Below are 271795 nucleotides of genomic sequence, written 5' to 3' on the forward strand. Positions count from 1 at the left end.
GTTTGTTGCACACATTCTCTCTTTCACACACACACAATTATTCTAGAAAGGTGTAGTCTAGTAGATAGAGTTTGAGCCACATATGTAATTTTTAGTTTTCTAGTAAAAAAAAAAATATATATATATATAAAATTATATATATATGGCAAAAATAAAATAAAAGACTTGAGTGTAATTAATCTCGATAATATATTTTATTTAGCCTAATGTATCCAAAATAATTGATTTTAACATGGAGTCAGTTTAAGCATTTTTTGTGTGTGTGTCAAATTTTTATTGAAAACTGGACATTTTAAATAATATAAGGTGGCAATTTTTAACCATCACCCTTAGAAGTCATAAATTTTACCAGAATATGTGTATGTTTTTCTTTGTGTCTTTTTACATCAGTCCTGACAGTCCAGGGAGTCCTTTCAGACTCAAGTCTTTTCTTCTTTCCCTTCTCTTTATTCAAGGAAACATTCTACCAATAGTAGTTTCACTGTAGCCTCTTTTCCATCCATGGCCTTTTCTCCTTCTGCTGCTTCCACGGTTTGAATACCAGGCCTCCAAAATCTGTTCTCCAAGTCCCTCAGCTTTTCCCTCATGATTTACACTCTGTGGTTTTCCACTGTTGTAGATGGTATTTCCTCCACTTGGACATTTTTCAACTCATCCCCTGGATTTTTCACTTTGAAAATCTCATTTGTTTTTCGTTGGGGAAAACCATTTGGGGCTGTAGTGGAATCTCCTTACATACTCTTAGTTTGTGTTTTTCCAGTTTCTTTCTGTTTCCTCCAGAGCAGTTCTATTTCTACACAAGAGGAAAACTCCATATAAGAGTTCTGTAATAGAGATGGCTGTTCTGAGTGGGCTGCTTGTTATTCCTCTTTCTGGCTGCTGAGTCCCCTTCGATGCTGCAGCTTTTAAACTCTTTTGTGTATAAATATTGGTGCTCAAATATGGTAGAACAAAGTGGCTGCCATGCCACCATGCCAGGGAGGAGGCACAGTCAATGTCCCTGAGGGATCACAGAGACCCAGCTGGCCAGGTAGCAGTCTCCTATCAAGGCATCCACAGAAAAGCTCTCTTGGGACTTCCCTGTGGAAGTGGGTCCAGTGGTTAGCACCTCACCCTCCAACACAGGAGGTGCAGGCTCAATCCCTGGTTTGGGAGCTAAGTGTCGTACGCCTTACAGTCAAAACACCAAACGTAAAACAGAAACAATATGGCAGCAAATTCAATAAAGACTTTTTCAATGGTCCACATTAAAAAAAAAAAAAAAAAACACCTTCAAAAGAAAAAAAGAGAGAGAGAAAACTTCTCTGCCCCAAAGCCCTACTCTCTTCCCAGAGGGGAAAAGCTCAGAGCCACCATTAAGCCTGCGTTAGGACCAGCCTGCCTGCCAGCCCCAGAACCTAGGCATGGCCAGAGGGGCAGCTGGCATCAGATGACTGCAAGATTTACATGATCCTGAATTACTCTGATACAGCAACCATACAGAATGAAATATATTTATATGCATATCAGATCTTGATGTGGGGAAAATCTTTAGAAGTACAACATCAAAGGCAGAAACCATACAAATATTTATACAGCTAATATTAAATTTGAAAACTGAAAAATCAAACATGAAAATACTTGAAACACACATAACAAATGATTATTAATGCCAACATATAAAAATAGCCCTTAAAAACAATTAAGAAGGTGAGGAACAGATTAATTTTAAAAATGGGCAAAAGATATGAATAGGAAACTCACAAAAGAAGAAAGGCCAACAACCAAAAAAGGTATGATATCAGTAGCAATAAGAAAGAAAGTTAAAACACTTATCAGGCTGGCAAAGATTTTAAAGAATATACTACTCATGGCCAGCAAGGATCAGGTTTGAAACACATTTTAGCAAGTTGGACTTTCAAATGTTTAAATGCAAATGAAGAACAAACCGAAATCTTAACTTTCTAAGTGTACACAAAAATTGCCACACTCCAAATAAAATCTCAGAACAAATTCATGTTTAAAAGCTTAGGCAGCTAAAACCATAATATGGTTATGAAGTACTCTTGGTCTTAGCACATTCATTCACTCATTCATTCTGTATTTTTGAGCACCTGCTTCATGTCAGGTCATAGCACTAAGGACGACAGTGGTAAAGGAGACAGATGTAGTTCTACCCTCAAGGAATTTAAATTCTAAAGAAACTATTATGAGAGCATTTCAGACAAATTTTGCCAATTTTATTTATTTATTTATTTTTCTTTTTTTTAAACATGTGAGAGGGTTTAGTGCCTTCTCTTTTTTTTTTGAAGTAAGTAAGTGTTAGTTGCTCAGTCGTGCCCGACTCTTTGCGACCCCATGGACTGCAGCCCACCAGGCTCCTCTGTCCATGAGATTTTCCAGGCAAGGATACTGGAGTGGGTTGCCATTTCCTTCTCCAACATGGAGTCAGTTTAAGCATTTTAATAAGATATTTTACTTTCTTTTTGAAAATATGATATGAATGTATTTACATCTACACATAGCTCAGTTAAGACTAGCCACATTTCAAGTGCTCAGTAGCCACATACGGCTAATGGCTGCCATGTTGGACAAGAAAGTTTTAGATCTTCTGCTTGATCCTCTCATAACATACTTTGGTTTGTGCTTGCTCTTGTTGGTGGTACCAAAGTACCAAGTTGTTATGACCTAATGAAACATTAACAGAAGCAAACAATGTGAAAACAATGCCTCAGTACCAACTGACAGCCACATGACAACCCATGGAATGAAGAAATCAAGAAACAGGAAAATTGTGGGAGAATCAAAGATAGCTCTGCAAATAGTAGTTCTGGATGCCCAGTGCAAAAGTGTTTGTTATGTACCTGTCACTACTGCATTCTTGTTGCAGGTGACTTTATTTCACCCAAATATTACCTGTCACGTTAAGTAATGATGTGTCAACTACAAATTGGTGCTTGCCAAGAGCATTTGCCATCTGCCTCTGGGGGACTGAATCCTTTGCTGCTGCAGCTGTTGACCTTTGACATGCCCTGAAGGGGGTTCGGGGTGGAAAATGAGGCACTTTGTGCTTCAGGAAAACTGGTTTAACGGGTCTTTAGATAGTTGGATATTTTCAGGAACTGATTTCATGATCACAATCCTTGCATTTCTTCATAGCTAGAAAAGCACTAAATCCCTTCATAATGACATCTGTTCCTCGTGACTAGCAAAAAACCTTTTGTAAGATATATGCTTGATTGCATTGAACCTCCCCCTTCACCACCTATATTGATATTGACCCTTCCCCGCTGCCTCTTTGGAGCGGCTTCTCAGAGCTGTCTGAAGTGCTGTCTCCTGGGCTGCAGTCCCCATTTTGCCCCAGATAAAACTTAACTTGCAGCTCTCACATTTTGCACCTTTTTTTTAGTCAACAGATGTTATTTTGATTTTATTAACTTTCCTTTATTAGCTTTGTTGGTGTTTAATTTATAACTGTGTGATTTGATAACTGTTTAAAAGCTATAAACATAAGGACATTTAGAAATTTATACTTTTATAATAATATGTATTATTTAAATAATGTAATTGTTGTTAAAAATATTTCCAGACAATATGAGGAGAAGGAAATTCATGAAAGTTTTTCTCCCTTTTACTGGAATTGTTCTCTAATTTGGAGAATCACTGAGGATATGAAAAGCCAGCCATTTATTAGAAAATCTTTCCAGATAGCTAGATTTGAGAGCAAAGGGGAGGTGGGGGAGCCTTAAGAATTGGGGAAACATCCCAGGTCAAACTTTGACCAGGATATCAATATAGACCACTTAGGGATCAAAGATAAGATTTCAGAATAAACAAACATAATGAAACAGAAACAGACTCATATACACAGCAACTTGGTGGTTGCCAGGGCTGGGGGTGGGGGTAGGGGGAAATGAGTGAAATAAATGAGGAAGATTAACAGGTACCAACTTCCAGTCAAAATAATTTATTTAGTCATAGAGATGTAATGTAGGACATAAGGAATATAGTCAATAGTATTATAATAACTTTGTTTGGTAAGTAGATTTATTATGGTGATCATTTATGTGTAAAAATATCGACCTGAAACTAATCTAAAATTGTAAGGCAATAACACTTCAATTTCAAAAATAATAAAATATAAATGTAAAAAAGTTAAAAAAAACAATAAGACTTCTGAGAGAGAGAAAGAGTAAAATATTGGAATAGAAAGAGAGAAATTGCTAATTGCTATAGGGTAATTTGCTCCCCTCAGACACAGTCTATAGTTTACAAATACTGGTGAGGTTTTCCTCCTTCCTTGGCTCAGTTAGCCAGAGAGATCACTGCACGCCATCTGGTCACAGCAGATGCTGAAAGCAGAAGCTAAGCAGCAAATTATACTGCAGCCAATACTGCCTTTTCTGAACCTCTGAACCTCTCCCACACACAACCCTCCTTCCCCCCCCCGCCCCCCCGCCGGCCCCATTCATCACAAAGTTCCCCTTTCCAGCTCCCTCAGGCAGAATTTGCAACCTTGCATTTTCATTCTATGTAAGTGCCCTGTCTCATCATTTGTTAAACTCCAGTTTTGCCCTAACACAACCTTGCTCAAGCTTGGTGTGGCTTCCCTCTTTAGTCACAGCAAAGTTCCTACCCCTCCCAGCATGTCTGTGCTCTTGGCAGCCTGTGTTTTAGCCCCTGTCACAAGTGGATGAAAAAAGACAGACAGTGAAGTAGCTAACCTGTCACTACCTGTTATCTTAGGGCTCAGGCCACAGGTAATGAAAGAGAAATCCCAACTTATGACTGATTTTGAAAGTTCCAGGAAGAGAACCAAAGGGAAAATTTATAAATGTGGTGATCTTGGGGAAATCTTTTGAGTGCATTTTCATCTTCACATTCCATTATGGTGATTAGGTGAGAGGCTGTGTAAATGCCATCAGTGAGGGGGAAGAGAGTCAGGCAGGAACCAAATGTACTGATGAAAACCTTTGTCACCCAGGCATGTCCTGTGGTGAAGAGCAGCCTTATCTGAAAGTGCACTCTTTTTTGCATCAGACTTTTTAATCAAACGAAAGATTCTTTAAACTCTGTAGTGCTTTACAATTTCAAAAATTTCACATACATGGCCTCATATAATCCCACTGAAAGTGTACTCCTGAGTGAGAAATGGTGACAAGAATTTGGGTCATATTTTCCTCAGTCACAGAGACCCCAGTGACTCTATAAAGTTTTTAATGCCTTTTCTCATATTTTTTTTTGCCCTTTTCCATTGCTGTTTTAACTTGGCCACTTACTAGCTGTGCACCTAGGGCAAGTTATTTAATCTCTTTGTACCTCAGTTTTCTCATCTGTAAAATAGGGACAATAATAGGGCTGATAAGAGGATTGGACAATAGATGTAAAATACTCAGAACAGTTCTAGTATATGTTGGCTATTATTATTAGTCTCAGAAACTAAAGATTGTGTTGCTGACATCTTTTTTTTTCCTCCTAAAATTCAAAAGCTATTTTTCTAGTTTCTTAAGAAAGAAAATGGATATGAAAATTAGATTTGCCATTTACTAGCTGTGTGATCTTCAGGAAGTTATTAACCACTCTGTGCCTCAGTTTCATCTTCTGCAAAATGAGGATAATATCAGTATACTGCTTTATGGGATTATGGTAGGAATTAAATGAGTTATGAATCATAAAGCATTTAGAACAGTGCCTGGCACATAGTAAGTGCTGCCTGTTAGTTACATTACTGTCTGCAGCTAATCATCTCCCTCATTATTACCACCACCTTTAATCTTGAATGTAATAAAATGAGGACAAGTAGAAAGTGTATAGAATTTTTTTCATGATAAAATACATTTTGATTTATTTGTAATTAATTATAAGGAGATAATAAACAAGAACATGATGAATTGGCAATAAGTACTGAAGTCTGGAAAAAAATGGAAAACAATATTTTCCATAACAATTTTTAGTACTGCTGTCAGAAACATGAATTTTTAACCACTTTGGTTAAAGTGATTAAAAATCATCTCTCTCCTTTAAAAAATCATACAAAACTTTTGTAAATGGTAAACATTTAGTAAGAGTTCTTTTTGGCAGGCCAAAAAGAAGAAAAAGGAGGAAGTCAGGAGGGCAGGCAGGATAATAAAGTACTAATACAACCTTCATGGAGGATCATGTCCCTAAATGTTCCATAAGCTTGTCAGCTGTCCGTGTTCCACTTGCTCCCTTCCAACTGTTGCAGGAAAGGAGACCCCTTCCAGGGCCCCAGAGGGGGCTCTTGTCTAACACTTGGGAAAGAATTGTCAGAGGAGACACACGTGCTGACAAGGCAAGAGACTTTATTGAGAAGGGTTCTTTAGAGCAGTAGGCCAGCAGAACCCAGGAGAACTGCTCTGCCACGTATCTTGCAGTCTCAAGTTTTATGATAATGGGATTAGTCTCCAGGTTGTCTTTGGCCGATCATTCTGACTCAGGGGTCCTTCCGGGTGGTGCACACATTGCTCAGCCAAGATGGATACCAGCAAAAAGCATTCTGGGAGGTGACAGGACACATGGTGTCTCCTTTTGACCTTTCCTGAACTTTTCCAGTTGGTGGTGACTTGTTAGTTCCGTGTTCCTTACCAGGACCTCCTGTAGTAAAATAATTGACACAAATGGTTATTATGGTGCCTGACCAGGGTGGATGGTTTCAGTCAGTGTGCTTCTTCTAACACAACCACTGTATTCTGACAAATGACCTCTCTTCAAACTGACCTCACACAGCTGTGATTGGCACATTTTGTGAAACAACATGAATTTTGGATGGATACAGACTTATGTTTAATCCTGGCACTGCCATTATTAGCTGGTGGTCATGGACAAACTAACTTTGTGAGTTTGTTGCTTCTTTTATAATAGGTATAATAATATATTGACTCCACAAGAATATTAGGATTATATGAGTAGATATAGGGGAAGTTTCTAGCATAGTTCCTCGCACATGGTTAATTGTCTACAAATTTAGTTCCCTTTTCTCCACATTCTGAGTCCCTGCCCACTTTCTTATCTTGTCAAATAAGGTTCCCTTGCTTCCTTTTGAAATTAGAAGAAAACTGAATTGCATCTCCTCATGGCTGTCTGAGGAGGCCTTACAAATAGCTGAGAAAAGATAGGAAGCAAAAAGCAAAGAAGAAAAGGAAAGATAAACCCATTTGAATGCAGAGTTCCAAAGAATAGCAAGGAGAGATAAGAAAGCCTTCGATCAGTGCAAAGAAATAGAGGAAAACAATAGAATGGGAAAGACTAGAGATCTCTTCAAGAAAATTAGAGATACCAAGGGAAAATTTCATGCAAAGATGGGCTCAATAAAGGACAGAAATGGTAGGGACCTAAGAGAAGCAGAAGATATTAAGAAGAGGTGGAAAGAATACACAGAAGAATTGTACAAAAAAGTTCTTCACGACCCAGACAATCATGATGGTATGATCACTCACCTAGAGCCAGACATCCTGGAATGTGAAGTCAAGTGGGTCTTAGAAAGCATCACTACAAACAAAGCTAGTGGAGGTGATGGAATTCCAGTTGAGCTATTTCAAATCCTGAAAGATGATGCTGTGAAAGTGCTGCACTCAATAGGCCAGCAAATTTGGAAAACTCAGCAGTGGCCACAGGACTGGAAAAGGTCAGTTTTCGTTCCAATACCAAAGAAAGGCAATGCCAAAGAATGCTCAAACTACCGCACAATTGCACTCATCTCACACGCTAGTAAAGTAATGCTCAAAATTCTCCAAGCCAGGCTTCAGCAACATGTGAACCGTGAACCTCCAGATGTTCAAGCTGGTTTTAGAAAAGGCAGAGGAACCAGAGATCAAATTGCCAACATCTAACAGATCATCGAAAAAGCAAGAGAGTACCAGAAAAACATCTATTTCTGCTTTATTGACTATGCCAAAGCCTTTGACTGTGTGGATCACAATAAACTGTGGAAAATTCTGAAAGAGATGGGAACACCAGACCATCTAACCTGTCTCTTGAGAAACCTGTATGCAGGTCAGGAAGCAACAGTTAAAACAGACTGATTTCAAATAGGAAAAGGAGTACGTCAAGGCTGTATATTGTCACCCTGCTTATTTAACTTATATGCAGAGTACATCATGAGAAATGCTGGGCTGGAGGAAGCACAAGCAGGAATCAAGATTGCTGGGAGAAATATCAATAACCTCAGATATGCAGATGACACCACCCTTATGGAAGAAAGTGAAGAAGAACTAAAGAGCCTCTTGATGAAATTGAAAGTGGAGAGTGAAAAAGTTGGCTTAAAGCTCAACATTCAGAAAACTAAGATCATGGCATCTGATCCCATCACTTCATGGCAGATAGATGATGAAACAGTGGAAACAGTGACAGACTTTATTTTGGGGGGCTCCAAAATCACTGCAGATGGTGACTGTAGCCATGAAATTAAAAGATACTCTTTGGAAGGAAAGTTATGACCAACCTAGATAGCATATTAAAAAGCAGAGACATTACTTTGCCAGCAAAAGTCTGTCTAGTCAAGGCTATGGTTTTTCCAGTAGTCATGTATGAATGTGAGAGTTGGACTATAAAGAAAGCTGAGCGCTGAAGAATTGATGTTTTTGAACTGTGGTGTTGGAGAAGACTCTTGAGACTCCTTTGGACTGCAAGGAGATCCAACCAGTCCATCCTAAAGGAGATCAGTCCTGAGTGTTCATTGGAAGGACGGATGTTGAAACTGAAACTCCAATACTTTGGCCACCTGATGCAAAGATCTGACTGAGTGGAAAAGACCCTGATGCTGGGAAAGATTGAGGGCAGCAGGAGAAGGGGACAACAGAGGATGAGATGGTTGGATGGCATCATCGACTCGATGGACATGGGTTTGGGTGGACTCAGGGAGTTGGTGATGGACAGGAAGGCCTGGCATGCTACGGTTCATGGGGTCTCAAAGAGTTGGACACGACTGAGCGACTGAACTGAACTAAACATGTTACCCAAATCCAAGCTCACTCTGCTCACCACTCAATGACTCAGTAAATCTGAGAGATGAGCTGTTGAGGCAAGTAGTATGGCTTTAGTCAACTGACCAAAAAGATGGCAGACTAACGTTTCAAGGTAACCATCTTGTGGGGGTCTGGATGCCAGTTTCTTTTATAGATAAGAGAGAGGGAGTAGTTGAGGAAGTAAAGTAGAAGCCATTATCTTGCAAATACTTCCTGGAATGGTCAGCCTCAGGGACAGGATGTGTTAATCTCTTCTTTCTTACAGTCATTCACAGGTGGACAGGGTCAGATCATTTTCCTGTGAGCTGAACAAAGGCACACTTAGTTTAACAGCCAGGCAGAGGGGCAGGGTTCTCTTCATGAACAGTATGAAGAGGCAGGCTATTATGTATGATTATAATAACAAAAGCAACAAAAAGCAAAGGTTAAAGTCAAAGGAACAGATCCATCATAGAGTGAGAATAGACTCTTTTCTGCAATAGTCAGAGTGCCACACATACTCCTCCAATAATGGGAATGATTTACACGAGTCACCCCCAGTTCAAAGATAAGAAAGAGAAGACTTGAAGAAAGAACCTAAATCCTGGAAATTCTGAGACTGGTATTCTCCAGCCACAGGATCCTTAACCAGATGCCTTTCACCCTATAACGGTTCATGAAGGAGATATGCAAAGTGGGCCTGTAAATCACTGAAGACTTCTGTGCAGTCTTCTGTACAAAGTTCTCAGCTTTTATGAGTTGAGATCAATTACTGCCTGTGAGCTCTCCTTTTTGCTGTCTGCTCTGTGGCCCTTTCAAAAAGCCTGAACATGCTCCTCAGCTTGCTTCCCCAAGGCTACATTTTTCACTATGGCCATAAGGGTGGCTCCAGTCTAAAAGCAAGGATTGTACTTTGCCCAGAGTCAGGGGTCCCTCTACTCAGCTTCTCGAGACCCCTGGGCAAACCTCTGGCACTTACCTACTCGACTGTTAACATGATTTGTCTTCCACCTCACTGGGCTAGAACCAGTGTGCAACTTTTTCAACTTTTAAAAAATATCCTTACGTCCAAGCACAGTGCCATTTACCTAATCTTGAGTGTTTTTGATTGGTGCTGGAGTGTTATTTTGTCTCTCCTTCTTAGTCTTTTTTTGTAGTTTCCACTATGTATGCATATATGTGTGTGTGTTTTAAACGAAGAACATACATTGCTTTCATAGTAAGAAAAAAGTCACAGCTCTCTGGTTGAATGTTTTAGAGACTGGGCTGACTGTCTTAGTGCTATCTACTTTAGTGGTATTAAAATACAAGGTACATTGGCCAAAAAATATTATGTTCCATGATGGGAAAAATTCAGGGGATATGAGATAGATAGACATGTTCTAAACTGGCCTACTGTGAAAGCAGGATCATGGGCTGGGTGTCAATATTAATTTCCCTAGGGAGAGAAGCTAGGGTGTGGTAGACAATCAGAGAGCTTAGGAGAGCAGGTTTCACTGATTGATACAGAAATATTTCAATGTTTTCACAACAGTAGTGGCTGTCCTGGTGCCATTATGAGTTCCAGATCATGAGGGATGCCTGGCATAATCCTTACTTAGAAAATGCTCTGGGATGATAATGAGTCCTTGATTTCTTCAGGTAAATCAGTTACACTGGAGGTTTGATGGGTGGTGGAATGGGTTGGTGTTCATAATTTCTGTGAGTTCCTTTTAGACATGGAACACTGTTACAGTTTAGCTGTCAACTCTGTGGGTTCTACCACAATGGCCTCTGCCCAACTGTTCTCTCTCACTCCTTTATGGTTCTAAGTTACTTGGCCTGAGTGTAGTCTGGGTTCCTCCTTATCTGTTTATTAAATAGTCAGGCCACATGAAGTGGAGGGCTAGAGACAAGGCTTCCATGTCAGGCCCATCTAGCTCATCTTACTGATGAGTGACTTCAGGCAAGAGCCAATTCTCGGTTCTTTCATCTTTCAGCATAATACATACGCCACAGGATTGTTGGGATCAAGGAAGACGGTTCTGAACCCAGTTCAGTTCTGTTTAGTTGCTCAGTCATGTCCAACTCTTTGCGACCCCATGGACTGCAGCATGCCAGGCTTCCCTGTCCATCACCAGCTCCCAGAACTTAGTCAAACTCACGTCCATTGAGTCAGTAATGCCATCCAACAATCTCATCCTCTATCGTCCCCTTCTCCTGCTGCCTTCAATCCTTCCCAGCATCAGGGTCTTTTCCAGTGAGTCAGTTCTTCGTATCAGGTGGCCAAAGTATTGGAGTTTCAGCTTCAGCATCAGTCCTTCCAATGAATATTCAGGACTGATTTCCTTTAGGATGGACTGGTTGGATGTCTTTGCAGTTCAAGAGACTGAACCCAGTGTCTGACACCAAAGAAGTGCTCAATAAATTGTAGCTAATAGCAGAGCATGGGCTCCAGAGCCAGTCTTTCTGGCTTCAATCTCTGCCCTCCCCTTACTAGCTCCCTGACCTTGGACATGTTCCTTAAACTTCCTATGCTTCATTTTCCCTATCTGTAAGATGGAGGTAATAATGGCACTTACTTCATAGGGTTATTGTGAAAATTAAATAGGATAATATATGCAAAGGTCATAAAAGAGTGCCTAACACATTGCAAGTATTCAGTAAAGCTTAGTTACTATTAGAAGGATTATTAATAGATATTTGATTGTAAAGGTGCTTTGTGCTTGCATAAATGAAATGAGTCAGGAGATATGAATGGTCTTGGTTTAATAAGCCCACATCATATTGAAACAGGAAGGAAGGGGGCAGGGCACAACCTTTAAAAGAATGACATAGCCATGTTGCTCTTGTTGTTTAGTCGCTAAGTCCTGTCTGACACTTTTGTAACCCCATGGACTGTAGGCTATCAGGCTTCTCTGTCCATGGGATTTCCCAGGCAAGAATACCAGAGTGGGTTGCCATTTCCTTCTCCAGGGCATCTCCCCGACCCAAAGATCGAATCTGTGTCTCCTACATTGGCAGGTGGATTCTTTACCATTGAGCCACCAGGGAAGCTCTGACATAGCCATAGGACACGAGAAAAACTGGTTAGAACCAGCTAGGTCCAAGATGGCAGAAGATTTGACTTCCAATGGACCTTGATCCTCATTATACAGTCATTGTAATACATTAGGATGTCAAGTGACACATCCACAGGTGCCATGACAGCTCTGAGACCAACTGTAAGAAGCCCAAAAGTGGGCCCAATTCCTAGAAATCCTCCCCTTCCCTGAAATAGTTGGAATAATCCTCTCACTCATTAGCCTATGCAATTACCCAGCCCATAAAATCCAATCATGCTGTATTTTGCCTTCTGAGATGGCCCACACCTTGTCTGTGGAGTCTGTTTCTTTCTAAATAAGTCCACTTCTTACATATCAGTTTGTGTCTCACTGAATTTGTCCTGTGACAAGACATCAAGAACCTGAACTTCATTAGATCCTGAGCCTAGGTATGTGATCTCAATTAAAGGACAATGGGGGACTTCTCTGTTGGTCCAGTGGTTGAGAACCTGCCTGCCAATGCAGGGGCCATGGGCTCAATCTCTGGTCCAAAAAGACTCCGCATGCTGCAAGGCAGTTAAGCCAGTGCACCACAACTGCTGGGCCTGCGTTCTAGAACCCTTAAACTGCAACAGTTGAAGCCTGTGCACCCTAGAGCCTGTGCTCTGAAACGAGAAGCCACCACAATGAGAAGCCTGCACACTGCAATGAAGAGTGGCCCCTGCTTGCTAAAACTAGAGAAAGCCCATGCACAGCAATGAAGACCCAGCACAGTTAGAAATAAAAATTAATAAGTAAATAAAAGAAAAAAGACCATGAGTTCAAGTCCCAATCTAACTTGCAGGTTTTTAGCTGGCGAGCCATGAAGTGACAGTGATAAGGTAAGAAAATGTTGAGAATTAGGGGTTGGTCCTAGACGGGCTTGTGGGATACCATGAGCCAGGTGTACCAGGGAGGACGCTCTGCTGATGTGTACCCATTTTTATCAGACTGGTCAACCCAGAATGCTTTGGGGCTCTAATGCAGAACCTAGGTCCAGACTAGAGGAATGATGGCAATTGATATGGTTTATTATAGAAAGATGGTGTGGAATAACTATGCTTATGCACATCCAACAGCAGGTCTAGGACAGAAATGTTGCTGGAGGTTTTGATCATTTATACTGTTCTTCTGACTCTGAACTTTTTCTTCTGTGTTCATTCCTATTCCATTTCTTTCTTTTCTTAACCCCAGAAAACTGTTGTGGCTACCAAGATGTACTTTCTTTTGACAAGTGCATGTGAGCTAAGTTGCTTCAATTATGTCTGACTCTTTGTGACCCCATGGACTGTAGCCCAGGCTCCTCTGCCCATGGGATTCTCCAGGCAAGAATACTAGAGTGGGTTGCCATGCCCACCTCCAGGCAATCTTCCAAACCTAGGGATCGAACCCACGTCTCTTATGTCTCCGTTTTGGCAGGTGGGTTCTCTACCACTAGTGCCACCTGGGAAGCCCTCTGTTGACAAGTGCTGACCCTTTATTTCCAACTTGCAACTAGGTCAACTCTGCTGATCATTCACACTGGATGATACCTTCTGTACCATTTCTTTGCAGCTACTTTTTGGGCACTAACATCTGGTTGGGAGACTACCTTGGAAGGGATAACATCTAAAATCATAAGTGCCAGGTGGATTTTTTATTTTTTGCCACACCACACAGCTTGCAGGATCTTAGTTCCCCAACCGGGGACTGAAGCTGCACCCCCTACACTGGAAGTGCGGAGTCCTAACTACTAGACTGCCAGGGAAGGAAATGGTGAATTTTGACAGCAGAGTGAAACCTATAGATAGCACAGGAGTTAGCAACATCACCTCAGGTTGGTCTGAAACGAGTCAGGCTGTATCAATCCTTTCCCCTCTGGGCCATATACTCTGGGATGGGATTAGGAAAAATTAAGACAACAGGAATTAAAACAGAAAAAACTTACTGGCTTATGTAATCTGATTTGGCCACAATATGAGTTAGGATATTTAAATGGAGTGAGATGTTCAAATTCTGTATCTTGGCAATGGAACCCAAAAGGAATTTAAGGCATGTGTAGCTCAGAGGTATAACTTTAGGAAGGACACAGAGGACATATTAACTGACCCAGCCTACAGGGTCAGGATCCCATACAAACGAGGCTCCCTCCTCCCTGAGGTACAAAACCTTTTGGCTATGAATTTCATAGCCCACTGTGCCCCAGACATTAGGCACAAAATTCAGAAAACAACTTCTGATCCTCAGACTCCTGAGGAATGATTTCTTCCAATTGGCCTAGTTGTTTTTCAATAATAGGGATATGGATGAAAAGACTGAACACACCGAGAGAAATATGCAAAAGGCCCAGATGATGGCAGTGGTTTTGATCACTCAAAGGCCAACAAAGGGGAAACTGGTTTTTCTGGACCAATTTTGTCCTTGCAGACCATTAGTCCCATGGGTACCTGGATAGGACCAGTGTACCCTGTGTGGACAAAAGGGGCACCGGAGGGAGCTAAAGTAGAAACCTTAGTAGACCCTGGAACGTGGAATATCAGGGTTCTTGTTCAGTTGCTCTGTTTTGTCTGACTCTTTGAGACCCCCCATGGACTACAGCATGCCAGCCTTCCCTATCCTTCACCATCTCCCAGAGTTTGCTATGTTCTTTATAGCAAAAAAGAGAGAGAGAAAGAAGGATGAAGGAAAAAGAAAAGTAATTGTGGGGGTTGGGTGGGGCTGTAATCACTTGTTACATTTAATTATCATGCTCAGGGTCATTTGATCTAGAAAAGTACCTCATCCTTCGTCTTTCATGACTTTGACGTTTTTGGAGAGTACAGGGTACTTTTCTTGTAGAACCTCTCTCAGTTTTGACTTGTCTGATATTTTCTTGTGTTTAGATTTATGAATACCTTCCAAAATTTCAGGACTGTGGCTTTTTCCCGGACTGTTTTAACATTCCAAATCTATGATCGCTCCTCTATATGTGTAAATAAGAAATCTGTAATGATTTTAGGGAATTCAATGGTTTAGGAAAATCACTTCATTCAATATTCAGGCTGGCTATGACCTATAAAGTGATGTGTCCTCCTCAGTGCATCATATCTGAGGGCATATAATGTGTGCTTGTCCTGTTACTGCTGGTGTTAATTTTGATCACTTGTTTAAGGTAATGATTGTCAGGTTTCTCCACTGTAAATGTGCCATTTCCCCCCTTTGCTATTAATACAAATACTTTGTGGGAGAGATACTTTGAGACTATGCAAATAAGGCTGCCAGACAGATAAAATACTGGAAGCCCAGTTTAATCTGAATTTCCGGTAACAGATAAATACTGTTTTTTTTGTTTGTTTGTTTGTTTTTACTCTGCTGGGTCTTTGTTGCTAGGTGAGGGCTTTCTCTAGTTGAGGTGAGCTGGGGGTTACTCTCTAATTGCGTTGGCTTCTCTTCTTGCAGAGCCAGCAGGCTTTTGTAGTGGCTCTGCACAAACTTAGTTGTCCTGCCATACATGGGATCTTAGTTCCTGGACCAGGGACGGAACCCTGGTACTCTGCATGGAAGACGGACTCTTAACCAGTGTACCACCAGGGAAGAAAGCTTTTTTAGTAAAGTGTGACTTGTCCTCCCAAGTTTAATTGGGCATCTTGTATTTTTGTTTGCAAGATCTAGCAAAACTATATGTAAATCACTTGTTCCTCATCCAACTTCAATCAGTTGTTTTGATATTCATTGATGAGTCTCAATTTTTACTATGATTTTGCCAAATAGTTGTTTTCTAACTGCACCTTTCTTCTACATACACTAGCTGCTATTCCGTCTTCCTATCTTTTTATCCACTCTTAACAGCGTCTGGCACACAGTAGGCACTCAAGATATTTGCTCAATGAATGAATGACTTGGCCGGGCATCCCTGACAACATTTGGCAGGGGCTTGCCTTGCTCAGCCAGTTTAGGCAAGCTCTCAAGTCTTCAGAGCCACGCAGGGGCTTCTCCAAGGTAGAGGAAGACAACGATTGGCTCCTTCAGCTCCAGCGGCCTAACAGACTGCAAGTGGAGAGCGGTAGGGACCAATGGTTGCCGGCAGGAGGCGAGGCCTGCCACGCTGCAGCGGTATAACCATGCGGCCAGCGCGCGTATCTTTCCCCGCGCTGAGGATGGCTGCAGCATCCCTTCTAACCACGCTGGTCACCAGACTGCTCCAGTCAGCGCAGAGTGGCCGCCTCCACCATCGCCCTTTCCACCTCTCGGCAGTGCGGTAAGAGGGTCGGCGGGCTGGGTCAGCGAGGAAAACCAAGGGGAGCTGAGCGCCAGCCCGCCTAGGGACGCCTTTCTTAAGCATCTCGGTCCCGGGCTATGGTAGCCAGAGAGAGGGATGTGGCGGGGCGACATGGCAGCCCAGCCTGGCCTCAGCGTACCGCTAGGGCTCTCGCTCGGCAATGCGGGCTGAGCCCGGGAGCCCGCCTTTCGGAGGGAGCCGGTCTCTGGCAAGCTCCGGGCGTTGTCCTATCTCGAGGCCAGTCCGCCGGTGGGACGGGGCCCACGGTGTGGAGCAGAGGTGCAGGCGTGCTCTGGGGGCGCCACGATTTAAGTGGGAGCATACAGAAGTCACCGGCCAGGACCGACCTTGGCCGTGAAACCAAGAGCTGGAAAGCCGAGACGTTTGGGCGAGCGCGGGTAAGAGTTGTAAATGAGCAGCCTTCAGCGACCCGCCCCTTACCGGAACCCTAGCGGTGGAGACGGTTAGAGCAGTCTGATGAAATCGCCCACAAGCTTTGCTCGCCCGGTACCAGCACTTCCCTCCTCCTCCAGGTTGTGGATGCGGCTCCCGCTGCTCTACAAGCTGCCCCTTTCCCTCCCAAGAGAATAAATGTGCAGTGGTCACCAGAACTTTGACTGCAGCCCGCCTGGAGTTGGTCAGTGCCAGATCGAGTAAACTGAGGTGGTGAACACCGAAAGAGAAGAGGGAAAGCTCTGTTTGAGTTTTCTTAGGGAGGTTATAAATATTTCATGATCTTCCTGGACCACAAATTCCCATTCTAAACGTAGATTGAAGAGTTTGGGGGGGAGGGAGAGCTGTGATTTCAGTTCCCTAAATCTATGCACCCTTTTTCCTTTCAGTCTTTAGAGCTTATTTCTAACAGCAGCCCCTTTATCCAGGTACTGTGCTAGGCTGTGCATTATTCAGAGATGGTAAAAAACAGTTCTTTCTTAAGTGGAACTTCCCTACCTGTCAAGAGGCAGAACAGTGTGTAATTTCCACACTATTAGAGATGTTTTCCAAGGTGCTGTTGGAGCACAGAATGGGGATTAATGCATTAAAAAAAATATATTATTTGCCACTTCCCTGGTGGTACAGTGGGTAAGAATCCACCTGCCAATGCAGGAACACAGGTTGGATCCCTTGTCGGGGAAGATTGCACATGCTATGGAGCAACTGAGCCCGTGTGCCACAACTGCTGAGCCTGCCAGTTGCGATTACTGAAGCCCGCAAGCCCTAGAGCCTGTGCTCCCGGGGCCACAGGAGAAGCCACACAATGAGAAGCCTGCGCTTGGCAAGAAAGAGTAGCCCCTACTTGCCACAACCAGAGAAAGCCCTCAAGCAACAATGAAGACCCAGCACAACCAAAAATAAAATTAATTAACATAAAAAATATTAATTTATTTGGCTGTACTGGGTCTTAGTTGCGGCAAGTGGGATCTAGTTCCCTGACCAGGGATGGAACTGACCCTCTGCATTGGGAGGTCGGAGTTCTAGCCACTGGACCACCAGGGAAGTCTCTAATCCATTGTTGGAAGATTTCCGGGGAGACATTCAAGGATTTTCTTAGTCTGACCCTGATCTGCCTTTCTAGCCCCATCTTTTATTACTTTCTGTTCTCCTCCCTCTTCCTCCCTTCCTGAGTTCTGGCCACATGTGGTTCCATGACTGAAAAGAGATTTATAACGAGCTTCCAATTTGTAATCTAAAGCACTGGAACAGTTTGCTCACACTGTCTAGTAACCAGTGTCCTCCTTTCACTTTTCTGGATGACTAAGTTTCCACACCTCTGAAGGCAGTAAGTACATTTAGTATTCAGGGTTGCTAGTTGGTAAAATTAAAATATCTTTTTAAAAATATAGGTCTGCATGTATTCCTTTGGGTGGGTGGGTGGGGGTAGTGTGAGAGTTTTCATGGTTAGAGAGATAGTATTGTAGACCAGGGAGTATAGAAAAAAAAAAAAGAACTTTGGAGGCAGAAGTTTGTGTTTGAATTTTGTTACTATTGTTTCAATTTCTTGTTCTGTATAATAGGCTTATTATAATAGTCCCAAGTAACTGAGAGTAACGTATGTAAAACTCTAACTGAAATGTCTAGTGTTTAATAAATGTAGAGTTCCATCTCCCTTTGTGTCTTTGTTCACTCATTACTGACTAATAAGTAGATAACAGAACTCTTTCCAAAATAAGTTATGATCATGAATTGTAAATTATATCTGATACTAATTTTTCATGGAAAATCTAGTACTGTAACCTATTGAATTAGAAAAGTGAAGATGCTACTGATGGATTTTGGTTTTTAATTTTATTTGGACAGTCTTTTCTAGTCTGTTGATTCATAATTTTAAGGGAAATTTTTCTAAACACATCTGTGAAAGCACTTCTAAATAAGTGTTAGCTAATATGGTTAATACATTTTGGATTCCCTGTGGGGCTAATTCAGTCTCCATTTCCATTTATTCTAGGGTAGCAGTAACTTTATCTGCCCTTCGGCAAAAAAATTTAAAAAGTTGAGAAATTAGGTAATGACGCCCTCCTAGGACTGTGTTTCACATTTGGCAGAACTGTGGTCCGAGGAGGAGGGCTAAAACAATTATATTATGAACAATACTTAGTGCATTGCGGCTTTGTTTTGGTTCTTGTTACTGTTTGACTTTTTTTTTTTTTAAACAAATTGGCATAACATCCAGAACTTGCCTCTGAAACTTGGAACACTGGTTTCTCCCAGAACCCTGTGTCCTTAGCTTTATTATATCATGCCTAGCCCAAATGTGCTGCTACCATTTTCTCTTAACTTTACTGCTTTCAAAAGGAACTTTTTAATGAAGTGAAATCTAACTTCACTCAATATTTTTGTAGATCCTTATGAGTATATAAATAAATAAATGTATCTATTGTATTGTTAAAGATGTGTTTCTGTAAATCTAACCAACAGAAGAGAATTAGAAATTAATTTTTAGTTAATATATATGCTTAGCACTTTATCTTATTTCATTCAATATAAATTACTGTCCTAAACCCTCTTAAACTAATCTTTCACTCTATTTCTGTCCCAGGACAGGTATTTTCAGTATTATCATAGATCAAGAATGTTGCCAGGGATACTTGTATCAGCAAAGCCCTTTGAAGAAGTTCCCTTCAGCCCTAAATCTGAAATGGATTTGTAAATATTAATGTGTTTTCCTTAATTTCCTTAATATACCATGAATATATATGAAATGCTGTTATATATTTTACACTATACTAGTATCATCACGTAAAATCTAGGTAAAAGCATTTGGTTTGCTATAAAATTGTGATATCTTTTAAAAATGTTTATTTTATTTATTTATTTATTATTTATTTTCCAGGTCTTAGTTGCTACATGTGGGATCTTAGTTGTGGCATGCAAAATCTTAGTTATGGCATATGAGATCTAGTTCCCTGACCAGGGATTGAACCCAGGGCCCCTGCATTGGGAGTATGGAGTCTTAGCCACAGGACCACCAGGGAAGTCTGTTGATATCATCTTAATATCTCAAAAGATGGAAATACAGATTAATATAAGATTTAGATATAAAATTACTGCATTACATCTAAGACACTGAAACTTGGTTTAAAGTAGGTATTTAATCACAATGCAACTTAAAAGCAGGTATTGAAGACGTAGACTGTTAGAGCTTTAACATTTTTAACTAACAATGTCCTGGCAAATTGATTATATCTGACCATACAAAATATCCAGTACCTTGATGTCATCCCTGAGTATTAAATATGTGCTGTTAAAAAAAACATGCGCTATAAGGGGAAATAGATTGTTGCAATATTTCAAAGAATCATATTCTTAATTAGTGTTAAGTTGAGCATTCCTTATGACACTGGGGACAAAAATCTGAAGGGAAAGTCTTGTTTTCAGTGGGAGTCCTTTTTCTTAAGGTACACCTTCTTGTCCTACTTGAAGTAATGTGAACTTTGCTGTATGGATATATGTGGAAATAAGAAAGCCAGGAATCTTCCACACTGGAACCCAGGAAGAGCTACATAATCAGTTGTTATTAGGGAGAAATAGGCTTTCAGAGATTTGAACATATTTTGAGGGACTACAGGTTCTTCTAGATCTGAGTTGTCTCATTGTCCCCCAACAAGCAGTTTCTCATCCCTGTGGTTCTAGTGTGTGAATGTAGATCAGAGAGAGGCTCTTACTGATCTAGTCCCCTACCACTACTCCTGATGCATAAGCTTTTGCACCAACTAGACTGCAGGCCAGCCTAGAAATTGTTGTTCTGGGCATCAGATACTCACTCCTGGTGTGTCAGCTGTGGATGGGGTATTGAGGTCTTGTGGTAGAGCACACTGCCATCTATGGGATGGATTCGTCCTAGTCCCCCTTCCAATCCCTATTCTTTTTTAAAAAAATTAATTATTTAATTTTTGGTTGTGCTGGGTCTTGCTTGCTGTGTGATGGCTTTCTCTAGCTGCTGCAAGCGGGGGCTACTGTTCATTACGGTGCACAGGCTTCTCATTGCGTGGCTTCTCTTGCTGCAGAGCACAGGCTCTAGGTGTGCGGGCTTCCGTAGGGGTAGCTCATAGGCCATAGAGCGATGGCTTCCTAGCTGTGCCACATAGGCTTAGCTGCCCTGAGGTATGTGGAATTTTCCTGGATCAGGGACTGAACCTGTGTCCCCTGCATTAGAAGGTGGATTCTTATCCACTGTACCACCAGGGAAGTCCACAATCCCTATCCTGAAAAATCTTTTCGAGGAAGAACTATGGAGAGCAGTTGTTGTTGTGTCTGACTTTTTGCCACCCCAGGGACTACAGCACTCCAGGCTTCCCTGTCCTTCACCGTCTCCTGGAGTTTGCTCAGACTCATATCCATTGAGTCGGTGATGCCATCTAACTATCTCATCCTCTGTTGCACGCTTCTTCTGCCCTCAATCTTTCCCAGCATCAGGGTCTTTTCAAATGAGTTGGCTCTTCCCATCAAGTGGCTGAAGTATTGGAGCTTTAGCTTCAAGCAGCAGTCCTTTCAATGAATATTCAGGGTTGATTTCCCTTAGGATTGACTGGTTTGATCTCCTTGCAGTCCAAGGGACTCTCAAGAGCCTTCTCCAGCACCACAATTCAAAAGCATCAGTTCTTCAGTGCTCAGCCTTCTTTATGGTCCAACTTTTACATCTGTAAACGACTACTGGAAAAACCATAGCTTTGACTATGGACTTTTGTCGGCAAAGTAATGTCTCTGCTTTATAATATGCTGTCTAGGTTGGTCATAGCTTTTCTTCCAAGGAGCAAGTGTCTTTTAATTTCATGGCTGCAGTCACTATCTGCAGTGATTTTGGAGCCCAAGAAAATAAAATGTGTCACTGTTTCCACTTTCCCCCCTTCTGTTTGTCATGAAGTGATGGGGCCACAACCTTAGTTTTTTGAATGTTGAGTTTTAAGCCACCTTTTTCACTCTTCTTTCACCCTCATCAAGAGGCTCTTTAATTCTTCTTCGCTTTCTGCCGTGAGGGTGGTGTCATCTGCGTATCTGAGATTATTGATATTTCTCCCAACAATCTTGATTGCAGCTTGTGCATCATCTAGCCCAGCATTTCTCATGATGTTCTCTGCATATAAGTTAAATAAGCAGGGTGACAATATACAGCCTTGACATACTCCTTTCCTGATTTGGAACCAGTCTGTTGTTCCATGTCCAGTTCTAACTGTTGCTTCTTGACCTGCATACAGATTTCTCAGGAGGCAAGTCAGGTGGTCTGGTATTCCCATCCCTTTAAGAATTTTCCACAGTTTATAGTGATCCACACAGTCAAAAGCTTTAGTGTACGTAGTCAATGATGCAGAAATAGATGTTTTTCTGGAATTCCCTTGCTTTCTCTGTGATCCAACAAATGTTGGCAATTTGGTCTCTGGTCCTTCTGCCTTTTCTAAACCCAGCTTATACCTCTGGAAGTTCTCAGTTCACATACTGCTGAAGCCTAGCTTGAAGGATTTTGAGCATCACCTTGCTAGCATGTGAAATGAGTGCAATTGTGTAGTAGTTTGAACATTCTTTGCTGTTGCCCTTCTTTGAGATTGAAATGAAAACTAATTTTTCCAGTCCTGTGGCCACTCCTGAGTTTTCCAAATTTGCTGACATATTGAGCATAGCACTTTATCCAGGTCATTAAGACCTTTTTAGTTTAGTTCTTCTGTGTATACTTGCCACCTCTTCTTAATCTCTTCTGCTTCTGTTGAGTCCCTACCCTTTCTGTCCTTTGTACTTTCCATCCTGCATGAAATGTTCCCTTGATATCTCCACTTTTCTTAAAGAGATCGCTAGTATTCCCATTCTATTATTTTCCTTTATTTCTTTGCATTGTTCACTGAAGACTTTCTTATCTCTCTTTGCTATTCTCTGGAACTCTGTATTCAGTTGGGTATATCTTTCCCTTTCTCCCTTGCTTTTTGCTTCTTTTCTTTCCTCAGCTATTTGTAAAGCCTCCTCAGACAACCACTTTGCTTTCTTGCATTTCCTTTTCTTTGGGATGGTTTTGATCACTGCCTCCTGTCCAATGTTAAACCTCCGTCTGTAGTTCTTTAGGCACTCTGTCTACCAGATCTAATCCCTTGAATCTATTTGTCACCTCCATGGTATAATCATAAGGGGTTTGATTTAGGTCATACCCGGATGGCCTAGTGGTTTTCCCTATCTTCTTCAATTTTAGCCTGAAATTTTGCAGTAGGTATTGTCCAGTATATTGTTTATTGGTTTAATTGCATAATATCATTTAAATATTTAAAAGTCCGTATAAATTAAAAGCCAATTCACTAACTGGGAAATGATTCGAAACATATGACTAGATGCTAACACGGGCAAAATATAAACTACAAATTGCATATAAGCATAGAGAACAAACTAACATCATAGTGGTGAGAGATCAAATAAAACATTGCAAATTAACGACTTTTTTTTTTTGCCTACAGTTATCAGACATCAGGAGGCAGGATGGTATGGCATTAAGAACCTAGACTCTGGATTCAGAAGAGCCAAACATGACATCTAGCTTATGTCAAGTAGTAGTTATCAGTTACTTAAATTCTCCAAGTTTAGATTAATGGTAGTAACTATTTCAATCAATTTTATTTTCCTAAATATGTAGCTGGACACAGATTTACCCCTTGAACCTCTCCTTCAGATTTCAGTTGTCCCTTGATTAGGAACTATGTAGTCTAATCTAAACTTTTAGTTTGGGAAAGTTTTTTTTTTTTCCAGTTTTACTCAGAAGTAATTGACATACATCACATCCTTAGTAACTCAGTGATGAAGAATCCACCTGCAATATAGGAGACACATGTTTGATCCCTGGGTCAGGAAGATCCCCTGGAGAAGGAAATGGCAACCCACTCCAGTATTCTGCCTAGGAAATCCCATGAACAGAGGAGCCTGGTGGGCTACAGTCCATGGGGTCTCAGAAAAGTCAGACATGACTTAGCAACTTAACAACAACAATTGACATACATCTCTGTGTAAGTTTAAGGTATACTGCATGATGGTGTGATTTACATACATTGTGAAATGATTACCACAATAGGTTTAGTTAAAATTAATCATTTCATATAGATATATGTTTTTAAAAAATATTTATTTCATCTTTGGCTGTGCTGGGTCTTTCTTCCTACATGCATTCTTTCTCTAGTTTTGGCGAGCTGGGCTGCTCTCTAATTGTGGTGCTCCAGCTTCTCATTGTGATGGCTTTTGTCTTGTTGTGGCCCATGGGCTCAGTTGTCCTGTGGCATGTGGAATCTTCTGGACCAGGGATCAAACCTGTGTCCCCTGCATTGCAAGGCAGATTCTTAATCACTGGTCACCAGAGAAACCCTCATATGGATATTGTTATAAAAATAAAAAATATAAAAATTTTCCTTGTGATGAGAACTCTTAGGATCTGTTATTTTAGCAAGCGTTCTCTATATTATACAGCAACGTTAACTAAAGTCTTCACTGTATATAGTACATTATGTCCCTAGTGCTCATTAATCTTTTTTTTTTTTTTTTTTTTTTTTTGCTCATTAATCTTATAACTAGAAGTTTGTACAGTCATCCTTCAGTATATGAGTAGGATTGTTTCAGGAACCCCAAGGATACCAAAATTCCCAGATGCTCCAAGTCCCTTATATAAAATGGCATGGTATTTGTATATAACCTATCCTCCCATATACTTTAAATCGTCTCTAGATTGTTTATTTATAATACCTAATACCATGTAAATGCTGTGTAGATAGTTGTAAATACAATGTAAATGCTATGTAAATAGTTGCTAGGTGCAGGGCAAATACATATTTTGCTTTTTGGAATTTCCTTCCAAGTATTTTCAACCCATGGGTTGGTGAATCCTTGAATAGGGAACCAGTAAATAGAAGGGCCCACTGTGCCTTTTGACCATCTTCTTCCAATTCCTCCTCCCCTTCTACCCAAAGTTTTTGGTATTTAATAACACTTTTGTAGTCTTTATTTATTCTTTACAAAAATTCAAGCTATTTGTTTTTGTGATTCTATTGCCTTCTGCAGAAATGAAGCTGTTATCATTTCTGGAAGGAAACTTGCTGAGCAGATCAAGCAGGAAGTGCGGCAGGAGGTGGAACAGTGGGTGGCATCAGGCAACAAACGGCCACACCTGAGTGTGGTTCTGGTTGGAGAGAATCCTGCAAGTCAGTCCTATGTCCTCAACAAAACCAGAGCAGCTGCCAGCGTGGGTATGTGTCACTCTCAGACCCCAACTACTGTTAAATTTGAGATTTAATCTGAGGCATACTCTATTGTAACTTATGATTCTTTTTTCTGCTTAGAAAACCCAAACAGAGGAGGCTAATGTGATTCAACTGAATCCAAATATTTGTCAGAAGGAAACCAGACTGTATGTTGAGGAGGAGGTTTATAGACTAGGACTGGGGGAGGATGATTGGTTTCTCGGTGTCTTCTGGAATGTAATCTAAATTCTGATATAGTCTAACTTTGATAAGTGACCTTGAACACCATTTACATCTGCTTTCCTTGAGCAATGAGTCTGTGACTAAAGTATTTGAGCATTTGGTTGAGGAGACCTCAGTGATGTGGCCTAGAATACAGTCATGGGTTTGCAGGAAATAACTCTAGCTTCTTTGAAATAGGCTGTGGTTTCTCCACCAATGGGTTCCAAAGCCAATTAAATCATACAGTTTAGACGTGGTTGAAGGTTTGGATGCAGAAGGAGCAGGTCTGAGTGATGGGAGGTTTGGGTTCTAGGTCTTACTGTATTGAAGACTGTGTGGCCACAGATCAGAGGTGAGCAGGTTCAGTTGTGCCCCTGCCTGCTTATCTGTGGGTCAGTGGTCTGAGCACTGTGTGACTGTCCTTCTGAAGGGCTGTGAAACCACTGGACCGTGGGCCCTTGGCATACTCTGTTCCTTATCACTGAGGATTGAGGCTTCCTGCCCTCTTCATTGAAAAACCTTTAGGGTTTCCCTAGTAGTTCACTGGTAAAGAATCTACCTGCTAATGCAGGAGACACAAGTTCAGTCCCTGATCTGGGAAGATCCCATGTGCCATGGACCTGCTAAGCCCATGCACCGCAACTATTGAGCTTCTCCACAAGAGAGGCCTTGTTGCAATGAGCCTGCACACTGCCCCCAGAGAGCAGACCCCACTGACCGCAGCTAGAGAAAAGCCCACGCAGTAACAAAGACCCAGCATAGCCAAAAGTAATTATAAACAAAACTATAAAAGAAAAACCTTTAGAACCTCTAGAAACTAGTAAGCTATGGCTTTCTAAAACTTTGGAATGGGAGGTAGCATGGTATAGTGGAAAGAACTTGGACTTTGGAACTGCAAAGACTGGCTCTGTCACTAGACGGCTTATATTTCAGTTTCTCTGAGCCTTGTCTATAAGATGAGGTTAATGAAGATTATGTAGAATAATACATAGAAAGTATCAAGCTAGTACTCTTTTAGTGTTTTGTTTGAGAGGTTACTCAAGGTTACCTGTGAGCCTGTTCAAGCTTTCCAGCTACCAGGGCGGTTGTGATGATTAAAAGCCTCGCTGATAGCATGGCAGGTAGTGTAGCCTTGCTTCAGTAAATGCCTCTATTTTATTTTATTCTTTTATTCTTTGAATACATTTGCCTAAAAATTTTTTAGAAGTTTTTATTGGAGTATAATTCTTTCTACAGTGTTGTGTTACTTTCTTCTTATAGCAAAGTGAATCAGTCATTGTTCTTCAGTCACCAGTCGTGTCCAACTCTTTGCGACCCCATTGACTGCAGCACTCCAGGCCTCCCTGTCCCTCACCATCTCCCAGAGTTTGCCCAATTTCATGTCCATTGAATCAGTGATGCCATCCAACAATCTCATCCTTTCGCCCCCTTCTCTTCCTGCCCTCAATCTTTTCCATTATCAGGGTCTTTTTCAATCAGTCAGCTGTTCACGTCAGGTGGCCAAAGTATTGGAACTTAAGCATCAGTCCTTCCAATGAGTATTAAGGGTTGATTTCCTTTAAGATTGACTGGTCTGATTTCCTTGTTTTCCAAGGGACTTTCGAGTCTTCTCCAGCACTACATTTTGAAGACATCAGTTCTTCTGCACTCTGCCTTCTTTATTGTCCAGCTCTCACATCTGTTCATGACTACTGGAAAGGCCATAGTCTTGACTATACAGGCCTTTGTCAGCAAAGTGGATGTCTTTGCTTTTTAACACACTATCTAGGTTTGTCATAGCTTCCCTGCCAAAAAATAGTAGTCTTTTAATTTCATGGCTGCAGTCACCATCCACTGTGATTTTAGAGCCCAAGAAGAGGAAATCTGCCACTGCTTCCATCTTCTCCCCTTCTATTTGCCATGAAGTGATGGGACTGGATGCCATGATCTTAGTTTTTTTAATATTGAGTTTTAAGCTGGCTTTTTTACTTGCATCCTTCGCCCTCATCAAGAGGCTCTTTAGTTCCTCTTTGCTTTCTGCAATTTAAGTGGTATCATCCACATATCTGAGGTTGTTGATATTTCTCCCGGCAATCTTGATTCTAGCTTGTGCTTCATCCAGCCTGACATTTTGTATGATGTACTCTGTGTATAAGTTAAATAAACAGGGTGACAATAAACAGCCTGTCGTACTCCTTTCTCAATCCTGAACCAGTCAGTTGTTCCATGTCTGGTTCTAACTGTTGCTTCTTGACCTGGGTTCAGATTTCTCAGGAGGCAGGTAAGATGTTCTGGTATTCCCATCTCTTTAAGAGTTTTCCACAGTTTGTTATGATATACACAGTCAAAGGCTTTAGCATAGTTAATGAAGCAGAGATAGATTTTTTTCTGAAACTCCCCTGCTTTCTCTGTGATCCAGTGAATGTTGGCAGTTTGATCTCTGGTTCCTTTGCCTTTTCTAAACCCAACTTGAACATCTGAAAGTTCTTGGTTCATGTAGTGCTAAAGCCTAGCTTGGAGGATTTTGAGCATAACCTTACTAGCATGGGAGTGCAATTGTCCAGTGGTTTGAACATTCTTTAGTACTGCCCTTCTTGGGAATTGGGATGAGGATTGACCTTTCCCAGTCCTGTGGCCACTGCTGGGCTTTCCAAATTTGCTGACATATTGAGTGCAGCACTTTAATAGCATCATCTTTGAGGATTTTAATAGTTCTGCTGGAATTCCATCACCTCCATTAGCTTTATTGGCAGCAGTACTTTCTAAGGGCCACTTGAATTCACACTTCATAATATCTGGCTCTGAGTGAGAGACTACACCATCGTGGTTATCTGGGTCATTAAGATCTTTTTTGTACAATTCTTCACTGTGTTCTTTCCATCTCTTCTTGATCTCATCTGCTTCTATTAGGTCTTTACCGTTTCTGTCCTTTATTGTGGCCATCTTTGGATGAAATGTTCCTTTGATAGTTCCAATTTTCTTGAAGAGATCTCTAGTCTTACCCTTTCTGTTGTTTTCCTCTGTTTCTTTGCATTGTTCATTGAAGAAGGCCTTCTTGTCCCTCCTTGCTATTCTCTGGAACTCTGCATTTAGTTGGTATACCTTTCCCTTTCTCCATTTACATTTAAGGTAATTATCAATATGTGTGTTTCTATGACCATTTTCTTAATTGTTTTGTGTTTTGTTTATTTATTTTGGCTATGCTAGGTCATTGTTGCTATGGTCAGGCTTTCTTTAGTTGTGGTGAGTGAGGGCTACTCTCTTGTTGTGGTGTGTGGGCTTCTCATTGCAATGGCTTCTGTCATTGCAAAACATGGGCTCTAGGGTGTGTGGGCTTCAGTAGTTGTGGTACATGGGCTGAGTTGCCCCATGGCATGTGGGATCTTCCCAGACCAAGGATCAAACCAGTGTCCCTTGTATTGCAAGGTAGGTTCTTAACCACTGGACTGGGAAGCCCCTTGGGTTTGTTTTTGTAAGTCTTTTTCTTCTCTTAAGTTTCTCATGAAGAGGTCGTTTAGCATTTGCGGTAAAGCTGGATTGATGGTGCTACATTAACTTAGCTTTTGCTTGTCTGTAAAGCTTTTGATTTCTTCACTGAATCTGAATGATATCCTTGCTGGGTAGGGTAATCTTGGTTGTAGGTTTTTCTTTTTCATCACTTTAGATATATCCTGCCTCTCCCTTCTGGCCTGCAGAATTTCTGCTGAAAAATCAGCTGATAACTTTAGGGGATACTCTTGTATGTTATTTGTTGTTTTCCTCTTGCTGCTTTTAATATTTTTTCTTTGAATTTAATTTTAATTAGGTCAATTAATATGTGTCACAATGTGATTCCTCCTTGGGTTTATCCTGTATGGGGCTCTCTGTGCTTCCTGAACTTGGGTAGCTATTTCCTTTCCCATGTTAGGGAAGTTTTTGACTATAATCTCTTCAAATATTTTTTCAGACATTTTCTCTTTCTCTTCTTCTTCTGGGACCGTTATAATTTGAATGTTGTTGTGTTCAATGTTATCCTGGAAGTCTCTGAGACTGTCTCCACTTCTTTTCATTCTTTATTCTGCTCCTCAGCAGTTATTTCCACCATTCCCTCTTCCAACTCACTTTTCCATTCTTCTGCTTCAGTTATTCTGCTATTGATACCTTCTGCTGTGTTTGTCATTTTAGTTATTGTGTTATTCATCACTGTTTGTTTTCTCTTTAGTTCTTCTAGGTCCTTTGTAAACATTTCTTGTATTGTCTCAATCCAAGCCTCCATTTTTAAAAATTTAATTTTATTTTTTAACACCAAAAACATGTTGTATTGTGGTATAGCTGATTAACAATGTTGTGATAGTTTCAGGTGAACAGTGAAGGGACTCAGCCATACATATGTATGTATCCATTCTCCCCAAACCCCTCTCCCATCCAGGCTGTCCATGCCTCGAATTTATTTCCAAGATTTTGGATCATTTTACTATTATTTCTCTGAATTCTTTTTCAGGTAGATTCTATTTCCTCTTCATTTATTTGGTTTTGTAGGTTTTTACCTTGCTCCTTAATCTGTAACATATTTCTCTGTTGCCTCATTTCTGTTGAGGAGTAGGACTATGTTCCTCTTGCTGGCTGTTTGGCCTGAGGCATCCAGCACTGTTGCTTGTGGGCAGTTGGGTGGACCTGTGTCTTGGTGCTGAATGAGGACCTCTGGCAGAGCTCATGCCAACTAGTATTCTCTGGAGATCTCTGGTGGTCCAGAAGCCTGAACTTGAAGCTCCCACCACAGGAACTTCTGACCCACAGCCTGGGAACCATGATCCCACAAGCCATGTGGCATGGCAAAAAAAGGAAAAAACCAGACAAACAAAGCCCAAGGCAAATAATAACAAAACTGGAACAAATATACAAAAAAAGAAAACAGACAAACATAACCCTCAACAAATAATAAAAAACAAATCCAAGTAACCAAAAAACAAACCAGTAAACAAACAACAACAACAACAAAAAGAAAAAACCAAGGGAAACAAAAAACAAGAAGACACCCAAACAAACAGGAGAGGCCCCAAACCAAAACCGATAATAAAAACAAACCTAAGCTAAACTAAGATCATGGCATCTGGTCCCATCACTTCATGGCAAATAGATGGGGAAACAATGGAAACAGTAACAGACTTTATCTTTTTGGGTCCCAAAATCACTGCAGATGGTGATTGCAGCCATGCAATTAAAAGACACTTGCTCCTTGGAAGAAAAGCTATGACCAACCTAGATGGCATATTAAAAAGCAGAGACATTACTTTGCCAACAAGGTCCGTCTAGTCAAAAGCTATGGTTTTTCCAGTAGTCATGTATGGATGTGAGAGTTGGACCTTAAAGAAAGCTGAGCACCTAAGAATTGATGCTTTTGAACTGTGGTGTTGGAGAAGACTCTTGAGAGTCCCTTGGACTGCAAGGAGATCCAACCAGTCCATCCTAAAGGAAATCAGTCCTGAACATTCATTGGAAGGACTGATGTTGAAGCTGAAACTCCAATACTTTGGCCACCTGATGCGAAGAACTGACTCACTGGAAAAGACCCTGATGCTGGGAAAGATTGAAGGTGGGAGGAGAAGGGATGAGGATAAGATCATTGGATGGCATCACGACTTGATGGACATGATTTTGAGCAATCTCTGGGAGTTGGTGATGGACAGGGAAGCCTGGTGTGCTGAAGTCCATGGGGTTGCAAAGTGTCGGACACGAGTGAGTTACTGAACTGAAACTGAAAGCTAAACAGAAAAGAAAAAAAAAAAATCAAAAAAACAAAGTAAAAGAAAAGCTCTGTGTGTGCTCCTTTCACCAGGGTCTGTTCTTGAAGCTGGCCCAGAGCACATGTGTCATCTCAGGCTGACTGGAGCATAGGCTTCCATGGGCATGTCTGCAGGGGCTGGAGCAACTGGAAGAAGCCTTGGAGTTGGGCAGCGCTCTGCCTGCCTGGACCCATGACTCATGGAGGCTTTGAGCGGGGCTGGAGCTTGGGTCCACTGGGACCCCAGCAGCCAGAGGAGGCCTTGGTGGAGGTGTGGCTCAGGCCTGGAACCCCAGCAGGCTTGCCAGGGCCTGAGCATACTGGGGAGACCATGGCTTGAGGGGTGAGTAAGCCTGTCACACCTCACCCAGCTGAGGCTGCTGGGCAGGCGTGTGCTCCCATCACTGCCCGAGGAAGCTGGGTTGGTGGGCAGCGAAAGGTTCTGCAGTGGTGGCCCCACCCTTCATATGCCACTCAACAACGGTGCCTTGCTCCCACTGTGGCCCAAGACCCTCCCCCCACCAACACCCCAGGCCATCCCCTTACCGCCACCTCCGTGGATCCACCCCCCAAATCCCACTCTCCAGCACCCCGCCCTCCCCACCGTGAGGCACACAGACTGGGTGTGTGAAGGGCTGCAGCGTGGACTATATGACAGGCTCCACTCTGTCCTGCCCCCACACACTGGCTGCTGCGTTCCCCTCCCATCCCGAGGTCCCCCTGAGGTCCCTGCCCTCCCCTGCTGACCCCCTACTGTGAGCATCCTTCCCCGAGTGTGGGATTGTTTCCTTCCCCCAGCTTCCCCCAAGGGTGCCGGTCCTGTCCTGCCTCCACTGCTCCCCTCCTCCTTCCCACCCCCTACCTGGGAAGGGTGCTAAACAGAAAAGAAAAACAATTTTTTTCTTTCTGAAAAAAAAGATTGCGCTGGGACTCCTCCCATCCCCCTGGGTGTCCAAGGCCCTCTACCAGTGCCCAGTATGCACTCCATAAGAACTTCTCTGATGCACTTCTGACACACCATGAGGAGACGTGAACTGTATGTACTCCTATTCTGCCGTCTTCCATAGTCCTATTTTTTTTTTAACCTTGAAAATTTCTTATAGGAATCAACAGTGAGACCATTGTGAAACCAGCTTCAATTTCAGAGGAAGAACTGTTGAATTTAATCAATAAACTAAATAATGATGATAATGTAGACGGCCTCCTTGTTCAGCTGCCTCTTCCAGGTGAGATTTATATAGCACTATTTAAAATGATTTCTGAGGCGTGGAGAGGCTTGTTTAGTTTATACAATTGGCTCCTCATGTGCATTTGTCTTAAACAAAGGGGAGGTAAACTCAAGAGAGTATGTTGTTAGATATGGGACAGAGCTACTCAGGATACCAATTACTCCCTGAGTTGGTATTGAGGTCGTAATCCAAAGGACAGTGGAGGGAAGCAGTTTGGGGAGGACAAGAGGACATTGGTTTGGTCTTGGCATTTGGCTTTGCTTGATGTGTGTTCCTGATGCACAGATGAATAAGTTATGGGGTGAGTTATAGAAGGGGAATGGGTTTTTACCGCAAACCAGGTAAGCGGGGGTCAAGCAGTGCTAACTATGTAACAGTGACTTGACCACTGCTCTGATTTCTTTTTCAGAGCACATTGATGAGAGAAAGGTCTGCAATGCTGTTTCTCCAGACAAAGATGTCGATGGCTTTCATGTAATTAATGTAGGGCGAATGTGTTTGGACCAGTGTTCCATGTTACCAGCTACTCCATGGGGTGTGTGGGAAATAATTAAGCGAACTGGTAGGTATATCCATCTCAGTATTATCAAAACATACTTACAAAAGGGTAAAAATTCCTACAGAACAAACAGTGGAAACCCCTACCTCAGATCATCTAGTCCTACTCCCCAGAGCCTAACTCCCTTAGCAGTTGCCTATAACTGTTTTTGCTGCTTAATCCAGAAAATTCTGAAGGAAACTTAAGCTTTGATAGTGGTGATAATGTACATTCATGTAACATTTTGCAGTTTATGTTTCCTTTTAGCTTTCACTATGTGTAGCAAGTGATGGTTCAGTTGACTGATGAGTCAGTTAGCTAGTGATTTCCTTCATTATCACAATTAGAGTCACATCCTAAGGTGTCCGTCTTCCTTTTTCTTAGGTGCTCTAAGATAATCTGGCACTATGTGAAACGCAAATATATTTATTTTTCATAGGCATTCCAACCCTAGGGAAGAATGTGGTTGTGGCCGGAAGGTCAAAAAATGTTGGAATGCCCATTGCAATGTTACTGCACACAGATGGGGCACATGAACGTCCCGGAGGTAAGAACATTGCTCTCAGGAGGGTGTCCTCCTCTCCCTTGTGAGAGAAACTTGAGAGACTGCCCTGTGGATGCTTGGAAGTGTTTGTTAAGCCTTATTTGTCTTTGTTATAATTTTGTTAATAGGTACTTGGGGAGTAATCTTTGTAGAAGAAGATGTACTCAGTGTTACTTGAGAGTTAATTTATATTCACTAGTATGCAACTAGTTCAGAAGTAGATATGTCTCAGAAATTTGAGTTTTGAGTGTAAGCGTGGTTATAGACAATTAGAATTTTCAGTTATGGCTTTGATAGTTGGAGCTAAGAGGTATAACATCCTGATCTGTGCCATTTGATAGGAAAAAAAGATCTTAGACCATTGCAAAGGATTGAATTAGTATGACTGTAATGTGTCATCATTATGTCAAATTCTATTAATTTGAGAAAAACTCTCAAAGTTTTATGTGATTATCATAATATGACCATACATGATTATATCACAGATAAAATATATCAGAACTAAATATTTCCACATATCTTTCAGTACACTTTTAAGAAAAATCCTTGAGTAATTCTAGTGACATTTTGTTTAGAAAGACTGTTAAAAAGGATAAGGAATAAATTTAATGATATATGACTCCAAAGGGTAGAGCTAGGGTCAACAGGTAAAAGTTACAAGAAATTGAGTATTAGTTTTTTTTTTTTTTTTTTAAATGACAATTGGCTGCCCAGAAAGTATGATGTAAGATTTGTCAATTATTTTTTCAGATGTCTTGAATTTCTGGCATGGTTTGCCTAGTTGAGATCTAATCCATTCCTAGCTTTGATTCTGAAATCAAGACATCTGTTTTTTAACTCATAGGTGATGCCACTGTCACAATATCTCATCGATACACTCCTAAGGAGGAGCTAAAGAAACATACAGCCCTTGCAGATATTGTGGTCTCTGCTGCAGGTAAGAGCACCAGGGAGGGGGTGGAAGTACCTTGCTCAGAGGATGAAGATGGACCTCTTATCTTCGAATTTGCCTGCTGCCCTGTCGTTTTATTCCATATTCCCCTGCTAAGTCGCTTCAGTCGTGTCCGACCCTGTGCGACCCCATAGACGGCAGCCCACCAGGCTCCGCCGTCCCTGGGATTCTCCAGGCAAGAATACTGGAGTGGGTTGCCATTTCCTTCTCCAGTGCAGGAAAGGGAAAAGTGAAAGTGAAGTCACTCACTCGTCCGACTGTTAGCGACCCCATGGACTGTAGCCTACCAGGCTCCTCCATCCATGGGATTTTCCAGGCAAGAGTACTGGAGTGGGGTGCCATTGCCTTCTCTGCTATTACGGTTAGTATTTTTTAAATTTTTATTGTGGATAAATATTCCTCAGGTAAGACTTATCCTGTTAACCATCTTAAAGTGTACAGTTTTGTGGCTTTAAGTACATTTATACTATACCGTCACTACCATCCATCCTGGAGACAGAGGATTGAACATCCATGATTAAAAATTTTTATCGAAAATAATTATTTAGTCATTCATTTTTTGACTAATTAATAACATTCACACAGTTCAAACTTTAAAAAGATACAGAAAAAAGATATAAAGTGAAAAAACTCCCTCAGCTTGGACCACGGCCACCTGATTCCCTTCTCCATAGGCAACTTATCATATTTGTCCAGATACATGCTATACACTTAAGCAAATGACACACACGCCTTTTTAAGACAGTGTGTACACTTAGTCACTCAGTCATATCTGACTCTTTGCCACCCCATGGACGGTAGCCATCAGGCTCCTCTATCCATGGGATTCTCCAGGCAGGAATTCTGGAGTGGGTTGCCATTTCCTTCTCCAGGGGATCTTCCTCACCCAGGAATCAAACTGGGGTTTCCTGCATTGCAGGTGGATTCTTTACCAGCTGAGCAACCAAGGAGGCCCTTTTTAAGGCTAACTAACGGTACATATTATTCAAATTCCATGCTTTGTTCACTTAAAAATGTATCTTGAAACCTACTGACTAAATAATTTCCCTCCATCAAAGGCCAACCCAACAGCCTAAAGAAGCTTGTAGTAATCTCCTCCATCTACAAATCAGCTCTTACTTGTCATTACTGCATTGGCTCTTTCCATGTGAAACCCTGTAATACCAACAATCATTTTATGTATATAAGCCAGTTCATTAACTAGACTGCAGGCAACTTGTGGAAAGGAGACTTGCCATATAATATAATGCTTTGTAGCTAATAAACCCTTAGTAAATGTTCTAAAGCAAGGAATCATCAGTGAATAACAAACAAAACCAAATAATAATGATATGGCTTGGGATATAAAATATAACTTTTAATTTACCCTATTCATTTCTTAGTTGGTTTATTAGTACTCCCAAGCTTGAAAGTACTTCCAATATAAAAACTTCCTGCAATGTCTTGCCCTTAGTGAACAAGTACATGCATTTTACTTCTTTGATAATTTCCTTCTCTAAATTTTCCAAAACCCCTATTATTTGGATATTGAGTCTTTTGGACTAATCCTTAGTATTGTCCCTTTTTTTTCGCTTTTACTGTTCAATACTTGGTCTTTTTCCCTTCTGGGGAGCTCAAATTTTACCAAATCAAGGTATAAAATTATTCTGAGGCTTTGTTGAGAGCAGCGATGTGATCAGTGAAAGAATCTAAAGTTGTATCCCATACTATTCCACCTAACAACATTGTGTGCATCTTCAAGATGTTAGGATGTTTAAGAGAAATCCGTAAATTCTGATCCACCCTCTTAGGAGATTGAGAATGCACATTAACATAAGAAAGACTGAAAAGTCTGGCTTTAAGAACTTTTGAAACTACCTTGAATACAGAATTTCCAAAACTTAACCGCAGGACCTTTATTTTTTAAAAACTTGTATTAACATCTCACAGAAGATAAGTGTTCTAATGAAGAGCTGAAAGGATGCAAAAAGATCTCTAATTTGCTCAATTCTGGGTTCCAGATTTTAACTCTACAATCCCAGAATATCATCTAACCTCCAGGAGTCTCAGTTTTTTTAGGCTAAATCTTTTTAAAGTCTTATATATATTAACACCAAAGATGACTATATATTTAATTGGAAAAGTATGTAGTACAGATTTCCTTTTCTCTCCTATCTCTTTTTAGTTCATTTGCTCTTAATAAATGTGTTTAAGTTTATTCTATTTTTTGAAATGGCAAAGCTCAGAGTACTTTTCATAACTGTTTTCAGATTTCTGCAAATTTTTTCGGTCCAGGTAACCATACAACTCAGAATGGTCCTCTAGTTTATGTTCTTATCCCAGAAAAATTATTAATCTCCACATTTACTATAAAAAAGCCTCTAGATGATGAACTTTATGTCATTCTATCTTTGGGGTTGTTAACAGAAATTCTTTTTTATGTTGCTGTATTTGGAATAAAATTTTCATCAAAAAAAAATTTACTGCCAGAAGTGACAAAAAGTAATTCAAAGGGGTTTTATTCAAAAATGAAAATGTTTTTCTAATTGTTGTTCACTCAAGTCATGTCCGAGTCTTTGCAACCCAATGGACAGCAGCACACCAGATTTCCCTGTCCTTCACCATCTCCCAGAGTTTGCTCAAATTCATCTCCACTGAATCGGTGATGCCATCCAACCATCTCATCCTCTGTCATCCCCTTCTCCTCCTGCCTTCAGTCTTTCCCAGCATCAGGGTCTTTTCCAATGAATCGGCTCTTCACATCAGGTGGCCAAAGTATTGGCGCTTCAGCTTCAGCATCGGTCCTTCCTTCCAATGAGTATTCAGGACTGATTTCCTTTAGGATGGACTGGTTGGATCTCCTTGCAGTCCAAGGGACTCTCAAGACTGTTCTCCAGGACACTTTGAAAGCATCAATTCTTCGGTGCTCAGCCTATTTTATTGTCCAGCTCTCACATATGTACATTACTACTGGAAAAACCATACCTTTGACTAGACAGACCTTTGTCAGCAAAGTAATGTTTCTGCTTTTTAATATGTTTAATAGGTTTGTCATTGCTTTTCTTCCAAGGAGCAAGCAATTTTTAATTTCATGGCTGCAGTCACCATCTGCAGTGATTTTGGAGCCCAAGAAAACAAAGTCTGACACTGTTTCCATTGTTTCCCCATCTGTTTGCCATGAAGTGATGGGACCGCATGCCATGATCTTCATTTTCTGAATGCTGAGTTTTAAGCCAGCTTTTTCACTATCCTCTTTCACTTTCATCAAGAGGCTCTTTAATTCCTCTACACTTTCTGCCAAAAGGGTGGTGTCATCTGCATATATGAGGTTATTGATATTTCTCCTGGCAATCTTGATTCTAGCTTGTGCTTCATCCAGCCTAGAATTTCACCTGATGTACTCTGCATATAACTTAAGTAAGCAGGGTGACTATATACAGCCTTGACATATTCCTTTCCCAATTTGGAACAAATCCGTTGCTCCATGTCTGGTTCTAACTGTTGCTTCTTGACCTGCATACAGGTTTCTCAGGAGGCAGGTAAGGTGGCCTGGTATTCCCATCTAAGAATTTTCCAGTTCGTTGTGATCTACACAGTCAAAAGGTTTAGTGTAGTCAATGAAGCAGATGTTTTTCTAGAATTCTCCTGCTTTTTCTATGATCCAATGGATGTTGGCGATTTGATCTTTGGTTCCTCTGCTTTTTCTAAATCCAGCTTATACATCTGAAGTTCTCAGTTCATATACTGCTGAAGCCTCACTTGAAGGATTTTGAGCATGTGAAGTGAGTGCAACTGTGCAGCAGTTTGTACATTTCTATGGCATTGCCCTTCTTCGGGACTGGAATGAAAACTGACTTTTTCCAATCCTATGGCTACTGCTGAGTTTTCCAAATTTGCTAGCATACAGAGTGTGGCACTTTAACAGCATCACCTTTTAGGATTTGAAATAGCTCAGTGGAATGTCATCAGCTCCACTAGCTTTGTTAGTAGTGATGCTTCCTAAGGCCCACTTGACTTCACACTCTAGGATGTCTGGTTCCAGAGTATTTATTAAATATTTGCCTAACCTTAGTCAAAGTATACTATCCTCACTTAAGGGGAAATGGCTCAACTGTTATGGACGGAACTGTGTCCCCCCAAAGTTCATATGCGGAAGCCCTAACTCCCAATGTGACTATGAAGCCGGGGCTTTAAAGAGGTCATTAAGGTTAAATGAGGTCCCAAGGGCGGGGCCTTAATCCACCAGGACTACTGTCCTTATAAGAAGAGGAAGACACACCAGGAATACACAGGCACACAGAGGAAAGGCCATGTGAAGGCCACAGCAAGAAGGCAGCCACCTGCAATGCAAGCCAAGGAGAGAGGCCTCAGAAGAAACCAAATCTGTCAGTTAGTTTTGGACTTCAAGTCCCCTGAAATGTGAGAAGAAAAATTTCTGTTGTTTAAGCCACCCCATCTGTGGTACTCTATCATAGCAGGCAGAGCAGACTAAGACACCAACATCTCAGAAAATACATTCCAAACTCCTCTTACCTGGATATGCATATCTCTCTAACTTGCTGAGGTGTCAGAGCAAAAATAAAAAAAAAAAAACTTCTCTTGAAACCGCTGAATACTGCTTTGAACTGGGGAGGAAAAAAAAAAATTCCCCTAGGTTTGACCATAAAGTCAAAGCTGCTTACAAAGATGAGAGTTGTGGTTGGAATACCAATTTCTGGCATTCCATTATATATTTGATGGATAAATGTTATTTCTACAGCCTCAAAATATTTCTGTTTACTATATGAAGTTTAATTGTTTCCCTGGTTGATAGTTTTTATCAGTTTTTGTAAAACAAGCTAATTCATTCTTGCAGGTATCTTGAAATTGATAAGAATCTTACAGGTGGAATATTCTTTTCAGTACTAAATTGGTCATTCCTGTCTCCTTTTCTAGGTATTCCAAATCTGATCACAGCAGATATGATCAAGGAAGGAGCGGCTGTCATTGATGTGGGAATAAATAGAATTCAAGATCCCATAACTGCTAAACCCAAGTTGGTTGGAGATGTGGATTTTGAAGGTAACTTTTTAAAATATAAAAATCAATAAATACTACTTTTATTGGACAATTAGGGCAGACTATTTATTTTTTCTTTAACTTTTAAACTTATATTACCTTAGTTATTACCATTTATTATCATTTTTACCATTATTATTATCATTATTACCATTTATTATCATGCTTTCCATGATAATTAAGAGAGATCTTTTAAGAAATTATAGTCATTCTAGAATTTTAGGTGTTTGTATCATCAAATTATGGAGAACAAATATAAAGTTTTCAGGGAATTTCTTTCTTCCCTTTAGGGTTATTCTGTAATGAAAATAAGACTTTTAATAAGTCTGAAAATTTAATGAAGTGATTTTTCTAAACCATTGAGTCTCCTAAAAAGTATTACAGACTTCTTCTTTTCATACTGAGAGGAGCGATCTGACTTGCAATATTAAAAGTCCAGGAAAAAGCCATATTACTAAAATTTTGGAAGTCGCTGATAGATTTCTCCTTTCAGTTCTGAGTTTATCTGAATTTTATGCTGATAATTCTGTTTCTAGCTTTCTGTTTCTTCTCAAGCAGTCAGACCCAAGCCTAGGTATCTAAGTAATTTTTCCCTTTAGATTGGATTAAAAAAAATCTTTTTACTTTCCAGAAAATTACTTTGCTTGGTGCTTTGGGCAAACAGTATAGTTAAGTAAGTAGAATAAAATTAAGAACGTATTGTAGGCAGGTTTTAATTGAAGTAATCCTTATTATTATTATAGTTACACTTCCATACAGTTACCTACTGAGATGTTTCTTTATAAATTTGTTTAATATGGAGGAAAAGTATGGCTGGTTATTTAAGTATATTCACTGAACAACTCTGCTTATTATATGCATGTTATTTTATTATTGGTGTTTTTTTTGGCCACACCGCACAGCATGTGGAATCTTAGTTCCCTGTGAGTGCTCAGTTGCTCAGTCGTGTCTGGCTCTTTGCAACCCCATAAACTATAGCCCACCAGTCTCCTCTCTCCATGGGATTTTCCTGGCAGGAAAACCAGAGTGGGTTGCTGTTTCATCCTCCAGGGGATCTTCTGACCCCGAGATTGAACCCAAGTCTCCTGTGTTGCCTGCATTGCAGGCAGATTCTTTACCACTGAGCCACTGGGGAACCCCTTAGTTCCTTGACCAGGGATCAAACCTGTGCCCCCTGCAGTGGAAGCTCAGAGTCCCAACCACTGGATCGACTGGGAAGTCCCTAAATGTGTGTTACTTTGTTAGTATGTTCAAAGGCCCTTGTTCTTGGGTAATGTAGATGTGATTTTTTTTTTTTAATGAGTTTGAGGCTTATTGAGATGCTTATGTATATTATTGCTTTTTCTTTGAACGCTTCTTCCATGATATGTTAAAGTACATAGAGTTCCTTTGCCATAATTAAAGAGTTTACCTGTCTTATTTCTGTGTAGGAGTCAAGAAGAAAGCAGGTTACATCACTCCGGTCCCTGGGGGTGTTGGTCCCATGACAGTGGCAATGCTGATGAAGAATACCATTATTGCTGCAAAAAAAGTGCTGAGGCTCGAAGAACGGGAAGTACTGAAGTCTAAGGAACTTGGAGTAGCAAGTAATTAACTATTGTGTCTTCTGTGTCATGAACAGCATTCCAAGCCAGTTCAAGAGGAAAACCAGGTCAACAGAAATGCAATATTTTTTCTTTACTTACATGGCTTTAAACAATGCTTTGTATTTATTGTAAGCTTAAATGAATGGGTGTTTGCACACATAGCTCTGCGGTAACCTACCAGGGAGCATGCCACTATCATGCTGGGTCATGCGGTCCAACCAAGAGAAGCGTTAACCTAGAGATTAACAGGGAGGACCCTGTCACACTGAGAATGGCTGCTTAACTTTGTCAGGCCACTGCAGTTAAAATTTGTCTTCTTTAGAAAGGCAGTAGGCTCACCATTATACCACCAATGCTGCCCAAACTTGTCTTTTCTATGATTACATTTCCCAAGTGCTATTCCAATAATGAGTTGATACTCACTTTAGGTTCCAAACCTTTTGAGTTCAACTGGTCAAACCAAAGGAAAAATGTTGCTAGAGAAAATTAGGGAAAAGTTAAGAAAGAAATGATGGTAATTGCGTAGAAAAAAATTTACCCTAGTTTATATATGTATTGATGATAAACAGAAGGAAAACTGCATGTTAATCGTCTCCTAAGCTATCCTTTTGTGACTCAGTCATTGGGAAAATGTTTGGGGTTTTCTCATTTGCTATTAGCCCTTGTTTTATGTTCATTACCACTTGAGGTCTCCCCATCTTACTTTTCTAGGATTGAAAGGCTTATTTTATAAAGTATTTGTGTGTGTTGTCATATTTGACTTTTCCTCAAACTTCATTGTCAAATTTTTATACTATTGGAGGTGTCTGTATGGTTTCTTTAGTGTATCTTGAAACCTATTTTTGGAAAACATAACTTGGGCTTGATAATCATTAGGGCAGCTATATACAATTATGCAACTTACTTTTCCACCAAAGAACTGTCAACAGATGCCAGTTTTTCTCTGCTGCACCTGTTGGCTTTCCTTGATCGATTTTTGAGAGCGAGAGTTAATACTGAATTTAATCAGACTTTATTAAGGGACTTTTTTGCATCATTTTGATTTTTTAAATAAAACACTTCTGACTGATATGGAATGAGTTTCTGAAATACTTCATCTTTCTGCTACTATCTTCTTGTGACCTAATTTTTCTCATTGGATGTAATCAATTTAAATATTCCTATATTTGGTAACATCCAATCCTATGCCTTTAACAAATTGGTTTAAAGAGCTGTGGAGAAACCAGCCTAGTCCTTTTGATCGTACATCCCAAGCCAGAAGTTTCATCTGCAAGATTCATTTCCGTGGTTAGTCTTGTTCTGAGTATTTTAAACCATATGTTCAATTTACACAGGACTTCTTGATGTGTTTTGCCAAATCTCCCCCTCCTCCACATTATATATGTAAATTTTTTTCCTGTGTGTGTGTGTTTAAAACATTAGTTTGATTGCACAGATTAGAAGGTATTTGCTGTGGCATATTTGTGGCTCAGGTAGGTCCTGTGTGTTCTGCTCGAGGTCTGGGTATTTGGCTTTCATAAAGATAGGAGCAGCTCCTGCTCCAGGCAGCTTGAGGCAGAGAGAGGAAGGAGAACAGTGCAGAGTCGCCCTTCTCCCCTGCTTGTTCCTTTGCTGCCTTTATGCTTTTGATAGTTTTCTGGAGATGAAGAGGGGTGATAGTTCTAGAGATGTTTTTGTAAGTGAGGTATAGTTCCTGTCTGTACGTCATACCTACTAACTCACCTTAATTATTAAACATGGAGCAAGATAAGCAGATGGGATTAAGTTTTATTGAATTGTAGTTACAAGTGGAAAAAAGTATGACCTGTGTGAAGAAATAATAATATGTCAACCTGTTAAAAGCTATTAAAATTAAAATGTTCCTGTGTATGTGTACAAAATGCAAATAACATACAAGGTAAAAATTACAGTGATCAATTTACAACAAAAAAAATCAACATTTTAGCTTTCCAGCTTGTTTGATTAATCAAGCACATTTATTCCCGAGTCCATACCATTTCTACAACACAGTTTGGACAAAGTGCTATTGGAAATCAGCCAGGTTTTAAAACTGCAATGTTAAGATAGATTGTTAGCTCTCCCAGAATTGGTGTAGATGAAGACAAAGAATTTATACTTAAACTCAGGCAATGGTTCTGGATTAATGAGCAGTTAAGTAATTCTACTGCTCTCAGTAGAAGTGGTGAAGGTTTAGAGCTTTACCTCATGGCAGTATCCTTAGAAGGGACTTCTGATATTTAATTTCATAAACACTGAGAGCTTTCTATGGACTAGGCACTATACTGGCTCTGGGGATCAAAGGCAATTAGCTATCCCCGTACTCAAGTTGGTTAATGAATCTAGTGTCATTTGTACCTTTAAAAAATAGAAAGGAATAAAGAAAAAGCACCTGCATTTGTGATCTTGAGTTAAGTCTGGTAACTGTAACTAAAGTAATTTACTCAAGATTCAAATCCATAGTTGTTTTGGAGAGAGTAAATGTCAGATGCACTGTGGCTATCAGGCACACAGAGGTGGTAAATAAACATGGCTGGTGTTTGTTAAATGTGAATTGAAGATAAAAAGACTGATCTTAAGCAAGGTTTGTGATTAATGGGTTTTAATCTACCCAGTTTGTTTCCAATTATTCCTTTAAAGTACTAGTCTGACTAGTATTACAGAGTTATAATCTTCCAGAATTTCACATTAGCCTTGCCTAACATGCAGTGTTCATGTGAATGCTAGCTGGACTTTGGGAATCGGGCCATTGAAAACTTGCAGGAAAGAGCTACCCAAATGCATCAAGAAATATGATTCTGTGCTTGAAAAACCAGTGATACTAATTTAAAGGATCATTTGGTTCATTTGCCATGTGATTTGAGATTTCACTTAATTGTTTTCAAAACATCCACTTGAATGTGTTGGTTCTTTCACAGCCAGACTTTCAGAACTAGCTGTCAAACTGGGGAAGCCCCAGCCACACTTCCGTGCTGGAACAAGGCCCAGAATGCAGATGGTTCAAACTTTTCGTAGAAAACTGAATGGGATGGAGAGATAAGAGGACCTTTTTAGCATTTCTTAATATGCAAAACAAAATTTCCAACCTTGGTCTATTGAAGTACAAGTATTTTAACAGTTCTTTTAAGACCATCTAGATAATTTAAAATCTAAGCATTAAAAAAATCTTAACTGATATTTGTTTTAAATAAAAACTGACTAGTGCCCCTTTATCTTATCTACAGTTTTGAGAGACAAGCATTTTTTTTCATTTCAAAAGAATTGTTATCATTTCTATGCTGGATTGCATTTTAAAATAAGGTGTACCATTAAGCTTTAGTTATTTTCATAAGTACAAAGGGAAGGAAAGGGCTTTGCATGACAGATCTCCAGTTTTCATCGATCAAGCAGAATGACTGTCTCTGCTTGGTAAATACAAGAACAGGCTTTGAAAAGTGAAGGGTTTTGGCCCAGACCCTCACAGTGAAGACTAAACCAGGCCTTCACTCTGTGCCCTGTCTAGGGGAAGCGCCTTCCTTCTAGAGGGTGGTCTCGCCGTCAGCTTCTCTCCCATATCTGTCCATGTCTGTGAAGTCACATTCTGGCTCCATCTCTATCTTCACCTGTGGGACCATGAAGACTGGGCTCTGTGAGTAGTTGAAGGCAGGTGAGGCTGGACAGGAGATTTTGAAGTGCAGGGTGATGCTGAATGAGAAAAAGAGGAGGGAAGAATGATTTTTCTAGGATATGGTGTTTTTAAATGCTATCTCCCAGAACAGGGTTCTAGGGCAAATAGCTCTGTCTTTGCTGTTGATCTCTTAACACATCACAAGAACTAGCAACATCCTATCTGCTTGGCCTTCAGCTGTCACAGTTACTGCTCTTGCCCTACTTCAACCGATTTTCCACATTGTTGCCAAAGTGAACTTCTGGATCATGAACCTGACTGGTCCCCCATTGTTTAAAGGAGAGAATTCATGCTCCTTAGCCTGGCGAGACAAGAACCTTCTCTGCTCGAACTCCTGCTTGCAGTTTGCCCTGTTCTTTGCCCTGTGTCTCTCTAGTATTTCAGGCCTCTTCTTGGTACCTGCAGTGCCTTTTCTCTCTTTTTTCCTTTTCTGTGTACATCCAGTAGACTCCTATTTATTGTTCCCAGATTGTCTGGGTAAGGCTGATCCCTCCCTTAGATTCCTGTCCTTTCTCTTACATCTGCTCCGTTGTTCTTGGCACATGGTAGTGTATATCTTTGTTCATAAGACTGTCTTTCTCTATTCCCAGGGATTAAACACCATGCCTGGTAGATCATGGATGCTAATCTGCTAAACTAGATCATGTTGCTGAGTTTTTTTGTGTCACTGGAATGGAATCCTGCTATTTAGTCATCTTTGCTTCCATCTACTTTCATAGATTCAGTAAAATACCAGTGTAGTTGAGGTACCATTACCATTTATGAAATTTTCTGCATTTTTGACCTTGTCCTATGCTTTGTGTACTCTAACAGGTTTTCGGAGATATTCTATCCTGATCCAAATTCTCTCTCCATTAACTGAAATTGGAGCAATTGGAGATTCAATTTTGTATAGGCTACTTTAAAATGAAAATAAATCAAGATAGACAGAGTGCTTTTCTCCTAACACATTTATTTATAAAGATCAGTGGCATGAAGGGCATAGGAGCCCTGGCTCAGGAAGTGGGATGAGATGGCAGGCAGATATGTCATTTGGATTTGACACTCCTGGGTTACGGTGGCCTTGGGTCTAACGCTTGTGTTGGTGATAAATCTCATCCGGGCAATGTGATAACAGCTTTGACTTATAACTCAGAAGATCCCTTGGGTGATCTACACTCTCTTGTCCATGTGTCTTACAATCTTCTGGGTGAGTGCCATCTACATCTGGAGTCAGCTGCCTCTAGTCTTGGGACAGCCCATGCTTTTCCCATTAGATCTAGCACAGAGTGACTCCTGTCCAGTTTAGGGTACACTGTAGGAGTAGGACTGCCCTCACCATCTTCCATAGTAATGACTGAGGCAGACTCTATTGACTCTGAATTCCTCTTTTCCATTTTTGATCCCCTTGCTTGTATTCAGTCATTAAGTAGTCCCACCTTTTTTGAGGGTGGCTTCTCATTAAAACAGCAAGGAATCACATTGTTGGCATGGGAGTTGCTGGAAACTAGGCCTTGAATTCTTTTTTGACTATTTTTATCTCCACTTGATCATTGATATTTAGTTTTCCTTGATACCTTTTCTCATCTTTGCTAATTAACCATGCTGTTATTTTATTCCACAGAGTATTAAAGTGCTTGGTGTTTTGATCCTTAAAGTTCATTTATCCTGGCTTTCAATAATATATACTTAAATCCTGTCTAGTTTCTATTGTCTTTTTTTCAATATTTACTTTCAATTTTCATTCTACTCAATATTTTATAATAATTTCCTTTACTAAAGTTGAATACCCTTGTGTGTTGTCATCACATTATGTCAGCAAGAGGACAGATTTGTTATGTGATACTTAATCAGGTCTGTGCCTTTGTGTCCTGTGGTGGAGCAGCAAAGGCCTTTTACTGAGACACTGGCTTGAGAAATCATTGTTGTTCAAGCCATTGCTTATTCTGTTATCTAACACCCAAAGAGTCTGTCTCATGGTTGTTACCTTCGGTCAAGTTCTGAATCACTGAAGGAAGAATCAGAGTGAGTAACTCCAACTGGAAGATCTTTGTCCTGGCAGGAAAATTAAAGTGTCAGATGTGGAGCAGGTTTGAGAACTATTCTGGAGAATGCTCTCTTTCTCCAGCGCTTCCCTCACCCATTTCTTCTCCTTTCTATTCTCCAACCCCATGGCCAGTGCTACCCAAGACGGATACAGGGACCTCAGAGGTGGGTGGCTTCTGCTTCAGTTATTCCTTCACCTGGAGGCAGGCGGGAGGCATGGCAAGGGCCGGGGAAAACAAGGAAGGGTGACAGAAGTATACAAAGAGGAAAGGAGGAGGAAAACGGGAAATGCAAAAAGAAGAAGTACTTCTGTGGGAGAATATAATGGGAAGCCCCTTTGTTGGAAGGCCCTTGTGGGGGCTGGCAGGATACCTAAAATGGGTCTTTGGGGAAAGTGGCAAGCCCTTAGGAGCACCAGGGTCAGGACTCATGTTGGGATCTTTCAGACTACTCCCAGGATAGACTATGTTGTCTTGATGACAGGACTGTCCACTGATAGGAAATTGAGGCTGGGAGTGGGTAAAGACAGCAATAAAATCCCCCAGGTTCTTCATAAGCCACATCTGATCCTTCCTGGGCAGGTTCCCTTTCAACATGTGGAAGGTGCTTGTGACTCATACAGAATCTCAGGGACCAAACCCTAGGACCTTGACTAATTTATAATCCCAGTGTGATGCTACTTACTCTCCTAAAGGGAACAGCTCAGCTGGGATTTGAGCTTGTAATCATTTCAACAATCATGGGCAAATGTGTGAGGCTCAACAGGTCATGATTGGATTAGTGCAGTCTGAAACAATGCAAGAGGGGGCAAGCTGGTGCCATGGGCAGCTGGGGGTACAGGGGGTAAGGAAGGAAAGAGGGGGTTTGCCCACACTAAAGTGAAGATTGGTCACGGAAATCTATATAGTCTGATCTGGGGCTTCATATGGTTGGAGTCCCAGTTCTCTTTGAACTCTGCCTAGCACAGGAGTCCTAAGACCAATAAATCTGAGTTAAAAATGAAAATTCCTTAAGAGGTGGAGGGTTAATAGTAAGTAGGAAGGGAGAGACACCATGTGTTTTACTTACTGTTAATGCAGTGGATACCGTTTTGGGGATCTGATTGGACACTTTCCATGGGGATCTTTATAACTGAGGGAGGAGGGAACTGGGGCTGGAGAGAAACAGTGGGAAGAGCTGATAAACACCACCAATACAACAGTGTTGGCTTTCTTGCCAGGATGGAAAATACATGCATCCATAATGTGCAAATCACCATCCTCTTCACATCCAGACAGATGGTGGGTATGCACATACCCGGGGGCCCTGAGGACACTGGAAAGGACACTCCTCTTGCAGGAGTGTTACTCATTAGAACTGCTTCAACTATCATGATAAGTCATTTGGGAGTAAACTTCACACCAACTATGAAGATGTGTGTAAAATGAATTTATGTAAACTGGATCCCATTTTTCCTTAGAATATATAATCCAGAAATGCTTTTCCCCACCCCTGAAATAGTTCCTCGCATGTGGTAGACACTCAAATATTTATTGAATGAATCAATGAAAGAATATTTGTCTTTAAAAGGCACTTAGACTCTCGGTTTCTTTGTTTGCAGAACCTAACTTTCAAATCATCTAACTCATTCACACAGGGGAGTTCCCTGGTGGCCTAGAGGTTAGGATTCTGGGCTTTCACTTCTGTGACCTGGGTTCAATTCCCTGGTCGGGGAGCTAAGACCCTGTAAGCCGTGCAGCACAGCCCTTTGTGGGGGGAAAAAAAAATCAATGAAAAACATATGAACAGGGATTATGGGCCTCTTACCTTCCTGGAAGAGGACAGTAATTAAGGACCAGGGGAGTTTGGGCCTATCACTATCATCAGAAGATGGTTTGATCGTCACCAGTCAGTCAGCAAGGGCTTGCCTATGAGCAACTTTGATCTGCAAAAGGCAAGATTGCTAGACTAGTTCATGGTGGAGGCAGGGATATGGATTTGGATCAGACTGGGAGAATGGGAGCCAGACATGGTACTAGGAATGGCATGGGCAGCTTAGTGTATTGGAAATTATCAGATTCAAAGTGGGGAATGGTTTTCTTAATTCCCTCCTAGACATGCCCATCTTGGGTGAGTCACTTCCCTTTTGGGGACAGTTTCATCATTTGTAATGAACATTTGAAGTAGACAATCTTATCCCCAAATATTTTGTGATTTACTATAAATTCAGGACTGGCTTCTTGTCTGTTGACTCCCTGAGTGTTTTAAGGTGAGATGGGGAGGAACATGGGAGAAAGGAGGGGCTGATGGGGCAACTGAGAGGTCCCAGACATCTGGGGAACAGGTCATTCTTTCAGTGAGGACATGTGCCTCTTCCCCTACCTCCCTCCCCAGGACCCTAGGGACAGCCCCAAGCAAGACTCGGCCCCAGTCTTCCCACTTGCCCAGGAGTCCAGTCTACTAATGAGTCCCCATTAGAACCCTCCCCCCAGGCCTGCTCTGTTCTTTGGAGGTCAGTCCTCATAACCTTGTCCATGATGGAGCCGAGTCTTCCGCTCTGTCCCCTCTGGGGCCTGTACTGCTGTTACAATGAGCCCAGGGGCCCACAGGAATTGGAGACAGTAGGCCTGGCCAACCTTTTCCCTGGGTAAGGGGGCTCATACATTCTGGCCTACGCTAATGGTATTCATGTAAGCAGACATGATCTCAGCACACCAGACCAAGGCTGGGCAGTCACTCCTGGCTGCCTGAGAAGCCACCCCTCCCTGGCCATGGCAGAGGTGGAGGGAGGGTCTTGATCCCTCCCGTCAGCCGAGGCCTCACATCCTCCCCACCTCCTCGTCACTGTCCTCGTGGGCCCCTTTCCTTCTCTTCTTCTTATCCGCCTCCTTTTTCTCCTTCTCTGGGAGGATGTTGTCAATCCAGGCCAGGTCATGCTGGGAAAAGATGAGGTCCAGAAGCCTTCGAACAATGATAAGACCCAGGATCTGTGGGGAGAGTTCAGAGAAAACCATGGGTTCAAGGCCCCAAACTCTGGCATATTTTTTTTCTCCCTCAGTCAGCTATGTTCAGGGACTTTTGCTGGTATCTTTGGAACCTTCTCAAAACTTCCCCAAACAATGGTTCCCCTCCCACCTGTCTTGGTTCTTTTCATCTGGCCTTTCCTCAGTTGAGGGATTGAGCCTGTGACAGCTGAGGTGGGAAGCCAGGTGGCGACCATGGGTAGAGAACTAGTTATTCTTTAAATTAGTGGTTCTCAAACTTGAACTTGCATCAAATCACTTGGCAGACAGTTAACACACAGATTTGCATCTCTAACAAGATGATGCATCTCCTGGCGGAGATGTTGATGCTGCAGATTCAGGAATTAGACTTTGAGATCAACTATGCCTATGTCCCCATTTCTAAGAGCTGCCAATCTCTCTGCTAACAGAACCTGGATGCTGCCATATTTAAAGGAAAGTCTAGAAAGTTTTTTTTTTTTTTTCAGAATAAACAAATTAAAGGCAAGACATGTGTTCTTTGGAGAAGATTAAACACTGATCTTTTAATAAATGCAGTGGGTCCAAGTAGCTACTTTTGAATATTGTCCTCTCACCACCAAGAACTGGCCATTAAATGACATCAGGGAGAAAAGCAGCCAGCCAGATTTAACACTGGATCCTGTGTTTTGGGAGCAAGCAGAGCTGGGGAGTTGGACAGACCTGATTTTCAAAAATCCTGACTCTGAAAACAGATCATGGTTGCTAGAGGCAAAGGTGGGAAGAAGGGCTGTTCTCACAGGGACAACGCAGAATTTTAGAGGTGATAGAACTGTTCTGTTTCATGACTATGGCGGTGGAATCACTACTCTGATTTATCAAAACTCATAGAATGGCAGAGTGAATTTTACTTCATGTAAATTAAAAAACATCAATGTGGGGGGAGGTATGAATCTTGGCTCTAGTCCTTCCTGGTTGTATGTCTTCAGGGTTCCAGTCTATAAAATGGATTTACTAGTAATTCTTTAGGGCCAGTGACAACTAAATGAAACAGCACTTAGTTCCTGCCCTTCATCAGCCCTGAACTCCCCACTGTTGGAGAGGATCCATTTCACATTCCCTGGAGTGGTGGTTTTCAACCTTGGATGCAGATTTATGCTTACCTGTAAACTTATTACAAACACCAATGCCTGGGTTTTTCTAAGATTCTGTCTTAATCGATCTGTGGGTGAGGCCCACATGTACTTTTATAAACCTCCCAAGTGACTCTTATGAGCAGCCAGGGTCAAGAAGCACTGACTCAGAGCCCTCCCAGGATATTTCTGATCTACTCTGTGTCCTCAATTTGGCCCCTAATCCAGCCCTTCAGGCTTTGGGGCCCACCTAGGGCCTCCCCAAAGCATTAGCCCACAGTAACCCCCTCCATTTCCCAGGCCCCAGCAGGGGCAGAGCCCACTGCTCCCCATGGGGACAGATGCAACGTGTTGTGGGCTTTTCTTCTTTTCACTTTTAATTCCGGAATAATTTAAAACTTACACACAATTTCAAGAATAGCCAAAGATTTTCACGTACCTTCCCCAGCCTCTCCAAACAATGACATGTTAATGACATTAAACTTTGAAGTTCTAAATCTCTGACTGTAGCTCTCCCTGTCCTATCCCCCCATTCATTTTTTCAAATTCAGTTATATTGAAAGTTAGACTTATACTTAGTATAGATTTACTTCTGCACTTGGTTTGAATTTTGGCAGCGGGGCACTCAGTCTCCTTGTTGAATTTGCCTAGCTCCATCACACCACAGAGAAGGGGAGTTTGGGTGGCTTTTGCATTCTCACTGAGCTGCCCTGACCTGAGCTGGGTGGAGGCAGGTGTGTGGATTGTCACTGCAGTGTCCACCCACCACACACAACTTCTGCCCCCTCTAAGCCTCTCCATTCCACCACCAACCCCCCAGCTCCATCTGGCCTGGAGTCACAACCTGAATCTTGATCTGTGCCTGCCTTTGTGACCCCAAGAGAGTCCGGCCATTGTGGAGGAGACTAGGGTGGGTCTCCCCGTGGACACCTTCCCTGGCTGAACCTGCAGAGCAAGGAGGGAGAAGCCTGTGCCCATCTTACCATGACTGGGAAGATGATGGCGGCCATTGTGGACTTGAGGATCCAGAGCACAGCCAAGCAGAGTATCTGCACCAGGGTGAAGAGGTGGATCCGGCGCAGGGGCACGTGCCGCAGGAAGGCATGGTCTGGCTGGTGCTTGGCTGGCATCAGGAAGAGTTTGCAGCGATCCCAGAACTGGTGAGGACAGTGTGAGTCTCAGCCAGGCCATGGGGACCCTGCTGGCCCTGCTGGGGGCTTGGGTCTGGTAGAATGGGTGCCGCAGCAGGGTCTCATTGAGGGGAGCCCCCGGTCAGGTCTCAAGGATGCAAAGGAGGGGGAATGGAGGGCTAGGAGGAGGTATAATGAGATTTTATGGGGGGAGTGCTGAGCTCTTGGTGAGGGGTACAGCCCTGGTGCTGGCCCCAGTAAACACTGTCCACTTTCAAGGAAAATGCAACTTAAAAGCAACACAAGCTATCCAAGACACCTGGTATATCATGGTAAATAGCAAAAGGAAATGTTTTCTTTGTGCAGCTTGCCTTAGAGAAGAGAGAGGGGTAGTGAAATGCTCATAGGAATCAGCGTGATCTGGGTTTTGAGTTCTGAACCTCAGTTTCTTCATCTGTAAAATGAGGACCTAAGGACCTAAGGGTCCTTACCTGGATGCCATTCAGGGAGGCCACACCCATGTAGAGGAAAACTCCATACAGCACCGGCAAAGGGATGTACTGAAACGAGAGGGGGAAGCAGAGCTCTGGACTGGGCCGCGTCCAGAGCAGGCTGCTGGCCACTCTGTTCAGGATGGCAGTGTCTGCCAAGTCACGGAGGCAGCCTGGTCAGCCTCGGCTTTCCCCAAGTGTTGAAAGAGCTGGAATTTTGGAGGAAAGAAGCGTCTATGAGCTCATCTGGAGCCAGAGTGTCTGTGGGGAAGGAGATGGTCTCTGGGGCTCTGCTGCCCCTTCTCTAGCCCAGTGAACAGCTGCTCGCCCAGCCCCCCCCCATCTTTATGCCCTATAGAAGCCGTGTAGCCTGGCTGAAGATTAACCTTCTGGAACACAGCAAATCTCTACAGACTGCTCGTTCCTGCCAGCCCCTTTCCACCTCCAGCCCCCTCTAAGGGCCCCCCTAAACTGCACTGCTCGGCTTGCAGGGGGCTGGCGACCCTTGATGAACTTACCTACTAGTGGGGGGTACCGGCTGAGGAACAAAACTCATGCAACATATACAATCAGGTAAAAAAGAAGCAGAACAGAGTGTATGAAGTAACCACCACTGGGCGACAACCAACTGCTGATGGTTTCATGGGTAGCTGTCCTTCCCATCATGCTCTCCAGTAGTTCGCTTTTTCAAACATGGGATCATATCCCTCATACTGGTCTACAGTGGGCACTGTGACTCTTTAGAAGACTTCTGAGGTACGTCTCCACCGTCTAAGCTGAGTCTTTCCTTCGTTTCTCCTTCCCTTTACCTGCACAAGGCCGCTGCGCTCCCTCCCAAGGCTGCTGTGCTAAACACTTGCAGGAACACACAGTACTATATACAACTTTTAGGAGTCCATTTAAGAATGCTGGCAAATCCAGACAGATCAACAACCTCTCACTTAAAATAAGTTAGGCTGTCTTCATTTTTTAAACACGACGGCGGAGCCTGGTGGGCTGCCGTCTATGGGGTCGCACAGAGTCGGACACGACTGAAGCGACTTAGCAGCAGCAGCAGCAGCATCATTTGGACCCACATACTATAAACATTACGACATTTGAACTTAAAGAAAGGAAACATGGATCCATGACATCATTCCATTTGTATATGACTTATGAGGTTTTTGCCGTATTAAATAAGGTAAAAATTTCAACTCATCAACAGACGATTAGTTTAATAAATGTGGAGTGTATATTTCTATATATCTACAGATATGCATACATCATACATACATACAATGGAATATTATCCTATTACACAGCCATAAAAAATGAAATATTCCCATTTGCACAACATGGATGGACCTAGAGAATATCATACCAAGTCAGACAAAGACAATTATATGACATCACTTACACGTGGAATCTAAAAAATAATACAAATGAATCTGTATAAAACAGAAACGGGCTCACGGACAAAGAAAAGAAACTTACAGTTACCAAAGGGGAAAGGGAGTGGGAGGAATAAACTAGAGTATGAGATTAACAGATACACACTACTGTATTTACAACAGATAAACAACAAGGATTTATAGTTCAACACAGGGAACAATATTCAATATTTTGTAATAACTTATAATGGAAAATAGTCTGAAAAAAATCTGGCCTAATCAGCCTCAAAGTGTGGGAGCAATTAAGAGAGAAATGAAATCCTAAGTGAAAGATTAAGCTATAATCTGTAACAACACAAATCTTTTAAAATTGAATTTATTTATTTTTGGCTGCACTGGGTCTTAGTTCTGCGTGTGGGCTTTCGCTAGTTGAGGACAGTGGGGCTCCTTTCTGGTGGCAGTCTGCAGGCTTCTCACTGGAGTGGCTTCTCTTGTTGTACAGCACATTTTCAATAGCTGCGGCACATGGGCTTAGTTGCCCCACAGCTTGTGGAATCTTCCTGGGACTGGGGATTGAACCCATGTCCCCTGTATTGGCAGGGAGATTCTTAACCAATGGACCACCAGGACAGTCTGACACAAATTTAATATGGCTTAAAACTTCTGTTTCACTCTAACGCGTGTGAAAACCACATCAAACAGAAGAACTGGACTGTCTTAGTTTGCAGTTAACAGTAATTGATTATCATCACCTCATTATCAAGCCTAGGGAATTGTCTCCAGTCTTGTCATTTGCGTTATTAAAAAGCAAAGACATCACTTTGCTGAGAAAGGTCCATATAGTCAAACTTACGGTTTCTTCCAGTAGTCATGTACAGATATGAGAGCTGGACCATAAATAAGGCTGAGCACCAAAGAACTGATGATTTCAAATTGTGGTGCTGGAGAAGACTCTTGAGAGTCCGTTGGACTGTAAGGAGACCCAACCAGTCAATCCTAAGGGAAATCAATCCTGAATATTCATTGGAAGGACTGATGCTGAAGCTGAAGCTCTAAAACTTTGGCCACCTGATGTGAAGAACTGACTCATTAGAAAAGACCCTGATGCTGGGAAAGACTGAAGGCAAGAAGAGAAGAGGGTGGCAGAGAATGAGATGGTAAGATAGCATCACTGACTCAATGGACATAATATTGAGCAAACTCCAGAAGATAGTGAAGGACAGGGAAGCCTGGTGTTCTGCAGTCCATGGGATTGCAAAGAGTCAAACACCACTTAGCAACTGAAGAACATCTGTCATTTGCAGGCTGAAAGAGCTTTCTCAGAAAGTCCGAAAGGCCTGTGACATAACACTCTGACCAGTGATGGGGCTGTGATGTAGAATTCTAGATTAATTGGTGCAAATCTTTCTTGGATCTCCAGGGAGGGGCTCTTCTCAAATATTAATGACAGAGTAAAATGGCAAAAAGGTGCCTCTAGTGTCAGCTTTATACCACTTGTTAAAGCAAAGAACAACAATCACAGTCCTAGAAACATAAGGCCTTTCTATATAATTTGAGGTTGAGACTGTGAGAACAATATGGGGACCAAAGGGGAAGCTTCTGATATGATCAGGAGTTCCTCTGAGGCAGAATGCAGAAATTCACAATCCTGACAAGCTGTGGTGAGTTGCAAACAAAAAAGTAAAACAAGAAAAACCCTTTGGGGCTTGGAATAAACTGAGAATCTGCAGAACTGAGTATGTAAGATATTTATGCTGCCCATCAGATACACATCCACTTCATCCCCCAGTGCCCCTGTTTGGCAAGATAACCAAATATTTGCAAACTGGTGATGGAAGGACTGAAGATTATCACTGATCCTCTAACAAACATCACTGTATCTAATGTCAGTCTAGCCGTTCATTGCTTCAGAGAGATGGGTAGGAGGTGGTTTTGTTCCTTGCTGCTCAAAGTGTGATCTTTGGACTAGCATGATTTGGTACCATTGGTGAGTTTGTTTAAAGTGCAGAATTTGGGGCCCCCCACACACCTATTGAGTCAGTATCTTCATTTAACAAAATTTCCAGATGATTTTTAATACACGTGAAAGTTTGAGAAGTCCTAGAACAGAACTCTACTGGAGGAATTTGGTACAGAAATAGGTGAAGTTAATAAATGATACAGAAACAAAAATAACAATAAAAACACTAATAACTAGGATCTAACTTGCACCCTCTAAATCTGTAGCATCTTCTCTTTTGGCTACATAAATAAAAACTAAAATTTTCAACTAAAGCATGGTCTTGGGTAAATAGTTCTCTAGTGTAAGTTCTCAATGAGTCTAGTACCTGCCTATGTTGATAGAACTAGGAAAACTAGTTGCAAACACTTAAACAAGCTTCATGGAAAATTTTCTTGATTGGAAATAAATTCTGGGATTATATCTAGTAACTCAAATCTGTTTTAAAATTGTATTTTTCTTGAACTGGCTATACTAAATGTCTCTACCTAAAATCAATCTCATGTTTAGCACTGGTGTCAACTAGTGGCTTCCCTGGTGGCTCAGTGGTAAAGAATCCACCTGCATTGCATGAGATGTGGGTTCGATCCCTGAGTCAGGAAGATGCCCTGGAGAAGGAAATGGCAACCCACTCCAGTATTCTTGCCTGGGAACTCATAGACAGAGGAGCCTGGGAGGCTACAGTCCTTGGGGTCACAAGAGTTGGACACAACTTAGCGACTGAACAACAACAACAAACTAGTGACAATGCTTTAATCATCTAACAATTTTGAAATCCTTGATATATACCTTGATATAATTAAATCTTAAATCTTACAGTCAATAAGACTTTAGATGTCTTTCCTGTTATAAAATGTGTCAAAAAGATTAAATAAAATGGTTAAATAAAATGATTATATATATTTTTCCACTCATTGTAAAAGAGTGGCAGCCAGATTTTTCAAATCCTTTTGTGATAGAATGCAACGACAGTATCAGAGCATTTGGAGCTATAAAAAACCCCATAAAAACTTTTTCATGACAGCTAAAGCAATAATGAACATTTCCCCATTGATGGCATCTTCCCTTGTTTATAAAGCCTGTTTTTCTCTTCTTTTTGCTGCACTGCATGGCTTGTGAGATCTTAGCTCTCCAACCAGGGATCGAACCCAGGCCACAGCAATGAAAGTGCGGGTCCTAACCACTGGACTGCCAGGGAATTTTCTCATTTTTTTCCCCCTAGGGCTGAAATTTTATTTATTAATTTTTTTTTATTGCAAGATGTTTGCTTTACAATATTGTGCTGGCTTCTGCCATATATCAACATGAATCAGCTACAGGCATACATACATCCCCTCCCTCGTGAAACTCCCTCCCATCTCCCACCCCATCCCACTCCTCTAGGCTGGCACAGAGCACTGGGTTGAGCTTCCTGTGTCACACAGCAAATTCCCACTGGCTATCTATTCATTCCACACATGGTAATGTACACGTTTTCATGCTACCGTCTCAATTCGTCCCACCTTCTCCCTCCCCCACTGTGTCCACAAGTCTGTTCTCTATGTCTGCATCTCCCCTGCTGCCCTGCAAACAGGTTCATCAGTGCCATCTTTCTAGATTCCATACACATGAGTTAATATACAATGTTTGTCTTTCTCTTTTTGACTTCACTCTGTACAATAGGCTCTAGGTTCATCCACCTTATTAGGACTGACAAATGCATTCTTTTTTTTGAAGCTGAGTAATATACATTGTATATATGTACCACAAACAATAAATGCTGGAGACGATGTGGAGAAAAGGGAATCCTCTTGCACTGTTGGTGGGAATATAAACTGATAGAACCACTATGGAGAATAGTAATGGAGATTCCTTAAAAAACAAGGAAAAGAACTACCATATGACCCAGAAATCCCACTACTGAGAAAACTATAACTGAAAGAGAAGCGTGTACCCCAGTGTTTGTTGCAGCACTTTTGGCAATAGCTAGGACATGGAAACAGCCTGGAGGTCCACTGACAGATGAATGGATACAGAAATTGTGGTGTGTGTATATATATATATATATATATATATATATACACACACAATGGAATGTTCTTCATTTTAAAAAAATATGTATTTATTTGTGCTGGGTCTTAGTTGTGGCATGTGTGGGATCTAGTTGCCTGACCAAGGATTGAATCTGGGCCCCTTGCACTGGGAGCCCAGAGTCTTAGCCACTGGACCACCAGGGAAGTCCTCTCATTTGTTTTTATAAGATGCATAAATTAATAAAGAAATACAGTCCACAAGCTTTTTGTGTGGAAAATTGCAGCAGAAAGGAGTTTCCATTACTGCTTACAATAGAAAACTATATATTACCAAAGAACGAGCAATGAGGCTACACATCGTTTGAAGTATGACCATCAAAGGCTTTGGCAATCTTATGCACAGAACTATTTTCATCCCAATTACTTTAAGTATATTTCCTGGGCATGCTGTTGATATTTATATTAATAAGATAGACAATATTAATGCAAAAACAAAAATTTACTAAAATCAGGGCTTCCCTGGTGGCTCAGACAGTAAAGGATCCGCCTGCGTGTGGGAGACCTGGGTTGGATCCCTGGGTCAGGAAGATCCCCTGGAGGAGGGCATGGCAACCCACTCCAGTATTCTGGCCTGGAGAATCCCCATGGGCAGAGAAGCCTGGAGGGCTACAGTCTGTGGGGTCACAAAGAGTCAGACACGACTGAGAGACTAAGCACAGCCCACAGCAAACATGAGTACAAAACCCTAGAAGATTTATACTCAAAATATAATGTGTCCATAAGATAACTGATTAAAACGCAAATGGAACGAAAGGAGGGAAATGAGTGGAATTTTCTAATTGGTTTATGTTCCATTCAAATACAAACAAGAGCTTGTGAGAAATGACTAAATAGCTGAACACTCAACAGCTGGGGCAGCAGGCCTCTCTCACAGGGAGGCAGACACTGCATCTGCAGTGTTTGTAGGAACTTTTGGCTCCTAACGTGCCTGTTGGAGCTTTTTTAACACACACACTCAGCTGTTAGACAATATTGGGATTGACAGGCAGAATGGTTCTTTGGAAGTCTCTCTGTAAAAGCAAATATTCCCTGACCATTTAAAATACTCTTTTAAATTAACAAAATGTCCCTCTCTCCCCTGTCGTATGCAAAATGGAAACATCCCTTAAAAAAATTACTCAACCTTAATACTGTTTGGTTGTGTTCAGCACCAGTTCTCAAGCCAGAAATTTTTTCCATCATAAATCAATTAACATCATGGTTCTTTAGTCTTTTTTTTTTTTTCACAAGCTCACCCCTGAATGAGCCATTCTGGGAGATACATGCTCCAAATATACTCCCCATCGCTATCACCTCTTCCAGCTGATCTAAAGGGACTATTTGAAGCTATAGTATGAGGAAAAAGTCACTTATGTGCCCAAGACATGCAAGACAGAGGAGCAGAAAACAGGCCCCAAGAGCAGTGACAGAAGCCTCCCCCTGCAAGTTTTGAACTTCAGAAAACATGTGAACAAAGAGGCCAAAACCCACAAAATAGGAAAAACCAACTTGAGAAGCTACTGATTTAAGCAAAGATGGAACTTGGCAGAACTTTCTGAAGGAAGTGTCCTCCAGAAAGGTGAGGGTGGACCCTGGGAGGGATAAGAAAGAGCAATGAGGATGGCCTGGTGCTGATAAGTAAAAGTGGTTGCTCAGTCGTGTCCGACTCTTTGCAACCGCATGGATTGCAGCCTACTAGGCTCCTCTGTCCATGGGATTTTCCAGGCAAGAGTACTGGAGTGGGTTACCATTTCTTTCTCCAGGGGGTCTTCCTGACCCAGGGATCGAACCCAGGTCTCCCACATTGTAGGCAGACGCTTTACCATCTGAGCCACCAGGGAAGTCCAGGGAACAGAGATAGTAAAGGATGCAAGATTACAGAAAACAGTAGTGATGATGGGATATCTTTGGCCTCTTAGGGGCCATGTGGAGAGCCTGTTCCCTGCTCTGAACCATCAGGCCAGTGCCTTCTCAGATGGACAGGGCCCTAGCAGAGGGTGCAGAGCCTCACCTGCAGGATGGGAGCCAGGAAGACAGAGATCCCTGTCAGGATGAAGACGATGGTGCCAGTCACTCTCTGTTCCCTGGCAGAGAAGAGCACATGGTCAGGGTGGGCTGGGAGACTTTCCATGACATTCCAGCCTTCTGTGGGCACTTGAAGGTTGTGTCCAAGGCCCTGGGCTCTGCCTTGCTCTCCCATTCCAGAGAGTAAACCAGTGGCCTGAGGACACGCTGCCCAGCACATGTGTAGAGAGTGCATTTGACTGAAATGAGAGCATTTGTAGGCGCCTTCAGGAGGCTATTCAGGGGGTGCTTGAGCCAGACCAACTTGGGTTGAATGTTGGCTCTGCCACTTACTAGCCATGTGGCATCAGGCAAGGCCCTAAACGTCTTCAGCATCAGGAGCGTGTACTTAATGGCGCCCACCTGAGGGGTTGTAGTGAGGATGAAGTGGGAGATGAAGTGCTCATTATCCTTGCCTTTCGACTGTGGTAGGACCTCACGTCTGTGGGACATGACTGAGGAGGATTTAGGGGGAAGGGGCCAGGCTACTGGCAGCGCAGGTATGGGGGCTGGAGGGCAGGTGTGTTTTCTGGAGTGCTCAGACCCAGGCACAAGCCTGGAGGGAGCTTGTGGCAGACTGCTCAGGCCCAGCCATCTGGGGCTTGGGGATCCAGGAGAGGACACTGCCCTGACCCTAGGAACCTCGCTTGCAACCTGCTGGGTGGCCCAGGTATTCTCAGGCCATGGGGAGAAGTTCTTAGGACAGCCATGTATGAGAACATCAGTGTCTGATGTGGGCTCACCCCAGAGCTCCTGAGGGGTGGAAGATGCACTTCCCTGCCTGAAACAGGTCAGGGACCTGACTTGGGCATGAGCGAAGGGGCAAGGGAAGGAATGGAAGTGACAGGCCATGGGCCACAGCCCAAGGGTAGAAGTGGTCCTGGAAAGGCTTTCTGGAGGAATGAGATTGAGCAAGATGTGAACCCTGATTTGGGGGGTTTGAGGGATGGCATGGCAGGGAGTCTTAAAGAGGGGACAAAAATCAGGTCAGGAGGTGCTCTGTGGGAACCCTTGAGTGGCCTATATAGGTAAGAAGTGAGAATGTGTGAAGGGGCTGGGGTATACTGCTGGTAATGTTAAGAAAAAAATGCCACTACAACTGAAGTTTTGTCTTCCTCTTCCCTCCCTTCAGAGATATAACTCCTATCTCTGTGGTTCCTAGATTGTTAGAGAAGGGGCCCTATTCACCCAAATACCTCGATGGTAAGAAAAACCAACTTTTCCTCCCCAAGACTGACCCCAACTCCTGCTCAGGTGGTCCCCAGGCCCTGACCTTCACCTACCTGACCCCCAGGAACTGGGGCTGCTCCCCAGGGGCGCTGGTCTCTGTCTCCATCTTGAGGCTGTCGATGTGGGCAATGGAGATGACCGTGGCAGCCACGTACCAGGGGAGCCCCATGAAGGAGCAGAGAGCCATGAGGATGCCCACCCAGAACAGGTCCAGATGGTAGCCAGCCGCCTTCTGCAGAGGCAGTGGGAGGGAGGAAGCTGTCTAGGGAGCCTGTTCCCAGCCACCAGTTGGGGTGGGGTGGGAGAGACAGAACTCTCCCAAAGCAGCCATTTTGTGGAAGATGTTTTGAGGGCTCTCCTCAGCATTCTAGATAGTACGCTGCAAGGACTGCCACCCTAAGGTGGTCAGGCCTTACCAACCCCAGAGTTTGGTGAACCAGGGAACTGATGCAGGTCAGAGAGGAGAGAGGTGTTCAGGCTTGGAGAGGCCCTGGGTTTGGGTCCTTGGGAAGCAGGGTCTTCTACCCAGCAGTGCAATATCTCTACAATTCCCTGAGAGGCCCCAAATGGGGCATGTCTAGCCCAGGCCTAGAGTGGGCCAGATTGGGATGGGGGAGAGGACAGCTGGAGTCTCCTCAGACCCAGAGGCAGGGAGAGGAGTTGGAGGGGCCAGGAAGGTGAAGAATGCTCCTCTGTCTATGGTTCTGGATCAAAATCCCCTTGTTAGCATCTGTTCAGACTTCCGAGTTCAATGTCGGGAGACAGAGTTGGGAGAGTCACTTTGGGAGAAGCGAGGAGCCCATGCCCAGGGGCCCACCCTGGGTTTGGCCCTGGTCCTTGGAGCCTCCCCCTGGCCCTTCTGGCTTTATCCACATCTGGAGGTCACATTCCCCCTGCTCCCCTGGAACTCCAGTCTCCTGCCCTCATACTTGCTTCACAAATGGCCCAACATTTTGCAGGAAGCAACACCTCCCTCCTTCATCCCTTTTGACTCTGTGGAAAGAGGCTGGGCCCCTACTCCTAGCACCAGGCTTACCCTCAGCTTGTTCTCCTTCCGGTTGACTATGACGGCAGTGATCTGTTGGTCCATGAAGATCAGGATGGTCACCAGCAGGGCGGGCAGGATGCTCGCTAGGTATACCCACCACGGGTTCTTCCCAAAGGGAGCCACGAACCAGCCTCGGTCAGGCCGTGTGGGCTGAACAGAGCAAAGGAGAGGGCTCTTTCCTCTCTCCCTTGTCCTGGAGCATTTGTTGTCCGGCCCACTCTCCCAGACCTCTGCTATTCCCACACCTGGAGTACTTTTCAAGTACATTCTTTCTCCTTAAGGCCATTAGGCACCTGCAACTTTAAAGAGATCCAGGAGGCACAGGGGTCTTAGGAAGGATGTGGTGTCTACAGAACAAAGGAGATGATTTGATGCAGCTGCCCTGGGCTTGTTTGGGAAACAGGGTGGTGGAGAGTCAAAGAACGTTGGGAGAGAGTTTGTGGTCACTAATTACAAAATGTGCTAACAAGAAATGGAAATGAGGCCTAAAAGCAAGAAAAAAGAAAATGAGAGGCCCAGCGCCTGACACTTTCTGCCTCTCCTCTGAGTCATCTGTCTGGGGAGTGTTATAGCGTTGTCTGTAAAACACCAAACATTAATTCAGACTTGAATATTGAGAATAAGGCATTATCTGTGCAGGAGCTGGGCTGAAGTTTATCTTCTGCTTATTTAAGAGAAAGAAGTACTTTAAATTTCAAGGCCAACATGAGTTTTTATGAGATGTTAAAGCTGAAATAATGTTGCAAAGGTCAAGCCCTCAAAAGTAGGGAGGGTCAGTTCTAGAACCTCTACCTCCCAGTTCAGTTTAGGTGGGCGGTGCTCCTTGTGAGGGAGCAAGGCTCAAGCAGAGCTACAAGCAAACAGCACCAACTCTGGACTAATGGCTCAATCAGTAAAGAATTTGCCTACAGCACAGGAGACCCAGGTTCGATCCCTGGGTTGTGAAGATCCCCTGTAGAAGGAAATAGCAACCCACTCCAATATTCTTGCCTGGAAAATCCCATGGACAGAGGAGCCTGGGGGGCTACAGTCCATGGGGTCACAAAAGTTGGACACAACTTAGCAACTAAACCACCACTAATGGGAAATTTATGAAACTTAAGCAGGCCCTGGAAGCTCCTGGAAGACTTGTTAAAATGCAGAGTGCTGAACCCCACCCCCAGATTTTCAGACCACATTCTGAGGATCATTGGTTTGTGTTTGTTTTGCTCACCTTGTGGCTTGCAAGATCTCATTTTCCTGACCAGGAACTGATCCTGGGCCACGGTAGTGAGAGCCCGGCATCCTAACCACTAAGCTACCAGGGAACTCTCGAGGATCACTGTTTTAAAGGATCATTTTCAACAGATCCCAAGTGGCTCATCTTATAGACTACCATGAGTGAGGGCATTGTAGACCCATAAGTGGAAATCAAGGGGCCTCAGCTGGACTGGAGGGTGGATTCCAGCACCTTCCCTTTATCCTGTGGCTACACAGCAGAAATTCATCATGGATATACCTGCAAGCCACCACCTCAAAGGACTGTCCCCAGGAGGCTGTGTAGTGAAAATGTGAAGCACACACAGAGAACCGATGTGGTCTCTTGGCTGAGAACATTAAAAAATTGATCAGCATAGAGGGGAAGAGATCTGCAGCTGGGGGGCAGGCAGAAAAAATGCCCAGAGCAGGGTTCCAGAACAAACCTTAATTTCGCTGGGCACCAGCAGCTTGGGAGTTGCCAAGCCGAAACAGGCATCAATTCCACAGAAGAGCAGGATGGAGAAGATGATGGAAAAGTCAGCTATTAGGGCACGAACCTGCAAAAGAGAGATGAGCAAGTCAGAGAAGCTCCTGCCCACTCCAGGCAGATATCATCCTCTAGCAGCAAAGAGGAGAACTGCTGAGAGCTTGAGCTCTGGAGTCAGAACACCCATCTTCAGCTGTCTCAGAGAGTGCTGGTTGTTCTCTAAGTTGGATGAACCTGGTGACACTCCCACCCATTGCTTTTTGTCTCCAACACTAGGTTTTCTAAAACCTTTGTGTTTTTACCAATCTGACAGCTGTGAAATGGTATGTTCTTACTCTTCTCTGCAACACTGAATTTCAAGAGGCAATGTGGTGGTTTGTAAGTAATTTGACAGCGGAAAAGGTGGTGATTTTTTAAGTCTTCATTGAGTTTGTAACAATACTGCTTCTATTTTATGTTTTGGTTTTTTGGCCACAAGGCATGTGGGATCTTAGCTCCAACCAATCATCAAACTTGCACCCCCTGCATTGGAAGGCAAAGTCTTAACCACTGGTTCACCAGGGAAGTCCCAGGACTTTGTTTTAATGCATTTGTATTGTAAGTACACTACTTTTCACTCAAGTTGTATTTTGTAAAGGCCAAATAAAAGACTCTTTAGAAAGAGTAAGTAGGTAAAAAAAAAAAAAAAAAGAACCGAAGAATAAATCTAATAAAAAATGTGCAAGACCTCAAGGTCAAACCTTATAAAACACTATGAAGAGAAAAAAAAAAACCTTAATAAATGGCAAGGCATACCACATTCATGGAGCTTCTCTGGCTGCTCAGTTGGTAAAGAATCCACCTGCAATGCAGGAGACCTGAGTTTGATCCCTGGGTTGGGAAGATCCCCTGGAGGAGGGCATGGCAACCCACTCCAGTATTCTTGCCTGGAGAATCCCATGGGCAGAGGAGCCTGGTGGACTATAGCCCATGGGGTGGCAAAGAGTCAGACACAATTGAGTGACTAAGCACAGCACAGCATACCGTATTCATGGATCAGAAGACTCAGAATTTCTCCTCAAGTTGACATTTAGAGTCAACATAGTTCTATCAAAATTCCAACAAGTTTTTATTTTGGTGAAATTTAAGATTCTAAAATTTATGTGGAAATGCAAAAGGCCAAGGAATTATTGGAAAAAAAAGGACAAAGAGGGAAAGTTTGGTCTGTAAGATATACATATGTGTTAATCAGTCTTAGAAATGAAGACTGATACTGACATAAAATAAATCAATGAAACAGAATAAAAAACTTAGAAACAGATCCTATCACATATGAACATTTGATATATAGCAAGGGACACACTGCTTCCCTTGTGGTTCAGCTGGAAAAGAATCCTCCTGCAATGCAGGAGACCTGGGTTACATCCCTAGGTTGGGGAGATCCTCTGGAGAAGGGAAAGGCTGCCCACTCCAATATTCTGGCCTGGAGAATTCCATAGACTACAGTCCATGGGGTTGAAAAGAGTTGGACATGACTGAGCAACTTTCACTTTCAAGGGAAACACTGATGAGCAGTGGGGAAAGGATAGCCTTTTATGAAAAAAAAGTGCTGGAGCAATTGGCTATCAAAGTAAAAACCACTCTCTAACACTTAACATCAAAAGCAATCCTGGAAAATTATAGATTTAACATGAAAGGAAAAACAATGACGCTTTTAGAAGACAACACAGAATATTTCCTATTCAATATTTTCTTTGAGGAAAAATGGATACATTTGATTACAGTAAAGCTAAGAATCTCCATTAATCAAAATATACCATTAAGGAACTTCCCTGGTGGTCCAATGGTTGGGACCCTATCAATGCAGGGGACACCGGAAGATCCTACATGCCACCAGAGCAACTAAACCCGTGCTCCGTGATAAGAAAAACCACCACAATGAGAAGCCTGTGAGAAGCCACAGTGCGAGGCACCACAGCTAGAGAGTAGCCCCTGCTCACTGCAACTATAGGAAGCCCCTGTGCAGCAATGAAGGCCCAGCACAGCCAAAAAAAAGGGGGATACCATTAAGGAAGTAATGAGGCCAGTGATAGAGCAGGAGAAGATATATGATCACAAAAAAGTTTCTATCTAGAATGTATAAAGAGCTGCAAATCAGAAAGAAAAAGACAATCCAGTTGAACACGTGCAAGAGATTGAAACAGCCTCTTACAAGAAGAAAGTCAGCGGTCATATGGCCAATAAACACATGAAAAGATTTTCAACTTCTTAGTTGCTGGGGAAATAAAATGAAGAAAACCACAATATACTACTAGGCTAAAGAAAAAAGTCTGATAATATCAAGTGTTGTCATGGGGACTTGACAACAAAGGAACCCAGTTCTCTCTGAGTATAAAGTCTGTGCTCTTAACAAAAAACCTCTCAGTGAGCAAGAGCTGATGTGGACCCATCACATGGACCAGAACCCTCTCAGGGATTCAGCAGAGGCTGCCACGTGAACTGTCTGACTAGAGGCCCCCTTCTAACTGCAGGGTGAAGTTACCTTCGTAGGGAAATAGCGGCTGAATTTGAACTTCTTCAGGGTCAGGGTCATGGAGTATGTCCCGAAGAAAAGGATGAACGACATGAGTGCCAGGTCTGGGATGAACTGGCAGGAATTCCCAAGTAGGCGCCCACCATAGTTCAAACACTCCTTTTTGCTCAGCAGGGACCAGTCCAGCGCTGTGAGGTTAAGGGGGTTGTACTTGGAGACCAAGACAAGAGAGAAACAGTCAGGGCCTTCCTGGCAGGTCAGCTGTGTCCCCCTACCTGCAGCTTCCAGGCAGCCCACACAGCCCTCCCACGCTTGCAGGGGGGCCCCAACTCTCCTGCTCCATGATGGTGCCCAGTAACAGAGTTATGCTTCTGGGGACAGGCTGTTTCAAGGAATGAAAAGCAAGAGGTTCCCTGGGAAAGTCAGAAGCTGACATGTGCTTCTTCATTGTGTTCTAGGAGGTACTGCTGTGTTAGGAGGAAAAGTGCAAGTCTGGCTCCCATCCCAAGTCAGTCAAACATGGGTCCTGTCCACACCGCTTTCCTGGAGTGTCTCACATGTATCCTCCCCTTTCCTTCCTCTTTTAACACCCTTTCACATACTGGGGCTCACACCCCACCCTTGTCAGACCTCTGTAAGGTTAGTCACTTCAGTCACTTGACCTTTGTTGTCCCAGATGCTTAAAATCCAGGGCACACAAAACAATTACATATGTGTATATAATATACATTCCTATACATATTCATATTATACATGTTCCTAAGTCTCTAAGTATAATAAAAGGAGAGTAATTTATTTAAAAATTTATATTTTGAAAAATTAATGTACAAATATTCAGGAACCCACATAATGAACTAAACAGATGCTTGCCACTAGCCATTCTGTATGTTTGTGTTAAGAGAAGTGTGGTAGTTTGATATAATGATGGTCCCTAATGAATCATGCCACCCTATGTTCACACGCCTTTGCAATGTGATATCCACAGTTCTCCTACAGACAAAAGCCCTTAAATGTCTCAAATAAGAGGAAAGGACTTACCAGAGAAGTGTTGGTATTTGGTGGCAGCGTGGCTGAAGCATTGAACATGGTTGTATTCGCTGTGGATGAGCAAAGGGTATGGGGAAGGGTCATCAAACTGCTGGGTGCGGAGCCTGCACCCCACCCCGGGCCCCACCCTTTCGTATTTCCTTCCAGTTCCTTAGGGCCAAAGACTGGTTTTCATTTTGAGGGTAGCTGCCCCTCTTCACTCTTCTCACTTTGCCTGGGGAGGGACCCTAGGCCACAGTTCTGATAGACTAGCTCCATCAGGTTAGGACAGATCCTGTCTGATTTCAAAGGGCTGGCTTTAAAAACTGCTGCCAAGACAAAACTCGAACACAAGTGGGAAATAATGTGCCTTATGAAACCCTAACACTCACCTGACCAATGTCTCTGCTCTTAGACTTTAAAAAACATTTTCAAAGAACTTACTCTTTGCCATGCATTATGCCAAACGCTTAAACACATCATCTTGCTAAATTCCTAAATCCCCAAGAAATCTCCCCATTTTAAAGATGAGGTAACTGAGGCCCAGAGAGGCTAAGTAATCTGCCCTTTGCCCAAGGTCACACAACTCCTACTTGAAGGAGCCACTATCTATCCCAGACAGGCAGGCTCTATACAGCGAGCTTCCTTTTCTGCTCTGCTCCCTCTCAAATTACACTTCCCTTCTCTCCTGCCCTCTCCATTTGTGTTTTGTTTTGGTTTTTTAGGTCAGCTGGGCCTGTAAGAACTTGTTTGTTATCTTTCCTAATCTGCCCCTTAAATGCTTGCTGAGGAAAATTAAAGCTGGGTCCAGGACCTGAAGGAGAATCAGGATCCCAGAGGTGCTGCCCTCAGCCGTTCACTCTGTATCCCTTGTCCACGCTCCCCTGCCCCAGCCTCAGTGTCCCTGAGTGAGTGGAGCAGAGGAGGGTTCGTTTCAGGGGGCATGAGAGGAGTTGAGAGGAGCTATAACCCCCGTCCCTGGGGGATGCAGCCATTTATTAAAAGGCAGGTTTGGAGGTCTGCTTGTTGCCACCTCTCTTGCTCCTGTACTGCACGGGTGAAGGAGAAGGGCCGGAGCCTACTTGCTTTCCAAATGAAGGCTGACTCAGCTCTTCCTCTGTGGCTGACCTGAGGAGGAAGGAAGGAGACCCAGCCAGTTGGCTGGCAATGACCTGAAATGCATCACAAGCCCCGTTTGACTCCTGCTGGCTCTGGCTAGTAACCCAGAGGGAAGACAAGGCTATTCTGGAAGCATCCTGCAACCTCCAATAAACTGTCATGGGGTGGATGTGATCAAGGACCCTTTAATGTGGCCCATTCTTGGGCATTTGGGGCTAGGAATGGCTAAGGAATTCAGTCTTGACCCACAGCAGAATATTCTGAGAAGTTCTACAAACCCAGAGGTTTGTTTCATTATTCTGAAGAGAAATCAAGGAAGCTGCTGCCTTTCCTCACACTGCTGACCAAAGGAACACGATGCACAGTTAACAGTGGAGCAGAGAAGGCAGGCAGGAAGGCTGACTAAGGGCTACACACACAAATGCTACAGGACTCCCAGCTAACAGCTGAGCTGGGGAGTGCAGCGCCGTTCTATTGCCCAAGTTGTCAGACCAGATTTTCCTTTGATGTCTTCTGCTTAGGCTTTATCATTCTTTGATATTGAGAACAATATAAGGTTTATTTGAAAGCCACTTGGAGATGAAGGAAGAACTATAACATGGAAAATCCCAGAAAAGGTCCAACTATCAAATAGTTTTAAATTCTACTGTTTACAAAGTGGTACTCACTTGGGATTGAAAGCAGCCAAGTCAGTGTATGCAGCATCCATAAATAGAATACAAATCAGTTACAATGGAAACAAGATTAAATTAAAAAGAGTGCCCCCAAACAAGCTCTTAAGATAAAGAGTGAGAGTGCCATGGTCAAACTGGGTTTTGCAGTAACACTAGGATAATGAAACTATTAGAAAATGAGTGACCCATGGACTGGGAAAGAAACCGTCCTAGTTAGCTCCCTCACTCCAGTCTGCTAAACATCTAGAATCTTCCCTTTCATATTCTCCTAATCAAAACTAATTTGTCCTGTTTCCTATTCCTTTACTTTTCATGAAGAAACTGAAAACCTAATCTCACCAGCGCTATTTGCTAATAATGATTGGGTTTAATAGAGCTGTGGTTCTCAAACTTAAGCATGAGAATCACCCAGAAGGCTTGAGAATCACCCAGAAGGCTTGTTAATATACAGCTGGCTCTACCCCACAGTTTCTGATTCAGCAGGTCTGGGATGGTGCCTGAGAATCTGCATTCCCAACAAGTTCCCAGAGAGTGCTGATGATGCTTCTAGGGACCAACTTTGAGAACCAAGGCAATAGCATGACCCAAAAGAATGCAGTGACATTAGGGACCTGGGCCAGGCCAGAGGAGATGCTATTTGGAGTTAGGTGGATTCGATAATGGTTCTCAAATCCTACCTTATATGTCCTTTCATGCTTACATCCCTGTTCCTAGGGAACCCCTATATTTGGTTTTTCCTGTGGATAGATGATTCCCAGAATGTCCATATGACCTCAGTATTTAGACCATTTCTGAAAGAAATCAAGCATATGTAGTTCTAAAAGCCATGTTTGTGGGAACATTTGTACTTAATGCAATGGATCTGTAGTTCAAAGGGTGTGAGCAGAAAATGAAAGTGCCCCAATGGGGCTTGGCCCACAGAGGTGGGATTTACTCTAGGGTATGATGACAAGAGCCAGCAGGTAGGATCTCCTCAGTCTCCTGGGCAAGCAACATGCCCTGGCTCAGGGTGAAGGACAGCTTCACCTACTGCTGGATTTTAATGAAATACCTCAAAATTAATGATAGAGAAAAAAAAGAAAAAATTAGGTCTAGACATCTTTACAAATTCAGTGCAGTGACAGAGGGTGAGAGCATACAACCAAAACCACATTCTCTGAGGTCAGAAAACTTTATCTTTATAAGGCCTAGTCTAAAGTAGAGTGCATGGTAATTGTGCAACAGATATTTTGGTTGACTTATGATCAATTATTTTTAATCGATCATATGCATTAAGGTGCTGAACAACACAGTGTCTACTTATGTGCAATTCCAACCCGATCTGAGTATAGATATGAAAACCTCACAAGCATCCCATGAGACCAGCAGGGCCAGCACTGATACCCCTCTTCTACAGCTAACAAATCGGTGTGACCTTGGGTGTCTCTGGACCTCAGTTTGCTCTGTGAGTCCAGCCTGGTGGTGCTAGGAGATACGTGGATGTCCCTCTAGCCTCTGCTCTATAGCATCCTGGGCACTCTGGGTGCATCCCACTGAGGGCTCCTAGGGGCATGAAGGAGGCCAGTGGTTCACGAATGGAAAGTCCTAACATTACAGATGATACTTTTTTGGTCAGAAAGAAACTTCACAGGAATGGCACTGAGTATTATCGGATTGCTGAGTTGGTTGATTTAGCCTCCCACCATAGAACAGAGATCCTTTCTAAGATACCTTTGGCAGATGGATATCCATGTAGTGTCCAAGTAGTTTGCTACCACCCGAGGGGACCCATACTTCTCAGGGTGGTGGCACCCACCACTGTAAGTTATACCTTGAATTCAGCCAGCATTTGGCTTCCTGGAGCTTGTTCCTCAGCCTTCCTCCTGCATCTTATAGTTACACAGGGTGAATCTGGCCCCTCTGACATGACAGTCCTTCTCTCATAAGGCTCTAAGATCTGGTTGACCCCAGGTTCTCCAATCATTCTTCAGTGACATGGTTACCAGGCTCTCCTCACTCTGACTGGCCCTCTACCCTGGACATGTTACCATCTGCAGGGATGTTCATCCTTTGGCTGTAAGCACTGGCAGTGATGTGTCAGGGAGAGCTCACGGTATCGTGAACTCATGTAACTGGGAGGGACTTGAGGTCCCATCAAGTCTACCTCTGGCCTGACGCAGGAACCCCTGAGGAACACTCCTGACAGATGTAGCCTGCACATCACCCCATGCTGAGGCCAAGCATGCCTTCTTCCTCTCCCGGGGTATCACTATCACTGCTTCTCTCCTGATTATAACCCTGGGCTCTGGTATTTTGACCCTCATTAGAACTCTTGTCCCCTTGGATTCCTTCCAAAAACTGGTTTAAGACCCGGTATTTGCTCCCTTGGGACAGAAAGCCCTTGGCTGAACTGCCCCTCCCAAGCTGCCTCACTCTCCTGCATTTGAGTAGAGAAACAGGGGGCAGAAGGGGCCTGGATGCTGTGGGGGGATTGGGTGGTGGGTGAGGGCCCAGGGCACCTCTGGGGTTACCGGTCACCTGTGTCAGGGGCGACACATTCGCATTTGTAGGTGGTGATAGAGTCAGGCTTAAAGTTCATGTTGATGGGGTAGTACTTGAAGGTACCAATCATCTTCTTGATGGCATCGTAGATGAAGATGAAGCTGATGAGGGTGGAGAAACCCTCCTCAGTGAAGCGGGTGATATACTTGATGACAAAGCTGGCATCTGTGGCCACCAGGATAAGGCACTGGACAGCTGAGTGCAGGCCAATCCAGAGGCGGAACTCCATGTAGTCCAGGCCATTGCCTCTGGAAGGCAGAGGGAAGCGAAGACCTCCAGCCCAGGGCTCTTGGCTGTGCTCAGCTCCCCAGACCCACCCTGGGGGGCTCATCTGCTCCTCCTGTGGCACAGACACCCTCCTAGGAACTACGAGAGGATTGAGAACGAGGGAAGGTCCTGGGTGGGGTTGTCTGGTCTTTGAGAATTCTGGGGCAAGGATCTCATGGGATGGCAGAAAGGTGCTCACACACTTCTGTTCTGAAACATTTGGTAACAAACAGCCAGAGTGAATGAAAACAGGGAATTTCAGAATGACCAAGCTGGAGCAGGCCTTAGAAATGGGCTCAGGTTGTAGGTGCGGCAACTGAGCCCAGAGCTGCCTGAGTTAGGGTATATATAGCCTTCCAACCTCCAGCCTGAAACTTTTTATACACTGCATTGGCTTTCAAGTCATAATTGCTCACTCTGTTAGTGGTGTGAATGCTCTCTTCTTGTCTTGCCTGGATTTCTCCCTATGCACTTTGCTAATATGCACTAAAATGGCTTTAAGGCAGGTAGCAGAGGGGAGTCAGGATGGACCGCCTCGCAGCGCCTCCTACAGGTAAAGACAGTTTTGGTACCTTCTCACCCTGTCTCCCCCTCGGGGATCCTCCACTACCCCAACCCCGGCATAATTGCTGCAAGTGAGGAGCAGACAGGGGTGGGGGGCGGAGGAGGGAAGAGGGGGGTAGGGGGGAGGGAAGAGGGTTGGGGGAAGGGGAGGGGGAGGGGGGTGAAGGGCACCTACTTGCTGAAGTCGAAGAGGAGCTTCTCAAAGATGAGGATGGGTCCCGTGCTGCTGAGTATGATGAGAGGCTGTCCCGAGAAGAGGCAGAACAAGGAGCCAGCCATGGCAGTGCCCAGGAAACTCTCCATCACTCCCTGTGGGCACAAGGAGTGTGAGGCTCAACAGAGGCATGAGAAGGGGCCTCTCCAACAAGCTAGAACGCAGTTATCTTGTCAAGGGCTCAGGCCACAGTGCTTGTCCTTTGTCCTAAGTCCTCTCCTTCTCAAATTCTGCTCCCCATCTCTGACTCCACAACCTCCCACAGTTGCCAGCACCACTCTCCCTAATTCTAGGTCCCATATGACTTCCTTTAGGCACACTAGGGCCTCAAATGAAGAAGGAAATGGCAACCCACTCCAGTGTTCTTGCCTGGAGAATCCCAGGGACAGAGGAGCCTGCTGGGCTGCCGTCTAGGGGGTTGCACAGAGTCGAAGTAGCAGCAGCAGGGCCTCAGAAACAGAGCTGCCAATGATTGTGCTTGTACCCCATGCCTGTTTTACTCCCAGAGGACAGCCCATCCATCTATGCAATCATTTTTTCATTCAAAGATCTAGTAGGTGCTTTTAGAGATCAGATCACTCATTCATTCAAAATCCATTAAGGGCCAACTATGCATCAGGCATTGTGTTAGGTATTGAGGACCCATGAGCAAACAAGAAAATACATCTTCATTCTAGTGGGAAATACAGACAAGTAACTAGGCAATTTCCATATAGAAGAGTTTCTCAACTTCAGCACTACTTACATTTCAGGCTAGATCATTCTTTGTTGTGGGGGGCTGCCCTGTGCATTGTAGGATGTTTATTAGCATCACAGTAGCACCTCACCTCCTAGTCATAATAACTCAAATTGTCTCTAGATGTTACCCAATGTCTCCTAGGGCTCAAAATCATCTCTTATTAAGAACCACTGCCAAGGAATGTGATAAGCTGGGATAAGATAATGGTGTCATAGGAGCATACAGTAGGAGTGAAGGGTGGTCAGGAAAGCCTCCCAAGAGGTAGATACACTGAAGCTGAGATCCCAAAATTGAGCAGAGAATAGACCAGGAGCATAGGGTAAGTGGAGTGATCAGAAAGAGTGTGGTCTGGGAAAAGTGAACAATGTTTACAGAGGCTGGAGCTGAAAGGGAGCCTGGCTTTGAAAAACTGAAAGATGATCGGGATTGATGGAAAACAATGGAGATGAGTAAGGACAGAAATCTGAGAAGGGGAATAACTGGGAGATGAGGCTTGAGAGGCAAGTAGGACCATGTCATGAGGACTACTGGGGAACCTTGGGATTTATGAGTCAAGGATGATGTGTGAATATCTGGGTCACCATGGTCTTGCTCATTGGCTGGGGGAGCAACAGGTCTGGAAGGAAGACAATAGATGCAATGTTGGCCCTGTGAGTTGGGGAATCCCAAGGGGCAGCGATACGGACACACCCAGGAGGCAGTAGGATATTGAACCTGCTGCTCAGGAGAGTGGTGTGGGCTGGAGATAGGCACTCATTTCAATTTATCTAGGAAAATGGGTCTTCACCTTGGTGCTCTGAGCTTTCCAGTGGTGCTATCCTGAAGGCCCCCATTAGAAAAGGCCCTTGTCTGAGTCTCAGGCTAGTGTCGCTTATGAACTCTTTTCCCCAGGGACACTGTCTTTTTGTCATGATAGACATTTCTAAAAATATCTTAACTTCAAGCTAAGAATTTAAGGTTAGGTTTTTTAAAAAGTACGGGAAGAAGGTTACAATTAGCAACTCAATTAATTGTGATGATTAAATTTATTCAACCATTGGTGGGAAAAATATCAAATACCAAAGCAGATGATTTCCCCTTAAACATTTGATCTATTTACATCATCTTTAAATTTGATCTTTAGTAATATGATTTAGCTTTAGATTTTTCAGTTATGTCAGCTTGTTACTACTTTTTTTTGAAGTGTAAAGGATTGCAAAAAGTGATGAACTGACCCTGAGTGATAGATGGAATCCATACTTTTGTTCTGGGATTATGGCTTGAAGCTCCTTACCACCACCTTGTGACAACAGATTTTTCTGAGATTTGAAGTCATGTCTGAAACTTACACACACCTGATAATTGTCAGTGGCATCTCCCAGAAGTCCACCAAAGGTGATCGCATTGGTAATGCAGCCGAGGTAGATGAATAGGATGGCAGAGATGGACTGAATGTGGAAGCCATCGCAGAAGTCACTTAGGAACCAGGGCAGCTTCCTCTTGACATCAAGACACAGGCCACCAAAGAACCTGCTCAAGACAGGCCCAGAGATTGCTTTCTCACCACAAATACCAGTGTAGGGGCAGGGCTATTCCCAGGAGCCTGCAGGGCCTGTGGCAAAGAAGGGAACTTGACTAGGGGTGGATGGGGCAAGGGATCTTTTCAGCAGAACATTTCACACCAGGAAAGAATTCTTTCCTTAGACCCACCATCTCCACTGGGAAGGGTAGTCACAGACAGCTCGAGTGGGAGAGGGAAGGCCTTATGGGATCATGTCTTGGGGGCAGACTTAACATTCTACAGGGAATGAAAATCCTGGGGTCCACAGATGGCTATCTTTCTCGTGTCTCTGATCATCTGCACGGTTTCTGTGCTTGGTAAACATGTGTCTAGCGTTAGGAGATGGAGAGATCCTGGTTTATATCAGATTCATCAAGGGAAGATTCTGAACCTTACAACTGTTTTATTTACTTCGTGGAACAAACAAGTGGGAAATTTAAGATTTAGGGAGAGTATTTATTGGGGACGCTATTCTCCAAAGCTCCAAACACAGTGAGCAGGGTTTAGCATATAGCAGGGCTTTTCAACCTTGGTTCTACTGACATTTTAGACTGGATAATCCTTTGTTAGCAGGGAGGGCAGTCCTGTGCATCAGAGGACATTGAGCAGCATCCTTGGTCTCTATCTGCTAGATATCGGTATCGTCTTCCCTCCAACTGGGACAAACAAAAAATGTCTCTGAAAATTGCCAAATGTCCCCTGGGTGAGGATGGGGGTAGGGAGTGGGTAAAGCTGGGAAACACTGGCTGGCAGAGAGCCAAAGGCATATAAAACATGACTCCCTTCTCAAAGTTATAGCTTTGCAGGACTGATTCTCTCCTTTCCTAAATTCAGATCAACCCAAGTTATTCTAAAAGCTAGCAAAGAAGCCCAAACAAGCCAAGAAAATCTTCTATTGTTTTCTTTTAAAACAAGTTTTAACATAAGGTTAAAAAATTCAAAAGGTACTGTTATGGACTGAATTGTGTTCCCCAAAAAGATGTATCAAAATTCTAACCTGTAAATGTGACCTCATTTGGAAACAGAGTCTTTGCACATGAAATCAAGTTAAGATGAAATCGTTAGGGGGACCCTAATCCAATATGACTGGTATCTTCACAAGAAGAGGAAAATGCTATATGAAGACAGAAACACGGGGAGAACACCATGCGAGGACACAGGCAGGATGCATGGCAAGGAGCAGCAATGACTGCTGGCCCCCACCAGAAGCCAGGGAGAGGCAAGGGAGGAGTCCACCCAGAATCTCAGAGGGAGCCTGGCCCTGCGGACACCTTGATTTGGAACTTCCAGACTCTAGAACTTCGAGAGAATAAACTTCTATTGTTTAAGCCACCTAGTCTGTGATATTTGTTTCTGCAGCCCTAGAAAACTAATACAGGTAACAGAAGGTGTTCTAAGAAAAGTCTGGGTTCCTTCACTTTATGCGCGCTTCCCCTTTCCTGTCGGATCCAGGAGGAGCTTTGCGGCCGGGGAGGAAAAGCGTGCGGTGGTCAGACCCCAAGGCATGGAGTGGGTGCTGCAGACAGAGGAGGAGAAGATTCCTAAAAGGAGCAGAGAAATCTAAGACAGCTGAAGGGGCCGTCAGTCCTGGAGTGGGCACCTTCCTGTCCAGATCAGCTCTTCCCCGATTTCATGCACGGTTGGCATCTCTCCGTCATCCGCGGTGCTCCCTCCGCCTGCCCCGCCGCCGCCTCCGCTGCCTGCAGCGCCGCCTCCAGCAGCCCCGCCGCCGCCTCCGGCCACGGAGCCGTTCATCTGGCCTAATTCAGTCAGGGAGAACACGGACTTCCTGGAAGGAGAAGGGGGACAAGGGGCAGTAGGGCTCCCAATCCTGGGAAGATCTCAGCACCTCCAGGACTGTCCTCATCACGCCCATAACCTCTTCAGCTACAATAATCAAATATCTTAAAATACAGAGAAAAATACAGAAAAGGATCCAGCAATACCCTGCACAGGTCACCCAGGTTTTACAGATGTTCACATTCAGCATATTTGCTTCTGATTTTTTTTTTTTTTAGAGAAACAAAACTGGGAGAAAAAAAATGTATAAACCCATGTATGCTGATGTCTTTTTTTTCAAATCCAAATAAGAAAGGAACAGACTGAAAGCTCCCTCTGGACCACTTCCCTGCTTGCTACCGCTCATTCATACACACCTCTTGTCAGCAGAAGGCACCTTCTTGGGTGGCTCAATTCGGATATTCGGGTCCCATTCTCCTGGGGGAAGCACGATGACCTCGTCCAAAAACTCATCGATCCCGGCGATCAGATCCTCTCGATTCCGGGCCTTGTAGGCCACATCGCTGAAGAGCTGGCAGGGAGAGAGGCAGAGGAATAGAGAGGGCCACTGCCTTGCTGCCGTCCCCATCTCATCCACCTCCCTGGGGCACACTGCATATACTTTCAAAGAAAGGTGCCTCCTGGACCTGAAAGCCAGGTCTCTGTATCCCAGTCATCTGACCTGGGTTGAGTTACCTTCCTGCTCTCAGTTTCCCACAGAGCAAAAAACTCTGTGGACAACCCAAAGGAGCGCAGGTATCTCAACTCTGTTTTACGTCCCAGCCCTTCATCTTTGGAGGGTCAGGCTGCATCATTCCACACTGTCTCCAGCATATTCTTTCTGACTTTATAGATCTGATTGGGTCATGCTCGTGTTTAAACTCCCCTAGTCTCCCCATCACAGATGGTCAACTCTCAACTCTGCCTACAGGCTCTGGCTCCTCTCTTTGGTGTCACCTTCTGCTCTTGAAGCTCTTCCACTGAGCTTATATCAAACCACTTCCATCCAGCTCTCCATCTCTGAGCCATGGCCCCGGTTCCCTTTGCCTGGAATGCCTGCCTCCTAAGCTTGTGCTCATCCTTAACTGTAAAGCTCCATCGTGTGTGAAGGGCCCCCTGACTGCCTGGGCGGTTGGCATGTGGTTCACTCTAGGATTGTCGGGCTGAGTCTCCCACTTGATTGGTGCTCCTAAAGGGCAGTGACTATTCCCTCATCATAATCCTCACACCTGTACAGGGCCTGGCATACAGGAGATGCTCAAATGTGATTGTTGGATAAGTGAATGAACGAAGGCACAATGTTTGATGCAGGAGCTATGACATTCAGGAGTACCTGCTTCTCATGGCACTTACGTCATCCACCATGAGGGTTGCAATGGCACGGCCAATTTCATTGTAGGATTTTGCTCTCCCGGAAGGTCCCAGCAGTATGAACAGAAATCTGCCAAGAAGATGGAGGAGGAGGAGGAAAGTGAGAAGGAAAAATAAAACCAGATGGAGAGAAGGATTTTCTGGTCTAAAATAGTATCCATTCTCAACTTTTTAATTGACCATAAACATCTCCCATATTTGCTCCCATGAATCCCATATTTGCTTTGGAGATACATTCCTCTTCACTTCTGCCTAGGCATCCTCACCATGGCCTGGTGTCCCAGAACTCACCCAACAACCCCCATCCTACCTGTTGGCTACTTCTTGTTTATGATTATTTTAAATAAACTCTAAAACTCTTCCCCAGTCAGATCTCCCTCCCCAGCCAGTTCCCTAATTTTCCTTCTTCATTTTAGGGGTGACTCCAGCAGCACTGCTGGCTGACTGCATGGACAGCTGGCCACCCAATGGTGGGTGTGGTGGGTGGATGTCAATGGCTCTCACCTGGTGGGTACAGGCACCTCGGTCACACCTCCCAGCATGGCTGACTGGATGAGACGTACGAAAGCGATGAACGGCTGGTCCAGGAAGTCCACCTCGCCCACGAGCACGTTGGAGGCTTCTGAGTCCTTGGGGATCTTCTTCATGAATTTGTTTTTCCGCTGGTCAGTGAGGGGGACATGAGATACCCATGGGTACTCATATGCAGTGGTTTCGGCTCTCACTCAGCTCATTCAGACTACTGTGGAGGCCTAAGCTTACAAAATTCTCCCAGCGTTTCTCTAGAAACTGAAGGAAATAGCTCAACACTCTCCTGCAGTCTGCAGATGAGACTCAAAGTTGGTTAACCCCAGGGATCAACTAAGCCTTTCGTAGATGGGAAGGAGCAGGCAATGACTTGATCCCCAGGACATTCCTTGTTCTACTGAAGTATGAGCTGAGGGGTCAGAGAAGAGAGCCAGGCTTGCTGGACAGCAGGTCTCATCTCCCAGCTACAGCTCAAGCAGATGGGGGTCTTGGCTCATACACTCCATTGTCCAGCCCTCCAACTTTGCCTCCACCCTGGTAGCTGTGGGAGGAACAAAACCATCCTGATGGGCAGAGTGGACAGACTTTGTTTTCTTTGCCACCAGCATCCTAGCTGATGGGAATCCCTGTACCTGTGGGTCCAAGTCTATGGGAGACTTCTGTGCCCCCAAGTCACCCCCAGGGGACCTCCCAGGAAACTCGTATCTTCTGAGCCTTTCCAGCTGAGACTATTGAAGTGCCCTCCAGCCAGTCCCTCTGGCTGGTGTCTATTCAGGGCAGAAAGGTCAAATAGGCAGAGTGAGTGGGGTCTGATGTGAGAGGTGCTGGAGACAAGCCCCCTGCCCACTCTCTGTGGTTATGACTTCCATGCTATGGATAAGACACTGACTCCTCCCGAGTCCTCTCAGATGATGAAAATGCCAGGGGTGGTCACATATGTGCTCTTCTTCATCTTGAACATCTTAGGGTGCATTAGTTTTCCAGATCACTTTCCCTCTGGGTAGCAAGGGGTGGGCAAGGGACAGAGACAGTTTCATAGAAAGAGGTGGGGAGGGAGCATTTGGGTAGCTCATGGCTGGTGGGAGTCCGCAGTAGCAGACAAAGGAAGAAAGGGCCCAGGAGGAGCAAGCAAGTGCTTCAGAGAGATCCTTGGATACCACAATTTTGCCATCCACTCCCCACTTGATAGGAGTCTCTCCTGTGAGCACAGCAGCTCAGTGAAGATAGGTTCCTCTGTCCCTGGAGAGGGGTCAGTTGTAGGCATGGGCATGGCCAATGGGTCTTGCCCCTTTGGGCCCACAGCCATTTCCTGATTTGACTTATGGAGGACGTGATATAGACTGGGCTAGGGCCCTACAGCACTCAAAAAGGCTCCTGAGTAAGGGCTACACCCTTATAATCTCTTAAAACCACTCAGAAACACAAAACTGTCTATAACCACCCAGGCAACAACACCAAGGACCCTAAAGCAGTGAGAAGAAGCAACAGCAGGTGTTAATGGGAAGGCCAGAATCCCTAGGACTCAAAAAGTCCCTTTGTCCAAAGCTCTGTCAGCTGATTCATAAGCAGGTTCTTCAGGATGGAGGGCTGAGCATGCCAGGGCAGCCACTGTCCCCCTGCCAACTCCATGTCCCCGGACACCAGGCAGGGAGAAGTTCTAGGGGACTGAAGGAGAGGTTGGTGGTAGGAGTGTCCTGGAAAACAAGGTTTTGAAACCACAGTGCTCTGGGATAGCCCATGTAGCATACGTGTAACCAGGAGCAGAGAGGAGTGAAAACAGTGCCTGTGGTCCCAGTAAGGAGGCTGGGGTGGTAGTACCTCAGAAATGGACCATGAGAGCATTCTGGCTGGGTGATGGTCTGGACTTGGGCCTGTCTAACCAGGGTCCTGCTGACCCCGCTGCCTAAACCCGGGGGATTCTAGTCCAGCTCTGTCAAGTCACTGCACATAGCCACACTGTCTGAATCCATCTCTGCCCACTGGGAACTCACTGGAACTCAGGGCCGATGTGGAGTGGTAAAAAAAGATGCACCTAAGCAAACCCACTGTTGTACAAACTGTTGTCCCCACAGCAAGCCAACTGCTGCTACAAACACTGAGAAGCAGCATCTTACAACCGGTTCGGAGAACTGGACGCTGGTGCCTGGTGTTGGGCTCCAGTCCCTCAGTGAAAGGCAGCTCTGCTTGGGGAAAGTAGTGGACAGTATTCTTGTTACCACTTAGGCAGTAAAAAAATAGGTTGTGAAAAACTTTCACTAGTCAGTGCTTTCTTGCCACAGCTCAACTGTCTTCCCATGACTATAGTAAAGTGGGGTTCTTCTCTAAATAATATTCCAGGGTGCTCGTTCCTAAGTCAGTCCCAAATTAAGGGCTCTAGAGTCAGAGTGTCTGGATCAAATCATGGTCATGCCACCTTTCAGCTGCATGAACTTGGGCATGTTATTTAACTGCTTTTATGCTCTCATCTATAGAGGGAAGATGACACAGTCCCTTCATGATGCACAGAAAATGCCCCGCCCAGTGTAGTGCATGCAATATGTGGACCTTAAATGTTGGTTGATGTTATTATTGTTGTTTTATTATTTTGGCCACCAAAAGGCCATCCAGACACTGACTTCACTGACTTGAGGGAATGCTTTTGTTTTGCCTTCTCCCAAACTTGGGGCTGCCTTGAACCCCTGGAATTCACCCCAGCTCTTGAGAAGTTGGTACCAAATTTCAGATGTCCTTCCTCACCTTCCTTTCCACTCCTGGGGGCACAGGCAAGGGGACCTTGAGACCTTCTGCCCCTGAGGTGTGAGTGTTTGGAATTGAGGGCAGCCTCCTGTGGGCTTCCCTCAGGGGCATAGTCATGGGGCTCTTGGGCTGTTTGTGGGATTCTGACCTTATCAAGGTTTCAGCCGAGCTGCTGAGAAACAAGAATTGACTTTATCCAGCACCAGCCAAGGAGAAGATACACTATTGTTCAGTCCAGCTGATTCACTATCATTAACGTCTCCACAGGGAGGCCCCACTGCTTCTCTACCCACCCACGTCCCCACTTCATCATTCAAAGTGCTTGTAGATGGGTCATGGAGGAGGCAAACTCTGTGTGGCAGTCTCTTCAATAAATCCCTGGTTCAAGGACAGCTGACACCTCATCTGATCACATTTCTCTGTCCCCAGGGCCTAGCACACAGCCCAAGTGATGGATTGTCAGTCACCATGGCTGCCCCATCTGTGTCCTTCCTGGGGACCCCACTTTTTCATGGGACTAGAATTTTGCCTATAGGGTTCCCTACCCCTAAAACCAAAGACTTCTTCCTGCCCTGGCCCTCCATTGCAACCAAAGGCAGGGGTTTTCTACCTGGTCGGTATTTGGGGTGAGAGAAATATCATTCATGCTTCTGCTCTGGGCGTGACCTAGGAGAAAAGGAAAAGGAGGTCCATCAGGGGAAGACAGGTTCTTGCAGATCCCTTTCTCTTGGTCTCTATACAGGCTTTTCCCATCTTCACAACCAAAGCAAACTGCCCCTGTTATCCTGCAGCCCCTTTCAGGAGCATCCTCTCCCTGGTCCCAGCCCACCACCCTGCCTTCTCAGAGACTAAGATGTCTGCTCTGCACAGGCCCTGCAGGTGGGGAGGAACACAGACGCCCTACTGAGTGAGAAGCCAGGCGTCACTAAGCTTCGACTCTGATGGAGAGAGAAGAGCAGTTTCACGTCTGTCCACCATGACCCACGCGAGTCTTTAAAGAGGGCTGGGGATTTGGGCTGGCAGAGGGGAGGAAGGTGGGGCTCCCCATGGCCGACAGTTCCTTCCTCCATTAAGGCAGGAGAAGGTCAGCTCTCATTTCCCACCAGCAGCCAAATCCAGCGAGCCCCCTCAGGCTTTCTGTGGTCTGTGGAGTCCCTGCACTGCCAGACTCTGCTTTCCTTTATTCCCATCCAGGATCCTCTCAGACTGGGCTTTTCTCAGGGCCTTGCTTTGCTCTCAAACCCTCCAGAGCCCTCACCCGCTCCTCCTGGGTCGATCCTATCCGCTTCTGTTTCTTCCCCGTCCACATTCGTGCTGGGGGTGCCCAGGTTGGGTTTCCAGCCCAGATCTCTCCCCTAAGCTCCCGATTTCTCTGAGCAGCCCCACCTGGCACCTCAGACTCCACACACTAAGAAACAAAACTCATTGTCTTCCATCAAATCACTCCCTCTATAGACCCTACATCACTCAGTCCCCTAACCTACTTGTCCACTGGCAATCAGAGCAGACCTTGGAGCCAGCTTCAACTCCCCTCTCTTCCTCTTTTCCCACTTCCCACCATTCGCTGAATTCCAGCAGCGTCCTTATCTTTCCATTCTCGCTCTCACTGCCTGAACACGGCCCCCATCTCTTGCTCCCAGTCATTCAGTCCCTTCTAGCTTATTTCTGATCGTGATATGTGCCCACATCAGACTTCTCAGGAGAACTCATTACCCTCAGAATAAAGGCTGGGCCTTTGCAAGACACATAGGCCCCCTTTGATTTGGACCCCCTTTCCTTTATATCCTACATCCCTGGTGAACTGAAGCGCTGTATTTCCCCGAATATGCGGTACCCTTCACAGCACCCTCCCTTCACCTGCTGTTTGTTTCCTTTGTTCTAAAGACCATGCTACTGGAAGACTTCTATTTATTCCCCAAGACTCAGGCAAGTGTCTCCTCCTCTCTGAGCCTTCCCAGGTGCTGTCTTGGGGTAGAGGATGTGTGCACACAAAGCTGTAACCACGTATTCATGCCTTTTATCCAGGTTCCCACCTTGGCAACGTTGGCACAGGGCAACTTCATATACAGTGAATAAATGAGCAGAAGGCTCATTCCAAAGCCATTCACCACCTCTGACTGCCAGCACTGCTCTGCGGAATAACCAAGACCAGGGAGACTAAGCACATCCTGGGGGCCACTGGGAACAGATAGAAAAGACCACAGCACACCCCAGCTGTAGCTGTGGCCATATCGCCACAGCTGTCCCAAAGCATTCCTCCAGCCTGGTCAGTGGCACAGCCCTGGGCTGTGCTTGTTCATATCTTGTCATTTTAATGCAAGTATTTACAGGAAAATGCTCCTTCACACTGCTTTTTGTTTTCACTTCCCAAATTCCCTCTTTTTTTTTTTTTTTTTTGCCTCACAGTCTGTTCATCCCTGACAAAATGCCTGACAGAGCGCGGTCTGTGACCATGCCTCTCACAGGCCCCTGTGGGGGCTGCAGCTCCACCAGTGTTTCACTGTCGGGGGGCCCAAGACTGTCAGGCAGGATGAGAACGTTCTCCGGCTGTCCTGGAGGAAAAGTTGGGCTACAAGACAGATATAGCCTGCTTTAAATTCTGTTTCTAGGAAGACTTCTCACCAAAAACGGGATTTATGATTAGTTTGGTGAAAATGAAGCCATAGACCAAGTTAAGGATACCTAGCACATAGGACTGGGTATTGATTATGACAGGACTTGATTTAGAGTTGCATTTTTTGCGATAATTATTTAGAAAATTTTGGTAGTAAGTTAGACTATGAGGGCAGCCCAGGGATTAGGGTGAATATTAGATTTCTTCTGATGCCTGAAAATTCTAGACAGACCCTGGGCTTTACCTCCTCTGCTATGAAAGTGTGAAAATTGACTTCAGAGTGGCCCCAGCCACAACAAAGGGGCTGCACCATGGCGGAGAAAGAAGAAACTCACACAGACGGCCGTAATTCGCACTTTGCCGCACCCTCAGGTCCTCGGTGGAGTGGTGTAGGCTCGGGCCGGCCACGGGGCTCCGGGCTGGGCTGCGACCTGGGAGGCACAGAAGGGATTTAACTCCAGCAGACTTGCTGCAGTGACACAGCTTCTTCCATTAGCACAGTCCTCGTTTACAATCACTTCACCTGAATAAAGCTAGGTTACAAGACAGATCTCTTCTCCTTCGAGGAAGAAAGGATGGTTTGGTTGTTTTGGATTTTGTTCTTGTTTTTCAGAATCTTTTGAAGCAAGTGAATAGTGTGAACGTGATTAGAGAAAATACCCGTACTGTTGAAAGCGGGCTAGCTACACAATTGATTAAATAGGCATCAGGTGTTGTAGATGACCTAGGTTCACTCCTGATTCCACAACATACTGATCATTTGACCCGAGGCAAGTAACTTAACCTCTCCATGCCTCAGCCTCCTGCTCTGGGGATGATGAGAACAATAGCTGGTCACGGGCTTCTTGTGAGGATGACATGAGTTTACACCTGGGGAGCACTCATGCCTGGAACAGGGTAAGTGCTGCGTATGTACCTGCTGCAGGCTAAATGTTTTTCATTTTAAAATAATTCATCTAAAGAGATTCCTCAAGTCTCTTCAGTTAGCAGCATTATCAATTTTGTACTGATTCCTGCAATTATCTGACAGGTCCAGCAAGGTTAGAGTCTGGGCATCTTGACTCTGGGATATCAAGAGTGGAGGGTTGGAGATTTGAGATGCGTGCAAAGAACAAGCGTTATGGCCCAACTCACTGCTGGTGGAGGAGACCGCCTTTCCAATGTCAGCCAAGGAGCGGTGGATGGGCTTTGTGGTTTGGTGGCGGTGTTTCCTCAGGAGGACGTAGCTGACCCTTTCGCGGAGCTCTGGCCGAAGGAGGCCATCCTCAATTTGCTTCTCAATGACATCATCTAAGTGGGAAACAAACACGCCTTGTCCACGGGGGACAGAATGACCAACGCTGTGGGGGTCTTCAGTTTCACCTGTTATTTGTGGGATTAAAAGTGAACTAAAAGAGGCATGGAATGTAGAAATAGTCCCATCCTTTGCCACAAACTGAAAATTTGGACCAGTCATGAATCTTCAGCCTCCTTATATGTAAAAGTGTGTGTGCATGTCTGTGGGAGTTCGTACATGGGGGTGCAGGATATGTGCATGTGGGCGCATGTGTGCAGACATGGTACATGTGAGTGCATTGTGGGTGCATGTGTGCATGCACATATGGGTATAGGATTCTCTGCTCTTTCTATCAATAATATTGTGGAAAGTAAATGAAATTGTAACCATGAAAGACCCTAAGAAGCACAAGGTACTATGCTAAGTGGTTTTAGTTCTAGTGTGAATTCTTTTTAGAAAAGTATTTGGGGCAGCATACTTCTGGTAAAACTGAATGTGCTAAAACAAAATTCACAAGGAGTTTTAGGGACAGTAAGGCAAGCTACTCCCTCCCTTTGCCATTCCATCAAACGAGAGCTAATTTCCTGAAGATGAGTGATGATCCATTTACCCTGATAAGAAACAGGTTGCCATGGAAATGGGTGTCTCCAACCAGGCTCAGAAGCGCTCTCCCTTTCGTTCCATTGCTGATATGGCATTTCAGAGGCTGATCTTGCCCTCTCTATAGGCATCTGAAACTAGGAACAACTGTGACGCTGCTTTGGGAGCATCAGACCCAAAGCCTGATCTCCACAGAATTAGGCAGGTATCAGAGGTGGGCATGCCACATAGACCAAGGGTGGGCAAGAGACAGGGCAGGGGAAGGGGGATGTTGCCCTGGTTTGCAGGAGCCACAGCAGTCCTTGCCTCACCTATGATCTGTGGTAAGGATCCGCCGTCCAAATCCAGCAGCACAGTTCCCGTTTGCAGGCAGGTGCGGAGCTCAAAGAGGCTGTGCAAGGACAGTGTGGACACATGGGGCTTGCTCCAGCGTTCGCCTCCTTCCTCTACCTTTTCTTCAAACTTTATCCACCTGGAGAGGTAAGGATGGGACTCAGCATGGCCTTTGCCCTCAGGAGGAGCCCCCAACTGGGCCTCTTTAGGAGAGGGATGCTGGCCTGCAGATCATGCTCTGCACATTGTTGGGGCATTGGCCCTCTACTCACAGGCAGAGGGTCTCCTGGGGACTCATCCCTCACTCCTCCTGATGTGGCCATGCTCAGGGCAAAGCGGCAGCAGAGAATGACCATAAATAGGTGTGAAGACTATTCTTTTCTTCTTTTCCCCTTTTATTTATTTTCTAATTGGAGGATAATTGCTTTATTGTATATGTTGCAAAATTGGATTTGGTGATGGTGGCACAACTCTGCACATTTACTAAAAATCATTTAATTGATACACTTGAAACAAGGGAACTTTATGGTATCCTACAATAATAGAGGTCTTTAAAAAACAAACCATCCACTGGATCCTTGTTACCTGTCTACTGGTCACATGTGTGTTTAGTGCCTGCCTTATGGGGGTATGGTTTGCTGGGAGAGGCGATCATTTCCCCACAGTTCTACTGTAGGGCCTGAGGTTTTCATGAATCACACTCAGATTTTGGTTCTGAAAGTTCAGGGTAAAATCCAAATGTAATTTATGGGAGGAAAGAGATTAAACCAAAGATGTGTAAGAATTTGTCCTTTCTAGAAGCCTCGGGATCATAGGCTGAGGGGGAGGGCCACATGGGAAGGCCTTGGGCCACTGGCAGAGGCAGCACTGTCCCGTAACTCCTCTGCAGAGGGCAGCACTGGACAGCTTGTAGAGCCACAAGGAGGCAAAGACTCCTGGCTGGAGACCTGCTAGCTCAGTTTTATTAAATGTCGACCTCACGTTACTGAGTAGCTTCAAACTATTCCAATCAAAATCCTATGGGAATATTTTTGGGCTGTGACTAACTCTAAAGTTCCTCTGAAAAAGTAAATATCAGAGAATAGTTGGGGAAAGTCTAAAAAAGAAGAATGGGGATGGGACCTGCCTTTAGCAGACATAAAAACTTACTGAAAACCTTGAGTAATTAAAGCATTATAATTCCAGTCCAGATATAGACAAAGGGATCTAGAAAACAACACCCCAGAAACAGACCTGAGCCCCCACGGGGGTCTGGGTTTTGATGGAGGAGTTGTTTAAAAGTCCACTAGCGACTTCCCTGGTGGTCCAGTAGTTAATAGTACTCCTTCCAATGCAGAGGACAAGGATTCAATCCCTGGTCAGGGAATTCAGATCCCACGTGCCAATGGGCAACTAAACCCATGCACTGCATTTAGAGAAGCCTGTGTACAATGGAGAGGCCACGTGTGCAATGAAGACCCAGCACAGCCAAGAAATAAATAAATACAATGGTAAAAATTAAAAGATGACCAACCTAAGAGTAAAAAAATGAAGTCCCTATTTCTTACTAAACACTACTAAATTCTATATGGATTAAAGGCTAAACAAAAAATTAACCTATAATGGAATATTGTTGAGCCTTAAGAAAAAACGTGAAATCTTGACACATGCTGCAGCATGGATGAAACCTGAAGACATTATGCTAAGCGAAATAATCCAGTCACAAAAGGACAAATATTGTAAGATTCCACTTATACGAGGGGCATAGAGTAGTCAGACTCATAGAGACAGGTGGTTGCTCGTGGTTGAGAAGAAGGGGGGTGGGGGAATTGCTGTTTAAGGACAATAGAGTATCAGTTTTGCTGGATGAAGGCTTTCAGGAGAAGGATGGTAGTGATGGTTCCGTAACAATGTGAATGTACTTAATGTCACTGAACTGCACACTTCAAGATGGCTCAAATGGTAAAGTTTATGTTATATCTATTTTGCCACAATTAAATAAATAACAATGTGAAAAGCTATAAACACAAATATAAATATACTAGAAGAGACTATAGGGGAATATTATATTCTTATTATAAATTATATAATATAATATATATTATAATTCTTATTATAATATTATATTCTTATATCCTTGGTTGGGGAGAAAGACTTCCTAAACAGTATGTAAAGCCATAAAGGAAAAGAAATGGGCACCTTGTTATACAAAAATATACTAAAACTTGTGCATAACACAGTAAGACATAAATGAAGTTCTAAGAAATGCAATATACTCAGAAAATATTTGCAGCAAAGAGAACATCAAAGGATTTTTTTTTCTGGCTGCACCGCATGGCATGTGGGATCTAGTCCCCTGACCAGGGATCAAACCCACACCCCCTGCGTTGGAAGTACGAGTCTTAACCACTGAATTGGCAGGGTAGTCCACAAAGCTTCTTCACACCAATAAGAAAAACTCAAAAATTAACCAACTGAAAAGTGAACAGTTCTGAAAAGAAATGAAGATGGCCAATAAACTTCTGAAAAGATGTTCAACTTTCCTACTAATCAAGAACATGTAAAGAATGTTGTTGTGGGCTTCTCTGGTGGCTCAGTGGTAAAGAATCCACCTGCCAATGCAGGAGACACGTGTTTGATCCCTGATCCCAGAAGATTCCACACACCGAGGAGCAACTAGCCTGTGTGCCACAGCTATTGAGCCTGTGCTCTAGAGCCCAGGAACTACAGCTACTGAGCTCACCTACTGCAACTGCTAAAGCACGCAAGCCCTTAAGCCCATGCTCATCAACAAGGGAAGCCACTGCAATGACAAGCCCATGCATCACAACTAGAGAGTAGCCCCCACTCACTGCAACTAGAGAAAAGTCTGCACAGTAACAAAGACCCAGCACAACCAAAAATGAATAAATTTAAAATGAATGTTGTTGCAAATGAAACAACATCCTTTGCTTCTCATATTGGCATACATTTAAAAGATTGACAACTCCCTGTGTTGGTGGAAACACGGGGAGGTGGGCACTCATATACTGTATGTATGTACTTAGTGTGTGTGTATATATATATAGTGTGCATGTATATTTATATATATAGTGTGTGTTTATATATATATATATATATATATAGTGTAGCCACACAGCCTTCTTGAGGTGAGGAATTGGGGAGCCTCTTTTGTCTTTCAACCCAGTAGTTCCAGTTCTAGGAAGTTATCACAGGAGTATCATTGCACATCTGCACACAGTGATGTGGATATCAGGAGACGCTCACTTCAGCTTTGTCCATTAGGGTGAAGAATTGGAAACCACCAGTGTTCAGTAAAGACTTTGTCATATCAATTCCATATGTCCATGCCACGGAATACGCCTCAGAGATAAAAAGTATGAGGATGAACTATGCATACTGACAGGATGATAATATCATCCCATTTTATAAGAAGAAAAACACATGCATGTGTGCATGGGGGTCTTTACACATGTGTCTGAACAAATCCGGCAGCAGTTTTGGATGGATGCCTATCAGATGGTTAAATGATTACTTCTGAAGGGAGGTATGAGGTTATTGGGGGCAAGATTTAAGACATTTTCACTCTATTGTGTTAATTAGTATCATAAGAATGCAGCCTGTGCAGCAAGACAATCAGTTTGAATCCCAGCTTCACATTCACCAGCTATGGACTTTTCTTCCCTGCTGGCTCAGATGGTAAAGCATCTGCCTGAAAGGCAGGAGACTCGGGTTCGATCCTTGGGTGGTGAAGATCCCCTGGAAAAGGGAATGGCTACTCACTCCAGTATTCTTGTCTGGAGAGTTCCATGGACAGAGGAGCCTGGTGGGCTACAGTCCGTGAGGTTGCAAAGAGTCAGACACAACTGAGTAACTATCACTTTCGGTATAGTAAGAGTGCAGCCTGTGGAGCAAGACAAGCTGGTTTTGAATCCCAGCTTCACATTTACTAGCTATGGACTTTGAACATGTTACTCAATCTCTTACCACCTTTGTTTTCTTCAGGAATAATAATAGTTTATAGCAATTAGAGAAGTGCCTGGCACATAATGCACATTCTGTTAGTGTTAGCTATGTAAATGTAAAAGGAAAGAACATTGCTTTTGTAAACTTAGCGACAATAAGCAAATAAGAAAGTAAAGGCATTCAAGGTTCTCCCAACCAGAAGACATTATGGTTGATATTATGATGACCTACATATTAGATCTCTGTGTACACGAACATGCACATGCACACACACACTTTTATATTAATGACAGTATAAGGATGTGGTATCTAATGGATATCCTTTCACACCTATGAAATGAAATGAAAGTCGCTCAGTCATGCCCGACTCTTCGCAATCCCATGGACTGTAACCTGACAACCTCCTCTATTCATGGAATTCTCCAGTCAAGAATACTGGAGTGGGTTGCCATGCCTTTCTCCCACCCAGGGATCGAACCCCAGTCTCCCACATTGCAGGCAGATTCTTTACCATCTGAGCCACCAAGGAAGCCCATGTGTAGCACTAAAGAACCGTATTACCTGTTAGACATTTTATGTCTATAAATATAAATATTCATATCATTTTAAAGGCTCTTTAGCATGCCATTGTATGAGCAGACCAAAATTTATGTGAATAATCCTAATTTGGTAGACATTTATATTATTTACTCTGTGTTGTAAATAAGGTTGGTTTGAATATCCTTGGCTCCTGTCTGCACACTTTTACATGTATGACAGACATTGTCAAACTGTTCTCCAGAAAGCCGTGCCGATTCTTATTTCCACTAGCGTACAGGAGACCTCACATTTCTCTGAAGTCTCTCAAACTCTAATATTGTCATTCCTTTTCAACTTTATTTATTTAGTAATTGAAAAATTATATCATATTTGCATTCTTTTGACTACCTGTGAGGTTAAATATCTTTTCTTTTGTCAGATTTCCTCTTCACACAATTGTGTGAGTACTTTGCTGTATTAATGTTTAACATTCTGATTCAATACATTCATCTGAGAATAGTAGGATTGGGGGCGGGAGGAGAAGGGGACGACAGAGGATGAGATGGTTGGATGGCATCACCGACTCAATGGACATGAGTTTGGGTAGACTCCGGGAGTTGGTGATGGACAGCAAGGCCTGGCGTGCTGCAATTCATGGGGTCGCAGAGAGTTGGACACGACTGAGCGACTGAACTGAACTGGGAGTCTGGAAGGACCTTGGAGGCTTAGAGGGACACAAGATGAAGAGGGTTTTTTTTCTAATATACGTGTGTTCATTGACTGTTTAAGCTGGCTTAAACTCAACATTCAAAAAATTAAGATCATGGCATCCAGTCCCGTCACTTCATGGCAAATAGATGGGGAAACAATGGAAATAGTGACAGACTTTATTTTCTTGGGCTCCAAAATCACTGCAGATGGTGACTGCAGCTGTGAAATTAAAAGACACTTGCTCCTTTGAAGAAAAGCTATGATAAACCTAGACAGCATATTAAAAAGCAGAGATATTACTTTGCCATACAGTCAAAGCTATAGTTTTTCCAGTAGTCATGTATGGATGTGAGAGTTGGACTATAAAGAAAGCTGAACAACAAAGAATTGATGCATTTGAGCTGTGATGTTGGAGAAGACTCTTGAGAGTCCATTGAACTGCAAGGAGATCCAATATTCACTGGAAGGACTGATGCTGAAGCTGAAACTCCAATACTTTGGCCACCTCACGTGAAGAATTGACTCATTGCAAAAGACCCTAATGCTGGGAAGGATTTGGGGTAGGAGGAGAAGGGGACGACAGAGGATGAGATGGTTGGATGGCATCACCGACTCAATGGACATGAGTTTGGGTAGACTCCGGGAGTTGGTGATGGACAGCAAGGCCTGGCGTGCTGCAATTCATGGGGTCGCAAAGAGTCGGACATTACTGAGCGACTGAACTGAACTGAAAGAGATTTTTAAAAAATACTGCTGCCTGAATACACAACACCAGCAGGGTGGCCTGGGCGTAGAAGCTCCTAGGTTATTTGTGCCCTGTGGGTTGATGAGCCTACAGTCATATAGAACTGTGTGGCTCAGGGATAGTTGGACTTGTCTGAGGTCCCAATGCCGGTAAACAGCTCTGTGCACATGGGTCCCATTCATTTTGTATAAGAGGGGATATGGCCTCTTCCCTTAGAATGGTTCTGAGAACACCAGTTGAAGAGGTGGAGTGGATCTCTGAAGGCTCTTTTCCAACTTGGTCATTCTATACTTTCTTTTCTCTGATTTTTAAAGTAGAGTAAGTACCTCTACACTAGCATATCTCAAACTCTAATGAGCATACAAGTACCTTGGGAATCCTGTTAGAGTGCAGGTTCTAATTCAGCAGGTCTGGGAAGGGGCCCAAATTCTGCATTTCTTTTTAAAAAATTTTTTACTCTAGTATAGTTGATTTACAATGTTGTGTCAGTTTCAGATGTACAGCAAAGTGATTCAGTTATATATATTCTTTTTTAGATCCTTCTCCACTGTAAGTTATTACAAGATATTGACTATAGTTCCCTGTGTTATATATTAGGTCCTTATTGTTTTTCTATTTTACATACAGTAGTGTGTATCTGTTAATCCCAAAGTTCTAATTTATCCTATACCCTCACCCTCTTTCCCCTTTGGTAACCGTGCTTGTTTTCTATGTCTGTTAGTCTATTTCTGGTTTGTAAATAAGTTCATTTGTATAATCCTTTTAGATTCCACATATAAGTGATATCATATGATATTTGTCATTCTCTGTCTGACTTCACTTAGTATGATAATCTCTAGGTCCATCCATGTTGCTGCAAGTGGCATTATTTCTTTCTTTTTTATGACTGAGTAATATTCCACACTTTAAGAACCACTATTCTAGGATGATGATTCTTAAACTTAGTTGCATATAAATATACCTCAGATGGGCCTTCCCAGGTGGTCCAGTTGTTAAGAATCTGCCTTCCATTGCAGGGAAGGTGGGTTTGATCCCTGCTTAGGGAACTAAGACCCCACATGCCATGAGGCAACTAAGTCAGCGTGCTGCAACCAAAGATGTCACGTGCTGTAACTAAGACCCGAGGTGATAAACAAACAAACAAAAACCCTCAGATACTCTTTGTGGGCTGCACTGGGTCTTTGTTGCTGCACATGGGATTTTTATTTAGTTGCTGCAAACGGGGGTTACTCTTCGTTTCAATGAACAGGCTTCTCTTATTGTGGAGCACAGGATCTAGATAGGTGGGCTCCAGTAGTTGCAGCAGGCTGGCTCAGTAATTGCAGCTCATGGGCTCTAGAGCGCAGGCTCAGTAGTTGTGACACACGGGCTTAGTTGCTCTGAGGCATATGGAATCTTCCTGAACCAGGGATTGAACCCATGTCTCCAGCATTGAGAGGTGGATTCCTATCCACTGCGCCACCTTAGAAGTCCCTTCAAATACTTTTAACACATTAGTGACTAGAGACATATTAATGCCACAGGCGTAAGTTTCTTCAAAAACTCCTTCAGTCAATAATGTGTTAAAATCTTGACGTCCAGTTCTTATCCTAGACTAGTTTACCTCAGAATATATGGGTCAAATACAGGCAACTCTGCTGCAGATTGTTCCAAGTAAAGTTCCTGACTTCTGAGGCCCAGAGGCTAAAATGACATTTAACTTTTAGTCAATCGTCTTTGCTAATTGTTTCAGTGTATACCTGCCTCTCCAAATAGACATCAAGCTTTTTGAGGATAGGGACCATCATTTCTTCTCTAGTGTCCCTTCTGGTCTCCTATCCAGAGTAGCCTCCATTAAATGCTTGCTCCTTCCTGTTTGAGGTAGTGAGGCCTCAATGATTACTTTGGGTGAAGTCTGGCTATGAGAAAATGACTGGGAAAAAGAGATCTCAACAAGAATGGGGTTTAACTGTGGTTTTTTTCAAAAGAAACTTTTGGCCGTGCCAAGCAGCACATGGAATCTTAGTTCCTCTACCAGGGACTGAACCCACACCTCCTGCATTGGAAGCGTGGAGTCCTAACCACTGGACCACCAGAGAAGTGCCCCCCACTTTTTTAAAAAGATTTTTTTTTTTTGGTTAACTGTATTTTGAAATACTCAAAATGATCTAAGCAATGATCATTAGAGTCTAGTAACATCACAAACATACACACAAAGGTCAGCTGGGCAGGAGCTGCCTTCTGATGGAAGCAAACACTACCACCCATGAAACAGTCTTGTGGAAAAGTCAGATAGAAATCAAATAAGTCTGAACTCAAATGCACTTTCAGGAAAGACAGGGGCAGAGGAACATGGAAAACTCAACTGCAGGGATGCAGTTAACAAAATCCAGTATTTAGAAAACCATATAGGACAAACAATGCAATTTCTTTAGAAATAATGACTACTGCAAGGGAAAAATAAAGGAGAAGGGACCTGTAGATTGAAAAAGATGTAGGAGATAAATCTCCCAAATGCGGTGTGTGGACTGTGAAATGGAATATTTCCTACCTTATCAGTAAACAAGGATGTCACAGCCACTAGTGATTTCAGGCCTGTGAATATGAATTTCTAAGAACAGAGAGTGCCCATGTGTGAGAACAACGTCTTTGATCCAGCAGTTGTTGGCTGCCACCACTCCCTACGGTAAGGAACAAAGGATATAAAAAAATCAAGAAGCAGGACACTGGTCCCAGGTAGCTGAGATGCACATGAAGGGAATGATTTCTGTGAGTCGAAATGCTTGCATCTTCCCATCAGTTCAGTTCACTTCAGTCGCTCAGTGGTGTCCGACTCTTTGCAACTCCATGGACTGCAGCACGCCAGCACTCCATCACCAACTCCTGGAGCTTACTCAAACTCATGTCCATTGAGTCAGTGATGCCATCCAACCATCTCATCCTCTGTTGACCCCTTTCCCTTCTGCCTTCAATCTTTCCCAGCATCAGGGTCTTTTCCAATGAGTCAGTTCTTCACATCAGGTGGCCAAAGTATTGGAGTTTCAGCTTCAGCATCAGTCCTTCCAATGAATATTCAGAACTGATTTCCTTTAGGATGGACTGTTTGGATCTCCTTGCTGTCCAAGGGACTCTCAAGAGTCTTCTCCAACACCACGGTTCAAAAGCATCAGTTCTTCACCACTCAGCTTTCTTTATAGTCCAACTCTCACACCCATACATGACTACTGGAAAAACCATAGCTTTGACTAGACAGACCTTTGTTGGCAAAGCAATGCTCAGATTTTAATAAGCTGTCTAGGTTGGTAATAACTTTTCTTCCAAGAATCAAGCGCCTTTTAATTTCACGGCTGCAGTCACCATCTGCAGTGATTTTGGAGCCCCCCAAAATAAAGTCTGTCACTGTTTCCACCGTTTCCCCATCTATTTGCCATGAAGTGATGGGACAAGATACCATGATCTTAGCTTTCTGAATGTTGAGCTTTAAGCCAACTTTTTCACTCTCCTCTCTTACTTTCATCAAGAGGTTCTTTAGTTCTTCTTCGCTTTTTGCCATAAGGGTGGTGTCATCTGCATATCTGAGGTTATTGATATTTCTCCCGGCAATCTTGATTCCAGCTTGTGCGTCATCCAGCCTAGCATTTCACATGATGTATTCTGCATATAAGTTAAATAAGCAGGGTGACAATATACTGCCTTGATGTACTCCTTTCCTGATTTGGAACCAGTCTTTTGTTCCATGTGTGGTTCTAACTGTTGCTTCCTGACCTGCATACAGATTTCTCAGGAGGCAGGTCAGGTGGTCTGGTATTCCCATCTCTTTCAGAATTTTCCACAGTTTGTTGTGATCAACACAGTCAAAGGCTTTGGCATAGTCAATAAAGCAGAAATAGATGTTTTTCTGGAACTCTCTTGCTTTTTCGATGATCCAATGGATGTTGGCAATTTGATCTCTGGTTCTACTGCGTTTTCTAAATCCAGCTTGAACATCTGGAAGTTCATGGTTCACATACTGTTGAAGCCTGGCTTGGAGAATTTTGAGCAATACTTTGCTAGTGTGTGAGATGAATGCCATTTGTGTGGTAGTTCGAGCATTCTTTGGCATTGCTTTTCTTTGGGACGAGAATGAAAACTGACCTTTCCCAGTCCTGTGGCCACTGCTGAGTTTTCCAAATTTGCTGGCATATTGAGTACAGCACTTTCACAGCAGCATCTTTTAGGATTTGAAATAGCTCAACTGGAATTCCATCACCTCTACTAGCTTTGTTCATAGTGATGCTTCCTAAGGCCCACTTGACTTTGCATTCCAGGATGTCTGGCTCTAGGTGAGTGATCACACCATCGTGATTATCTGGATCATGAAGATCTTTTATGAATAGTTCTTCTGTGTATTCTTGCCACCTCTTCTTAATATTTTCTGCTTCTGTTAGGTCCATACCATTCTGTTCTTTATTGTCCCCATCTTTGCATGAAAAGTTCCCTTGGTATATCTAATTTTCTTGAAGAGATCTCTAGTCTTTCCCATTCTATTGTTTTGCTCTATTTCTTTGCATTTGATCACTGAGGAAGGCTTTCTTATCTCTCCTTGCTATTCTTTGGAATTCTGCATTCAAATGGGTATATTTTTCCTTTACCCCTTTGCCTTTCACTTCTCTTCTTTTCAGAGCTATTTGTAAGGCCTCCTCAGACAACCATTTTTCCTTTTTTGCATTTCTTTTTCTTGGGGATAGTCTTGATCACTGCCTCCTGTACAATGTCATGAATCTTAGTCCATAATTCTTCAGGCACTCTGTCTATCAGATCTAACCCCTTGAATCTATTTGTCACTTCTACTGTACAATTGTAAGGGATTTGATTTAGGTCATACCTGAATGGTCTAGTGGTTTTCCCTACTTTCTTCAATTTAAGTCTGAATTTGGCAACAAGTAGTTCGTGATCTGAGCCACAGTCAGCTCCTGATCTTGTTTTTGCTGACTGTATAGAGCTTCTCCATCTTTGGCTGCAAAGACTATAATCAATCTGATTTTGGTATTGACCATCTGGTGATGTCCATGTGTAGAGTCTTCTCTTGTGTTGTTGGAAGGTTGCAACGAGTTGGATACGACTGAGGCTATTGAGCACGCACACCACTAAACTACATACTTAAAAGTAGTTAAGTAAATTTTATATTAAGCATATTTTTACCATAATAAAAAAATGAGGGAAGAAAGAAACAGCCTTATCATCTAGAGTCACCTACTAAAATATTTACAGATGGATTGATATGGTGTGTGGGATTTGATTCAGCATAACATGGTGTGTGTATCTGGAGTAGAGGGTTGAAATAGAGCCACAAGATTGGGCATGAATTTGCTGGTAACCATTAAAGCTGGGTGATGGGTACCTTGAGGGAGGTCATTCTGCTACAAACCGCTTTTGCGTAAATTTGAATTTTCCATAATAAAACATTTAACTACTTTTCATACTGAATAAAGGTGAAACAGGAGGGAAGGGGGCAGGGCACAAACTTTGAAAGAATGATATAGCCTGAGGACATGGCATACACTGATTAGAACCAAATAGGTCCAAGATGAGTTGACTTCCTCTAGACCTTGAGCCTCAGTGTACACCCACTATAACATATCAGCAAGCTAAGTAACATACCCACCAGTGCCATGACAGTTCCAAGGCTGCACATTAAAGATCAAAAGGTGGGTGGTGGCCCAATTCCTGGAAATCTCTACCCTTTCCCCCAAATAGTAGGAATAATCCTCCCATTCATTAGCCTATGAAATTACCCAGCCCGTAAAAACTAACCAAGCCATATTTGGGGACTACTGTCACCTCCTGAGATGGCCCACACTCTGTGGAGTGTGTTTCACTCTAAATAAATCTACTTCTTAGCTATCACGTTGCCTCGCACTGAATTTTTTCTGCAATAGACAGCTAGAACCTGAGCCTCATTAAGTCCTGAAACCAGGTATGTGATCTCAGTTAAAAGCTTGTGGATTCAAGTCCCAAGCTGGGTTTTGGCCGGGTTCGGGTCCTGGCTATGTGGATTTACATCCCAATCTGAGTCACAGGGTTTCAAAGGAATCGACTCTAAAAAGCCTCTGGCCAAAGCTAGGCTTAAAAACTCTTGGAAGCCTGATAAAATGGTTAATGTGTAATCCCAAGCAGCTCATTGCAAAGTGACCTTTATACCATGGTTGGCTTCAAAAGTGGGGAATTAGAGTTGGAGAAGCAGGTCAAGTGGAAAGAAAATCTCTGGGCTGGAAAAGAACTCTCAGAGATTTTGTCCAAGCCAAGGCAGGCACCAAGTGCCCCTCCCAGCTGGGATGGAGCTGAATGGAAGCTTGAAGAGTCACATGTCACAGAAAGCAGTTCTCAGTCACGCAAAGGTGACTGAACTGAGGTCCAGAACTGAGGCCTTTTCTGTGACTAGTAACTCGGTCACTATATGATTAGTGGAAGTTGCTTTTCATTTAATTCCAAGAGTGGTAGCTATTAATATTCAGTCAGTTCAGTTCAGTTCAGTCGCTCAGTTGTGTCCGACTCTTTGCGACCCCATGAATCGCATCACGCCAGGCCTCCCTGTCCATCATCAACTCCTGGAGTTTACCCAAACTCATGTCCATTGAGTCGGTGATGCCATCCAGCCATCTCACCCTCTATCGTCCCCTTCTCCTCCTGCCCCTAATCCCTGATGCTGGCATCAGGGTCTTTTCCAATGAGTCAGCTCTTCGCATGAGGTAGACAAAGTATTGGAGTTTCAGCTTCAACATCAGTCCTTCCAACACTGCCAAATCACCAGATAGGAAAGTCTCCTTTTAAGGAACCAAAAGGGCAGAAAACTGACAACCTAAACTATAGTTCTATCCTCAGATGGAAACAAATTATAACCTGCACTGGCCCTGCCCTGACTAGCATGTGTATCATGGCTCTCAACCTTAGTTGCAATAGGATCATCAGGGAATTTTTTAAAAATTCCAACGTCCAGGTTGACTGCAGACTAATGACATCAGAATCTAGGGGTCTGAGAATCAGACATCAATACTTTTTAAAAGGAACACACAGGCCTTTGAGAAGACAAAGCAATGAGTGGACCATTAAATGTGGTTGATGATGTTGTTTTGTTGCTAAGTTGTGTCCAATTCTTTGTGACCCCATGGGCTGTAGCCCTATAGGCCCCTCTGTTCACGGGATTTCCCAGGCAAGAATACTGGAGGGGGTTGCCATTTCCTTTTCCAGGAGATCTTCCCAACCCAGGGACTGAACCCACATCTCCTGCATTGGCAGGCAGACCTTTACTGCTGAGCCACCAGGAGAGCTCTTATGTGTAGTTAAATAAGAGTAAAATCTGCCGTGTGTGTATATACATATGTCAATTAGAGTGATTGTCCCTTTCTTCTGCACTTATTTTGCTATCACTATCATTAAAGTTTGCCTTGGCTAATTTGTTGAAAATTTCCCCTTAGGACATCCTGATTTAAAGATTTTTAAAAAAATGTAATTTCCTGTAGAATGCAATCTTTGATGATAAGTTTGGGGCTTCCCTCATAGCTTCGTCATAAAGAGTCTGCCTGTAATGCAGGAGACCTGGGTTCGATTCCTGGGTTGGAAAGATTCCCTGGAGAAAGAAATGGCAATCCACTCCAGTATTCTTGCCTGGAACATCCCATGGGCAGAGGAGCCTGGCGGGCTACAGCCCATGGGGTCGGAAGAGTCGGACATGACTTAGTGACTAAACCACCAGTGATAAGGTTATGTAGCCTCTAAACACTTGCTTTAAGATTTAAAACTATATAAATTTATTTCTCAGATGAAGTTTACTCACCTAAAAGGTGTAAAGTACATACACACACTGTGGTAATTCTCTATCTACATGGCCTCATTGACTTTTACCCTGTAACTCTTCCATCCCCACCCCTTCATCCATCATCCTAAAACTTGACTGCCATGTATTAGTTACAAAGTATCAAAACACAGTGTTGTCAGTTTCTGCCTGATGCTGATTTGTAATAAATTTTGTGATTCTAACAGATTCATTTCTTAAAAGTAACATCAGTTTTCCCCACTATCCAGCAAAGCTCTTTAACATTGAGTCTTACCAGCACCCTGAATTTTTCAGCAGAAACCAAAAGCCAGTTTTAATTCTCTCATATGGGCCAATGAAGAGCTTTCCTAGAGATATCTGAGGAACCATCAGATACTCCTTAGGTTTAGTCTTCGACAGAGCACCAAGAGATGAGGAAAAGCTTTTTGAAAGAGGAGCTCCTAAACCCATTCCTACAGTTTATTTGGCAAATTCATACTACATGATGACAAGCACATGCATTAAAATGTGTATTTGAAATAATGTAAAAAGTTATTTACACAACTACAAATATAATGTGTATTTTTTAAAGTGAAAAATGGAATATTTCCTGCCATAATAGTAAACAAGGATGTCACAGTCTCAGTGACTACAGCCCTCTAATGGGAGCTGGTGAGTCCTAAGGGCACTTAGGAAGGAGAATACCTGTGATCTCAGAGCATTTCTCTTAGGGAGAAATGAGAGATGTTGAGATGCTGTCTCCTTGGCTTGAAGTCCTAAAATTTCCTGCTGAATAAAACATAACTCTCAACTTTTAGGTTATGAATATTTTTTAAGTCGACAAAAGAGAGCAGGACCCTGTGGGGCCCTCCTGGGTACAAATTCTGTGTTCCCCATTTCTTGTTTGTATAGAGAATAAGCTTCACTCAGTATCCTTGACCTTCTCTGAATTCCAAAGAGCAGATTAAAGTAGTTGTTTATTAGGGGAGGGAAAGAATGCAGAAACTAAGGAGGAATTGACAAGAAACAATAGTACAACCGTAAGGCAGGGTCCTGGCTCCTCCTCAAGAAATGCGCGTGTAAATCTGCGCTCGTGCTCAGTCGCACAGTCATGATGGGGGAAACTGACTGAAACTGTCCACCCAGGCCAGGCACCATAGTCACCATTTTCATGAGTTATTTTATGACAGGAGGTCCTGGTAAGGAATATGGAACTAATAAGCCATCACCAACTGGAAGAGTTCAGAAAAGGTCAGAAGGAATCACCATATGTCCTACCACCTCCCAGAATCCTTCTTTCTGGCATCCATCTTGGCTGAGCAAGGCCTGCACCACCAGGAAGGACTCTGAGTCATAATGATTGGCCAAAGAAAACCTGGAAATTAATCCTATCACCATAAAACCTGAGACTGCGAGCGACGCGGCAGAGCAGTTCTCCTGGGTTCCCTTAACCTACTGCTCTTCGCCTGGAAGCCCCTTCCCAATAAAGTCTCTTGTTTTGTCAGCATGTGTGTCTCCTTGAAAGAAAACCTGGAAATTAATCCTATCACCATAAAACCTGAGACTGCGAGCAACGCGGCAGAGCAGTTCTCCTGGGTTCCCTTACCCTACTGCTCTTCGCCTGGAAGCCCCTTCCCAATAAAGTCTCTTGTTTTGTCAGCATGTGTGTCTCCTTGGACAATTCATTTCCAAGTGTTAGAAAAGAGCCCACTTTTGGATCATGGAAGGGGTTCCCCTTCCTCCAACAGTCGCGTCCGACTCTTGGCGACACTAGCCTGCCAGGTTGCTCTGTCCATGGGATTCTCTAGGCAAGAATACTGAAGTGGGCTGCCATTTCCTTCTCCAGGGGATCTTCCCAACCCAAGTATCCAACTAGCATCTCCTGTGTCTCCTGCATTGGCAGGTGGGTTCTTTCCCACTGAGCCACCTGGGAAGCCCCAAAGAATACACATAACAATATTTTTGAGCTCTTCTGTAGGAACAAAAGCCTCCACTCAAGTGGAGGATGGTAACTTCAGGCTGAGTACAAGACTCATTTTACCTTACCACCAACCGATCAGAAGAAAGTGGAAGATAATGAAGATGTTGATACCCTTCCCAAATGATTCTCCACTTAAAAATTTTCATGATCACAAACACAAACAAACTTAAAAAAAAAAAACGTTCATGGTTGAGCAGAATCTTTGGAGTTGGCTTTTGGACAGGTGTCTGCATCTCCCCAGGTTGCTGTCCTCCTGAATAAAGCAACCTTTCCATGCCTACCAGCACTTGTCCTTTTGAGTATTGGCTTTTGAGTACTGAGCAGCCGAATCTGAGTTTAGTAATATGCTCATAAACCAAACATGACAGTAAATTTGAAGGACTGTGGAGTATGTAAGACTGAGCAAGGAGGCATGAGTCAAGGGTCAACAGGCATATGTAGGAATTTAGAAGGTAGAAACAGGAGCTGAAGGCACCAGAAAGTCCCCACAGGCTTCTTGGAGTATCCACTTCAGACTAGATTCAGAAATTTGCCTTTACATTATCCCGGAGATGGTTAGGTCCAGGGATACTGACAAACACTAACCAAGTTCACAAGGGTTGCTATATAAATTCAAAGGCCAATTTATTTAATTTACAATAAGATTTACAACAGTTATAATACTTTGGCCACCTGACGTGAAGAACCGACTCATTGGAAAAGACCCTGATGCTGGGAAAGGTTGAAGGCAAAAGGAGAAGAGGGTGGCAGAGGATGAGATGGTTAGAGAGCATCATGGACTCAATGGGCATGAATGGGGCTCGGGGACTTGCACCCAACTCATGCATTTGGTGAAGGGCCCATCCTGCTGTACATTACATCTTCATTCAGGGGTAAGGAGGAGGCCGTGGCTAAGTGAATGCCAACAGAAAAAGCTACAGCAAATTCTGAACTGGCTCCTTCAGGATAGATTTCTGGAGCCAAACTTCTCTGAGGGCTACTCGTCTAGATGTCCGGGGGCATTTGTAATTACTTCATGGTTCTGTCATTTATAGACTTGTCAGTCTTCCTCAGAGTCAGCCAGCATCTTCTCCTCACTGCCTCCAAGGAGAGGCCTCCTCCTCCTCCTTGGTTCTTTCTCTTCCACTTCTGCTTGTTTAATCACTAAGTCATGTCCATGTGGGACACATGTTGAATCTGCATCTGCTGCATTGCTGGCAAATGCTTTACCACTGACCCACTGCGGAAACACATTCCACTTCTGCTCTTCGGGGCCTGAGTCAAAGGCCACCTCCTTGAAGAGACCTCTCCTTGCTCTGATTCCCATTCACTTTGTCACATGCACAATAATACCAACAATGGTTAAAGCTTACTGAGTACCTTCTATGTGCCAGACGCTATGTTAAACACTACATACATTATTTCCTTTAATCAGCAAGTCAATCCCTGAGGTCTGTTACTACTTTAACTGTATAGGTAAGGAGACTCTTTGAGGATGAGGGGCTGGTCAGGCAGCTTCCAAGAGACAGGGTTTGAGGGCAAGCCTCTTGCCCTCACGAGAGCCATTCTCTCACCATTTCACATGTACTGCCCTTTTTGTTTCTATCTTTATATAATATATATCTATATTCATGATTATGTGCTTAAAACTTAAGTTTCTTAAATAATACTTCCCAGCCCATGTGCCATGCACTTTATTCTATTTTACTTTGTTTTTTAAAGGCTAGTGGCATCACCGACTCAATGGGCATGAGTTTGAGCAAGTTCCAGAAGTTGGTGATGGACACGGAGGCTTGGTGTGCTGCAGTCCATGGGGTCACAAAGAGTCAGACACAGCTGAGTGACTGAACTTTTAAAGGCTAATTTAACCCCCTAAATTGAGTTCATGATCTATAGTAATGGGTGGTACCCTAGTATGAAAAACACTTTAGGCACTGTTCTCTGAAACAAGTAGTAGTAAGACATAAAACCAAAGATATGGTTTGGAAAGATAAAATTAAGCAGCAGCAAAAATGGTTAGAAAAAAGGAGACCTGTGGAGAATGCAGCAATAATACAGGAGAGAAAATGGGAATGGAGAGAACATTTTAGCAGCTTTTGTTTAAGAATGACTATTACCCGGGTGGTGTTAGTGGTAAAGAACCCACCTGCCAATGCAGGAGACATAACAGACGCAAGTTAGATCCCTGGATAGGGAAGATCACCTGAAGGAGGAAATGGCAACCCATTCCAGTATACTTGCCTGGAGAATCCCCACGGACAGAGGAACCTGGAGGGTCCATGGGGTCGCAAAGAGTCAGACACAGACTGAAGTGACTTAGCGTGCATGGATGCATTCTGAACTTACTGACTGAATATGCAGGGTAAGGGAGAGGGCAGAACCAGAGATATAACTGTGGTTTCCAGCTCAAGTGGCTCAGTCCTGTCTGCCTTTTACCCTAGATCAGGCTGGGAAAACAACAATCTAGCCTGTGTTGTTTTTTATATGGCCAGCTAGCTAAGAACACTTTTTAAATTTTTAAAGAGTTGTGGGGAAAAAAAGGAGAAGAACCAAGAAGAAGAGATCACATATAAGCAAAAGCCTGAAACATTTGCTGTGTGGCCCTTAACAGAAAAATTTGTTGACACCTGTACCAGAGAAGAAGCATTTTGAGAACAGATTCATATTTTAATCCTTTTAATTTAACCACAGGACCTGACATAACAGCCCCTAAAATGTTTTTAGAATGAAAGAAGAAATGTGTGGTGGATAAGACAAGATTCCTGAAGTTCTCCTAGACACACAGGTTAGAGCTTCCACTTTTCCATTATCCTGGGGATTAGTGTGGTGTTGTAGTGACATCAACTGGTGTCCATTACAAAGACAGGGCATCACCCCTAAGGTTCCTGTCCGAAAGGGGTTGCAAAACTCCACTACCAATACTCTCATGGGAAACTTGAAGAGTTCTGAAAGTTCTCTTTGTCATGAGCAGCACAACTGTGGCCAATGAATAGACAACACAAAGTACATAGATTTACTATCAGTTCAGTTCAGTTCAGTTGCTCAGTCGTGTCCGACTCTTTGCGACCCCATGAATTGCAGCACACCAGGCCTCTCTGTCCATCACCAACTCCCGGAGTCTACCCAAACCCATGTCCATCGAGTCAGTGATGCCATCCAACCATCTCATTCTCTGTCGTCCCCTTCTCCTCCTGCCCCCAATCCTACCCAGCACGTATATGTAAAAGGTATGCTTGGGGTGTCTGCTCTGCTGCCATCCATATAGATGTAGTCTCCAGGCTATGGCCAGCCCTCTCATATGTCCCTGTAACTCTGATCTGAGGCACAATGATGGGACAACCAAAGTTGGGCAAATTAGATTATCTCTGAAGAATTACAAATTGATGGATTGAGGAACATATTCTGGGATGGTCCCTTGAGAGGAGCAGATGTGAGTATAGAGGCTGAGGAATGGCCTAGGGCAGGGACAAGTGAAGAAGCTGGCTGCAGCACACTGAAAAAAGATACCCAGAGGGAGGCAGAGACCAGAGGCAGAAATAGAGGATAGCCTGACGTGCCAGGTCCAGCCCCTGAGAGATCTGACTGTCCCTGGGTACCATGAGGTCATCCCGTGCTCTGCTGATGCTCCCTGTTTTTGCATACATTAGCTTGAATGGGCTTCTTGTTACTTACAGCCTAAAATATTCTGACAATGACAGTAGCATTTAAAATATCCTGTCAATGAAGTGGCACTTCTCTTTCCCTTGAACATCATACACAGGCTCTGACAGCTCACCTGAGTTTGGGCTGTAGTTGCAAAGCTGGACATATCGGATTGGGGGGGTGGCAGGGGCTCTTGACTTTAGAACTCCTGACAAAGGATTTTCAGAGAGGACCATTCCTTTAGCACCTCTTGAGTCTGAAGGTTGTGATCCTAACAAGATGGGAGATGTAACCACCCAAATCAGTGTGTATACCTTGTTTTGATTCTAAATTGTACAAACCAACAGTGAAAAGATGTTTTTTGAGATAAGAGGGGACATTTGAATCTAGACTGGATTTCCCATCATATTAAGGAACTATTCTTAATTTTGTTAGAAGATATAATGACATCGTGATTGTGTTTACAAAAGAAGTCTAATTTCATAAAGATGTGTACTAAAATGTTTACAACATCTGGGGTTTTGTTTAAAATATTCCAGCAAAAATAAGCAACAAAACAAAATCCCTGAAAGCAAACAAAATATTTTGCTTTTGGAGATTAAATATTAATCACTGATGAAGCTGAATGATGGATACATGGGGGTTCACTATTACCCTATTTTCTCTACTTTTTGTGTTTGAAATTTTTCATAAGAACTTTAGGTAGATATATGTATATATAATTCATATATGTCTATACATATATAATTTCTATATGTAATATAAAACCTAGACAGTGTATTAAAAAGCAGAGACATCATTTTGCCAACACAGGTCCCTATAGTCAAAGCTACGGTTTTTCTAGTGATGTACGGATGTGAGAGTTGGGTCATAAAGAAGGCTGAGTGCCAAAGAATTGATGCTTTTGAACTGTGGTACTGGAGAAGACTCTTGAGAGTTCCTTGGACAGCAAGGAGATCAAATCAGTCAATCCTAAAGGAAATCAACCCTGAATATTCATTAGAAGAACTGAAGCTGATGCTCCAATACTTTGGTCACCTGATGTGAAGGGCTTACTCATTGGAAAAGACCCAGATGCTGGGAAAGATTGAAGGCAAAAGTAGAATGGGGAGGTAGAGGATGAGATGGTTAGAAAATACCACTGACTCAATGGACATGAATTTGAGCAAACTCCAAGAGATACTGGAGGGCAGAGGAGGCTGGTGTGCTGCAGTCCATGTGGTTGCAAGGAGTCAGACATGACTTAGTGACTGAGCAACAGCAACGTTCATCAATAGAGACAAGTGTACCACTCTGGTGGAGGATGTTGATAATCGCGGAGGCTATGAATATGTAGGGGCAGGGGACACATGGGAACTCTACCTTCTGCTCAATTTTGCTGTGGATCTAAAACTGCTCTAAATAAAGTATATTTAAAAGGAAATGCAGATTACACACACACACACACACATACACACACACACACACATACTCACAAAATATGTCTCAAGTCCACACCTTCTATTTCCATTGTCAACATCTTGGTTCAGATGGGAACCACCTCACCTCACCTCATCACTTCATCACTTCTCCCCTGGACCAACCTCTAACCAGACCAGGCTTGCCTCACATTGAAGCCTGAGTGATCTCTCTCAAACAGACAGTTTTGTCCCTCTCCCAGCCCAAACCCCGCAGTGGTCCTCCAAAGTTCTCAGCATCAAGTTCAAACTCCACAACATGGTCTGCACAGGGCCTGCATCATTGGCCACTCTCTCTAGGGCAGCTACAGGGAACTTCTCCCCCTTGCTCTGTTTCTGCTCCCCCTGTTCCAGGGGCCTCTTCCCCCTTCTGTACCTCTTTTAGCTAACTTTGACTCATCCTTCAGGTGTCTATGTGAACAGCTTTTCTTCCTGAACATCTGCCTTGATCCCTTCTGTCTGGGTTAGGTGCCCCTACACTGTGCTTTCTTAGCACTCCATCACCAAGTGTCTAGTTATTGACCTCTGTGCTCCATTAGACTGAGAGTCTGAGTGAACAGGGATGGCATCTGCCATGTTTTTTGTACCTCTAAGCATGTGGCTCATGTCTTAGAGACAGTAAATGCTTACTAAACAGTAGTTGACTGAATGAGTGACATTTGTTGACATCTGTGCTAAGAACTTTCAGCTCCCTCCTCTGCTTTCTACATAGAGAGGGCATCTCAGGCCCTTTAAGGGTGATTCCAGGTGAGTGGCAAGACCAGAGGACTGGGCTCCAGATGAAGAGGGCAAATGATGTTAGGAGAACATTCTACAAGGCTGTAAGCAGGAGCAGTTTCAGAGTTGAAGCAAAATTAAGGCTTCCTTTTCCATCAGGTACAGAGTGAGAAAGCATCTCTGCCTGTGTGTGGAGAACCATTCAGGGCTTTTGAAAATGTACTAAGCTGACCTACTTCTCCTGCCCCTCTTTCTGCCTTTTCCTGATCACAGCAGGAATATTTTCAGAGCGTATGTGCCTTATAAGAACATTCCGGCAAGTTCAGCTCAGGTCTGCTGAGTTGAGATCAGAGGCAGCTTGGATCTGGAGTTCACTTTCAGAATTCGGGGAAGGCTCCAATGTCTATTTTTTGAGTAACCCCAAAAGCCCCTCTGCGCTGCCTGGCTTCCAGTCCAGATCATCCTCCTTCCCTTCCTCCCCTGCAGTCAGGCAGATCCAAGCTTGAGAGACCATGTAATTCTGGGTAAATTGTTTGCTCACAGTGAGGGAGTCCCCCCAACCCCACCCATCCAACCCTCCCTTCAGGCAAGGTCAGTATCAGCAAAGAGCCAGCTGCGCTCCCCTCCCGGAAACCCTAAAGAGACAAACTTAATAAAAATCTATTTTATTAACAGCCTGACCTACCAGCATTGATCACGTTAGAAATGACGCCCACATGCACACTCCCAGCCACGCACACAGGGACCAGGCTCAGCCGTTTAAATCTGTCCAGTGGTGATTCCTTCTCTAAGGGCCCAAAACATCCCCTCAAATTAATAACCCCCAGAAAGCAGTGCTGGGGAAAATTCCTTGCGGATTTGAGATTTTCACTCTGTTAATCTCCTAACTCAATAAAGCAAGCACTCTCCCAACAAATTAAATACTTTTATTAAAGGGTGCCCTCCCCCAATCTCTTTGACGTGGGTACAGACCTGCAACCCTCTCAGGGTCTGAGTGTCCATGGGAGGGGTCATTCCTGCGTTTTATCATTTTCTCCTGTTATTCTAAGGAGGCTCAGAACCCACTGGGATTTGCTGGTTCTTAGATTCTGGAAACTTCTGAGACCTCTGGCTTCCCTGAGTAGATTGCACAACTTGTCAGCTGAGGGCAATTCTTACCATTCTCTGGTGGGGGTGACAGGCCCCCATGCACCTCTCCTGTTGCAGTCTGCCAGGAGGAGCCTCCAGTACAGCTGTCCAGGCAAAGGTGGACTGGCTGGCCAGTAACCACATCTTGTCTCTGACCTCTGCAGAGGCCTGCTGCCCAGACCTCCAACAGTGAGCTGCAAACCAGCCAGGGTGAGCTAGAGAGATGGTTAAAGGGGGAGAAGGTTTTCCCTGGTGGCTTAGACGGTAAACAATCTGCCTGCGATGCGGGAGACACAGGTTTGATCTTTGGGTCGAGAAGATCCCCTGGAGAAGAGAATGGCAAGAAGGGTAGAGGAAGGAGCTCAAGATAAGGAGGACTGAGTGGCTCTCCCCTGAATGCTTCCTTCCTCAAAAATGACACTCAAGATGCTACTCTTTCCATCAGCCTGGCATTGGGTTCGGCTGTTAAACTTCCTCCAGCCTCCAGTTTCCCCTCACTGTGGGTTTGAGGAGCTACTTGGGTTACACCGGGGGCCCTTCCCAGGTCTCTTCAAATACTGTCCTTGGAAAGCTGCCTGTGGAGAAACACCCACACCCATTGCAGATGGCAATGCCAGGCCCCTTTATATTTTATAAGGGGCCTTCTTCCAGAAACATCATTACCTACAGTTTATCACTTTCATTTCAGGGTCTATAGTGTGCAAGGCTCTATGGATCCACACTCAGATTAGAAACTGGGTATTTCATCTATGGCAACAGCCATGTCTCTGAGGGCCTGAGGCCTTCTCAGCAAAGGTTCTGTGTGTGCGAGTGATAGGCACTCTTGGGGGCCTGGCAATTATTGCCAGGGGTTCTGAATGCACACCTTGCCCAGGATAGGGAGAAGTCACCCTCTTCCTACTAGGCACTGGAGAAGGCCTTTCTCAACTTTTGTTCTCTCAATATGCCCCGCTTTGGACAAGAAAGGCATTTGCCCAGGGAGTTATAAACCTTCAGAGGCATTAAGCCACAGTAGCCCACACTGGGCCCCTGGGCATTTGAAATGTCCTCCCCTCACTTATCAGCCCTGGATGGATGTCCTGGGCTCTGTGGTTGTCCCTGTTTATCTCTCACAGCAGTCAGATTCCCTCCAGACTTAAGTCCTCCCATGGAAATCAGAACAGAGTCCCTAGAAGTTGAAGGAAGGGGAGAGAGGTGGCTGGGAAAATGGGGAAAACATGACGAAGTGCATAAGCTCTCAAGTTGGAGACTCAGACAGCCCTGGACTGGCATCCAGACTTGGCTACCTGCATGCTCTGACTCTCGCATTGATTTGACTATTAGTCTCACTATCCTCAACTATGAAATGAAGATATTAATATTTCCTGCCTCCCCAGGGTCATTGTGCAGATTGAATGAGAGGAGCCTGTGAACTGTTAGCATGCAGTAAGCGCTCCTTGAATGGGCTGATAAGAAGAGGCTCCATACCTTCCTGACAGGGCTTGGGCCCAGCCATGAGGCTAGGAATTCATTCTTTCTGAGGCCTGCAGGAATTTGCTAGTCATTCAATGGCCTCTTTTTCCTCCCAGGAAAGACTGGAGTGGGGGAAGCTTGGGAATGTCAAAATCTGCTCCTTGTTCTATAGAACAACTTCTGAGGTGAGTGAGTTTGGTAGGTGAGGATGGGGCCCAGGCTCTGATTGGGGCAGCTGCCAGATTCTGGGTGCTGTGGTGGCTCCCAGGCAGAGACATCTTGGGCACAGCTGGCAGTAAGTCCAGGCATTCTCAACTGGGGCAATATCAGCCCCCCCCGGGGGGGGGGCCAAAAAGCATTCCTAGGAGAGCAAAAAAGTTTAAAATATTGTTTGTGGGGCTCCAAAGCTCAACCCTAACTGAAAAAATATAATTTCTCAGCATTGCATTTCTCTCATTAGAAAAAAAATTTAATTCTATTTGAACAAAGTTAATTTTAATTACAAATTTGGGTGTGGGGGCATTAGTACAAAAAATGTTGAAGAACGTTGTTATATTCTGTCTTCTAGACACTCAATTTCTGTCCCAGGGTTCCTCCTCTTCTCCCCAGCCCTTCCTGCTGCCCCTTCCTATATCCTGCCTTCTCCCTGGGCCCTAGGCAGCATTTGGCATTGCTAACCGGTCTAGTTCAGAGGCCTCTGTGCCCCAGGCACCGGGCACGGCCAGCACTATTCCTTACCCTGATTCTCCGCTGGCTCCCGTGACTTCACTGCGTGGTCCCCTCCAGCTGTCTGGCTCTCCTCTCTCTTCTATCGCCCCTACACACAGCTCCTTCTGATCCCCACGTGCGCCTCCATAGCTCCACTCTGCTTGTCCTGCTGCGAACTCTACCAAGTCCCTTTGCTTCAGTGCCCACTGGAGCACCCGACTGGATTTTTCCTGGGACACATTCTCTTTCCTCCAGGCAGCACTCACATCTATCCCAGCCTGCTTGGTGCTTTCCCTTTCACAACATTTAGTTTGACATGAAAGGATATATGCCCTTGTGTTATTCTCTCATAGTTTCAAGGGTGTCTGTTCTGCTTTCCCACCTGGATCTTCATTTCTCCGAGGATGAGGCAGTCATAAGCTTCTGTTTGCTCCTTAGTGTCCAAACCATTCTGGACACCAAGGAAAGGCAGGTAGTGGGTCTCTAGGGGCCAAGAATTGCCCTGGCAGGACTCAAGGTCCGAAGTGCCACTGGTCAGCTCAGCCCAGGCCCAGGCAGACTGCCGTGGGAAGCCCCCTCTGCCGCCCTCCAGGGAGGGACTCACCTGGCCGACTCCTTCCATTCCATCTGGTCTCCGTCATGCTGCAGAGTGTCCATCTCTGTGAAGAGGGTGGGGTTGGGAGCCTCATCTTCCTCCCCCAGGATGTCCTGGAGCTGCTCAGCAGCTGGAGACCCTGCAAAACAAGGGCAGTGAGCTCTGCTGAGTGCACTGTGGGAGGTGGAGGCCTTTATGGAGCAGGAGCCAAGGGCAAGGGGAAAGTATTTCCTATTCAATAAGACTAAGTCCACCTTCTGGGTGAAGCTAGAGTTGGATGTGGGTGGATGTGGGTGGCATATTCTCCCAGATAAAAGAGATGAGAGGATTTAGTCTGTATTCAGACTCCAGGGACTTGTAGCTGACACCAAAGAAAGATGGAAAACGGCCAAAGCCAGGGCAGCATCGAGGATAGGGAACAGAATAGATAAGCGAGGTGAGAAAAACTCTGCCCCAACTTCAGAATAACGGAGGGATCCCTTTGTCATCTCCCACATTGGCCTTAAAGGGGCAATCAGCCCTGTGAAAGGATGTGCTTGCACCAGTGTGCCATGTGGGCCCACCTTCTTCATGGGCAAGATGACAGTCTGTCCCTGAACTCCCAGTCTGCTCTCCAACTGCCCAGGGGGTGTTGCCTCCTGGGGGTCTCTCAGGCACCTCAGGTCAGCATTCAAACACAGAACACGCACCCTTCCCCAAACACACTTCTCCAGTCTTCCCTGTCTCCTTCTCTGCCGTGCTCCCTCCCTTCCTTCTTTCTCTCACTTAATATTTAATGAATGTCTACTATGTGTCAGGCATTGGTCTAGGTGCAAGGAAACAAAGTTGTGAAGAAGGCCCATATATCCTTGATCTCTTGAGCCTCTCCAGTGGCAGATACAGACAACAAACAAGTAAACAAATCTATAAACAGTCACTTCAGGTAGTGATAAGTGTTCTGAAAAAAAGAAAAGACCATGAAGCTACATTAGATAGCAAGATCAAGAAAGGCCTCTCTGAGGAGGGTATATTTCACCTGTGACTTGAAAAATGAGAATGAGCCACTTCTACAAGTGCTGGAAGTGTGCCTAAGGTCTGAGGTAGAGCATGCTGGTTAGTCGGAGAAGGCAATGGCACCCCACTCCAGTACTCTTGCCTGGAAAATCCCATGGACGGAGGAGCCTGGTAGGCTACAGTCCATGGGGTCGCTAAGAGTCGGACACGACTGAGCGACTTCACTTTCACTTTTCACTCTCATGCATTGGAGAAGGAAATGGCAACCCACTCCAGTATTCTTGCCTGGAGAATCCTAGGGACGGCGGAGCCTGGTGAGCAGCTGTCTATGGGGTCGCACAGAGTCGGACACGACTGCAGCGACTTAGCATAGCATAGCATAGCATGCTGGTTAGTGTACCCAGAGCATGGTCAGCCAGAGACAGAGAGACCTATCATGTGACATCAAAAGCATGACTGTGTACCCAACTGCATAGGTAGACACCCAGGATCATTCTCACCTCACCTCTTTCTCTCACCTCCACTCCCACATTGAAAGTTTTTGAGAATCCTTTTCTTCCTCACCAATTCCATTGCCTCTGCCCTGGTTCAGTCTCTCACTGACTCTCTTTTGTTGTTGCTGTTCAATTGCTCAGTTATGTCTGACTCTTTGTGACCCCATGGACTGCAGCATACCAGGCTTCCTTGTCCTTCACCATCTCCTGGAGCTTGCTCAAACTCATATCCATTAAGGCAGTGATGTCATCCAACCATCTCATCCTTGGCCACCCCCTTCTCTTCCTGCCCTCAATCTTTCCCAGCATCACGGTCTTTTCTAAAGAGTCTCTTTAGTCTCTTTGCATCAGGTGGCCAAAGTACTGGAGGTTCAGCTTCAGCACCAGTCCTTCCAATGAATATTCAGGGTTTATTTCCTTTAGGATTGACTGTTTGATCTCCTTATAGTCCAAGGGACTCTCAAGAGTCTTCTCCAACACCACATTTCAAAAGCATCAATTCTTTGGCACTCAGCCTTCTTTATGATCCAACTCTCACATCTGTATACAACTACTGGAAAAACTGTGTCTTTGACTTTATGGACCTTTGTAGGCAAAGTAATGTCTCTGCTTTTGACTGTCTTTGGGCTTCATCAAGTCTTCCTTTCCCTCCATGCTTCTCTGTTTTCTCAGTTTACCATCCCCTTTGGCCCTCACTTATTTCTCCATTGACTCCCAACAGTCAATAATTTTAGCTACTGTTTCATCACAAACTCTACCCTCTACCCTCTTACTCTTTGACTTCCCAGTAACTCCAGACAGCTGATGCCCGAAAAAGAACTAATTGGCCCAGTCTCTGCCCCTGCAGGTGTGTCCTGGGGTGCAGGGAGAGGCAGTGTGGTACACAACAGTATGGTGGATGCAAGGCACCCACTAGGTTTTCAGTCTAGCTAGATGTCAGTGTGAATCTCAGAGGTGCTACTTACTCATGAGTGAATTCAGTCTGAGCGAACAAGGTTGTTGTCCCAATAAATCAGATAAGGAGAATAATACACAAGACACAGGGCCTGGAATATAACAGGTGCTAATTCCCCTTGCCACCAATGCTAGCACCCGGCCTCATGAGCCCCTCTGCATAAAACCACCCAGCTGTACAAATGAGGGTTTCCACTGTTATCAAGTCTCAGAAGTACAGCCACTTCCATTCATTCTTGTCAGTATCCTTTGCCATGTCCCTCTAAGCAAGCCTCTTGATGCATCTCCTACCCCACTTCACCAAGAAAATAAGGCCTCCAGGCATGAAATCCATCAACTTCCTCCCTTCTAGTCCCTCTGTGTCCTTACCATTGCTGCAGTCTATCTCTGAACAAAAGAATTCTTCCTCTAGCCCATCTCTGGCCCTATCTATTCCCTTCTACCGAATTCTTATTTCTTCAACCAGCCTTTCCTTACCTGAGTCTTCAACTTCTCTCCTCCACCCTTTTCCTCTCAACCTGTAAACAGCTCTTCCTACCTGATCCTGTTCTCCTTTTCCCTTCTCTCCCCTGAACTTCTTGAAGAGGTTAACACTCAGTGTCTCTACATCCTCCTTACCAATCACTTCCCAATATGCTGCAACTGGTTCATCCCCACCATGCTAAAGATGTTGACTAAGGCAGAGATTTTAAACTGGCAGCACAAAGATGTGTTTAATTCAGCTCTCATAGACTATAAGAGTTTTTTTAAATTGTTGCTAACATAAAGAATTATGAGATTTCATGTAAAAATCTAAATTTCTGACCTTTCTTGAAAATTCAGACACTCTGATGACAGTGCCCGTATTTCTACTTGGCAACAATCAGTTAGAGCTGAGTGATGGATAAGCATATGCATTTTAGTTTGCCACAGTCCCCACTACTCCCTACTGTACCCTGCTCATCTCATTTGTGCTAAGCACCCAAGTTTATAACTCTGTTCTCAGGTCTCTCTTGTTCTCAAATCAGTAAGTCAATAAAATAAAATAATCAACAGCACTGTGAAGCTATGGTCTGGCTTATCTCTCTGGGATATCGGTGATGCTGACCCCTCCCTCTGAACTGAAATGCTCTTAGTTGTTTTAAGGCAGTACTTTCTAGATATTTTTTCCTGTCTCTTTGAGGACTCCTTCTCAATGTCCTTACCTGGCACCTCTGGCATGTCTCACTTAAATCTTGATCTTCCTCAGGATTCCTCCTTGGCCTTCTTGTCTCCCCTCTTTCTACACTCTCCCTGGACCATCTCATTTTCTTTCTGGCATCATCCTATAACCGAGGTCACCCGTGTCTCTAGGTCCTAACTGTACTGAGCATTTCCAACTGCCAACTGCACTGCTCCATCTGGGAGTTTGGCAGTCTTCCCAAGTCAGCCTCAACACATTCAAAGTAGCTCTGCCTCTCTTCTTCTGCCACCCCAGCCTTATCCTCCTCTGTTTTGATTAATAGTGCCCCTAGCTATCCAGCCATCTAGAGGAGAAATTTGGGGCTCACTCTTGAAGCCTTCTTCTCTCTCATCATCCATGTCTAATCATACACTAACTTCTTTCACTCACTTCCTGACTATTTTTTTGGCTCTCTTACCTTTTCCCACCATTGCCACCACCTTTGTTCAGGTTTTTATTGTCTCATATTCCTGTCATCACAATAGCCACCTACTGCTCCCACTGTCTCTGGTTGCTCCATCCATCCCATGCCCTAGATAGCAGCAGAGTTAGCTTTAAAGACATGTCAAACCTGCTCCCTTGGCAAACTCCTGGGAGTCATGGTATTCTGAGGGGCAGCACCATAAAATATTTTGCATATGAGTTAGAAATAATTTTACTAGCAGAAAATACTACCAATTTATCTGTATATAGCTTAAAAGGACTGCATTTACTTAAATGATTTTTTACTTCTGAATTTTTATACTACTTTAAACTTACATCCTTTTTATTGATTATTGACACTGTTGGCAGGCATCAAAGGTTTATGGAAATTTTACAGAAGAAAATTTAACAGTCGAACAAATAACTTGATTTTTTCCTTAAATTGGGAGAAGACTAGGACTGCCTTATTCTGGGAGGATAAACCAGTTCTCCGTGGGATGAGAGTCCAAGTACTACTCTCTCCAAATGTAGATTTGGTCATGTTACTCTTCAGGTGAAAAATATTCAATAGCTCTCGAGGATCTAAAGCCTAGGGTCTATGACATGGCTCAAAACATCCCTCATGATCTGGCCCTAACCTGCCTGGGTAGGTTCTGTCATGTCCCTCATCCAGACACCCCAGACACCCTGGACCCTGTATATTCTAACTTCAGCTACCCTTGCTTGGCCCAACATGCCCTGGATTCCAGCCACGTCAGACCACACACCGTTCTCTGAGGAGGAGAGCACATGACTCCTTGGACCTTTTGTGCCTACCATTCCCTAAATCTTCAATCCCCCTCCCCCTTCAAGGCCAAATTAGAAGGCAGATAAATGGACCTGGTATGAAATGATGAGACAGGACAAAGAGCAGGATGCCTGAGCCAGCTCTGTCTGAGGCATTACCTGTTCCCCGGAAGAGCTGAGCGCTGGGGTCTCCGGCGGTGGACACTGCCTCTGGCCCCAGCCTGTTTCTGCTGCTGCCACCCTGGCTGCTGCCGCTGGCTCCTCTTCCCCACCAGCAGGGCTCAACAAACTCACTTTTGTTTCCAGTTAAGCACCAGGGGAGATGAGGGGAGAGGAGAAGAGGGAGAGGGAAAGAGAGGGAAAGGGAGAGAGGGGGGGAGGGACAGGGAGAGAGAGAGAAGGAATATGTGAAAGACTGGGGAAGTCAGGTGAGAGTTATGTGAGAAGATGTAGTAAACGTGAGAGGAAAAACTATCAAGAGTGAATTAAAGCTACTCTGCGTATAAGAGAACTGTGTGTGTGTGTATGAGAGAGAGAGAGAGAGAACAAGTGAGCAGTGAGCAAGAGAGGAAAGACTCTCAGGTTCTCAGATGCACTGGGGAGAGAAGGTCTTGGGGTGGCCGAGGCAGCCAGGTCTCCACAGCAGCGGGGGGGTGGCACCCACAGGCGCTGAGAGAACTGGCAGGACTGCCCTTTTGCCCCCTCCCCCATGAGCCCTTCCCGCCAAGCCTGGGAGCCCTAGGGGAGCCCAGGCACCTCTCCTCAGGCTCCTTTGTAAAGGCAGAGGGAGGATTTTCCTTGAGACTCCCCGGAGTCTCCTTAGGGCCTTGGCTGCAGGTGAGCTGGCTGGAGCAGGTCCTGGCCCAGCCTCTCTCAGTCCTCCAGCCTCAGGGTGGAGGTGGGGTGGTATGGGGTCTGTCGGGTCTCAAGTTTCACAGCAACTGCCCTTGGTCAATAATGTCCCCTGAAGCTGGTTTCTCCCCTTCCCCAACTTCACAACCCAACTCCTGGTCCTTTCCATCTACGTCTGCTTCTAAGACAAAATGCCAAATAGCACTTGGTGGGTGTTTTCTGAGAGCCCATGGACAGGGGAACTGGTCACTTCAGGGTAAGTGGTGAACCCCCCTGGGGAATTATTTTGCTCTGCTGAGAAACTCCTAATCTCCTGGGTTCAGTTCAACAAGTACTTACTGAGTACTTAGAATGTGCCAAGGTTGATTAGAGGTCATGAGTGGCTGCTGCTCCAAGAAGCTCTGAACCCTGAATTTGCTAAGTCTCAGAGCTGGGAAAGAGCTGAGCAATGGTTGAATCCAAATGCTTCACGGATGAGAAATCTGAGAACTGGTTTATAGCACAGAAGGCCCAACTGGGCCCCCAGTTAGGGGAGCCTAGAGGAGAGCAGTTTGCTGACACTCGCATCCTGCACTGCAACCCCCAAACCCCCTGCCTCTGCCACTGGCTCCCTTACCACATCTTCAGGTCTGAGACTCAAAGATCAAGTGTGCCCACCTTAAACCCGAGAACATAGCAGCAGAGGCTCAGGGCTGTGTGGTTAGGTCAGATGCCCCAAGCAAATGCCACCACCAAGGAGTTCCTGCTTTGGTGGGCTCCTTAGCAGGGCAGGGCAGTGAGGAGATGGGCCCCTAAAGGGTCTCAGGCTACTGTTTGTACTGCACTGTGGCTGACGTGAGCCCATTTCCTTCTGAGCACCACTGGGCAGACCTTGCACACCACACTGAGTCAGGGGCTGTGTCTGATCTCAAAACCCCAGAGGAACACGCAAAGAGAGATCACCGGGGACGCCAGAGGATTCTCTTTATTTGTGTGTGCTTTAAGAGCTCAGATCTGGGTTCAGCTCCCAACTCTGATAATTACTGGCAGTGGGATCTTGGCAAAACATTAAGCAGTCTGAACCTTAGTTTCTCCACCTATAAAGTGAGAATAGTCACCCCTGCTTTACTGGATTATGGTGACCATCAAATGAGATGATGTATGTGACATGATTGGCACAGTGCTTAGCATATGCCAGTCACCCAGTAAACATTGCTATGATTGATGTCGCCAACAGGTCTGACATTTTCCTCCCTCATAACAGCTCTTTTAAACATTCCAAGAGCTCAATCCTTCTCAGCTTCTGAACACTACTACTCCCACGCTACCCTTCCCCATCTCCCTTCCCTCGGGTCCACAGAAACCTAGTGATGTGCTGGGTTCATGCCTCAGGGTTTCACTGTGTCTCTAATGCATTCCAGGTCCCACATGCAAGTTCATCCTCAAATGAGAGAGACTGCAGATAAGAGCCCCTCTGGTCGAGCGCTCACAGCAATAGTCACACAGTGATGGCCCAAGTGGACTAAACCAGCAGTTTCTGGGAGAAATCTAACCTTGGCCGGACAAAGCTTGAGGAAACACACAAAAAGAAGCAAACAGAATTGTGCTTTTACTAGTGGCAGGGAGGGGGGCACCTGTCTAGTCATTAGTTGAGCAAAGCACAAAATCACCTGGATTGCAACTGGACTGCAACCTGCAGGTATTCAACTCCTAGAAGACCCAGGATATGTTTAAGACCACCAGGAAGTCAGCATGAGGGCCTGGGGTCCTCAGCTCAGAGTCTTCTCAGAGGCACTCTCTCCCAGACTCCGCATGAGTCACTGGACACCCAGCTTGGTGAGGTCAGGGTCTGTCTTGCTTACGTTGTGCTACTGGCCCCAGAAAAGGGTTCACAGCATGGGCATTCAATAAATGTTTGCTAGGTGAAAGAATTTCACTGCTTAACACTCATGAGTATATCAGCAGGGACCAGCCTCAGTGGAAAGAAGCTGTGAACAAGGAAATGGAGCTAGGTATGGTTTTTCCAGTAGTCATCTATGGATGTGAGAGTTGGACCATAAAGAAGTCTGAGCACTGAAGAACTGATGCTTTCGAACTGTGGTGTTGGAGAAGACTCTTGAGAGTCCCTTGGACAGCAAGGAGATCAAACCAATCAATCTGAAAGGAAATTAACCCTGAATATTCACTGGAAGGACTGATGCTGAAGCTGAAGCTCCAATACTTTGGCCACCTGATGCGAAGAGCTGATTCATTAGAAAAGACCCTGAAATTGAAAGCAGAGAAGGGGATGACAGAGGAAGAGATGGTTGGATGGCATCACCAACTCAATGAACATGAATTTGAGCAAGCTCTGGGAGTTGGTGATGGACAGGGAAGCTTGGTATGCTGTAGTCCATGGGGTCACAAAGAGTTGGACATGACTGAGCAACTGAACAACAACAACAAAGGGGATCAAGAACAGTTCAAGGCCCCCAAGTTCTGAGGAGTGGGAGAGACAGAAACGAAGGGCTCCAAAGTCATGCCTGCATTCATCTGAGGTGGGCTTCAAGAGAAGACAGGAAGGCCCCAAGTCCTAGTTTCATGGACAGTAGGGTTATTTTGTTTTCTTTTTTTCCTAGAAAGCAGTCCATAAACTCAAAATGTGCTCTCTGGGAAGGCGGAGAAGAGAATCTGCGAACCCGTAGTGTTTATGGGAATCGTCCTGTCATCGGTAGCTTCGGGTCATCTGCTGGCCCTCACCCAGGGGATGACGCTCTGGTGGCTGTTTGTGGAGTGCTTGAACTGTGCCTCTTGGCCATGCTTAATTGAACCAGGAACAGTTAACTGGACACCTAACTCAAGCCTGGATATTTTGAATTTGGTTTCTGAGACAGCTGGTGTTTCCTAATGGAAGGAGCATATAAACTGAAAGCTGAAGGCACAGAGAGGCAGTAAAGTTTGCACACATCGAGAAATAAAGCAGACTTATAGAAGAAGCAGGGGGAAGGCCATGAGTCCCAAAGAGGGGACTGAGAGGGCATTCATCCTCCTGCTGAGCCTGGTTGGTTGTTCTTTTGGGACTGTGAGAAACTCCTTTATTCATGTAGTATAAACTCTTACTCTCCCTGACTCCCTCCTTGCTCAAGACAGCTCAAGTAGGTTTCTGATTGTCGTTGTTTAGTCGCTAAGTCGTGTCTGACTCTTTCAAGACCCCATGGACTGTAACCCTCCAGGCTCCTTTGTCCATGGAATTTCCCAGGCAAGAATACTGGAGTGGGTTGCATTTCCTTCTCCAGGAGGTTCTGATACTTGTGATCAAATGACTTTTTTAATCATGGTCCCCCTTATATGAAATTCTAGGGCATGGAGATTTTCTTCTGCATTCCTTCTCAAAAACTGCAAGTTTAAGAGTTATAAAAGAATGTGAAGTCTAGCTAAAGGACTAAACTTAAAGGAGACAGACTTTGTGTTTAGTTAATATGTTGTGTGTTTTTGTGTGTGTGTGTGCTCACTCAGTTGTATCCAACTCTGTGTGTCTTTAGCTGTGCAAAAATGGGTGGTGAGTTAAGGTGGGGCAGGGGGGAACTGATGTGACCAAAAAGTGAGTGAGGGGAGTGAGTGTATGTACTGAGAGGGAGGGGAGAAGCTGGGGGTGGAGGTGGCTGAAGAGAATCAGGAGTTGTGATGGGACTGGTGAGGTGAAGTGGGGGTGAGGTGGGAGTTGCCAAAAATATGGTAGAGAAAAGTAGCCAGTAGGAAATTTCAAGTAACAAGGGGATTTTTAAGAAAGGGAATATTTAGTGAGTGAAGTGAAAGTCACTCAGTCGTGTCCGACTCTTTGCGACCCCATGGATATACATTCCAAGGAATTCTCCAGGCCAGAATACTGTAGTGGGTAGCCTTTCCCATCTCCAGGGGATCTTCCCAACCCAGGGATCGAAGCTAGGTTTTCCACATTGCAGGCAGATTCTATACCAGCTGAGCCACAAGGGAAGCCCAAATATTTAGTATCTCTCTTTAAAAACTGTGTATCTCAGCAAGGTAAAAAGGCTCCATGGTTCTGAACCTCAAGAAAGCCTGCTCCTCACTTATATGTGGTATGTGACCAATTTGGGGGAGATCAAAGGAGGACTGAACCCCATTCCTGAGCTGTAGCTTGCCTGGAGGTGAGAACAGAGAACAGGTACAAGAAGTGAGACACAGTGAGACTGTGAGCCCAGCATGCAGCTCTTGTAGCAGGAGTGATACTGGGACTGGATGCCTCTGGAAATTCATAGAAATTTAGGCAGAGGTGAGGACAGTAACTCTCAAGGAATAAGGTAAATCCAAGTAACATATGTGTTAAAATAACTTTATATATATACATATATATATATATATTTTTTTTTTTGCTGCACGGGCTTTCTCTAGTTGCAGTGAGCAGGGGCTACTCTCTAGCTGCAGTGTGGGGTTTCTCATTGCGATGGCTTCTCTGGTTGTGGAGCACAGGCTCTAGGTCGCTTGGGCTTCGGTAGCTGTGGCATGTGAGCACAGTAGTCGTGGCTCTCAGGCTCTGGAGCACAGGCTTAATAGTTGTGGCACATGGGTTTAGTTGCTCCAAGGCATGCGGGATCTTCCCAGATCAGGGATCAAATCCATGTCACCTACACTGGCAGGCGGATTCTCTACCACTGAGCCACCAGCAAAGCCCTAACAACTTTATATTTATTAGAACTTTAATTGGTTCACTTGCAAACTTGAACTTTCAACCTTAATTTCCCCTTAAGGTATAAAGTTCACTAACTCAGAATTCTCTTCCAATAGGGGTTTTTGTTTGTTTGAATGTATATGTTGATAATTCCAGGAAATAAAAAAAATCCATTTGTCTTTGTTCCTATGTTGGAAACAAAGCCTGTCTCAGGAGTCCCTTAGTGGAGGAGATGCTTTAGAGATAAATTTGTTCTCTCTCCCAACCTCCACACCTTCCTCCTCAGACATGGGAAAGACCATATGAAATCTATTTTTGATCCTAAAGCCTTGAAGTCACATGAGGCTCAAACATCTGGTGAGAAAACAGCCGCTTTCTCCCCTACTGCTCATCTTGGTGGTTTTGATCTTTCAGTGACTCTAGAGTTGTTCTGTGCTCAGCAAGTAAAAGAACACCTTAATACTTTTTCACACCCCTCCCATCAGAAGGATCTCATAAGCTTCTCAGTACCAGTGAGAACAGCCAAACTAGATGTCTACTCATAAAGGAAAAAAGATCTGGGCTCCTTGCTTTTAAATTGGGTTAACACAAATCAATTGAAGTAACATATGCCAAGTGCCTGTAATGTACCATGTGCCATGTGAAGTACTTTGTGTCTGTTTTTATTTTATCTAGGATCTCACAGCTCAGTGTGACCAACATCCTGATTTTCTTTGAACTGACTGACTTTGGCACTCACAGTTCCATGTCCCTTGTCCTGGGAAAGCCCTCCATCCCAGGCAAACTGCAACAGTCTGTCACCCTACCCCAATCTTCCACTCTGCAGATGAAGGCACCGAGACCCCAGTGCCTACACACCAGGTTGGGCTTGGCCTGTCTCCTTTCTCTTAGATCTTGGCTCCAGTTCTTAGTACCAGCCAAGAAGAGCCAAAGAGCAGTCATATTTCTACAGCTGCTCTTCACCTCCTTGCTACTAATAGCTTCTTCAGAGGCTCTCAGAGCCAGAGAATGCATTCTTTCAAGGGAAGGAAGCATGGCTGTTACTGATTCTCACCACAGCTGGATGGTTCTATTCCCTGTATATGTTCTGCTAGAGTCAAAACTGGGGGACAGGGTGGCCAAAATAATATTCATATGGAGGAAGGGGTGGAGGTGGGACAAATAATCCTATGCTGTGGCATATTATATTATGGGGTAACTACTATTTACCTATCCCTTTCATCATAAGGTAGTTTGGCTGCTTGAAAAAATATAATTCTTAGCCTATGTCCAACTAATCATGACTGACTGGTGATGACTTACAAAGGACAGAAATGTAGTGGAAGAAGCACACATGGGTTTTGGAGCCTACAGATGATTTCAGCTTCTAGCTTCACTGATTCCCGCTGTACCACACTACATCTCTTTGAACCTTGATTTCCCAATCTGAAGATGAGGATAATAATATCTCCTTTTTATTAATGTGACACATTTAGTCAACAAAATTATAATGAAATACCATTTCATGGTATAAATCTCTTTCACATACATCATCTTGCGGATTCCTGTTGTTGTTTTGTGAGGCAGGAACTAAACGAGTCACCTGTCAATCTTTCAACTACACAGCCTGCTTTACTCTCAGGCCTAGCTATGTCTAGCCTCTGTGCCTGGTCCAGCCCTTGACCCCATTCTGCACAATTCCTCTCTTCTGTAAAGCTAGGTCCTCTTGGACTTTTTGGCCAGCTGAAATGCCTGCCTGGGCTGTCTGAATGGATTCACAGAATAGACAAGGCACTCAGAGAGGAAAAACACATTTGGTCAGTTGCCCTGCAGCAAAGAAAAGTGGCAGATTCAGGCAATTATCTAGATGATGCAGTACAATGATTTGGGCACTGTTTTGTTTTCCTTTCCTCAGGTCACTGTCACTGACCCAGGGATCTCATAGAGTAGGGTTTATATTTACATCACACACACAATGACCCCTTTGATTTGGAAGAAGTGAAGGACAGAGGAGTGGACCTCTACCACCCCTAAGAGAATGGCTGGAATAAGTTCAGCTGCCATGGGTGAAATCTCACTGTGGCTGTTGACTTTGTTTGCAGGCTTTGTGGCCCCCTTAAATCAAGAACGTCTGGAACTGGGGCCTGGAAAGTATTCTTAGAGGTAGGTGGGTTCTATCAGAATTTTTAAAGTTCGTGTTTCCATTTTGAAGACAATCTTTAAAAGATTTATTTTATTAGCTCTAAGGATAAAAGTTATATTATAATTCAAAATTGTAAGATATTTTATGGAAAAAAGCCTTAATGAATTAATATATTATTTCTTAAACTGGGATTTTTATGGTCCCTTGGGGCTCTACAAATATACAAATGCATTTTCATGAGTCTACAATAAGTTATTTTCCCTTTAAAAGAAGTTCTCACTTTACCCAAGCTTGAAAGACATGCCCTGAAATTTCCTGTCTTCCTATGCCTTCCCATTGTCTACCCTGTTCCACAGCCATGCCATGTGCCATGCATGGGAATAGCAGGCTATAAAGGGAATGAATTGAATGTGCAAATGTACCAAAAGATTCTCCTTTCTCTTCCCTTTGGTTTCCAGTTAAAACCAGTGTCCCCTTAACTCAACCAGAAACCACCCAAACAACACAAAATCCACCATTCATGACCACTTCTGTGAAGTACTGTGTTGCATCAATAAATACCATTTGCAGAGAGTACCAGCTTTAACCCACTTTTCTCTTTCTTGACTGAGGAAGGACCCAGCAGACTTCACTTTTAAAGGATGACTGCATCCCTGAATGTGGTGGGGTGACAGGGAAATGCTCCAGAAAGTGAGTGGGAGGCATCCAGACCCAACCTGGGGAGCAGGCTTCTTATCAGGCTTGCCCTCATTTGGGTCTCGGATATGCCAACCCCCGAATATGTATGTGTGCACATGCCTGTGTATGCATGTTTGTGTGTATGTGTGTATCAGAGCTCATTTCTTACACTAGACACCGCCAAAGGACTCCCCGTTAACCCCTCTCCCACAAAGGCACAGGAGAAGTCATAGGCCTTGGTAGACTTGGTGCCAATAACTGCAGTTGTTCAGGGCAGTGCTGGGATGGGGGTGACTCAGATGGTATTTGCCAGCGTGTATGTCACAGTCTCCTACAGGAATGTTAAGAGGCTGCTACTGCCTGACATTCCTTTGAAGGTTCATTTGGTAAAATAACTCATTTTGCTTTGTTCAAGACCATGGAAATGTATAGTAGAAACCAATTAGAGGCTATTTCACAGATTTGGGATGTGCTGCAGGTGAAATCATATCCCTAGAAACAGGGAAGACACAAAAGGATAAAATGTCACAGCAGCTGTGCTTTAGTCTTTTCACTCCTCTTAAGATTGATATTTTTCTTTCCACAGGAAGGAACAAAAGACTGCTTTTTAACAAGCCCAGAACTGATTCCTGCAGCAGCAGAGGCATGCCTCAGGGACTCTGCTGACCTGGGAGAAAGCATCTAGGATTCTGGAAACTGTGGTGCAGGGCGCCCAGACAATTCCAGACCATTCCTTCAAGCTCAGGTGAAGAGAGAGGGTGGAGGTAATGCAACAAAGAATTCGATTTACTGAGCACAACACCTCACACCAGTCATGTTTGTTATTGGTTCTTAGGGTGGCTGGAAATTTGCCCTTAGGAATTTAGAAACAGGAAATAATTCTGAGAATTAAACCATGAAATCAAGGTGGAATGCGCCAGAGCGGCGGTCTCAAAGTTACCAGAGATGACAGGGGCTCAGCCTGACTGAAGGGGCTCTCTGAGCAGGGGCTGGTCTGCTGTGGCAGCAGAGCAGAGGGGCCTGAGAGGCCTGAGCCACGTGGGGCATTCCTCGCATTCTCCTGAGAGTCCCCTCCCCTGCCCTGCCCTGTCTGGACCCCCCGGCAGATGGCTCCCAGAATGTTCCCCAAAACTCACGTGTCTTGCTGACATGGTCCACACTGCTGCCCGCACTGGCCAGCCCCTGCTGTGGCTTGTCTGGCCGCAAGCCCCAGCGGACCTTTTGCAGGTCTGAAAGATGTCCCTTCTGGTCTCTTTTCCTGTGAGGGTAACTGGGAACTGAAAGCCCAATGTGAATGGAACGGCAGTCTGTGGGCACAGAATAAAAGAGAGGGTAGGCAGAGTTACTGAAAGCTGGTTTTCTCCTTAATATCCTCCAGTTACAAAGAGCTGAGGCCACCAGAAAAGATCAGAAGACATGGGATTCCTGAACGGGGCCACTGGGCTTGACAGAATTCCAATTCTGAACCAATTCAGCAGTTGCTGGAAGGGGGACCTTTGGGCCTATAGTTAGAATTCTTTCAGAATGAGCAGAACTCCCATCTCCCCATTCTTGCTAATCCAGAGCAGCAATAACTACATATGATTTATGACACATGGGCCAGGAGAGAGGCCTTCAGCAGGTCACAGATTTAGTTCAAAATGCCAAGTCTCAGCTTTGATTGTTAATGGAAAAACCATATGCATTTCCATCAAGGCCATTTTTACTAACAACCAAGGACCATGTGAACTACTACTTATCAGAGAAGTGAGTTATGAAGGATTTCTCAAAAATGATTTTGTAAGCTAGAATTTTCAAGAGCTAGCAAGGACCCTAATTCAGAATTCCACTAAGAAGCCTGACTCCTTTATAAAGCCACCACTAAATCTGTGCTCAAAGAGGCAGCTGGAATCCCCTCAGCTCTCCAGAAAGAACTTCTACTATCAGTTTCTCATCTATATTGTCTTGAGTTGGTCAACAATTTTTAAAATAATTAATAGCTTTTTAGTATAATTTTAGATTTACAGAATAATTGAGCAGATAGTACATTAAGTTCCATGTACCTACTTCAACCATACTGCCACCTCCACAGTTTTCCCTATTATTATTTTCAAATTGGGATATGATTGATATGTAATATTATATTAATTTAAGGTATATAATATAATGATTTGATATATGTATATCTGCAAAATGACAACCACAACAATAAGTTCAGTCAATATCCATCACCATACAAAGTTATGAATTTTTTTCTTGTGATGAGAACTTTCAAAATTTAGTCTCATAGCAACTTTCAAGCATATAATATGGTATTATTAACTGTAGCCACCATACTGTACATTACATTCAGTTATCTTATAACTAAAAGTTTGTGCCTTTTGACCACCTTCACCAATTCCCCACCTTCCACTCCTTGCCTTTGGTAACCACTAACCTGTTCTCTGTTTCTATGTCTTTGGATTTTTAGATCCCATATGTCAGTGAGATCATGCAGTATTTGTCTCTCTGTCTGACTTATTTCACATAGCATAAAACTTTCAAGGTCCATTCATGTTGTAAATGGCAAGATTTCTTTCTTTTTTAATAGCTGAATAATATTCATGTGTATATCACATTTTCTTTAAACATTCAATTGCTGATGGACACTTAAGCTATTTCCATGTCTTGACTATTATAAATAATGCTGCAATGAACATGAGAGTACAGATATGTTTTAAAGATAATGATTTCATTTCCTTTGAATATATATCCAAAAGTAGAATTGCTGGATCATACAGTAGTTCTGTTACTAATTTTTTGAGGAATCTCCATACTGTTCTCCACAGTGTCTGCACCAAATTGCATTCCTACCAATGATGCAGAACGGTTTCCTTTTCTCCATATCCTTGCCAGTATTTGTTATCCTTTATCTTAGATGAGAGCCATCCTAACAGTTGGGAGGTGATATATCTTTGTGGTTTTAGTTTGCAGTTCCCTGATGATTAATGATGTTGAGCACGTTTTCATGTACCTGTTGACCATTTGTATGTTTTCTTTGGAATGAATTCTATTCAGTTCTTCTTCCCATTAAAAAAAATTATTTATTTAGTTAGTTATTTTTGGCTGCCCTGGGTCTTCATGGCTGCACACAGGCTTTCTCTATTTGTGGTGAGCAGGGGCTACTCTTCTTTGCACTGCAGTGGTTTCTCTTGCTGTGTAGCACAGGCTCAATAGCTGTGGTGCACAGGCTTAGTTGCTCCACCACATGTGGGACCTTCCCGGACCAGGGATCAAACCAGTATCCCCTGCATTGCAAGGCCGTCTCTTAACCACTGGACCACCAGGGTAGTCCTTCTTCCCATTTTCTAATGGCATAGTCTTTTTTTTTTGTAATTGAGTTTTATAAGATCTTTATATATTTTAGATTTAACCCCTTATCAGATACATGATTTGCAAATATTTTCTCCTATTCCATAGGTTGACTTTTTGTTTTGTTGACAGTTTCCTTTGCTATGCAGAAGCTTGATGTAGTTTAACTCATCTTTTATTTTGTTGCTTTTGCTTTTAATATCAAATTTAAAAAATCATCTCTGAAACTGATATCAAGGAGCTCACCCCTTATGTTCTCTTATAAGAATTTTATGGTTTCATTTTCTACATTCAAGTCTTCAAACCATTTTGAGTTGACTTTTCTGTATGTTGTAAGATAGGGGTCCAGTTTCATTCTTTTATATGTAGCTGTTTAGTTTTCCCAACATCATTTATTGAAGAGACTATCTTTCCCCATTGTATATTTTGGCTCCTTTGTTGTAAATTAGTTGTGTGGGCTTATTATGTGTGGGCTTATTTCCATCGGGCTTCCATGGTGGCTCAGAGGTTAAAGCATCTGCCTGCAATGCGGGAGACCTGGGTTCGATCTCTGGGTCGGGAAGATCCCCTGGAGAAGGAAATGGCAACCCACTCCAGTATTCTTGCCTGGAAAATCCCATGGACGGAGGATCTTGGTGGGCTACAGTCCATGGGGTCGCAAAGAGTCAGACACGACCAAGCGACTTCACTTACTTACTTACTTACTTATTTCCATCTCTCTATTGATCTTTATTGATCTATATGTCTGTTTTTATGCCAATACCATATTGAATACTATAGCTTTGTAATATAGTTTGAAATCAGGAAGTGTGATCTTCAAGCTTTGTTCTTCTTGCTCAAGATTGTGCCAGTTATTCAAGGTCCTTTATAGTTTCATATGAATTTGTGGATTTTTTTTATATATCTGTGAGGAAAAGTGTCACTGAAATTTTGATTGGGATTCCATTGAATCTGTAGATTGCTTTGGGTAATATGGACACTTTAACAATATTAATTCTTCCAACCCATGAGCATGGAATATCTTTCCATGTATTTGTGTTGTCTTCAATTTCTTCCATCAGTGTTTTATAGTCTTCAGTGTACAGATCTTTAATCTCCTTGGTTAAATTCACTTCTAGGTTTTGACACAATTGTAAATGGAACTATTTTCTTAATTTCTCTTTCTGACAGTTCATTGTTAGTATAGACAAATGCAACTGATTTTTTTGTATATTGATTTTGTATCCTGCAATCTTTATTTTTTTAGTTCTAACAGTTTGGTAGAATTTTGAGGGTTTTCTATTTATAATATCATTCCATCTGCAAATAGAGACAGTTTTACTTCTCCTTTCAAGTTTTAAAATTTCTTCTTCTTATCTTTTCTTTCTCTTGCCTAATTGCTCTGGCTAGGACTTTCAGTACTATTTTGAATAAAAGTGGCAAGAGTGAGCATCTTTGTCTTATTCTTGATGCTAGAGGAAAAGCTTTCAGCTTTGCTTCCCTGGTGACTCAGATGGTAAAGTGTCTGCCTGCAATGTGGGAGACCTGGGTTCAATCCCTGGGTTGGGAAGATCCTCTGGAGAAGGAAATGGCAACCCACTCCAGTACCCTTGCCTTGAAAATCCCATGGATGGAGGAGCCTGGTATGCTACAGTCCATGGGGTTACAAAGTGTTTGACATGACTGAGCGACTTCAATTTCCTTTCCTTTCCTTTCCTATGGTGTTAGCTATGAGCTTGTCATACATGGCCTTTATTATATTGAGATACATTCCCTCTATACCCAGTTTGTTGAGTGATTTTCTTTTTAATCATGAATGGATGTTACATTTTGTCAAATGCTTTTCCTGCATCTATTGAGATGACCATATAATTTTTATTCTTCATTTCATTAATGTGGCATATCACATTGATTAATTTGTGATAAAAGTTTTCCCTAGGGCTGGTCAGCAACTATTATCATTATGACTATTTTTGAGGCCCAAGAAAGAAAGAAAGAAAGTGAAGTTGCTCAGTCATGTCCAACTCTGCGACCCCATGGACTGTAGCCTACCAGGCTCCTCCACCCATGGGATTCTCCAGGCAAGAATACTGGAGTGGGTTGCCATTTCCTTCTCCAGGGGATCTTCCTGACCCAGGGATCGAACCCAGTCTCCCTCATTGCAGGCAGACGCTTTACACTCTGAGCCACCAGGGAAGCCCAACAACTAAAATTTGAAAGACTGTGACATACTGAGAAATTAGACTTTGTGTTCTTATATCAAGATCTACATTAATTTTTTTTTATGTTGTTGCTGTTTGTTAGTTTTTTTGTGGAGGAGAGGGCTACCTCTTGATTCAAATTCCTGAAATTAAGATACCAGATGCTTGGGCATCACTGACTGCACATGTCACAGTGAAACCACATGAAGCTGGACCTTGAAGAAGCATGTCTAAACCTTTTAGAGACATGTTGGGTGTCCATTCTGCTGAGCAGATTTTGTGTGTGCCTACTCTGGCTGGTGCATTCCTAGGCACTGGAGAGTAAGGTTACCTGGATGTTAGTTTCTAGATCTCTTTAGAATTCCAGCTCACCCCACCACATCCTTGCTTGCTCTTCTGGATCCTCAGTCTCCCTTGGGTTAATGGGGTTAATGAGAAATGTGAGGTAGACATTTTTATGAAGTGCAGCCTCATTTCCTAGTGAACCAGTATCAGAATGACTGATGCTTTTCCTTTCATTCTGTCCCCTACCCTAAGCCTGAGCAAAGCTAAAATTTGAGGTAAGCCATGAACACCAATATTTAGAGGTAAGTAGTTCTACTGTAGGTGGCGCTGATGATAAAGAACCCCCCTGCCAATGCAGGAGACAAAGAGACACAGATTTGATCCCTGGGATGGAAAGATCCCCTGGAGAAGGAAATGGCAACCCACTCCAGTATTCTTGCCTGGAGAATCCCATGGAGAGAGGAAACTGGCAGGCTATAGTCCATAGGGTCGCACAGAGTCAGACACAACTGAAGTGACTTAGTAGGCAGGCAGGCAGTTCTACTCTAAAGTTTGGCATTCTTGATTCTTTCAATGCTGAGATTGTATTCTCTGCCCTGAGGCCAGAAATGGAGATGGGAAGCAGCAGATGTATCAGAAAGGCCTTTACCCAGTGTTAGCTGCCCTGGGTGCTCCCTGGATTGTTCTTCCCTTGCTGTATGACCATGTGCATCTGGGACTCAGTGTTCTCATCGATACTGCAGGAATAAAAATTCTCTACTAACTAGGCATGGTTTTTGAGAAGGCAGAATAGAATGGTGAATGGGAATATGATTATGAGAACTGTGCAAAGAGCACCCTTTTTAAAAAAATATCAGGGGAGATGGCTGTCAGGGACATATTTTCCTTTTGCCCTGGATCTAATTTATCTTATTTTTTCTACTATAACCATCAGAGTGTGGCTGTTCAGCTGGTGAACTGTAGGGAATCACTAACGCACTCCAAAGCTTCTTTCTTTGCTCTGTACGACCTGTTCTTTCCCTGTGAACATCTTGTAGTTTGGCTCAGGACAGTGCCCGCTCCTCACCACATCCTTCTCCATCAACAGCCCCAGAGTGGCGCTACACGTTCCTCAGCTCAGGGAGCATCAAGCTAGATAGGAAGATTGCTATCTCCCTCCAAAAAGTTTGGGGTAGTGCCTCTTTATAAACTCTGTGGCTGTTTTTCTGTAGAATGTAGGATACTTAGGGTCTCTGGGTAAGAAATTCTGGAGCAACAAAAATATCACCTCTCAATACCCTTTTTCACTGGTTTTAACTGAGCTGCTATTTTTAAAATTTATAAAATGTTGATATTTGGCATTTAGTATGATTTGCAGAGCTTGGAAAATCAAGTTTGATTTTATATTGGGGAAGCTACTCCATAATCCTAGCAAAATCCAAGTTACTGGTCTCCAACCTGACCACATGGTCCCTTTAAGATATGGTTAAAGCTAGTCCCATCAGATCTAGGGTAGACACTGTGGGGAGGTCAGGGGAAAGGGATAAGCTCTGTAGTTTCCCCCAACTGAAAGGGCTGTTATAAAGATATCCAAGGAAAGTCTAGACCCTCTGAGAATTTGCATCAATTTCTCACGGTCACCTTACCTTCCTGATCCTGACATCGCCTCCTGTAGTTAGTGGGGTCCAGCTTCCCTACCCCAGCCTCTTCCTCCTCCACCTTCATAACTATAAAGTAAAAGATGAACACAACCTCAAAATGTACACAACATAAAAAGGTAGAATTTCAAGGAGAAATGGTCAAATTCATACTCACAGCAGAAGACCTTACTGCAGATGAAAAAAATGAAGACAAAAGAACATATAAACAAATTGAGGAACCTCAAATGCATGTATGTTGGGGAAAGTGAAAGTGAAAGTCACTCAGTTGTGTCCTACTCTTTGTGACCCCATGGACTATACAGTCCATGGAATTCTCCAGGCCAAAATAATGGAATGGGTAGCCTTTCCCTTTTCTAGGGGATCTTCCCAACCCAGGAATCGAACTGGAGTCTCCTGAATTGCAGGCAGATTCTTTACCAACTGAGCTACCAGATGTGCTTTTTCAAGTACAAATGGAATATTTACAAAGAGCACACAAAGAGAGCACATAAACTAGGTCTTGGGAAAGCCTTAGTAAATTTTAAAGGATCTGTATCATACTTCTATAGTATTAATAAGATAACAAAAACAACCCCACAAAACTATACATATTATCTGTGGATTCTGCATTCATGAATTCCACAAATCATGAACTTGAATCTGTCATGCACTAGCAATTATTTACATAACATTTACATTGTATTGATAACTTCTTACTTAGTATTTACATTGTTAGATATTATAAGTAATCTAGAGATGATTTACAGCATACCGGAAAATGGTTTATATACAACTACTATGTTATTTCATATAAGGGACTTAAGCATCACAGATTTTGGTATGGAGGATCTGGGCCTGAAACAAATCCTCCACAGATACTGAAGAATGACTGTATATATAAATAAACCTTTATTTATAAATGTATATATAATAAATGTATTATACATATATATATATGGAAACTAAAATAATCTCTAATGATGGATTTAATAGAAAATCACAATGGAAATTATTTCATATTTAGAAGTGAACAATTACAACTTGAAACTTGTGGGATGTAATATACTTAGAATGAGAAAGAAGGAAGAAAGGAAAGAAAGAGGGAGAGAGAAGAGTAGAAGGAAAATAAATATGATAAGCATTTAACCAAAGAACCTACAAAAAGAATAAGAGAGAAAAGAAAGCAGAATGTTAATATAAAAGATGAAAGCAAAAATTATGAAATAGAAAACAATCAAGCACAGAGATGGTTAATAAATCTGAAGGCAATTATTTGAAAAGATTATTAAAATGGGCAAATCACGCAAGACTAATCAAGAAGAAAAAAGAATATTCATAAGTAAACATAATTTGGAATGAAAAAGGGATGTAACTACAAATATAGTAGAGAATTTTAAAATTACAAGTGAATGCCTTGAAAAACTTCATGCCAATATATTTAACTTAGATAATAATAGCAACTACTGGTACAATATGCTAGGCACTGTTTTAATGCTCTGCATATATGAATTACTTGAATCTTTGCTATGAAATAAGTAATATTGTTGCTCCCATTTTACAGATGAGGAAACAGAGGCACAGAGAGCTTAACTGACTACTTAAATGGAGGAACAGGGATTCAAACCCAGACTGTCTGAAACAGTTTCTGGAACTATAGCTCTTAGACACAAGGCTAATAAATAGATACTGATTAGAAAAATAATGGAAATAATCAAATAACTTTAAAGAATTAGAAAACCTGAATTAACCAGTAACCATTAATTGAAAGGGCTTCTCTGGTGGCTCAGTGGTAAAGAATCTGCCTGCCAATGCAGATGTGAGTCTGATCCCTGGTTGGAAAGATTCCCTGGAGAAGGAAATGGCTACCCACTCCAGTATTCTTGCATGCAAAATCCTGTGGACAGAGGAACCTGGCAGGGTATAGTCTAAAGGATCACAAAAGAGTCAGACATGACTTAGTGTCTAAACAACAACAATACTAATTGAAATGTTTATGCTGCCTTTTGAAAAGCATTATTGAAAAGCATTCAATAATGCTTACTGAAACTGCTTTGTAGGTACAAAAGGATCATCATATTATTTTTTCTATTTAAATAATTTTATCCATTATTTTTTCTATTTTTATTGTTTGAAAATTTTCTGTAATGAGAAGAAAAATAAACACCAGAAGAAGACAGTTCTTTTTTAATGTTTAACCTGAAGCATCAAGTATTACATAGTCTTTAACTTATACAAAATTGTTCTCAAAGTAGGGAAAGGGAAGTTGGAGGCAGTCAATATATCTGAAGACCAGGATAAAGGATGAGGCTGAAAACAGGAAGGTTAGTTGAAAATCTTCATAAGGACTAAGTTAAATCCTTAGATCTCTCCCGTAAGTTCAGTCTCCTAGAATGGTTCCCCTACCCCAGAAAATGGAAAGGTCAGCTCAGAAGGCCCTCGAATAACTGAGAGCAAGAAGGAGTGATTTCACTGGGGGTAAAAAAGGATTCAATTAAAGATCATTAGCCACTCAGCCCTCTGACTGCTTGACTCCTAGAACACTAATAAAGATTACACACTCCAGAGAGGAGGTTGGAGAACTTAAAGATTCTGCCATTTTGGAGATCACCTACAAAATGGTGAGGACCCAAATGCCACCTAATTGCCCGTCTTTAGTCTATCATTCAAGAACTCCAGGCTGTCAAACATCTGTTTAGCAGCTCTACGCCAAATTATGATGGCCAGCTGAATCACCAGAATGACACAGACCAAAACAAACAGGAAAAGACAAAGTCCAAGTAAATAGGAACACTGCAAGCAGCCAAAGAACCATTAAAAAACCATGCAATTAACATATTCAAGTGGACTAAAGAAAAACATCATATCCATGACAAAATGAAAACCAGAATGCAACAAATCTGGAACTTTTAAAGAATAAGAAAGAATTCTTGGAAATTAAAGACATATTAGAAGAAAAATTAGAGTTGGAACATAAAGTTGAAAAAATACATCAGATAATAGAACAAATATAAAGAAAATTTTTTTTTAAAAAGACAAGGAAATCAAGGATCCATCCAGGAGTTTCAAAATCAGAGTCACAGGAGTTTCTGAAAGAGAAATCCGGAAACAAATAGTAGAGAGGAAATTAAGAAAATGACATGAACTGGTGTTCTGTTTCACATATGATAATATGGGCTGGGGCAATGGGATGACCCAGAGGGATGGGATGGGGAGGGAGATGGGAGGGGGGTCCAGGAAGGGGAACACATGTAAACCCAAGGCTGATTCATGTCAATGTATGGCAAAAGCTACTACAATATTGTAAAGTAATTAGCCCCCAACTAAAATAAATAAATTTATTTATTTAAAAAAAAAAAATGGGGAAAAAAAAAAAAGAAAATGACATGAGAACACTTCCCAGAACTGAAGGATTTGTATTTCCTGATTGAAAGAGCCTGCTAAGAGCTCAGAAAAATAATTTTTTTAAAAATCCACTCCAAGGTCACATCATTTTGAAGTTGGAAAATATTATATTTAAAGAGAAGATCTTAAACGTTTCTGGAAGAAGAAAATAATTCACCTACAAAGAATGCCCCATGCAAACTGACACTGATTTCTCAATAGCCACAGTGGAAGCTATAATATGAGAGATTCATGCCTTCAAAACTGAGAAAAAAGTATTTCTAACCTAGAACTCCAGTCCTAACTAAGCTATCAAGCAAATGTGAGAGCAGAATAAGGGCATTTTCAGACATGAAATGTTTCAAAAATTTACTTCCTACGCACTGCTTCTCAGAAAATGATTGAAGCAAGATGAAGAAGTATCTAAGAAAGGAATATGGCATCTGGGAAATGGGATTCACCACAAAAGATTGGCACAGGGAGGTCCTAGGAGAGGAGCTGTGCAGCAGTACAGGGAGGAACAGATGCATCTTAGGTCAGGCTCTGGACACAATGCTCCAAGGGAATCCTTAGAACAATCAATTGTCTGGATGTGTTTGAGTATTTTGAGAGGATATCAAGGTTCTATCAAGAATAAAGAGTTGTAGAAAGGAAAAGCAATCATGGTACATTATGCAAGTCAGTATTTATACAATTATAATAAATAAAAATAAGTGTTAATTTTACAAAAAATTATAAGCAGAGTTGGTTTTCCACTAACGTGTACTGGTAGCTCCTATAGGTTTGTGATTTTTTGAAAGTTGATATCTTCCTCCTCAGGTATAGCTGAGGAGTAAAGAGAAGCTGAGTAACAAATCTTCTTTCCTACAAAGAATGCTTCCAGCCACAAAAGGGAAAGGTCATGTGACCTAGGTTGGCCAATTAAATGCTTCCCAGTCCCCAGTCAGATACTGATTCAGAGAAGACCCCATGGTCAAATTTGGGCCAGTCAGAATTCTTCCTAGGACATTTCCACTTGAGCCATCCAAAAACACTGCCTTGTTCTGGTTCTGGCATTGTGAAGCTGACGAACTTGGGGACTAATCCCACCTAACCTGTGGAGGAATACATCAAAGGAAAGTAGAGAAACAATTCTGATAACACTGCACTGTAACGCTCTTGTTTTTGTTGCTGCTGCTGCTGCTGTTGTTGTTCACTCAGTAGTGTCTGACTCTTTGAGACCCCATGGACTGCAGCACACCAGGCCTCCCTGTCCTTCAACATCTCCCAGAACTTGCTCAAACTCATGTCCATTGAGTCAGTGATGTCATCCAACCATCTCATCCTCTGTCATCCCCTTCTCCTGCATTTAATCATCTGGGTCTTTTCTAATGAGTTAGCTCTTTGCATCAGGTGGCCAAAGTATTGGAGCTTCAGCTTTAGCATCAGTCCCATAATAAATATTCAGGATTGATTTCCTTTAGGTTGGCTGGTTTGATCTTGCAGTCCAAGGGACTCTCAAGAGTCTTCTTCAACACCACAGCTCAAAAGCATCAATTCGTTGGCATTCAGCCTTCTTTATGGTCCAACTCACACATCCATACATGACTACTGGAAAAACCATAGCTTTGACCAGATAGACCTTTGTTGGCAAAGTAATGTCCTTTCTTTTTAATATGCTGTGTATGTTTATCATAGCTTTTCTTCCAAGGAGCAAGCGTCTTAATTTCGTGGCTGCAGGCACTATCTATAGTGATTTGGGAGCCCAAGAAAATAAAGTCTGTCACTGTTTCCATTGTTTCCCCATCTATTTGCCATGAAGTGATGGGACTGGATACTATGATCTTCATTTTGTGAATATTAAGTTTTAAGCCTACTTTTTCACTCTCCTTTTTCACCTTCATCAAGAGGCTCTTTAGTCCTTCTTCGCTTTCTGCCGTGAGGGTGGTGTCATCTGCATATCTGAGGTTATGGATATTTCTCCTGGCAATCTTGACTCCAGCTTGTGCTTCATCCAGCCCGGCATTTTGCATGATGTATTCTGCATATAAGTTAAATAAGTAGGGTGACAATATACAGCTTTGATGTACTCCTTTTCCGATTTTGCCTTTTTTTCACTGTCAAGATGGTGGAGTAGAAGGATATGCATTCATCCTCTCCTCTGAGAACACCAAAACTGCAACTAGCTGCTGAAAAACATAAACATGAGAATGCTGGATCCCACCAAAAAAAGATGCCCCATGTCCAAGGGCAAAGGAGAAGCCCCAACAAGACTGTAGGAGGGGTGCAATTGCATTTAAAATCAAATCTCAGACCCACCAGAGACACTTGGAGGGCACAAACAAAACCTTGTGTGCACCAGGACTGAGGGAAAGGAGCAGTGACCCTCACAAGAGATTAAGCCAGACCTGCCTTTGAGTGTTTGAGTGTCTCTGGAGGCACGGGTCAGCAGTGATCTGCCACGGGGACAGGGGCTCTGGCTGCAGCAGACATGGGAGACGCGGCGTGTGGCATAAGTCCTTTTGGAGGAGATCACTATTAGTGCCACCATAGAGCTGCCAAGCAGATGACCCACAAACTGGAGAACAATTACAGCAAAGAATTTCTCACTGCTGCTACTGCTACTGCTGCTAAGTCGCTTCAGTCGTGTCCGACTCTGTGCGACCCCATAGACAGTCCACCAGGCTCCCCCGTCCCTGGGATTCTCCAGGCAAGAACACTGGAGTGGGTTGCCATTTCCTTCTCCAACGCATGGAAGTGAAAAGTGAGAGGGAAGTCACTTAGTCATGTCCGACTCCTAGCTACCCCATGGACTGCAGCCTACCAGGCTCCTTCATCCATGGGATTTTCCAGGCAAGAGTACTGGAGTGGGTTGCCATTGCCTTCTCCCTGTTGCAAAAGTTCTAGGGCCTACAATAGATTTCCCAACCTGCAGATCCAGTAAAAGGACTAAGAACCCACAGGGAAACAGACTCTTGGAGGGCACAATGAAACCTTGTGTGCACCAGGACCCAGGAGCAGTAATCCCACATGAGACTGAGCCAGGCTTGCCTGTGAGTGTCCAGGAGTCTCCAGCGGAGGTGTGAGTTGACAGTGGCCGGCCACAGTGTCAGGGGCACTGACTACAACAGTGCGAGCTGGGAGCTCCCAACAGCTGGGAGCTGTGTGCAGGCATAAGTCCTTTTGAAGGAGGTTGCCATTGCCCCACCATAGTTTGACCTCAGGCCAAATTACAGGGAGGGAATACAGCCCCATCCATCAGCAGAATATTAGATTAAAGATTTACTGAGCATGGCCCTGCCCATCAGAGCAAGACCCAGTTTTACCCACAGCCTCTTCCTCCCACCTACCCACTTCCTCCCCACTTCCTCCCACCAGGAAGTTTCCACAAGCCTCTTATCCTCATCCATCAGAGGGCAGACAGAATGAAAGCCACAATCACAGAAAACTAACCAAACTGATCACTTGGATCACAACCTTGTCTAACTCAATGAAACTATGAGCCATGCTGTGTAGGGCCACAAAAGAAGGACAGGTCATGGTGGAGAGATCTGACAAAACGTGGTCCACTGGAGAAGAGATTGGCAAACCATTTCAGCATTCTTGCCTTGAGAACACCATGAACAGTATGAAAAGGCAAAAAGATATGATACTGAAAGATGAACTCCCCAGGTCGGTAGGTGCCCCATACGCTACTGGAGAAAAGTGGAGAAATAGCTCCAAAAGGAATGAAGAGGTTGAGCCAAAGCAAAAACATCGCCTCGTTGTGGATGTGACTGGTGATGGAAGTAAAGTCCAATGCTGTAAACAACAATACTGCATAGGAATCTGGAATGTTAGGTTCATGAATTAAGGTAAATTGAAAGTGGTCAAACAGGAGATGGCAAGAGTGAATGAACATCAACATTTTAGAAATAGTGAACTAAAATAGACCGGAATGGGTGAATTTCATTCAGATGACGTTATATCTATTACTGTGGGCAAGAATCACTTCGAAGAAATGGAGTAGCCCTCATAGTCAACAAAAGAGTGCAAAATGCAGTACTTGGATGCAATCTCAAAAACGACAGAATGATCTCTGTTCTTTTCCAAGGCAAGCCATTCAATATCACAGTAATCCAAATCTATGCCCCAATGATTAATGCCGAAGAAGCTGAGCCAGACTGAGCCAAATGGTTCTGTGATGACCTAAAAGACCTTCTAGAACTAATACCAAAAAGACATGTCCTTTTCATCATAGGGGACTAGAATGCAAAAGTAGGAAGTCAAGATATACCTGGAGTAACTGGCAAGTTTGGCCTTGCAGTACAGAATGAAGCAGGGCAAAGGCTAACAGAGTTTTGCCAAGGGAATGCACTGGTCATAGCAAACACCCTCTTCCAACAACACAAGAGACAACTTGACACATGGACATCACCAGATGGTCAATCAGATTGATTATATTCTTGGCAGCCAAAGATGGAGAAGCTCTATACAGTCAGCAAAAACAAGACTGGGAGTTGACAGCGGCTCAGATCATGAACTCCTTATTGCCAAATTCAGAATTAAACTGAAGAAAGTAGGGAAAACCACTAGGCCATTCAGGTATAACCTAAATCGAATCCCTTACCATTATACAGTGGAAATGACAAATAGATTCAATGGGTTAGATCTGATAGACAGAGTGCCTGAAGAACTGTGGACAGAGGTTTGTGACATTGTACAGGAGGTGGTGATCAGAACCATCCCCGAGAAAAAGAAATAAAAATAGCAACTCCCTACGTTGTAAAACTGTAACTCCCTAAGTCAGTTAATTCTGAACTGGCCTTCTCAGCTGTGTTGAGCTGATAAATTCCCTTTATTTTTTCTCATGTTTGAGCTGGCTTTCTGACACAGTCAATAGTTCCTGAATAACACAAATGAAGTAAGAATTTTCCAACATGTTTTAAAAAATACGGTTTTTTATATTTCAAGGTCTATGGATTTTCAGATTAGAAACCAAGCAAAAATGAAATCAAAAGGACAATACAGATGCAAATAGAGGTGAAAACGCTCCAGAGCCATAGAAGTATGGAGCTATAATGTAGCTTGGATTCAGGTAGATGCCTACCTTCCAGTTCTGCACTAGCTGAGACCATTCCCTCCTCACCTCCTCTGTGCCGGGTCCTGCTTCCTCACAGTTTGAGAGAAGCTGCCTTCCAGGAGAATACAGAAGTAGAAGAACCCAGGCTGCCCCAGATCTTCTTTAAAGAAAGCCATCCTTTTAAAACAACTCAAGCAGAGTGTTGACCATATGGAAAATGTTTAGATTAACTAGTGCTCTGATTGGCAGCTACATGGCTCATCATAATAGTTCCCAATCATGACCTAAACTTTGGAACATAAGTTCTATCTCCACCATTTCATATAATGTATATTAATTGATTGCTAAATATTTTTGTTTTCATAATCTCATTTAACCCTGACTAAAATTCAGTGAGGTACATAATTTTGACCCCCACATTATAGATTGGAAATGGAGATTCAGAAAATTAAGTAAATTTTCCTGAGTCACAGAGCCAGGCATGGTGGAGCCAAGAATCAAATTGGATTCTCTGATTCTAGGACCCAAGAAAGGAAGAAAGACAGGGAGGGAAAGATGGAGGTGGGGAGGGAAGATGACAAACAAAGAAACAAGAGATAGAGGGGGTCTGGAAGAATCCTTCCACTTCTGAATTCCAGACCTTTTCTTAGGTCCCAACCATAATACTTCCCAATGGCCTTATACTAACCCCTCTTTCTCTTCAATGCTGGGAAAGATTGAAGGCAAAAAGAGAAGGGGGCAGCAGAAGCTGAGATGGTTAGATAGTATCACCGACTCAATGGAAGTGAATTTGAGCAATTCTGGGAGATAGTGAAGGACCAGGAGCCCGCCGTGCTATAGGTCTCAAAGACTCAGCAGTAGCGACTGAACAACAACAACAAACTTCAGTTGAAGTTAGTTACTTGCATCCAAAGAGTATTAACCAGTACAACAATCCACCTCAATATGTTGCCAAAGGAATGGTGTTAGAACACAGCAGTCCCAGCATGTAGCTAGTGCAAGAACTTGTAACAGCAGTTTTTCCTATACCAGCCCCTCCACTGTGCAAGAAGCTCACCATTATCTTCTCATCCATCTTTAGACCATAGATTGTCTTGGGAGTGAGCATGGCTTTACAGTGAGGGATCAGACCAAATTCTCTTCTGTCCCATGTCACTTAAAGGCCCCAGTCCACTTTACTACTCCTACCACCAGTGTGCAATCACAACTGGGAAGCCTGAGAATAAAAACCCTACTGATCAAATCAATGCCTTAAGCCTGTAAGGCTAAGGACCAGAGTGCCACACCAGTGAACATCAGGGTCCCTGCCCAACAGCTTTCATGTCCACTGGCACAAGGAGGTGGTGATACAGCTAGTCTTAGGGGCCAACAGTGTGTTTTGACCATCAAAACTCTGGTGATTGAATCACCTGCCATTTAAACACTCCCCTCACCCCACCCCACATCTCCCACCTCCCAACCTCCGACCCCACCCCCACCTCCCTTCCACAAGGATGCATCAGTTCAGTCCAACAAATCTACTTTGTTCCAGATGTTTGCATTAGACACTGCAAACAAATGGAACTAGTTTATTAGGGAAGAAGGGCAAAATGTGATAATAAATCTTTGAAGTTGGACATTAATGTTTCTGGAAGAAAAAAAAACATAATCACAAAAAAGCGTTGTGCCACATTCATCAAAAGTCAGCCTTTAAAAAAAAAGATCAGTCTTTTAGGAGCTTTTCCTCTTAACCCATATTTCAAGCCATTTGACCTTACATCTAAGAACATGGGACTTGCCCAACATGGGATACTATGAACCCCTCTGATAGCCCGAAGTGTTTAAGAAAAGGACCTCTCCAAGGGCTCATCAGGGTTTCTTTCGTGAACTGAATTGACAAGAATGACATGGGATCATAATGGACTTTTAAAAAACCTAAGCTAGAAGCCAGAGAAAGGCCATCTTCACAATCGATAGGTTATCAATTGCCTCTGGGCTTAGCAGACCCTAACTGTGCACATCCCAGGAGAGCAAAGAAAAACAAGCAACAAAATATCCCTAAGCAAACTTTCAGTAACATAACCAGGTTTATCCAAAACCTAACAACAGAAATGTCTAATATAAGTAGACTAGCCATTATTCAGTTTCTAGCCCAAGATGTTACATTAAAAGATGCAATCTATTTTCCCATAGTTTTCTGGGGAAGAGGCAAGTCTTAGGGTTTTTGCTTACTTCATAAATATTTCAGTCAGTCTTGTAACTTTGGCAAACACAATAGAAAGTTATTTGCCTGGAAGAAAAAGTCTCGGTTTTACCAGATGAGAACAAAAAAGAACTCACCAGCGTGTCAGAAAGAATGAGTCTCCTGTCATTTTTGTTCATTTGATGTGAGGTTTTGTGCCCCAAACCAATGAACTCAAGGCACCAAGTTGACATGCACTATAATTTTTTTAAGGAAAAGCAAATATTCAGTGCTCATTTGGAGGATTTACTCAGCTCTCATCTTTTTCTCCTCAGTATGTGTAAACCTCACTCTTAAATACTCTGTGGTCCTACTGTAAAGCACGTTTCCCCTTATCTGCATATCTTTGTCTACTATCTAAAGCTCCACGCTGCAAACTTACCTTCAAGCTCTTAGCACTGGAAACCACAATCCAAATTTCAGGGAGGCCAGAGTTACTTGTTCTGTTGCTGTTGGGTGGCGAGAAGGACACTCTGTGATTTCCAGGCTGAACAGTATTTGGGGCATTGGAGATTGACTTGTGGGGCTCAGTGACGGCCAGCCATGTGACCAGGGTGGGGGAAGGGACACTCCTGCAGGCTTCTGATGCCTGGTTGGCTGACAGACCAGTGTAGTGCAGGGTCTGAACAGAGTGCCCAGGATCATAGGCAGACATTTTCGCTCTAAGTTTCTTGTTAGATTTTAACGGTGGTTTTACATGGCAGTGTTGTTTCAGCCTGGATTTTGAAATGCTGGTTTATCTCTCTGCATAATTTCTATCCTTTTGAGTTCTGTCTTAGAGGTAGAGGTCTAAGGGACCTCAGAGACGACCCAGTTCTGCCCCACAGCCACCCACTTTATAGGCAGGTAGTAGTACACCCAGGATCCTGCAGAGGCCTGGATCTGGAATGCATACTGGAGTGAGCAAAACTGGTTGGCACCAATATTACAGCTCACTTGAATATATTCAACTGTTGGGTCATTAGAGCTTTGAGGACTGCTGAGATGCAATAAAATGGATCTTATCACACTGCAGGTACCTAAATCTGCAGCTATTAGATTAGGGATTAAAAATTACAGCAATTTGTACTTGTGGTCAATGAGTTTTTGTATAGACATGTGTAGTTATGTTTATGTATCTCTACCAGAATCTTCATAAAATGTTCCAAGGTGGGGCTTCTCTGGCAGTCCAGTGGTGAGAATCTGCCTGCCAGTGCAGGGGACACATGTTCCATCTCTGGTCTGGGAACACTCCACATGCTGCGGGGCAACTAAGCCTCTGTACCACAACTACTGAGCTTGAGCTCTAATGCTGTGAGCTGGAACTACTGAGTCCATGTGCCAACTACTGAAGCCCACACACCGTAGAGCCCATGCTTAGCAACAAGAGAAGCCACCGCAAGGAGAAGCCCAAGCACCACAACTAGAGAGTAGTCTCCATTTGCCACAGCTAGAGAAAACCCACGCAAAATTACTTTCTGCCATGAGGGTGGTGTCATCTGCATATATGACTTCCTGTGATTGCAAGTGTGAAATGGCAAAGTATTGGCGTTAGGAATCTGGAGAAACTTATTCTGTCCCCAGAGCTGTTTTACCTTGAGATAACCCTTCACTTCTCTGAGTTTCAGTCTTCTTGAAGCAGAATTGGTACTTAATAAATGGTAGCTTGTTAGGGGGAACTCATCTCTCCCCATCCAATTATTTTATTCTTCCCTACAAAGTAGGAACTTCTATCTTTTCTGTATCTTTGATAAAAGTACTCTCCATTCACCTCTCTACTTCTTTACTCACTTGACTGTATAGATCACAACAAACTGGAAAATTCTTAAAGAGATGGGAATACCAGACCACCTTATCTGCCTCCTGAGAAACCTGTTAGCAAGTTAAGAAGCAACAGTTAGAACCAGACGTGGAACAACAGACTTGTTCAAAATCGGGAAAGGAGTATGTCAAGGCTGTATATTGTCACCCTGCTTATTTAATTTATATGCAGAGTACATTATGTGAAATGCCAGGCTGGATGAATTAAAGACTGGAATCAAGCTGGCATCAAGACTGCTGGGAGAAATATCAATAACCTCAGATATGCAGATGATACCATCCTAATGGCAGAAAGTGAAGAAGAACTAAAGAGCCTTTTGATGAAGGTGAAAGATGAGAGTGGAAAATCTGGCTTAAAACTCAATATTCAGAAAACTAAGATCATGGCATCTGGTCCCATCACTTCATGGCACATAGATGGGGAAACAATGGAAACAGTGACAGACTATTTTGGGGGACGCTCCAAAATCACTGCAGATGGTGACTGCAGCCACAAAATTAAAAGACACTTGCTCCTTGGAAGAAAAGCTTTGACAAACTTAGACAGCATATTAAAAAGCAGAGACATCACTTTGCCAGCAAAAGTCCATCTTATCAAGGCTATGGTTTTTCCAGCAGTCATGTATGGATGTGAGAGTTGGACTGTAAAGAGAGCTGAGCGCAGAAGAATTGATACTTTTGAACTGTGGTGTTGGAGAAGACTCTTGAGAGTCCCCTGGACTGCAAGGAAGTCCAACCAGTCCATCCTAAAGGAAATTAACCCTGAATATTCACTGGAAGGACTGTTGCTGAAGCTGAAGCTCCAATAATTTTGCCACCTGATGTGAAGAGCGGACTCATTGGAAAAGACCTTGATGCTGGGAAAGATTGAGGGCAAGAGGAGAAGGGGACGACAGAGGATGAGATGTTTCGATGGCAGCACTGACTCAATGGACATGAATTTGAGCAAACTCTGGGAGATAGTGAAGGACAGGAAAGTCTGGAGTGCTGCAAATCCATGGGGGCACAAAGAGTCGGACATGGCTGATCAACTGAACAACAACAACAATAACTTAGTGAATGAGGAATGGCTCATGAGCTTGATGAATTTGGGGAGTAAAATGGGCATGTGCCATGGCTCAGATCCTTCTGAGATCTGCCTGCACCAGAGAAGGCCTGAGTTGCCCTCCTCTCCTCCTCTCTTCTCAGTAAGTTTCCCAGGACAGGCTCTTGTCCTGCAGGTACAGTCTTCCAGTGCTGCAAAGATAAGTTTGATTCTTGGGGCAAAAGTTAGGAAGCCTGATTGTGGTTGTTCATTCTAAACCAAATTCTCCAATCAGCTTTATCTGTTATGAAGTTGTTTTAATCTCCAGAGGTTTGACCTCTGTATCTTATTTCTCATTTGATTCCAAGCATAGAGAGAAAGACTGGGAACAACTATCACTCTCAAATTCTAATGCTGGTGAATTAACAAAAAGTCTGCATGGAGTTGATTGGACTAAACAGTCTCTAAATTTCCTTCAAGCTCTAACATCCTGTGTTCCTATGAGTCTGTATCTCTAGAAAAAACCAAAATGTTAACAAACAACTTCATAATCTCTGACTCTCCTCCTTCCTGCTTCTCAACACAATGAAGACCTCAAGTCTTCACACATTTTCCTCTTTGTCTCCACCAGTCCCTCATGACTTCATTTATTCCCTGCTCCCTGGACCCCATGATAAGTCCCTTCACTCTTCCCTCAGGGACACCCTTAACCTCTGGCTCCTGCCCTGCCAATCTCTTGTTCTAGATCAGCCCACCCATTAGACTTCTCCTCCAGCACTAAGCTCCTTTTCATCTTAGGGGAAATCCTGTCTTCTGGGGAAGAAAATAAAACCAATACACTGAGTGGCAGGTTGGGGCAGGGGCAGGAGGAGAGTGAGAATGAGGAGAGAGGGGGAGACCTGGCCCCATGATGCTTCTGGCCAATTCCATCCCTGCCCTCCCCCATGATTGAGTTTTGTGAGCCAAAAACTATTAAAAGAAGATGTGGCCAATCCTTTGCTCTCCTCTCCCTTCCATCTAACCTCTCTCCATGTTAATTCCAAAGAGACTGGTTCACCCAGCTGGCTTTAAGCTCTGAGATAAATGCCTGGACTTGTGGTCCTTCCTCATCAGCAGAGTGGTAACTGCAGAGATCCACGCATCAGCTTAGAGGGAAGGGAAAAGTTGGACCCAGTGGTTCTCAGTCAGAGTTACCCGACCCTCACCCCAGGGTGGGGGCACATTTGGCAATATCTGAAAACGTTTTTCTTTCTCACTCTGGAAGGAGAGTACTTCTGGGCTCTAGTGGGCAGAGGCCACGGATACACAAGACACCCCCCCACACACACACACACAACAAAGAATTAACTGGCCCCAACTGGCAATGGTGCTGATGTCAAGAGAGCTCAGCCCCCTCTGGTCTGGGCTCTAGGTGGTCTGTGAAAGTGTTAGTCGCTCAGTCACGTCTGATTTTTTACAACTCCAAGGGCTTTAGCCTGCCAGGCTCCTCTGTGGAATTCTCTGGGCAAGAATACTGGAGTGGGTAGCCATTCCTTTCTCCAGGTTATCTTCCAGACCCAGGGACTAAAGCCCAGTCTCTTGCATTGCAGGCAGATTCTTTACCATCTGAGACACCAGGGAAGCCCAGGTGGTCTGTAACCCAGGCCAAAAGACCATTCCACATGGACCCATCCTAGTCTGGGCTCTATAAGGAAGAAGGAGGGACAGAGATTCTTAGTAACTTGCAGCTACTGACTTCTGTGCTTCCATTTCCTTTAGAGATCTGGCAGAGGGGGTGGCTACTCACAGGGATAGATTCCTTTCCATCTCCTGGCCAGATACCATCTGAACACAACCTGGGTTCAACATATGGCAGGGTTTAAACAGGCTGACACAGGGTCCTGGCCTGGGGGGCAAAGTATGAAGTGAGAACAAGCCTCCTACCCTGGAGAGGCCTACAAGGTTCAGGTCCTTGTGTTAATGGGAATAAGGATGCATTTCAAGGCCCCAGCTGGCCTACCTATAACTTTTACCCATAAGAAATCCTCCATTGGCAAGACTCACTTCAGTATATATTATATTTGGCTCTCAGATTGTGCCAAGCTTTGTCAGGTGGTGCAAGACTGGCTGCCCTAGATTCTTGTCAACTTCAGCTGCTTTCGAATTGTATCCAGGATCAAGGAGGGAACTGTGATAGTGTCAAGTCTGTACAGGAGGATAAAAAAAAAAAGATGGTAGATATCTTAATGGGAAGCTGAGACACCCAAAGAGACAAGCCCCAGATTAGGCAGTGGCTGGGTCTTGGCCTTGCACATCTTCATCTAATCCCTGATCATTGCTGTGGCCTGTGGCCAGCAACATTATAGACCTTAGCTCACTCTCTACCAGCCACACTGCATGTCCTGCTGCTCCTGTTAACACATTAAGCTCATTCCTACTCGGGACCTTTGCACTTACTGTTTCCCTAATTTTCAGCATGGCTTGCTCCCTTGTGTATTCAGCTCTCTGATCAAATGCCCTCTACCCAAGAGGGGCCTCTGTGACAAGCCCATCTAAAAGACCCCTCTCTAGTCTTTAATTCTACCTTTTTTGTCTATATGATGTTTCTATCCAAAACCATATTTTATGTTTGTTTGTTTATTCATTTATTGTCAGTTTCTTTAATATAGTAGGGATTTTGTCTTGCTCACTAACTTATCCCTGAGATCTAGAATAGAGGCTCAAAAATGTTTGGGTTCAAATCCTGGCTCCACTAACTGGGATTTTGGGCAACTTACCTATTTTTTTAATTTTTATTTATTTATTTATGGCTGCGCTGGGTCTTTATTGCTGCACGCGGACTTACTGTAGTTGCAGCAAGCAGGGACTACTCTCTAGTTGTGATCTGTGGGCTTCTCATTGCAGTGATTTCTCTTGTTGCAGAGCACAGCTCTAGAGCACGGGTTCAGTAGTTGTGGCAAACGAGCGTAGTTGCTCCACAGCATGTGGGATCTTCCCAGACCACGGACTGAACCCATGTCTCCTGCACTAGCAGGCAGATTCTTAACCACTGGATCTCCAGGGAAGTCTATATCTATCTTTTTTTTTTAATTTTTCCTTCATTTTCCTGGACTGAAAAATGAGAATAATGATCATATCTATTTCAAGGATTGTTATGAGAACTGATTGAATCAATGTATATAAAATGTTGGGCTTCCCAGGTGGCCCTAGTGGTAAAGAACCTGCCTGCCAATGCAGGAGACAAAAGAGACACAGATTCGATCCCTGGGTCAGGAAGATCCCCTGGAGGAGGGCATGGCAACCCACTCCAGTATTCTTGCCTGGAGAATCCCATGGACAGAGGAGCCTGGTTGGTTACAGTCCATGGGTTCTCAAAGAGTTGGACGCGACTGAGGCAACTTAGCACACACATATAAAATTTTATGTCAGTGTTAAATGGCAACCCACTCTGGTATTCTTGCCTGGAAAATCCCATGAACGGAGGAACCTGGTAGGCTATAGTCCATAAGGTCGCAAAGAGTCGGACACGACTGAGCAACTTCACTTTCTGGCCCACAGGAAATAATTAGTATTGACTAAGAATATTATTATAATTATTATACTCCCAGGAAGGTTATGACATGTATATTCTGAGGAAGTGGGGAGTGACATTCCTGGCAGCTTGCAGGAATGGAGCTGTCATAGTTGTTTCTCCAGGAGCCAAGAACCCACAGCAAGCTCTCAACCAGAGTCCTTTTCTCTCCTCTGTGCTTGCTCTCTGTTGCTCTCTGGAGGTCCTGGTTGGAGGCTGGTGAAAGCTGACCTTACTAGGTACTATGGATGATGGATGTATTTCCTAGGGAAGAATGAAGCCTTAGCAGATGGCAGTCCTTGTATTTAAGTTTGCTGCTGCTGCTGCTAAGTCACTTCAGTAGTGTCTGATTCTTTGTGACCCCATGTACTATAGCCCTCCAGGTTCCTCTGTCCATGGGATTCTCCAGGCAAGAATACTGGAGTGGATTGCCGTGCCCTCCTCCAGGGGAATCTTCCTGACCCAGGGACTGAACCTGTATCTCTTATGTCTCCTGCATTGGCAGACAGGTTCTTTACCACTAGCACCACCTGGGAAGGCTGACAATGGTGGTAGACAGTATTTATAAACCCGTGTGTGTATGTGTGTGTGTGTGTGTGTGTTTGGCCCTTGACAAAACTGCCACTGGAGCCACCATTTGGCAAACTTGATTGGAATGATTGAGACCACAAAGGAACTGTGGGTACCTAGGAATTCATCCCTCAGACCCCAAGAGGGGCCCAGAGCAAGGCCACTCCTCCCCTCCCCTAGATTTTACTTTCTGAGCCAGGGGACAATACTCTGGCCACCTGGGCCAACTTGAGACCCCTATAAAACCACTCCTCAGATGAGCCACTGCCTCCTCCAGCCTGATATTTTCTTTGCTTCCTTTTCTTTCCCCCACTCAAATAGCCAGACTACTCCATGCTTTGCCTCAGAGAGCATGTGTGAAAGCAGAAAGCAGAAACAAGAAGAGCTTCTTCCTTTAGGGGAAGAGAAAAGACTCCTGGCTAGCCCAGATTGAAGTGTAGGAGAGGATGTTCATAAGAAAGATCAAGGCCACATGGAAACACATGGGGGCGCTCCATAATGACTGACAAGCACCAGTGAACTAGGACTATATGGAACAAGAACAAATGACATCAAGTGTAGGGACTGATGTAAGTCCCTAGGAGTCTAGAACCCTGCAGTGTACCCCACTCCAACCCCAAAATGGAAAACATGAGAGACACTCAGAACCAACAGGGGTTAAATGTCAGCACCTTTTAAAAACATAGACAGAGAGTTTTAGAAACTAATGTTTCTAACACCGTTGAGTTTAGGAGCTGAAACTCGTATTCCAAAGGATAGATTTTTTTTTTAAGAAAATAATGTTGGGGAAATGCACTATTTTAAAAATTACATTTAGAGGAGAAGCCTTGGCAGCAAAGGCAGAAATTTAATCATTTGTTGGCTCAGTATATTTATCTCTGCTCTGACATTAAATGTGATTGTCCCTTAAGACTGTGGTTGAACTTGCATCCTAATTTGTCTTGGACAGGCACCCTCTGCCCTGCTGTCTTGGCTTCATTATTAGCAATGTTCATTTTCATTCTCAAAAGGGATTCAGTTTGAGCAATAAGTTATATGGTTACTCTGTTTAAGACTTTTACTGTTTTTTTTTTTTTTTTTTTAACTTTGGCTGCTCTGGGTCTTCTGTGCTGTGCACAGTCTTTCTCTAGTTGAGGCAAGTGGGGGCTGCTCTTCGTTGCCATGTGTGGGCTTCTCGTCGCAGTGGCACCAACTCTAGGCACTTGGGCTCAGTAGTTGTGGCCTCATGGACTTAGTTGCTCCACACACAGCACATGGGATCTCCCCGGATCAGGGATCGAAACCATGTCTCCTGCATTGGCAGGTGGATTCTTAACCACTTAAGAAATCCCTGCTTAGGATTTTTAAATGAGCGATCCCACAGGCTGATCAACTCTGAGCGAAGTGCTATGAAACAGAAAGTAAAGATTTCTAGGCGGGTGTGGCTGGAGACTGTGAGCCAATGAAGCTCTGGAGGGGGCTGACAATCTCACCCAGACAGGAAAAGGGGCAGGCGCTGAATGATGAGAGGGGTCATGGTAAGGTTGAAATGGTGTGTGGAGGCGAGAGGACAGTGGCAGGGGTCAGAGTAGGATGCTGACACAGAGTATTTCAGACATGGAGTAGTGCAAGGTAACAGCAATGGCAAGTTATGACCATGGGAGCAGGTAGAAGAAATGGACCCTGATTGCGTTTGCAGATAGAAATTGGACAGCTAACAAGAGATGTGGAGGCAGGGCTGGCTCAGTTCAGTTCAGTTCAGTTCAGTCACTCAGTCGTGTCCGACTCTTTGCGACCCGATGAATCGCAGCATGCCAGGCCTCCCTGTCCATCACCAACTCCCAGAGTCTACCCAAAACCCTGTCCAACGAGTTGGTGATGCCATCAAGCCATCTCATTCTCTGTCATCCCCTTCTCCTCCTGCCCCCAATCGTTCCCAGCATTAGGGTCTTTTCCGATGAGCCAACTCTTGCATGAGGTGGCCAAAGTATTGGAGTTTCAGCTTCAACATCAGTCCTTCCAATGAACACTCAGGACTGATCTCCTTTAGGATGGATTGGTTGGCTCTTCTTGCAGTCCAAGGGACTCTCTAGAGTCTTCTCCAGCACCACAGTTCAAAAGCATCAATTCTTCAGTGCTCAGCTTTCTTCACCGTCCAACTCTCACACCCATACATGACTACTGGAAAAACCATAGCCTTGACTAGATGGACCTTTGTTGGCAAAGTAATGTCTCTGCTTTTAAATATGCTATCTAGGTTGGTCATAACCTTCCTTTCAAGGAGTAAGCGTCTTTTAATTTCATGGCTGCAATCACCATCAGCGGTGATTTTGGAGCCCCCCAAAATAAAGTCTGACACTGTTTCCACTGTTTCCCCATCTATTTCCCATGAAGTGATGGGACCAGATGCCATGATCTTAGTTTTCTGAATGTTGAGCTTTAAGCCAACTTTTTCACTCTCCTCTTTCACCTTCATCAAGAGGCTCTTTAGTTCTTCTTCGCTTTCTGCCATAAGGGTGGTGTCATCTGCATATCTAAGGTTATTAATATTTCTCCCGGAAATCTTGATTCCAGCTTGTGTTTCTTCCAGCCCAGCGTTTCTCATGATGTACTCTGCATAGAAGTTAAATAAGCAAGGTGACAATATACAGCCTTGACGTACTCCTTTTCCTATTTGGAACCAGTCTGTTGTTCCATGTCCAGTTCTAACTGTTGCTTCCTGACCTGCATACAGGTTTCTCAAGAGACATGTCAGATGGTCTGGTATTCCCATCTCTTGAAGAATTTTCCACAGTTTATTGTGATCCACACAGTCAAAGGCTTTGGCATAGTCAATAAAGCAGAAATAGATGTTTTTCTGGAACTCTCTTGCTTTTTCGATGATCCAACGGATGTTGGCAATTTGATCTCTGGTTCCTCTGCCTTTTCTAAAACCAGCTTGAACATCTGGAAGTTCACGGTTCATGTGTTGCTGAAGCCTGGTTTGGAGAATTTTGAGCATTACTTTACTAGTGTGTGATGAGTGCAGTTGTGCGGTAGTTTGAGCATTCTTTGGCATTGCCTTTCTTTGGGATTGGAATGAAAACTGACCTTTTCCAGTCCTGTGGCCACTGCTGAGTTTTCCAGATTTGCTGGCATATTGAGTGCAGCACTTTCACAGCATCATCTTTCAGGATTTGAAATAGCTCAACTAGAATTCCATCACCTCCACTAGCTTTGTTCATAGTGATGCTTTCTAAGGCCCACTTGACTTCACATTCCAGGATGTCTGGCTCTAGGTGAGTGATCACACCATCGTGATTATCTGGGTTGTGAAGATCTTTTTTGTACAGTTCTTCGGTGTATTCTTGTCACCTCTTCTTAATATCTTCTGCTTCTGTTAGCTCCATACCATTTCTGTCCTTTATCGAGCCCTTCTTTGCATGAAATGTTCCCTTGGTATCTCTAATTTTCTTGAAGAGATCTCTAGTCTTTCCCATTCTGTTGTTTTCCTCTATTTCTTTGCATTTGATCGCCAAGGAAGGCTTTCTTATCTCTCCTTGTTATTCTTTGGAACTCTGCATTCAGATGGGAATATCTTTCCTTTTCTCCTTTGCTTTTCACTTCTCTTCTTTTCATAGCTATTTGTAAGTCCTCCTCAGATGGCCATTTTGCTTTTTTGCATTTTTTTTCCATGGGGATGGTCTTGATCCCTGTCTCCTGTACAATGTCACAAACCTCTGTCCATAGTTCATCAGGCACTCTGTCTATCAGATCTAGTCCCTTAAATCTATTTGTCACTTCCACTGTATAATCATAAGGGATTTGATTTAGGTCGTACCTAAATGGTCTAGTGGTTTTCCCGACTTTCTTCAATTTAGGTCTGAATTTGGCAATAAGGAGTTCATGATCCGAGCCACAGTCCGCTCCTGGTCTTGTTTTTGCTGACTGTATAGAGCTTCTCCATCTTTGGCTGCAAAGAATATATCAATCTGATTTTGGTGTCGACCATCTGGTGATGTCCATGTGTAGAGACTTCTCTTGTGTTGTTGGAAGAGGGTATTTGCTATGACCAGTGCGTTCTCTTGGCAAAACTCTATTAGTCTTTGCCCTGCTTCATTCTGTACTCCAAGGCCAAATTTGCCTGTTACACCAGGTGTTTCCCGATTTCCTACTTTTGCATTTCAGTCCCCTATAATAAAAAGGACATCTTTTTTGGGTGTTAGTTCTAAAAGGTCTTGTAGGTCTTCATAGAACAGTTTAACTTCAGCTTCTTCAGCATTACTGGTCGGGGCATAGTCTTGGATTACCGTAATATTGAATGGTTTGCTTTGGAAACGAACAGAGATCATACTGTCATTTTTGAGACTGCATCCAAGTACTGCACTTCGAGCTCTTTTGTTGACCATGATGTCTACTCCATTTCTTCTAAGGGATTCCTGCCCACAGTAGTAGATATAATGGTCATCTGAGTTAAATTCACCCATTCCAGCCCATCTTAGTTTGCTGATACCTAGAATGTCGACGTTCACTCTTGCCATCTCCTGTTTGACCACTTCCAATTTGCCTTGATTCATGGGCCTAACATTCCAGATTCCTATGCAATATTGCTCTTTACAACATTGGACTTTGCTTCTATCACCAGTCACATCCACAGCTGGGTATTGTGTTTGCTTTGGCTCCATCCCATCATTCTTTCTGGAGTTATTTCTCCACTGATCTCCAGTAGCGTATTGGGCACCTACCAACCTGGGGAGTTCATCTTTCAGTGTCCTATCTTTTTGTCTTTTCATACTGTTCATGGGGTTTTCAAGGCAAGAATCCTGAAGTGGTTTTCCATGCCCTTCTCTAGTGGACCACATTCTGTCAGACCTCTCCACCACGACCTGTCCGTCTTGGGTGGCCCCACATGGCATGGCTTAGTTTCATTGAGTTAGACAAGGCTGTGGTCCGTGTGATCAGATTGGCTAGTTTTCTGTGATTATAGTTTCAGTGTGTCTGCCCTCTGATGCCCTCTCGCAACACCTACCATCTTACTTGGGTGTCTCTTACCTTGGACGTGAGGTATCTCTTCACAGCTGCTCCAGCAAATGGCAGCTGCTGCTCCTTACCTTGGACAAGGGGTATCTCCTCACGGCTGCCCCTCCTGATCTTGAATGTGGAGTAGCTCCTCTCGGCCCTCCTGTGCTCACACAGCTGCCCCTCCTTGGACATGGGGTAACTCCTCTCGGCCGCCGCCCCCGACCTTGAGCGCGGGGTAGCTCCTCTTGGCCACAATTAAAATAAAAAGGAATCTAGGGGCGGTCCTAAGATGGTGGAGGAATAGGATGGGGAGACCACTTTCTCCCCCACAAATTCATCGAAAGATCATTTGAACGCTGAGCAAATTCCACAAAATAACTTCTTAACACTGGCAGAGGACACCAGGCACCCAGAAAGGCAGCCCATTGTCTTTGAAAGGAGGTAGGACAAAATATAAGAGATTAAAAGAGAGACAAAAGAGTTAGGGATGGAGACCCGTCCCGGGGAGGGAGTCATGAAACAGGAGAAGTTTCCAAATACCAGGAAACCCTCTCACCAGCAGGTCTGTGGGGAGTTTTGGAATCTCAGAGGGCAACATAACCAGGAGGAAAAAAAAAATAAATAAAACCCATAGATTACTCGCCTAACCGCAACTCCCAGGGGAGAAGTAGCCCAGATGCTTGCATCCGCCACCAGCAAGCAGGGGCTGAACAGGGAGACGCAAGCTGCATTGCCCAGGGTAAGGACCGGGCCTGAATGCCCTGAGGACTATCTGAGGGACCTAACGTGAGATAGCAACCCAAACTGTGGGATAGCCAGAGAGAGAGAGGAAAAGAGAGAGAGAGGAAAAGAGAGAGAGAGAACTTTCCCGTGAAAAGCTCTAACCTGAGGCACTGCCAGCCTACTCACAGAACAAAGGACTGAGCGAATACCAGAGGAGAGGTAGCCAGCTGCAGACTGGCCCATCCCCCGCCAGAGGCAGAGAGGCAGGCAGGCGACAGCCAGAGCTGGAAGGTGAGGGGAAATCTCGGCCCCAGAGACAGCATCCTCTACCAAACTGCGAGCAGGCTCCCAGTTGCTAACCAAGTCTTCCTGGGATCCTGGACAGTTGACATCTGCCAGGAGGGTCACAGCCAAAGATGAGCTCCCCAGAGGAGACACACGGCACACCTGAGACGGCGCTCCCGCTGTGCACCCAGGAAACCGAGCGGCTGGGGCAAGGGAGGTGATAAGACACACTGCCCACCTGGGGAGAGTGCACTCGCCAAGCACGTGGTTGCCTGAGCTGCTTGGACCTGGGAAGGGCACAAAACACATGCCCAACTGAGTCTGTGCCTTGTGAGGGTACCCGAGAACCTGAACCTGAGCGGCTTAGACCTGGGAACTGCATGCAACCCAGGGCTGCTTTAGAGAGTTCCCCTGCAGAGCAACCTGGAGCCCGAACAGTGTAGACTGGGAAAGCACACAGGTCATGAGCAGGGGCAAACACAGTGTGGCTTAAACACTATGAGCACTCCCCACACACACCAGTGATATTTGTTTGCAGTGTTCCTCCCTCCCCACAGCACAACTGAACAAGTGAGCCTAAATAAGTGACCACCTTCACCCTCTTGTGTCAGGGTGGAAATTAGGCATTGAAGAGACTAGCAAACAGAAGAAACCAAAATAAACAGAAGGAACCACTTTGGAAGTGACAGGTGCAACAGATTAAAACCCTGTAGTTAGCACCGACTACATTGCTGCTGCTAAGTTGCTTCAGTTGTGTCCGACTCTGTGCGACCCCATAGATGGCAGCCCACCAGGCTCCCCTGTTCCTTGGATTCTCCAGGCAAGAACACTGAAGTGGGGTGCCATTTCCTTCTCCAATGCATGAAAGTGAAAAGTGAAAGTGAAGTTGCTCAGTCGTGTCCGACTCTTAGCGACCCCATGGACTACAGCCTACCAGGCTCTTCTCTCCATGGGATTTTCCAGGCAAGAGTACTGGAGTGGGTTGCCATTGCCTTCTCCAACCCAACTACATTGGAAGGGGCCTATAGACCTCGAGAAGAAGTATAAGCTGGAACAAGGTACTATCTGAAACTTAACTGACCCCACACTGCCCTCAACAGCTCCAGAGAAATTCCTAGATATATTTTACTATTATCATTAAAAATTTTTTTTTATTTTTAAGTCCTTTATTACTCCTTTAATTTTCATTTTTATAACCTACTATTACTTTGCAAAGAAAGACCCTATTTTTAAAGCAAACTTCATATATTTTAAAATAATTTTTGTGATTTTTTAAATATTGTAGTTATGAGAGTCTAACCTCTACTCTAGATTTTTAATCTTTGCTTTTGGTATTTTTTATCAATTTGTACCTTTAAGAATCCAATCTTCAGTACCCATTTTTATGTAGGAGTGTGATTACTGGCTTGATTGCCCTCTCCCCCTTTTGACTCTCCTTTTTCTCCCTCAAGTCACCTCCATCTCCTCCATCCTCCTTCTCTTCTCTACCCAACTCTGTGAATCTCTTTGGGTATTCCAGGCTGTGGAGAACTAATTACTGGCTCGATCTGTCTCTCTTCTTTTAACTCCTCCTCTTCTCCTCCTGGGTCACCTCTATCTCCTTCCTTCCTCTTCTCTTCTCTATATAACTCTGTGAACCTCTCTGGGTGTTCCAGGCTGTGGAGAGCACAAAGGGAATTGATTACTGGCTAGATTGCTCTCTCCCCTTTTGATTCCCTCTCTTCTCCTCCTGGTCACCTCTATCTCCCTCCTCCCTCTTCTCATCTCCATGTATCTCTGCAAACCTCTCTGGGTGTCCCTCACTATGGAGAATCTTTTCTCCATTAACCTAGATGTTTTATCATCGGTGTGGCATGGATGGAGAAGTCTTGAGGCTACTGTAAGAATAAGACTGAAAACCAGAGGCAGGAGGCTTAAATCCAAAACTTGAGAACACCAGAAAACTCCTGACTCCAGGGAACATTAGTCGACAAGAGCTCATCCAAAAGCCTTCATACCTACACTGAAACCAAGCTCCACCCAAGAGCCAACAAGTTCCAGAGCAAGACATACTATGCTAATTCTCCAGCAATGCAGGAACATAGCCCTGAGCATTAGCATTAATATACAGGCTGCCCAAAGTTACACCAAACCTATAGACACCTCGAAACTCACTACTGGACATTTCATTGCACTCCAGAGAGAAGGGATCCAGCTCCACCCACCAGAACACTGATGCAAGCTTCCCTAACTAGGAAACCTTGACAAGCCACTAGTCCAACCCCACCCACAGGGAGGAACCTCCACAATAAAGAGTAACCACAAACTTCCAGCATACAGAAAGGCCACCCCAAACACAGCAATCTAAACAAGATGATAATGCAGAGAAATATTCGGCAGGTAAAAGAACATGATAAATGCCCACCAAACCAAACAAAAGAGGAGGAGATAGGGAGTCTCCCTGAAAAAGAATTCAGAATAATGATAGTAAAAATGATCCAAAATCTTGAAAACAAAATGGAGTTACAGATAAACAGTCTGGAGACAAGGATTGAGAAATTGCAAGAAATGCTTAACAAGGACCTAGAAGAAATAGAAAAGAGTCAATCAATAATGACTAATGCAATAACTGAGATAAAAAAACACTCTGGAGGGAACCAACGGTAGAATAACTGAGGCAGAAGATAGGATAAGTGAGGTGGAATATATAGAATGGTGGAAATAAATGAAGCACAGAGGAAAAAAGAAAAAAGAATTAAAAGAAACGAGGACAACCTCAGAGACCTCTGGGACAATGTCAAACACCCCAACATTCGAATCATAGGAGTTCCAGAAGAAGACAAAAAGAAAGCCCATGAGAAAATATCTGAGGAGATAATAGTTGAAAACTTCCCTAAAATGGGGAAGGAAATAGCCACCCAAGCCCAGGAAACCCAGAGATTCCCAAACAGGATAAACCCAAGGCGAAACACTTCAAGACACATATTAATCAAATTAATGAAGATCAAACACAAAGACCAAATATTAAAAGCAGCAAGGGAAAAACAACAATAACACACAAGGGGATTCCCATAAGGATAACAGCTGATCTTTCAATAGACACTCTTCAGGCCAGAAGGGAATGGCAGGACATACTTAAAGTGATGAAAGAGAAAAACCTACAACCCAGATTACTGTACCCAGCAAGGATCTCATTCAAATATGAAGGAGAAGTCAAAAGCTTTAAGACAAGCAAAAGCTGAGAGAATTCAGCACCAACAAACCAGTTCTTCAACAAATGCTAAAGCATCTTCTCTAGACAGGAAACACATAAAAGGTTTATAAACTCGAACCCAAAACAACAAAGTAAATGTCAACAGGATCATACTTATCAATAATTCCCTTAAATGTAAATATGTTGAATGCCCCAACCAAAAGACAAAGACTGGCTGAATGGATACAAAACAAGACCCCTATATATGCTGTCTACATGGGACCCACCTCAAAATAAGGGACATATACTGACTGAAAGTGAAGGGCTGGAAAAAGATATTTCACGCAAATGGAGACCAAAAGAAAGCAGAAGTAGCAATACTCATATCAGATAAAATAGACTTTGAAATAAAGGCTGTGAAAAGAGACAAAGAAAGACACTACATAATGATCAAAGGATCAATCCAAGAAGAAGATATAACAATTATAAATATATATGCACCTAACATAGGAGCACCGCAATAAGTAAGACAAATGCTAACAAGTATGAAAGGGGAAATTAACAGTAACACAATAATAGTGGGAGACTTTAATACCCCACTCACACCTATGCATAGATCAACTAAACAGAAAATTAGCAAGGAAACACGAACTTTAACTGATACAATGGACCAGTTAGACCTAATTGATATCTGTAGAACATTTCACCCCAAAACAATGAATTTCAACTTTTTCTCAAGTGCACATGGAACCTTCTCCAGGATAGATCACATCCTGGGCCATAAATCTAGCCTTGGTAAATTCAAAAAAATTGAAATAATTCCAAACATCTTTTCTGATCACAATGCGGTAAGATTAGATGTCAAGTACAGGAAAAAAACTATTAAAAATACAAACATATGGAGGCTAAACAACACGCTTCTGAATAACCAACAAATCACAGAAGAAATCAAAAAGAAATCAAAATATGCATAGAAACAAATGAAAATGAAAACACAAGAACCCAAAACCTATGGGATTCAGTAAAAGCAGTGCTAAGGGAAAGGTTCATAGCAATACAAGCTTTCCGCAAGAAAAAAGAGAAAAATTAAAAAAAAATAATCTAACTCTACACCTAAAGCAACTAGAAAAGGAAGAAATGAAGAACCCCAGCGTTAGTAGAAGGGAAGAAATCATAAAAATTAGGGCAGAGATAAATGAAAAAGAAACAAAGGAGACCATAGCAAAAATCAACAAAGCTAAAAGTTGGTTCTTTGAGAAGATAAATAAAATAGACAAGCCATTAGCCAGACTCATTAAGAAAAAAAGGGAGAAGAATCAAATCAACAAAATTAGAAATGAAAATGGAGAAATCCCGACAACACAGAAATACAAAGGATCATAAGAGACTACTATCAGCAACTATATGCCAATAAAATGGACAACTTGGAAGAAATGGACAAATCCTTAGAAAAGTACAACTTTCCAAAACTGAACCAGGAAGAAATAGAAAATCTTAACAGACCCATCACAAGCACAGAAATCGAAACTGTAATCAGAAATCTTCCAGCAAACAAACGCCCAGGACCAGACGGCTTCACAGCTGAATTCTACCAAAAATTTTGAGAAGAGCTAACACCTATCCTACTCAAACTCTTCCAGAAAATTTCAGAGGAAGGCAAACTTCCAAACTCATTCTATGAGGCCACCATCACCCTAATACCAAAACCAGACAAAGATGCCACAAAAAAAGAAAACTACAGGCCAATATCACTGACGAACATAGATGCAAAAATCCTTAACAAAATTCTGGCAAACTGAATCCAACAACATATTAAAAAGATCACACATCATTACCAAATGGGCTTTATCCCAGGAATGCAAGGATTCTGTAATATCCACAAATCAATCAATGTAATACACCACATTAACAAATTGAGAGATAAAAACCATATGATTATCTCAATAGATGCAGAGAAAGCCTTTGACAAAATTCAACATCCATTTATGATAAAAACCCTCCAGAAAGCAGGAATAGAAGGAACATATCTCAACATAATAAAAGCCATATATGATAAACCCACAGCAAACATTAACCTCAGTGGTGAAAAACTGAAAGCATTTCCCCTAAAGTCAGGAACAAGACAGGGGTGCCCACTCTCAACACTACTATTCAACATAGTTTTGGAAGTTTTGGCCACAGCAGTCAGAGCATAAAAAGAAATAAAAGGAATCTAGATTGGAAAAGAAGAAGAAAAACTCTCACTGTTTGCAGATGACATGATCCTCTGCACAGAAAGCCCTAAAGACTCCACCAGAAAATTACTAAAGCTAATCAATGAATATAGTAAATTTGCAGGATATAACATTAACACACAGAAATCCCTTGCATTCCTATACACTAACAATGAGAAAACAGAAAGAGAAATTAAGGAAACAATTCCATTCACCATTGCAACGAAAAGAATAAAATACTTAGGAATATATCTACCTAAAGAAACAAAAGACCTATATGTAGAAAACTATAAAACACCAATGAAGGAAATCAAAGACGACACAAATAGATGGGGAAATATACCATGTTCGTGGATTGGAAGAATCAATATAGTGAAAATGAGTATACTACCCAAAGCAATCTATAGATTCAATGCAGTCCCTATCAAGCTACCAATGGTATTTTTCACAGAACTAGAACAAATAATTTCACAATTTGTATGGAAATACAAAAAACCTCAAATAGCCAAAGCAATCTTGAGAAAGAAGAATGGAACTGGAAGAATCAACCTACCTGACTTCAGACTATGCTACAAAGCTACAGTCATCAAGACAGTATGGTACTGGCACAAGGACAGAAATATAGATCAACGGAACAAAATAGAAAGCCCAGAGACAAATCCATGCACCTATGGACACCTTATCTTCTACAAAGGAGGCAAGAATATACAATGGAGAAAAGACAATCTCTTTAATAAGTGGTGCTGGGAAAACTGGTCAACCACTTGTAAAAGAATGAAACTAGAACACTTCAACACCATACACAAAAATAAACTCAAAATGGATTAAAGATCGAAACATAGGACCAGAAACTATAAAACTCCTAGAGAAAGACATAGGCAAAACACTCTCCGACATAAATCACAGCAGGATCCTCTATGACCCACCTCCCAGAGTAATGGAAATAAAAGCAAAAATTAACAAATGGGACCTAATTAAACTTAAAAGCGTTTGCACAACGAAGGAAACTATAAGCAAGGTGAAAAGACAGCCTTCAGAATGGGAGAAAATAATAGCAAACGAAGCAACTGACAAAGAATTAATCTCAAAAATATACAAGCAGCTTCTGCAGCTCAATTCCAGAAAAATAAACGACCCAATTAAAGAATGGGCCAAAGAACTAAACAGACATTTCTCCAAAGAAGACATACAGATGGCTAACAAACACATGAAAAGATGCTCAACATCACTCATTATCAAAGAAATGCAAATCAAAACCACAATGATGTACCATCTCACACCAGTCAGAATGTCTGCTATCCAAAAGTCTACAAGCAATAAATGCTGGAGAGGGTGTAGAGAAAAGGGAACCCTTTTACACTGTTGGTGGGAATGCAAACTAGTACAGCCACTATGGAGAACAGTGTGGAGATTCCTTAAAAAACTGGAAATAGAACTGCCATCTGACCCAGCAATCCCACTGCTGGGCATACACACCGAGGAAACCAGAATTGAAAGAGTCATGTGTACCCCAATGTTCATCGCAGCACTGTTTATAATAGCCAGGACATGGAAGCAACCTAGATGTTCATTGGCAGACGAATGGATAAGAAAGCTGTGGTACATACACACAATGGAATATTACTCAGCCATTAAAAACAATGTATTTGGATCAGTTCTAATGAGGTGGATGAAACTGGAGCCTATTATACAGAGCAAAGTAAGTCAGAAAGAAAAATATCAATACACTATACTAACACATATATATGGAATTTAGAAAGATGGTAATGATGACCCTATATGCGAGACAGCAAAAGAGACACAGATGTAAAGAACAGTCTTTTGGACTCTGGGAGAAGGCAAGGGTGGGATGATTTGAGAGAATAGCATTGAAACATGTATATTATCATATATGAAACAGGTCGCCAGTCCAGGTTTGATGCATGAGACAGGGTGCCCAGGGCTGGTGCACTGGGATGACCCTGAGGGATGGGATGGGGAGGGAGGTGGGTGGGGGCTTCAGGATGGGGAACACATGTACACCCATGGCTGATTCATGTCAATGTATGGCAAAAACCACTACAATATTGTAAAGTAATTAGCCTCCAATTAAATAAATAAATTTTAAAAAGTTAACATTAGCTAGCCAATAACAGAATAAAAGTTCAACCTCTAATAAACAGGGAAAAAATGAATCTTGGCTTCTAGATCAATGGTGAAATCATTTTATCAAGTTTTTAAAACCCCACTAGTAAAACAAGTTGCCTTTAAACATTTGAAAAGATGCTCAACCTCATTCAGTTAAAAAAAGAAACAAGCAAATTAGAGCCACAATGAAATACCATTTTTCATCTTCAGACTGGCAAATATCAGAGAAGTGGGGAAACCAGCCCTTTTCCATGTAACAGTTAGAGACACTGCAGTTGGCCACAGGTTCTATGGGGCCACTTCAACAGTATTTCTAACACCTGAAGACGCATCTACCTTTGGGTAGCACTCATTCTTTGTCTAGAAAGTTATCTTACAGATATACTCCCACTTGTGGACAAAAACACACCTGTGTGGTTTGAGGCGGTTACTCACCTCCCTGCACTTGTGTCAGAGGGTTACCATGAGAATTAAATGATATAATGCATGGAAAAAATTTTAAAGAAAGCCTGGCACATAGTAAGTGCTCAGTAAATACTGGCTGTTATTATTACAGCATTGTTCATGGCAGCAAAACATTGGAAACAACATAAATGTCTATCAATAGGGAAATGATAAAATAAGGTTTGTCTCACATTGGAAAATTCCAATGATTTTAAATACAATGACGATAACTCTCTAAACAGTGCTATGGAGTGATCTTTTAGAAATATTGTTAAATGGAAGAAAAATGAAATGTAGAAGAATGTTTGTGGTTTGTCACTATCTGTGTGTGGAATGTGCCTCTAAGTGCACAGTCTCTCCAGGAATGAAGTCACAAGAAATATGTAACAGTGATGATTCCTGGAAGTGAAACTGAAAGGCAGGAGCTCAGAGGCTACTGTGTAACCTCTTGTACCTTTTATATTGTCCACTACAGGGATGTTTTCCCTAGTCACAAACAAATAAACTGGGGTATATGTCAAAAGGGCTTCCCTGGGGGCTCAGTGGTAAAGAGCCACTGCAGAAGACATGGGTTCAATCCCTGGGTTGGGAAGATCCTCTAAGGAAATGGCAATACTCTAGCATTCTTGCCTAGAAAATCCGTGGACAGAGGAGCCTGGTGGGCTATAATCAATGAGGTCGCAAAAGAGTCAGACATGACCCAGCAACTAAACAACAACAACATGTCCAAACAGTTGAAAACAGGGACTCAAACAGATACTTGTATGTCATTGTTTATATGAGCATTACTCATAATAGCCAAAAGGTGGAGACAACCCAAATGTTTATTGATAGGTGAATGTACAAACAAAATGTGGCTTATCTATACAAAGAAATACTTGCATTATTCAGTCATGTCTGATTCTTTGTGACCCCATGGGCTGTAGCCCGCCAGGCTCCTCTGTCCATGGGATTCTCCAGGCAAGAATATTGGAGTGGGCTGCCATGCCCTCCTCCAGGGGATCTTCCCAGCCCAGGGATGGAACCATGTCTCTTACATCTCCTGCATTGGCAAGCAGATTTTTTTACCACTAGCGCCACCAAGTGAAATAAGCCAGTCACAAAAGGACCAATACTTATATGATTCCACTTACATGCTGCCAAGTTGCTTCAGTTGTGTCTGACTCTGTGTGACCCCAAGGACAGCACTTACATGAGACACCTAGAATAGCCAAATTCACAGAAAAAGAAAGTAGTATAGTGATTATCTGTGGCTAGGGGGGAGGAGAAATGGAGAGTTACTGTTTAATGGGTACAGAATTTCAGCTGGGGTTGATGAAAAAGTTCTGAAGGTGGATGGTAGTGATGATTATACAATAAAGTGAACTTAATGCCATTGAATTGTACATTCAAAAATGGTTAAAATGGTAAATTTTATATCATGTACGTTTTTATCATAAGAAACAATTACATAATTTTAATAATAAAATAGTCATTTTTTACTTTGATTGGAGTTATGTTAAATGCAGGGATTAATTATGAAGAGCTGTATTGAATGAGCCACAACAAAGAATAGCCCTGTCGAAAAAAGGACTCGGTCTCCAACGCTTGGCATTCTCCACGCCAGTTTATCTTGTTCTGCTTACTGGCTCCTGAGGGACTCACAGTACAGAGCACAGGTGACAGACTGAGCCAGAACCTGGGGAGGAGGGCAGCTTCATCTAAGACAGAGAAGAAAAAGGAAGGGACGAGGTGCTCAGTGAGGGTGGAAGCAGAGGAAATTCCTGCCGCACCACATAGACGTTCTCCATGAGGAGTGTTGGAGGGTAGATATTGAGGGGGCCGGTAAAGGCTGGCCTTTGGGGGGAACAACAGTGGGGTCAGACCAGGGATACGTAAACGAATCGCCACATTCCACTGAGGAGCCTAGTGAGGCTGGAAATCATAAATGTGTAGACAGAATTTTCCCCCTTCTCCCTCTTCTCCCTCCCCCAGCAACAATCTTGAAGGGGTTGCAGATTCCTGGTACTATATAAGTGAGGAGGAGTAGATTCCCCACCCAGACCACCAACTACTGTAGGCTTCTATTCTCTAACAACGCCAAGCTGGGACTGGAAAGAGGCATCAATTTTAAGTTGCAATGGAAGTTTGGGTTACTACTGAGATGGACATTATCATTACTAAAATCAGACCAGAGATGACCAGAACGATCATGTAACTTGTCTAAATTTTATCCAGTGGCAGAGAAAGCTCTAAACATACAGAATAAATTTTGAAAAGCAACAAAAAAGCAGAAATCAACTTACTTTCTGATTTTATTCAATGAGCCATGCTTATTCACAATACTATTTCCAGTTGTTAATTGAAAGGCATGTATCTTGCCTCTCCCCCTAGACTATAAGCTCTCTGAAGGCAGGATCCATGTGCTGTTCATCCTCACACTGCCCCCACAGCCTAGCAAAGTGCCTTGCATATACACAGAAGGCACTGAAATGACTGCTGGCTGAATTGCTAACCAAGAGAAATTACCCCATATGAGGCAGCAAGAGGCCACTACTGTGTAGTATGCTTACACAGTACCCAGAACAGAGCAGGTGAGTGACAAAGACTTGATCGAGCTGAAATGACTCTTCCTAAAGAGATAGACTATGTTCTAGGAAGTCTGATATAAAATGATGTTGCAGTTTGCCCAGACTTCGGGTAAAAGAAGCAAGGATGAAGGAGGTGTGAGTGGTCATTTTCTATTTCTCCGTTAGGGCTATTCTTGTACTGGATTAAGGTGATGATGGCTAAAACACAAGAGGAGGGTGAGTCAGACCCAGTTCATGACCTATGATACAAGTGAGTATTTCAGTGGCTGCTGCTGCTGCTGCAGCTAAGTCGCTTCAGTCGTGTCCGACTCTGTGCGACCCCATAGACGGTAGCCCACCAGGCTCCCCCGTCCCTGGGATTCTCCAGGCAAGAATACTGGAGTGGGTTGCCATTTCCTTCTTCAATGCGTGAAAGTGAAAACTGAAAGTGAAGTCGCTCAGTCATGTCCAACTCTTCGCGACCCCATGGACTGCAGCCCACCAGGCTCCTTCATCCATGGGATTTTCCAGGCAAGAGTACTGGAGTGGGGTGCCAGTGCCTTCTCCATTCAGTGGCTGATTAAGCCTCAAACCCAGCTGGATTCATTTTTGATTAAGAGAATCTTAAAGGGCCCCTGTCCTCAAGATTATATAAAAATCATCCCAGTCATGTACTTTTGAGAAAATAAATCAAAATAAGCACAGATCCCAGTTCTTTAGAGAGAAAAGTAGATCTCAAGTAGCTCAAGAAGCAATCTTTCCTACAATGAAGGCTGAGAAAAAGAAAACCAAGACCAGTTGATTCTGGTTTGGGGAATGATAACACTGGAGAACACACTCTACTGTTTCTTGTGATGGCATCACTCGTGCTGAGGTTATCTCCTTTGTTGGCCTGGCCACCATCCCTCTTCACAGAGCAGGGAGGTAAAAGAGATGTTTGAGTGTCTCCATAATTAAGTCCAAGTACTTGATTACTGCCTCTCTGAGAAAATGAACTTGACTGAACGGAGAGTGAGCAGGCATTCAGTCAAGCAACAAGCCACTTATTGAGTGCCTGCAATTGATGGGGAAAGATGACTCTTCTTAGACTGGACCATCCAAAATCAGTTGGGGGTAAAAAAAAAAAAAAAAGAAAAGAAAGCTGGAGGGGTAAGAGGGAGAAAGACCATAGTTGGTGGGTCTTTAGGGTACTTCTGAGGAAACCCCTCAGCTCTTGAGCTCACAGCTCAGTTCCAAATTCCAGGATGCCTGGTTAGAGAGAGAGGGAAACACACTTTCTCCGGGACAGAAGCCCACAGAGCCAAGGGGTCTGGCTTTCTAAGGCAGAATTCCATCAAGGGCTGGGTGACACAAGGGCTGGGTGACACTTTGGAAAGCCATCTGATCTCCAGAGGCCCTGATACACAGGAACAACTCGGCCCGTTCCATCAAGGGAGAGAGATGTGGACTCACCCCTTGGCCCCTCATGCATGCCCTCCTTCTTACCCCCTCAAGAGCCGAAGCAGCAGATCCGTCATAAAAGGACACCTCCCTTAGGCCTGAAAACTTAGCTCAAGTGGGGATTTTTATACAAGCCCCATGTTTCCTGGATTCTTAGGAGCCTCCAAAAAGGCTGTAAATAATCCTATTAAACAGGAAGAAGTATGAAATAGGCACAGGAGCAACCACTGTGACCACCATGGCTGAAAAGCACAGATTAAAGAGGGGCAGTCAGACTTCCATGCAGAGACTATAACCAGGGGTAGATCTCAGCCCCTTACTGTAGAAGTCCGATGTTGCACAGATGCACACACGCATACATGATCCCTTCTCTGAAGGCAGAGATGGGAGCACAGAAAACAACACTGGACAAACTGATCATTCTCTTACTTGTCCTTTACTGTGTTGTAATAGATAAAGATTACTTTAAACAATTAGATTGCCCCTTATCTTTGCTCTCTAAGTCTTCCCCAGATCTTTAGCAAAAAGCAATAAAATTCTCACCTGACCCTCAGTGGGCTGGGGATTTCTGCCTAGACTACTCAGTTCATTCACTCACATCCCCAAACCAAAACGTACAACCAAGCTGTAACTCCATATATTTAAAATTCACTCTACTCACCCCCTGTGCAGTGGTCTGCTGCTCCTGGGTCCTTGAATTCAGTCCCTTTAAGGTGGGTCTTACCACCTTAGAACCCACCCACCACTCCTTTTTTCTACCTCTGCTATTAAAATAGCCCCTCCTCTATTGCCTCACCAACCAACTATTTTAGAACCAAAAAGTCTTTGTCTATTCATCAATGCTGTAAAAGTAACATTCATGTTATGTTTTTTAATCTACTGTCTGTGTCTTCCATGGTTCTCATCAGCTTATCTAATCAGCATGCCCTAGGGAGGCCTGTTTCTTGCTGGTTTAGCTTGTCCAAGCACAACAGGACCAGCTGAGGCATTTACTCCAGGAGAATAGGCAATCCTCGGGAAAGATGTCAGACCTTTGGCCTCTTCTCTTCACAGGACTGAGATGAAGGAGAATCTTCCACACCCCACTGCCACTGCAGCTCTACAAACCGCAGTTCATGACGCTTTGGAGAAGGAAAACCAATGAACAAGCCAAATCCTGCAAGAGCAATGTTTCATACTGTCTGATTTTTCTAGGTTACATGCTGATTTTTGCCCTCATTAATTCCTTTATGTACTTAGGAAATATATGATGAGGGAGCAATAAGTGGAGGACAGGAATTTTGGAGAGAAGAGAGACAGTGAATGGAAAGTGAGAAGAAAAGAAGAAAGTTGGAGGCCAGGCATCAGTTGGTTTGGGTGGCGGGGTAGGGGTGCGGGGAGGGGGTAGGAGGGATGGGGGAGGTGGAAAGCAAGCTGGGAAGTCTCTGGCATCTCCAGGTACCAAGTACTAGGCTTGGTACAACACACATCTTCCCTTATTTAACTCCCTCAACAGTCCTGCCAGAACAGCATTTTCATCCCCAATCTTTGTAGACACAGAAACTGAGGCTCAGAGAATACAATACTTGCCCATGGACTCATAGGAGGATGAGCAGGGGCTGGAAGCTTCATTGGAAAATGAACTCCAATCCTCTTCTTTCACAGGCCCTTCTTGTGGATTTTCTGTGTCTTCAGACTTGTATTTCAGGGTTTGCTTCCCTTTCATTTAGGAAATTTATCTGCTGGTTTAGCCTCACTTTATTCTTAGATCATGTGAAGTTTTCTCTCAGTGGAAACACCACACTCTTTGACCTAGTCCTGCCTGCAGGAGATGATGAAAAAAATGTTTTGGAGGCCATGGCTGAGCCATCCCTGTAACAGTACATCCTAGTTCTCCTCACAATCCACAGAATGAAAGAGTAGCAAAAGTATACTGACCAACTTATCCTAATTTGCCTGAGACTTTCCTGATTTGAGCACTGAGACTCTGGTGCCAAAGGAAAAAGGCAGGCTTAGGCAGACCAGGAGATCCTAGCCCAGAAGACACACAGTCTCAAGCCTTAGGGAGTTTCCAGCAGGCCAGAGATTAGACAAATTCACAAGCAGAAGAGTAGGAGGCCCATAAAGGAGCTCAAAGGGAGGAAGGTGTTCAGTAAAAGAGAAACCACATTGTTTGAAGAATTAATTCATTCCACAAATGGTCATTTCTTGCCTTCTAAGCATATTTGAGACAGAGGGAAGGAGCCATAGAAATGAAGAACTGAGAGGTGGGAGAATACAGTGTACCCTAGGAACATGGAAGTGGTTTCCTTGGCACAAGGCAAGTTTGAGGAGAAAAAGGTTTGGGCCCGTAGGATAGGCTGGGCCATCCCAGAGAAAGACATAAACATCAGCTAATGTGTCTGAATTCAAAGGAATGTGGGACTGGACTTTGCACAAGAATGGAATAATTGGCTTCAGTGTGGATCACAGCACAGGTGGAAAGACCAGTGGAGACATTACTGCCAAGCATTCAAGCAAAACCCTTTGGTTTATACCTACCCAGGTTTTATTTAGACCATTTGGACATTAGTTCAGGTTATTTTAGCTTCTAATTTTCGTTTTCATCTTTTATTTCATACAGGAATTTGAGGGTGAGCTTTATCTGGGGTAGGGGAGGGGACAGGAAGATATGGGATGGGTAGCTTTCCCTCCAGGATGCACAAAGGGAACGGGTTTGCAGGCTGCGGATCCTTCCTGCTGGAATAAATAGGGAAGGATGTGCCCTGGCAGCAAAGAGCTTTCCTCCTCGTGTCTAGTGCCTACTCAGTTGGCTTGCACTACCTGTGCCTCTGTTGACCCCTAATGCAATTGAATTTTTGTGAATGTCTCATATCCATGTTTATATTGGGTTATTTCTTTTTCCTTATTTATTTATAGGAACCCTTTACATTGTAAATATTTTCCTGTTTTTATCATTTGTCATTCATTCTTTCTTAAAATTTTTATTTATCTATTTTTGGCTGTGCTAGGTCTTCATTGCTGGGCAGGCTTCTCTAGTTGTAGGCGAGCGGGGGTCGGCCACTCTCTCATTGTGGTGCCTTCTCTTGTTACAGCTTCAGGCTCTAGAGCACATGGGCTCAGTAGTTGTAGCACACAGGATTTACTGCCCTGTGACATGTGGGATGTTCCCAGAACAGAGACTGAACTAGTGTCTCCTGCACTGGCAAGTGGATTCTTAACCATGGGACCACCAGGAAAGCCCTATTTATCCATATTTTTCTTTAAGGTTCCTAGGTTTGTTGTCAATCTCAGAAATGCTTTAACTATCCCCAAGTTTATGTACACTTACATTTTCTTCTAGTTCTTTTCTGGTTTTGTTTTCTCTGGACTTTAAATTGATATATGTTACAAGATAGGTTTTCACTTTACCATTTTTCTCAAGTGTTACATCACCATTTATCAGACTTTGTACCCTCTACCCACCAGTTCAAATTACTGTCTTTATCACATACTAAATGTTTCTGTGTGCTGAGTCTGTGCTCAGCCAACAATCCTGATAGTATGTTCTGAACTCAGTTTCCTTTTGCTACTACCTACTACTCCCCAAGACACTGTGTTCTGACTTCTGCCCCCATGGCGTCACCAACATTTCTCTAGCAAAGCTCATCATCAGATTACTAACTGCCAGTCTGAATGGTTTTCAGGTCTGTTCTTGTATGGATCTCTCTGTACATTTGACATTGTAGGCATTTATTTCCTTCTTGAAATCTCTTCTTTTGGGGTGATTTTGTTTCCCTGTTTGTTTTGGTAAATTTGGGGGATTTCTCAGTCATTGGCTATGTGAATCGTCATCTTTGCTAAATAACGCCACGTGTCTTCTAGAGGGGCTTTAGCAGTGTGCTATAGTCTAACTAGATTTTTAAAAAATTTATTTATCTACTTATGTTTGGTTGTGCTGGGTCTTCGCTGTTGCGTGGGCTTTTCTCTAGTTTCAGCAAGCAGGGGCTACTCTCTAGTCGTGGTACGCAGCCTTCTTATTGAACTGGCATCTCTTGTTGCAGAGCACAGGATCTAGGGTGCACAGGCTTCAGGAGTCATGGCACAGAGGTTTAGTTGCTCTGTGGCATGTGGGATCATCCTGGACCAGGGATCAAACCCATGTCTCCTGTATTGGCAGGCAGATTCTTCACCACTGAGCCACCATGGAAGCCCCTAATTAAATTATTTAAAGACAAGAGTTGGTAGATCTAGGACGCTCTGGGTCTTAGTTCTCCCCACAAATTTTCTCCTCTCATCTGTGAGCTTGCATCCTGCTGTTGGCTTAAGTCAACCCCACCACCATCACCACTCTCTTCTGCAACACAAACCAATTGAGAACTTTAAAGACTCACCTTCCTAAAACCTCATTTTTGTATTTTATTCCCTGTTCCAAAGTCAACAGTGGCTTCACAGGAAAGTGAATAAAGTCTGAACTTCTTGGATTCACACCCAAGACCTTCCCTTGCCTGGCTTCCTCCTTTTTCTCAAGACTTATGTCCCCCTACTCCCAAAGGGGATGACTTGAATCCAACCAAGTGAACTCACACTGCTAGTGGGAGCGTAAACTGATACAGCTACTCTGCAAAAAACAATGTGGTAAGGTTTGATAAAGATGAAAATACATATACTAAATGACCAAGCAGTTTCATTTGTGTATGTGTGTACCAAGGCACATGAACAAAGATGTTTACATAGCATCATTTGTAGGTAGTCAAAATGGAAGCAACCCAAATGTCTATCAAGAGTAGAATGCATACGTTCCAGCCTCTGGACCCTTCTTCACTCTGTCTCCCCAATGATCTTAGGTCAATGCACATGTTTCATTTTCAGACATATCTTCATTTAAAATAGGAGCCCAGGGACTTCCCTGGTGATCCTGTGGTTAAGAATCTGCCTGCCAATGCAAGGGACACAGGTTCAATCCCTGCTCCAGGAAGATCCCACATGTCCTGAGGAGCCACAACAAGTTGTAGCCATTAGCCACAACTACTGAGCCCACACTCTAGAGCCTGTGTTCCCCAACAAGAGATGCCACCACAATGAGAAGCCCACGCACCACAACTAGAGAGTAGCCTTTGTTCACTGCAAGTAGGGAAAGACCAAGCACAGCAACGAAGACCCAGAGCAGCCAAAAATATAAATTTTTCTTTTCTTTTTTTTTTTTTTTTACCAAAAAGGAGCCAAATTACTTACTTTCCGAAATAGAAAGTTAGGATTTTTTTCCACTGAAAACTGGATTTCCAATATCATAGTGTTAATATGTAGAAAAATTCTAACAAGTTGTGGTCATGTTTTATCATTATGTTAATCTAAGTGCTCCTTTTCTTTTTAAAATTAACTTTTAAAAGTGTATACACATTAAATGAAAAAATTAAGTATAATCTACAAAAGTATTGAATGTATGTTGTACACCTGAAACTAACATAGTATTGTAAATGGACTATAGTTCAATAAGTAAATAAATAAAATAGCATACATATAAAAATAATAAAATAAAATTTATATAAAGTAAAATCCATTCTCTTTTGGGGTTCAGTTCTATAAGTGTTAACTAATACATACATATCCTTTGCTTTTTTTTTTCAAGATGGGTTTAAAGTAACTTATCTTAGACACTGTTCACTGGGGCTTTGGAAAATGAAGCTTGACTTCACAACTTAGTAGGCCTGTTGAGTTCAAAAATGCAGTTCCATCTATTGGTCCTTCCTCAAATGTTTAAGTCCTGATTGTCTTCCAAGACAGCAAGTTCTGAGTGGACCCTTTCCACTAAGATTGGAAGGATCTCTCCTGACAAAACAGGCCTGAATTTGTCTCCATGGAAAATTAACAACATGTTGCTGCAGATGAAGGATCTTTCTAAACCAGCTGCCCCTAGCTGCCAAGTACAAAGGTGACCTATAACTCCAGAGGAAGGCCTGCCATATCTGAGTTCCCTTGTCTTCTAGAAAGTGTCAAGATTTGATGACTTATGCTTTGAGGGAGAGTGAATACTTGTCCCCTCACTTCTACAAGAAAGGCAGGGAACACTGAACCATTAGTAATCATAGTTTTTGAAGTATATTAAATGAGCTAAACTAACTGTTTAACCATAAGCCCACCATTCTACTCCACTTGCTCTGACATTAAGCAGGAAAAAAAAAATCAAAATTTTCATTTTTAGTTAAAAAAAAAACAAATAGAAATCCCAACCTATTTGTAGACCAGCCACTACCTTGCCCACTCCGTTCATCCCTTCCCATTCCAGTTGTTTTGACCTTTCTACTTCAGTGGTTGACTTCACAAAAATGGGATGCTAGGCCTCACCAAGATGGTGACCTTGGTAGCCAGCCTCTCTGGATGGTTAAGATTTAGCATCTCCTACAAATCCCCAGGTGACGCTAACGTTGTTGGTCAGGCAACCACACTTGGATATCACTGCTGTAAATCTAATTAATAACCCATAGGACATATGAAAGGTAGGGGAACCTATTAATACCATGAGGATACATTAAAAACAGACTCTGAGAAATAGTTCAACAAGTAAATTATAACGAAAAAGTGAGCAAGAAAGAATCTAGAGATTAAAACAAACAATAGGCGTAAAGAAGAGGGCCAAGATAGCAGCCTAGTCAGAATACAAGCTTTGTCCTGCACGTGTTGGGTGTCAACATCTCCAAGCTTCTGCCCCAGGCCTCCAATGGTGCCTACAGGCTGGAATTCAGGCAGTCTGCTTAGACTGTTCCCATTCTATTCATCTTAAAAGGAAGGACTACCTATATCAATTCGAATATGAAGTATCAGTGGAGTTCTTTGCTCAGGCACCAGAACAGTATCCTGGCTGAGGAAACAATGACAAGTGACAAATTCCAGGTCTTATTTTGAAATCTAACTCCAGGATGTCACCATTCATACAGCTTTCATTTGCTTCATAGACCAGGGTGATGTCTTTGATTTTAATATTCCTTTGCAAAAATCACTTCAGGTGGGTAAAGCAGGAGGTATCTGAGATAGCCAAAGAGCCTTAGGAAATGGCTGCTCATCCCAATTGAATCTGGGCTGCAGGAAGAATGAGATCATTAAGTAATGGGAAGACTATGACCAAAAGAGGACTTGTTTCTAAGCCCAGGACTGCAAGGGGCTGGAGTTCTAAGTTTACTCCCAACCCCCTCCTAGGCGTAAAGTCACTATTGCCCCTCCATCCTCCAAGATTGCCATCAGCAATCACATTGCCCCACCACCCATCCACACTAAACCACAGAAGCAGTGATGCAGGTTTCCCTTTAGGGGGGATTCTCTTGCTTTTGTCATGTCACCAGCTCCAGTCGCTGAGCCATGACTTGGGGAATCTTTGGCACTGCATCCAGCTCTGTTCCAAACCTGGACGCCAGCCATCCAACCGAGTCCAGGTCTGAATGGCACTGACAGGACATCAAGGACATACCTGAAGAATAAAAATACCCTTGAGAAGATAGGGAAAAGAAAACCCCACCTTTGAGGAAGAAAATTAAGATAGTTTTGGAGGAGGTACAGAATGCAGACCTAGTAAAAAGAAACTTGTTTCTGAAGAATTACAGGAAAGGTGTATGGGTTTGGGGATGGTTAGAATCCTTATACTGAGCCAGTGGATATTCTTGAAGACCTTGTCATAGATCTCATTGCTGAAATGATTTCAGGAGATGTCAACTGGAAGACAAGGTCAAATGCAAATTGAAGATATCTTGATTTGAAAGGATCCAGAAAAGTTTGCTGAGGTTAGAAGTCTTGCTTACTATGAATGAAGAACTTAAGCTTCTTTTATAATTTTAAATTTCTGACGTTTCATTGCTTTCTGGGCAGCTATAAATAGTAATGATATTTTCTGCAGTAAGGTTCTGATATCTAACTATGTAAATGAAAGATAAAGAAAAAAAGATTTTCATGTCTTTGATTTTAGACTGATATTTGAGATTTTAATTGCCTGCCTTTATAGTACCATACTCAAATACTTACTGGGTTTTAATGACCAAACAAAAGCTAAAGTATCTTAGAAACCATGTAGCTCCTTTTGACTATCTGAAGTATTATGTGTTTTTATTCCATTGTAGGTATACTATAACTGTTCAATATGTGAAACCTAAATGTCACCTTGGACCCTATGATAGCTGAAAATGCATTTCATGTATTCTTATTTCTAGACAACAGTAATCTAACAGATTATTAAGGACAGTGAGTTAATTTGTGGTTCTTTTAAGTAAAAGATGATTTGTAAGAATGTTTATCTGCTTCAAAAGATAACTTGTTTTAATACTTTCTTCAGAGAGCAAGTGATTTTTTGTTTAGAAACAAGTTTCACATGAATACTTCGGTGTTGGAGAGTTTTTTATTTAAAAGCTTTGAGACTTATACATACTATTTGTCAAGTTGTAGAAGAATCCATTTTCCCAGATCAGGTTAAAGCTTCTAAAATAAATGCTTTCAGTAGTATCTAGAATGGCATTGCTTAACAAGTTGAGGCAGAATAAGTATTTGGCATAGTGTTTTATTAATATATTTGTTAGTACTTGTTCATTGTGGAAAAGTGTTATTGACTAAAATCAAATATGGCTACAGAAACCACTTGCTCAACTTCCTGTAGTTCAGGATACACAGATTTTGTGTATACTTTGCTATAATATTACATTTAAGAATTGAAATTTCATTTCAAAGGATCAATGGATGTTATTATTTGTGAAAGTGAACATTTTATGTGCTGCTTATAAACATTATCTATAAATCAGTACTTGGGAAGGTTGTACTTTCTTAACCTATGAATACCAGGAACAAACTATGAAAAATTAAACATAGAACAAATTACCTTGGGAGCACAAATCTTTGAGAAGTTGGAAATACCTCCCTCCTCAAGGATGAAAATTACTGGGCAATCTTTTCCTTAACTTCCCCACGGCATGCACGCTGATCTACGCCATCCCTTTTGTTGTTGTGCAGCCATCATTAATGAGATGGAAATAACAGGCCATTCATTCCATATGCATGGCAGACTCTGAAGAGCTCAGCAAAGCAGGGAGAAACGACCTCTAATATGTGTAAAATTCTCCACCTTTCAAATTCCTCAACTTATTTCAGAGTCATCTCATGGCCCTCCCATTTAGCAATTTCAGGGGACAAAAAAACTTGCTACTTCCTTCTCCACTAAGCCAATTCTTTGAAATGGATAGACAGACTGGCCTCAGTGTTTATAAATAATTTTGACAGAAATATGGACAGAGAGGCTTCCCTGTGGCTCAGCTAGTAAAGAATCTGCCTGCAATGCGAGTGACCTGGGTTCCATCCCTGGATTCGATCCCTGGGTTGGGAAGATCCCCTAGAGAAGGAAATGGATATCCACTCCAGTGTTCTTGCCTGGAGAATTCCATGGACTGTATAGTCCATAGGATCACAAAGAGATGGACACGACTGAGCAACTTTCACTTTCACTTTTCACTTAGGGATAGACAGAGTTGTCTCTCCTGGTCACTGTTCTATACTCTTCCTCACTGCATGCAGTGCTGACTGCAGCTCCATCACTCTCTTGCACGTTTGCATGCCTCTTCCTGTGATAAAAGGGTTGTGCCTGTGGCACTTCTACCATTCCATTTGTTCTGAAAGTGGAACATCTTTGGCCAATCTGGTATGGCTTGAATGAAGAAAGCTCCAAGGGCTCTTCTAAGTTATTTTCTATGGAAGTGTTTCTTATAACCATCCAGTTGCTGCATTTGAAGAAAAGCTTTACTTGGTATTTGCCCCATATTTAATCTAAAGTCAGAGGATTCAGAATTTTGAAACTGACCTGTGGAGCAGAGGTTGAAAGCACTTAACTCTTGTTCAATACCCAGGTTCTCTTACTGCCTGGGTATCTACCTGGTCCCTTTCCATAAACATTTTTTTAACCCTTTCAAATCTTCAGTATAAATTTATTACCTCTACCATCATTTGTAAAGTTGGAAAATCACCCCTTCAGCTATTTGACAGGCTTCCCAAAGTGAAGGATTTGATATCCGTCACCTAGAGCAACTCAGAAGCAAGTTGCTCTCCCATCACTTTCCTTTCTTTCCTTTCTTCACTCCCCAGTCCTTCCACACACAATGCTGGGAGGAGAGTACTCCTTCTCAGCTGATGGGCACTATCTACTTGGCACATTACTGGGTAACTTGAGGCAGAAACAAGAGGATATAAATTCTTTCCTCGGGGCACATTTGGATGCTGTTATAGACTGAATGTTTGTGTCCCCCAAAATTCATTTATTGAAGTCTAATTCCCAATGTGATGGTATTTTACCAAGTAAAGCTTTGAGAGGTAATCAGGTCAGAAAGGTGGAGCCCTTGTGAATGGGACTAATACCTTTACATAAAAGGCCAGTTATTGCTGTTGTTCAGATGCTCAGTCTCTTTGCGACCCCATGGACTGCAGCACACTAGGCTTCCTTGTCCTTCACTATCTCCCAGAGTTGGCTCAGATTCATGTCCACTGAGGTGGTGATGCTTTCTATCTCATCCTCTGTCCCTTTCTCCTTTTGCCTTCAATCTTTCCCTTCATCAGGGTCTTTTCCAATGAGTCGGCTCTTCACATCAGGTGGCCAGAGTATTGGAGCTTCAGCTTCAGCATCAGTCCTTCCAATGAATATTCAGGGTTGATTTGCTTTATGATTGACTGGTTTGTTCTCTTTGCAGTCAAACAGACTCTCAAGTCTTCTTCAATACCAAAATTTAAAAACATCAATCCTTTGGCGCTCAGCCTTATTTATGGTCCAACTCTCACATCTGTACATGACTACTAAAAAAACCATTGCTTTGACTATATGGACCTCTGTCGACAAAGTAATGTCTGTGCTTTTAATATGCTGTCTAGGTCTGCCATAGCTTTTCTTCCAAGGAGCAAGCCTCTTTTAATTTCATGGCTGCAGTCACCATCCGCAGTGATTTTGGAGCCCAAGAAAAAAGGCCAGAGAACTAGCTTACTCTCTTTCTGCCATGTGAGAATACAAAGTCAGCCACCTGTAACCAAAAGGGCACTCTCTCCAGAACCTGACCATGCGAGCACCCTGATCTCTGACTTCCAGCCTCCAGAACTGTGAGAAATCAATCTTGGTTGTTGATAAGCAGCCCAGTTTGTGGTATTTTGTTATAGCAGTCCAAGCTAATACAGATGCTTACACTCTGAATGAAAGAAATCCTTATATTTAGTTTCAAAACATATTCTCTCTCCTTGACTTCCATCTTTAATCTCTTCCTAACACCCCTGGGTCTTTTTCTTTTTTTTCATTGTACTCCCCCTCTGGCAACTCTATTCTTGCAAAGCCATGGCAGGACATCTTTAATGTTTTACATAGAAAACACTAAAGGAAAATCTCTACCATCACTAGTGACTAAGTATTGAGAACCTATGTTCTCAGTCCTCCTCCATGTTACATTCTTTGTTATTCTTGGATGATAACATTTGATATATTTGAATTGTTGATATATTGAAAATAAAGTTTAAGATATATTCATATATGTATGTGTTATATTGGTATGATAATAGCAAATTAGAATATGGAACTCAAGATACAACTATTATATATAGAGAGAGACAGTTATATATAAATAGTATACCATATACTATTTTATATAAATAGTATACCATTTACTATTTATATAATATGAAAATGAAAGTCACTCAATTGTGTCCGACTCTTTGTGACCCCATGGACTATACAGTCCATGGAATTCTCTAGGCCAGAATACTGGAGTGGGTAGCCTTTCCCTTTCCCAGGGGATCTTCCCAACCCAGGGATCGAACCCAGGTCTCCCACATTGTAGGTGGATTCTTTGCCAGCTGGGCCACAAGGGAAACCCAAGAATACTGGAGTGGGTAGCCTATCCTTTCTCCAGTGGACCTTCCCTACTCAGGAATTGAACCAGGGTCTCCTGCATTGCAGGTGGATTCTTTACCTACTGAGCTATCAGGGAAACCCATTTATATAATATATATACTGTATGTTATCTTTTTCTTGAAACTTATCCAAATACACATACTATAAAACAAAACATTTATTAAGACAATCAGGGAAATCTGAACACTGGATATTTGATGAAATTTTTTTTTAGATGCAGTACTGGTATTCTAGTTTTTCTTAAGCATCTTTTAGGGATACTAAAATACTTTTAGATGAAATGATAAACTATCTGGGATTTGCTTCAAAATAATCTGGGGGCAGAGGTGAGTGAAGAGCCTCACGGAGGAAATAGGATCACTACACTCTACTTCTTTTCATCTGTATGCTAAAATTTCCCACAATAAAAAGTAACAAAACACAGAGAGACAGACATATATTTACTCAGACACCAGTTACTTGAGTGAGATGAGTCCAGGTCTCACTCCCAAACTCCCCGGCCTTCTGCAGAGAAATGGAGGCCAAACGTCCCAGGCCACAGTTCTGAGCAACTCAGCAATAGAGGCCATCTGTCCCTGGGAGCAGCACTGCCTGTTTCAGCTGGCTCGTGTGGGAGAGATGAAGGAAGCCCGAGTGAATGGACATGCGTCCCAATATACACAGAGGAGGAGAGGGCAGCACGGAGGTTAACGTCCACAGGGAAGCAGGAGAGGCCGCTTACCCTCAGATTCCATGTCCTCTCGGTGTTCTGGGCCTACTTGATAGGATGCAAGGTATTCAGTGCTATGAAGCTTCCCCAGGGAAGCACCTGGGTGCAGCAGAGCACAGGCTCCTGGCTCACTTTCAGCCTCAAGGCTGAGTAGGGCAGGACTGGCTCTGGAGCCTGGCATATTCTCTATGATTGGCCAGCAGAGACTCAGATCTCTATATTGCCTCCACTCTCGCTTCTCACTACAGGATAGCACAGAAAATGGGAACGAAGAAGGTAAATTCAAACTGAGGTGAGGTAGGAGTACCACAAACATTTAACTCTTCCCTGGCCTTAGCTAAGAGTAGGAGGAAACAGTGCCTGGATGGTAGAGAGAGGATGGCAATCACTCATGGAAACAAGCCAAAAACTGGGGCCCTGGGGACTGCCTAGTCTTTGGAATCCAAAATATGATTATTTGTGTCACAAGTGTAAGTCTTGGGAATGTGGCTGCTTGTATTCCATTTCCTTTTCATTTGTTCAATATCAGTCTCCCCCAGTATCATTTATTATTGAATACGTATGTCAGACATGTTATCTCATTTAATCTTTCCCGAAAGGTTACCTGAAGAAAAAAACACCACCTGAGGAAGGTGCTATCAGCCTCATATTATAGATACAGAAACTGAGGCTGAAAAGTTAAGCAACTTCCCTGAGTTCATATAGCTTATAAGTGGAAGAGCTGGGACACAGCTCTTATATAACTTCATTAAGTTGTCTCTACATTGGGGAAGGTAATGTTGACCCTGGAAATCTGCCCGAGATTTCCAAAAAGAGAGGGGCTCCTAGGAAACAAAATTGAGACTGTATTCTATCACAACTGGCAGTTCTAGGTTTAGATGGATCAAAGGAGGCTGTTCCCATGCTATGCACCATCCTTGGTACACAAAGTGCCTCACAAAGCCTCCCTACACACCATCACATCCTATCCCAGGTCCCAGAAATCTCTTGGGATCCATGAGCAGCTCCCATTATCATCTGCAGACAACAATGCTTGCATCAGCGGTCTGCCAATCCCCTGGCCACCCGACTTGAATATTGGGACACAGTAGCGCACACGCGCTGCTCTCCCCTTTCTCACCACCACAAACCAGTTTCTTTTCCCTCTATTCCATCAGTAGAGGGAGCTCTGGCCAGCTCACCAGGCATCTCAGGATCAGATGCCACTTTCTTTCTGAACTCAAGCCCATTTGACCTCGGCTACCAGAAACTATCAACTCTCTCTCTCTCTCTGTCCCTTGGCCCTGTGACACATCCTCTGGGGCCTCTGGTCCAGCGGGTGACCCCTGGGCCTCTGCTGTGGGTTAACTCTCAGAACTGCCCAGGGCTCCACCCTCCTCCTGCCCTGGCCTCTCTCCTCTGGTGATTTGCAGCTTCACCTGATCCCCAGGCCTCTAGCTGCTTACTCTGTCTTGATCAAGTCCTACTGGCCAGTGCCCTTCTGTTCGCCTCACCACTTCGGGACCTGGATGCAATGCCATGCTGCAGGGCATGGGATCTAGCTTTTCTGGTGGTCAACTAACACAATCCCAGCAAGTGACGGAGAGCAAACACCCAACGGGGCAAACCTGGAGCAACGAAGGACAGGAGACAGAATAGAGAGGAGGTTGAGTTAGCTCTCCACCTCCCCATCAACCCAAACATAGTGTTTCTGTAACGTCTATCCAGAGACCACATATGGACAAGAAACCAGTTGTGTATTGGTGAAGCAGTGGCCAACTCATTAAAACACACCTTGTGTTTCCTTCGCCTTCCCTGCCTAGCTTTCCTCAACCTCACTGCTTGGGTAGTGGATCTACCAATAAAGCACCAGTGCTTCAGCTCTGCTTCAGGTTCCGTGTTCTAAGTAACCTGAATTAAAACAATACCTCTCATCCCAATCATGCCTTCAGCCACCACTGACACACTCCCACCTCATTCCCCAAACTGCATCTGCAATCCAGACTTTTCTGCTGAGCTCTATACCCAGCTGGATCCAACCACAATGGGCATCTCTACTAGGACACTCTCACAGGCACCTCAAACTCATTTCTACAATGAAACCGCAGTGCTCCTTCATGAACATGTGCCCTTCTCCTGTGTTCTGGGGGAGGCAGAGATGAAAGACACTTTAAAAGAACTCTCAGTCTGGCTAAAGGAGGAGACAGATGGGCTAACTCACAATTAGTATGAAAGAGAAGCTTACTGGCATAAAGGAATGCCAAAGGATTGTGTACTAAAAAAGAAGAGGCCTGTTGTGTACCACCGTTGCATGCATTAACTCTTTCAGCTTTCACCACAGCCCTGTAAGGTACTGTTATTTCTATTCTGCAGTTGAGAAAGCAGACTGAGATGAGAAATGTTGACAACGTCACAAAGCAACTAAATCCAATCACACCTGAAAAAAAAAAGGTTCAGGTTTTTTGCTGCTCCATAAGAGGAGCACCTAAGAGGTTACTGGGATTGTTTTTCTAAGGTAGCAAAGCCAGAACTGTCTTAATAAATGACCAGGATGTCAGCTAAGATGGGGTGGGGTGGGGGCAGAGAGGTAGGAAGAAAGAAAGGAGGTAACTGGCATTCTGGGCAGTGGGAAGAGGCCTGAGCAATCACAGGGTGGCAAAGAAACTGCAGAGGGACACTAACGCTAGATCCTAAGGCACCAAAGAGGCTGGAGAAGTGGGCAGGATGCAAATCACGGATGTGTGCCATTCTAGTGAATTTAAATTTTAACCTCTAGACACTTGGAGGAACCATTTCAGGATTTTGTTTAACTTTTAAATTCTACTTGGAAAAACCATTTCAGGATTTAAACAGAGAATGACATGGCCCAGGGTGTACTTTGGAAAGGTGTCCCTCGGGCATCTATGAGAACTGAGTGAGAGAGGCAACGGAGGTAGGATAACCATTTTAAAGACTGCTGAAATACCCACTGCAAAAAGTTATACACCAAGTTAGCCGTAAAGGGGGTGGGGAAAAGTGAACAGATTTGAAAGACAGTAATGAAGGAAAAACTGAACTGAGTAACTAAATTAGCTCAGGAGGGTGGAAAAGACATGAGACACCCTGGTGTGTGCCTTGTCGTACACAGGACATGGAGAAGATAATTTCCATTTTAGACACAGGTACACACAGGCAATTGAATAACTGTAAGTGTGACATTTGGAGAGCAGTAATGGTGAGAAATCACCTCCAAGGAAAAAGGACAGAACAAGAAAGACCTGTCCTCTTCTCATGACCCCAGGAGTTGCCTAGTCTTGGCCCTTGGTATCTTAACCACCAAGGGGAAGGCAGGTCAGCCAATTAGGTAGACAGGACAGGAACACAATCCAATCCCAGGGAAAGAACAGTGTGGTCTGCAATTTCCTCAGCACGAGAGCAGCCCAGTGTGGAGAGGTGAGGTAAAAACTCCGTGATATCAAAACACAGCCACCCTTTTCAACCAATTCTAGAAGAATTAAGCCCGAACACTCTAAGGTATCCCTTGTATATAAAGAATTATACTCAATGCATCTAGAATGGTATCAGCTACATGTAATCCTTGAGAGTATTGAGGAAAGTCATGCAAATCATTTTCTCTTGATCCCCAGTTGAAAGAAGCTAAGGTACAGAGCAGGTATCAAACACCGTATTCCACTGACCTTCCCAGAGGGTGCGTCAGCTGGGGACGTGCCCACCTGGAGCCCCCTGTCCTGTTTGATCCTTTCCCACAAGGCAGAGGACGTGACACAGCTGGAGCTGCTCCTAAGCACCAAGGGTGTCTCCACCCATCTGGATCAGAGACCTCCGGCAGCCTGGGCAGGATGTCCTCAAGGAGGGAATAAAGAGAGTGGAAGGGAATTCCCTGGCAGTCCAATGGCTAGGGGGCTGTGCTTCCAGTACAGGGAGTGCTGGTGTGCAGTGCAGCCAAAAAAAAAAAAAGAGTGAGCATCAAGAAACTGAACTAAACTGGGGCTAAGCTCTAAAACACTGAGACACTGCTCACTGGCCTAATGGGCCCCAAATCTGAGCCAAAGTCTGTATGTGCTAAGTCACTTCAGTTTGACTCTATAAAACCTTATGGACTGTAGCCTGCCAGGTTCCTCTGTCCATGGGGATTCTCCAGGCAAGAACACTGGAGTGGGTAGCCATTTCATCCTCCAGGGGATCTTCCCGACCCAGGGATAGAACCCACGTCTCTTACATCTCCTGCACTGGCATGTGGGTTTTTTACCACTAGCACCACCTGAGCCAAAGCCCATGTGCAAACTTTTTCAAAGGAACTCCCCAGGTGATCTTAATCTGGGAGCAGCTTTAGTAACATCTATCCTTTCTTACCAGTCTATGACTCTGTCTCCCGTTGCTTAGTAAATGTTCCCTCTGAGAGGCCTCAGATCTTACAGGGAGACTGCCAGCACCTCAGAAAGTTGGCTCGAGTGGCAATCATACCATTAGCCAAGCTCCAAACACTGCTGGCCTGAAGAGCAGTGAAAGATCCAGAGAACAGAGGCAGGGCCGCAGAGGCAACACACTCCCCACCCTCCTAAATCCATAAAATGAACTCAGGAGCCAAGCCCTTGGTTGAGCCCTTTCCCTCTGCTCAGAGAAACTTCACTGCACACAAATTTGAGGGACAGAGCCAGAGCCTTCTCAGCATCTCTCCTCCTCCACTCCTGCTCTGAGTCAAGTGGCCCAATTCCCACTCCCAACATCACACAGACAACACTGAAGCAGAAGTGGCTTTAATCAAGGAGTGAAGTCCTCAGTCGGAGAGACCTCATTCAACCTTTGGTTGTGGGGTCTCAACCTACCTACCCCCTAGAGCCCCTGAAGCTCCTCAGGAAGAAGGGAGCAACTGAATAGCGAACTCTGGCAGAGGCCAGGGAAGGGAAACAGGGGAACCCAGGTCAAGGGGCAGGGGCAGGGCACTGAAGGTGGGCGTGAAGCCGAGTGGGGCAGGAACAGCTTACACACGCAGTTCTACCTGGGGGCTGCCTGGTGGCTACGCATCAGGAGGAGCAGCTCCAGGAGGGCTGCGGGCAGTAGCGGACAGTGAGGGAAGACGCATTTAGGAGATGAGACGATCATGAAGCTGGTGCAGCTGCTCCTGGGTGAGCACCAGCCGGTGTCGCTGCCCAAGGCCAGCAGCACACGAGAAGGTCACTTTGCCCATGTACACAGTGTCATCCTGCTGCTCTTCTTTGGCCTGGGAATTGGAAAGGGAGAGAGGCCGCCAGTCAGGGGCTCACTTGAGCTCTGTGCCACTGACAAGGTTCCTGAGCACTGAGACCCTGGGAGAATGAGGCTTTGAGGCTCCTAGGCTATAATGACCACATTTTCCAAATCAGAATTGAGGTACATAGCCTGACAAGGGAGTTTTGAGTCTCTCCTGGTGTCAGAAATCACAGATGATGTTTAACTGCTAAAATATTGGAATTTTGGAAAGCATTGCAAGCACTGTTAAGTTACTTGCAAGTTAAGACTTGGCCAGATAACTCAAGAAGTTCAGTCGTTGGACCTGAGACCCCCAAAAGCCTCTTCAAATTCTGGAGGAGAGGGGAAGGAATCATCTGAGCCTTCCACACTGCCCACCCCCTCCCCACGCTCCCTCTTACCCTGAGGAAGGCTGATGAAGGGAAGGTGGCAAAGTCAGTGGGGACCGTGGCTCCAGGGCGCTGAGATACAGTCTCCTTAAGAACCTCATCCTGGCAGATGCGGGGAACAGGAGTCATTTAGGGGACTCTCCACAGGCTAGCCCAGTATCTCCCTGGCTTAACAGGGATACTAATACCAAGGATAGGGACCCAGTCCTCTTTTATCACCATACCTTTGCTCTCAACTCCAATCCCATCCCTACCCAACATCTTTACTTTATAGATACTTATCCTTCAGGGTTCATCGCAGATTCTGTAACTTCTGGGAAGCCATTCTCAACCATTCTACTCTGCAGTGATCTCAGTTCTGACAGAAGCTGCACTACACTGAAGATGATCCTAGCTCAGCCCATTTTGTTGGTAAGAATCTCTTTTCTATGGCGATAATCTGTTTGGGAGTGAACTTCCAAGGCAGGAACCCCGTCTTCGCTCCCACCTCGTTTGCAACATGTCACCTAGTACAGGGCTGGAGCCCTGGGGGTCCTGGTGGAAATGACCATGCTAGGGCCTCCAGCACAGAATGCTCTGAAGTGGGCACTCCTGGGTGAGAAAAGGCAGGTCTAAACTAACCTTGAGCTTCTCAATGGTGTCGCTTAGGGACTTGAGCTGAGCCACCTGCTCCAGGAGCTGGGCCGATGGGCTCTTGGCAGCTGTGGGGAGAGAAGGCTAGTGAGGCCCACCAAGGTGCAGGCAGGCAGCTGGACTGGATGAAGGGTCATTAACTAGTGACCCTTCATCCAGTCCAGCTGCCTGCCTCAAGCAAACTGAACACTGAGACCAAAGAACAGGGCTAGGAAGAGCCTCTCTGGTGTGGGAAGTGCCTAGGCAGGGACTATATCCCTGAGGCAAGGGAAGGGGCTGTGGTTTTCATCTCAGGAGTTGGTAGGTCCATACCAGGGTTGGAGCGAGTGATGTCCACTACATGGGTGCGTGCGCTCAACTGATTCAATGTCTCCAGCAGCTGGTTGGTCTTACGATACAACGCTCCAGCAGCAAGCTCACTGCCAGGGCCCTCGTGGGGTGGGAGAGAAAGTTTGGCCACGTGCAGAGGGGGCAGGGCTGCTAAGGATGCCTTCATCTGGGCTCCCTGTGAGCGAAGCGGGAAGAAGAGTGGTGGTTAAGAAGTGACGGACAGCCCTACCGTCTATCATCAATGAGGCAGTTACACCTACCCTCTCTGTGACCTCCTTACCTTGAGGATGCTGTTCTCATGCTGCAGCTGGGAGATGTGCAGCCTCATGGCAGAGATCTGCTGAAGCAGCAGTGGTGAGTCCTTCACCAGCCCTGGGCCTGGCACAGACCCCGGAGCCTGCCCAGGGGCACCTCCTATGGGGACCACAACAAATGTCATGAGCCCCAGGTGCAAAGGGTTGAAGATGGGTTCCATTCCTACCCATCCCCCTTCCTTATCCCCTGCTACCTCCAGTCTTGATTGCTCTCAAGGGGGCAGTCTCGCCCTGCTCCCCCGGCCCCAATTCCCACCAACCCTGTTAACCACCCCAGCAGGTTGGCTCTCTACCTCGCTGTTGTTCTTCTGCGCTCAGGACAGCCCATGGGGGAGCAGGAAAAGAGGAGAGAGGAATTAGATGGGATGGTGGTGAGGGGGACACACCAGAAGAATCCTGGTCATGCAGGAAAACATTTTTCCTGATCACCATACCTTCCCTAACAAGATCCTGCCTTTACTTTTGGGGAAAGAGCAAATATGTGTGAAAGAAAGATAGAACAGGGAAGTCAGGCCATGATACAAGCTGCAACATGTGAGGAAGAGTGGCAGCGGCAGTGTGCGCTGGAGGAAACACTTGAGGCATGAGGCTGTGCCTGCCTCCCTGCCCTACACTCCACCTCCCAGAAGGGCAGATGGACCGCTCCTGAGACCCTGATACGTCTGCACCCTTAGTGCTCCCCACCAGCAAAACTTAACTGAGCATGAAGACACATACCCATTTCTTTAGGTTTCCCACTGCTCTGAGACAAAAGTCACCCTTTTTTGGTGCAAAGCTTCAAAAATTAAAAACCAATATTTGGGGCTTCCCTGGTGGCTCAGTAACAAAGAAACCATCTGCCAATGCAGGAGACACGGATTCCATCCCTGGTCTGGGAAGATCCCACATGCAGCAGAGCAGCTAAGCTTGTGTGCCACAACAACTGGTCTGTGCTCTGGAGCCTGGGAAATGCAACTACTGAGCCCACGTGTTGCAACCAGTGAAGCCCACGTGCCCTACAGCCCATGCTGCACAAGAGAAGCCACTGCAGTGAGAAGTCTGTGCACTGCAACGAAAAGTAGCTCCCGCTCACTAGAGAGAGTCTGTGCAGCAACGAAGACCCAGTACAGCTGAAAATAAATAAATAAGTAAAATTATTAAAAAACAACAAAAAAGAACCAGTATCTGTTTAAAGAGCCTATGCTAGGATTCCCCTAGTGGTCCAGTGGTTGAGAATCCGCCTTCCAATGCAGGAAACACATGTTTAATTCCTTGTCAAAGAACAAAGATCCCACATGCTGCAAGGCTACTGAACCTACACACTGCAACTAGAGAAGCCTGTCTATCGCTACAAAGACCCAGTGCAACTGGAAAAAAAAAAGCCTATGCCAAAACAACACAATATGGTAATTCTGTCCCCTCCCAAGGAACATGGAACCATCTGACTCACAGGAGTCTAAACACAAGAAGATACTTGGTCACTTTTCAGAGTCAAGCAGCACCAGTGATGGGGGCTTTGACGAGGACAAGACCCTAGGTAAGGCCAACTGACAAGACAAGCACAGCAAGGAAGTTCTAGAGATCCTGCAGGTTTAATTCCATTTCAAGGAGTTTGCCTTCTGGAGGTGAGAAGGGGAAGTAAGAAACTAAAGAGAGAACAAAAAACATACTACACAGTAGATGAGAACCAAGATAGCAATGGCCACCTCCTTGGCCAGGAAACTGGGGAGACTAGGCCTGGAAGCCAGAAAAACTCCAGGTAAGGAGCCCTGACCACACTAAGAGACCAGACAAAGGTCAGAACATAAGCCCCAAGTGGAACTGGGAGAATTCATCACTGGAAGAGAGAACCATACTACAGGGTGAAGCGACATGAACTCTGGAGAAAATGGAGTGCCGCAGCAGAGGAAAAATCAAGAGCAGCACCAGGCACAACTGGATACCACAGCAGATACCCCAGTCTGCTGCAGGCTGATGACCTTCTAGAATATAGGGTTGGGACAGAAAGGCCATATGGCAGACCCAGGAGGGACAGCTACTAGAATTCTGAGTTTCACTGATACCTTGGTAAGGCCCCACTGCCCCACCTTGGTCAAAGGAACTCTGCACATATCTTCAGAAGAAGTAAAAACTTGGTGAAAGTTGCCACAGAGTGAAACTGGGCAAGCGTGTTCCTGGCTGAAACTCCAGCTATGGGCAGCGGGGGGCGGGGGAGAAAAGTCAAACTGAGGCCAAGGACAGGAGTGGGGACATCCAATCTCCTCTAGGCTGGTGCTGCCTGCTCCACGGCACTCACCCCCAGCAATGCCAGAGACCAGGGTGGCAATACCCGAAGGAGGGGGCCCCCGGAGCCCCTCAATCGTGCGCTTGGACTGGCTGTTCAATCGCTGCTTTAACTCTGCCTTCTCTGCCTCCAGCTGGTCGATGTCAGCCTGAAGTGCATCCATGGTCTCCTCAAACTCTCTGTGAAAGAGAACCTGGGCTTGGGCAGTGTCCCTTCCCCAAAGGCCCCGCCCTCATTTCGCAGTCCTGACAGGTCCTTAGGGCAGCCCTGCTGGCCAGGAGCCAGGGGCAGAAGAGGCTCAGACTGGGATGAGACAATGGTGCTGTCTGCTGGGAAGGAGATGGCCTCTGTTGCCCTGGGGAGTCTCACTTCGAGAGGGCCTGGGTTAGAAGGCAGGGAGCTGCTCGCAGGAGGGAGGGTGGAGTGAACAGGGGCCGGGGAGGTGCCTGACTTCTCCTTCTTCCGCAGCAGTGTCTGGGTCTCCTCCAGCCGAGTCTGGACTTTCTCAATGCGCTCATCTGCATCCTTGGCAGCACTGTCCAGCTTCTTCTCCAGGAGGCTCAGCCGCACATTGGCCTCACTGAGCTCTTCCCCCTGGACAAGGATGTAGCGTGTCCAGTTGCCTTACACTTCCCATGACCTCCCAACCCGAGACCTGGGAAAGACCATGAGGTAGAAAGCTCCCACAAGAACTCCCACTCATCACAGGTGCCACTTCTTCCCCTCAGTCCTCAACCCCTCTCAGTTACAAGCAACACTCACTGCCTCCCTGTGCCCCCTGCTATTTCCTGGCCTTTCAGATCCTGAGCCTCCCCTATCCTCACCTTGATCTTCAGTGACTTCTTCAGCTCCTTAATAACTGTCTCTCGATCCTCAAGCTTCAAACCCAGGCCTTCAGCATCTGTGATCTCTGCACGAAGAGCTGCAGCTCGCAGCTCAACTGGAGGAGGCTAAGGGGCAGAGTGAGGGGCAGAGGGCAGGGTTATCAAGGCTCTCCTTTCAGAGGGATCCAGTCAAACAGAAAATCTTCCTCCTTGCCTTTTAAGCAAGAGGAAGGTGCTCCCCAAATTCCTGCCTCCCAGCCCTCCCACAATGAGCAGCAGCTCTCCCCAAGTCCTGCTCCTCCTGGCTCCTGCAGTTGCCTCCAAGGAGCTACCCACCTTGCTAGGGGGCCGCTCAGCATCGTACTCTCCCTCCTGCATGGCTGTGGCCAACTTGTTCATAGTGCTGATGAGGAGGCTGCATGACTGGCGCAGACACTCATAGGGGTTGCTGGAGGGGGTCCCGTAGATCTGCAGGTGTCAACGGCAGTAGTGAAAACCCCACACTAGCCACCTGACTCTCCCATCACCACCTGCTGCCCAGCCAACCCAGCCCACCTGCTCGCTTGCTTTGAAAGCCAGCTCCTCCAGGGCAGCCACAGGCAGTCCCTCGTTCTCTGCTAGTGGGGCAATGAGCTGGGCAGCAGCTGCTGCCACCTCCTGCAGCACCGCCACCACCCACGTCAAGTGTTTTCTGCAGTCGAGGAGTGTGTCGGATACCTGTGAAACGGGCCGGAGTCAGGAGCCCACTCTGGGCTCAACACCACAGCTCCCAGCTACCTCAAAACCATTCCTGTCCCCTGACCAGATCCATATCTCGACATGCTGGGCCCCTCCTGGTTCTGCTGTTTCCTTCCCGTCCCCCTTTACAGCCCTAAACCTGTGGTCCAAAGGCCAGTGCAGCTGGGATCCCAGGCGCATCCGTCCCTGGCATCCGCCGCCGGATCTTCTTGCAGAACTGGCGGGTATCACTGCACGAAGTTTCCAGGTCCCGGAGTAAGAGGGCAATATCTGAAGCCTCCTGCCCACCCTACTCAGAATAGGAGACAGACGGGAAGCCAAGTCAGAATTAGGGCTGGGGGCAAGGAGGTGGGGACTACGAAGGAAGAGGAAGTCCAACAGATCTCGTTGTGCTCTCACCTGCAGGAAGGCCCGTAGCCGTCCCACCTCCACACTCATGCAGTCCAGGGCACTCTGGGTAAACTGTGAAGACAGAAGCAGGTGGCTGTCAGCCTCCAACAGGGGCCCTTCTGCCCCATTAACATCTCTAAAGAAGTTTCCACCCTTGGCTGACCCCATCCGCAAGTGAGCTCTCTGGCTTCCCTGATCTGGCCTCCGTGACCCTGTTCCAGTCTTATGTGACACCCTTTGAGGGTGTGATCTGATGTCTTTCATTTCTGGTCTCTATAAGGGGCTCAACCACTGGCCCAAACACCTCACCTTAATGTGGTCAGCCAGCTGCATGGTACTGTCCTCAGGCTGTTCAGCAAGGTGGATGCTGTATAGATGCTGAGGAGGGATGGCAAATGAACAGTCTTCAGGCCTTGGAAAAACGGAGCATTCTTCCCAAACTGCAGTTTGAGCCCTAGTCATCATGGGACTCCAGAGGTATGAAAGAATCCAAAACCCTCAAGGAGCTGCATCCTAAGGTGAGTTCATCTAAGAGTTTCAAGCCTTCAGCCTGGGACATACAACCTTGGCTACACTGGCAACAGTCCCAGAAGAAACCCTCCCTCCTCCTGTGCTAAGCCTCAATTCTCGCCCCAGACCTGGTAGTACTTGATGGCCTTGGTGAGAGGCTCTACGTTGACAGTCTCATCCAGCTGATCCTTGTGCAGCAGCTCAATGAGGAAGTCCAAGGAGCGTTCGTGGGCACTCATCTCAGGGTAGAGGCTGCCTACCTTCTTATACACATCCACACTGCACTGAGAGAGGGCACTGGAGACCAGAGAAGGGCCCTGTGAGGCCAGAGTCTACAAGGCAATCTCAGTTCCAGCCAATCTGGGACCCATGGCCCTGCAGTGGAGGTCAGGGATCACTTACTGCTCGTAACGATGGAGTGTGGCCTGCAGCAAAGTCAGTGAATACACCAGCCCAGCAGCAAAGCTGAGCTGCTCCCCTGCAGCTCCTCGAAGTCCTGGCCGCTCTGAACAGCTCTCACTTAGTTCAAACTTTTCCTGGGCCTGCTTCCGGATTAGCTCTGCCTGTGGGAAGAAGCACCAGAGACACAGGGCTCAGAGCAGAGGATGGAGAACACAGACTCAGGAGTACAGAGAGCTGAGCAACTAGGTGGAGGGCATGAACACATGGGAGAGAAAGCAGAAACAGCTCTTAGATGGGCAGGGAGTCACACGTGGGGAAAGGGTGATGTGATTGCTGGTGCTGATGAAGACTTGGATATGGGGGCGAAAGGGCAGCAGGACCCGTGGGACCAAGCTCTTTCCCACCTTAAAGCTGCTGCTCCTGTTACCTTTCCAACTAGAATGTGATCCTGACAGTTATCCCCTAACTAGCTCCTAGTCATCTTCTGGGTCTCACCTCAAATGTTATTCCTTCAGTAATATCCCACTATCTCCATCAGCTCCCCAGCTGTGCTCTCTCCCAGACACTTCACAACCTGCATCTGCATCTGCATCTCCCCTTCATAAAACATCATCTGTAACATACATCTGTCTGTGATTCTGTGTTCCTATACTACATCATAAACCCTGAGAGCAGGATAATGACTGCCGTCTTTGCTTGGCATCCCCAACGCCTGGCTCATGGCAAGCTCAGCAGACCCCTGCTGGGAATGTGGCTGGCAGACCGTACCTTGCAAATGAGACGAGGCATGAGCAGCAGCACCAGAACGCAGTCGTGGTCCCCACCTGGCCGAAGGAAACTGTCGGGCATGAAGGCTGTTAACAGGGACATGTGCCGGTTGGCCTGGGCCACCTCCATCTGCCTCAATTCCATCTCAATTGCCTGTGAGGGAGATAGGGAGGTGGGTTCTCAGCTAGGCTGCGGAAAACCTCCTAACCTCCATGCTACGTTCCAACGTGTCTCCTGCTTCTAGGACAGGCCCAGGCCAGGAGTCTTCCAAACCACCACACAAAGCACTCCCAACTCCAGGAACCTGAAGGCCAGAACCCCACAGCAGATCAGCCCATGGCCATACCCAGGCTGGGCTCTCCAACAATCACCCCCCTCCAGCTCACCCACTTTCCTGACCTTAGCATGAGCCTTAGTCTCGGCAAACTTGATCTTAAAGTCAAAAGTCTCTGGAGGTGGCTGCTGCTGCCTTTCCACAGACGCTTCCTGCTGGTTTGTCAGTGCCCGATTCACATCCTGGGAGCAAGGATGGGCAACAAGACACAGCTGAGTCATGGGGGAAGCCCTGGGGTGATTGTGGGCAGAGAGCAGTGGGTATGCAGGCACCTGCAAGTGGGCAGTCAGCTGGCGGTACTTCTTGATGGTTTGCTGATAGTCTGCGACTGTCTCCTGGGCTGCTTCCACACGCTTCTGAGCATCCCGTACCTGTGCACCCGCCATATCTAGCTGCTCCCGCAGCTCCAGTTCTGTCTCACGTGCATTCTCCTGCAGTTCATCGTTCATTTCATTTATTGCTTCCTGGGAGACGACAAGGTAGTTGGGGCAAAGAAAAGTCAGAATCACGGTACCGGGCCAGGGCACCGGCACTCACTACACACCCTACTCAAAGGCCAGGGATCGCGCCAATCCTTCTTACAGCAAGTCTCTTCCAAATGCCCTCCATCAAGGTTGTAAGTCAGGAGTCTGCTCTTCTCTTACCAAGTCCCCCACCGTTTCCTTCAATTTGCGCACTTTCTCTTCCAGATCCAGGTTCCGGTCTGTCAGCGTCTCCACCATCTCCTCAGCCCCCAGAGCAGCATCTACCTGTGTCAGACAGGGCAAACAAGGAGAAGGACTGAAAGGTGCCTAGGCAGGGAGGCACCGGAAGGCGAGCACCACAGTGCTCTGGGCAAGGGGTCGGGCTGCCCAGACCTGCTCCTTGAGCTCATCAATGGTGCGCTCTGCCTGGCTCAGCTCCTCCTGCAGACGCTCCCGCTGTTGCCTCACAACTTCCAGCTCTTGGTTCTTCTTTTCCATGAGCTTCTGGAGTTTCACGTGCTCCTGCTTCTCTGAGGAAGAAAGATCCCGCATTCTGTGGGAAAATGGCAAGAGAGAAGGAGAAAGACCATGTGTTAAGAGTCACTCACAGATTTGGAGACAGGAGAGTGAGCCTGGCAATGAGAGGACCCTACCTCACTAGGGCATCCTTTAAGCGGGCATTCTGCTCCTCAAGCTGCTTGAGCTGATAACTGGACGCAGCACCGTCTGAGCCTGGGGAAGACCATTAGTACTTTCAGACAGGGTTCCAACCCCATCATTTGGCCCCCAGCAGCTCCTGGCCGCTTACCCTTCTCTTCAATCTCAGCTTTGAGGATTTCCAAGTCAGTAGTGAGCTCTTCCACACGTTCCCGCAGCACCTCGGCCTCCTGCTGTAGGGACTCAGCTCGCTCTTCGGCCATCTCCTTGTCCAGGGTGGCCATCTCGATGGCATCAGCAGTGTCAGCCATCTCCTCCATGTAGCGTTCCTTTGCTTCTAGGGCCTCCTTGGCTTCCTGAAGAGAAGTGGAAGTTGAAGGGTACAATCACAGAGGTGCCTCATGTACCCCTTTGCACAGGATAGTCCAGGCTCCAGTTCCAGCTTCCAGTACACTTCTTTGCGCCCCTTGCCTCCCCAGACACCCTCTTCATACCAAGTCTCACCTTCCGAGCCTCCTTGAGGCGCCGCTGCAGATCTGCCTGCTGCTCCTGCATTTTGCTTTTCCATTCCTGCACCTGCTCCAGCTGGATCTTGTGTTTCTCCAGCTCTTTTAGTTTTGCCTTGTCTTCTGCACGTTTCAGTCGTAGGGTCTCCAGTTTCTCCTCCAGGTCCCGCACCTGGGCCCTCAGCCCCTCCTCTTCCTGCAAAGGAGAGACCCTTCAGTCTGTGCACAGCCTCCCTGCTTTTCCCCGTCGAGTCTGAGCTGGAGAGGAAGGACAGGAATGTGTGCAGATATCATTCCAGGGCCAGGGCCAAAGCAAGTGGCATACAAATATCTGTGAAGAGCCCAATCCATATGGGGGAAGTGTGGAAGAAGGACAGAGAGGAATGGGTGGCTTAGTCAGTAATGGGATACTTATATGCTGAGACCTCACCCTTCTAATCCAAGGTTCTGGGTCTCCCCCAACCCAGGGAAACTTTTAAGACCCTGTCAGGGGTCACAGGCCCCTTTGTGTCTTGGTTCTTCTTTGCTCCAACCCCAGACCTTACCTTAGAGGGGGAAGGAAGTGGGAGTGCTGCTCCAGGAGAGGTGAGGGCTGGTGTGGGGATGATGGGTGCTGCCAGCGGAGTCTGAGCTGGGGTGCTGGGCTCACTGCTGCTCAGCTCTCCTGCTGATGCTGAGCCAGAGGGGCCCAGGGAACCACTGGCCCCGGCTACCCCAGTGCTGGCTGGGCGGGTAGGCTATTACGAGAGGGCAGGGGCAGACCAGAAAAAGTGTAGGGGACAGGAGTGGTAAAAGAGAGTCAGACAGAATACGAGAATATGGTGAACAAAGTGACAGAGAAGGAAAAAGGCAGAGAGTATCACAGGACAATGAGAACAGAGAAACAGTGAAGGGCAGAGGGAAAGTGACACAGTCAGAGGCAGTGACAAAGGACCGGGGCGGAATTTGGGTGGAGGGGATGGTGGGAGAGGGAGGGACAGAAAAAGACAAGATTACAAGACTCCTCCCTTGGCACTGACCCCACATTCCTCCAAGCTCTAGCACCACCCTGCTAGGTCAGAAGCCCTCATTCCCCTGACCATTCCTTTTGTGACCCACTTGTAATCACTGTAGCAATTTCTTAATACTCCCAATGCTACTGTTGCTCTGGGCCTGTACCCACCTCCCCCAGAGGGAAAAAGCTCCTCAGTGTCATTCCCAGAGAGAAAGAACAGAATGATCTCTAATTTTCATGTTCTCAGAGAAGGCTAGGCTAAAACTGGGGGTACTGGGCTCTACACTTTGATAAACCCTCAAGCTCATCCTCCTCCTCCTGGTCTATTTCAGGGGATCCTGAAAGTAAAAGGGTCAGGGTGAAAGTTGTAATCCTTGGCTCTCCTCTGAAACAAGGTCAGTACCGCCAACCCATCTGTCACCTCCCTCCTCCAAGACAGAGGGGCTCTAATCAGGTGACACTGCCCGGGTCCCTGTGGAGCTGAGGTCCTAGAGCAGACAGGCCTGCCCAGTGCTCCTCCCTGCAGCAGTGAGCCCTGAAGCTCTCCCAGTGGGCTGACACTCAGAGACCACACGCTATCCACAGACGCCCCCACCCAAGGCCTTTCAGACACACTCACCTCCACAGCCCCTGACATTTACATTCCAAGTTCTTTTTCACGTTTCTTCTAATTCCCTGTCCCTTCCCCAACAACACATACACACACACACACACACCCAAAAGCCAGTCAAAAGCAGCTGGAAGAAGATGCCCTTCTTCAAGAAAGTCTGCCTTGATTAACCACAACCACTCTCGTTTCTCTTCTACACTCAAGCTACCGGCTCAGACACGCTCCTAACAGCTAGAAGTCACTTTCCCGGGAGGGGCCTGTCATTACCCTCAGTACCCTCACCCTCCTTAAGAGAACCCAGGACACACTGTGACCAGCTTATACTTGCTCATACAAATGCCCGCATACACGCACACGCCTAAGATTAACTGTGTCCACTCAGCAGTGTCTTGTACAGAGGCCTGTTTTTTCCTCACCTTGGGCCGCCGAGTTGTAGTCTGGACAGGCAACAGGAGCCAGAGGAGGAGTAGTCAGGAAAGAAAGGATAACGGCAGAAAGACAGACAGCAGAAGGGACAGCAATGAGAGCAGAAGCAACAGACATGAGGCTACAGTCAGCAGTCCCATCCCTCCTCCCCGACCCGGTCCCAGCCCTCCTTCCAGTGAATCACCTTGATCCTACTCCAGGAGCTCAGAACTCCTATTTCCCACTGGTCCCTTCCACTTTTGTCCTACCCTTGTAGGCCTCACCCCTTCGGACACCCTGGAAATTCTGTCCCCGTCTCCCAGGCTGAGCCACAGGAGACCAAAGCCAGCAGCTAGTAGAGAAGGTCTCCAGAGACCAGAGAGGAGTCCTCCCACAACCACCTCTCCCACTCCAGCCCAGAGCCCCGCCCACCCACCACTCCCAAGGACTTTCCCAGGTCAGCCCCTTCCTTCGAGTGCTAGATTCCACGCAGGACTCCCGAGAAATACCATGTGACAAGAATGATGATACAAGCCTAGAAGTGTGTGATATGAAACCAGCAAGGGGAGATCAGGTCCCCAAGGGAACACAGTGCGGCCATATACCCCACCCCCACCCTCTTCCCAAGGACCAGTTCCTGCAGCAGTCCCCATCCCCAGGGCAGAGGGCTCAGGTGTCAGGACCATGAATATTGCATTAGCCAGAAGCCCAGAGCTCAGCAAAGTGACCCCACCCGGCTACAAGAAAGGAGGTGGGGGTGGGCAGCAGCATAGGGAAACTACTGCCCTAAACCAGATCAGAAACCAACCACCCTGGATTATTGCAAAGTGATAATCAGATGATTAACTCCAACTCCCAAACAGTATTCTTGATACCCAGGGTCTCAGAGCTCTAGCAAACACAAGATTTGGCCTGGGCCCTTCTTCTAGGTCTCCCAAGGAGACCAACCCCCACCTCTACTACCCCGGGCTAAGCCTCCATAGCTGTGTGTCACAAACTGCTCTAGAAGAAAGCCCCTGATACAGACCCCAGCCGGGGAGGGATGCTAGCTAGTATTATTACAACCCAGTGTCATTCTAGCAAAGGTCGAGCGAGGTAGGCTTGCTAGAGGTACAAAGACATCTGGACCTGCTTCCCCATATTCTCTCCCAGGAAACACATCCAGAGCCAGTTTGCAGCCAAAACTGCCTGAAGCTCAAGCTGGTGAGGCCACTGGGTACAAGGCCCCAAACACAGATTCAGAGCCAAACGCAGGAAGGCTAGGGAGCAAACGCCCAGGGTGTGGGGCATGGCAGTGACACACACTCTCCCTGCCCCCCACGTTCCTCCCCATCCTCGTTCCCCAACCAGACACAGCAAGTCAATCAGCCCCCACCCCCACCCCGGCAGCCTGCTGCCACCATCACGCTGGCAACCTGGCAGCAGGACCAGAGCAAGCAAGAGTACCTTTCGGGCTGTCGGTGCCTGTCTCATCATTGCAGAAAACCAAAGAAAGCAAGGAGAGGAAAGAGAAGGACAGAGGAGAATGGGCACACACAGAGGAAGGACAGACCAAGGGAGGGAGGGAAAGACGCCGAACAGAGGGAAAGGCGGCGGAGACAGGAGATTAGTGTGTCAAATCCCAACAATGCAGCCTCAGCTCCCCGGCCCGGCCTGGCAGCTCCCCAGCTGGCGAACGGCTGCGGCTCAGATGCAGAAGCCCCCACCGGTGCACGGTGGGGACGGCCAGGCTCCGGCAGGCACCGGAGAGGCACCGGGAGGCACCCGGCCTAGTTCGCCAGCTTAGGCTGACGGCAGCCTCAGTGGCCGCAGCAGCATATCCACCTGACGTCATGCACCCACCCTCCTCTGCTCCACGAGGGGCGGAGCCACTGCTCCTCAGTCACCTAGCAACCACCAGGCTCCGAAGGCTCCTCCTCCTCCTCCTCATGACTGGACAAAGTCCTCTGCTAAACCCACCCCGCTTCCTCCTCCAAAGAACAGGTCCTGGCTCCTCCCTCTCCCCCATCCCCAAGGATCTGCTCAAAGAAATTGGGCTGGGGGCGGTCCCATTTCTGATGACCTCTCTGGAAACAGGGTGTCACTGGACAGGGACATGGGACCTCACTACTTCATCAGGCCTCTCTCATACTCACACTCCCCTGGGTCTACAACCCCATCAACTCTACTTCTCTCTCTTATACACACAGATGATACCCTGATGGTGGCTCATAAGGCACACACACCAAGAACTCCTGCATCGGCTCTGCGGGGCACACTAAGAAACCCGGAGAACATTCCATCTGGGCAGTAGGAGCTCTAATGACAGCATCTGGCTCCTTTCCCAACTCTCCCTGGATTGTGGGCAGGTTAGAGCCTGTCTCTAAAGAGCTTCCAGAAAGGACTGGGCACCTTGCAGAGACATCTGGGTTCTCTCTTCCACCCTGCCCCTCAAAGTTCCTTCTTTTGTTCTGGTGCTAGCTCCCTGTTTCCTGTGTTAAGTGATGTGCTGTGAGAGAAGCACTGGAGACAAAGAACTAGGGAAGGTCGTGACAACTTGACTGACACTGCACCATGAGCCAAGGAGGTGCTGTACCCCAGTACAGGCAGCCTAGGCTAGGCTTTGCCACATTTCCCTAGTCAGCCACCAAAAACACCAAGATTTGGGCACAGCTCACATCCCACCCATGGTCAGGTCAGATTGCAGCCAGAACCCCTCCATAGATAGTAGACTGCAGGTCCATGCTCTTCTCTATTTGGGGTCTGATGCAAGATGGGAGCCCCAACCAGGAGCCAATAATCAAGGGAAGCCAAGTTTCTGGAAAGGGTCCAGCATCCTTTAGAGAATTAATTTCCTTCTTATATCCCCATTCCCTCCCAAGCCAGGACCCCAAAGCAAGTACCATCGTGTTGTCTCTTCCAAGGGAAGACTCCAAAGTGAGGACCCACCACCAACCAGAAATCAAAATAGAGAAGTTTTACTCTCCCCTCCCACTGCCCCAATCTAATAGCTCTCCATGCAGAGTCAGAAGGTCCTGACGCAGATGGGTGACAGGGAAATCACAGAATTTCATACACACAGCACAGCACATACAGGTCAGACAGGCACATGCAGGTCAGAGACGGCTTGGGCATAGCCCAAAGGCATGAACTGGTGTGAGGAAGTGGTCATGGCAGCAACTTCAGACTAAAAGAATCTCAGGGGTGGCAGCCCCACTCCAATGATGGCTGATAGAGGGCTGTGAAGTGTGCGAAGTAGGCCTCGGGCACAACACCAGAGGAAGGAAGAGGCAGGGAAAGAAGGATGGAACAGAGCAAAAGTGCGTACTCATAGCCCACTACCCAGAGGCAGGTGCCACTCAGGCTTTCAACTCAGGACTGCTCTTCCTGTGCTCGGTTCCTTGACCTCCCACCTACTTACCTAACCACCTCACTTGGTACCTTCCTCACCTCCAAACTCCCAGTCTCTCCTCCCACTGACCCTACGCTCAGGCTAAGTGAGAACCCACTGTAACCCAGTAAATGCTCTCTTCCATGCTGCTGCTATTTACAGTCAAATGCTTGGAGTCTGACTAGAAGTCCTGAGGTGACGGGCAGGGGTGTGAGCAGGGGTGAGGATCATCCCTAATGCGGACTACTTGGGCCTGGACACTGAGCCTGATATCCCTGCACCCCTCAAAGGAACACTGAGAGCCACGGCTGCCATTTCCTCTGGCCACCCCAGCCCCAAGGTCACACACACATGCATGTAGCAGCCCAAGGACATGCAGGACAGCTGGGGAGGGGGCTCACGGCCCTCACCCACCCAGGCACAAACAGTAAACACACCACCTTCTTAGGCTTCAGTCCCCGCTGCATGAGAAGTTGGAAAGGGCAGAGTTAGAGAACAGAGTTAAACAACACACTGTGCTAGCTGGTCAGACATCTTAGGTGCAGGTATTAAGACCAATAGGCAAACACCGGTTTGGGAGGAGCAGGTCACTGTCAAGGCCAGGGTAAGTGAGATGAGGCCTCCCTCAAGATCAGCTTCCAGGAGGTCCACACCCTGCCCAGAGGAGCTGGAGAGTTGGGAGCCCCGCCTCACACACCCTGTGCAGAGCAGCAGAGGGGAGCTACAGTGGGCCCTCTACATACAAACTAAAAAGGCAGCAGAGGGCCCAGCTCCTTTCCACTTACTTGTGAACCAGAGAGCACCTTCCTCCTCCAGTTTTTACCTTACCCCCACCCTACATCCATCAGATGATGGCAGCCTTGGGTACCAAAAGGTAGGAAGTTGGCAACAACACTACTAGGGTCAGACCTGTCCTCCCTTTCACTCCCAGCCTCAGTTCCAATTGATCCAGAACTTCTGGGCATTAGTAGCTTTTCCCTGCTAGCACCTTCACACCTAAAGCGGCAACTTATACCCAGAAAGCTTCCTTCTCAGAGAGGATGGAGACTGGAAAGGCTAACTCAGTTTACTACCTCAGGTAGAAGCAGCAGACGAGTAGGACCTAGTATGGGTCTCCCTCCTTTCTTTTTCTTTTCCCTCTTTCCCCCATTACTCCCCACTCCCATCCCTAACTACTTACCAGTTTGCTGGTCTTTGGATTTGAGTCATTTCCCTCTGTAGAATGCAAACAGAAACAAAGTGTGTGTGTGCGTAGAGGGATAGGAGCAGAGAGCATCATGGCAGGGTAGGCAAGACATAACAACAGAATGAGGTGGTGATAGGAAATCTCAGGGTCCACTGCGGCCCCTCGTTCTGGGGAGATGTCCTGGGGACTGCTGCATGTGGAGGCAACTTAAGTGGGTGGTTGTTACCTCTTCTGAGGACCTTTGAGGAAGAAGAATCAGGTGTCTCTGGTGAAGTAGTATCCGCTCCATCTTCAAATACCTGGATCTGAGGCCACAGAATAGACTCAATATAGCTAGATCAAGGCTGGATGTAATATGGGCCCCTCTTCAGGCCCTAAGCAATCCTAGAGTACAGGGCAGATTCCCTAAGGACAGCTCTCAATCTTCCCTCCCTCGTTACCTTCCACTCTCCCAACCAGAGACTTAGGCTCACACCCAGGAAAAGAGAGCACCGACACACCAGCTGCACATGCAACAGAGCATGTATACACACACACACACACACACACACACAGAAGCAGAAGTGAGTACCTGGGATTGGCGCACAAAGATGCCATGTCCTTCATCACAAGTGAAGTACTTCCTGCCTTGGACGGTTCCATCATTCTTGCCTTTTGCTTCATCCAGGATCACACCTACCCATTTGCCAGTAGCAAAGAGTGTGGCTCCAACATAGGCCACGGTGCCACGGTGGCCTTTTCCAATCACCTCCACACGGGAGCCCACTCGCAGAGGCCGGGCACTTGCCTCAGCACTCATTCTGCTGCCACTGGGAGTCTGAAAGACACAAGCAAACATACATAGTTAAAACCTCCAAGTTAAGAGTGTTATCCTAATATAAAAGAGAGGCCCCAATCAGGATCCTGGCCTAAAAAAGGACCAGAAGTCATTTCCCTGAACCCCATTCTCAAATTAAAGTGCCCCCCCAACACCTACCAAATTTCCTTTGGAAAAATGTCAGTATTATGTTCTAAAACTTCTTCAAACTCCCCTGCAATCTGCCAGAATTTCTAAGAGTTTATATTTAACTTTAATAAATCAGAATTCATTGATAGATCTGTGAATGTCACTCCACATGGCTACTTTCTCAGGAGCACTGTCCCCTAGGAGGTGAATGAAGCTAAGCAACTAAGTTTACAGTGGTTCCCCACAACCCAGTGCCTGACACAGAAGCCTGAGCTGGGAAGTCAGGTGAGTCAGTGAGTGTTCCCAGAGAATCCCGTTCCCCTCCCTACTTCTGCCTGTCCTCCCTGAGGTTCACATGGCTCTCTCAGACGTCTCCCTTTTAGTGCCACACAACCGTGCCTCCTTCACGACCTGACCTCCCCCACCCTACCATGACACCCCTAGATGCCTCACCAAGCCCAGTCAACCATTTAACTCCCTTCTTCCAGGCTTCAGCCCTGGTCAGTCAACTCTAGCTATATGCTCTGGAGGTCCTTCACTCACGCTATCTTGCAACAAATAAATAAATATATAAAGGCCAGGCAAATCTCATATCTCAGATCTGTCCTGCAAACTGTCCGACGCTGCCCAGTGGTCCAAATGAATGGACAAGCCAAGGGAATAGACTAAATATTGTCCTTGTGAAGCTCTCGGCTTCTGACATACTCGTGATGACGAGACAACATGAAATTAGGTCCCAAATAGGCCCATGGCTAGAAGAAAATCACACCTAAGCCATTTTTAGCAATAGCAGCTCCATGAACCAGGGGCCTTGCAACAGAGAATGAGGCATGAAGGCGTGACAGCATGGACCTGAAGACCTCACAGGCTCCCTTCTGATGCCCCCGCTTGGCTTCATAGGAAGCTCTGCCAGAGCCAGTCACTCCCCAACTCTCTTCCTCAAAGAACTCATCCAAGAAGGCGAGGATGCCATTCCCAGGGGCTCTGAGAGGCCAAATCATACCTGGGACAGTCGAGTGGCTCTCATGGACCTGACAATAAAAGGAACTGACAGGAACATCAGGGCTGACCCCAAAGTCAGAGATTGTCACCACCGTCCTAACCCTAATAAGCCTCAGAACCAGGTGGACACAACAGTGGCTACAGAGTCAATCTGAGCCAGGAGAGCAAGAAAGCAAGTGACAAACAACAAAGCAGCTCTAAAGAAAGGCTTCACTGAAAGGCCACTCCAACCCACCAACCCCACTTGAAATCTCCAAGACAGTCCGGCCCCCTGCCTGAGGTCCAGCTAGAGTCAAAGGTCAGGCTTCACCAGTACCCACAAAGGGCCCAACTCTGGGAAGGGAAGCCTATGCAGTCTAAACATCATCAGGGCTGCGAGTGGCCCCAGCCGAGCTCCAGCTTTGTCTCCCCAGCCCCCACAGCACTGTCCATAGGCACCCAGGCCTTCTCCAGAAGCCCTCCCATGGCCATCCCAGATCAGGGCCACTTACCCGGCTGTACACGTGCCTCTTGCTCTGGGCCATGTTGCTCACTCGGCCTCCACCCCCTCCCCCAGATGACCAAAGACAGAGAAAAGGCAGAAACCTAGGCAGGAGGGCTAGGGCCCCAGGCCCTCATGGACAAACAGCAGCCGGCAGGCGTGGCCCTCCCCAGTCCATGGACCTCACGGGGTTGGCCTACTGGGGTAGGGGAGGGGACGGAGAAAGGGGCTGAGGAGCAAGTCCCCTCTGCTGCTGGAGGATTCCTGAACCCAGAGACACTGAATTCTGCTTGCCAGCTGATGAGTCTCACTCTGCGCTAGTGCTGCTCTAGACTTGTCAGGAACCGAGCTAGCCTCTGGGTCCTAGTGCCCCCCTGCTTCACCTGGGCCAGTCAAGACAGACAGAGAATGAGCAACGAGGGCCCACGCCGCAGACTCTCAACACGTACCTCTAGAGGACACTGTCCTCCGCTGGGAGCACAGCCCTGATGACTCTCCTGGTCTGCACCCCCTCACCATCACTGCCATCCGCCCACCCCGCAATGTGAGAGGGCAGCAGACCTACGAGCATTAAGTGACACTTCAAAACAATCAGCTACCCAGGGCCTCCTCCCAGCCAAAAGAAGAGTTTCTCATCCCCTTTCTGATGCTCTTCCTTCTCCCTCCCCTTTCTAAACTTGGGAGTCAGGTTCAAACCCACGTGATCAGGGTTTAAATTTCAACCTCACCCTGGGCCAGAGCAGCCAGGTCCCATGCCCAATACATAGCAAAGAAAGAGCAGCAATGGAGGCAACTCCACATACACACATACACACACACACACACACACACACACACACACACACACGCACACAGCAAGGCAAGTCAAGTACTCCAGCTTCCCCCAAACTGGCAAAGGTTGCCATGCCCCTAAGTCCTAGGGTCCGACCTATGGCTCCACGAGGTCAGTATGGACGTAGATCCCCTGGGCCGAGGGCTACCTGTCTTGTCCATGCTGGGCTTCACTGGCCGAACAAGATCTTCCTCCATTCCACTCTTTCTAAGGAAAACCAGATAGCCTAATAGTACAATGACAGCCAACAGCCAGATATAGGACCCCCAAAACACCTTTCCACATCTCTGATGCTGGTCAGACCCCCTAGGAAACCATTTCTCTCCTCTCCTGCAAAATATCCATGCTGCCCCCTCCTTTCCCTAGTCACCATTACACAGGGCCACGCAGCTCCTTGCAAACTGGACTTCTGCATGTTCAGAGCACCTTAATAAAAACAATCATTAGTACTGTGGTTCAGAGTACCAGGTCTAGACTCAGACTGCTTACATTCAATTCACAGCTTCACCATTTGATGGCTACAAAAACTTGGTCCAGCTGCTTAACATCTTTGCACCACAATCTGCTTTTCTGTCAACTGCAAGCAAAGAACATCTCAGAGGTGCTGTGGGGATTAGTTGAGACAACCCATGTATAACATTTAGGACAGCGCTTGGTATTCAGTGAGTACTCAACAATAGTTAGCTAATAACAAAAGTTATCATCAAATCTGGACATCAAAATAACCCCATAGAGAGGCAGGCTAGGAACAACGCTGACAAGAAATCGGGGCTTGGAGAACTGAGCAACTTCTCCGAAGTTACACAGAAGACAAGGAGAGGAGCCAAACGAGAACCAAAGCCTGAATCAGAACCCTGTGTACTTTTACTCTCCTGTTACCACACATAGTTCTAGGCCTCCAAAAATATGTTCTTCCTCTGGACCACAATACCTTCAAAGATTCCAAAGAGCACACGTCTAAGGACATCACAGAGCTCACTAGCAGCACAAGTATATACAGTCATCTAACTTCTTGGATGCTGTTTCTTCTATAAAATGAGACTATCACCTGGCATATCTACATTAATACTCAAACAAGATAAAGCACATAAAAGTGCTCTATAAAAGGTGCAGAAGCTGTACAGGTCTTAAAATGTCTAGGCAATACATATTATAAGGAAATACAGAGAGGAGAAAGGTGAGCTAGAAAGAAAAGGGGTACTTGATTATGCCTTATATGAAGTTTTTTTTTGCGGGGGGGGGAATATGTGGAAAGGAAAGGCCTACAAACATAATTTGTGACTACAGTATGAGTAGAGAAAGAATAATTCTGCTTGACTGGGGAAAATTAAAGATGCCTAGCTTGGCTGAAGTAAAGAATTCTAGATGAGTTCTCCTATCAAACTGTAAGCCTTTTAAAGTAGACTCCACAACTTTTCCTCTTTATGATTCCATCACTCTTGGCACATGGTGTCAAATATTGAATGAACTAACACTGATGTTGAGACGTATTAGAAGGTAAATATGGATAGATTCAGGGAGTTTAACAAAAGGTAGAGATAGATGAATTGGATCCAATAACAACAGGAAGCCAGACTCTTCCTGAGCAGGAGACTGGCATAACGAAAACTATTCTAGGAACATCAAACAGGTAGCGGACAGAGGGATGGAGTTGAGGCATAGCAACTTGATAAAGACAGGGATGACAGCAAAGAAGCTAATGGCAATGATGAGCAAGGGTTGAGGGGGTCTGAACTAGGCTCATAAGAGAAAAAGAAAGGGAAGAAGAAATGGACCAATTCAGAGACAGTACCAAAAAAAAAAAAACAACAACTCTGAGAAGGACCTATGACAGATCAAACATGGGGAAAGAAGCAGCAGGCCTGTATGGGCTCTAGAGATGGACAGATCTGGGTACAGCTTTGGTTCTCCCATTTCCTCACCGGTATGACTCTAGGTAACGTATTTTCGGAGCCCTCGTTACCTTATCTGAAAAAAGGGGGAAATAATACTTACCTCACAGGGATGTTGCAAAGATTAACTAAGACAGAAATAAAGCATTTAGCACAGTGCTTAGCATAGAATACGTGTTCAACAAATTGTAGATACTGTCTTCATCATCACTGAGAGGGTACATCAATGACAACTGCACACAGTAGGAACTCAGATGTTGCACGAATAAGTGGATGGAAGGATGAGTGCACGGATAAGTAAAGGAATGAATAAACCTGGGGTTTTTCAAGCAGGAGCAATGAGAATGATGATAACAGAACTGAGAAGGGAAACTAACATGGTAAGAGAGAGGAAATAAGTCACAAGGCCTTCTCAGGGGCAAATTTAACTGTGACCACTAACACATGAATTTCACGATCTTCTTCCAACACGAACCTGTGCTGAAGACAACACAGATTCCGTTATTTCCATTTTACAGGTGACAGAACCAAGTCTCAAAAGTCAAACAACTCACCTAAGTCTCATAGCCAGTGGGGCACAATTGACTAGCTGTAAATGGCAACCCACTCCAGTATCCTTTACTGGGAAATCCCACGGACAGAGGAGCCTGGTGGGCCACAGTCCATGGGGTCGCAGAGAGTCAGACACGACTGAGTGACTAAACAACAACCACAAGCAGGTGACCTTCAGCAGCATCTTTGGGACCCATCCCAAGTCACACAGAACAATTGTAAGTATGTGTTAGTTCAACCAGAAGACAGATACTCCCTGGATTTCTAATCCATTTTCCTTCCCAATGACATTAAAAATTGCTAAAATAGTCTAGGAAAACAGGAAGAGATGAGGGACACAAATCTAAGTCTGATAAATAGGTTACCAGTGGAGTTGGTGAACATTTCAGAAATGACAGGAAAAGAAGCAGATTATTGGGAATTAAGGAGGAACTGGTAAGGAGGAAAAGTCTCTTTGGCACCCAGTCTACACCATTTCCACCTTGCTTTTTACTGGTATACCAGTATCCTTTGAGCCCCTGACCTCTTCTTGTCTCACTTTACCAAACCTTGATCCTGGGCTAACCCAATCGTTTGCTTTCTCTGATTCTACCTGTGAAGTGAAGTCGCTCAGTCGTGTCCGACTCTTTGCGACCCCATGGACTGTAGCTTACAAGGCTTCTCTGTCCATGGAATTCCAGGCAAGAGTACTGGAGTGGGTTGCCATTTCCTTCTCCAGGGGATCTTCCTGACTCAGGATTAGAACCCAGGTCTCCCACACTGCAGGCAGACACTTTACCATCTGAGCCACCAGGGAAGCCCGATTCTACCTGTAGAGGTTTGAAATTCAGGCAGTCTGACAGCAAGGTCTACACACTTGAACTGAACTGCATTTTGATTTGGTTGCAAAGAGATAAAATGAAACATAAAGGTAATCAGCAAGATATGGATTTTCTTAAAAGTAGGGTGGAGTTGTACATCTCTAAAAGCACTAGCAGGTGAGGGATACGTGTGGATATAAGTCCCTCAAGAGTCAGGAAAGGAGAGGGGAACAGAAGCTTGGGGACTGGAAGCTTGGAAGGCTGGATTCCTGACATACTCAGCAAGAAGATACATGGAACCTTTTGTTCCTGCCTTGCAAATCTCACAGAGACAGGACCTAGACCCTAGACAGACTTTTTTTTTAAACCTCTCCAAGCTCTTCAATTATCCCCAGAAATTTCTGTAGCCCACTCCCAAACTGAAAACAGGTCTACTCCCTCACAGGATATTCCCCTCTAGGAATACCCAGTGACTGACAGATCCGCTTCCAAAGGGCCCAGACCTCCAGCAAGGAAAGCTACACAATACGCCTCACTTATCCTCAAGAAAGGCACCCTTGCAGGCAGGCAACAGGCACTTGAGTGCAGCCCTGTATTGGAGAACCACAACCCTCCCAGAGCTAGTGGGAGTCCTACTTAACAGACCATTCAAAGCTCCTGCTGCTTCCCCCCCTCAATCAACCAACAAGTCCCTGGCACTAGGACCCTGCGGACAGGGAACCCTGAGCCTGCGCTGTAGAGAGAGAGATGCACCATTTCACAACTTCAGCAAAAGCCAAAGCAGCCAGCAAAGCCACAGCCACCTCAGCTATGCTTGGCTCTGCCTTTTGGGCAGCTCACCAGCCACTCCCCAGAAGCAGGGCATTCTGTCCTTTCTCTTTTTAAACCCACGTCATCAACTGATCATAACGGAAATCAATCTCCTCAAGTCACCAAGCAAAGGCGTATCCATGGCAACCTCAAGAGAAAGGACACAGAAATGATGCTCCAGTGGCTGCAGCAGGAAAAGGTAAGTCCATTCTCTTCCATCCACGCCATCTCATCATTCTCCTCTTTCACTGAAGTCAGGTGTGCACCTTACCAACAAATTCTATCACACCAATGGGGAAAACACCAAAGTTGAGTGTTAATAATGTATGTTATTATGAAAGGCTATAGATCTACCTAGTCCCATAACTGGCAGAAAAAAATTTTTCTGGCTGACTGAGACAAGATCTCTTTTCTTATTCACCATCTCAACTGACACAGTCTTAGCCTGCAGTACCTAACAAATCATGACAGTCACTTGTCCTTCTAGTCAGGCTGCTGGGAAGTCACATAAGGATTTCAGAATTCCATATGTAGTTGCAAAAAGATAGCAGCAACACTGACCCACCACCCTGCCCACCCATCCACTATCAAACCCACAGACTGGCCTGGTAAGGGTCCCTCCTTATCATCCCTAAACTCCAGCCCCTCAAGACCAGAAACTGGGACTTGGGAGTAAATTTCTGGCTTTCTCTGATGCCTCAGAGAAGGAATGCCATTTCTGCAGAAGTAAGAGATGCAGCAAACATAAATACTACTGTTCCATGCCTCAATTTCTTCTTCTGTAAAACACAGGTAATAACAATACCTTTCTAACAGGGCTGAAAAGCACTTATAAGAGTGCCTGGTGTGACACATTCAATAAATGACAGCTATACTTATTACGAAGAAGAGGAAAGAGACCTCAGTGCAGGATTCAAGTTCAGAGGGTATTCAATGTTCTTGGAGCGATCTTGAGTCTGCTCTCTTTCCCTTTCCTCTCTGGACAGTTGTTTCAAGCCTTCCCTTACCACTCTCAAGTCCCTGTTCCTATCTGAGCCCACACCAGAACCCCTCCCCCAACAGATAACCTTGCTGAGAAAGGAAACGGAACCTATTTGCAAATTTAGATGTATCCATCATTGCCTCTTTTTTCCTACATTCTTTCCCTTTCTTCAGTTATTCCTCTTCAAAGGAAATGATATCTTCTTTTCAGGGACAACCCTCCACCCTTCTCTGCAATCATCTTTTCCTTTGTGCCTTCAAATGTGACCTCTCATCAGATACCCCATGCTCAAGACTTCTAGAAAAACCTGACTCTTGTCTCTGCTACTCCTCCACAAGCTGCCACCATCTTCCTTCCTTCCTTGCCAAATTATTCAGAGTACACCCTCCTTATTCTCACTTTCCATCCACTCTTCAATTCACTTGGCTCCTGTCCTTATGACTCCACTAAAGCTGCTTCTGCTGCTAAGTCGCTTCAGTCGTGGCCGACTCTGTGCGACCCCATAGATGGCAACCCACCAGGCTCCCCAGTCCCATGGACTGCAGGCTCCTCCATCCATGGGATTTTCCAAGCAAAAGAGCACTGGAGTGGGGTGCCATTGTCTTCTCCCCACTAAAGCTGCTCACACTAAAAAAAAATAAAAGTCCTGGTAACCACAATCTCTTAACTGCCCAATCTCGACATATATTTTCCAAGCTCATCCTACTTGACCTCCCTGTAGCAACAGAGGCTGTTGATTCTCTTCCTGCAACTTTTTCCTCTGTAGCTCCCTGGACAACATTCTCTTACCTTTCCCACTAAGTCTTGTCATTTCCTCTGTCATCTTCAGCCTTCTGTAAGCATAACTGGGATCATCCATTCCAATAGCATCATCCACCACCCCAAGGCAAAAACTCTCTTCTGAACTCCCGACCCACATTTCCACCTATCTGCTAAGCACCACAGAGCCCCAAATTCAACGTGACCCAAAACACGTGGAATCTTCCCCCAGCAAATATCCTTCTTCTACATTCTCCTTTTTACTGGTACCACCATCCACCCAGAAGAGAAAACTGAGTCATCCTGGACAATTCCCTCTCTTGTTCTCAAAGACCAATTAATTAGTCATTACATCAGAGAATCTCTGTCTCTACAATCTGATTCCTCCCCTTCTTCCCATCCACACTAATCCTTAATTCAGCCCGAAGCCAAGCCCAGGTTATTACAAGATTCTCCTGATGTTCCTGATCCAGATCCTCCCCTTTCAGTCTATTTCCACAATTAGCTTCCCAAAATATAACCACATCACCTCCCTGCCTGAAAACCTCCAGAGACTTCCCTTCCACAAAAGTGCACCTTAGAACAAAACTACAGGCCATTAAAAACCTGGCCTCATTATGAATCTAATCTCATCAATCACCCCTTCTTTGATCCCCAAATCTTCTTAGATTCCAGAAACTTGGATCCACCTATCTTATGCTTCTGCAAATGTTGCAAACATCCCCATGTCCTTTCTCTCTCTTCATCTTCAAGGCTCAACTTACTCATCACCTCTTTCCTGAAGATTCTCTTGATGTCTCCATGTGGAGCTGTCATTCCCTCCTCTGCACTCACACAGATCTTTGGAAATAACTCTATTACAAGATCACATTTTGCTTACAATACTGTCTTCCTTATCCCATCATGAATTCCTCCAGAGCAGAGTTTTTATTCATCTCAGTTATCCTAAACAGTGAACAGAGAAGCCACTCAATGCTGAATAGAAGCCTGTACCAACATTAGGTTCTAGGGATGTAAGTTGGCTCTGATAGGTTTTCCAGAGACACCATGGGGGAAATACAACATACACCCCAGCAAAGGTAGCTCTTTCTTCTCCAGTTAGGAGCCTAAGAAACTAAAACTGCAGGGACAGCTCCAGTTCCTATGGAATTCAGTAGTGGCAATAAATCTCAATTTCATATGGTTCTAAGGTAAAAGGACAAGAGAAAGAAAGACCCCTAGGCTCTAGAGGAAGTGTAGATCTGGAAAAATAGCTTTAGTAAGGTTTTAGGAGTGACAAGAGTCCAGACTCTGTTTCATCGAAACCCTCAGTGGATACGTCAGAGCTTAGGGAGGTCAGACTGGATAACCAATTTGTCAGCCAAGTACAATCAGTACGAGCTGGAACGTTGAAAGAAAAATTATATAAAACCAAATCCAGAGACTTCAGAATGGCAAGGACCCTAAGATAGACTTGAATCAGTCAACTGCTCAGCACTTACCTTCTCAGGGGACACCGAATACCCAGTTCTCATTTCCCTTGGCATGGGACAGATAACCCAAGCCCCCACACACCACCTGGTATCTGTAGACAGGATAAACCTAGGAATCCTCTACAATACCTTCCGACCTATAACTCCAAAGAGCTACTAACAATGTCAGATCTGTCAGAGTATAAGCTATGGCAGCTGTCAGTCATGTACTATGATTTTCCCAACTATTTTGACTCCTCCCTAACAACTTCTTTTCCTTTGCACTCTCACGTTCAGTCAGGCCCAACTTATCAATTCTTTCTCAGTATCAGCTCTTGCATTCTTCCTTTCTCCCTCGTTACCACTGTCATCACTTTGGTCTGCCATGTAATAGCTTTGAGAATTAAGACAAACTGTTTACCCTCTTTGGTGCCTCATCTGTAAAACAGGGTCACAGCTGCTCTGCCTACCTCACAGGAAAGGTTGTTTGTGAAAAGTTCTGTAAAGTGTTACATAAATAGAAAGCATTACTATTACCATCATCCTAGGCCATCTTTCGGAGAAGGCAATGGCACCCCACTCCAGTACTCTTGCCTGGAAAACCCCATGGACAGAGGAGCCTGGTAGGCTGCAGTCCATGGGGTAGGCTGCAGTCCATGAGAGTCGGACACGACTGAGCGACTTCCCTTTCACTTTTCACTTTCATGCACTGGAGAAGGAAATGGCAACCTACTCCAGTGTTCTTGCCTGGAGAATCCCAGGGACGGGGGAGCCTGGTGGGCTGCCGTCTATGGGGTCGCACAGAGTCTGCCATGACTGAAGCGACTTAGCAGCAGCAGCAGGCCATCTTTACTGGTATGGCTCCCTGCCTCTCTCCTTCCTCATTTCCAACCACATTATATACTACAGGAGGACTACTACACACTGTAAAATATTGCTTTGCCCCAAATCTTCCAGTGACATAACATGTCCTACTTGAGTCAAACCATTCTGGATCTGACATATGCAGTGTCATCTCCGCACCACTATCAAATGCTTAGGATGCTTCCCCTGGTTTTGCAAGCCCCACTCGTCCTTCAAAGTCCAGCTACAACCCCACTACCCTCCACACAGGAGGACAAAATTTAAGAGACAGGAATCTGAAACAATGCCAGGGAAGAATAAAGGACAATTCAGTTTGGGGAAAACATGGTAGAAACACTGCCATCTCACACTTCAAGAATCTTTTTTTTTTTGGCCGTGCCACACAGCTTGTGGGATCTTAGTTCCCTGACCAAGGACTGAATCTGACCCTTGGCAGTGAAAGAACTGTCCTAACTACTGGACTGCCAGAGAATTCTCAAGACTCATCCTTTGAAGAGGAATTATATTTTTTTATTTCTCTGATTCTAAAAAATAAGCTAGGATCAGCAAGATGGAAGTTATAGAGATGTATTTCAGCAACATGAAAAACTTCTGTATTGAGCTACTCATTATGAAACGGGACGCCTTACATGCAGTAAATTCCCCATTACTAGAAATGTTCAAGCCCAAACTGGCCATTGGGCAAGAATATTTTAGATGGAATTCAACTATCACAAGATCTGAAAGAAACATTAGTGCTCTAGTCCAGTCTCCTATTTTATAGACCTGGACAGGGGAAGAGATTATTCAAGGCAGCACAGCTTGTTCTGGAGGGTAAGGAATAGAACATGGTCTCTTTCAACCCAGAGACCTACACGCTTGTACTCAAAGTGTATGTGGTCCATGGACCATCAGCATCACCTAAGAACTTGTTTAAAATGTAGAACCATCCAAAGCATGTACTTTAACAAGACCCCTAGGTGTATACACCATTAAAGTTCCAAAAGCAATGACCTAAACTGCCCCTTTCAAATCTTGAGTTTCCAATTATGGAACTCCATTTTCCAAATTGTCTTATATGCTGAAGAGGCAATACCCAAGAAAAACAGTATTTTCCACCCAAATTTGGGAAACTCCAAACTATACTTCCAGTGGGAAATTCTTGGTAAAAATACTATTAGCATATTGAAAGCTTAAGTTTCTAAACATGCGCGTGCTGCATGCTAAGTTCCTTCAGTTAAGTGAGATTCTTCTGTGACCCCCACGGACTATAGCCTGCCAGACTCCTCTGTCCATGCGATTCTCCAGGCAAGAATACCGGAGTGGGTTGCCACGCCCTCCTCCACAGGATCTTCCCCACCCGAGGATAGAACCTGTCTCCAGCATTGGCAGGGGAGTTCTTTACCACTAGCACCACCTGAGAAGAGAAAACTCGAACCATGAAGTTTCTAAACATATTTGAACACAAAAAGCCTTTTGGGGGAAAAGTCATCATTTACTACTATCGTTAACATCCCCGTGCCTTGGGCTTCGGCCATAGCCTAGGTAAAGGACGTCAACCTTCACCTCATTGTTCCCTGACTCTCAGTGCCTTAAGCATACTGGACTGGTAAGGGGTCAAGATGAGCTTGCTGGTCTCCGCACTGTAACAAAAGAGGGTAAATTTCTAAATCACCGCCTCTTTAAAAACAGCGGAACTCCTCATCTGTGTGATTTAGTTTGGGGGATGCGCAACACGACTGCTCAAGAGTCACCCTGACAGTTAAGGCGGACCCCAGGAATGGGAGACAGACACACCAAACGCATATTGGCCTGCAGCTTTAGTCCTCTTTTTTCTGTTTGACACAACTTTTCAACCATGTGCCCCACTAGAAACCTGTAGCTTGGAATAGGTTCAGGGGTGCCTTGCACATTTCCAGGAAAGGAGGGGAATCCCTGCAGTTCCTGAAGAATTCGGAGACGCAATCACTCTGACCCCGCCAGGCTGAAGAGCTCAGACGGGTCAGACCAGGCCAGACCCAGGCGGGTACCCACCTCCACCGCGGCCCACCCCCGCCGACCCCTGCCCGGCACACCGGGCTCCCGCCGCGCCCCAGGCGAGCGCCGAGCCCCCAGAACACAGCCAAGAGCCTTGGGAACACGGCGGGGGAGGAGGCAGTTGCCGTGGTCGCCGCCTCCGTACCTGTACTGTCAGGGGCTCCGCGCCCGGCTCCGGGCCCCACTGGCGACCGACGCCCAAGCTTTAGCGGGGCCCCACCCCGCCCGCACGGGCTGCCCGCCGTGCCGCCAGACCCCTGTAGGCCCACTCCAGGACCTCTAGTCTCTGAGACCCAGAGGTGTTCTGGGTCGGGGGAAACCCGTTACTCTTCCCCGAAGACCAGCCCGGGTTAAACCCTGTGCGCTGAGCGCAGCCGGGGAGACTTCGATCAGGCACAAAGCTGGACACCTGGAGAGAAATTTGCGCGTGCGTACTGTACGGGAAGCCGATTAGGACCACGGAGGAGAGGCGCGCGGTGGCCAGCGCCCTCTCCCGGCAGAGGGTAGACAACGTAGGGAAGGCTTGTCCTGATTTGGTCCAAGTTCCTCCAGAGACTCGCTAAGCTTTTGAGTGCTAGGCTGTTAATTAAAACAATAGTGGTAAATGTAAAATAATGAAAATTTACATAATGGACTATGGTAGTTTTTTATTAAAAAAAAAAAACACTTGGGCCGAGGGTCCGGCTGCCAGGCACTTGAGCTTCGCGAAGGCTTGCGGCGCGCTCCCGCCCAGCCGCCTCAACTCCCCGGACGAAGGTCCGCTCCGCCGAAGGGGCGCCGAAGAAAGAGCCCAAGAGGAGATCTGCGCGATTGTCAGCTGAATTGGCTCCTGCAGAAGTGGAAACGAAACCGAAGAAAGCGGCTGCTGCTGCTAAGTCGCTTCAGTCATGGCAGAGTCTGTGCGACCCCATAGACGGCAGCTCACCAGGCTCCGTCGTCCCCGGGATTCTCCAGGCAAGAACACTGGAGTGGGTTGCCATTTCCTTCTCCAGTGCACGAAAGGGAAAAGTGAAAGTGAGGTCGCTCAGTCGTGTCCGTCTCTTAGCGACCCCATGGACTGCAGCCTACCAGGCTCCTCCGTCCATGGGATTTTCCAGGCAAGAGTACTGGAGTGGGGTGCTATTGCCTTCTCCGGAAGAAAGCGGCAGGAAAGGATAAATCTTCAGACGAAAAAGCCAAACAAAAGGGGAAAAAAAGGAACAACGGGAAAACAGGCCGAAGTGGCTAACCAAGAGACTAAAAGGAGAGCCCAGCCTCTGATGAAGCAGGAGAAGAGGCCAAGTCTGATTAACATCACACCCTATCCTATCAGTGGTCCGTCTCCCTTCTTGTACAATCCAGACGATTATTTTTATCAACTATTTTGTAAATGCAAGTTTTTTGACAGCTCTAGAAACATTTTTTAAAAAGAGAGAATCCTCCCTCATTCCACTTTTTAAGTGTAAGTGCTTTTTTTTTGTTAAAGGGTGAAATCATTTGCTGGTTCTTTATTTTTTGGTTCAACCAGAAAATAGTGGGATATTGAATATGGGAGGTTTTGATTGTCATGGGTGTCAGCTTAACATTCCATAAATTGAGGTGAGCTTTTATACTCTATAATATAAAGCATACTAAATGGCAGTTTGGAGTCAATTGTGCATTCAATGTCTTGGATACTAAATTACTTCTCTTCCCATGTTTTTGGTAGAATTATTTCCTACAATTATTTACAACAAACCACTACTTGATCTTGGCTCTCCTGGTCAGAATTTTTTGCACTCTGTAACATCTTTAGTCGTGGTAGTCCAGTTCTCCTAGTAACATTGTTAATGTGCTGTGAACGATAGAAAATTTGAGTATGTAGTATGATGTTAAATTGTGACTGGTGGAACTTACGATATTGTACTGAATATCCTGTTAAGGAAAATTTGCCTCCAAATTTAAGCTGTAAAGTTCTAGAAAAACTGTTGAAAAGAATCAAAACTACATGAATTTTTTAGATTTTTGGTACAAATGTTAAGAATTATGTACAAATTGAAATGTCTGTGTTCAGTTCAGTCGCTCAGTCGTGTCCAACTCTTTGCGACCCCATGAACTGCAGCACGCCAGGCCTCCCTGTCCATCACCAACTCCCGGAGTTTACCCAAACCCATGTCCATCGAGTCAGTGATGCCATCCAACCGTCTCATCCTCTGTCGTCCCCTTCTCCTCCTGCCCCCAATCGTTCCCAGCGTTAGGGTCTTTTCCAATGAGTCAACTCTCCTCATGAGGTGGCCAAAGTATTGGAGTTTCAGCTTCAACATCAGTCCTTCCAATGAACACCCAGGATTGATCTCCTTTAGGATGGATTGATTGGATCTCCTTGCAGTCGAAGAGACTCTCAAGAGTCTTCTCCAACACCACAGTTCAAAAGCATCAATTCTTCGGCGCTCAGCTTTCTTCACTGTCCAACTCTCACATCCATACATGACCACTGGAAAAACCATAGCCTTGACTAGACCGACTTCTGTTGGCAAAGTAATGTCTCTGCTTTTAAATATGCTATCTAGGTTGGCCATAACCTTCCTTCCAAGGAGTGAGCGTCTTTTAATTTCATGGCTGCAATCACCATCAGCAGTGATTTTGGAGCCCCCAAAAATAAAGTCTGACACTGTTTCCCCATCTATTCCCCATGAAGTGATGGGACCAGATGCCATGATCTTAGGTTTCTGAATGTTGAGCTTTAAGCCAACTTTTTCACTCTCCTCTTTCACTTTCATCAAGAGGCTCTTTAGTTCTTCTTCACTTTCTGCCATAAGGGTGGTGTCATCTGCATATCTGAGGTTATTGATATTTCTCCAGGCAATCTTGATTCCAGCTTGTGTTTCTTCCAGCCCAGCATTTTTCATGATGTACTCTGCATATAAGTTAAATAAGCAGGGTGACAATATACAGCCTTGACGTACTCCTTATCCTATGTGGAACCAGTCTGTTGTTCCATGTCCAATGTCTGTGTACTGATCCTCAAAACAACCAATAAAATCTCAGTTATGAAAAAAAAGAAAACATTAGAAAGTACAAATTCCCTGACCCAATGAACCCACTTCTAATTATGCCAAAGAAATGAAAAAAAAATAGAACAAGTGTTCAGACATATTTGTACAAGGATGTTGGAAGAGTCAGGATCTAATAGACAATCGTTCAAATTCAGTATACCCACTGTCTCAGACCTTGGGTTGTTTACTTAACCTCTCCCAACCTCTGTTTCGTCTTTTGTAAAATGAGAATGTTAAGGATAGAACCTACATTATTTGGTTGTTCGTAAATTTAAGTGGATTTATGTAAACAGCCTGAAGTGTAACTATTGCAATATTATGCTTGTCTCAGTTAATCTCAGATTGAAAAACAACCTGAAAAATCCATAAAACTGTTGGTGGGGTGGAAGTGGAGGTGGTAAATGGTAGAAAAGATGAATTGAGCAATCTCTCCACTACTGCCCCTCTTTTTCCCATTTTGTTGTCTAAGTATTTCTGGAGAGGACTCTTGAGAGTCCCTTGGACAGCATGGAGATCAAACCAGTCAATTCTAAAGAAAATCAACCCTAAATATTCATTGGAAGGACCGATGCTGAAACTCCAATACTTTGGCCACCTGATTCGAAGAGCTGACTCATTGGAAAAGTCACTGATGCTGGAAAAGATTGAAGGCAGGAGGAAAAGGGGGTAGCAGAGGGTAAGATGGTTGGATGGCATCATCAACTCAGTGGACATGAGTTTAGCAAACTCCAGGAGAAAGTTAAGGACAGGAAAGCCTGGTGTGCTGTATTCCATGGGGTCACAAAGAGTCAGACATGAATGAGCAGCAACAAGTATTTCTTTTTATTATTCTAAATAGATAATGCACTAGTATGATTCAAAAATCAAAACAATATTAAAAGTATGCACTGAGAAACCTCACTGCAACCCCTCTCCCTATCCACTCCTTCCTCCTTGCACACTGCAGTTAACCCTTGGTGTCCATTTCTTGCTTAGCAAATTGTTCAGCAAGTTGCTCAGTTTCTTACTCTTCCCACTTCTTATGCGCAAGATAGCATACTATATACACTTGTACCTTACTTCTTCACTCAACAATATATCCTGGAGACCTTTCTGAATCAGTAAATAGAGATCTTCCTCATTCATTTTTTGAGCTGCATAGTACTCTGTTGCATGGAAACATAATTTGTTAACCATCCTCTTCTAGTGGGATACCAATTTTTGCTATTGCAAATGATGCTACAATGAATCACCTTGTACATATGACATTCCATATGTGAGCAGGTTTATCTGTAGGATACATCTGGGCCAAATATTAAATGTATCTATAATTTTAGTAGAAATGGTCTTTATCATCTGCAGTTAGAGAGAAACGGTATAAAAAATAAATTTAAAGGCTTTTAAAGGCACAGTATACATGTATTTTTTACTGTGGTAAAACATACATAAAATTTACCATTTTAACTTTTTAAGTGTACAGTTCAGTGGCACTAAGTACATTTACCTTATTTTGCAGCTATCTCCAGTATCCATCTCTAAAATTTTCTCATCTTTCCATATGGAAACTGTATCCATTAGACACTAATTCCCCTTTCTCCCCTCACCCTAGTCTCTGGTAACAAGCATTCTACTTTCTGTCTCTATAAATTTGACTTTTCTAAGTACTCCATATAAATAGAATCATACAATGTTTTTCCTTTTGTGTCCAGCTTATGTCTTCAAAATTTGTTCATGTTGTAGTATGTGTCATCATTTCTTTCCCTTTTAAAGCTGAAAAATATTCATTACATATATGTGTGTATATATATATATATACACACACACACACACACATACATATACACACACCACATTTTGTTTATCCATTCACCTGTAATGGATTTGATGGATTTGGGGGCTGTTTCTAGCTTTTGACTATTGTAAATAAACACCTTTAAAAAAAAAAGTACATACTTCATTTATCCCATCCCCAAGATCCTTACCCAAAGTAACTTGATGCCATTTTTTGTTTTCAGTTCCAGAGTCAGCCTCTGAAATTGCAAGCATTTTAGATGCAAAGAGCAACTTTGTATACACACTGTTCTAAACCTTGTTTTTTTAAAAAATTGAAGTATAGATGATTTACAATGTTATGTTTCTGGTGTATGGCAAAGTGATTCAGATATATGTATATATGCATGTATACATATATAGATATTCTTTTTCAGATTCTTTTCTAGTGTAGGTTAATACAAGATATTAAATATAGTTCCCTGTGCTGAACCTTGTTTTTATCTCCATGGGACACTACATCTTGGAGGTTTTCCATATTAATACATCTTGATCTGCTTTGAATTTGTTTTTAAATATATATTTTTAATTTGAACTGGAGCCATCTCTCTGAGAGCTTTAACAACCTTTAACAGATATGCTGAGTTTTCATGTGAAGATGCCAGGCCTTGGTTAGAAGCCGGGTAGTAATACAAGAAAGACCCAAATCCTTTTCAACATCATGAAAAGGGGTCTGAAGACACGATATACAAACAGGAGACATATTGTTTCTTTTATATTGAATTAGACTGAGTGGTCTTCAAAGAAAATTAATACTGTCTCTGTCTTATGTGTTTTTTCACAGGTGCCAACCTGAGGCCCTGTCTGATAGGGACCATGAACAAGACTCCAAAGACCCTAAAACTCGAATTTGTATGCCTAGAACTCATCCTTCCAATCCCTGATACTGAACAGAGAAGAAGATCTGTGCTCATTTGGGTAGACTCCTAGGCACTTCAGAAAATGGGGAGGAACCAAGAGGGAAAAAAACTCCCCTTGAAAAAAGTTCAAAGGACTCATTTGAAAAGACCCTGACAATGGGAAAGATTGAAGACAGGAGGAGAAGGAGACGACAGGGGATAAGATGGTTGGATGGCGTCACCAACTCAATGGACATGAGTTTGAGTAAACTCTGGGAGTTGGTGATAGACAGGGAGGCCTGGCGTGCTGCGGTCCATGGGGTCACAAAGAGTCAGACACGACTGAGCCACTGAACTGAACTGAAAAAAGGAATGCTGTTTGCAGGAAGGAGGAAGTGGTGTTTCAAGCTGAGACATGGAGAAGGAATTAGATAAAGGCAGAGAGCAAATCAAAGGTGGCAAAGCCAGGTATGGCAGAGGACAGATGCAGAGAAGCATCTACATTAGTTATACTGGTGCTGTCCAAAAGAAATAAAATTCAAATTTAAAAATTGTCTTTAATAGATAAATATGCTAATAACTTTTTAAAATTTTCTGCCTGCTCTGGGTCTTCGGTGCTGTGCGTGTGGGCTTCTTCTCTAGTTGCAGTGAGTGGGAGCTACTCTCTGGTTGCAATGTGCAGTCTTCTCATTGTGGTGGCTTCTCTTGTTGTGGAGCATAGTCTCTAGGGTGCACAAGCTTCAGTAGTTGTAGCATATGGGCTCAGCAGTTGGCACCTCCCAGGCTCTAGAGCACAGGCTCAATAATTGTGGCACAAGGGCCAAGTTGTTCCACGGCATGTGGGATCTTCCCAGATCAGGGATCCAACCTGTGTCTCCTGCATTGGCACGCAGATTTTTTACCACTAAGCTACCAGGGAAGCCCCACTAATAACTTCTTAACAATTTGGGGAGTGGGGGACTTCCCTGGTGGTCTAGTGGTTAAGACTCCATGCTTCCACTGCAGGAGACACAGCAATCAGAGAAGAAAAAGAAATAAAAGGAATTCAGAATAGAAAGGAAGAAGTGAATGTCATGATACTATACATAGAAAATCCTGAGGCAGCCACCAGAAAACTACTAGAACTCATCCATGAATTTGGTAAAGTTGCAGGATACAAAATTAATATACAGAAATCTGTTGCATTTCTAGATACTAACAATGAAATATCAAAAAGAGAAATTAAGGAAACAATCTCATTTCCCATTGAATCAAAAAGAATAAAATACTTAAGAATAAACCTACCTAAGGAGGCAAAAGGCTTGTACTCAAAATAGTATAAGATGCTGATGAAAGAAATTAAAGAGGATACAAACCATGTTCTTGGACTGGAAGAATCAATACTGTTAAAATGGCCATACTACCCAAGTCAATCTATAGATCAATGCAATTTCTATCAAATTACCAATGGCATCTTTCACAAAACTGGAACAAAAGAAATTTTTTTTTATTTATATAGAAACACAAAAGACCCTGAATAGCCAAAACAATCTTGAGAAAGAATGGAACTGGAGGAATCACACACCCTGACCTCAGACTATACTGCAAAATGACAGTAATCAAAACAGTGTGGTACTGACACAAAAACAGAAATATAGACCAATGGAACAGGATAGAAAACCCAGACATGAACCCACACACTTATTGTCAATTAATTTACAACAAGGAGGCAAGAATATACAATGGAGAAAAGACAGTCTCTTCAGTAAGTGGTGCTGGGAAACCTGGACCACTACATGTAAAAGCATGAAATTAGAACATTCTCTAATAACATATATAAAATAAACTCAAAATGGATTAAAGACGTAAATGTAGGGAGTTCCTTGGTAGCGTAGCGATTAGGATTTTGGGCTTTCACGGAACTGAGATCCTGCAAGAGGTGTGACCAAATAGAAAGACCTAGATGCAAGACTGAATGTTATAAAACTCCTAGAGGGGAACATAAACAGAACACTCTTTGGCATAAATTGCAACAATATTTTTTTGGATACATCTCCTAGTAATGGGTAATGAAAACAAAAGCAAAAGTCAATAAGTGGTACCTAATTAAAAGCTTTTGCACAGCAAAGGAAAACATAAATAAAACAAAAAGACAACCTACAGAATGACAGACAATATTTGTAACCAACAAGGGATTAATTTCCAAAATATATAAATAGCTTACATAGCTCAAAATCAAAAAACAAACAACCCAATTAAAAAATGGGCGGAAGATCTAAACAGACATTTCTCCAAAGAAGATATAACCAACAGGCACATGAAAAGATGCTCAACATCACTAATTATTAGAGAAATGCAAATCAAGACTGCAATGAGGTATCACCTCACACTAGTCAGAATGTCCATCATCAAAAAGTCTGCAAATAATAAATGCTGGGGACAATTTTCTGGTGGTCAAGCGGTTAGGCCTCTGTACTTACACTGCAGGGGGCACAGTTTCAATCCCTGGTCAAAGAACTAAGATCCTGCAAGCCAAGCAGTGTGCTAAAAATTTTTTTTGAATATATGCTAGGGAAGCTATGGAGAAAAGAGAACCCCCCCATACTGTTGGTGGGAATGTAAATTGGTACAGCCAATTTATGGAACTATGGAAATTATGGAAAACAATATGGAAATTGCTTAAAAAACTGAAAGTACATTTACCATATGATCCAGCAATCTCACTCCTGGACATATATCTGGAAAAAATGAAAACTCTAATTCAAAAAGATACATGCCCCCCCAGTGTTCATTGCAGCACTATTTATAACAGGCAAGACATGGAAGCACCCTAAGTGTCTATCAACAGAGGAATGGATAAAGAATATATATATATATATATATATGTACCATGGAATATTAATCAGCTATAAAAAGGGTGAAATACTACCATTTGCAGCAACATGAATGGATGGCCCTAGAGAGTATCATACTAAGTGAAGTAGGTCAGAAAGAGAAAAATAAATATCATATGATATCACTTATATGTAGAATCTTTTTTTAAAAAATGATATAAATGAACTTATTTACAAAACAGAAGCAAACTTCAAAAACAAATTTATGGTTACCGAAAGGGAAAAATTGAGGGGAAGTATAAACTAAGAGTTTGGGATTAATATATGCATATTACTATATATAAAATAGATAATTGACAAAGATCTACTGCACAGGGAACTCTGCTCAATATTCTGTGATAAACTTTATAGAGAAAGACTCTGAAAAAGAATGGATATATGTATATGTATAGCTGTATTATTTTGCTGAAACTAACACAACATTGTAAATCAACTTTGTTCCAATGTAAAATTTAAAATTCTAACTAAATAAATAACAAGGACCTACTGTACAGCATAGGAAACTATATTCAATATCTGTAATAACCTATAATTAAAAAGAACTTTTTAAATAATATTAAAATATATACGTAACTGAATCACTTTGCAGTACACCTAAAATTTTTTAAATCAACTATACTTCTCTTGAAGTTTAAAACAATGAAGGTAAAATAAAGAAATCTTCAAACAAATAAAATTGAAGAAGTCTGTTATCACTAGATCCTGTATTAGCGGTCTATTGCTGCATAACGAATTATTACAAACTCAGTGGCTTAAAAGAAAATAATTATTATCTCACATAGTTCTTCAGGCACTCTATCAAATCTAATCCCCTGAATCTATTTGTCACCTCCACTGCATAATCATAAGGGATTTGATTTAGGTCATACCTGAATGACCTAGTGGTTTTCCCTACTTTCTTCAGCTTAAGCCTGAATTTTGCAATAAGGAGCTGATGATCTGAGCCACAGTCAACTCCAGGTCTTGTTTTTGCTGCAAAGAGCTTCTCCATTTTCAGCTGCAAAGAATATAATCGATTTAATTTTGGTATTGAGCATCTGGTGATGTCCATATGTAGAGTCATCTCTCATGTTGTTGAAAGAGGGTGTTTGCTATGACCACTGTGTTCTCTTGGCAAAACTCTGTTAGCATTTGCTCTCCTTCATTTTGTACTTCAAGGCAAACTTGCCTGTTACTCCAGGTATCTCTTGACTTTCTACTTTTGCATTCCAATCCCCTATGATGAAAAGGACATTGTTTTATGGTATTAGCTCTAGAAGGTCTTGTAGGTCTTCACAGAGCCATTCGACTTCAGCTTCTTTAGTGGTTGGGGCACAGACTTGGATTACTTGGATTACTGTGATGTTGGATGGCTTGCCTTGGAAATGAGTTGAGATCATTCTGTCCTTTTTGAGATTGCACAAGTACTGCATTTCAGACTCTTTTGTTGACTATGAGGGCTACTCCATTTCTTCTAAAGGTTTCTTGCCCACAATAGTAGATATAATGGTCATCTGAATTAAATTCACCCCTTTCTGTCCATTTTAGTTCACTGATTCCTAAAATGAATGTTCAAACTACCATATAATTGCACTCATTTCTCATGCTAGCAAGATAATGCTCAAAATCCTTCAAGCTAGGCTTCAATAGCATGTAAACCAAGAACTTCCAGATCTACAAGCTGGATTTAGAAAAGGTAGAGGAACCAGAAATCAAATTGCCAGCATCTGCTGGATCATAGAAAAAGCAAGGGAAATCCAAAAATACATCTACTTCTGCTTCATTAACTAGGCTAAAGCTTCTGACTGTGTGGATCACAACAAACTGGAAAATTCATAAAGAGCTGGGAATACCAGACCACCTTACCTGTCTCCTGAGAAGACTGTACGCAGGTCAAGAAGGAAGAGTTAGAAACAGATATGGAACAATGGACTGGCTCAAAATTGTGAAAGGAGAGTACATCATGGGAAATGCCGGGCTGAATGAATCACAATCTGGAATCAAGATTGCCAGGAGAAATATCAACAACCTCAGATATGCAGATGATACCACCCTAATGGCAGAAATCGAAGAGGAACTAAAGAGCCTCATTTTTTTTTTAAGAGCCTCTTGATAAAGGTGAAAGAGGAGAGTGGAAAAAGCTGGCTTAAAACTTAACATTCAAAAAACAAAGATCATGGCATCTCGCCCCATTACTCCATGGCAAATAAATGGGGAAAAATGGAAACATGGCAGATTTTATTCTCTTGGGCTCCAAAGTCACTGTGGATGGTGACTGCAGCTATCAAATTAAAAGAAACTTGCTCCTTGGAAGGAAAGCTATGACAAAACTAGACAGCATATTAAAAGCTGAGACATCAGTTTGCCAACATATGTCCATATAGTCAAAGCTATGTTTTTTCCAGTAGTCATGTACGGAAGTGGGAGTTGGACCACAAGGAAGGCTAAGCACCAAAGAATCGATGCTTTTGAAATGTGGTACTAGAGCAGACTCTTGAAAGTCCCTTGGGCAGTAAGGAGGTCAAACCAGTCAATCCTAAAGGAAATCAACCCTGAAATTCATTGGAAGGACTGATGCTGAAGCTGAAGCTCCAATACTTTGGCCACCTGGTGCAAAGAGCTGACTCGTTGGAAAAGAGCCTGATGCTGGGAAAGATTGAGGGCACGAGGAGAAGGGTGTGACAGCAGATGAGATGATTGGATGGCATCACCAACTCAATGGACATGACTTTGAGCAAACTCCAGAAGATAGTGAGGGATAGGGAAGCCTGGTGTGCTGCAGTCCATGGGGTCACAAAGAGGCAGACACGACTCGGGGACTGAATAACATTATCTCACAGTTTCTATGAGTCAGGAGTCTGGGTACAGGTTAGCTTGGTCCTCTGCTCAGGACCTCTCCAGGCTGAAATCAAGGTGCCATCGAGGGCTGCAATCTCATCTGGGCCCCAGGTCCTCTTCCAAGGTCACTGGTCACTGGCAAAATTCAGTTCCTTGTAACTATAGAACCGAAACTTCAACTACTAGAGGCCATGTGGTTTTCTCCACAATATGGCAGTTTATTTCTACACGGTTGTATTGCTGATCCTGTTCGTGATGCCAATTGTCTTGCTGTTCATACTGTTTGCTGAACCCAGGGTGAGCGAGGCACAAGTTAAGAGGCTGGAAGATGACTCAAGGAGCCATAGGAACTGCAGGCACATTTTTTCTTTCCTGACTGGCATGGCAGCCATAACACAGCCTCTCTCCTGGCTGACGCAGCAGCTGTAACAGCAGCCATAACATAAGCATAATGTAGCCATGACACAGCCATAACATAACTTCATATAACGTAACCACAATACCATGCCAATGTAGCCTCAGTGCAGCAGCAGCCAGGGCTTCCACAGTAAAGCTCATACAGGTATAATGCACAAAGCAGCCCGTGACCCAGTGAGTACCTCATGATGCTCATACACAGTGCTATAAGTAATCTCAGCTACATAACTGTGCAAAGTCATTGTTTACAGAACATGGGGCCAGAGAGCATGAGAGGGTGGGGCAAGAGAGTCTGACTGGCGCCATCTTGTTAATTGCCCCACAATGGTAAAAAGAAGACTCTCTCTGACTGCTAAGACTAAGCCCTTTTAAAGGGCTCACCTACTTAGGCTAGGCTTCCCTGGTGGCTAAGATTGTAAAGAATCTGCCTGCAATGCAGTATCCTGGGTTTAGTCCCTGGGTTGAGAAGATTCCCTAGAGAAGGAAATGGAAACCTACTCCAGTATTCTTGCCTGGAAAATTCCATGGACAGAGGAGCCTAGCAGGCTACAGTCCATGAGGTTGCAAAGAGTCAGACATGACTGAGCAACTAACACACCCGGAATAAAGTCCCCTTTGATTATCTCAAAGTCAACAGGTTACTTGAGTCTTTTACTGGCCAACCTATTTAAAATTTTTACCCAGGCCCCTTATCATGACACTCCTTTTCTTTCTTGCTTCACTTATGTCCATAGTACTCATTGTTGTTGCTTTTGTTCAGTCACCCAATCATGTCCAACTCTTTGGGTCCCCATGGACTGCAGCTCACCAGGCTTCCCTGTCCATCACCATCTCCTGGAGTTTGCCCAAGTTCATGTCCATTTCATTCGTGATGCCATCCAGCCATCTCATCCTCTGATGCCCTCTTCTTCTTCTTCCCTCAATCTTTCCCAGCATCACAAACTTTTCCAATGGGTTGGCTGTTCACATCAGATGACCAAAATACTGGCGCTTCAGCTTCAGCATCAGTCCTTCCAATGAGTATTCAGGGTTGATTTCCCTTAAGATTGACTGGTTTGATCTCCTTGCTGTCCAAGGGACTTTTAGGAGTCTTCTCCAGCACCACAGTTCGAAGGCATCAATACTTTGGTGCTCTGCCCTCTTTACGGTCCAGCTCTCACAACTGTACATGACCACTGGGAAGACTATAGCCTTGACTATACGAACCTTTGTTGACAGACTAATGTCTCTGCTTTTTAACACACTGTCTAGGTTTATCATAGCTTTTCTGCCAAGAAGCACTCATATCTATGTAATTTTACCACATATCTTTGTTTATGATCTCTCTTACTCCACTAGAATATATACTGCTTAAATTCATGAATGTTTATCTATTTTACTTATTACTGTAGGACAATAACATATAGAATAATGCCTGGATCAGTTGACACTCCATTAATTCATTTAATGAATAAATTAATGAATGACACAAACTATGGAAAGCTTTGAGGAACTCAAATGTAGAAAGATGTAAGAAAAATATGATAGGCATGAGCATTGTGCAGTCACACACAGCACATACACAAAGGCAAATGGTTACTGACTTTAATTACATCGGTAAATCCCATTAACCTGATATACAACATAATCACAAGAGTAAAATTCCATCATGTTCATGAGATCTGCTCACACTCAGGGAGAAGTGATTATAGAGAATGTGTACACAAGGAGGGGGTGTGCTGCTGATCTTGGAAGCCATCTTAGAATTCTGTCTACTACAAATCCTCATGAAAGGAACTTCTAAAGGATGCATATACTTCAGAGTAGAAGAAAAATAATCCCAGATAGAGGATCTGAGACACAAGAAAGAAGAATGAACTAAGAAAATACTAGGCATATGAGTAAATCCATATAAATGCCAACTATTTAAAATAACAAAATATCTGATTTGTGAAATTAATGAGGTAACAATATAATTAAATATTGGATTATAAAAGCATATGAATCTAAAGAGAATGATTAATGTTAAAGAACATTAAAGACCTCTAAGATCTATGTATTGTTTGAAAGGAGAATAAAGATATAGATTAAAGATAATGTTAAATGCAGGGATGGAACTTCCCTAGTGGTCCAGTGGTTAAGAATCAGCCTTCCAATGCAGGGGATGTGGGTTCGATCCCTGGTCAGTGAACTAAGACCTCACATGCCTTAGGGCAATTAAGCCTGTATGTGGAAAACTACAGACCCCAAAGGCCACAACTAGAGAGAAGCCCTCGCAAGGTAACTAAGACTCCACACAGCCCCCAAAATTAATTAATTTTAAAAAGAGTTAACATTTTAGGTTTTTAAAATGCAGGGACTTCCCTGGTAGTCCAGTGATTAAGATTCCATGCTCTTATTGGAAGGGGCACAGGTTTGACCCTTGGTGGGGGAACAAAGATCCTGCATTCAGTGTGGCCAATAAAATAAAAACTTTAGACTAACCACTAAAGAACAGAAATAGATTGTATACAAGAGGGACCCTTAAAAAGGAAAAACTGGGATCTTTCTGGTTGTCCACTGGTTAAGACTCTGTACTTTCACTGGCAGGGGCTGTGGGTTTGATCCCTGGTAGAGGAAGTAAGATCCCTCATGCAACATGGCCCCCCCAAAAAAGGAAAAATCATTCCACTGCACTCTAAGGTGCTTCCAACCAACCTTCTCTCTGGGTCAGACTTGTATCATGGTCTGATGGACCTCTTAGCTTTCTCTCCCCACTTTCTCTCACAGCCACTTCCCCTAGCATGTTTCTTGCACATTTAATCTTCAATTAATTGGCATCTGCTTTTTATATAAGGGCTTCCCTGGTAGCTCAGACAATAAAGAATTCACCTGCAATGTAGGAAACCTGGGTTCAATCCTTGGGCTGGGAAGATCTCCTGGATCTTCCCTTCAGTATTCTGAAGGGAATCTTCAGTATTCTTGCCTGGAGAATTCCATGGGCAGAGTAGCCTGGTGAGCTATAGTCCATGGGGTCACAAAGAGGTTCAATCCCTGGGTTGAGAAGATCCTGCGGAGAAGGGAATGGCAACCCACTCCAGTAAACTTGCCTGGAGAATCCCATGGACAGAGTGGCCTGGTGGGTTACAGTCCATGGGGGTCTTAAAGAGTCAGACATGACTGAGCAATTAACATTTTCTTATATAATGTCCCTACACTAACATGAATTCCAAATTCATTCTATAAAATGAATCTATCCATGACAGCAAAGCTAGACAATGGCAATATAAGTAAGGAAAAGTACAGTACAGGTCAGTCTCATTTATGAATAAATAGTTCCAAACAAAAATATGAGGATACTAAATTTAGCCATGTATACAAAATTATATACTAGCGGCTTCCCTAGTGGCCCAGTTGGTAAAGAATCTGCCTACAATACAGGAGACCCAGGTTCGATTCCTGGGTTGGGAAGATCCCCTGGAGAAGGAAATGGCAACCCACTCCAGTAAACTTGCCTGGAGAATTCCATGGATAGAGTATCCAGGCAGGCTACAATCCACAGGATCGCAAAGAGTCAGACACGACTGTGCAACTAACTTCCACTTTTTTTCATACAAAATTAGCACTCTGACAAAGTTGGTTTAAATGCAAGTTTGGTTTAATAGTAGAAAATCAGTTAAGGTCTAGGAAAAGAAATAAAATTTATATTAATTGAAAGAAGAGAAATAAATGTTATTATTCCCAGATGGTGTGATTTTCCACGGGCAAAAACCAAAAGAATGTATGGATGACTTACCACAATTAGATAACAGTAAAGCTGCTCAATGATATACAATTAATATACAAATTTTAAAATACTATTTGCAATAGCATAAAAAGAAAGGTATCTGAAATTCAATATAGTAAAACTTGTATAAGATCTTGATTCAAAATTTTATAAAGATATTAAAGATTTAGATAGATAAAAGTACACAGTGCTCATGTTTAGAACAACTCACTGTCATAAAAACTTCAATCCTCCCAAGTAGATACATACACATACAGGCTTTGTGTATGTGAAATTTGAAAAGTTTATTTCAAAATTCATTTAAATGTTGAAAGAAACAATGGTCTCTCACTCTCAGCATTCACTATCTTTATTGCGGGACTCGGCACTCAGGAGCAGCTGGCTTGATAGGAAGGTGGAAGGGTTACCTTCCACCCAGTCACAGTACAGTCACAGTACAGCCGGGAGACAGCCCCCACGGAGTTGGAGTGCTGCCCGGCAGGATGTGGCATACACCTTGATCCAGAGGACACTGTGTGGTGCTGCCTCTCCCAAAGCCAGGAACCAAGGGCTACAGGTAGAAGTTTCCCCTCTTATTGGCATGTCTAATACCCACTGAAAGGAGTCTTACTCCCTGTCCCTGCAATGTGGGACTCAGTAGGTTTGGAGATCCCAGTGCCTAAGACATGAATACTTCTATCAGACAACTAGCAATAAAGTAGAAGCTGAAACTGTCCCCTGGCTGATCTGAGGTCTCACGCCCCTGAACCAACAGGAAGAGGAAGTGGTCACTCTACTAGACAAAGAGATTGATCCTTGGAGCTGGCAAACAGAAGGCATAATCAGAGTAAGGGCTGGGAGTCAGAGGGAGGGTGGCTAGTTAGGGCAGGGGTCACAGAAGATCAGTCCACCTTGTCAAGGTTTGTTAGTCGGACTGAGGTATTCCAGAGGCTTTGGGCCACGTGAGGATCCTGAGCAGCTTCAGGGGGAAGAGTTATCACACAGGAACTGCTAAAATGTTTTCCAGAAATGCCATCCAGCTCCTTTGCTAAGCTCAGGTAGAGGACTGGGACTGCACCTTGTTTGCTATCCTGTAGTGACATAGAGGAAGTGGAAGTGTAAAGCCAGGCAAGCTCTAACTTACCGGGACACTGAGCAGCAGAGCCCTGACCCACCCTCTTCAGGCAGCGTCAGCTTCTCCACTACCCACCTTAGAGAAGAAGCTGAGGAGCCAGAAGAGGAAGCGATATGGCCAGGAGAAATGCTTCATGATTTTCGTGTACACAACACCTGGGTCCACAGAGTTCACAGTCACACCTGAGAAGTGTAGTGCACAGTGAAGTGAGAGGAGGGTGGTGGGAAGGAAGGGTAAAGTGTGGTTCTGCAGCGTGCAATTAAGGAAGGATCCTACCAGTTCCATCGGGTAGAGGTGACAAGAGACTCGGGGGTGGTGCCAGAGAAGTCCGTGTTTCGTAACTTACATGAACGGCAATACCCACACCAGTAAGGAGATATAAGTATTAGAAAGCATTGGGTGATCTTGAGGGGGAATATGATGGATGGTGTTGGAGGAGAGGGAAGTTGTAGATGATGAGAAAGTTGGAAAAGAATGAAAAGGAGGTAGGAAGATGGGGTTGAGAGAAATACCGGATGCACAGATGATAAATAGAGGAGATTAACAGCTGGCTTGGGGATATTGGGAGTATTTTAAGGCTAGAATATATTGGAATGAAATGGGAAGGGTTGGGAGGTAGTGTTGGGAGTGAAGAGTAGGGAGTGTCAGAGGCAGTTACCTGTCCCTTGAAGTCTCTGGGCAAGCTTCCCAGTGAATGAGGCCAAAAGCAGTTTGCTGCAGTCATAGTTCTGGTTGAAGGTCAAAGGTCTACCGGCCCCTATTAGATGATCCTCATCAATGTACCCATGTGATTGCCGGAAGGAAGATACATTCACCACCCGGGCTGACCCTGCCCGCTGAAGGGCCCCTAGGTGGAGAGAAGACCACATACCTTTAATCCAAGTCATGGAGCAAACTCCCATCCCCACTCCCCAACCTGCTTCTCCATGAGACTACAAGAGACCAGGGTCCAGCCCAGGCTTTCAGAAGACAGTCAGTGGACCTTGTGCATAGTGTAGTGTGAACTGTGACTATTTTCATTCTAATGTTCTTCTTCTTGTTTTATTTTAGTGTGGTTTTTTTTTTTTGCCTAAAGTAAAAGTGGAGTTTTCCCTTTTCTGCCACTTGCCAGCTGAAGCTAATTTAATTAATCCTTGTTTACATTTTTATTTTGCTGATGGCTAAGAATGGGGAGAGACTTCCCTGGTGGCTCATACGGTAAAGCGTCTGCCTCCAATGCGGGAGACCCGGGTTCAATCCCTGGGTCGGGAAGATCTCCTGGAGAAGGAAATGGCAACCCACTCCAGTATTCTTGCCTGGAAAATCCCATGGACAGAGGAGCCTGGCAGGCTACAGTCCATGGGGTCACAAAGAGTCGGACACGACTGAGCAACTTCACTTCACTTCAAGAATGGGGAGGAGAGGCTGGAAATGCTGTGAAAATTGTCTTTCACATATTCATACATTCATCCATTCACTTATTCATCCCACAGATATTCACTGCACCCCTGAACTATGGCAAACACCATACTAGGCACTAAAGACATGGGTGCTAGGTTTAGGGGGAAAGAAATATGTGCAGAGATTCTTGGGAGAGAGTTTTATTAAAAAATTTTTTTTAATTAAAAAAAAAATTTTGGAATTTATCTTCCAAAAGAGTGAAAGTAAAATTACTATCAATAGAAGAGGTACAAGCAAATCTTTGGGGAAAAAAAAAGAGTTTCCTAACTATACAAAAAAAGTCTGGATTATATAAAGTATAAAAAATTATAGTTATCACATACGAGTTTACTTACTGTTTCAAAATACTAAAACTATCTTGAGCCCTCCATTTAAATGAAGAATCACAAGTGAAAAATTGAGTGGAGGTATTCAGCCATAATTTGCTGAAGAGAAAATTATTCTTAAAGAGGACAGTGAACTCCAGACTTGCAAACATAGTGACATAAAGACCAAAGGGGCTCACAACCTAGTTGGAGACTGATCTTCATGCAACAGCATCTGTATAGGAACAGAGCTGTTTACAGGGGCTCAGATGGTGGTGGTGGTTTAGTCGCTAAGTCGTGTCCAACTCTTTGCGACCGCATGGACCACCTGCCAAGCTCCTCTGTCCATGGGATTCTCCGGGCAAGAATCCTGGAGTGGGTTGCCATTTCCTTCTCCAGGGGATCTTCCCAACCCAGGAATCAAACCCAGGTAGGCAGATTCTTTACCAACTGAGCTATGAGGTAAATGGGGACACCTGGTGGGAGGCAGAGGTGTCTGGACAGGATCCACAGCACGAGTGGTATCTGTGCTGAGTGCTGGAAGCTGGATTAAGTTAGCCAGGCTAAAAGGCTGGGAAAGGATATTCCAAATAGAGGGAAACACACGTGCAAATTACAGCCAGGATTTAGCAGACAGAGTGTGGCCTAAGGGAGAAAAATTTTTGGCTGATGATGAGAGCGTGGGTTTGGGAAAGGCCAAGGCGAGGCTCTCAGTCTGTAGGAGGTTTTGTAAGTGGAGAGAAACAGCTTAGTTATTATATAAAGGTCAGAAAGGCAATGGCACCTCACTCCAGTACTCTTGCCTGGAAAATCCCATGGACGGAGGAGCCTGGTAGGCTGCAGTCCATGGGGTCGCTGAGAGTTGGACACGACTGAGCGACTTCCCTTTCACTTTTCACTTTCATGCATTGGAGAAGGAAATGGCAACCCACTCCAGTGTTCTTGCCTGGAGAATCCCAGGGATGGCGGAGCCTGGTGGGCTGCCCTCTATGGGGTCGCACAGAGTCGGACACGACTGAAGCAACTTAGCAGCAGCAGCAGCAGCAGAATCCCTTCCAAGAATTTGAAGCAATAAAGTGATATGATGAAAGGTGATTTCGTAGAAGAGACAGAAGGGAGAATAGATTAGAGAGAGGAGATAGGAGAGAATGAAATAGAGCAGGACCATATAGTCCTTACCCCCCCCCCCAATGTCCTCTGCCTGCCTTTTGTCTATAGAAAACTTTAATCGAAGAATAAGTTTAATCAGAAAAGTGAAAAACGCTGAAACAAAGGAAAACAGTCTAAAGAGACTAAATAATAGTAATTTAGTCATTAAGCATAGTCAAGGACCTTTAGCTCTTTCTCAAGGGTTATAGATAATATTTTGAGCCATATCCTGTGAGCTGTCATATAGATATCAAAATATCAGGTGGAAAAGTTAACTACGTGGTAACCAGACTGTACTCAGGACATGAGCTGCCACAATTCTGAAAACTGACCTCAAAGAAATGGGAACAAATAGACCCTGGAACTGAAGATTATCTCTACCTAAAACAATCAAGATGATGCTAGTCAGACCACTGATGACCAATTGAAGATGACTGTTAGAGATAAATGTGCTGTTTCCACATGTAATCTCCTCCCTATACACACTCTGTCTATAAAAGCTCTCATGCCCTGCTTGTCAGGTGGTGGAGCTGGCCTTTGGACAGATGTCTGCCACCCTCCCTACCACTAGTTGCCAGAATCTGAAATAAAGCAAACTTTCCTTTCCATCAACCTGGACTCTTTACTGGCTTTTGAGTGGCAAGCAGCTGGACCCCAGACACACATACTTTTCAGTAACAGGAAGACAGTTCAATAAATTGTTACTAAGCAAGACACAGACAGAGTATTGTAGCATGTTACAATTTTGGAAAGGGGAAAAACATATATTAATACATTACAAACCCATAGAGTTTGGCCTTGCTCTTTGTTCACTTTCCAGTCAGGAGTAATTTAATTGCCTACTAAAGGGTACATGAGACCTGGCAATAGGAGTTGCCTCCCAGGAAGGGAATGGGTAGCTGATTTTCCAGGAGAGGAGGAGAGTTTTTCTTTCCTTTCTTTCTTTTTCTATATACCCTTTTATACTTTGGATATATATTCATTACCTGACCAAAAAATTAATTTTCTTTTAAAGAGGCTATTAGAGGGCTTCCTAGATGGCTCAGTGGCAAAGCATCTGCCTGCCAATACAGGAGACACGAGTTCAATCCCTGATCCAGGAGGATCCCACATGCCGCAGAGCAGCTGGGCCCATGCACCACGACCACTGAGCCCCAGCACTCTAGGGCCCGGGAGCTGCAACTACTGAGCCTGAATGCCAGAACTACTGAAGCCCACGCACCCTAGAGCCTATGCTCCACAAAAAGAGAGGCCACTGCAAAGAGAAGCCTATGCAGGGCAGCTAGAGAAAGCCCATGCAGCAAGGAAGACCCAGCACAGCCAAAAATAAATAAATAAATAAAATTATAAAGAGGTTATTAGACAATCCAGAGAAAATGTTAGGGAGAATGTGCCTGCTGCTTAACCCCTCCCTTCCCTAGGAGAACACAGCCTCCTTAAACCTAGTAGCTTAATACCACCCTCAAGAAGCTTTTGTTGAGATGACTGACTCTACCCGTCTGGCTAGAACTCAGACCTGAGGGTCTGGCTAGAACTCAGACCTGAGATGACTGACTCTACCGCTCTGGATAGAGATGTGTGGTGTAGATCTAATATCCTCTCGCTGGTTGTATTGATATCTGGGGGCTAACTGATTCCATTACCAGTCTCCTAATCTTGACTGATGCCAGGTGTGAAAAGTAAAAATGTATTGGGTCATTACTCAGCATGCATCTGGGTGCCAAGGGAAAGGAGATGATCATGGTAGATAGTAAGCCATGAAAATGCTAGAGGAATGGAAAAGCAGGGGTCACACAGAAAGTAAGTACCCATCCTTCCTTACCTTGGAGCAGATTTGTGAGCAGAAAGGGTCCAGTGTAGTTGGTAGCAAAGGTGAGATCAAGGCCCTCCGGGGTAAGTGTGGTAGGGAACCCTGTGAGAGATGAAAACATAGGTGGTGGGTGATGGAGTGAGAATCCTGAGGGAGACAAAGTCTGGGGAGGATATATTGGGTTCAATAGAAATGCCCTGGTGGCTCAGACAGTAAAGAATCCACCTGCAAGGCGGGAGACCTGGATTGGATCCCTTGGTTGGGAAGATCCCCTGGAGGAGGGCATGGTAACCACTCCAGTATTCTTGCCTACAGAATTCCATTCGCAGAGGAGCCTGGCGAGCTACACTCCATGGGGTCACAAAGAGTCGGACTCGACTGAGTGACTAAACACAGCACAGAAACACCACAGGAGCATGGATGTGTTGAGATGGGAGCAATGATGTTTGAGACTATAATTTCAGGTTTTTCAGGATAGTGTCTGAATTAGAGAGTTTCCATGGGATGTATAGGTTAGGCTTGAAGGATGACTGTTTTGAGGTCCCTGAGCTATAAATGAAACTCCGGAAATGTGTTTAGGGGAAGCAAGTCAAGGTACATACCACAGACTGCAGCATTGTTAACCAACAGATGAATCTCAGGACACTCCTGCAGCAGCCGCTGAGCAAAGCTCCGGATGGAGGCCATAGAGCTCAGGTCCACCTCACCAAGTAGGAGGCGGTTGCTCTTAGATGCTGCTTGCATCTCAGCCAAGGCTTGCTGTCCACGCTCTCGGCTACGGCAGGCCAGGATCACACGGGCCCCACGGCGGGCCAGCTCCTGGGACACAGCCTTCCCAATGCCTGTGGGAGGGCAGTTTCAGAGTATGCTAGTCTGGGGAGTGACTAGAGGGCAATGGAGTAAGTAGGGTGGGAAACAAGGGTTCTGACAGTGGGAGCTGGTCCTCCTCTCTGCCCTCCCTGTTGGGGCAGTTGGAGGCTGTGGTTGCGGCAGGTCAGGAGGAACACTCACCACTGTTGGCCCCAGTCACCACTGCTGTCTTCCCAGTCAAATCCGTGGAGCAATGCTGGAGGTCCCAGAGATAAAACTTATGCCAGATCTGCACACTTAGTCTAAGCAGGAGGACCAGAATGAGGAGGACAGAGCCAGGACCCCACACTGGGGTGCTGAGTACAGACCACAGCGACATGGCAGAGAAGGACTGCCACCGAAAGTGCTGCCCACAGAAGTGGGGGAGGGAGTAGTCAAAGGTGAGTAGGACCAGCCAAAGGTTGGTGTGGAGCATAAAGCACTAAATTTAAGGAGGCACTCACTCCTCTTGAATGTGTTCGAGTATTCCATTTGAACCTGAGACTCTGAGTTCCTCCTTAAATCATTTTCAATAGCTATCTGTTCGCCTCATTCCAATGCTGGTCCAAGTCAAAGATCAAAAAAATCAGAGTTTCCCTAAATCCTGCATAGCCTCAAATTTGTCTCCAAAGGAAACTTGGATTTGCACTCTAAGGTGAATTGATAGAGCTCCAGGGACTGAAAATCAAATTCCTCATGTCTTGAATCACTCTGTGCTTAAACAGAGCCATCCCCTTCTTCACCTACTGGAAGGAGACTGTAAGTTCTCCCAACTGAGGCAGATCCCTCTTGCAACCCTTGTGTGCTCCTTTGTGGAAATGGGGATGGTTCTCCAGAACGCCTTGACCCTAAAGCAGGGCCTCCTAACAGTGTAACGTAATAATGTTCTGTGTTCTTATAGACCTCTCCAGTTCAGTGAGAGTACACACTTGGAAGGAACTGATGGACATCAGGCCAATTCTTAAGGCAACTTAGTTGTTTATTTCTGGCAAGCAGACAGAAGGAAGGTAGAATTCCCACTGCCTAGGGCTTAGAATGGGGCAGACGCTTGGAGGGGAGTGACCACAATTTGAGGGCTGAGTTCTTCATTAGCTGTGCCACAGTCACCTGGGGCTCCGGGGCACCCGTGTGGATGGGAGGAGAGGCGCTGCCTTTTCTGTCGTCCCGTTGAGGCTCAACAGAGCTGAGCAGCACCTGCGTACTTGGGTTCCACATGCTCACACCGGGAGCCAGCTTCAGTGCTCCCGGCAGCAACACGGGCTTCCACATCACCTGGGACGTGGCCTCCAGAACTCGGGGCACTGGATGAAGACATTGGTGAGGATCCTGGTTCTCCCGGTCCCCAGGGTCCAGGCCCTGCGTAGGTACACGGGTGCGGCCGGCCCAGAGCTCACCCAGCAGTTCGGCCTCCCCTTCCCAGCCTCTGGGCCACTTAGCACCCGGCCACAGTTGTGGGCTGGGGCTGCGCGCCATGTCCGGGCGCACCCGGTGCGTGGCGAGAAAACGGAGCCCGGGACTAGGGAAGGGCAGCTTTGAACCAAAACCTGGCGAGGGTAGGCCTAAGCTTAGAGTAGGCAACTGGAGGCTGGGACCGGCGCCCAAAGCTCGGACAGGAACGCCAGGTGGGAAAGGGAAGAACTCTGACCCGTAGACGCGGAAGCTGGGGCCGGAGGCTTGCTGTCCGGCTGGGACCTCGGTCTTCTCGCCCCGCTGGTGCCCCCGGTAGGCTTCCAGGGGGCGGCCCTCCGAGTCTGGGACCAGGACCTCCGACAGCGGGCGCACCCAAGGGCGCGGCAGCCGCGCGGGGTCCAGACGCGCCGTCGCCCCCTTACGGCCAATTCTGGAGTGAAGTGCGCTGGGCCGCTTGTCAGCCAGCCACGGCGGCTGCGGCTGGAATCCCGCGGAGGGGTTGAGCGTGGTGGGGCCGCCCGCGGAGGGATCGGACACCGACACCCGCGAGGAGATGAGGGGCACCTTCTCCTCCCTGAGCTCCGGCCGGTCTCCAGCCGGCTGGGGCGTGCAATAGTAGAGGTCCTCGAAGGAGAAATGAGAGCTGGTGGGCTGTGCCCGCTCGACAGAGGCCTGAGGGCTGGCTACCAAGGACAGCTCCAGAGAAGCCTGGGTACTGCCTGTCGGCACCATCTCCATCGACAGTTGTCTGCTCGAGTTCCAGGATCCGACTGCAAACAGGTCAGTCTGGTCGCTCCTCGACTGGTCACTCAGTTTCTCTAAAGAACCCCGGGGCCCTGTCTCCTGAAGCAGCTCTGGCGTGGGTGGAGAGTCCGGGGTGACTGTTAGCTCCCAAGATTCCATCCGCTCCTGAGAGCCCGAATCCGTCCACGATCCTCCTAAAGGGATCTGGTCCACGCTCTCTTGGTCCTGGGGAAATGCACGGGGTAGAGGTCAGGGGTGAATAATGGGGCAGGGGCGGCGGTGAGAGGTGAGCGGCAGCTGGAGGCTGGGCTTACTTCGCCTTGGAACGTCTCCTCCAGCCCCACCGAGGCCCGGGCGTGCAGCACCGGTACGGATCCCTGAGCCCAGGCGTCCGTCGTGCAAGCTGAGGGCTCCTCATCCTCGCCCCATGTGGGGTCCTCTGCCACTGCAGATTCTCCCTCGTCCCGAGCCAAAAAGCGCCACTCGGTGATCTGCAGCATGGCCTCCCGTGCCTGACTAATGGTGAATGGAATGCACTGTGGAGGCGAGAAAGGGTCTCAGTCCAGCAGGGAGGGGTCAGGGAGAGCGGAGATGTGTCTGAAGGACAAGGACCCAGGCCTACCTGCTGGGTCAGATAGACTTTAAAGGCGGAGTCCATGACTTGGGCCACCAGATCAGCCAAGATGTCGCCCACCACGTCCTCGCCCTCTTCGAGAGCCGTGAACGCTATCCATTCGGCCTCAGTGAGCCGCCCAGGCACGATGTCCACCTGCGGCAGCGGAACCGTAGGTGGCCGCACCTTTTCTGCCTTGGATCGGGTCACCCCGCGATCTCGGACCTGCCTCTGTGGGAAAGGAACAGGGCAATCAGGGCAGGAAACCGAGGAGTGGAGCAGCAGTTATGGGTTAGGAGGAAGCTTCCTTAGGTTGTCTGAGAGGAAGGAAAGGACTTTAGAGAGGGACAATTTACTACCAAGAGCCTACTATGTGACAGATGCTTTTCAGGTGACCTAGCCAATTTAATTTTTGAAACAGCTCACTCAGCCCCTTTCACAGACAAAGGAACTGAAACCTGACAGCATTTTACCTCCACTTGCTTGGGATTACACAGTGAACCCAGGCTATATAAAACTCTAACTGCACAGTCCTTGCTATTTGCTCTAGTTCAAAGTATTCAAAATTCTTGAGAGTTCAAGAATTTGAAAAAGTCAATAAACAGTACAGGAATTATTGGTGTGTTTCCCATCTCCTCCCATTCCCCAAATCAACTTTCATCCTCATTTCACAATATACATTTAAATAAATTCCAGATGAATTAAAGCATGCACACAAACAAAACAAAATTAAAACAAAAGATAAAATGTAGGGAAAATAGTTTAAATTTTCGTATAATCTCTGGGTGAGAAAGAGCTGCCTAAGCATGAAAGTAATGTAAGAAATAATAAAGAAATGGGTAGGTAACTGTATATATATTTATATACACATTTATGTATGTGTGTGTATATATATATATATATGTCAAATTTTCCTGTGCTTTTTTTTTAAATTCCTAATTACAAGTAGATAATAGTAGTTATCATTTACTGGCACTTAAAGTATAGCTGTCACATACATGGATTCAGTGCCTACATTTTTTAGACTACATACTATTTTTATCCCCATTTTACAGAATTTGCCCAAGATCACAGAGTAAGGAAGTAGTAGAGTCATAAATCATATGCAGGTCTGTCTGATTCCAGAGCTTGGCTTTATCCTGCTTCCTAAACAAAAAATACATGCAACAAATTTTTTAAAAAGATAAATATTCCCAAATACATTAAAAATGAATATAAATTTTTATAATCATAAGATCTCCAAGGATAATAAGCAAAGAACATAATATTTCACAAAAGTGGAACTGTTGATGATTAATAAACATTTGAAAAGATGTCTAATCTTCAAAAGTACCAATTCCAGTTTTATAAATATACAAAGGCATACTCTGAAATGAAAATATATTCTCTAAAATATTCCCTGTGTTGTCATTTATAATAGCAGAATATTGAAAACATATATCGAACAAAGAAAATAGGTGGCTAATTGTGTGCTACCTATAATTGTGTGCTACCTATGGCAGAAAGTGAAGAAGAACTAAAAGAGCCTCTTAATGAAAGTGAAAGAGGAGAGTAAAAAAGTTGGCTTAAAGCTCAACATTCAGAAAACTAAGATCATGGCATCTGGTCCCATCACTTCATGGTAAACAAATGGGGAAACAATGGAAACAGTGGCTGACTTTATTTTGGGGGGCTCCAAAATCACTGCAGATGGTGATTGCAGCCATGAAATTAAAAGACTCTTACTCCTTGGAAGGAAAGTTATGACCAACCTAGACAGCATATTAAAAAGTAGAGACATTACTTTGACAACAAAGGTCTGTCTAGTCAAGGCTATGGTTTTTCCAGTAATCATGTATGGATGTGAGAGTTGGACTATAAAGAAAGCTGAGCGCAGAAGAATTGATGCTTTTGAACTGTGGTGTTGGAGAAGACTCTTGAGAGTCCCTTGGATTGCAAGGAGATCCAGCCAGTCCATCCTAAAGGAGATCAGTCCTGGGTGTTCATTGGAAGGACTGATGTTGAAGCTGAAACTCCAAGACTTTAGCCACCTGATACAAAGAGCTGACTCATCTGAAAAGACCCTGATGCTGGGAAGGATTGGGGGCAGGAGGAGAAGGGGACGACAAAGGATGAGATGGTTGGATGGCATCACCGACTCAATGGACACAGGTTTGGGTAGACTCTGGCAGTTAGTATGGACAGGGATGCCTGGCGTGCTGTGGTTCATGGGGTCGCAAACAGTTGGACATGACTAAGCGACTGAACTGACTGAACTGATATGATGAAATATTATGTGATGATTAAAGGCAGTCTTTAGGAAGAATTTACAATAGCATAAGAAAATACTTATCATGTAATGTTAAATGAAAGAAACGATATAAAATTACATATCAAGTATGATCTCAGGTATGTAAACCAGTATGTGTTGAAGAAAAGGAAAGCACCGTGCATATGCTTCTTTCCTACACTCTTCTCCAGTTTATAAGTTCTCTACAGTGACTTTATATCCTTTTATAATGAAGAAAAATCCACTGAAAAAGAAAAGTCTAGTCTCCCAAAAACCCATTTTAGGGACATACGAATTTACTAGTAAATTATTGGGAGCCTCTTAATTTCCCCACGACAGTCTCCCTGAATCTGATTCCTTCTAAAATTTATCTCCCAACAATTTCCCCAACTTTTGTCTCCCTACTCCCAACATTATTGCTTCATACATGGTGTTCCCCCAAATTCATTCTCCCCCAACTCTGGTGTTTCCTAAACCTCACACTGAACTCAAAATCCCTGAAGTTTCCTTTCTCCTCTCTGCCAGTGAGAACAGTTCTGTTGGCAAGCCCAGGGAATGGTCCACAGCCGAGTTCAGGCTTGGCCAGAGCACGGGTAGGTAGGGCTGGGAGAGGAGAGGTGATTCCTTAGACAACCCCGCCCAGGCCCTCATCACACCCGTGCTAATGGCTATATCTAGAAATGGCCTGACCACAGGAGCCGGAGATATTATCGAACGAATGCTCTTCAGTCTGTTTATTTTAGAGTTTCTTGGCTTTTAAACAATTGACTTTCAAGTGCAGCCTCAGAATTGTTGTTTAATCCATTTCTTCCTCCCGAAATTCTCCAAATGAATCCTACCTAGCAACACCTCTCCCCAGTGCCTGACCAGTTCTGGTTTATCCACTTAAATGAGTACCTCAATATAAGAGACTCATTAAATGCATTAAATGTTGTCAAAGTCACTTCTTGTTCTTGGGCTCTTCATCATCCATTTAACCCCCTTCCCTCAGGCTCCAGGTGTGACAATGCTTGTGAGTGGGTGTGGCGCAGGTGTAGGTTTTCTATCCTAGCGCACCGACAGGGCCTCCTCGGTCATCGTGAACGCCCTCGTGAAGGGCGGGTGCCGGGTGGCAGAGAGCTGGCCCACACTTCCGGACACTGGTGTTAACGGTCTAACCCCACTCTGGGCCACCCTCAGCTGAGCTAAAGCTCACCGGGCCTTCGTGCGCCATCGCCTCAGCTGTAGCTTTAACCCCCAGGCTCCAGCAGCTTTCTTGTCCAGCCGCAGTCGCTGCTGCAGCCTGTCGGTCTCCTTGGCAACCGCGCCGCAGGGAGGCTCGCCCCGCCCACAGTTGCCCTGGCAGCCGCGCCGGCCGCGCGTTGCACGTTAGGGTATCACCCCACCCGACGGCCGTGCGTACGTGCGTCGTCTCTATGGTGGAGGCGGATTCGGAGAGACCCAGCGCTTCTGGAGTCTGGCAAGCTGTCTTGGAGCTGCTGGTGTGAACTCTGACCTGGTCCGGGGGCTTCGGGGAGCCAGGCTGAGGGAGGAAGAGCCTAGGGGCTACCCTGCTTCATCCTGCCTTGACTCGGGCTCCTGGGGCCACTGGGTCCTGGGCCATCACCATTTCTCCTCTGGGGTTCCCCCCATCACCTCATGACTCAGCCCTAGGGTTCCCCTCGCCAGCTCCGCGATACCCTTCCCACACCATGTGACCACCAACCCCCATCACCATCCCCGAGGCCCTCATTCATTCACATCACGACCCAGTCGCCGGGGGCTTTCCCAGTGCCTCATGTCAGCACCACCCCACCCCCAAGCCCCCATAGGAATCTCCGCTGTCTTCTGCTTTCCGTGCGCCTGGGATCGAACGTCTCTCCCCAAGAATGTTCCGCCGGGAGCGCTCCATCCCGCTTCGAGGCTCGGCGGCCGCCTTGTGCAACAACCTCAGTGTGCTGCAGCTGCCCATCCGCAACCTCACTCATTTTGGAGTAGTCCATGGACCCAGCGCCCAGCTACTCAGCGCTGCTTCTGAGGGTGTGCCCTTGGCCCAGCGCCAACTCCACGCTAAGGAGGGCGCTGGAATGAGCCCCCCACTTATCACCCAGGTGAGGCGTGGAGCTGGGAGTGGTGTTGGTGAACCCCGCCCTACCTAGAACCTGGTACTTCCTCTCCAAACCTCAAGGAATAGGCCTTCCCTGACCATCTGAATTTCCACACTTCTGAGTCCTCATGTCCTCTGCTCTGACTACTTCTTACTCTGATTCATCTCCCTCTAGGTCCACTGGTGTGTCCTCCCTTTCCGAGTATTGCTGGTACTCACCTCTCATCGAGGAATACAAGTAAGAAGAGGGCCTTCCTATCCCGCCCCTCTAGTGTCTTCTCAACTTCTCTCCAAGGCCCCTAGTGTGTGTATGTGTGCTGTCTCTCAGTCGTGTCTGACCCTTTGCGACCCCATAGACTGTAGCCCGCCAGGCTCCTCTGTCCATGGGATTCTCCAGGCAGGAATACTGGAGTGGGTTGCCATTTCCTCCTCCAGGGGATCTTCCCAACCCAGCGATCTTACTTCTAAACATTTCCAAGCTGTTCTCATGCTTAGCTCCCTAATTTCTCATCTTCATACCTTCCTTGTTTTCCAATTCTTAAGTGCCATCTCCAATATTTGCCCTTTTATTAGTTATGTGACCTTGGACAATTTAGTTAACTTCTCAGAGCCTCAGTGTCTTCTGTTAAATGCAGATAAAAGTAGCACCTCCCTCCCAGGGTAATTTTGAGGATTAAACAGGCTAAGGTTAACATGAGTATGTGGAGTAGTTGGTACAGAGCTCAGCAAAGGTCAGCTGGGCTATGACCCCATCCTTGCCCTGGTCTTCCAGATGTACGAGTCTGATGGCTCCATCATGGTCTACTGGCATGCACTGGACGCTGGAGATGCCCCTCTAGGTACCTGCAGGACTGGGTTGGGGGTAGGGAGTGTTTGCTGGGGCTAGGGGGGATAATACTTCTAATCATTTTCCCCTCTCATACTCAGTGCAGGCTGTGTTTGCCCGAGGAATTGCTGCCAGTGGCCATTACATCTGTGTGGGTGAGGGGGCCAAAGGCAGGGCATTGGAGAGTGCTGAGGTATAGGGGTGTGGGCTTTGACCAGGATGCTGCTGAAGGTCTGAGGAAATTGTGGAGTGTTAGAGGGGTGGGAGTGAAGGAGGGTCTGAGAAACTCCAAAAAGCCATGGAGGGGTTCAGAGGGGTAGGATGGTATAGGAAAAGGGCAGTGAATGTTGGGAGTGGGGTTGTTGGAACAGTGAGAGGTGGGTTTGTTACTAAGGTTTCTGGGATGGAGGGAGGGCTGAGCATGGTGGCTGGAGACCTGGGAGGATCAGGAAGCCATCAGTGGAGCACTGGTTCTGCAGGAACATGGTCAGGCCGGGTACTGGTGTTTGACATCCCCACCAAGGGTCCCAACATTGTACTGAGTGAAGAGCTGGCAAGACACCAGACACCAATCACAGACATTGCCGCCGAGCCTGCCCAGGGACAGGTGAGTGGATCCCCCTACCTGTTCCAGTGAATCTGAGGGCCTTCCCCACCTTGGGGAAGCAAGGGACCTGGGTTCAAGCCTTGGCTTTGCCACTAAGCAGCTGAATGACTTTGGGTAAATTAGTGTACTTCGCTAAGTTTTAGCAACCTCAGGTCCAGTGATGAGTCCAGAAATACTTTATATTTATGTGGTACTTAGTAGTTCACTCATACTTTATGATCCTGGTGTGAATGGAGGAGTTGGGACCGATGATTTCTGAGTTGCTTTCCAGCTCTGACATGTGTGGCTTCCTTCTCTGAACTTGGGCGAGTCCCCCGTTGAGGCCCACCTTCAGTGCTATCCTCTCCTGGAAGCCTTCCCCCTCTTCCAGCCCCCAATCATCTCCCTTAGCTGAACCCTGAATTAACACTGCCCGCAAAGACAACTCTTATCTCCCTTAGATTGTAAATCTCTTGAAAACAGGGTATGTATCTTATAATTCCTATGCTACACTACACCTGGCACAGGGTTGGGCCCAGGGGCTCTGTTGGCTGCCTGGGTTGAGGGGTTGTCAAGAGTCCCAGAGTCTAGTCATGACTGTGACTGGCTCAATGCAAGACCTCCAGAAGGTCCTAACATTGTTGCCTTAGTTTAATCATTCATCCAATGAGGACAATTATATACCCTAACACACGGGATGTGTGCTGAGGTTGGGGCAGGGAGTCAGACTCTATAAGGAATACAACAAAAGCATTTAATGCTTCCAGGAGACCCTTCCAGCCAGTGATGGCTCCACATCTTCCCCTTTCCCTGGAGAGGCAAAGATGCAAATACTGCCTCCCTTCCCCTCCTGCCCTGTATACAGGACCCAGCAGGGAGAAAAGGGGCTAATCCTGCCTTTCCCCTCAGGACTGCCTGGCTGACACTGTGACAGCAGATGACTCAGGCTTGCTGTGTGTCTGGAGATCAGGGCCCAAATTCAAATTACTGACCCAGATTCCAGGATTCAGGTAGGTGAGGCAGAAGGGGGCTGAGGCCTTCCTGAGATAGCTTCAAGGTGGGGAGTGGGCTTAGGTCTGGGAAATCAAAGTGGGATGTCACCCTTGCAGGGTCCCGTGTTCTTCTGTGCAGCTGTGGCGGGGGACCATAGCAGCAGGCTATGGGGACGGGCAAGTGCGTCTATATGAAGCCAGTACAGGAACTATACACGTCCAAATCAACGCCCATGCCCGGGCCATCTGTGCCCTGGACCTGGCTCCTGACGTGGGCAAGGTCAGTCTCCAGCTCTGTCCTTGCATACCCTTGTTTCCTGGTGCTAGGATGTTGAGAGACACTCCACAGACTTATCTCTGCCTCTCAGGGTAGCCCCCTCCCCAGGCACCTGGACTGGGCTTTACAGCCTATACCAGCCCTCTGCTAGCACATTCGGACTCCCACTGGTCCTCCTTGCCTTTTTAAAAATAGCTACTCTCTGCGGCTGAAGACACCTTCATACATATCTGGAAGTTGAGCAGAAGCCCGGAGAGTGGCTACATTGAGGTATGTGTCATAAGAGGAGTGGAATGAGGGCCCAAGGATGAGGCCACAGGCCCTGAACAGCTGTCTTCTCTCCCAGGTGGAACACTGTCATGGTGAGTGTGTGCCTGACACCCAGGTGTGTGGTGCCCGATTCTGTGACCCCTCAGGCAGCTCCTTTGCTGTGACTGGTTATGACCTCGCTGAGATCCTGAGATTCAGCAGCATGTGAGAGAAGAGCATCCCTCTGTTTCCCTGTTGGTATTTATAAAGGACCCCCCCTCCACCCAGCCGTTGTCTGATTACTCAATCTCATGGTCATACTTCACAACTAGTGAACTAAGCTCCAGGGATAAGGGGCTATGGAGGGTCCTGACCAAGTCAAGAGGCAATCTGTCCTTAACAACCAGGTGGAGGGTGATGTTAAATAACTTTAATGGTCAATGTAAAAGTCACAAGGGAGGTGTGTTCCCTCCCAGGGCTCTTCAGTGCCATTCTCAAAGCTGGTTAATGCAGGGAGGTAGGGCAGGGTTGGTTCCAGTTTTCTTCCAGGAAGGGTTTAGGGGGTCCCAGCCAGCTCTGGGAACAAGTCCCTCAGCACCATGGCAACCACAGCTTAAAGAGGCTTCTGCTACCCCTTCTCAGCCTGCCCCGACTCCAACAGAGGAAGGGGAGGCCAAGCTGGTCAACCTGCTACAAACAGTGCTGAATCCAGAGCCCAACTGCACACAGATCTTCTCTTCTGGCCAGATCCTGTTGCCAGCACCTTTTTCTCTCACACTGGTGACTGGAGCCAAGTGTGGGGTGGGCCTTTGCTGCAGAGGCCTCTGGACTGTGGGGATCGCTGCAGGGGGAGAGGGGCAACCAAGCGAGAAGCCCCAGGGGAGTGGTCTGGGGAGACAGCATCCAGAGAGAATGTTCGGGGTCTCCCCCAGGGCAAGGAATGGATCCGGGCTGGAGCTGGGGCCACTGAAGCAGGCAAGCAGGGGCCAGGCAAGGCAGGCTGGTCTGTAAACATTGCTAGCCAGGGTGGGGGCGTCTCCAGCCTCGCGCCCTCCCGCTGGGCCAGGATGTCTGTCACCGCTGCGATGTCATCCAGCGGCTCAATAGCTGTGGCATCAGGAAGGGATTGAGGGGAGGGGAGTCAGAGCTTGGGCCCCAGAGCTACTCAGCCCTGAGCATCACCTGTCACTATAACAGGAGGAAAGCAGAGCCCGGATCTCAGCTGAGACTGCATTATCCTGCAGGAGCAGCCCCTCACATGGGCCCTGAGGAGCCACAGGTTCTGATAAGACTGTGGCACATGGGGGGGAGCGGGTGGACAGGGAGAGGGGAGTAGGCAGAAGTAGGTGAAGAAACCAAGAAAGAGGAGGAAAATTAAAGCATTGCCAGGCAAGTGAAGGGTCAGAGAAAGAGACAGGAATCCACATGGAGAAAGGGAAACAGAAAAGAAAAAATTAGGGAAAAAAATCCATGAAATGAGTCTGGTTCTACAGGATTTTGTTTGAACTTTGGTGGAGGTGATTTTAAGAAGAGCTGGAGAAGGGAAAGGAATCCTGGGTGGGACTTGGGTCCCCAGAGCTCTGCCTTTGCCCACAGTGTGCTTTCTCTCTGTCTCCATTATCTGGGTTCCCTTGAAGCCCCCAATGCAACTTCCCGTGAGGATCCCACAATGCACTTTCACTCACCCATTTCATGGTACAAGGACCCCTGCTTGGCCAGCACTTGGGGTGGTTTCCGAGGAGCAGGTGTTTCAATTTTCATTATTTCATCACAGCACTGCTTCCACTGACCTGAGGGGAGAACATTGATGGGGGTGGGCTGCCTTCTCCCCTGCTACATTCCCTTCCACACACTCTTGAAATAGGCTCATTTCAAAAAGTATTGTATTATTCTAAGACTTATTATAATAATTTAATATTATATTAATTATATATATTTTAATTATAAGAATTATCAAATAATTTTATTTTGGTAAAAATAACAAGCCCCAATCCAGACCCCTCCTCTTACTCATGTCAAAGAAAAGCTGCCACAGAGCCTCCATCCAGCTCTGCAGGGCCCCCCGACTCTCTGCCTGAAGAGTGTGTGTCACCTCTTCCTCCCCATACTGGTTACTGATGCTCAGGGTGAAGGGCCAGCCGGCTGCCTGGTCCAGCTCCCCTGCCCGGACTTGAGTCTCCTATAGGAGAAATACAAGCTCTACTTTCACCTTCACCTTGGTCACAGAAGTCAGCAGTGACATCAGGCAGGCTTGGTCATCCCTACCCTTAGAAGGAGGAGCTTGTGGAGCTTTCACCAAGCCCTCTCATTTGCCTCCTACTGACCAGAGTGGGAAGAAATGGCAAGAAAGGATTGGAATGAGACAAGTCATCCTTGGTCAGGAAAAGGGGCAGATGGAGACAGGAAAGGAGGGATTGAGCAAGGCAGGGAAGGTGAGGAGGCAGGCAGGAACAGGAACACTAAGGCCCCTCAATACTTTTATAAAAGTCGGCAGGAATGCCAGCAAAAGGACTAGGAAACAAAGAAGGTCCTTGGACTTGGGCTGGGAGAGAAAACCAAGAAAGGGTAAAGGAGATGCAGAATCTGAAGAAAGATGGGAGGAGGATGAAAAGTTCTAAACTGGCAATAGAACCCTCTCTGACACTTGGCAGGGGCTGAGGCTGGTGAGTAGAAGGGACAATCATTTTCAGTGATGCTGGTGGGGAGAACACGTTCCCTCGGCATCACTGGCCCTGAAGCTGTTGGTGGTGCTGTTGGGAGCAGGAAGCTAGCTTTGATCTCTCTGAGGTCTCTCTGCCCACCCTCCTGGGGCCTGATGGAGAGGTTCCCGAACCCTGGCACCTGGTGGCTTCACCACCAGAGACTCATCACCTTGTTGATTGCGATAGTAAATAGCGGCTCGTCCCCAGAGTCTGTGTCTTCAGGTTGCCGGTAACAGAAGAGGTTTGTGCCTTTCAGGACTCCATGTACTTGCACCCAGTCCTGCGGCTCCCCAGATTGCTGCATAAATGACTCTAGGTTTCCTAGGGGAATCACACCCCCAACACCCTTCTTCCCAGCCCCCCACAGAAAAACAACTCCTTTCTGCCCACCCTCCTATCTTACCCTCCTTTCATCTTACCATGTCCCTCCTTCTCCACCCAGATCTTACGTTTTCAATAGTTCTTTGATTCCTAGGTGATCTGGCTCTCCTTTGTCTTCTCCCACTTCCCTTCCACTCCTCAGGGCCCCTCACCTGCACCCTGAGGGTACCACTTGCAATAGGCTGAGTCATGCAAAGAGGCTGAGCCACCAGGCGGCAACACACGCTACCATAAAGGGGCAGCCAGGCAGGGTTCTCCTCTGGGGGAGAAAGAAGTGCAGGGTGAGGGTGGGAAACATGAAGGGGACCATCTAACAGGCCCTCTTCTCACCATCCAGCATCCCCCACATACACACATACTCACCAGGAGTGGCAAGGGTGAGGTCATGTGTGCGGAACCCATCTTGCACAGCTGCTAGGGTGAGTGTGGTATGAGCCAAGAGGTGGTAACGAGGACCACTGCAGGACAGAGAAGTGGGCAGCAGCCAAGTGAGGGGCATGCTGGGTGGCAAGAGCTATAAGAGCTGAGCAGGTCTGCCCACTGTTTAGGCTACCCCACAGAAAACTAGCTTGCCTCCCCCACAGGGGTTGAAACAAACATTTACTGTACTCCCACTAAGTGCTGGGGCCTGTGCTTCAAATGTTATCCCACTGTATTCCCACAACAGCCCTGTGAGGTTGGTGGCATTCTTTAGTTAATAGACGAGGCAGCTTGAGGCTTAAAGAGGTTAAGAAGTCTGCCCCAAAGTAAAAGTGAGGTGGTAGAACTTGAATTTGAATCTGCATCTGTCTCCAAAATAAGCAATCTGTTCATTACCTGCAAGGTTCTCAAACTGCTCCTCAGAGACCCAGTGCGTCTACTAGGTGCCTCCAGGTGCCTGTAGGCACCACCACAGGACCCAGGCTATTCTGCTCTGGTCAGGGGCACTCTGTTATATCCACATAAGGTGTATCTGTTGCTGCAAGAACAGTGAAGACCACAGAACCTAGCTCTTTCTGCATTCCTGTTGGCTTTCTCAGTTGGCTGTTTGAAGTACCGGAGGTACTGGCCAGAGTACCTCCCAGTATGTGACTGCTGCTCATTCATATCTGTCTGCATGTCCTGGCAGCAGTGGAAAATAGGCTCTGCATGCCCAACACAGCTCAGAAATCACCTGCGGCCAGCTGAGGGCCGGGGAGGAATATAAGTGCTTACCCCACAGCCGGGGTGGGAAGCAAGATGGGACTGCTGCCTGAGCCCCCAGCAGTCTCCAGAGATGCTCGGACACGCCTCCCTGAGGAGCGGCCCAGGGAGCTGCTGAGTTTGGTGGCAAGCCTCTTGGGGGCTCCAGCCAGGGCCCCCTCTTCTTCCACACAGGCCCCATACAGCTCCAGCCGCAGTTCAAAGTCTGGCCCTGCCTCGGCACTGTAGAAATATGGGAGGAAGCAAGGAGAGGAGGATAGTCTGGGCCAGTCCAGGGAGTGGCGCTGGGGTTAGGATGTATATCGTGCAAGTACAGGACAGCTCCACGGGGAAGGCCCAGCTCCCTCCCTCCTCCTCTTCCTCCCCTCCTCTGTAGCTACATGATTAAAACCTAGTAGAGAAAGCGGGGAGCCACAGGGATGAGGTACCCACAAAAGCACGTTGTTCTGAAAGGAGATGTCTGTGAGGGTCCTGTCCACCAGGATCATCTCTGTGTCCTGAATGTGTTCCCCTATCTGCAGCAGCAAGAACACAGCCCAGCGGTGCAGGTCTGGGGGCCGAGAGCAAAACCGGTAATGATGTGCCCCAAGGGGACCTCCAATCTCAGGGCCACTCCCTTAAGTCTGTCCCACGTGTGTGGAACTCACCGCCTTTGTTCTTGAAATATTCTGTGTCCTTCCACATGAGCGGAATCCGGAGATCTAAGAGGCAGAGGGATAGGAATAGATGTCAAGACAGGACAGGAGATCTTATCACCGGGCAAAGAATGCCAGCAGATGGGGTAGTTGTGCTTCTTACCAGAAATGCAGATCTGGCCACGGCAAGGGGAGCGCTCAGTGGGTGGCCCACTGTCCGAAGGCCTGTGGGCAAATCACAACATCCTAGCCTGGCCTCTTGACACTATTCCCCCTGGCTCTGGTTCCCAAAGGCTCTAGGACCCCCCTGGCCCAGGGCTCAGCTGCCAGGTTCCAGCCAGGCTGACATTGGCAGAGCTGAAGGACTGTTAGGGAGAGTTGTCCATTGAACCCAGGAGGTTGTTGGGCTTGGGATTACTAGAGGCACTTAGCTCACACACACAGTACAAGCTCAGGCCACCCCCAACAAGCACCCTTCCTGACCACCTCCCTAGACTCCTGCCAGGAAGAAGTGGGGCTCGAGGAGACAGGTGCCCACAGAGAGACTTCCTTTCAAGGATTCTTCTCAGGCTTGGAGGAGTTTGCAGGCTTTCTTTTTAACAACAAAAGAGGCTGCTAGTCTCCACCATCTCATCACCTCAATAGAGGAGAGTATTCGGTCAGTCAGAAAATCAAGAACACAAGTAGGGAACGTTTGGGTCTCATTTATCACAAATCTCTCTCCATCTTCCCCCCCAGCTTTGATTTCTCCTCTACCCTTCTGGCTAGATTGGCTGAACCTTCCCAGTGCCCCACGTTCCCCAGTCCCTCCACTGCAGGAGGGACATCCGGCCTTCCTCCCCTCCCTGCCTATCATTAGAACTCACTGAGCACGTGTCCCTCTCCTAAGGTGGTGGCCAGCTTATCCATGCTAATTTATAATCCATCATAATGAAACTAGCGACTTAGAACAGCCTTCATCTAAACGATGTGGCACTGATGGCAATGTGTTCGGCTGCCAGGGACTTAGGGTGTACCACAGATCACACTGTATGGGATGTGTGGGGACTTGGGCAAGGCAGAACTTGTCAATGGCCACCACTTAAGAGACAGCAGACTCACAGTAGAAGCTGTCCCTATGTCTGCTTGCTCTTCCTTTAACTTTATGGAGCAGCCCCTGAGGGGTTCCTGCCTTCCCCTGCTGTCTTCATGGGTGAACTCAAGAGGCCTCCTGGCAAACTCTCCTTGTGTGCGAGCTGGAATGGACACTGTGCCTGTGAGGGGCCTGGACCTTCTCCCCACTCAGCCTCATGGGGTCAAACAGGTTACTTTGCCAGAAGCCAATTTTCCAAGTGACCTATTTACCAAAAAATGGTCAGTTCTCAGAATGATCAATTTGCCAAATATTTTCTCCCATATTTTAGTTTTACCAGAGCATCGCCTCAACCATTTCACTACAGTTTTGTCAGATTGAGTCCTTTTAGTACACAGTCTAATTTACATGAATGGGTAGGCTTTGACTTAAATTTTTTAAATTATTATTTCTCCCAATTTCTGCCTCAAATGAGGCAAACCCCAGGTACAATTAGCTACTGTCTGTTACAGTAAATGACTAATTGGTCATTTAGCAAATTGACCATTTGGTGAACTGGCTTTGAGAAAATTAGCTTTCCAGAAGCCAGACAACAGGCTCATCAGATCACAGGCACGGCTTAGCAAATTAGCACTTCTGCAGTTACTATCCTCAGACGGCCGGCCTTTCAGCAGACACACTGGTTTTACTGGGCCCTAGCAACTCAGCAGTGCACCTCTGGGCAGCACACTGTGGTGATAAAACATCAAAGTGTCCTCTAGGTCCCTGGGAAGTCTTCATCAGGAAGTCGTCTTTGAGGTGCTCCAAACTCCATGTATATATCCAGTGCACCACTATCCCCATAAAGCCTCGCCTGCCCCTTGCTTACCGCCGGCCTGTCTTCTTCAGCACCTGTGCCTCCTTGCGCCGCTGCAGCTCGCCCATGTAGTTGAGGATGCGGCTGTTGCACACCAGCAGGCTCTTGGTGGCCTCCAGAGCCTGCTCTCGCTGGGAGCAGGCCGCCAGCAGCTTGCAGGCCCCTTCCCTCATCCGGATCTCATGGTCTAACTTTCTTTGCAACTCTGTGTCCTAGCCAGAGTGGGGATAAGGAAGAGAAGGAAATGTCAATCGGGGGACAGGCTGATGCACCCTTCAGTCCCTAAGTGGGCTGTGGTCAACAAGAAACTGATGAACTTAGGTTTCAGGCAACTGAAGGGCAGGGACTGAGTCTCAACTTCAACTGCCCAGGAATAACCAGAGAAGCTTTGTAAAAATACAGATGCCCTTCGGGAGTATAAATTTTTTCAGCCTCTTTGGAGCACAATTTGGAAAAAATCTGTAAAAACTACAAATTCACATCCTTTTATCCAGCTATTCATCATCTAGGATTTTATCCTACAGATATAGTGACACTTGTGGGCACAGCCATATTCATTGCAGCATTAATTTAAAACACCAAGATTAAAAGTCCCTCAATAGGGCATTGGTTAAATAAGTTATAGTACATCTATACCACGGAATATGGAATATTTCAGACATTAAGGTAGATATTATGCAAAAATGAAACAATATTCAAAATATATGAAATGAGAAAAGAAAGCAGAACAGTATTACAGCATGTTCCTATTTGGGCACAATATTTATATATGCATATCCATATCCATAGATACACATAAAATAGTGGTTGTTGGGCTGGGAGCCAGGAATGGAAAGTCAATTTATGATACTTTATAAATATGCTTTTCTACCATACTATTGGAAATTGTGTTACCTTTTTAAAAAATTAAATCTGATTTTTAAAAAAAAAAAAGTCACCAGGCCCCACCTCAGATTAGCAGAGTAAGAATCTCTTAAGAGGTGGGGCATGTGCATTTTTTTGGAAAATTCCCCAAGTGACCTTGAGGTGGCGCCCAGGCTGAGAACCACCACCTAAAGGGAATGGCCACAGATAGTAAAGGCCATCCTGGGTTACCCCAAAGACTCAAGTGATGAGAGAGGACATCTAGTTGGCAAGGGGTCAGTGGAGAAGGAGCATACTACGTACAGTGTTCACCCATGCTGTACAGAATGCAGTACACAACCCAAATTTTGGAACCTGCCACCTGCTGGCCTTCTGAGTATGGGAGGTGAAAACAGAGACATGAAGGTGAAACAGAAGGTCAAGAGCAAGTTGCTGATCAGGCACTTAGCAAAATGCCCAACATATGGTATACTTGGAAGGAGGTGGGGGTGGGGAGGAAGTAGTGTGTACTTATTTTAATGATGCTAACTCAGCCCCAGTAACATTCACCCAATAATAACACTAGAGCATCCCTGTGCTGTCGGAGGCTTCACATTTGAAATCCAGCTGGGAGGTGAGAGATGCAGACATTAATGGCTGCTCTATAAGTGCCAGGTCATGGCACAAATGCACTCTCAGGAAACAGACCCTCTTTGTTTCTGACTGAGGTGATAGGGAAGGCTTCAGAGAGCAACTGGAAGAGTAATCCTATTACAGTGTATACAAATCAGAAGCAAGCCAAGTGGAGTCACAGGGTTGGAAGAGGAGGGTGAATGTGCCTGCCCAACATCAGAACCTATCTTCTCCCTCACACCAGCTCTCTTTCACACTCTGTGCCCTTGCTTCTGTCCCTGATGGCTCCAGCCTTCAAGTCTCCAAGACCTGAACACCCTAATTACTGCTTCCAGGAATTGTCTTGTCCGACCTACCTGCTGCTTCTTCCTTCCCTACTTGGGCTAGGCCAGACTCTCATGACACCTCACCTCATCTCATCACCCTCACTATCCACGTTTCCCTTCCTGACTCTTTATAAATAGGCCAACATGTACAATGCCCCCTCCACCAGAAAGGCCTCCCAGACTGCACAGTTGTCCCCACATCCACCATGCCTGCCTGCACCAGGGTCCCACCTCTGCTAAGGTTTGTTGCTTGCCCACCCCCATCTCATTCTGCATCCAGCTTCTACCACAAATACCCCAAACAAGTGAGGAGGTAGGGCTGAGCAACATCCTCAGGCTCCCTCCTGACTTGCCTTTTGGTCCCAGCCCCAGCACTCACGGATTCTTCCCTAGCCCTGTCCATTGCACATGCAGCGCAATGCAGGCAGTGTGGGTGGTTCTCCGGGGAACCTCACCGCCAGGTACCCTGGGGAGCTGCCCTGCCTGCCGTGAGCACCAATAACATCAGCTCCCAGCTGTCGCGATAGTGAGCTGATAGTGAGCCGCAGGCAGGCCCTTGGTCCCTCTGTGCGCCTGGTCCCATTAGGCTCCAGTGGCAGCATTAACCAGAGAGACCTAGTGGCAGAGGGACGGTACCTCCAGGACCACTGCCCTCACCCTGGAAAGGGCTCCAGGCTCTAGAGCTGCTGAAGACCAGGAGATCCCTCCACGTTAAACAATTGCTCTCCAAGGTGACTCCTGGCCTGGGAGCTTGCAGGAGGGAGGATGGTATATACATTGGAATACATTGGTATAATGGGCTGCAGAGAAGTCATGGTATCCAGCCCGGATGAGCTGGCCTAGGGGCCCAGACACCCTGTCTACCACTGCCCCCACAGCCCTCTGGTCTGAATCCATCTTCCCACGGCCCCACAGTGGAGAATGCCCTAAAAACCTCCCATCCTTTGGGCAGACCATCTTGGGAATCCTGACACAGGATCTGGATCCCATACCTTCACCCCCTCTCTCTACCTCAGGGATAGCTCCATGTCCCCTCCTTCCCATCCATATGGCCTCTCTTCCCAAGCCGGCAGTACTTTCACCAGGCTTTCCTGGGAAAGAGCCCTCAGTAGGGTGTCAGCGGGACTGGGTCAGGACCCAAGGGGCTGAAGAAGGATGAGTCATGGCCTGAAACCCCAGCACATACTAGGCCCTCTCTGGATATCCTTTCCAGTTCCTCCCACCCTCTTCTGTCTCTAACTTCCTGCTCTGCTTCTCATCACCTTATGATCCTTTTAGAAACTCCACCAGGGCTAAATTCAAATCCTGGATTAGGAACTTAACTAGCTGTGAGAACTTAATCTCTGGGGTTGGGGGTAGGGGTAGGGGGTGGGAGTTGGGTATTCCACCTGCTCCATAGCACTGTTTGAGGGTTAAATGGGAAAATCTAACTTCTACCCGGGCCCAGCACTCCCACCTCCTCCTTACTTGCACCTTAAGTTGCCTTCTCCAGAAAATCTTCTTGAATTTACACTTTCACAACTACCCCTCTTGCTAATCCCTGAAACATCAATGAGTTGAGGTTTGGAGAACTGCTGAGCCTCCCAGAAAAAGAATACAGCATCCTCAACCAACCAATGGCTGAATAAGAGATGATTAAAGTGAAATCTAAGCCCCCTCTTCTGTCCCAGAACTTGGGCAGGGCTCCAATGAAGAACAATTACCTGGAGGGGGAGGGATGAAGAATTTGAATACTTAAATACCTAGACCAGCCATGTCCAGTAAGATCATTCCATCATCCTACAATGATGGAAATGCTCATTAGCCATGGACCACATGAAACATGGCTAAAGTAATTAAGGAGCTGAAAATTATTTTATTTCATTTTAATTAACAATTTTAAATGTAAATAGCCACATGTAACTAGTAACATGAACAGTGCAGAGGACTAGGGATGGCAAATAGATTTTATCTCATGTGCCAACATAAGACAATAGGTAGTGTCAGAGTCCCATTGGAAGCCTTGAACAACTTTCTGCATATTAGAAAAAGATGACCCTCACTAGGCAAATAACTTAGATAAAGGTATTTCCTCCTCACACAGCCTGAAACTAGGCCAGGACTCTTGCCAGTATGCAATGCCCTTGTGAAAGACACAATCTGCATAATTTATGCCAAGGTGCTGAGAAAGATTGTGAGGCCATGCATGGATTTGTTGGTGAAGAGTGCCATGATTGACTAGTAATGTCTATCGTGATCTAGAGAGTAAGCACCAGGTTGAGGGTGCAAAAACATGTGATAAATCCCCCTTCTGAGCTAGACTCTTTACTGTCTGGCCTCTGACCTCCCTCAGCAGCAACCCTCTGCCTGGTCCAGGCAGTCACTGCCACAGCTTCCTCTATCTTTCCCATCTCTGTAAATAACCATACTGCCCAGTTGCTTAGCCACACACCTGAGAATCGTCCTGGAGCCCTCTCTGCCTCAGCCTCATGTCCAATCCATCAACAAGCCCTGACAGATCTACCACCATCATTTCAAATCCACCCCTTTCTCCCTATCTTCACCATGAGCATTTAATCGTCACCATCAGGTTCATTCCCTAAAGGCTGTAATGACCTCCTAGCTGGTGGTCACCCCCCCACACCCCTACCTAGCCTATTCCTTTCAAACACAACAGCTATCATTTTAAAACATTAGGTGAGTTGTCCAACACGCTTAAAACCCTCCATGGGCCAACATCACACTTAGAGTAAAATCTAAATGACTTGTCATGGCCTTCAAAGCCCTGCATAATCTGGTCCCTGCCCATCAGCTTGACCCCAACCAGTATGTTTTAGCCACACTGGCTCTCTTTCTTCCCCAAACATATCATCATCATCCTCATTTAAGGTCCTTACTCTGCCCTCTGTCTGGAAAGCTCTTCCTCCCATTTTTACATATCATCATCCTTCTGGCCACAGCTCAAAGAACTGTGAGTTCCCTGACTCCTACATCTAATGCTTCCTCTCCTACCTGATGTTTATGATACCCTCGTTTTTATTATAATTTCATTGTGAGATTATTTATGTTTGCATGTTTTTAGGTCCCCTAGAGTGGACCTTCCCTGTTTTGTTCACTGAGGTGTCCCAAGATCTAGAAAGCAGCTGGCATATAGTAGGTGCTCAATAAATGTGATTAAGAATAAATAAATGAATAAACAGCTCCCTGCCATCTTCAGGGCCACAGAATCCTTACATCCTGCCCTAGAATCCTCTTCCCCTTCTCTGGTAAGGCCATCTCCTTCCTGAAGATCACACTCACAGTGTTCTCTCTTCTTCCACACCTAAAAGGAGCCCTCAGCCCCAGAACACACTGCCACACCAACCCACAGAGCTTCCAAAAATAAGGGTGAAGACCCTGTTGCCAACACAGTACTCTAACTGGCAGAACTGAATCTGGGTCCACAAGTAGCATCCAAAGAAGGGCACACAGAACCACGTAATCCCTCTCCCCACTTGGAGCAGGCCCAGCCGGAAAGGGCAGCGCAGAACAGGGGCTGGGATGTTGTGGAGGAGGTGCACTCCAGGGGTGGGGGCGTTACCTCCAGGCTGAGCGCCATCTGCCGGATGTAGAGCATATTCAGGTCCTCCAGGATGTGCAATCTGTCCTGCATCTCTGTGCCCCCTGGGCTCCCCTTCCCTTGCTGACCCCTCAGAGGGGTGGGGCAAGCAAGCCCCACGCTGCCCCACAATTCCTCTCCCGCTGCTCTCCTCGTCTTGAAAGAGGTGGGCAGTTCTTGCTCAGAGGGCAGAGGCAGCCCCTGTCCCTCTCGTGCTCCAGTTAGACCCCTCTGGCTGCTGTGACAAAGTCTCCTTGCCTACCGCTGTTCCAGGGCCCTGATGGAGCCAGGCATAGGAGGAAAGGAAAGCGAGGTGAGGATGAGCAGGGTACCCGGAGAGGAGGCCAGCTGCAGAAGGGGCTCTGGGCACAGAGTGTCCAGTCTTGCTTTGGTGGCAGCTGTTCTCCCAGCTGTGGAAGAAAAAGGCTCTTTCATTCCGACTCTGGCCCCTCCCCAGCCCCCGCCCACAACCCTGGCCTGGTGGACAGAGAATCTGTGTGCTGTAGGGTGTGAGGGGCAGGCACAACTGGAAGGGGGCCGAGAAGGGACACTTCATGCAGGTTCTGTGGAGTCGTGGGGATTGTCAGGAGGTTGCTTTCTGAAAGGGTTCGGCCTTAGTTTGAGGAAGAAGAGGGATAGAGGTGGGGACTTGATTGAGTGAGCCTAGGAGGTGGGACAGAGGGGTAATTGTGGCCCAACCCCCAGGGCCACCCACCTCTTCCAACTTGGGACCTTCATCCAGCCCGCCTCACCCCGGGTTCAAAATTACCTTGCTTTTCCAGCAGAAGGGAGGAGAGGGAGGGAGAAAGGCAGGGGTGTGCCTGGCTGCGCTGCCCCCGCTCCCCTCTGCGGGCCCCTTCCCTTCCAGACAGGAAACCAGCCCCGATTCCCAGCCAGCTGCAGCTTTGCCACCACCGCCCCCTCTCCACCCCCAGGCCCACGGAGTCACACTACGCTCCGGGGCCCAGCGGCTCCACCCCGGTTCCTCCGCGATGGCCCCCAAAAGGCCGGGCTTATCCCGGGGGCGGCCCCAGCTCACAGGCCCCTCCTCCTGGTCCCTGGGCCTCGCCCCTCACTCCCCCACGCTGGCCCCACGCGGCGTTGCTTATGCGGGACTCGACAGAGGCCCTGTCTCCCAGGCCCACTAGCTTCTGAGTCAGAGAAGGCCTGGGACTGTGGGACATGGGTGTGAAAGAGCCTTTGTTCTGGGCAGGCTGTGGGGTAAAGTGCAGAAGCCAGGACTGGAATCCGGGAGGAGTGAGGAAGGCCCCCTCACTTAACCCTTTCCAGGACCAGCAGGGGAAGAACTGACCTGGGGGACAGCCTCTGCTGTCGCTACTGGCCCTCTCAGTCCTAGCTCAGCCCCCACATCTTTCAGCCCCTCCCGAGCCTCTTTAGGGAATTACAAGTAGGGCTCAGACCTGGGCAACGTGTAGAGTAGTGGGCCAGGGAGGGAACTGTAGAGGCTGGACTCTTCTTAGGCCACAGAAAAGGAGGCTGAAAGCTTGAGTGTGGGAAATAATCCCAAATTGTTAATCGGGAACCCCTCATTTCCGATTCCCCCAGCCACAGAGGAGCAGTTGCGGAGAGTTTCAGCGAAGGAGGCCGAGAAGTCAAGACGGACGATGGAGGCTGTCCCAGACGGTAGAAACGGGCTGTGGGATGCGGCTGGAGGCCAGGGAAGCAGCGGGCACCCAGGCCAGGAGTCTTGTTAGAGCCCGCCTAGTTGCACATCTCCAGGATGCCCGGAAGGGCTGCCGTAAGGGACATCTTAGGAATCGAGCCTAGGGCTCCTTAAACTGAAGTTTTTCCAAGCGGAGGCAAATCATCCCAACTGGGCCAGAGAATGTCTGGGGTGACACGGTTGGATTAACGTGCAGACGGTCCGCGCCTGACTTTTTAAGTCAACAACCTCTGGTCTGTACCAGACCCACCGCGTCTCCGCCCCTCGGAGCGCGCGGGCGGGGCGGGAGGCCAGGCGGCCCGAACTGCGGGAGCCGGGGGAGGGGAAGGCAGGGACGCGGGTCTCTCACCTCCGGCGGGTCGCTTAAGAGGCTGAGTCGGAAGCGGCCGCGTTTGAACTCCATCTCCAGGGCAGAGCCCCTGGCCACGGTGACCCGGCTGCGGTGGTTTCGGGAGAACATGCTGGCGGTCCCGCGCCTTTGCCTGCCTTCTGCACTCCCCGCGCCGCCCGGCTCTGCCTTGTCCCTTTGGCTTCTTTCCCTCGTTGCCCTTCAGCTAGTCCGGCTGGGAATCTCCCGCAGCCGGATTCCCAAACTCCGCCTCCGGAGACGACACCTGGGCCGGGCAGGGCGCGGCACTCTCTCCCTCCACCCCCCCCAGCCCCCGCCCCCGCCAAAGGCCCGGACGGCTGGGCCAGTCCCGGGCTACAAGCAGGCCTACACCTCGAGAGCACTGAGGGGGTTCACCGCCGCTTGCGGAGGGGGTTGCGGGCGCCACACCTGGCGCGGGGCGGGCCTAGAGAAGCCCCACCCCAAAGGCTGCGCCCCCTCGGCGAGCCGGATACCTCCGCGCGGAAAACCCAAGGCCCAGGGATCACCCGGAGTCACACCGCCCGGCCCTGGGACCGCGCCCAATCTCACCCCTGAGCAGCTTCTCAGGGTTTCAACTTCCTACGGCCCCAAATGTCCCCTCTTCGTCTCCCTCCCCACTTTAAGCTCCCCTCCGTCCCTAGTGGCCACAGTTCACCGAGCAGTGCTTAAGCAAGTCTGGTAACTCTGCTCTATTCGTTACTAACCGTGGATCCTTGACTGTCGGAGAACTTCTTGAGCTTCAGTTTTCTCACTTGTGCAGTGAGGATACAGTAATTACCGCACTCCTCAGGTCGCTATGAGGATTACATACGAGCATGAGTTTAAAACGACCAGCATAGTGCCTGGCACGAGACAAGCCCCCATAAGCGGAGCTATGAAGAAAAAGGGTAGGATGCAGCACCTTTGTGCCCTTGGATGGGGCACCAGCGACCTTCAGTTCGCTGGACCCAGACCTTGACTGCCTTAGAGGGTGAGGATATCTGTTACCTAAGATGGGCTCTCTGCCGCTTTGCTGGGTAGCTGAGACAGGGTTAGGATTCTCAGCTTCTGCAGAAAAAGGGGCCCCTCACCACCACCCCCAGCTCTGAGGGACACAAGGAAATGGCAGAGGATTAGTTTGCTGACCACACATGAGGAATTCCTGGGACTTAGGAATTTACTGGGGACAACGGTTCCTTCAAAGCTAGAGCCAGAGAAATACCAGGCTATAGCTTTAGAGAGCCCAGGTTAGAACTGCTGGGCTATGAGAAATTACTCAACATTCTTTTAGAAAACCTGACTTAAATTTACTTTGGCAAAAGGGGAAATTTATGGCTTAAGGAATGATGGTACCCAGGGCTCAGGCTTTAGTTGTGGCTTGACCCAGGTATTCAGCACCCACAAGGATCCTGTCTTTCTCCTTCATCTGGATCTACTTTCCTCTCCAAGGGCTTCATTCTCCACAGCATTATAAAATGGTTGTCAAAAATTCTGGGTCTGTGTACTTTCAGGCTTAAATGCAGCAGAAAAGAGAGCCTCTGTTTCTTGAAGCTCCTGTGCATGTCTGGGATTCACTATGGGCCATTTCGGATCGTTTATTCATCTCAAGCCGATTTTTATAGGCAGAGGGTTGGCCAGACCTAAACCAATCGCTATGGCCAAATAGGATTCCATGTGCCAGTTGGCCAGGCCTAGGTCACTTCCCACTCCTGGAAACCAAATGGAATCCAGTGAGCTGGGAGAGAGGGGAGGGAGACATAGTTTCTGAAAAACTGCTCCAGGTACTACCACCAGAAAGTGAAAGAATGGATGCTGGACAGAAAAAAAACAACAAACATCCTTGTTTGTTGTTTGCAGAAATTTACATGGAGAAGGGAGTTCTTCTGTCAGTAGGAAAGGCAGATCAAAAGATTTTGAAAAATCTGTGGCCTCTGAGATAAATCTCAAAGGAAGAGTGAGGGGGAAAGGAAGGCATTGTTTCTGAATTTCTTCAAATATCTATCATCACTCTTCTAAACTGTAAGTTCCCCAGGGAGGGACAGTCTGTCTTAACCACTGCTTTATGCCCAGTGCCTGGCACATATGAAGTTCTCAATAAATCATTAGTTGAAGTAGATGAACAAATGAGATGCCCAAAGGAAGCATACAGATTTTAGAGTGCTTGACTGGGATGAGCCATGCTAAAATGGTTCATTTCAAATGTTTAACTTTTCGCAGCAGAATGCTTTTTTCCCCAAATGAAATGTCACCTGAAATATGTGAAATACGATCACAGCTGCTGTAATAGAAGCAGGGGCTGGAGCCCCAGATCTTGTCCTCTCCAGAGGCCCCCTCAGCTGCATGCAGGGACACTCACACAGACACACAGACACACACACACCTCTGTGGAACACAGGCTCTACGAAAGGGTTTGAAAACCCCTAACAAGAGCTGGAGGAATGGAAAGCATTTGGAAAGGAAATAGAACTCAAATCCTGCCTGAGAATTTGCACTTGATGTGACTTCAGATTTTGGGAAAGGAGTGACACAACCAGAGTTATATTTTAGGGATCATAGTCTGACATGCATTTGCATAAATCTGTTGGACAAGGTTGTGTCTGGGGTTTGGGAAGCCAGCTGACACTGTTCTCAACTGAAGGTGGAGAAACAAGGGCCAAAATTTCTGAGGAGTCATTATTTTTTAATTAAATTCTTTTTTGAAACTACTCATTCAGTTTTTGAAACATTTCTTTTCCTACCACTTAAAAAATAATGCAAAGTAAAAAATAAATGAACAAACCACACTTTCCCCATAATCACAGAAAAACACTGGAACAGTTTGGTGCCATGGAATGCTGAAGCCTCATACTAGCTCATAAGAGAAAATTGCTGAATTTTCTGGAATTGTGCATTCCAGCTGTTAAATACAACTTTGTTGTCGCTCAGTCATGTCTGACTCTTTGCGACCCCATGGACTGGGCTTCCCAGGCAGCGCTAGTAATAAAGAACCTACCAATGCAGGAGACGTAAGAAATGCCGGTTCAATGCCTAGGTCAGAAAGATCCCCTGGAGAAGGGAATGGTAACCCACTCCAGTATTCTTGCCTGGAGAAGCCCATGGACAGAGGAGCCTGGAAGCCTACAGTCCATGGAGTCACAAAGAGTCGGACACAACTGAAGCTACTTAGCACACATGCAAATGGACTGCAGCATGCCAGGCTTCCCTGTCCTTCACCATCTCCCAGAGTTTGCTCAGACTCATGTCCAGTGAGTAGACAATGCCATCCAACCATCTCATCATCTGTTGCTGCCTTCTCTTCTGGCCCTCAATCTTTCCCAGAATCAGGGTCTTTTCCAATGAGTTGGCTCTTCGCATCAGGTGGCCAAAGTATTGGAGCTTCAGCTTCAGCATCATTCCTTCCAATGAATATTCAGGGTTGATTTCCTTTAGGATTGACTGGTTTGGTCTCCTTGCAGTCCAAGACACTCTCAAGAGTCTTCTCCAGCACCGAAATTTGAAAACATCAGTTATTCGGCGCTCAGCCCTATTTATGGTCCAGCTCTCACATCCATACATGACTACTGGGAAAACCATAGCTTTGACTATACGGACCTTTGTCAGCAAAGTGATGTCTGTGCTTTTTAATGTGCTATCTAGCTTTGTCATAGCTTTTCTTCCAAGGAGGCAAGCCTCTTTTAATGTTATCACCATCTGCAATGATTTTTGGAGCCCAGGGAAATAAAATCTGTCACTGTTTCCACTTTCCCCCCATCTATTCGCCATGAAGCAATGGGACCGGATACCATGATCTTCATGTTATGAATGTTGAGTTTTAAGCCAGTTTTTTCACTCTCCTCTTTCACCTTCATCAAGAGGCTCTTTAATTCCTCTTCACTTTCTGCCATTAGGCTGGTATCATCTGCATATCTGAGGTTGTTGATATTTTCTCCCACAATCTTGATTCCAGCTTGTGAGTCATCCAGACTGATATTTTTCATGATGTACTCTGGATATAAGTTAAATAAACAGGGTAACAATATACAGCCTTGAAGTACTCCTTTCCCAATTTGGAATCAGTTTGTTTTTCCATGTCTGGTTCTAACTGTTGCTTCTTGTCCTGCATACAGATTTCTCAGGAGACAGGTAAGGTGGTCTGATATTCCTAGCTCTTTAAGAATTTTCCATAGTTTGTTGTGATCCACACAGTCAAAGGCTGTAGTCAGTGAAGGAGAAGTAGATTTTTTTTTAATTCCCTTGCTTTTTCTATGATCCAACAGATGTTGGCAATTTGATCTCGGGTTCCTCTGCTTTTCTAAATCCAGCTTGTACATCTGCAAGTTCTTGGTTTATGTACTGTTGAAGCCTAGCTTGAAGGATTTTGAGCATAATCTTCCTAGCGTGTGAAATGAGCACAATCGTATGGTAATTTGAACATTCTTTGGCATTACCTTTCTTTGGGATTGGAATGAAAACTGACCTTTTTCAGTCCTATGCCCACTGCTGAGTTTTCCAAATTTTCTGGCATATTGAGTGCAGCACTTTAAAAGTATCACCTTTTAGGATTTGAAATAGCTCAACTGGAATTCCATCATGTCCACTAGCTTTGTTCGTAGTAATGCTTCCTAAGGCCCACTTGACTTCCCACTCCAGGATGTGTAACTCGTGGTTATCTGAGCCATTAATACCTTTTTTTGTATAGTTCTGTGTATTCTTGCCACCTCTTCTTAATCTATTCTGCTTCTGTTAGGTCCTAGCTGTTTCTGTTCTTTATTGTGCCCATCTTTGCATGAAATGTTCCCTTGATATCTCCAATTTTCTTGAAGAGATCTCTACTCTTTCCCATTTTATTGTTTCCCTCTATTTCTTTGCATTTTTTACTTACGAAGTCTTATCTCTCCTTGCTATTCTCTGGAACTCTGCATTCAGATGAGTATATCTTTCTCTCTCTATCTCCTTTGCCTTTCACTTCTCTTCTTTCCTCAGTATTTGTAAGGCCTCCTCATACAACCACTTTGCTGTCTTGCATTTCTCTTTCTTGGGGGTGGTTTTGGTCACCCTATCCTGTACAATGTTACAAAACTCCATGCATAGTTCTTCAGACACTCTACCAGATCTAATCCCTTGAATCTGTTTGTCACTTCTCCTGCATAATAATAATGGATTTGATTTAGATCATACCTCACTGACCTAGTGGCTTTCCCTACTTTGTTCACTTTAAGCCTAAATTTTGCAATAAGGAGTTCATTATCTGAGCCACAGTCAGCTCCAGGTCTTGTTTTTGCTGACTGTATCAAGCTTCTCCATCTTTGGCTGCAAAGAATATAATCGATTTGATTTCAGTATTTACCATCTGGTGATGCCCATGTATAGTGTCGTCTCTTGTATTGTTGGAAAAAAGTGTTTTCTATAACCAGTGCATTCTCTTCCCAAAACTCTGTTAGCCTTTGCCCTGCTTCATTCTGTACTCCAAGGCCAAACTTGTCTGTTACTCCAGCTCTCTCTTGACTTACTATTTTGCATTCCAGTCCCCTATGATGAAAAGGACTATTTTTCTTTTTTTTTTTGGTGTTAGTTCTAGATCTTGTGGACTTCCCTGGTGGCTCAGACGGTAAAAGCGTCTGCCTACAATGCGAGAGACCCAGGTTCAATCCCTGGGTTGGGAAGATCCCCTGGAGAAGGAAATGGCAATCCACTTCAGTACTCTTGCCTGGAAAATCCCATGGACGGAGGAGCCTGGTAGGCTACAGTCCATGGGGTCGCAAAGAGTTGGACACGACTGAGCAACTTCTTTTTTTTTCAACTTCTTCTCTAGATCTTGTAGGTCTTCATAGAACCATTCAACTTCAGCTTCTTTGGCATTAGTGCCTGGGGCATAGACTTGGATTACTGTAACGTTGAATGGTTTGCCTTGGAAATGAATGGAGATCATTCTGTTGTTTTTAAGACTGCACCCAAGTACTGCATTCTGGACTCTTTTGTTGATTATGAGGGCTATTCTTCTAAAGGATTCTTGCCCACAGTAGTAGATATAATGGTCATCTGAATTAAATTCACCCATTCTCATCCATTTTAGTTACTTCACCGATTCCTAAAATGTCAGTGTTCACTCTTGCATCTCCTGCTTGACCACATCCAATTTACCTTGATTCACGGACCTAACATTTTGGCTTCCTATGCAATATTGTTGTTTATAGCAATGGACTTTACTTTCACCACCAGACACATCCACATTTGAGTGACATTTCCACTTTAGGCGAGCCTCTTCATTTTTTATGGAACTATTTCTCAACTCTTCCCCAGTAGCATATTGGACACCTACCCACCCGGAGGGGGCTCATCTTCCAGTGTCATATCTTTTTGCCTTTTCATTGTGTTCATGTGGTTCTCAAGGCAAGAATACTGAAGTGGTTTGCCATTCCTTTTTCCAGTGGACCACATTTTGTCTGGCCCTGACTAGCAGGGACATGTCCTTCAGCCACTCCATGTAGCTGGAAGACATGCCCAGCGCCCTGGTTGACCCACTGCTGGTCCAGGGCAAAGGTTCTACTGGAGTTGCCAGGAAGGGGGTCCAAGGAAGGCTGGAGCCAAGGTTGGAGGATGCCCAGGAGCATAGGGCTCCCCAGCCTCACTGCTGCTGCTAGGTGCCCTGGGGCTGATCTGCCACCTGCATGGCCCGCTGCCAGCTGATCTCTGGCCCCTGCCTTTCCTCTCTGGCTCCTTGTCGTTATTGTCCAGGCCTGTCGAGACCATCCTAACTGAGTGGGGCGCTCAGTGCTTCCTGACTTCACACCCCATCGTGCTAGGAACTCAGGGGCTCCAGTCACTACCCTGCTCCTGCCTCCATGGTGATCTCTGCAAACCCACTACCCGTGACACTACCACCTCTTTAGGGCACCACTGCCTCTTCAATCTACCACTGCCATGTTATCCAGCTGCCATCTTGAACCAACTGGGCTCAGCATAATGTCAGCCATATATTCCCAAGCCTGGCTTCCCAAGGGTTCCCACCCCTTATCCAGGGAGAGTACAAGATGAGCCCAAAATATTTTGTAGTGCTGGGAAGTAAAAAGTGCCCAAGGAATGATGAAGATATGGGAGAAGAATATAGAAACCATCTTAAATAAATGTCCACTGACCAAATCTGGGACAAATTTAAGCATCAAAATAAATAATAATAGTAATGGATTACAACTCACTGACTGAAATGAGAATCCATACTGATATAAATAAACACTAATGTAATTGAATGTAAGGAGAAGAGAAAACTGCACTTCACTATAGAACACCAACTAACAAATGTAGATGGAATAATGGAAGTAGAATACCACTTGGCAATTATTACAGTAGAATTGATTCATACAGTATCCATCCACCGGGTGGATGGAAGTTTGATGGGGGATAGTATATCAGAGTAGTTTCAGAGTATTTCCCCAGAAAATACTCAGTAAAGTGTTGAAAATGGTGAGTTGGGGAATTCTCTGGCATCCCAATGGTTAGGACTTGGCACTTTCACTGCTGGAGCCCAAGTTTAATTCCTGGTCGGGGGCCTAAGATCCTGAACGCCACATGGCATGGCCAAATAAAAAATAAATTTAAAATAAATAATAAAAAAAAAAGAAAATGGTGACTTTACAGTGGGAAAAACTGACACCACCTTGAACAGGTGATCAAGGTTAGCATCATCAGTGGAATAAGCTGATGTCCTGTATCTCCTGATATGATACACTGAGAAGAACACAGCGAAATATTTTTTGAGTAGCACTCCTGCCAAAAACTTAAGTCTTGACTTGAGGAAACACCAGATGGTCCAGGTTGAGGGACATACTACAGAATCAAAGGCTTGTACTCTTTAAAACTGTCAAGGTCATGAAAGATAAGGAAGGAGTGAGGAAATGGTCTAGCAGATTAAAGCAGATCAAAGACATATGACAAGGAACTGTAATGTATGACTGTGGATTTGAATTCCGACCTAGAAAGGAAAAGGAGACATTGGGCAGTAGGTGAAATTTGAATGGGATCCGTGGATAGGATGGTAGTATTGTATCAGTGTTAATTTCCTGATTGGGAGGGTTGCAAAAAGGTTATAGAATCATGTACTCATATTTGAGGAAAATACACAATGAAATATTTAGAGGTGAAATAGCATCATGTCTGCAACTTGCTCTCAGAATGATCAGAAAAGGAGTAATGATAGTGGAGAGGAAGGGGAAGAAATGGTAAATGTTAATGATGGTAGAATCTGATTTAAGCAGCTAAGAGAGTTCTTTGTAGTCTTCTTGCAACTTTTCTGTAAGTTTTGAAATTATTTTCCCAAAAAATATCTAAAAAATTAAAGCTAAGAATTTTTTCAGGAGGACAAAGTTCTTCCTTTCAGCCTACAAACCTGCTCAAATCTGACACTAAACAAAGCAAAACTAAAAACAAAACAAAATAATGAAGCCCATAGCTACTTACTGTCACCACTTCCTCCCTGCTGGGCATCAGGATATTGTGGAAACACTGCTGGGACTAGTGTCAGGAAGTCTCTGTTTGATGCTGGTTCTGCCGCTCCTTAACTAAGTGACTCTGGCAACATCATTTAACCCTTCTAAACCTCAGTTTCCTCATGAGGGTACAATAGCTTCTCCCTGATAGAGCTGCCATGGGCTCAAGGGAGGGAAGGAGTATGAAAGCAGGTTATAAACTAACATGTTTGACCAATACTAACTGCACTTTAACTCCTGGTGATGTAGGACTATTGTCTTCACACACTGCTATAATGCATCCTCTTCTTGGAGCTCAGCCTAGGCTCTGCAAAACTGTACACAGCTCATCATAGTCTTTGTCTGCTGATAATCTCTGTTCTTGGGTGCCTTTATGGACCCTTTGACCTCTTCTCAACCCTCCCTTCCCCCTCTGCCAGTCTGTTCAAGACTGATGCCCACTTGGGTTTGTTCTTGGTCCTCTCCTCTTCATCTGCTCATTCTGAAATGTCTCATCTATTCCCATCTCTTGAGGAGGCTCTCCATCAGCATTTCCAGTGCTGATGACACCCCAGTTCACACCTTCTGCATTGGCTGCTCTTCTCAGTGTTCCATCTCCAAGTGGGCATTCCCACATGCCCTTTGTTTTATTTTTATTAATTTTTGTTAAGCGTATAGTTGCTTTACAATGTTGTGTTAGTTTCTGCTGTGCAGCAAAGTGAATCAGTTGTACCTATACACATATCCATTCTTTTTTAGGTTTCCTTCCCATTTAGGTCACCACAGAGCATTGAGTAGAATTTCCTGTGCTATACAGTAGGTTTTCATTAGTCATCTATTTTCTACATAGTAGTGTATATATGTCAATCCCAATCTCCCAATTCATCCTCCTTCTCCACTTGGTAACTGTAAGTTTGTTCTCTACATCTGTGACTATTTCTGCTTTGTAAATAGTTCACTGTACCACTTTTCTAGATTCCACATATAAGAAATATTATACGATATTTGTTTTTTTCTTTTTGAATTACTTGACTCTGCAGGTCCATCCACATCTCTGCAAATGGCACAGTTTTGTTCCTTTTTATATCTTGAATAATATTCCACTGTATATATGTACCACATCTTCCTTCTCCATTCCTCTGTCGATGGATATTTAGTTTGCTTCCAAGTCCTGGCTATTGTAAATAGTGCTGCAATGAACATCAGGGAGCGTGCATCCATTAGAATTCTGGTTTTCTCTGGACATATGCCTAGGAGTTGAATTGCTGAGTCATATATAGTAGCTCTATTTTAGGTTTTCAAGTAACTTCCATTCTGTTCTCCATAGTGGTTATACCAGTTTACATTCCTACCAACATTGTAGGAGGGTTCCCTTTTCTCCACACCCTCTCCAGCAATTATTGTTTGTTGATTTTTTGATGATGGTCATTCTGACGGGTGTGAGGTGATACCTCATTATAGTTTTGACTTTCCACATGCACTTTAAATTCACCTTGGGTAACACTAAACGATTTTCTTTTTACTTACTTCTCTTATGTTCTCTTCTGTATTTAAAATATTATTTCCCTCTAATACTCGGGCTAGAAATGTAGAAGTCATTTATTATTGTGGTTGTATGCTTATTGAACATCTACTGTGTGCCAGATACTACCCTACATACTTTACATTCTCAATTTGCTTTATTCCTTGAAAGAGTCCTTTTGATGTAGGAAATAGATGGGCTTTGGGTTAGACATTTACAACTGGCTTTCTGTTTGCATTTCATGCGGCACAAATAAGTGGGCTTCAGGCTGGATACTTAAAACTGTTAGGGTTTTCTGAGATAAGAGCTAGGTGGGCTCCAGTTAAGCATTTACAATCAACCTCCTGTTTGCCCTCTGAAATGGAAGTAACAACAGAAACAGCGTAAATAACCAGTGTTTGTCCCTTGTAAACATCTTAAGGTAACAGTTATGACAATAATCAAGGTAACAGTCATGGCAAGGACAAAGAGGGGCAAAACCCTGTTTGAGTCAAGGATTAAGGGATCTCTGCTCCCCGCCTTTTGGGGACAAGGGAGACACTACACATAGGCAGACAGGCTCCT

General features: G+C 44.9%; 7 protein-coding genes and 3 long non-coding RNA genes across 77 annotated transcripts; 4 read left to right on the forward strand and 6 right to left on the reverse strand.

The window, feature by feature from the left end:
- Positions 1-6285: 6285 nt before the first annotated feature.
- On the reverse strand, positions 6286-12778 carry LOC145547090 (uncharacterized). The gene is made up of 2 exons (XR_014083527.1): positions 11263-12778; positions 6286-8017 (listed from the first exon to the last, which is right to left on the reverse strand). It is a non-coding gene; the product is annotated as an uncharacterized LOC145547090 (long non-coding RNA).
- A 3328-nt stretch (positions 12779-16106) lies between these two features.
- On the forward strand, positions 16107-41853 carry MTHFD2 (methylenetetrahydrofolate dehydrogenase (NADP+ dependent) 2, methenyltetrahydrofolate cyclohydrolase). Its single transcript, XM_081595790.1, has 8 exons — positions 16107-16220; positions 24756-24940; positions 32000-32122; positions 32535-32687; positions 33103-33210; positions 34052-34144; positions 39074-39199; positions 40627-41853. The coding sequence occupies exons 1-8, from the start codon at positions 16120-16122 to the stop codon at positions 40788-40790; spliced, it is 1053 nt and encodes a 350-aa protein (XP_081451916.1). The 5' UTR covers positions 16107-16119; the 3' UTR covers positions 40791-41853.
- Positions 41854-42529: 676 nt separating this feature from the next.
- On the reverse strand, positions 42530-168369 carry SLC4A5 (solute carrier family 4 member 5). Of its 7 annotated transcripts, XM_081595764.1 has the most exons (28): positions 168200-168324; positions 164683-164750; positions 132025-132105; positions 125741-125911; positions 111466-111595; positions 86085-86245; positions 85032-85187; positions 84233-84328; positions 81894-81949; positions 78524-78681; positions 78002-78089; positions 77026-77180; positions 76470-76658; positions 74664-74838; positions 72552-72685; positions 71522-71793; positions 67224-67282; positions 66195-66395; positions 63630-63743; positions 61936-62097; positions 60953-61131; positions 59617-59689; positions 52186-52254; positions 51548-51721; positions 49285-49437; positions 47540-47624; positions 46413-46480; positions 42530-44463 (listed from the first exon to the last, which is right to left on the reverse strand). In XM_081595764.1, exons 3-27 carry the CDS (start codon positions 132101-132103, stop codon positions 46446-46448), a joined length of 3324 nt encoding a protein of 1107 aa, XP_081451890.1. In that variant the 5' UTR covers positions 132104-132105; positions 164683-164750; positions 168200-168324; the 3' UTR covers positions 42530-44463; positions 46413-46445. The 7 variants fall into 7 exon arrangements, 5 of the variants coding, with proteins under 5 accessions (XP_081451890.1, XP_081451891.1, XP_081451889.1 ...); XR_014083522.1 differs by lacking the exon at positions 60953-61131; XM_081595765.1 differs by lacking the exon at positions 164683-164750 and having other exon boundaries at positions 85035-85187; positions 168200-168369.
- On the forward strand, positions 81070-85339 carry LOC145547089 (uncharacterized). The gene is made up of 5 exons (XR_014083526.1): positions 81070-81251; positions 82154-83209; positions 83309-83549; positions 84697-84794; positions 84928-85339. It is a non-coding gene; the product is annotated as an uncharacterized LOC145547089 (long non-coding RNA).
- Positions 168370-184833: 16464 nt separating the features above from the next.
- Positions 184834-214988, reverse strand: DCTN1 (dynactin subunit 1). 39 transcript variants are annotated; one of them, XM_081595721.1, is made up of 32 exons: positions 203848-205690; positions 201980-202225; positions 201635-201713; positions 201403-201437; positions 200663-200683; positions 198299-198316; positions 196864-196884; positions 195389-195580; positions 194842-195039; positions 194489-194693; positions 194334-194412; positions 194074-194233; positions 193861-193965; positions 193489-193680; positions 193282-193398; positions 192883-193035; positions 192115-192275; positions 191841-192009; positions 191512-191580; positions 191212-191274; positions 190952-191101; positions 190630-190791; positions 190411-190542; positions 190075-190200; positions 189702-189844; positions 189263-189429; positions 187281-187295; positions 186954-187087; positions 186656-186848; positions 186332-186411; positions 185723-185812; positions 184834-185313 (listed from the first exon to the last, which is right to left on the reverse strand). In XM_081595721.1, the coding sequence occupies exons 1-32, from the start codon at positions 203878-203880 to the stop codon at positions 185176-185178; spliced, it is 3846 nt and encodes a 1281-aa protein (XP_081451847.1). In that variant the 5' UTR covers positions 203881-205690; the 3' UTR covers positions 184834-185175. The 39 variants fall into 39 exon arrangements, with proteins under 39 accessions (XP_081451847.1, XP_081451853.1, XP_081451851.1 ...); XM_081595727.1 differs by lacking the exons at positions 187281-187295; positions 203848-205690 and adding an exon at positions 214941-214988; XM_081595725.1 differs by lacking the exons at positions 187281-187295; positions 203848-205690 and adding an exon at positions 214941-214988 and having other exon boundaries at positions 189254-189429.
- Positions 214989-215290: 302 nt separating this feature from the next.
- LOC145547088 (uncharacterized) lies at positions 215291-221008 on the forward strand. The gene is made up of 2 exons (XR_014083525.1): positions 215291-216236; positions 220403-221008. It is a non-coding gene; the product is annotated as an uncharacterized LOC145547088 (long non-coding RNA).
- Positions 221009-230642: 9634 nt separating this feature from the next.
- Positions 230643-237796, reverse strand: LOC145547086 (retinol dehydrogenase 12-like). 2 transcript variants are annotated; one of them, XM_081595796.1, is made up of 6 exons: positions 237139-237796; positions 236730-236969; positions 236140-236229; positions 232082-232270; positions 231499-231605; positions 230643-230859 (listed from the first exon to the last, which is right to left on the reverse strand). In XM_081595796.1, the coding sequence occupies exons 1-6, from the start codon at positions 237410-237412 to the stop codon at positions 230728-230730; spliced, it is 1032 nt and encodes a 343-aa protein (XP_081451922.1). In that variant the 5' UTR covers positions 237413-237796; the 3' UTR covers positions 230643-230727. The 2 variants fall into 2 exon arrangements, with proteins under 2 accessions (XP_081451922.1, XP_081451921.1); XM_081595795.1 differs by having other exon boundaries at positions 230643-231379.
- Positions 237797-237937: 141 nt separating this feature from the next.
- On the reverse strand, positions 237938-243306 carry C4H2orf81 (chromosome 4 C2orf81 homolog). Its single transcript, XM_081595767.1, has 4 exons — positions 243208-243306; positions 239753-239974; positions 239445-239666; positions 237938-239355 (listed from the first exon to the last, which is right to left on the reverse strand). Exons 1-4 carry the CDS (start codon positions 243223-243225, stop codon positions 238000-238002), a joined length of 1818 nt encoding a protein of 605 aa, XP_081451893.1. The 5' UTR covers positions 243226-243306; the 3' UTR covers positions 237938-237999.
- On the forward strand, positions 238912-247315 carry WDR54 (WD repeat domain 54). 4 transcript variants are annotated; one of them, XM_081595793.1, is made up of 10 exons: positions 238912-239166; positions 243815-244102; positions 244274-244336; positions 244871-244937; positions 245026-245079; positions 245404-245531; positions 246420-246520; positions 246620-246782; positions 246975-247049; positions 247126-247315. In XM_081595793.1, the coding sequence occupies exons 2-10, from the start codon at positions 243881-243883 to the stop codon at positions 247255-247257; spliced, it is 1005 nt and encodes a 334-aa protein (XP_081451919.1). In that variant the 5' UTR covers positions 238912-239166; positions 243815-243880; the 3' UTR covers positions 247258-247315. The 4 variants fall into 4 exon arrangements, with proteins under 4 accessions (XP_081451919.1, XP_081451918.1, XP_081451917.1 ...); XM_081595792.1 differs by lacking the exon at positions 238912-239166 and adding an exon at positions 243376-243493; XM_081595791.1 differs by lacking the exon at positions 238912-239166 and adding an exon at positions 243376-243493 and having other exon boundaries at positions 243824-244102.
- Positions 247316-247436: 121 nt separating this feature from the next.
- RTKN (rhotekin) lies at positions 247437-262100 on the reverse strand. Of its 20 annotated transcripts, none has more exons than XM_081595775.1 (13): positions 261994-262100; positions 259218-259645; positions 253869-254068; positions 252092-252153; positions 251941-251994; positions 251726-251843; positions 251306-251515; positions 250475-250569; positions 250264-250370; positions 249900-250028; positions 249039-249207; positions 248714-248818; positions 247437-248135 (listed from the first exon to the last, which is right to left on the reverse strand). In XM_081595775.1, exons 2-13 carry the CDS (start codon positions 259287-259289, stop codon positions 247801-247803), a joined length of 1656 nt encoding a protein of 551 aa, XP_081451901.1. In that variant the 5' UTR covers positions 259290-259645; positions 261994-262100; the 3' UTR covers positions 247437-247800. The 20 variants fall into 20 exon arrangements, with proteins under 20 accessions (XP_081451901.1, XP_081451900.1, XP_081451895.1 ...); XM_081595774.1 differs by lacking the exon at positions 261994-262100 and adding an exon at positions 260657-261652; XM_081595769.1 differs by lacking the exon at positions 261994-262100 and adding an exon at positions 260657-261652 and having other exon boundaries at positions 250180-250370.
- Positions 262101-271795: the final 9695 nt, after the last annotated feature.

Source organism: Giraffa tippelskirchi, chromosome 4 (genome assembly GCF_054371585.1).
Source record: "Giraffa tippelskirchi isolate mGirTip1 chromosome 4, T2T-mGirTip1v1.2.pri, whole genome shotgun sequence".
Classification (NCBI taxonomy): domain Eukaryota; kingdom Metazoa; phylum Chordata; class Mammalia; order Artiodactyla; family Giraffidae; genus Giraffa; species Giraffa tippelskirchi.

What these genes read in the sequence shown, in the direction of transcription:
- DCTN1 (XM_081595721.1), bottom strand. Translation starts at nt 203,880, where the DNA reads ATGGCCCAGAGCAAGAGGCACGTGTACAGCCGG. An exon ending in AGGAAACGGTGGGGGACTTG is followed by an intron (nt 193,681 to 193,860) that starts GTAAGAGAAGAG and finishes GTCGTCTCCCAG; the next exon opens with GAAGCAATAAATGAAATGAA. An exon ending in ACACTCCATCGTTACGAGCA is followed by an intron (nt 192,010 to 192,114) that starts GTAAGTGATCCC and finishes TCTGGTCTCCAG; the next exon opens with TGCCCTCTCTCAGTGCAGTG.
- SLC4A5 (XM_081595762.1), bottom strand. Translation starts at nt 132,103, where the DNA reads ATGAAGGTGGAGGAGGAAGAGGCTGGGGTAGGGAAGCTGGACCCCACT. An exon ending in GAATGGAAGGAGTCGGCCAG is followed by an intron (nt 86,246 to 111,465) that starts GTGAGTCCCTCC and finishes TTACCTCTCCAG; the next exon opens with GTGGATAAAGTTTGAAGAAA. An exon ending in CCCCAGTTCCTGGGGGTCAG is followed by an intron (nt 59,690 to 60,952) that starts GTAGGTGAAGGT and finishes CTTCTCTGCCAG; the next exon opens with GGAACAGAGAGTGACTGGCA.
- MTHFD2 (XM_081595790.1), top strand. Translation starts at nt 16,120, where the DNA reads ATGGCTGCAGCATCCCTTCTAACCACGCTGGTCACCAGACTGCTCCAG. An exon ending in TTCCACCTCTCGGCAGTGCG is followed by an intron (nt 16,221 to 24,755) that starts GTAAGAGGGTCG and finishes TGCCTTCTGCAG; the next exon opens with AAATGAAGCTGTTATCATTT. An exon ending in TGTTCAGCTGCCTCTTCCAG is followed by an intron (nt 32,123 to 32,534) that starts GTGAGATTTATA and finishes TTTCTTTTTCAG; the next exon opens with AGCACATTGATGAGAGAAAG.
- WDR54 (XM_081595791.1), top strand. Translation starts at nt 243,428, where the DNA reads ATGGTGGAGGCGGATTCGGAGAGACCCAGCGCTTCTGGAGTCTGGCAA. An exon ending in CGCTGGAGATGCCCCTCTAG is followed by an intron (nt 244,938 to 245,025) that starts GTACCTGCAGGA and finishes TCTCATACTCAG; the next exon opens with TGCAGGCTGTGTTTGCCCGA. An exon ending in ACCCAGATTCCAGGATTCAG is followed by an intron (nt 246,521 to 246,619) that starts GTAGGTGAGGCA and finishes TCACCCTTGCAG; the next exon opens with GGTCCCGTGTTCTTCTGTGC.
- LOC145547086 (XM_081595795.1), bottom strand. Translation starts at nt 237,412, where the DNA reads ATGCTCCACACCAACCTTTGGCTGGTCCTACTCACCTTTGACTACTCC. An exon ending in TAACAATGCTGCAGTCTGTG is followed by an intron (nt 236,230 to 236,729) that starts GTATGTACCTTG and finishes CATCTCTCACAG; the next exon opens with GGTTCCCTACCACACTTACC. An exon ending in TCCTCAGCTTCTTCTCTAAG is followed by an intron (nt 231,380 to 231,498) that starts GTGGGTAGTGGA and finishes ATGTCACTACAG; the next exon opens with GATAGCAAACAAGGTGCAGT.
- RTKN (XM_081595768.1), bottom strand. Translation starts at nt 261,379, where the DNA reads ATGTTCTCCCGAAACCACCGCAGCCGGGTCACCGTGGCCAGGGGCTCT. An exon ending in CTGAAGAAGACAGGCCGGCG is followed by an intron (nt 252,154 to 253,868) that starts GTAAGCAAGGGG and finishes ATTTGCCCACAG; the next exon opens with GCCTTCGGACAGTGGGCCAC. An exon ending in CTTCCCACCCCGGCTGTGGG is followed by an intron (nt 250,570 to 251,305) that starts GTAAGCACTTAT and finishes TCTGTCCTGCAG; the next exon opens with TGGTCCTCGTTACCACCTCT.
- C4H2orf81 (XM_081595767.1), bottom strand. An exon ending in AAGTCTATCTGACCCAGCAG is followed by an intron (nt 239,667 to 239,752) that starts GTAGGCCTGGGT and finishes TCGCCTCCACAG; the next exon opens with TGCATTCCATTCACCATTAG. An exon ending in AGGAGACGTTCCAAGGCGAA is followed by an intron (nt 239,356 to 239,444) that starts GTAAGCCCAGCC and finishes GCATTTCCCCAG; the next exon opens with GACCAAGAGAGCGTGGACCA.